This window comes from Felis catus, chromosome A3 (genome assembly GCF_018350175.1).
Source record: "Felis catus isolate Fca126 chromosome A3, F.catus_Fca126_mat1.0, whole genome shotgun sequence".
NCBI classification, from domain to species: Eukaryota; Metazoa; Chordata; class Mammalia; order Carnivora; family Felidae; genus Felis; species Felis catus.
Window position 1 is genome coordinate 11,043,685 of NC_058370.1, and position 281,089 is coordinate 11,324,773.

Consider the following 281,089-nt stretch of genomic DNA (forward strand, 5'->3'; position numbering starts at 1 on the left):
CTGTTCTCTTCTCCTGGCCTCAGTCATTCATTTCCACAACTCCTTGGGGAAAAAGCACAAGAAACCTGCTCCTGTAACGTGGGTTACCGTATTTCACAGTTAAAAAGTAAGGGCTACCCTAATTTTGCATTTGGTAAATAATACCATCCTTTTATGATAAACTAAGAGTCTGTATCAGAGATTGCGGACTGCTGAGTAAATCTGACCTGCAGAGGGTTTTGTCTGGCCCGCATAAACTTTGCATACATACTGTATATATTCTATGTATATATATTGTAGCCAGAGATACAAAGATTCCACACATCTGTGATTTCTGAGAATTACAGACTCGCAGGCAACAATCAGCTGGAGAGTGGAGGCTCTTTTGACATGGCATGTACTCAATTTGCCCCAGATACTCACCAAATCTTTGCTTTTAATTTTGTATGTATTTAGAAGTTAAGCAGACTACCTTCCATCTCATGAAAATGTTGTTTAGTAAGTAAACATAAAAGCACCTACAATTTGTACTGCCATAAAATCCTGGAATAAAATAGATTAAATCAAAGTAGAAAGAGTAAATTGAAGGGGAGAAGTGGGGAGTTGTTTGGTGGGTGTTTCAGCCATGTGGGATGGGGGCTCCAGGATCTGTTGCGCAGCGTGTGCATGTGGTTGACAATACTGTATTGTATGCCTGAAAGTTATTGAGGGGTAAATTGTGTGTGTGTGTGTTTTGCCACCATAAAAAGAATCAATGTCGTTTACTGCATTAACCAAAGTGAAAAAAAAGCAGCACATAATAATGCAGAAAAAGCACTTGATGAATTCAACCAAAGCTTAGCAAACTATACACGGAAGGAAAATTCTTTAATCTGATAAAGGGAATCTCCGGTAAAGCAATAACAAGTAATACTGGTCAGATAGTCAAGTTTTTCACCTAATTGTGAAGGAGATAAGAATGCTCACTATTCCACTTTAATTCAGTATTGTATTTGGGGTCCTTGGCTGGTAAAGCAAGAAAGAAAAATAACAGGGTGGATAAGGAAAAAAGGGCAGGGGAGGGCAGAAGGTTGAGACTTAAGCTTGAAGATATCAAAGCAAGCCAAACCGCAGTATATCATGTATACAACACTGTAAGAAACGTTTTTTCTAAATCATCAATTTGTAAGAGAAACTGACAGACTACAAAGTTTTATCTTGCTAAACTACAAATATCTCACTTTGATATTAATCCGAAATGTTTAACATAATGACCCTTCCCCACATAATTAAAACAATTTACATTTTAAACACTTACTTCGGTAGCAATATAGTCTATCCTTTGAAGTAGAAAAAAGACCCAAACAATGTCTTAGCAAACATTAAACTGACCTTAAGTATATCATCTGTGATTAACTTAGTAAAACTACGTTTACAACACTTTTCCAAGCATCAAAACGGATGATTTAAAGTACTTTTTGATTGAGGGAGGTGGACAAAAAAGGACACACGATCTATCAAAACGCAAAACCCTGTCACTTAACATTATAACTCACGCGTTCAAGACCTCATCCGAGTGCTAAAAACACAAGACAGATCTCAGAAACAGTAATATAACTGAAAATTACAGCATCCAATACGTTACGACAACAAAGTCTCTTATATAAAGGAGTTGAGGTATTCAGGCTCTTCCATACATTCCTGGAAAAAAAAATGCAAACAAATGTATCTTTTGGGTAACACAGCCATCTTCCTCAGGTCAGACTCTCCCATCCACCTCAGTACTGCGGAAATGTTCCATCGACTTTGGCAGCCCAGGCCATAAGGCCCCCCACAACATCTTGAACTGTGTAAGATTCTAACTCCTGGACTGCTGTCAAGGACTGCAGGATCTTCACGGCTTTCTGGGAGTCATTGCCCAGTTTGCAAATCACATAAACCGGGAAAGCTGCCCCTTCCTGTGTGCCCTGCTTCCCTTCCCGGATAGCTTCTCCTAAGAGTTCCAGGCTCTCTGCATCCCTCCGTTCCAAACGTTTCAAAGGGATGTGTAAGGCATGAGGCAAACGACAGATGTCCACCTCCACTTGAGGCCTAACGTCCAGCAACAGGTGGGGTGAGCCGGAATCCAGAAGTCGCTTATAGTCGGTGACCGAAACTCGCTCCTCTGGGCTCAGCAACCGCAGAGAGCGGCACTTATCAGTGGCTGAGGAGCCACAGAAGGCTTCGTAGTCCTGCAGGGCAGTCACTGTGGGCCGCTCCCCACAAGCTGCACAGTCAGGCCTGCGGCCCCGAAGCTGAATACAACGAAAATGGCCTCTGAGCGCATCAAAGATCAACAGGCTGCCGCTGTAAGACGGGCCCAGGCCTGCTGCGATCTTCAACACTTCCAGCGCCTGCAAGCAGCCCAGGACCCCGGTTACGACACCGAGCACCCCGCCATCCGCGCAGTTGGTCACCGTCTCCGCTGGAGGTGGCTGAGGGAATACGCAGCGGTAGCAAGGCCCGCCGTCATAGTGGTAGACCGTGATTTGGCCCTCAAAGCGCAGGGCGCTGGCTGACACGAGAGGCCGGCGGGCTAGCACACATGCGTCATTAACCAGGTAGCGAGTGGGCACGTTGTCAGAGCAGTCAGCCACCACGTCATAGCGGCGGACTAAGTCTAGCGCCGTGGCTGGCGTAAGCGCCTCTGCATAAGGCACGCACTCCACCGCCGAATTGAGGCGGCGCAGCGAGGCGGCGGCCGAAAAGACCTTGGCCTGCCCGGCCAGTGCCTCGCCATGAAGCACCTGGCGGGCCAAGTTGCTCATTTCTACTACGTCGTAGTCCACAAGGCCAAGGCGGCCTACGCCGGCCGCTGCCAGGTACTGCGCCAGTGGGCAGCCGAGCCCACCGCAGCCCACTACTAGCACCGATGCAGCGGCCAGGCGCAGCTGTCCCTGCACGCCCAGCTCAGGAAGCACCAACTGCCGGCTATAGCGCAAAATCTCATCTCGAGACAGGGAGGCCTTCGGCGGCAGGGGTGATACCGAAACCAGCCGCTCTGGCTCCTGCTCCGCCAAAATAGCCGCCGCCAGCTTCTGCTTCAGGAAACTCAGCTCCTCCTCGCGCTGGGCAACTTGAGCCTGCAAGGCGAGTACCTCCTCCCTGGAAGCCATGGCGCCCCTCCCGGAAGTTGTCCTGAAGAGCATTTCCGCTTCCGGCTTGCCGTCTCCTAGCGACTGGAATAAACTAAATAATTTTACGGAGCTGGGGGAAAAAAGCGAAAACTAGACATGCACTTCCTGAAGAAACCCTAAGATTCAAGTTTAAAGATTTATAGTTCCTGGATATTTCCAACGGAACCATGAGGAGGGCCTTAGGAGAACTAGAAGCTGGCCACATGGACTGTCCCCCTCTTCCCGAATTTGGTAAGGTCCGACCCGCCCCTTCCCGCGCCACGTGACGTCATTCCGTTTCCGGCGTCTCGCGCAGTTCCGCCATGGCCTCCGAGGAAGCGAGCGGTAGCCCTCGTAGGTCTCGGCGGGAGCCGGAGGGGCGCGTCCCGCGACAGGACAAGTATTCGGTGCTTTTGCCCACTTACAACGAGCGCGAGAACCTACCGCTCATCGTGTGGCTGCTGGTGAAAAGCTTCTCCGAGAGGTAGCGTGCCCTGCCGCCCTCCCTGAGGAATGAGATGAGCTGGCTTCGCCGGCCTGGGTGTCGGCAGTTGGCTGCGCGAGGAGTCCCTGCAGGCCTCCCTTCGGCTCTTGAGGAAAGCCTCGGGGAGAAGGCCACCCTGCGAGAAAGAGGCGGCGGATACTTCTGGGGTTCATTCTGTGTCTCGGGTTCTCATTCTTGCCCTTGGGTTTTATGAGACGTTCCTTTTATTGTACACTCCCATCCTCTGTCCCCCAACCCCACCCCACGCCCCTGGTTGTCTTTTTCTTAGTAGCGTTGTCCACCTTTTCAGTCGGAGCGAGGTTGAAAGCTTGACCTCACTCCTACTTCTGGGTGGTCAGGATGCGGCAGGAGCCGGGAGACTAACCGAGCACGCTCACTCCCGCCCCCGTGCTGAGTGCTTATGTAAGCATGAGGTTTGATCTCTGTGGGTTAGGGAGCTGCTGCTGGCCTGGGCAACTTCGTTGGTCACTAGTGGATGCTTGGTGCGGTTGCTAGAAACTGGGGCTTTTAGAGTTTGAATTTGAAAGTGTTATACAATGTTTTTAAGATTTCGGAAGATCCTGGTATCAGTATGAAGTAGCTTGTTTTAGATCCAGTGGGATCGCGTATAGATGAAGATCTTTCTGTATCAACACATACAAACTTCGAAAATTAAGTAACTTTCTATATGGCTGTGTTATAATTTAACCAGGTCATCTCCGTGAACACAGATTATTTCTAGAGCTTTCTTGTTTTTCTTTTTTGACTTTTGTTTTACGAATGAAAACAGGTACTTTGTTCACACCATATTGTCCAGCATTTAGAAGAGCGCTTGACACACACTGAATGCTCCTTTATTAAATGACTGTTACAGCAAACATGCTCATACTTTTACTAGTGTACTGGGGATAAAGTCTTCAGGATGGAATTACTGGGTCAACTGATGTGCTTAAAATGGACAGTTATTCCCTCTCCTGCTTGCATGGTCACCCTTGCTCTCTCTCAAAAACAAAAAACAAAAAAAACTAAAAAAGCTTTAGGGGCACCTGGTGGCTCAGTCGGTTGGGCATCTGACTTCAACCCAGGTCATGATCTCGCAGCTCTTGACTGCCACCCCCATACCTGCCCTCAGTGCAGAGCCCACTTTGGATCTTCTGTCTCCCTCCCTCTCTGCCCCTCCCCTTCTCTCTCTCTCTCTCTCTCTCTCTCTCTCTCTCTCTCTCTCTCTCTCTCTCAAAAATATAAAAATCAACAAATTGCTCGCAGAAAAAATGATTGTACCACCTTAGGACTAGCATTATTTGGAGAGTGCCTGTTTCCCTACCAACCAGCCAACCTGAGCTTTATCAAACTTAACGTTTTTGAAAATGCTAATTGGTGAAAAATATTGTTTTTTTTTAATTTATTTTATTTATTTATTTTGAGAGAGAGAGAGAGAGAGAGAGAGAATGAGAATGAGAATGAATCCCAGGCAGGCCCCACACTGCCAGCACAGAGCCCAACGTGGAGCTCAGACTCACGAATCATGAAATTACCTAAGCCGAAATCAAGAATCAGACGCTAACCGACTGAGCCACCCAGGCGCCCTGTAACTAACGGTCTTAATGTACGTGGCTCCTTGCAGTTTTTGTACTCATATCTTTTTCTTTATTTTTTGTTTTGGTTTTTACAACCACTTTGCAAATTAGAGAAATTATCTTAATATAGTTGATCTTGTTTATTTTGTCTTCTGATTCTCAAATATTTTTTACTTTAATCTGAGTGATGTTTAATGAAGGAAACAACTATTTTCAGATATGGTCAGATTACTTAAAGGGAGTTTAGCTTGATTCCTTTAAACTACCCTTACCCTCAGGTGTTCTGGGCACTTTGAAATGAGAGAAAGGAATAATTTGCTTATGAATGACTTCATTTCTTTATGAAGTATATCTCTTTCAGCATATCAACTGGAATCAACATCTTAACAGGTTTTGGCTTGTTAAGTACTAAAGCACCTAGGGGAGAAGGCTTAACAGATGGGCTGATTTTACCCTTCTTTAGGATTTTGGGGCTGACTTTTGAAAGCCTTTTAACAGAATGAATGTTTTCTTGCGGATTTCCTTACATATGTTTATTAAGACCAAGAGGAAACAGTGTTGTGGGGGTTTGGTGTGCTTCCTTTACTTTGTCCTTAAGTTTCCCAATAAAGTTATCCAAAAAAAATCCAAAAGGGGGGTGGAGGAAGATGCAGTGATCACATGTACATCCAAGTATTGTGTTGGCTTATTTTTAGAATAGAAACTGTAACATAAAGTTAATGGAGAGCCAGTAGAGAGATTTTAATTTTGAAGCACATTAAAATTTTCTGTGCTCTTTCTAATGACGTGAGATAATGGTACAACTATTTGAAATAGTGGTGTAAAGATTATGTCACCATTTTAAAGAGGTTTTTTTAACAGATGAAATGAAATCCTATTTGTTCCTGATTATGTTATTTAAATTTATTTGGGATTAAATTGAAAAGAATATTCAGTCTAAGGTGGCTCAATGGGTTGTGGCCAACTCTTGATTTCTGCTCAAGTCATGATCTCGCGGTTTGTGTGTTAGAGGCCTGCTTGGGCCTCTGCCTCCATGCTGAGTGCGTGGAGTCTGCTTGGGATTCTGTCTTCCCTTCTCTCTGCTTCACCCCCCCCCCCCCCGCCCCAATGCACACTGTCTCTCTCAAGTAGAACATTAAAAATAAATAAAAGACTATTAACTCAGCAACTCAGTCAACTTGAGATATCTTTTTTTTTTTAAGCATTTTTTTTTTTTTTTTTTTTTGAGAGACAGAGACAAAGCGCCAGCCTGGGGAGGGGCAGAGAGAGTGGAAGACACAGAATCTGAAGCAGGCTCCAGTCTCTGAGCTGTCAGCACAGAGCCTGACCTGGGGCTCGAACTCATGAACCGCAAAATCATGACCTGAGCCAAAGTCAGACGCTCAACTGACTGAGCCACCCAGGTGCCCCTTGAGATATCTTTTAAATGTACTTTTGAAATATTTTTTATAACTAAGACTTGATGCTAAGGTTCTATAATTCCACTTCCAAAGTAGGTAAGTAAAATTTTATGATCTCCTATGGTATATAATGGACGGATGTATATGTAATCACTGTGAGTTTTTAAACTAAAGAGTGTGTTTTTGATTTGAGAATTTTTTTTTATCTCAGGACTTCATTGTAACGTTTTTATCCATAGGCTGCCGAGTTTGGAGGTAAAGTTCTAAATGTTTTACATTTGTTTCATTTGGTAATTGAAGTTTTCTTTGGTGATTAATATGACATAAATTCCTACTTATATTGGTGAGGAAATAGTAATTTTAAAGTTATTTTTTAATTGGAGAGTATTGTCTCTGCAAGCAATACAAACTTTTTTTTTTTATTTTAGTGGAATCAGCTATGAAATTATAATCATAGATGATGGAAGCCCAGATGGAACAAGGGATGTTGCTGAACAGTTGGAGAAGATCTATGGGTCAGACAAAATTGTAAGTCACGTGAACATTCTTCTGTCACATTAGTTGTGTTTGTAGGGGAAAGATGAGAAATGGCAATACTTAAAGTCAATCTGTTTTTCTAGAAACTGAAATCAAAAAGAACATCTTGCTTGAGTTTTTCCACGTCTTTGGTAAATTGGGTCAGTAGCAATTTTACAGCAAAATAGTGAGCCTTTGGATAAAGTCTGTTTTCAGAACTTACTCTGCAGATGAGTTTTCTTGAAGGGCAAAATTAAAGCATGATATTGACAGGAATATTAATGGAACTGGATTGCAATTAGTAATATGTGTCATGATCTTTCTTGCTCCCCTTTTTTGCAACTATAAAAGCTTGTAGCTGGGAAACGTGATTGTTTCCATGTGAAGTTGGCATCTTTCTATTTGTCAGAGCACTTGGCATCTTTCTTTGTAGAACAATCATCTGGGAGTAGATTGACTCTGAGTCTTGAACTTTATAGAGTTTCCCACTGTACTTTAAAGGGTGTTGTTTTTCTGCTGGAGTAACTTAGATGTAGAATTCATTTTATAATGGCTTTATAATTTTTATTTTTTATTAAAATGTTTTTTTTAATGTTTATTTTTGAGGGATAGAGAGAGGCTGAGTGTGAGCAGGGGAGGGGCAGAGAGAATCTGAAGCAGGCTCCAGGCTCCAAGCTGTCAGCACAGAGCCTGATGGCACAGAGCCTGACAGGCAGGGCTCAAACTCAGGAAGCTCGAGATCGTGATATGAGCCAAAGTTGGACACTTAACTGACTCAGCCGCCCAGGTGCCCCTATAATTTTTATTTTTGACCACTGGTTTATTTTTATAATGGTTTTTATTCATAAGTGTTTGAATATACTTGTGAGCTCTACTTTAGGTAATTTTGGGGCCCAAGCAGACAGTTGAATCCAGATTTAGACACATTCTGAGCATTGGGTATTTTAGAATTTGTATGGACCAGAGTTTCTCAGTCTTGGAACAATTGACATTTTGGACCTAATAATCCTTAGATGTGGGGGACTGTCCTGTATGTTACAGGACATTTAGCATCATCCCTGGACTCCACCCACTAGATGCCATTAGCAGCCCGTCTCCCCAGTGTGGCCACCAAAAATGTCTTTGAGTATCATCAAATGACCTCTTGTGGGCAAAATTGTCCACTCCTCCCAAAAGAGAACCATTGGTATAGATATAAAGAAAGAGGTCTCCTGGAGAACCTTTGTTGATATTTTCATCTTAAGAAATAGCAATTAAGCATTATAAAAAAAACTGTCGCAGGGTGCACAAGTTTGAGGAGATATTGGTTGATGGAAGGGAAGCATTTAAGGGGAACATGTTCCTTTTACATACGTAGTAAATCTCTCCTATACTAGTTATTCTTTCCATATCACATCTGGGCAACTCAAAGATCTATCACCCTTCCAATCCTCCTCCAGATGTACAGGAAGAGATTAAAAGTTGACAGATTTCCAGCCTTCTGTCAGTGACTTCTTATGATGCTAGGTTCATTTTTTTTGGCCACAGCCCCCCAGTTTTTCTTTTACAAGTTCTGGGCCAAAGCCACTAAATCACATGTTACATGTAGAATACTCTGAGTTAGGCACTTCTGTTTAAGCCAGGAATATCAACCTGACGATATTTTGAATACTTTTGCCATAGAACTTCAGCCTTGAGGTATAATTGATTGATCTTAGGGTATGTCTACTAAATTGACCTTTTCAAATGCTAAAACAATATGGCCCTCAGAGTTCCATTTTTCCCATCAACCAATAAAATTCAAAATAATGAGAAAAAAACTGCATTCACTATTACGATTTTCTTATAGTTCCTTTGTTATTTTATGATCTTCAAATCATTTAAACTAGAAAAATTGCCCTTTTTTCCCCCTCAACAATATCAGGCCATGCCAGAAATGGCCCTTCTTGCTTTTAAGTGACAAGTGCCACAAGTTTACTTGGGAGAGAAGATGGAGAAGGATTATTATTGAAGCTATTTTACAATATCTCAAAACATTAAGCACCAGATGCTTTGTTTGCTGGTCTTTCAAACTGGCTGGAATGAATGTTTCAGAAAATGAAGGAAGTTTGTTTGTTTTTTAACTCTATGTGAAGAAACTGAGTCAAGAGGTTAAGTCACTTCCAATGTCATATAGCTAATAAATAGCAGAGGTGGGACCATACAAAAGTAGAAGCACATACCTTGAACTGTTAATGATGGTTATATAGGTCAGGGAGAGCTGAGGTTGTGGAGGGCTTCAGCCTTTCTATGTCCAGTGCTTACATGACATTTGATTTACATCATCTGTTTCAGCCTCCAACCTGAGGTCAGATTATATCACCTATATTATTCCATAGTTTAGTATTTTTACAAGTTCTGATAATGTAATGCATGTTCATTACTTTTAAAACATCAAATATAACTAGGATTGAGAGGTTTGACTACTTAAAAATACCAAAATATTACCTCTGACAAAAAGATCAGTATCCTAATGAGATGTACAAAACCATAATTCATAAGAACTATAAACAGCCAAAAATGGAAAAAATAAAATGAAAAAAAAAAAAGGAGCCTCATTGATAGTAAGGAATTGCAAAACAGGAGGAAAGTACAATTATTAGCCTTTTTTTTTTATGTTTCTTTTGAGAGCACGCGCACGAGAGAGAGACAGATAGAGACAGCACAAGTGGGGGAGGGGCAGAGAGAGAAGGAGACAGAACCTGAAGCAGCTCCAGGCTTCCAGCTGTCGGCACACAAAGCCCGATGTGGGGCTCGAACTCAAACCGTGAGATCATAACCTGAGCCGAAATCGGACGCCCAACCAACTGAGCCACCCAGGCGCCACTACAATTAGCCTTTCTTAACTGAAGATTTATTTTCATTATGGTAAAAAAAAAAAAAAAAAAAAAAAGTCCACTCCAATACTGTTGATCCTGGTTTTTCTAAAATGTCAAGATTTTCTATAGTAAAAATTTTTTAGAAAATAAGTTTTTTACCAAATCGTAGGGTCACATGAAGTATCTTATAAGCAGTTGTGGTGAGCATTCATCAGAGTGTGTGCCCAGCACTCCTGCACGTACTTTCTGTGAGTTCACACTTGTCCTGATGGCTGTGAGATAAGCTCTGTTGTGCCCTTTACTGCTTTGAGCCATCCTCACTGATGTGAGGGGGCAGAAAAGGAAGGGGGTGGAATTAAGGATTTGAAAGTACAGCGCACTAAATGAAACAGTGTGAACTTTTATTACCTAAGAAATGAAAAAACTACATTGTTGTCAAATGAAAAAGTTACTGATAAAACTGAAGTTGCCGTTTATGAACCTCCTAGTCCCTTCCCCAGGGGAGACCTCTGTCAGCAGTTTGGTGGGGGTAGCCTCAGACCTTTGTGCATGTGTGCGCATGGGTCTACATGTGGAGAACTGGGTAAGGTGGTGCTTTTGTTTTTTTAACGTAGATGTAATCTTCCTGCATTATTCTGTTGATTTGTAATTATAGCTTGGAGATCTTTTATTACTAAATTTTCTCATTCTTTTAACTGTAGCACAGCATTCTTTCATATGCAGCGTGGTTTATGTTTTATAAACACTTGAGAAAAGACTTTTCTAGCAGAAACATAGGATTATAGAAGATCTAAGGTGAACTTTTATTTTTTTTAATGCTCATTTATTTTTGAGAGACAGAGCACGAGTGGGGGAGGGGCAGAGAGAGAGGGAGACACAGAATCTGAAGCAGGCTCCAGGCTCTGAGCTGTCAGCACAGAGCCAGACGTGGGGCTCGAACTCACGAGCTATGAGATCATGACCTGAGCTGAAGTCGGACAATTAACTGACTGAGCCACCCAGGCGCCCCTCCCTGTTCAGTAAATTTTAATTACTGTACATGATTGATTGAATGTCTAGTTCTCCTGTAAGAGCTCATCAAGCAGAAGTGTATTTTATCTTTGTTCCTCCCCAAGACTTGCATGCAGTTTGCATGTAGTAAAAAGTACTACAATCTGTCCTGGTTGAATTGAACTGAAAATACTCTGTTTAGAAATTTGCAGTCTGAGGCAGCCTGCTTATAGACTGGCAAATGCAGAAGGGGACAAGATAGTCTCAGTAGTGGGTCTACTTGAGCCCTGTAAGAAACAGTAAGAAAAGAAAAAATACAATTTTTTTTTTGTTAGGAATATAACCCTAGGGGCACCTGGGTGGCTCAGGTGGTTAAGCATCCAACTCTGGGTTTTGGCTCAGGTCATGGTCTTGTGGTTTGTGAGTTCGAGCCCCACATGGGGCTGTCTCCTATCAGCACAGAGCCCACTCTGGATCCTCCTCTGTCCCCTTTCGCCTTACCCCTCCCCCGCATGTGCTTTGTCTCTCTCAAAAATAAACATTAAATATATATGTATGTATGTGTATATATTTAGGAATATAACCCTAAAATCATGTAATTGTGGCATTAGAGAATGTAATGAGGTCATCCAAGGATAAAGTCAGGATAAGTTGATGGAGTGATGTCAGCATTTAAGATCATAAAAGGAGTTCAAAGAAAGTATAAATACCCTTTCAGCCAGTGATTCAACTTTTAGGGTGCTAATTGCAGAAATAACTGGACCTTGGGACACCTGGGTGGCTCAGTCAGTTAAACATCTGACTCTTGATCTCTGTTCAGGTCATGATCTCCTGGTTCCTGAGATCAAGTCCTGCCTAGGGCTCAGTGCTGATAGCATGGAGCCTACTTGGGATTCTCTCTGCCCCTTCCCCACCCCTTTTCACTCAGTGGTGTGCTTCCATTCATTCTTTCTCAAAATAAGTAAATAAACTTTATATAAAAAAGAAAACGGGGCGCCTGGGTGGCTCAGTCAGTTAGGCATCCGATTTTGGCTCAGATCATGATCTCACAGCTAGTGAGTTTGAGCCCCGCTTTGGGCTCTGTGCCGACAGCTCAGAGCCTGGAGCCTGCTTCAGATCTTGTGTCTCCTCTCTCTGTCCCTCCCCTGCTCACGCTCTCTCTCTCTCAAAAATAAACAAACATTTAAAAAAAAAAAAGAGGACCTATACAAAAGGATATATGTACAAGTGTCTTTGTTGTAGGTATATTTGTAGTGGCGGATACCTGGAACCAACCTGAATGCCATTAACTAATGAATGACCATATATTGTCTAACTTGTAATCTTAAGCCTGTGTTTTTGTAATTGAGAAAAATAAAAAGGAAAACAAATCAAGAACTAAAAACTAAATCATTAAAATCACAAAAGGAATTGGGGAAACAAATGTGGCTATCAAATATTCCAAGAAGATATGGAATAAGTGGGTTAAATCCTCAGTTTTCCTAGGGATAGGAACCAGTAGATGTTGTTCAAAATGCTAAGTAATAGATATAATATATTGTTTACATACTGTTTTCTGGTGGATAACTCCAGGAAAAAAAAAAATGTTTAAAATTTGGCCTGCAGTGTTGGGGTGAAATTTTCCAAGCTGTTAAACTATTTGATTTGTTATTAAATACTAAGCACTTTTTCACTTTGGCAAAAAATGTTAAGCATACTTTGCTTTAATGTCTAATACAAGGTCTAACATGTGGAACTATGTTTCTGTTAAAAAGGGTAAGTACCTATAAAAAAATAATTTTTAATAGTTTTGTGTGCGTGTGTGTGTGTGTGTGTGTGTGTGTTAAAATGCTGTTTCTTATTCTTGTAGCTTCTAAGACCACGTGAGAAAAAGTTAGGACTGGGTAAGTATAACCTCTCACCCCTCATACCTGCTCCTTGCCTTGGTAAGGTGATCCAGTATGTGTTTTCCCAATTTGGAACAGGGCCAAAATACAGTGTCCTCCTGTAATGGTTTTTAATGTTCTTAGTGACATTGAAATGGTTTAACTTGAGTTGTCTCTATCTGTCAAAGCCCAGTTGGGAAAGCAGAAACCACTGTCAGTCTTTCAATGTAGGGAATTTAATACGAAGAATCTGGTTACGCAGGTGAAGGAATGCTGAGAAGCCAAATGGAACTGTGAAGCTACTCAGACTAGTAACAGCTAGTGGTTGCTACCACCCCTCGAAAGAAGCAACAATAGGAGATGGTGCTTTTGGAGCCCAGGAACCCCGGGTTATTTAGAAGGGGTTGGAATAATGGAGTGGGGGCTACCTGGCAGGAGCTGGAGCCATGGGGATACCCAGTCAGTGCTGGGATGCAGTGTAAGAGTGGGGACACACTTCGACTTTTCCTTTTCTCTCCTGGCAACTATCCCCTGGTGTCTGCCAGTTGACAAGAGCCCTTGGGAACTGTAGTTCCATGGAGTGTAGAACAGAGAAGGGGTCCGAGAGCAAATGTGTTGGGACCAGCACACCACTTTAGCTCTAAATCTTTGAGTATTTTTTTAGAAGTTGTAAACAGTTACTCTTTGTTTTTAAAAAAGAAAGCTTTTCCAGCTTTTAATTATAGGAGGTTATAGAAAATCTCAGATGAACTTGGTCCTTCCGAGATGAATATCTGAATGCCTTTATTTCTTTTCTTTTGGTTATAGTTGCTTATATTGGGAAATAATAATAATTTTATTAAAAACTTGAGAGAGCATGGAGGAAGCACAGTTCTTTTTTGTTGTTTTTTAATGTTTATTTGATTTATTTTAGAGAACAAGAGAACACAAGCAGGGGAGGGGCAGAGAGAGAGGGAGACACAGAATCCGAAGCAGGCTCCAGGCTCTGAGCTGTCAACACAGATCCCTTGGGGGGTCAAACTCACGCACTGTGAGATCATGACCTGAGCCAAAGTTGGATGCCTAACCGTCTGAGACACCCAGGTGCCCTGGAAGCACAGTTCTTAAAAATCGAGTACTTGCTGTCCTGAAGACCCTTAGTTCTCTGGCATCATAAAGTATCTGAATATCTGAACCCAGAAGTTCTTTGGGATTGAAGTAATCTGGAAACTGCCGTGAAAGCAACCAGGAATTCCTAACCAGTCAGTAGAAATCCAAAAAGCTGTGATGGTGACTTTTGAGCAAAGGAAGTTAGAACTGAGTTCGGCCTTGGGGCACCTGGGTGGCTCAGTTGGTTAAACGTCTGGCTTCAGTTCAGGTCATAATCTCATGGTTCATGAGTTCCAGCCTCATGTTCCATGAGTTCCAGCCTCATGAGTTCCAGCCTCGTGTTGGGCTCTCTGCTCTCAGCACAGAGCCTGCTTCAGATCCTCTGTCGATCCTCTGTCCTCTCTCTGTCCCTCCCCTACTCCCGTGCTCGCTCGCTCGCTCACTCACTCACTCTCTTAAATATTTAGAAGACTTTGCCCTTACTAAGAAGATACTGTGGTGGCTTGGACCTGGAGAATGCAGGAATCCTCAAATCCCAATTTACCCTTACTTGCCAGGTCCATAGGGAACTTTTAGGCATGAGGGTGGCTAAATAATTCCTGGTTGTGCCTTTGATCCCAGACACCAGACCAGGGCTCTAGTGTATTAGGCTTACAGCGTAGAAGATGTTCACTGGGTAGCTTTTATGAAGATGGGACAGGAGTGATGGGGAAGAGCAGAGGCAGGGCAATACTCGCCAGGTCAGGATCCAAGCATCAGAAGATGGTGTCTGGGACTAAGGTGAAGTTGGAGATGAAAGAACGGACTCAAGAGATGTTTTTTATTTTGAATAAATAGGATTTAACGGTAGTTTAGTTTTACCTCTGGAGAACTGCTGTATGCTTTTCAGATGCTTAATTTCTCGCCTGTTCACGAGTATACTTAAGCATTTCTGGTGATTTTCTTTAGTGGATGTTTTTGTTTTTAGGAACTGCATATATTCATGGAATGAAACATGCCACAGGAAACTACATAATAATTATGGATGCTGATCTCTCACACCATGTAAGTGGTATCTTTTTTTGTTAGCTATTCATGATAGGTTAAGCCTGTTTTACTGACTTCATGTTTATTTTTTTTTAATTTCAGCCAAAATTTATTCCTGAATTCATTAGGTAGGTATTTCTAATATTTGAAAAAATTCTAATTCAAATCATTTATCTTATGTTGATTTTGGACTTCTTTTCATTTTTTTCATTCTTCACTAATTAAAAACGGACATGCTATTTTGTTTGCTGTCAAAATGGATACCAACATATAGATTTGAGGCTCTTGACTATAGATATGTGACTGATATATTTTAGGAACTAAGCAACAGATAATTCCTTTGTTATCTAAATTCTTCCAGAATATGGGAAAAGATGGAAGGTGACTTTGTTAAATGGAATTAAGCCCTGCATTGTAAGGGTGAAACACCACGAACAAATAGGGTTTATTCCAAGAATGCCAGGATGGTTCATCATCAGGAATTCATCAACATAATTTATCATATTAACAAAGCATGATTGAGTCTGTAGATGCTAAAAGGTATTTGATAAACTTCCTGGGTCACCTCTAATGAAAACTTGAAAGTAGAAAGAAAAGGAAACCACTTAAACTTGATGAAGAAAATCCAGTCCTAACACAAACATCTTACTAATTGGTGAAATGTTGAATCATTAATAAATGCATCAAGTTAGGCATACCAGCTGTTATTATACATGGATATTTTAAGTGATATATTAACAAGCATGTAGTATAAATACTGATAAAGGATACAAACTTGTATTTATTTGCAGGTAGTATAGTTGTATTCTTAGAAAATCCAAAACAACATGAAACCTCTCAGAATAAGAATGTGGAAGCTGTGCTCAGTGTAAGCTGAATATATTAAAACAAAATTAGGTAACGTTTCTCCCCTGTTTAGATCACTTCAGGCTCTTTTCTTTGCCCTTCAAACTGCTGTGTGATCTGGCCCCTCTGCCCCTCTCCTTTGCCTAAAATGTTCTTTCCTTTCTCCTTCATAGCCAACTATTCTCATCCTTTGATCTCTGCATAAAGTCCCTTCAGAGATACCTTGTCTGCTTATATGTTTAATACCCAAAAGCCCCTTTGACCTGTGAAGGAAATGAAATCAGGGGAATAGAAAATTTGTGAAAGAGAGAAATAGGCCATATGTAGAAGAAAGCCCAATGGCTGATAAACCCAAGAGAAGATACCCTGGCATGTTGTCAGGGAAATGCAATTGAATTAACTGTGGTAGTATTTTATTACCCGTTAGTTCGTCATAATTACAAACTTAAAGAGCAGCACATCTAGTGCCAATAAGATGGTGGGAAGTGGACACACAACTGTTGCCGGAGAAATGGGAGTTGCTGCAACCTTTTTGGAAAGTAATTTCTGGTGATACCTGTTAGAAATACTCCTAAGCTTTATTTTAGCAAATCTGTTAGGTTCCACTTTGGGTCGTCTAAGCACCAGGATGTACATTTATAAAAACATTGCCACACTTCATTGTGGTTGTGTTGTTGGGGGTGGGGAAACCCACCATGAAAACAACCATATAAGTATGTGGGTTCAGTGTTCTGTGGGACATTTTTGCAGCTTTTGGAAAAAATGGGGAAATTCTCTGTTGACCTATAGGGATGTCCATGGTTCCATTATGTATGTTGTTAATGGACACAAGGCAGTTGCAAAATGTACTTTTTTGGGTTCCAGTTTTGTTAAAGCAACCAGAAAGCCTGGAGTTCCGTGTGTCTATCTTTCTGCAAAGAGAAAGGTCTGGAGGGTTACCAGACTGTTTTAGCACTGTTTACTTCATGGGGCCGAGAACAGAAAGGAGGGAGATTACATCTTAGGATGGTTTCACATGGTACAATCAGCAAGTACTATTTTTTTAGTTTTAGAAGTTAACAAAGGGGAAAAAAATCAGAATTGAAAATATTACATCAAAAGATTTCTTAGTGGTATAGTTCATGTTTTCTTGGCGTTATATTTCCTGTGCAAGTCTTAAAAGTTCTTTTTGTATAACTCATGAAAAAAACTATTGAAAGCTCAGTAGCTTTTTCTAATTGACAACTGATTTTTTTCTATAGGAAGCAGAAGGAGGGTGATTTTGACATTGTCTCTGGAACTCGCTACAAAGGAAATGGAGGTGTATATGGCTGGGATTTGAAAAGAAAAATAATCAGGTATAGACATGTGCTGTGGTTTCTCTCTTGTTTAGTGTAACTGGACATATGTTTGTAACAGGTATTTGGATTAAATCACCATGGTGCCTTGGGATTTCTGGGACCAGATTGTTAACTTCATATATATGTATGTATGTATGTACATATGTATATGTGTATATATATAGTCATCTCAAATGTATGTAATCGTTTCAAATAAATGAGACACTTCATGATCAGCTATTACTAAGCAACAAAAGTAGTGAGGCTTTGGAGTCAGACCTGGGTTAAAATACTGATTGTGTCATTTAATCCCTGTGTCACATAGCATATTGTACCTTTTCTAGCCTTACTTCCCTCATCATAAAATGGAACTGAAACATACTGTTTCAGTTTTCTATCACTGTATAACAAACTGTGTCAGAGCTGAGTGACTTAAAACAACTGTTTCCCCTCATTCTGTGACCTGGTTGATGGTTCCCCTGCCGGCTTCACCTGGGCTCATTCTTGCAGCTTCTTCAGCTGGAAGGTCAGGGTCAGGTAGGCTGAAAGATCCAAGATGGCCTCATTCCTGTATCCAGTCGTTGGGGCTGGTTGTTGTCTGGGGCGTCTCACTACTGCACCTTCTGGAAAGCTTGGCCAGTGTCTTCACATGGCATCCTAAGGGCAGCATCCAAGAGTCCTAAGGCTGCAGCAGCAAGGCCTCCTAGTCCTAGGCTCTGGAGCTAACAGCATTCTTTTTTGGTCAAAGCAAGCCCATAATCAAGTGGTGAGGAACGAGAATCCACTTCTTACTGGTCTTCATCCACAAGGAATTTGTGAGCATATTTAATCTACATCACTTTTTTGTGCTTATTAGGAAGATGAGGTCAATTTTAATCCATAAAGGATCTATCCAGCTTACTATGTTACACATGACGACATAATTTTATACAAATTCTTACTAATGTTAGTGTTTTTTATCACCCTTTTTATCCCTATTGAAGATTCTGTTGAGTTCATCTCCGTTCTGCTTCTTAAATGTGGAACCTTGGGCAAGTCGTTGAAGACCTGTAGGACCCTCAGCCTTCAGTGAAATGAAGGGGTTGGATAAAGCAGAGAAAAAATCCTACACTACTTTTTCCTGTTCGCTCTTTCTCTCCCGTGCGCACACACACACTATATACACCATTTGAATGGATCACCACAGGTGGGGCAAAACCATCAGTATTTTCCACAGGCTCTCCAGATGATTCTGTTGTACAACCAACATTCAGAACAACAGATGAGTGATCTCTCTCTCAGACCCCTCTGAATTTGGTCATCGGAACTCTTATTTAAAATAAGGGAATCCCGATCAGATACAATTTAGAGCTTTTAGTTGGATCATTAAGTTATATTGAGTTGTGTTTGTCATCACTTGTTAATGTCTGCGCTGACTTAGTATATAAACTCCTGAGAAAGATTATGTAATCACTTGCCCAAGGTCTCATTTTTGTGATCCAGAATTAGAATTAGAATCCAAGTCTGTCTCACCCTTGCTGCATATTTTAAAAACAAACCCCCATTTAAAAACACATTATCTTGACCGGCACCCTGGTGGCTCAGTCATTTAAGCGGCAATGCCTGATTTTGGCTCAGGTCATGATCTCAGTTCGGGAGTCCAAGCCCCATGTCAGGCTCTGCGCTGACAGCTCAGAACCTGCTTAGGACTCTCCCTCTCTTTCTGCCCTCCCCTACTCGCGTGCTCACTCTTGCATGTGCATGCTCTCTCTCTCTCCCTCTCTCAAAAATAAATAAATAAACATTAAAAAAAATACATTAGCTTGAATAGAGCTGCAAATACATACACACATATACATACACACATAAACATATACGCATGCTTTCCTTTGATTAAACCCATCTTGGGGAGGTAAACTGTGTCCTAGAATTTTTTTGTTATCTATTAGAAGCATCTTGAAAGGGAAAATGTTTTTGAAATTAGCCATTATCCCAGCTATATGACTAATCATGTTATTTGTATAAAAATAATCTTTCCGAGGGAGGGCCTTGGTAGTTAGTTACCTTGGCTTTGGAGAGAAACTGTTCTTTCCAGTTTGCCCCGGAAAACTTTTTTTTCTGAATCGGAGTTTACTAAAATAGCTGCAATAAAAAAGTCACTTTTTCCAAGGGCAAGTAAAGTCTTTTTGAAATGTTAATAATAGCTATTAGTAATAGCTTGAAACTGATACTTGGTTGTGTTGGAAGCACACATCCTGTCATTGTTGTAGACTGGATGTCTTTGCTAAAATTCATGTGTTAAAGTACCTTACCCCCAAAGCATTGGTATTTGGAGGTGGGGCCTTTGGGAGGTAATTTAAATATAGTGACCATGGGGCACTCATGGTAGGATTAGTGCCCTTTCAAGAAGAGACCAGAGAGATTGGCTTCTCTTGGCCTCCTCCCCTCAGCACATAGCATGAAGGCAGCCCTTTAAGCTAGGAAGAGGGTCTTCCTCAGGAACCAAGTCTGCTGCACCTTGATCTTGGACTTCCCAGCCTTCAGAACTGTGAGAAATGAATATAAGCCACCCAGTCTGCAGTATTTAGTTATAGTGGCCCAAGGAGACTGACACAGTCTCAGAATGAACCTTTGTTCAATTTCCACAGATTGCCAAAAACCAAAACCCTTTCCCACTTGTATACTTTCTTAAAAAAAAAAAAAAAAAAAAAAAAAAAAAAAAAAAAAAAGCCATATTTATGCAGACTGACCTGTTGCATTACTTGAAATCCACAATCCCTTGTTGCTGATTAGAATCTGAAAAGGATACTCCAAATCCCTGATCCCTTTTGCTCTCTGAGAGATGCTCATAATTCTAAATAATGGCTGTTGGCAAATAGGCAAGTTGAATTTAAAATGTTACCTTTCTTACCTAAAATTTAGAAGAATGATTGTTTTATAGGTCCCCTCTACATGTCACATTTGAGAATAAAAGTCCCCATTTTCTGAAAAATGAGAATGTCAAATCTTTTACTGACTAAACTTTTTTATAAAATTAACATTTTTTTAAATGTTTATTTTTGAAAGAGAGGGCATGAGTGGGGTAGGGGCAGAGAGAGAGGGAGACAGGATCCGAAGCAGGCTTTGCACTGAGAGCAGAGAGCCCGATGTGGGGCTCATGAACCATGAGATCATGACCTGAGCTCAAGTCAGATGCTTAACTGATTGAGCCACCCAGGCATCCCTATAAAATTGACATTTTTGTGAAACAGTTGTATTTATGAAATTTGTGTAGCAATTTTAGCACTCTGATCTCAGATGTGTTTCTCTTGTTTAAAAAATGTATTTTATAAAGAAAATCTGATTGTTTTATTTAACAGCCGTGGGGCCAATTTTATAACTCAGATTTTGCTCAGACCAGGAGCATCTGATTTAACAGGAAGTTTCAGGTACAGTAAAAACTTGTAATTTTATATTTTCTGTATAAACTTTCTGGCTATACAGTGGCTTATTTAGGAAATGCTTTTCATTTCTACCCCATTTTTCTTCTGGAACACACAAAGGCCGACTGAAGTTCCTTCAGAGTTGCTAATGAGGCCTAAGCATCTTCTTAAGGAAAAATGTGTACTTTCTAAAGAGCATCCAAGGCAGGGCTTAGGTTAGTGTGTTTGTTAACATTCTCACTGGTGCTCAGCCCCTTGGGGGCCCCCAGAGGGCCAAGGTGGTTACTCAACTGCTTATTCAGAACATGGCTGTCACTGGTGATGTGCTCCAAAGAACACATCTACCAGCAATTTTCTGCAATTTATATGAATATTTATGGCACAGTCCACAGAAAAGTTTAAAGACTTCAGTTACCTTGTTCTCCATATGCTTTCAATTAAAAAGCAAGCCTTGTTTAATTGGAATAAAGCCTCCTGCCAGGTTGGGAAGGGGTAATTTTTGTTTGTTTTGGGGGGGGGGTATGTTTTTAATTTTTGAACTGCTATAGTAGATGAACTGTTTCGTATGACCATGCCAAATGACTAAAGACTGCCACTTTTTTGTCTCTGAAGCTAGAAGATGTCTGTTCCTCTACTTTAAGGCCTAAACCTCATGCATTAGTTGATAATTTATATTACTTGATACTTGCTCTTTTCCATTAAATGTTGATTCTTTTTTTTTTTTTTTTCCTTTTTTTTTTTTTAGTATTGACACTCTAGGTTAAGCTAGGTTAAGACAGGAACTTAGGCATCACAGGATTGAGGCAGTCCTGGTAAGATACAGCTATTGCCAATTAAGGTCACAGTTAGATATGTATAATGGACAGATGTCCAGCCCAACTTTAGATGGGCTGCAGGCCAAACAGATCCCATCAAATTTACAGAGTAAGACAGAGGAGCTAAGAAGTCCTGTGGGTGAACCCAGTCACTTTCTTCAGGAACTCTCCCTTAAGTCCCCTAGAGGTACTTCAGTTTATCCCAGGGAATTTATTTAGTAGATCTTGGGAAATAGAAACTGGTCATAGGCATTTGTGAGGAAACACCTGTTAGTTACTGAGTGTGTTCTGCTTTATATTGTGGATTCATCATCATCTGTCAACTCTATTGTTGCAATATTTGCAACAGTTTCCCTTTGTTCAACCTGAAAAATAAATTTTAAGAAAATTTAAAAACTAAAAACAGTGGGTGGTTCTGCTTCAAGTGATTCACTTTACCCTATTTTTATAACTTCCTTAAAAGACACTAAGAATTCATTTTCAAAATTATTCTAAATTATTTACCAAATATTTCATGACCATTCCGGTTCAGGACAAGTGTCATAATCATCAGCTGTGACCACTTTTCTGCATACAGATGGCTAGTGAAAGTTTCAGGTTTTATAAATACCAGTGAACTTTCCAAAGATCAGGTTACATGTAGGCAAGTGTATTTACCTAGGTGTTCATGTATATTTTAATTTCTCACAGGTTATACCGAAAAGAAGTCCTACAGAAATTAATAGAAAAATGTGTTTCCAAAGGCTATGTCTTCCAGATGGAGATGATTGTTCGGGCAAGGCAGTTGAATTATACTATTGGCGAGGTAGGCAACTGATGGTGAATAGTCCACTGTATTCCTTGTAAAGGAACAATAGGTTTAGACTTTTTATAATAAAAAGTTTAACTTGCACAACTACTGAATAAATGTGGAAAGCTTCCAGTTGTTTAGAATGTCCGTGCACTAAAGGTTGAAAATTCATTTCACTTCCAAATTACTACCTACATTTGACCCTAAGATGTAAAACCTTAATAGAAGGCAGCATTCTCTCTTAAGGGATTAAAAGCTACTGGTACCTTATTCACTTTGCCCTTTCTTCTGGTCACCCAGCCTCGTGGGATGAGTGTCTTTGCTCCTTTTCTTCTTGCCGTTGCCAGGAGCCACCCTAATGATGAATCCTTTGGCCATTTCCTAGGAGTAAATGAAAAGGACAGGAATATTTCCAGCCAGCTAGTGAGCTCTCAGGGAAGGCTCTCCTCACTTAACTCTAATGTTTGTATTCATAGCAAGAAAATAGCTAGCTAGATTGCCATTTCTCGTGTGGAAGTTCCAAGATTTTTAACTTAACACTAAAATAGTGACAGATAAATTTAATGGACTACTGAAAAATTGTACTTTTGGAGTATCAATTTTTCTTGAAGTACAGGCTGAAACTTTGGTAAACCAGCTTAATATTCAGGATCAGTGCTTTCAGACAGTTGTAGATTTGGCTCATATGACCGATTTTTACATAATGAAATGTTTAAAGATTTGGAGGTACACACAATTGCTGTAAGAATCCTCTAATTGTGAACTTACTTGAAGGACTTGGCTATCAGAAGTTAAATTTTATTTGTATTGTATTGGTGTATGCCTGCTATATTTCCTAATATTTTTGAAGGCTGACTTATATATTTTTTTTAACTAGGTTCCAATATCATTCGTGGATCGCGTTTACGGTGAATCCAAGTTGGGAGGAAATGAAATAGTCTCTTTCTTGAAAGGATTATTGACTCTTTTTGCTACTACATAAAAAGAAAGTTATTCATTATACTTATCATGTTGATTCATTTAAACATAAAAGAAGCCTGGTTGCTGATTTTTATAAAATGTACTCTTAGAGCATAAATCATAAGGTAAGGTAAATTTCATACAAATCTTTTTTCTGAGGAAACTACATTTTATATGTCAAATTAAATTAGAAAAACGAGCAGTGTTCTCAATTTTCACTTGCATTTTGCTGTATTAAGACTTGTAAATAAATGTATTTGGTTTGTTTTTTTTTTTTTTATCCCAGAAAATATTGCTTTCATTAGAATATGAGTGCAGAATTTCTTACATGGGGAAGATTTTGAAGTATATAAAAACTGGATTCATAGCTCTTTGTAATAGTGTCAGAAGTAAGAAAAATGTTAATTTTATTCATGAAATATATATGGCTGTTTCTGTATGAATGAACAAGTAGACACATCTGCCCCTTCTTAAAAAATGTATCTCAAATTTCTTAGATAAAATAATATATCCAGATCACGATTTTAGAATTTGGCCCTTTGTAGCTGTTGTGTTGATGAAGCATTACATCTGTCAAAGCAAGTCTATTTAAAATACATACTGTGAATTGGAAACTTGACATCAGTTGATGGCATAGTTTTTTTCTCCCCTATCCTGAGCAGTAGCTTCTATCAGTAAGAAAAGAATACTGATGACATATTAAGGGATCGATATTTTAATGACTTTTAAGACTTAGCTGCTATAGCACTTTTTAAACATCTTACTCTTACTAAGCTGTAAGTGTTCTGCCAGGTAAATTGCAGGCTAAGTTGTTCCTGAAAGCCAGCACGAATGTTCTGTGTACCTATCTCGTCTAACCTGGGTGTTTCAAAAACACGAAATTTCTAACCGTAGTATAGCTTATGGAACATACAGTATCTTTTAAGTTTGCAGGAAGTCATACTTTGAGCAAAGAAGCTTAGAAACGAGTTGACTTGCAGATAAGAGACATCTCTAAGTTATTTAACAAGCATATTTATTGAACTGTATTCCTAATTACATTTTCCTGGCTTAATTTGGCTGCTAAAGAAACTCGAAGTCTGATTTTTCCATTGCATTTCTAACAGATACTACCAGAAATTAATACCAGGACATAAAACCTTTGGTGTCATTTTGAACATTACCTGTTCCCATAATTGAATCCATAGGACACATTCCAATAGGGCCCCTACTATTCTGTTTCCCTTTTACACGGAGCTATGTAGCCAGCCAGCACACTACAGACCCACCTCCCTTGGGGAAGTGACGTCTCTTCGTCGTTAATAACGACTAGAAAGTTCATCACTGTTGGATGTAAAATTAGTTTTAAGCTAATGAAACACCGTACTTGCTGCTGTGGTTGAATGTTTAGAATCTCTTCTACTTCATCTAAACCCAGAGTTTTTATTGTCAGGTCTGTGGAGCAGAGATGAAGTAACTACCTCAGAACTCACTAGAGTAGATAGCCATCTTTTGCCTTTTTAATCTTTTTGGTTCTTACACCCACAGTCATTACAACACTCACTATTGGAGTTTATAGTAAAGAAAGTATTTGAGCAATGAAGACTTTTCATTACTTAGAAGTTATTTAGAAAATCTGGACTATTTAGATGCATTTTTTTTAGTAAATATGATGAGCACTAAAATATTCTTAAACATTTACATGTCAATCTAGCATCTCTTTTTACTTTGTAAATTAGGCCAAGGACGAAATCCAGATGTTTTCCCTTTGTATCTGTATTATCACTGTATGAAATCTAAGTATATCTAAGAAAAACTAAACTTGGGATAAAATTATTTTGCTTATTTCATGGTAGCTTTTGCCTGTATTCTGCAACATGTAATTAGGTTTTTCATCTTTGTTTCTCTAAATCAGATGCTTTGGTGCCCCTCCCCCGCCCCCCCCCCCCTTTTTTTTTTTTTAACTTTTCCAGCTATTGTTTTCCCTTGAAACATTGATTGGGCTTTTAAAGATATATTTTATTACAATTTCAGAGATGGGGTTGGATGAAATGGCTTGTTTAAGCCCGCTAACTGAAGTCTTCGACATTGAGCTATATATAACCACAATTTGTACTATTTTGAATTACGTGAGAATCTTTTGAGATGTTAGGTATGGTTTGAAACTATTTTAACTTGAAATTTAGAGAAACAGCCCAAGATCAATGTACTTACAGAGCAGACCTTAAGGGAACAGGCTTGGTTAAACCTTCATGATTGGTATTCGTTACTCTCCAGGCTGTTTAGCCAAGGACATACTCTCAGATGCACTCTGCTATGAAAGGTGGGTTCAGAAATGTTGACATGATGTGTTGGTTGGGGTTGACCTAAATCGAGAGGCAGACTGCCCGTGTGCCAGATTGTGGTCACCCTAAAAGTGTCCCCGAGACTACAGTTGGCATAGTCATTGAGCATCTTGGGGAGGCCCGTTGGCAACACCCCTTCTCATCTTCAGGCTTCACCAGTCCGGTGGCCTCAACGCGCTAGGGATCCCGTTTGTTTTCTTCAGGCCAAAGAGAAGAGCCCATCACGGACCCGGAAGAATGTCCAGTCCCAGGGCGGCAGCCGGCCTTCTGTAAGACGCAGCCCCTGCCCACCGAGTAGCCCACCCCACCAGAACGGAGCCAGGCCTCCGAGGGCCTGTGTCTCCTCTCCAGTCGGTGTGTGAAGCACGAGGCCCTCACGCCTCATTTAAGGCCGGAGGCATCGCGCACGGCCGGCCAGGTGCCCCTGCCCTTCCCGCGGCCGCCGGGCCGTGAGAGCGCGGGCCACCCGGCACGTGGAGCCGCCGGGCTGCCCGCACGCCCCCTCCCGCCAGATGTAGTCCAGGCCCAGCTGGGCCCGCGCAGGGATCCCCAGCACGGCCACCTGACTGAGTGCAGGGCGTGCTGCGGCCCGCTGCTTGTGCCTCCGCCGCCGGCGCTGCGGCCGGAGGAAGGCGCCCGCCGTGCACACGGGCCCTGGAAGCGCACTGCGGCCATTATCCGCGGCGCCTCCTAGTGGGTCAATGGCAAATCCTCTTGGTTCTCGCGAGAGCTCCCCCTCAGAGGGGATTATATAATTTCTCTTAGGTGGGGGTGCTGGTGCCACCCTCCCTCCAAAAAAGTTTGGTGCAAGCACAAGTGGGAGTGAGACAGTTGTCCCTGGGGGACATGGGGGGAAGGGGTAAAGCCCCCCACTGCCCCCCCTACTTAGCTGGACAATGAGTCCTCTTATGCTAATGAGGTATTTACGTCACTTCCGCTCTTTCTCGGCCGCCATTTTGGCTAGGGCAGGTTCGGGGACTCGCTCCGAGGCGCTTGTATTGTCTGCTGAGGGGAGACGCGGGATCAGCCCCCTCCCCCGCCCGTTGCCGCCGCCGCCTCCGCCGGCCCGGTCTCCCCTCCGCCGCCCGCCGGGATCCATGAGCTGAACTCCCGCCCCCCCCCCCGGCCGCCGCCATCTTGTGCCCCCTCCCCCTCCCGCGGGCAGCGCTAAGGGGGATTTTGGCGTCTCCTCAGACACAGCTCCCTCTCTCGGTCCCCGCTGCTGAGGAGCGAGAGGAGCGCGGCCGCCGCCGCCGCCCGCCTGCCCGCGCCGGTGAAGCCGCCTCTCCCACACCCTCCGTCTCCTCCCTCCGCCCCTCCTTTGTCTGCACCGCTCGACGACGCTGCCGCCGCCGCCCGCGCGGGGACTGGAGGGAGCCGCTCGCGCCGCCGCCGCCGCCCGCCGCTCTGCTGCGCCCGCCGCGCCCCCCGGCAGCAGCCGCGGCCGCGGCGCGAGCCGGAGCCCGCCGAGCCGGAGCGCGACGAGGCCCAGGGCGCGCCCTCGCCACCGCCGTGCCGCCGCCATCCGCCCGCCGCCGCCGCCGCCGCCGCCCGGCCCCCGAGCACGCCGGCCCCGCGCGCGCCTCGAGGCCGAGTCAAGGTAAGCCCCGGCGGCCGCCGCGCGCCGACCCGCGGCCCGGCCCCGCTCCCGCCGAGCCGGCCCCGCTCCCGCCGAGCCGGCCCCGCGGGCGCATTGTTGTTTCCCCCGCCAGCCCTCCGGCCGCACACGCTCCTTCGCCTACTCCGGTGCTGACGGAGCGCCCGCCCCGGCGCGGACCGCTACCCGGGCTCCGCTCCGGGGTCCAGGCGCCTCCTCCTGCAGCCCGACCCCCCTTCCCCGCCCCGTGAGCCCGCCGGGGCCAGCAGCCAGCCTGGCCCCCGGAGCTCGTGCCGCTGATGGCATCTCCCTCCACCCCGCCCCCAGCAAGAACCGAGCAGCTCCCATCCCTGGAACTAATCCCTTCTTCCCGTTCCCCCCCCCTCCCAAAACGAGCCCCCCACGCACACCCCCAGTGCTTGGGACGAGCCTTCTGCCAGGTCTGCCCACCCTTAGCTGGGGGGGAGGGGGGACAGATTGGGGGGCGGGGAGCATGCATGGCACGGGAGTGGAAAGTCTGTGCCTCCGCCGTGCAACCCTTCCTCCCTAACATGCCAGCTCCCCTCCTATCCTAACCACGGAGTCCACCACCACCCCCTTTTCTCAGAGTCGCAGCTGCCTGGTCAGCACGACCTCTTCCGAGCATGCTGAGCCCCAACTTTGCAGTAAGACGGTAAAAAATGGAAATTCAGAAAGCTGCGAAAAGATTTTTTTTTTTTATTGCAATGAATGGGGAGGAGTTCTTTGAGCACCCTTTTATTCACCTCTCTTTCCTCTGGGCTGCCTGCCTGCCTGCCTTCCCCTCCCCCCAACCTGGATGCCTGTCTGCTGGAAAAGGCGCGATTGCTTCTCTTCCTCTTCTGCCCAAGATCAGGCACTAAGGTCTGATATCCTTTTTAGTTACACGTGTGTCCACACTGAGTCTTCTTGATGTTCTTGCATTCACCAGTTCCTCTGGACAGTTCTTGCCATAACCCCATTTCTCAGACAAAGGCTTAGGAGGGAAAAAGAACCAAACTGCTTCCTGTGTTTGCCATTTTAATGCTGTCCATCCCCACACGCCCAATTCCTATCCCTGATGTTTCTCGTGCCAGTGTCTTGAACCTTCAGGAGGAAACAAAAACAAAAAAAAAATCTCCTGGGTAGCTTGATACAGTTTCTTTATAAATCTGCATTGTTGCTTCTGGTTTATGGCCACGAAGAAAATACCAGCCCCCACCCAAAATGCACCGCAGCCAAGTCGGCTAAAGGCGATGAGTGTTGGAGTCAGTAGGGGGCGCATTCCCTGCACTGGGTAAGGCTGCAGAGGGGGGAAGGGCCCCAGAGCTAGAACAGGATGTGCTTCACAGCGCCTTCTACAGACCATGGGAAAATGGACCCAGCAAGACACACTCTCGCACTCTTAGTTGGTGAGCTGACAGCAACATGGCGAAGGATTAAGTGAGTCAAGAGCGGTGATTTTATTTCTTTTAAAGAATCCACCCAGCATTTTAGAAGTTCTGTCTTTTGACTTGTTCAGAACTGTTGACCCTGACAATCCACATTTGTTCTTGGCACATCCTTGGTACACAGATTTCCTGTTCTCTGGAATTCTTCCACCTTAAGCTTTGAATGTGTCACCATGTCTTTCCAAGGTCAGGTGGTAAAGGGGGAAAGTTTAAAACCTGAGAGTAATGGGTTTGGGAGTATTGCTGATAACCTCCTCTCTTCATGGCCCAAATCTTTCCAAGTCTTTGAGAGTTAAAAATCATTCTTGAGGGATGTTAGATTTCAGTGGGGTAGTAATTTTCATAAGCGTGTAGATGGGTGTCATGATTTGCAAAGCCTTGTTGGTAAACATCGAGCCCATGTTGAGTTCTTCGTTGTCAAACTCAACAGAGTTGATTGTCAAATTTTGTTGCCTTCCAACTTTGGACCTGTAATTGCCGTTCATTATCTTCAGTAGCCAACCACCTTTGCAAAAGTGTTGACACCGGTCTTCTGTGAGCACCCACCTTCTTAGGGTGTGTTGATTTCTGTAGATTTTACTCCTCTTGTTATTTCCATAGGTGTGAGATGCACAATGCGAAACCTAGGCCCCAGCTTTTGCACCATGATGCACAGGGTTGTACTTTTTGTACTGAACTGATAGGTGGCCTAGTGGTTATGCCCTGTACTACCATTTTGAGGATCTGGACTCCGTTCCTGCCTTGCTCTTTGGACCACATTGTCAATTCACACCGGTGGGTATATTCATTTTGGAGGGTGGGAACTGCAGCAACAGGGAGGCCAGAGACTTCTTCCTCCTTGGTCACCACCAAAGCCAACACTTCCAAAATATCAGCCTAGCCACATTCCTCAAGGAACCGGTTAGAGCTGGTTGCAGTCGTGGGTTCTGAACAGAGAAATGACTTAATGGCTTGTTTCAGACAAAAATTTTTAAGTTGCTAATATTGTTTTAATGGTTTGCATTCTGCACTCTTGTGTATAAAGTTAAGTTCTCAATTACTGTTATCTTGATGACCAGTCTCAAGAGTTGCTAAGCTTCTATAAACCTTGGAGATTCTCTGATCAGAACAGACTTTTTCCATGAACATGAACTTGCTACCAATGACTGACAGTGGTAGTTGATACTCAGAGGGTACTTTAAGACTTTGTTGCAAGTTTTATATAGATACACCAAGATAAATTTGTGGGGATATGAATGGATGTATTCTTTGATAGACACAGTTATTCGGTTGGTGCTTAAGGGAGAATTTTCCTTGAGCATTTGCTGCCAAGTAACATTTTGGTGAGTGAAAAGGAGGCAGTTTGGTTCAGATATTCCATTTGGAGACAATTAAGTATTGCTTTTGCAATTTTTTAGTGACTTCAAGAATCAGATACTAAATCTAAGTGGTATTAATTATAATTTTAAAAACTCAGTATTTATTAAACAAGTATAATTTTGACCTGTACTTGGTCTTTGGTATATACTTGTATGAGTTTTTAAATGAGTAATTTGAAAACAACTTACTTGAGTCCATGTTTGAGGTGAAGTTTGTGAAGGTGCTTTTGTTTGCTTTGGCAAATTATACATACGATACAGTGTTAACTGATGTCCTTAGTGGTAATAGCCATTTTTCCCCTACAGGAAAACTTGCTGTGATCTCTTAGAAAGCATGTATTTTGCAGTTTCAAGGTTTCCTGGTTTTACTAGTCAAAATAAATAAATAAAAGGTGAAACAATTGGGCTTGAAGGCTGGAATTTAGGTAAACCTATGAGGGCTTGTTAAAAGTACAGAAAAAAAAAAAAAAAAGCCTTAATAAACCAGAAGGTGGGGATGGGTATTCTGTTTAATTGAACTTTTAATAGAAATTCCTAATTTATCTTGGCCCTTGTTGGAAATTTACTGAAATTACCTTATTAGAGGCTGCTATACATTGAACTAACCAAATCTTTGATTCTGGTTCTTAAAGTCTCTGTATAGAAAACTTAGGAGATTGGGCTTTGAATCTCTAAAGACTTCTGGCCCTGGCTATCCTGGAAGTCATTGGTTGTAAACATACACACTGTGAATTTGTTTTGCTTAAATTTCTCTTTTTTTTCCTTAAACCAGAGTGCAGGAAAAGTTCTAATACTATTTATATTAAAATAAAACGTCACCATGTTGAACAGATTAAGTGTCAAGTAAGTTCACAATTATTGTTTTTTTTTTTTGATGACCCAATCTGAAGAGTTGCTAAGCTTTTAAAAACCAGAAAGAGTCTCTGATTAGAATAGGCCTTTCCATGAACATGTAGTTGCTACCAAATAACCAGCTAAGAGGCTTTTATCAAGTAGAAATGGCTTTTGGTTTTTGTTATAATGTAAATGCACATACTTACTTGATTATGAAAAGGAGAATTAAATAAGGTCGCTTTACTAGTAACTATCACAGAATTTGAAAAATATCTACTGAATATAATTTTCAGTATTTTAAAATGTAGATATTTAGCAGTCTCTTGATTCACATATTTAAGATGTACACACACGGGCTACATGTTTAATTGTGGGAATTACCTTAACGAGGATGATGTGGCTGATCTGTTAAAAAGGAGCAAGTAGGGATCGATACTTGGGTAGAGAGAGATTGAAAGAAAAACCTCAGAATTTCAGTAGTATTTTTGTCTTTTGGGAACTATATATAAGTAACAAAAATTGCATAAGTTGTAATAGACTTTGGCAGGTTGAGTCCATTAATGGGCGTGTGTATATACACACTTCAAATACAACCCGCTTTTTTAGAGTTGAAAATGACTCGTCTGTTATTAAATACAAAGTCCATGCATTAGAGATGCGGTTGGGAAACAGTATGTTAACTATGGAAAAAATGAATTAGACGTTGTAGTTTTTTTTTAATAACCTGTTAAAATCTTAGATAAACTTTTAAGACATGTGAAAAGTACAAAAAAATGAAAAATTTTATTTTATGATAAGATTAGAAGCTAATTTGTAGTTTTTACCAAGATGCTCAAAACTGTTGTGTGATAATCCACATGTTCATCCTGGACTTCTAAAAGACTTTCAGTTTAAAGTCTGTTATGTCTTCCAGAAGATAAAATACTTTTCATGGGGAGTTTAACTTTCATTTATTTGCCTAAGAGACATGAACATTAAGTAAAACTTTGCTCCCCTAAGTAAATAATTTAGTTAGATTCACAGAGCCTGACATGTTCTTAGCCTCACAAACTTAGGAAGTTTTTCTTCTAGTTTTCTAAGAGCCTGTGACATTAAGTCTGGAACAAATGGCCATATTTTGCTGCTGTGCATCACTGTCAGTTATACATTTTATGTTAGTTTGGAAACTTGGCGTTTAAAATTGGTGAGAAACCGCCCCATGCTAACTGAATTGATAATTTTGAACGTAGAAGCCATTTCTCATTTACTCATTGGCACTTTTCTGCCTTAATCATTGAGCTACTTTTTGAAAGAGGCCATCTGTGTTTGGCCCAGCATGAGTGGCCACAATTCCATTGTGACTTTATGCTTTTTATAGCCTGATCCTGTTAATTACAAAGTGAGGGAAAGGCTGATTGTGCTCCCTCAGTCTCTCAGGGTCTTAGTGCTCCTTAGACCTATGTTTTGGTTGTGATCTACCTTTGCTCTCTGGCAGTTTAGGAATCTGCTTAAATGAGAATCCATATTCCGCTTCACTGGAAGAAGGCTCTCCTCACGTATTATCAAGCTTCTCAAACTGGGGTACAGATATGTGTAGTTGATAATATTGTGATATATGTGTCTATCTTAGGAAGTCACAGATAAAATGTGAGCCAGCTATATAAAGGAACCATTTTGATTGAGGGCGCACATTTTCTAATGAGTGTAAAATGCAAAGTTCTTTTCATTCTTTCCATCTGGGTTCTCTCCTCTCCGTGTATGCATTAGCTAGCCTCTGCCTGTAGTTCTTTGAAGTGCACTCACAAGCTGCCTTGCTTTTATTGATCCCTGGTTTAGTTCTAACACAGCAGCTAGAGAAATACTGAAATCTCCAGAATGTCAGCAGTGTTCCAGAAATGAAGGTTCAGAAATTAAGGAGAGCATAAGAACTTTTGGTAGAGTTTACTAAGGGAAGACTGCCCTGAACATATACTGCAGTTTAAGATTTAAGGTTAAGGTTTAACTCAAAAGCATGCACGTGATCTGTAGGAGACTTGTGCATTGTTTGACCATCCCTTAGAATTAAAAATAAATCCCTACACATCCTAACTCCCTCTCCAATAAGGGTATAGAGTTATAATTGAGTCACTCAGCTGTGGCTTGTTGCTGTTTATGTGTCACTTTTCACATGACTTGGTTGATGATTTTAGTAAGGGTGAGCTGTGAGTGGAAAGGCCTCTTTGCTGGCCTTTATGGTATTATAATATTAGTGGTATGCCTGTTTTATTTGCCAGGCACTTTATGAAACCATTCTCAACTCTCTCAGGATTGTCCTTGTTTCATAAGTGGGCAAATCAAGGCACTGCGACATGCACTGATGAAGTGAGCTACAGAATGTGTCTGTGCCAGGCCTGTGCCTGGAACATAGACTTTTATAGGTTCCCTTGTGCTGTTTGGCTGATGAGGGCACACACGAATGCTTCATGGTGATGTTTTGTGCTTCTGTATCAGAGAATACCCAAGGATTCTAAGTGGGCTTCACAAAGAGGCTGGCAAGACAGCACCGGTGAAAATTGTGCTGGGGGGTGGTTAGTTGAAGTAGTGTGTGTCTAGTTTGGAGTTGCCTGTCCAAGGATCTAAAAAGAAAGTTTGTTTGTGGTCCTGTTGCTTTTTCCAGTGGTTTGGTTTAGGGCAGTCTTATTCCTTCTCTCCTCTGAGCAGTTATTTTTGCTTAGACAGATAATTGCTGGCTTTTGCCCTTCTGCCTTTCCTTTTTCTGAACCCTCTGTGCTCCGTTGAAGAGTTTTGTGTGGAATCCTGTGCTTCCCTTGAAAATCTGTATCTTTTTCTGGTGGGAACTGGCAACAATTGGAAACCTGTATGAGTGGTTTCTTTTGAAATGTGATATATCTGAAAAAACTTGTCTGGTGGAAATACAGAAAAACTCATTAAAATTTTAAGTTGGGGTTGTAAACATAAGTCAGTAGTTGGAGTTCTTGCTCCCGTGAAAGGGAGACTGGAAGTGTGTTACACAGTGGGCTCAAAGTCCTGGTTCTGAAACAGTTAGGCTTAAAAACAACACCAAGAAAAAACTTCTCTGCAGAAGGTGTAAGGGTTGAGCCAGCAAGGGGCAAAGCCTGCTGCAAGAATAATGCTTCTGCTACAAAGAAAGCTTTGCCTAAACTTTGACTCTTTGGAGGTAGCTTAGAAAAACTTGAGGTGATTCAAGTAAATTACTCTTTTATTCATGGATGAGGAGAAAACTAACCTTTCCCTTACTCTGGGAAAATTATTTGAGTAGTTTTGATAGGGCATGGACATGTTATCATTAAGGGATTAAAAATAACCGGTTTTTCATCTTAGGCGATTTAGATGCAAAGACAAGGACATGTCACTGGAATGATTAAAAGTAGATGTACCTAGATGTCTTCTTAGGCCCACTTGTGAATTGATTTCCCTTGTTCACATATCTCTTAAGCCAGGTTGTCCACCTAAATTGACAGCAGCATCACTAAGCTATGGAGTTCTTACGTAGGCACCAGAGTGTTGGAGTCGTGCCCCCACGCTGTGTCCCTGCCTTGCCGGAATGCCTGTTTAAAACGGAGTAAATTGGGAAATCCTCCCCGTCTCATACTCTCTGAAGTTAGATTAGGGTGTTAGAGATGGTCTCCATCCTTTTGGGGTGGGCGGTAAGCTGTGAGGCATCTTTCTCCCTGTCACATAAAATTGCGTCTACTCCAGTATGTAATGTCAATGAAGGGTTAGGGACCATACCTCCAGTTGCTCAGCTGTCATCTTGTCCCTCTGACCTCATCTCCCCTTCCATCCATGTGTATATCTTAACAGTTTCAGCACACTCTCAGAAGTGCACCCTGAAAGCCATTGGTTCCATTGGTGTTCTGTAGATTCTGGCGGTCACAGCTAGGAATCTCATCTGAAATCTAAATACTCCCAAGTAATAGGGAGTTTCCAGTCATAGGCACTAGTCTTGTAGTCTGAAAGTCTTCTTAAAAGAGAAGTGACCTACATGCTTTTTAAAAGAATAAATATGCAAAATCTAGATCACACCTTTAAGTTTCTATGTGACTGTAAGTCACCTAGGCTTATTGTGGGTACCTGCAGATATGCTATTGCATAAACGTTTTAAGTGCCGCAGAGTTTGTGAAGTTAAGAATATGCTAACTCTTTAACATGAAAAGCTCCCATAAACATATTCTGTGAAAGCACTGTTATGTGGGTGAATGCGCGTTATAATGTGTATAGGAACAGGTATATGGCAACCACGTCTGATTCTCAGGAATAATAGCCCATATTTTTTTTAAAAGATTATATATACTGTGGTGTGAGCTCATAATTTTCAAAGTGATTATTCCAGTATCTGATCTGGCTTAAGATAATAATGATAACTGCTATAAATATTAACTGGTATCATCTCATTTAATCCTTCTGGCACTTGAACAATGGGGATAGTGTCCTTCTGGTTATACCATAAGGAAACAGACCTCCAGAGGTTGAGTAACATTTTTAAATTCACAAAGCTAGTAAGTGGCAAGAGTAAGGATTTGAACACAGATCTGTCCAGCTCTGGAGCTGGAGCTGTATTCTTAATCACTACATTGTACCATCTTTCTTTTGAGCAGAGGAAAACTTTGTTGTGTCCCTATTTGTTACATAAGTTTGAAGCTGTGATGTAACAATTTTACATGTGGCTGATAGGTCAGCTAAATTTTTATTCATAAAAACAATATAGTCTTACTGGAAAACAGATTTTAATGTAGGCTATAGGGTTCAGCCTTGAACTTCACCTTTTGCTATCACTTCAATATCGTATTACCTTACCTTACCTTACCTTGTACCTAAGGCTCTGGTGATTTTGCAGACCTTTCAGATCGCATAGGTCTGAAATGGGTGTAAGCTCTCTCAGGCAATTCTGACAGTTGCTTAGGCCTGGTATGCCACTCTTTATAGACTTCCTTTAGGCCTTTTTTAAATGGGACCTGCCGACCATGGCCAGATGGATTCTCTTAAAGTGCCATTAGAACTGTATCACTTCTCTACTTTAGTATCTGCAGCGTCTCGGTGCCTGCCAGACATAGCAGCAGACTCTAGCTTCACACTCAAGGCTTCTTTCCTGTCCCCGACCTACCCTTCCACCCTTGTCATTCATTATTACTCAGAAGCTTGACATATCAGCCATTCTGGACTCTGTACAGTACTTCCTAAAACTCCTTGCTTTCCCACCTCTGGAACTGTGTGCCAGCAAGGTTTTGTTTGTTTGTTTGTTTTTGTTTTATTTTTTTGCAGTGAATGCAGATTCTCAACTAACCTAGTGGCCCCAGCTTAGCCTCTATTTCCACCTTCTCCTGAGCTCCCCTGCTGAGAATGAATTCTCCCTTTTATGAAACCTCAGTGCATTTAATTTGTCACACATCTGACACTTCGCTTCTTTTCCTGTGTATATTTATGGGGTGTCATCTCTGTAAGTCCTTTCTAGGCAGGGACTGTTCATTCAGTCGACATGTGTTGAGTGCCTGCTATGTGTCAGCCACCATTGTAGATTGCTAGAGATCTAGCAGAGGGGAAGAAACCAAGCAAGATCTTTTCGATAGACTTTCTTTGCTTTGGATACTGAGATGGCACCCTTGTCTTCTTGCATATTTTAAGGGTTCTTAAGTCCATCAGTTGAGATCAGGAAGATCAGCCTCTGCTAAAAAACGATTCATAGTGATTGTAATTTACAGTCATGACTACCTCTTTACCACACTGTATCAATTATAATTTCAGGTCATAGTTTTACTAAATCTGAACTCACCTGTGATGAGTATTTAAAATAAAACATTTGAATCACAGTGTAATTGTAATTTTGAAGATAATGTGAATGGGGCTGTTTATTTCCCACTAGGTTCGTGGTTTGATATTAATGAGCCACACCACATGAAGAAAACAAAACTTAGTAAACTTAAATTTTCATCACTGTGTCACCTTTGAAAAGCCTTCCTAATTTATTTTTGTTAGGACCTTTCCCCTCTTGCAGTTCTACTTTTATAACCATTTGAAAGAAATGTAAAGTCATTTAAAAATTTAACACATGGAAAATCTTTGAAAATCTTTTCTGTACTGCTACATGTTTTAAGTTTATTTTGAGAACGAGTGCACGAGCACAAGCAGGGGAGGGGTAGAGAGAGAGAGAATCCCAGGCAGGCCTGCACTGTCTGTGGATAGCCAGATGTGGGGCTCAATCTCTCTAACCCATGAGATCATGACCTGAGCCAAAATCAAGAGTCGGATGTTTAACCAGCTGAGCCACCCAGGCACCCCTTCACTGAGATTTTTTTTAAGTACTCAACAGTTGGGGACCGTTAGTATGTTACCATAGAGTCATTCATTTAGTACTGTCCAAAAGGTCCAGAATTTTACAAAGGCCTTCAACGTTCCTGTACATCCAGGACCTGCTCTAGAAGATCTGTCCTGTGCAAAGAAATCTTAACAGATGCTTAATATTCAGTTTTGGCAGAGACTCATCAATGATAAATCCCTCTGATTTCAAACCAGACTATCCATGCTGATAAAATTATTAGCAAACCTTATTTGGTCCCATATTCAGCATTGTTGCCTCAGATTTTCCAGTAGTGACATTTAGTATCTCCTGTGAGTAGAATCACAGTATTTGTCCTTTTGTGACCAGCTTATTTCAGTTAGCCTAATGTCTTCAAGGTTCGTCTGTGTTTCCAGTAGCCACATTTTAACTTTTAATTTCATTTAATGTTAACATTTAATTTAAAAATGAAATTAATTGTAATGTGTTTTTAACCTGGTAAGTCCAAAGTATGGTCATTTCAACATGTCAATATTTTTGAAAAGGTACTTACAAGATATTTTTCATTTTTTAATTCTAAGTCTTGGAAATCCCAAGTATATTTTACATGTGAAAGCATATCTCAAATGGGCAAAGACTTGAATAAACCTTTCTGCAAAGAAGACATACAAGTGCCCAGTAAGCACATGAAGATGCTCAGTACCCTTCATGGTCATTAAGGAAATGCACATCACACCTATGATGAAATACTACCTCATACGCATTAAGAGGGCTGTGATAAAAAGTTAACAGATGTTGGTGAAGATGGGGAGAAATTGGAAGCATTGTGCACTGTCGATGGGAATGTAAGTGGTAGAACCGCTGTGGAGACAGAATTACCGTGTGAAAAGATACTTGTTACACCCATGTTCACAGCAGTATTCACAATAGCTAAAAGGTGGGAGCAATGCAGGTGTCCCATCAACTGCAAAATGTGGCACATACATAGCATGGAATATCATTCAGCCTTTAAAAGGAAGGAAATTTGGGGGCACCTGGGTGGCTTAGTCGGTTGAGCGTCTGACTTCAGCTCAGGTCATGATCTCGCGGTGAGTTCGAGCCCCGTGTCAGGCTCTGTGCTGACAGCTCAGAGCCTGGAGCCTGCTTCGAATTCTGTGTCTCCCTGTCTCTCTGCTACTCCCTCATTTGTGCTTGGTCTCTCTCTGTCTCTCAAAATGAATAAACGTTAAAAAAACAAAAAAACATTTTTTTTTTTTTTCAACGTGTATTTTATTTTTGGGACAGAGAGAGACAGAGCATGAATGGGGGAGGGGCAGAGAGAGAGGGAGACACAGAATCGGAAACAGGCTCCAGGCTCTGAGCCATCAGCCCAGAGCCCGACGCGGGGCTCGAACTCACGGACCGCAAGATCGTGACCTGGCTGAAGTCGGACACTTAACCGACTGCGCCACCCAGGCGCCCCTATTTTTTTTTTTTTAAAGAAGGAAATTCAGACACAGGTTAACACGTACAAACCTGGAAGACATTGTGCAAAAGGAAAAGCCAGTCACAAAAAGACTTTGTGATTCCACTTACATGAAATACTTAGTAGTCAAAATCATGGAGACAGTAGAATTGTGGTCGCCTGGTGCAGAAGGGGAGTGAAATGGGATGTTAATTGTCTAATGTATAGAGTTTGACTTTTGCATCGTGAAAAGAGTTCCGGAGATGGGTGGTGGTGATGGTAAAATGGTATTATGACTACTTAATACCACTGAAGTGTACACTTAAAAATGGTTAAGATGGTAAATTTTGTTACGTGTATTTTTACACAGTATAAATTGATTTAAAAACATATCTCCAGGCGTGCCTGGCTGGCTCAGTTGGTGGAGCATGCAACTCTAGATCTCAGGTTGTAAGTTGGAGCCCCATGTTGGGTGGAGACATTAGTTAAGGTATAAAAAAAAATTTTTTTTTTAATAAAAGCATACCTCCATTCATTTCAGGCTAACCACATTTTATGTGAAGAATAGCCATTTGTGCTAGCATTTACCCTTGTTGGAAGGAAAGCACAGTTCTTAGAATAAAAATTTAAAAAATCTCAGCCAACATCGCTTTTCTTGCTGCATGACTAAATGCTTGAGATGCATAGATGCATTTCCTTTTAAAAGAAAAATTGCGGGGCGTCTGGGTGGCTCAGTCGGTTAAGCGTCCGACTTCGGCTCAAGTCATGATCTCACGGTCCGTGAGTTCAAGCCCTGCGTTGGGCTCTGTGCTGACCGCTCAGAGCCTGGAGCCTGTTTCAGATTCTGTGTCTCCCTCTCTGCCCCTCCCCTGTTTGTGCTGTCTCAAAAATAAATAAACGTTAAAAAAAAAGAAAGAAAGAAAGAAAAATTGCATGTGTGTACAAATCCAGAAGGATAAATACACCCAATGTTAACCCTTGCCTTTGGGTATGATTATTTGTGTTCATGCCTTTTCTACATTTTGTTATATTAGCTCCAGTTGCCTTTTTCTTTTGTCACAGTCTTACTGAGATGTAACTGATACACCATACAATTCAGCCCCATGAAATATATGATTTTTTTTGTATATTCAAAGAGTTGTGCAGCTATCACCCCACAAAAGAACCGGGTCCCCATTAGCAGTCACCTTCAACCTTCCCCCCAACTCCTCTAGCCTTTGGCAGCTTTACTCTTTATGTCTCTGTAGATTTGCCTATTCTGCACCTTTTGTGTAAATGGAATCATATAACAAGTGGCCTCTGGCAGCTGACATCTTTCACTTCTTTCACATTATATTTCATATGATGTTTTCAGGTTTCATCTGTGTTGGAGCATATATCAGTACTTTTTTATGGCTCAATCATTTCATTATATGAATATACCACATTTTATTTATCCATTTAACAGTTAATGGAGATTTGGGTTGTTTCTCCTTGGGTGTTAATAATTACTGTGAGAACATTTCGTGTACAGGTTTTTACGTGGATGTAGGTTTTTATTTCCCGGTTGCTTTTGTAACAAAAATGAATGGAACTTAATTTGCCAAAAAGAGCCTAAGAGGTAGTTGAAAGCAGACCAGCCTCCTGCCTAACCCTGTTCTCCAGAAAAAGAAAAAGGATCACCAAAGCCTCTTCTTTCCCAAGCAGTTTTTGGAGTAGCATGGTTCGAGTATTGATGATTGGAAGGTGGTAAAAGAGAGACACAGGATACGTCTGTTTTTGAAAAGCTGGTTTCCGTTTTGCAAGTTATTATTACGATTTAGATATCCTTCCAGCGTGACTGTTTAGTGAGTTGGCATTCGTGGTGATGGTAAGAGCACTTTAGAGCAAGTGGTCTCAGAACTAAGTTCTTGTTTCAGTTCTCTGGATCTCACGGGGCCATCTGACCTGACATATGTGCGTATTCTTAATCACAGTTTCATCTCTTGAGCTAGTTTAGTTGAGCTTGTATAAGGCCATTTCAGTCTTGAGTTTTGAAGTTTTGGCGTTTGGAGATGTATGTATTTGACATGCTCTTGTTTATTACCTTCAATATCAGAGATCAGACCTTGGTCCAAATGGGTAATGGGAGGAGGGCTGCATCCTAGATCTGAAGATGACCTTGAGACCCGGCTCTGTCACCGACAAACTGATCACCCTTGGGTCAGGTGCTTCACCTCAGTTGCTAATCTGTAAAATGAGAAGAGTTTAGATTAGGCAACCCTGAGGCTCTTTCAGTGATTCACAGTGTTCCGCTTTAGAATCAGAATGCTCTTGCCCCTTCACTTGAAAAGATACTTAAAGACTTGATAATTACTTCCCTTCAAACCAGATGTGGACTCAGTACAGATTTTTTTTTTTCCCTCACCAACTGAACCACCTAATACTGAAACACGCAGCACATATTAAAAAAAAAAATCTTGGTTAATTGTCACATGTGAGGTGGCTGCCGCCAACACAAATAACACCTTTCAGGAGCATTAACTTAAAAATAATATCCAGGGCATGCCCAGTGAGTGGAACATGCAACTCTTGATCTCAGGGTCATGAATTTGAGCCCCATGTTGGGCAGAAAGATTACTTTTTAAAAAAATAATAAAATTTGAAAAAAAAAAAAAAAAACCCAGTAACATCCAGAACTAGAGAAGTGTTGTCCCATTTGACCTTCTGATTTAGCATATCTGGAATAAGTTTATTCAGGGCACCAAAGACATTGACAGACTGGAGCCTGTCCACTGGAGGTTGGCTTCTGTGATAGCGGAAGCAATGGTGAAAAGAACTGAGTGTGGGTAACTTGGAGAAGGGGGAATATTTGGGAGGAGAAAGGGTCTGAAAAACCTGGAAGGCTGCTCTGTGGCTAGAGGATTAAAGATTTCTGTACCCGGACTGAGAGCTCTAGGCTTGTGGACAGAGCTTTCCGGCGTGGGACAAGCTTCCTGGCAGGGTCTGTGCTGTGCTCACTCAAGGTGATCAGGCAGAGAGATGATCTTAGAGCAGGGCTGCTTGTGGGAGGGATTCACCCATGGTTCGTGAACAGTGGCCAAAAGTGTTCCTATGACCAAACGTTGTACAGGATGCTATATTTGCATAAATACACTCATGTTGCCATCTACTTACCAAAAAAATAGTATGAAAGCTTAAGGAATTTAATCATTGATTTGGTTAAGACTTGAAGAACATCAAAATGTCTTTTTTTTCTGGAGGCAGTTTTGTATTTGACAAGATTAACTCCATTGGGATTTATTATTATCAGAGAATAGTAAGAGTCAATGCAGTTAGTGGATAAGAATAAAACAGAAATTGGTTACATTTCCTGTCTGCTTCTTTATTAACAGGGTTCTAACATGATTATCCTAAGCAAAATAATTCATTATTCAGATTTAGTTTTTGGTACAAGTGTGTCTTCATTTGCAAAGTAATTTCTCTTTCTCATCCTCCTGGGCTTTCCTAATAAACCCCTGTTGTGGCCTCAACACTACTTCACAATTTCTGTTAATTAAGGAGAAGGGAGCCTAAACTTTGTTTTCCTACCTCTCATGCTGCACAGTTTTATCTGCTAATCCAGAAGAGCATTCTGCTCCTGGATTATCAGTTACATGCTCTGTGGTATTTGGGATTGAGAAAGAGAGATGATAATTAGAGCTGCCTTTCTATGAAGAGCCTCTGGCATCTGCAAGGTCTTTTGCCCAAGTTTATAGGAAATTGAAAGATTAGCTGCTTCTGTTCAGGACTGTGGCTTAAAAAAAAAAAGATTGAGTAGGGTGATTGCTTCCAGACTGAATGTTAGGCTCTGGGCTCTCAACACGGTCACTCGTTGGAAGGTTGTTCTAGAAAGGCTTTTACAGGGTTTCTTTTTCAAAATACAAACATACAAACTTTTTTACGACTGGTTTAGTTTAAATGTAGGACTTAGTGACACCCTTAAAAGCAAATAAGATGTGTCTGTTCACTGCTTCTGATCCCAGAATTATCAGGAAAGATAAGCACTTAACTGATTATAAAAGAAACTGTGTTTTACAATAACCACATTTATGCTTTGTGATATCGACTGGTATTAAATATGTTGCTGAGGAGGTGGTAAGAGGAAGAGTGAGCGCACAAATATGGAAATGTTTTCTTTCTGCCTAGTTTTTATTTTAATGGGTCCTAAATGTTTCCACAGAGACGTCACAAGAGCTGTTTTAAAAAAAAAAAAAGTACATCATAGGTAGCATGAAGATTTCATGAAAATCTTAAAACGTCTGTGCTTCTTAAAAAATAAAATTTAGTTAGCGATTTAAACTTAAAATATATCTGACCCTTAAACCCGAGTGTGGGTTATAAGATCTTTATATAAATAGTTGAATCCTTAGAACAATAGTGGAATACTTTGTTTTCTTAATATCAAGGGTCTGAATTTCTTCTTACATGTTAATTTGGACTGAGGATGTTTTCAAAAATGTAATTGTTTATATTGTAGTAGTTTGAATGTCTTCCTAATTCTTTATTAATTTAGAAAATAACAACTGCCATTTTTCTTCACTAGTAATGGCATAATTCCCGGCCTTTGATCCCACCCCCAGCCCCCAGTAAAAGATTTTCCCAGATGTGTATTTTTCTTTATAGCTTAATGTAGAAAGGTTTAAAAGACAACATCAAAGTATAAACTGTACTTTAATCCTTAGGCTTATTGTGGGCTTCTGATAACCATACTCTGATCAGACTGTAATTTTATGTGGCAGAGATTTTCAGTAAACTACTGGAATTCTGCTGTAGCCATCAAACTTCTTGCTTTGGGTGATTGCCCACCAGGTCCCGATTCTACATTTCACAGCTGCCACCTTGGCATATACATTTGCTTTAGAAACAGTTTAGGCAAGTAACTGTTTCAAGGAGATTCTCGGGAACAGACTTTTCCTTTTTTCTCTTCCCATTTCAACCTGAGTCCCTCTACTTTTTTAAGATTCAGTTAAGATTTGTTTAGAAACCAGGGTTTCCTCTTCAAAGGGGGTGTCGGGGGTGTTGAAAACCCTGGTTTTAGACTAAGCAGCTTATGTTTCGGTGTTACCAGGAAGAAGTAACCATTCCTGGCTAGCTCTCAGTGCATTGTTAGAAACATTTGCTTAAGATAATTACAAGTTATAATCAGTAACATAACTGATGCATTAGTTGTCACTCGGGTATATGCTTCTTCGATTTTGGTTCCCAGATACGAGAAAGTTGCACTTGTACTTGGGGGTGATGGAAACTAGGACATGCTTTCGTATTTACTTCCGTATTTTCTGGCATGTTAAATTAGCACCATATGTTCTTATTAAGAACTTGGGAAACATAAGAATGCACATAAAAATATGAAGAATTGTAATACTGAAAAATCCCATGTTACATCCACACTTGAAGGAAAAGTTTGATGTGGGGGCTTTTTTTTTTCTTCTGGCTTGTTTGATTATCTATGCCTGGTCAAAGGGTTAAGGTTGGGTTGTTTTTGATTTAACTTTCTGTGGGCACAGTTATGTTTTCTGCTTTTCTTGTACCCCTAAAAACAGAGACTAAAGGATGCTATCCTTGATCTGATGGCTCTGTGAGGGACCTTATCATACATAGACAAGCCTCATTGACTCTTGGTACATCAGGTCCTGCCAACCTTGCCTTGAGCCAGATAAACTAGCACCGTCTGTCGGATTCCTGTTCGTCTTCCTAACCCAGGAGAACCTGAGTACGACACCTAGCTTGATTCAAGCCTTTCGGCAGAGATTTTGCTTCCTAAAGGATAATTCTTTTTCTCAGATAATGGCTTCTTTGCTCCTAAGGAAAGTTCACAGTGAGGTAGTATTGTCCTTCCTGTGTACGGATTCAGCCTATATAGATGGTACGTCCTCATGAGACACACTCACTCTGCCTCATTTACTCTCTTGGTATGTGGAGTAGAGAAATGTTTTTGTTTTTGGTATATGGAGGGGTAGGAGGAGTATGTATTTGATGAGTCTTCAATACGTGTTTTCATTTCATCTCTAGCTTAGGGCTACAGATCTCAGATTTTCATTTCTGCCATCTGACTCGTGCTTTCTAAGAAAGTGCATGAGTAGGAGTTTGGCCAGGATTATTACTAAAACTTTAATGTTTGGGCCCCAATCAGTAGGTGTGGATATAATTCTCAAAGATCAATAGGAAGGAGTGTGGCTGAATCATTCAGCAGCAGTGAATTTAAATCATTCTCAAAAATTGATATTTTAAGTCTAGTTCATCAGATGGCATATGCTTACCCAAACGCTACTTATTTTCAGTTGTTAATAAAATACTTGGAAATGTTAACTCTTATTAATAGGTCATTTAGGGGCGCCTGGGTGGCCCAGCCAGTTAAGCATCCAGCTCTTGACTTCGGCTCAGGTCATGATCTCACAGTTCGTGAGTTTGAGCCCTGCGTTGGGCTCTGCACTGACATTGTAGAGCCTGCTTGAGTGTCTCTCTCTCTCTCTCTCTGTCTCTGCCCCTCCCTCCCTCACAGGCTCTCTCAAAAAATAAATCAGTATAAGAAATAAATAGGTCATTGAGCTTTTAGAATTTAGAAAGTGATTCTTTTCATACAGTGTTTATTTTGATTAATGAAACCAGGGGCCACATCATCTTTCAGAATGACTGTCTTCCTGGCAAACTCTTATTCTTCCTACTAGACTTAATTTACAAATGTAATTACTTGGCATAAAGTTCTTCATCTTTTCTCTTGCTCACTTCCTCTTCTGTGTCCCACTGCCCAGTGGTCTACTAAGATTTTTGGTTGCAAAGGACATGAACTAAGCTTAAGCAGAAATGGGCATGTACTTGGCTCTTGTTTAGGAAAAGTCGAACAGGTGTCCTTCCTCCCTCTGCTTTCTGCTTGTAGTAGTAGGTCCTGAATCCTTTTCAGCATCACTATCAGTCTTGTTTGGGCACATGTCCAACTAACTCTACCAGTCAGTGTCTGTAGAGATAGAATACTCTTAATTGGTGTACCTGAGTCCTGCACACTCTGCTCTAATGGAGGAAGGGCCTCCTAATGGCACATCATCTGTACCAGGGGTGGCTCCAAGGGGGAACGTTAGCAGGTAAAAACAACCATCTTTTTTATTCCAGTGCCCGAGTGCCCACTGTGTGCTCTATAGGTCCTGTCCCTTAGACACGATGGATTTTTGAAGGGAACAACTAGGTCCTGTTGTTCATCTCCCTTTTCTGAGCACAAAGTATAGGTTTTCCAGAAGTGACAAACAGGTCAACTGTGGTTCCATTCTATTATACTGCATATTATCCCCTTTTTTTGCCATGAGCTGAAGGGATTATGGTATGACTGAAGGGAGCTCTCCTTGGTATTGAGATAATGGTGCAGACCTGGTGAAATAGCCATCCTCATGGCCAGGGAGGTTCAAGAGAAAGAACTAGCCACCTGGGGACAAATCTGAAGAGGAAGACTATCCTGCATTCCTTTGAAAGCCCATCACCAGACAATTTTAACATTGTAAGATATCTTCCTCCCTAAGAGTAATTGTTGTAAACACTTTGTTTTTAGCTAAGTGAGGAAACAGCCCTTAATCCCAGTTGATTTCTTATTTACTCTGTTCCTGCCCCTCAGTCACTTAAGGTATGGGCCCCTTGTCCAGGTTTCTAATTTAAAGGGCTTTTTAGGGGTGCAGAGGAGGCCAGGAGTTACTCTTATAGAAGTTTTAAAGTATGAATCAAATAGATAACATGGGTGAACCCTAAAGCCGGCAGTTGGAGTTTTTTTTGTTTTGTTTTGTTTTTAATGTTTATTTTTGAGAGACAGGGGAGGAACAGAGAGAGGGGAAGATACAGAATTTGAAGCAGGGTCCAGGCTCTGAACTGTTAGCCCAGAGCCCGATGCGGGGCCCGAACCCACAAACCGTGAGATCATGACCTGAGCTGAAGTCCACCTTAACAGATGGAGCGCAGCCACTCAAGGCACCCTGAAGTTGTTTCCTAACAGCAAGCAACAGGCTGGGGAAAACAACAACATAGGGCTCTTGAGTTCTTTTTCTTATCATCCATACTAATCCTAACATTCACAGATAAGAGTTTGTTGGAAATGTTCTTTTGGAACCTTTGGCTTGTAGAAAAGCTTGACACAACGGTGGCCCCTATAGGAAGGAGGCGAGCTCCATTGCTGGAGGGCAGGAGTAGGAGGGAGGCTTCTTTGCTTATATTCGTACACTGTGTGCCTGTTTCGTGCGGTGTTTTACTTAAAAAACAAGAGTCTTTGTAAATGTTTTTGATAGTGGTAACACATATGAATGAATGTGTTATTCTCGCTCCAGATGGACGTAATCTTGTAAGTGATCTCCATAAGCAAGATACATGGAGGGTACCTCCATCTGAGGAAGGGGGTGGAAAGGATTCCCCAGATAATTAAAAAAAAAAAAAAAAAAGAAAAAAAAACAACTGGCATCTTTTAAATTTATTGTTTATTTTGAGAGGGCATGAGCATAACCGGGAGAAGGGGCGAGAGAATACCAAGCAGGCTCTGCACTCCGTGCTGAGCCCGACACGGGGCTCAGTCCCCACGACCTGTGAGATCATGACCTGAGCCCAAATCAAGAGCCAGACGCTTACCTGAGCCACCCAGACACCCCCCCCCCTCAAAAAAATGCCAGGAATCTTAACTCCGAGTGTTCTGTATCTTTCAGTGTAAACTTAGGCTCCTCCTAGTTGCTAATCATTAAAAAAAAGCCATTTTTGTACAACAGTTTCTGGTAAGCAATGTTCACTATTTATATATCTGTTTAATTCAGCCTAAGTAAACTTGGGATTTACTGTATGGCTGAAATACCAAGTTTTATAAATTAGAAGTTTCTTATAGCTAAGCTCCTTTATGAGCATACTCACTTTTTCAGACCTATAGGTTTATAAGTTGGGTACCTACCATGCAGTGAGGTGCTTCAGTTGGAGGTCTTAAAACAATTTTGCTTGCTGTGAATGGTGGGCACTTAGGAGAATGAGTTTTCCTTTATCCTCTGCAGCAGTTGAGCTCCCCTGGATGTTTTCTGTATAGGTGGGTGGCTTCGGTGGTGGCGACATTTCCAGATCATTGGGCATTTGTTTTGCTGAGATGTTGAGCTGCTTCTATCCAGGAGGCAGGGGAGACCAGTAATGGCTGCCTTCTGGGCCCACCTCTCCTCTGAAGTAAAGCAGGACTGACTAGGGAAGTTCGGAAAGAACTGCTGGGTTTGGGCCCACAGAGTTTATGAGTTGAATAAACAAAAATGTCCCTTCTCAGACTTGGGTGCTTATGGGCATCTGTTTGATGCCTGGTCTCTTCAGAATTAGCCTGTAACATTTTCTGTTATTTCTGAAACATTTCTATCAGGTGGCTTTCTCCAAATGACCTAGTTTGGGGAATGGTTTTATTAAGCAACTAGTTAAAAAGTTTCAAAGAGATGATTTAAAAACAATTTAGCAATAAAATTTCCACAAGGAATAATGGATTTGGTCTTGAATGCACATTAATTTGTATGCAAAGTGACTTCTGAGTCCCCTGTTAACCACTAGGCTGATTATTGGATGGCACAGTGTGGAGGGCACCATAGGCATGCTTCTTAGCTGATAGAGGAGTTTGGTGTTGAGCATGGGAAGGCTGATTTTTTTGGTTTTTTAGTGAAGTGCTTTTCTTTTTTGACCTCAATTACACTTCAGTACTTCATGTAGAATATTTTGAAACTTCTAAGTTCTGGTGACATACCAAATTCTAGGAGTTCCTATTTGCTTTGGTGTAGGCTTCACTCTCTTCCATTTTTCATAGTCCACAATATTGACTTTTGGATTCGAATGATAAATGAGGCAACATGATTCTGTATTACATTTGGACTAGTTGATTATGGCCGTGCTTACAAATGGTAGTGATATTAGAGAGTACCTGCCTTTATTAACTAGAAAACCAGATTTGCATGTATTAAACTTTTAATTCCTGATGCTTTGGCTTTCAGGTTTGCCTCTAGTTTGGGGTTTTGGAACTCTTTTATATCCTACAATGTTTATTTGGACTACTAGATAAGTTCTTACCATATTTTATAGGAAAATATAAATGATCATGTTGAAAGCCATGCAAATACTAATTTTATTTTCTTAACTTTTGTTTTTTAAGGAACTTGGTGAAGTGGATCTAAATTTCTGCTTTAATGTGTTAGGTCATTTAAATAATTTTTCAGTTCCTTCACACATATATAGGCTTTTCATTTTTCAAAAGGATCCCCTAAAATCTGTAACACAGCACTTGCTCTGATGCTGAGTGCCTAGCTTTCCCCATCACCATATAAGTGAGTGCCTTTGTCCAGGTGTGGTGCTGGCTGGGGGGCAGGCTACACAACCGTTAGTGTCTGTAGTTGGGATAGTATATGGAAACACTGAAGGAGATTTCTTTAAGAATATCATAGCAGCATGCAGGACGGTTCCCAGAAAACAAACACTTCTTTTCCCTGGCACTCAAAATTATGTGGCGATGATGCTGGAATGGCGAACATTTTTCTATTTTCAGAGGCTCAACATCACAAGGAGAAAAGCACTCACACTCAATTTTAAAATAATCGGTTGGTATTATTAACCTAATTCTCAACTTTAAAAAAACCAGTTTGGTGATGAAGTTAAGCTCTAGAATTGTGCCAGAATAGACTCCTAGTCCATCTATGATGTAAGATGTCCTGTTAGACAAGGTCAGAGAGCACTTATTTTGCCTGCCTGCTCTAAGCACCAGAACAGACTAGGTAAGGGTGTCTGCTCACCTTCTTTGTCAGTGGGCCAGGGTTTGTGGTCCTGCCATCAGTGGAACTAGGAAATATTACAAGTTGTACGTGTTTTGACTTGACTTAAATTTTTTTTTCCAATAGAAACTATGTTCCAACTTCCTGTCAACAATCTTGGCAGTTTAAGAAAAGCCCGGAAAACTGTGAAAAAAATACTTAGTGACATTGGGTTGGAATACTGTAAAGAACACATAGAAGTAAGTAGCATGCCATTTTTTAATTTTAACATGACTCAGCTTCTGATCCATTACTTTGTGTCAGCAGCCAGGATGGTTAATTCTTAGCTGGGATTCTGAATTTTAACTGCAGCATTAGCTTCCCCGGAGCTTTCTCAGTTGGCTAAACTTGTTCCCTTCTCCCTAAAATGGGCTTTTTCATCTTTGCATCATGAAGCAAAAGCAGTTCTACCATTGAGGACATATACGTGTCAGACACTTTACTAGGTGCTTTAAAATGGTCTCTAAATTCAGATCCTTAGAACAACCCCTGGGGGAAATGTAGGAATTCTCATCCAATTTTCAGATGAAGAACCGGTAAAGAAATAGGTTCACCTCACAGCTGAGCATATGGCAGGGTCTGTCTGCGGGACTCCAGAGCCTGTTCTCATTCTGATATGCCTGAGTGTTCTGGTTGACCTTCTGATTGTTGAGGCGTGGTGGTTTGGGTGCTTGTTGTCTCTTTCCTTAGGATTTGAGCAGTCGTTGGCCCTTTTGACCCATCATAGACGATTATCTTCCCCTTGTGTAACAGTTTGGACTTTTGCAAACTGTTTTTCTAACCTGTTTATTCTACGAGCTTTTAACAGCCCTGTGGGATAGCCAGTGTGCTGGTCTCCTCCTTTTCCAGATCTCCTTGCTCCAGATCTTGCTGGTTAGTTGGTCAAAGCCTCTGGTTGAAATATTTAAAGCCGTTTTCCCCTCTAGCCTTTAAGTTCCAGCTGGCCAGGGACCAGAACTACCTTGCCCATCCACGTATAAGCAGCACCAAGCGCAGTGCTGGGTACGTAATAGGCACTCAGTAAACGTTTGGATGGAATTGAAAGTTAAAAAGGGATTTCCTTCATACAACGGGTTTTCTTTTCCGGATTCCCATGAGTAATACTCTAGGGGTGGATGATGAAGACTGAAGCTTCTCCAAAGTGGGCTTCTCTAGTCATGTTGTCCCCAAGCGTGGAAGTTCACTGCCTCTCCAACCCCACAAATTCAGGTAGATCTGCCCAATGAAACAGTCCATCCACTTCCACTTTGCACTCAGTTGGGTAATCTGCATAAGAATAAATGCAAATGTGAAGATACCTTTTCTATCCTGCATTTGATGTGTTCCTCCTGTTACTACGCCCATTACATCCTCTGGAATTTATACGTACTTGATTTTTCCACAGGGAACTGTGAACCTTTTAGGAGCCAAGAGGAATTTTCTCCTAAGACTTTGCTATCTTCCTGGCCTGGGGGGAAAATGGGCCATTAAATTTTTATAGGAGAGTATAAATTTAACACAATACTGCTTACTTTCTTCAAATAGCTTTCTTTCTTCCTTTTGTGGGTTCAGAAATCGTGAGTTTTCTTCCCAGTCCATTTCTACCCACCCCCCCCAACTCCCCCCCCCCCTTTTTTTTTTTCCTGCAGAAACAGAGTATCACATCCATGGTGCCTTAAGCAAACATTGCTAGTTCATATTCCATTTTAATACTACAATTGATGAGTTACAATACTCTAATGAAAGGGGCTTTGGTATTAATATGTGGCTGAATTTTTTACTTAATTAGAACTTCAATTGGTTTCCTTGGAAACCTGGCTGACCATTTAGGGGAATGTTTGGTTGTTAGATGATGTTGAATGCAACTTCCATATGCCTTTTCTATTTCCTAATAGCCTAATCGTTCCTAACTTTTAGTTCTTGGTGGGGTTGGTTTTTCTGTGTGTCTCCCCAGCTCTAGCCAAGAGATGGGATTTAAGTCAGGTTGGGCTAGAGTTGGTATCATGATGTTTTTGTAAACTTCTTTCACTGTTTTCTAGGATTTTAAACAGTTTGAACCTAATGACTTTTATTTGAAAAACACTACATGGGAGGATGTAGGACTATGGGACCCTTCACTTACAAAAAATCAGGTAAGTAGCAGAGGAGACTTAATGACAGCATCCTTGGTACGTCCCCTTTTCAGCTCTAGGCTTTTTCGTAATGATGCATCGTTTTGTAGGCAGCAACCTAGTGTGGAAGTGTCCGCTTCCTAAGTGGCGGGAAAACTAGGAAGAATTTGTCTTTTTTGTCATTGGACAGAAACTTCAAGTGTGAGAATAGGAAATTTTGTTACTTAAAGGTCCTGAGGCCCAGTGTACATCAACATTCCCTCACAGAAGTACTTTGGCTCTTTTATTTCTGTTTCTAAACTGTTCCTCCAACATTCTGTTCATCTAGGTCATCCATCATTATTTTTGTGTCTGTCACAATTCTTACTTTTTTGGAGAGGGTATTTTTTTCTAGGTTGGTGTCATCCGACCTCGGTGGAGCAGGGTGGCTTTGTTAGGATGGCAGTGACAGGTGTAGCTTAAATTTTTACAGATTGGAATTAAAAACACTATTAGGTAGTTCAAGGCACCAGCAAGTGTCAACAGGTGAAGATGTGACAGAGAAAGTGGTATAGGTGGTGGTTCCTGTCCCACAGGGAGAAGTGATTGTCACTGCGGACTTTACCGTTACCTATTTCAGTAGCGATTGTAACTCTAATTATTGATCTGTTTGTCCATCGGACTATACTTAGGGAATTACTACTTTTCAACTTTGTGTCAGAAATCTGATAGTATAGTTACTTGGTTTTTTTCTTCTAAAAGGTATTAACCAGAAGTCTTAGAATGTAAAAGCCTTCCAGTGGGACAGGTCACTTAATTCGGTTTTATGAATCCCAGAGCTTCGTATTCTAACACTAAATAAGGGTTGAGCTTTAAGGAAAAGGGGAGAATTTAATATTGCCGCAAACCAGCCTCTGAAACAAAGCAAGCTTCTACGGAGGAAAGGTAATCTCTTGCCCAGCTGGTGTTCCACTGGTCTTCAAAGGACAAACTGTACAGGTGCTAACGAGCATAATTCTGGAAGTTGCTCTTTGAAATCAGTATATTCTGCAATACTTGTTGGCTTTTTAATAACACCATGCATTGCTCATAGTCTATAGGAAATTTTTATTTAACTTCTTAATTTGAGTCAAAGCAGCTGTCACTTCATTACTTCTTTTGAAGCTGCTCTTGCTTGAGAAGAGAGCATGGCTTCTAGAAGAAAGGCTTCTAGAAGAAAGCAGACTCTTCAAATCAGTAGCTTTTTGATCAGCAATGAAATCTGAATACTACACTGTACTTCGATCAGAGGGAAAAAATGTTCTGAGATTTTTGAAGATTCTCCATGATGGGAAGGATAAAAGGTGTATCTTTATGTCTTACTGCCTAATTGCACACAGCACTCTGGGCCCTGAGTTTTACTGAAGAGTAAGTCTGCAACCTTTAGTGATTTACTGATTCAGGGAGTGAAAGTGATTTCACAGGGTTTATTCTTGTCGTGTCTGACTGTAAAATGTTTATCTTTGAAGCCATTTGTCTTTGGCTTTTCTAAAACCAGTCAGCAAATATGACTTTGATTTTTTCTAAACATTGAGGAAAACTGGAACGGAGTATTTTGTTTATACTCTGGAAACAAAATAAAATTTGATTTCAAACTGCTTTTCCACCTGGGTTTATATTTTATAAATCCATTTTGCAGAAGGAAAAATAATTAATGCATTACAGAGTTTCAGTTCTAAAAATATCATTATATCTCTATTAAAAACAGAGGATGTCTGGGGGAAGACCCAGAACTTGTTAGCGCCTATGTGAAGTGGCATTCTCATTCCAGTTTTTGTCTTTTCTTTAGGACTACCGGACAAAACCTTTTTGCTGCAGTGCTTGTCCATTTTCTTCAAAATTTTTCTCTGCCTACAAAAGTCATTTCCGGAATGTCCATAGTGAAGACTTTGAAAATAGGATTCTCCTTAATTGCCCCTACTGTACCTTCAATGCAGACAAAAAGACTTTGGAAACACACATTAAAATATTTCATGCTCCAAACGCCAGCGCACCAAGTAGCAGCCTCAGCACTTTCAAAGATAAAAGCAAAAATGATGGCCTTAAACCTAAGCAGGCTGACAGTGTAGAACAAGCTGTTTATTACTGTAAGAAGTGCACTTACCGAGATCCTCTTTATGAAATAGTTAGGAAGCACATTTACAGGGAACATTTTCAGCATGTGGCAGCACCTTACATAGCAAAGGCAGGTGAAAAATCACTCAACGGTGCAGTCCCTTTAGGTTCAAATGCCCGGGAAGAGAGCAGTATTCACTGCAAGCGATGCCTTTTCATGCCAAAGTCCTACGAAGCTTTGGTACAACATGTCATCGAAGACCACGAACGCATAGGCTATCAGGTCACTGCCATGATTGGGCACACAAATGTGGTGGTTCCCCGATCTAAACCTTTGATGCTGATTGCTCCCAAACCTCAAGAGAAGAAGGGCATGGGACTCCAGTCGAGAATTGGTTCCCTTGCTTCTGGAAATGTCCGGTCTTTGCCATCACAGCAGATGGTAAATCGACTCTCAATACCAAAGCCTAACTTAAATTCTACAGGAGTCAACATGATGTCTAATGTTCACCTCCAGCAGAATAACTATGGAGTCAAATCTGTAGGCCAGGGCTATGGCGTTGGTCAGTCAATGAGACTGGGTCTAGGTGGCAACGCACCAGTTTCCATCCCTCAGCAGTCTCAGTCTGTGAAGCAGCTACTTCCAAGTGGAAACGGAAGATCTTACGGGCTTGGGTCAGAGCAGAGGTCCCAGGCACCAGCAAGATACTCCCTGCAGTCTGCTAATGCCTCTGCTCTCTCTTCAGGCCAGTTAAAGTCTCCCTCCCTCTCCCAGTCACAGGCATCCAGAGTATTAGGTCAGTCCAGTTCCAAACCTACTGCAGCTGCCACGGGCCCTCCCCCAGCCAATACTTCCTCAACTCAAAAGTGGAAAATATGTACAATCTGTAACGAGCTTTTTCCTGAAAATGTCTATAGTGTGCACTTCGAAAAAGAACATAAAGCTGAGAAAGTCCCAGCAGTAGCCAACTACATTATGAAAATTCACAATTTTACTAGCAAATGCCTCTACTGTAATCGCTATTTGCCCACAGACACCCTGCTCAACCATATGTTAATTCACGGTCTGTCTTGTCCATATTGCCGTTCAACTTTCAATGATGTGGAAAAGATGGCGGCACACATGCGGATGGTTCACATTGATGAAGAGATGGGACCTAAAACAGATTCTACTTTGAGTTTTGATTTGACATTGCAGCAGGGTAGCCACACTAACATCCATCTCCTTGTAACCACATACAACCTGAGGGATGCCCCAGCCGAATCTGTTGCTTACCACGCCCAAAATAACCCTCCAGTCCCTCCAAAGCCACAGCCAAAAGTTCAGGAAAAGGCAGATATCCCTGTTAAAAGTTCACCTCAAGCAGCAGTGCCCTATAAAAAAGATGTCGGGAAAACCCTTTGCCCTCTTTGCTTTTCAATCCTAAAAGGACCCATATCTGATGCACTTGCACATCACCTACGAGAGAGGCACCAAGTTATTCAGACGGTTCATCCCGTGGAAAAAAAGCTCACCTACAAGTGCATCCATTGCCTTGGTGTGTATACCAGCAACATGACCGCCTCGACTATCACTCTGCATCTCGTTCACTGTAGGGGTGTCGGAAAGACCCAGAACGGCCAGGATAAGACAAACGCACCCTCTCGGCTTAATCAGTCACCAGGCCTAGCACCCGTGAAGCGCACTTACGAGCAAGTGGAATTTCCCTTGCTGAAAAAGCGAAAGTTAGATGAGGATAGCGATTCGCCCAGCTTCTTTGAGGAGAAGCCCGAGGAGCCTGTTGTGTTAGCTTTAGACCCCAAGGGTCACGAAGATGATTCCTACGAAGCCAGGAAAAGCTTCCTAACGAAGTATTTCAACAAACAGCCCTATCCCACCCGGAGAGAAATTGAGAAGCTGGCTGCCAGTTTATGGTTGTGGAAGAGTGACATTGCTTCCCATTTTAGCAACAAGAGGAAGAAGTGTGTCCGAGACTGTGAAAAGTACAAGCCCGGTGTGTTACTGGGCTTCAACATGAAAGAACTAAACAAAGTTAAGCACGAGATGGATTTTGATGCCGAGTGGCTGTTTGAGAATCACGATGAGAAGGATTCCAGAGTGAATGCTAGTAAAACTGCTGACAAAAAGCTCAGCCTTGGGAAGGACGAGGACAGCTCCTCAGACAGTTTTGAAAATTTGGAAGAAGAGTCCAATGGAAGTGGTAGCCCTTTTGACCCTGTGTTTGAAGTTGAGCCTAAACTCCCTAATGATAACCCGGAGGAACACATACCGAAGGTCATTTCTGAGGATGCTTTAGAATCGGAGAAGCTAGACCAAAAAGAGGAGGATGGTTCAAAGTATGGAACTATTCATTTGACTGAGGAACCAACCAAACTAATGCATGATGCTTCTGACAGTGAGGTTGACCAGGATGATGTTGTTGAGTGGAAAGACGGTGCTTCTCCGTCTGAGAGTGGTCCTGGTTCCCAGCAAGTGTCAGACTTTGAGGACAACGCGTGTGAAATGAAACCAGGAACCTGGTCTGATGAGTCTTCCCAGAGTGAAGATGCAAGAAGCAGTAAGCCAGCTGCCAAAAAAAAGGCTACCGTGCAAGGTGACAGAGAGCAGTTGAAATGGAAGAATAGTTCCTATGGAAAAGTCGAAGGGTTTTGGTCCAAGGACCAGTCACAGTGGAAGAATGCATCTGAAAATGATGAGCGCTTATCTAACCCACAGATTGAGTGGCAGAATAGCACAATTGACAGTGAGGACGGGGAGCAGTTTGACAACATGACTGATGGGGTCGCTGAGCCGATGCACGGCAGCCTCGCCGGAGTTAAACTGAGCAGCCAGCAGGCCTAAGTGCCAGGCTCTCTGGCATCGGGGACCTGCTGCAGCCCGGAACTCTGCTCTCCTGGCGGCAGGACTGCACAGCTGTACTCTCACTGGCACTGCCTTCTGAGCGCCGGGTCATCGGGCTGTGGGGACGCGTGGCCACTGCAGCCCGGTGGTGGTTTCCAAGTCTGTGACACACGATCGGCTGATCTGGCTTCAGAACTTGCTGTGACAGACACGGTAAATAAATGTGAAAACCCAAGAAGCTGGTGGCTCACGAACGCACACGAGGAAAAGCAGAGGTTTACTTTTCTGCCTTCTCGACATTTCTTTCCCTCTGTAAAATGTTTGGTTGGATGACCTTGGGAGGCGTTCTCCTGATTCGCGTGGTGGTGCAGGGCCAACAGACAAGCTGCCAGTCCCGTGTGTATAGTAGACTTTGGGGAAAATCAATTTTTTTTCATGTATTCATTCTGAATAGTTGAAATGTATATTTGTACAGTCTTTTAGACCTATTCAAGTGATGCCTATGATATTGTTATTGTGTACCCATCATAGATTTGTTTTGGTTTTTTTTTTTTTTTTTTTTAGTGTTGCCCTTGCTGTGTAATAAACGCTATACCTAGTTTACCTAGCAAAAGCTTGAAACTGCGCTAGTATGGACCTTTGGACAGACTTAGTTTTTGCACATAACCTTGTACAATCTTGCAACAGAGGCCAGCCACGTAAGATATATATCTGGACTCTCTTGTATTATAGAATTTTTCTTGTTCTGAATATCCTTGACATTACAGCTGACAGAAACAAAAACTGGTATTTCAGATCTGTTTTCTGAAATCTTTTAAGCTAAAATCACATGCAAGAATTGACTTTGCAGCTACTAATTTTGACACCTTTTAGATCTGTATGAAAGTGTGTTGTGTTGAAGCAGCAAACCAATGAGTGCTGCATTTTTGGATATTTAGTTTTATCTTTAGTTAAACACCACCCTGGTGTATTCATTTATACCATCTAATATATGACACACTGTTGTAGTATGTATAATTTTGTGATCTTTATTTCCCTTTGTATTCATTTTAAGCATCTAAATAAATTGCTGTATTGTGCTTAATGTAAATATTTGCTTTATTACACATTACAGTCCTGTGTCCATTATGTCTTGTGCCAGCTGATGCCATGGCTCACTTTCATCAGAGACAAGCCACGGCCACTGAGGAAACTTGTGAAAGACCACAATGTGCCATTGGCATAAAGGAATGCTTTCTCTCAAGGCACCTGTTACAAAATCTTTTGGTTTTGTTTTCGTCTTTTTCCTTTTTTAACTGCTAAAATAAACATCCTTGAGTTTTTCAGTTCCCCTTTTTTTAAGGAGCAGAGCCTGCTTGTATGTGTAAATGTCTCCGTGATAAAAGGATGTAAACAGATTGGCATTAATGTGCAAGCAGAATGTTGATGCCCTGGCCTTCTTCTAAAGGAAGTAAATGTTGGTCTTCACCTTATAATGGGAACAATTGTACTCAACAGGCAACTTCTGTCAGCTTTTATTGTAATTCTCTTGACCATCTTGCTATTAAAAAGGCTTTGGAGATCACACGCTTGGAGGGCTAAGATGGAAGGAGCTAGCGTATTTACAGATTCCCAATAGCAACTTGGACTAAAGAACGGTTACAAGGAGGCAGTGTTAGGCAACATTTTCAGTCATTACAACTATGATAGAAAGCTCCAGTCCATACAAAGGGCAGAAGCACAGCAGGCACCTACCTCTCGGGACCATTGGTCTAAAGAGTTAAGTGGCTGGCTTCCGTAACTTCTAAGACTCCTTCCAGTAGATAGGTGTAACGAAAGCATTAACAAGACCAAAGAAAGTTGGAACGACTTCCTTCTAAAATGTTAAGTCCTGCTTCTCAACTACAGGAGAGAGTGCAAGAATAGACTAGAACCTTTAGGGCATTTGGGGCTGGCATGGAGTTATTTTTAAGTCTGTTATACAAGTAGATTATAAATTCTATAGACCCCAGCTCATAAGATTTAGGACAGATGTCTCCAAATTAAGATGCCACAAATTACCAAATCAGAAAAACTGGCATTGATAAAGCCTGTTTTCTCTTACTTAAGGATAGTAATAGCAGCTGAATTTAAGCCATCTCACACTTGGTTTGAAAGTAGTCTGCCTAATAAATTACTAGGTGGGAAGGACTTAGCCTGGACTCGAATCCTACCCGGAGGTCTAATGAGACTTGAATAGACTAGTGGAGGGGGGAGGTATGTTCCTGGTTGGACTTTTGAGCAGAGACAGATAGATGAGCATGCTTCCTTGCTAAGGTGGTGGGAGTGGGCATTGTTGGCATTCGGAAAAGAATTTAGCCACCTAAGAATTGGAAATAAAGAAGATCCCCAACTAGAAATGTTGCAGAAGTCCTAAAAGTGTCTCAATAAAAGCCATTTTAAAAGAACGTTGTTGCTACTGTTTGCTTTTGGAATATTCTGGAAGTAAAAAGCTGCAGCAATCTGCACCTTCTAATCAGAGAATGTCTCTGTGGACTGAACAATTTTGTGGATTTTCTTTCCAGGAAACTTTTTGCCCTTCAGGTTTTCTAGTGGCCAGGAGTTCCAGAGTCCGACTAGCAGCATGATTTCTCTCTCTCCAGTACATCAAGAAACTTTCTTGTGCCATCTTTGGTCTCTTGTAAAAAGGGCTTGTGTCCTCTCTTAAGAGCTAAGCAGAAAAGGATCTACACCTTTGATTGCCCTATAGTTGTGTATCCAGGCTAAGTGCCCGCTCATTTGTAAAGATGAACGCTTTTCAGAGAACAAAACCAAGTCCTTGCTAGATTTGAAAAACGATCTGTCAAAGATGGGGGATGCCCCTCTGAAACACCCCTGGAAGCCATTAAACTTGTTAAGTGAGTAGTGCCATACACGGGGATGGCTTCCCTACCTCGACGCCAGACTGCCAGCCTCAAACTCTCAAGATGGGAGCCCCCAAAATCTTCTCTAGGGGATTCTGTGCCACTAAAGCTTGAGAGTCAGTTTGAGTGATGGAAAACACGCTTTACTAATGAAATTAAGTAGGATGTATTAAATCTATGGTTTTCACAGAGCATCAGGTCAGCCTTCTTGCCCCTTAGGCAATGGTCGGTCTTTTTTACCCATTGTAACCCTTATTTCTAACCTACCCTGTTGCTCATTGGGTTGGCCCCAACCGCAAGCATGTCTCACCAAAGTGTCATGGAGGAACATCTGAAGACTACTGAGCCCCAGAAGACTGGAAATAAAAGAGCTTGCTTCATCATGCATTCCAACATACCAGTTATCAGTTGGGCCGCCATGAGGTGGTCTGGGAAAAGACAAACTTGGTGTGTCAGCTTGGAAAAGGAGGCAATTTCTACCAACTACTACGTTAAAAATCGATCCAAAGTTAACCAAAGGATAGTCACTGTTAGTAATCCTTTGCATCATCTGGCTACTTCCCATCAACATACTCCACTTAAAATAACTTTAACATTGACTATAATTTAAATCTAAACGGAATTGCAAATAAAGTAGGAGTTGTATTCAAAACCAGCTTAAAAGGTGAAACGTTCCAGATCCTGAAAATCCTACAGTCATGATTTCAAAGTGCTCTGAGTAAGAGGACACAGAAAGGAGGTCCACAGTCCTTTCCAGGGCGGATGATCTGTGGATGGAATAAAGGGCAGCATCTTTACTATTTAAATGAGTTGTTGCAGCTGTGTGTTTTCAGAACACAACGTTCTTGCATCTGGTGCAAACCAACTGCATCCACCTGGCCCGTTTTGCATGAAATCTTGCTGGACCTTTAGAAATGTCTTATTACTAAGTGAGGCAAAATGGATATCCTAATAAGTCCATCGCTCACCTTTTGGACACTGAGAAAGCAAGAGGCTAGAAGTAAAAGGGCTTTTCCAATATAGTTGTAAGCAGTGTGCTGGCTGCGACCTGGACTAGAGGGAATGTGACAGCTACGTTGTACTGACCGTGTATGTGAAGCAGCCATACGTGAGAGCCTAGAGATTAATGAGAAAGGCTGTGCACAACTTGGTAGTGGCTGCTTCCAGCAACAAGTCTAGATATCGGGTTCCCTGGGAAGAGGGAGCCAAGAGAGACTCAAACACAGCCCTGTCCTCCAAGGAACCCTCCTCCAGGGCAGGGGCATGACTACACCTTTCCTCGCAGCTTAGCATACATTGCGAGTACTCCAGTACTTTCTGAACATCCCTGAAATGTTCCTGGGACTAGTTGTAGAGTACTAGAGTTCAAGATAATTTGAGTCCTCAGAAGAGTCCTCCAGTGCCCCAATACCCATCCACTCCCAAGCTCCCCCTCCCCACTGCACCCTCCCCCCACCCAAAACAAAAAACCTGTGTAGGAAGACTAGCTCCAGGTTTGAGAAGCGAGCTTGTCCCAAGAGCCCAACTGGCACAGGGGAGATGCTGACTTGGACCCAGGACATCTGAGCCCACGGTCACTGGCGTTCCAACCATACCGTGCAGCCTTGATCGTGGCTAAAGACCAGCCTCATAAGAAAGGTTTTTCCCTGCTGTGAATGCAGAGACACAGGAGCTTGGTCTCTAAACCAACACATCAACACGTCACACTTGCCTCGACAGACACTGCGTCTCCCAAACTGCCTGTTCATACAGCCAACTTTGTCATCTGCCTAACAACCATTTTATGTACTTAGGTTTCCGCTGCCCTTTTCATTTTTCTTTAAAGTTTGTTCGTGTTTTGGCCGGGGAGGGTGGGGGGAAGGGGGGAGGGGGGGTTGGGGAAGAGGAGTACAGAGCCTGACAGGGGGCTTGATCCCATGAACTGAGATCAGGACCTGAGCTGAAACCAAGAATTGGACACTTCACTGACTGAGCCACCCAGGTGCCCAACTGCCCTTTTTTAAAAGGAAAACTTTGCCTCTACAAGAAAGGACGACCAGCATCATTTGCCATTAATGAAGACATCCCTTAAAATAAATACAAGACAAAGCATTACACTAAAACTTTGTCATCTGTTACTGCTTGCTGAGGGCTGTGAGTCTGAGGTTGGCTCTGCTTGTTAACAAGGAAAAGCACAAGGATTCAGGGCACACTAGCACCAAAATGAGACTTTTTCCTTGACCCAGGCAAGACAAAGAATTGGGGGAGCCTTGAGTCTCGGGGTGGACTTCTGTTGCCTAATGGCATGCAGAGTGGCACCCAAGAGCCAAGAGGTGGTTCCGGCCCAGAGTGTTCCCCAGGGAAGTCTTTGCCCATCAATGATCGCCGAACTCTCCTCACCCAGCTTTAGACTCCTTTTTTATGAAATGGGAGTCTCGCTGGCAGGCAATAGAAGCTCCAACTCAGACTGTGTTTGATAAAGGGGACACGCAGGTAACACTATGCCTGAGTGGCAGACTGCTCAGCAGCATGGGCAAAGGCTCAGGTGCACTGTCCTTCTGTCCTGCCACCCACATGGTCACCTTCATCCTAGGCAGGAACCCTGGTGTCCATAGGGTGCTTCCCATTCACCTTGCCTGGGAGAGGGCTTCTCCTCCCTCCCTAGTGAGCAAGAATCCTGACGTTGGAGCCAATTGGACCATTCCAGAACTAGTTCCTGTGGCTGGTGGGCTTAGATCAGAGCTATCTCAGTGGGCCACTGGGAGTTAGGATGACCTTGATTGGCTTAGTCAGTACCCATCTCCGGAGCCGGGGTGGAATCAGTTCAACACAAACCAGAACCCAATCCGCATTACACTCAGGAAGGCGGGAGCCAGAGGTCAAGGGCCCTGCACTCTTCAAATCAAACCTTGAGCAGGATGTAAAACAAGAAGGTATGGTTGCTGCAACCCAGGTAGCCAATCGCTGAAAATCCCCTGACTGCTGTTCTCCCAGAGCTCAGCCGCCTCAAGGCTGCGATCCAAGTCCCCTGGGGAGCTCCAACTCGGCCCCTCCCCCGGGGCTTCTGATGTAGTTGGCCCTGGGCTGGTCAGGCCAATTCCCTGGTGCAACCAAGACTGAGAAGCACTGTTTTAAAGACATACACGTGAACATGGCCTACAGCACGAGCCTTCCCCGGAGAAATACACTTGCCTGTGGCCTTCCTATGTAAGAGCATTGATTCCACTTCTCCCCATTCAACAAACATGAGTCGGACAGCTTAAGAACCCCCACCTCTACACTCAGGCGACGTGTGTGTAGAAACCAAATTTTTTTTTAATGTTTAAAGAGAGATGTTTTAATGTTGAAAGAGAGAGAGAGAAGTGGGGAGGGGGATGGAGAGAGGGAGCCAGAGGCTCAGAAGTGGACTTGACAGCAGAGAGCCTGACCCAGGGCTCAAACTCACAAACCGTGAGATCATGACCTGAGCTGAAGTCAGACGCTTAACCGACTGAGCCACTCACGTGCCCTGAGTCCAATTTTTTAAAGATTTTTTAAAAAGTAATCTCTACACCCAATGCGGGGCTCGAACCCACAACCCCGAGACCAAGAGCCACATGCTCCACCAACTGAGCCAGCCGGGCGCCCCGACAGAAACCGGATTTCACGCGTGTCTCCTGGGCTCACGGAGGGACAACAAGGAGCCCCTGGGCCTGAAGGGACAGCCCCCGGTCCCCAGGCGGGGTCACCGCCGCCGCCCCCATCCTCGGCTCTCTCACAGATGAGCCAACGGAACAAAGGCACAAACCTCGTTCTCCGGGCGCTCCTCCGGGTCTGCTCCCTCTCCTCCGCCTCGGGCCTGGCTCCCCAGAAGAGCGGTGGGGACGGAACGCCGCGCTCCCTGGCCAGCAGAGTGGCCCCGGGGAAACCCGCGAGCAAGTCCTTCCCGTGGGAGGGCCCACCACCAGCCTGGCCCGGCCCGCGTGGCCCTGCGGTGGGGCCAGAGGCCTGTCCCGCCCAACGCCCTGTCCACTGCGGTCCTCTCCTTGCGGCCTTCCTCGGACTCAGCCCCACGTGCAGCCGGGAAAGCGCGCTGGCCACGAGTCCCGGCCAGGAAGGCAGACGCGGGCCTCAGGGCTTTGTTCTCCGCCTGCAAGGCTGAAGTGCGGGCAGCTGACGGTCGCTGATAAGAACTTGGATGCTTTGGAGGCCACAGGGATCCCACGGGACTCACAGAGATTCTGTGAAAGCTGTCCAGAGTCAGAATCGCTTTGAACCCCAAGACGGTTGTGCTCTTGACCGGAAGACAGAGTGGGTCAAGCACGTCTAGGAGCCTCCCAGAGCCCAGCGGCCTTTGAGGGCCCCTCTGCCACCTCCTGGTATCAGAGCTTCTCTGCCTGAATCTCTCTCCTCCCCCACCACGAGGCAGCTTGTTGTTGTTTTTAAGTAAGCTCTACACCCAACACGGGGCTTGAACTCAAGACCCCAAGATCAAGAGTTGAGTCTCATACTCTACCGAGCCAACCGAACGCTCTCACCAGGCCGCTTTTCACCCGGTTTTTATAGCCCTCCCTCAAGCCGTGGGCCAACTGGAAACAATAAAACTTTCTGCGGAAGGGGAAGAAAAAAAGCTTAAGTGGGATTTTGCTCTAAGATGGGGAGGAAGATGCCCCGGTGCCTCCAGCTGCCTGGGTCGACAAAGCATCTCCAGGGAGCTGGTGATCCTATCAGTAGACGCCTTTGGGGGTGTCTACCCAGCCTGTAACCCTGCTCTCTGAGAACTCGTCACACCCCAAGAAGGAGAGGTTTTTATCGTGAGTGGCTGTTAGATTTTGGCAGATGCCTTGTTCCACACCTACGGAGATGATCGTGTGGGTTCTGACCTGTATTAACACAGGGTGTTACACTGATAGACTTTCAGGTGTTAAACCGACCTTGCATTCCTAGGAGAGATCCCACTCGGCCATGTATCAGCCATGTTATAGGTTGCTGGATTCAGTCTGCTGATATTTTGGTGAGAAATTCTGCGTCTACGTTCGTGAGGGATATTGGTCTACAGTTTTCTTACAGTGTCTTCGTCCGAGTTGGTGTCAGTCACTTCCAAAAGGAGGGCCGTGGAAAGCACACACTTCTAGAGTAAGACCACACCCTCTGGCCCCAGGGGATTCGGAACTGGGGCACAGAGATGGTTGCTGGCAGGCCAGTTGCTTGCACTGCAATGGGCACTCAGCTGATGCTTCTCCCCAGCTGAGGACCCTCCCCCCACACCCTTGGAGTAAATTCTCCAGGGTTCTCAGGCTCTCACATGCAAATTGCCCACAGGGGGCCAGGCAGATCAAATAAATTGGCGAAACAATAATGGCTACAAGGGAAACCTGGAGAGCACGAGCCCCTCTAAAGCGACTCAGCTGTAGCTCATTGTTTTCAGCAACAGTGTGAGCCCGGAATTGCCAGACATTCCAGGGTTTTTTAATTTTTTATTTTTTAATTTGAGAGACAGTGAGTGGGGGAGGGGCAGAGAGCGAGGGAGACAGAATCCCAAGCAGATTCTGCACTGTCAGCATGGAGTCCGATGCAGGGCTCGAACTCACAAAACCCTGAGATCATGACCTGAGCCGACACGGGCTCAGTGGGACGCTTAACCGACGGAGCCACCCAGGCGCCCCTAGATATTCCAGTTTTTGAAGAGAAGCTGGAAATCCAGCTGTCCTCAGTTTCCACTGCCGGCGACTGATTTTAGTGAAATGTTTTGAATAGGTAAGCACCAAAAAAGTATAGAAAAAAACTGAAATGGGAAAAGTCTACTTCTCACCCAAAACATATTCGTGGTTCTCAAATTTTTGTTTATCCTTCCAAAGAATGTTAATGCCTTTCTCACACAGATGGAAGCATATCACACACATTCCCCTGTACCTTGGCTTTCGTATCTTGGTGACGTTTTCATACCAACTCACAAAGAACTCCTCTTTAAGTTTATTAATTTTGAGAAAGACAGAGAGGTGAGTCTTAAGTAGGCTCGACACATCCTGGAGCATGATTTGGGGCTCAATCCCACGACCCTGGGATTACGACCTGAACCAAAATCAAGAGTCTGACGCTCCTCATAAAGAACTCATCCATTTTGGGGGCACCTGGGTGGCTCAGTCGGTTAAGCATCTGATTTCAACTCAGGTCATGATCTCGCGATTTGCGAGTTCGAGCCCCACGTCAGGCTGTGTGCTGACAGCTCGGAGCCTGGAGCCGGCTTCGGATTCTGTGTCTCCATCTCTCTCTGCCCCTCCCCTGCTCACACTCTGTCTCTATCAAAAATAAATAAACACTTAAAAAATTAAAAAAAAAAAAAAAAGAACTCATCCATTTCTACAATTTCATGGGATTCCAGCCGTCTGAGTGTGTATAGATGTACCAGAACTGAACCAATCCCATTCTGATGGACACTTAGGTTCCTTCCAATCTCGTGTTATTTCCACATGTGGAGAAGAGCCTTTCGCATTTATCATTTCTCTCCTGTGTGTGTGTGTATATTGGGAGGTGAGATCCCTAGAGGTGAAGTTGCCAGGTTCAAGGGCGTCTACACTTGTCATTCGGACAGGGACTGTCCAGAGATCTCCACCAGAACGGTGTCTCACTGCCCATGCATGAGAACGCTTCTTTCTTCAAAATTTCACTAAGTGTCATCAAAAACTTCCGTGTTTGCCAGCCTGAAATCGTGAAAACTGAGGAATTTCAATATTCTTTCATACTTACTGGTACGGATCGAGTATCTCTTCATAGGATTAAAATGTCTCTTACATTTTCTTTTCTGTGAAATGCCTGTTCATATCCTTTGCTCATTTTTCTACTTTTTCTCGTATTTATTTGTAGGAGCTGTTGAATATTAGGGAGACTATCCCTTTATAATACGTGCTGCACATATTACTTTCCCAATTTGTCATTTGTCTTTTTGGTCACTCGTCTTTCAAATTTGCTTAGGATTTATCATACTGTATGGATTTTTTTTTTGGTTGAATTTTTTATTTGTTTTTGCCATGCAGAGGATTTAACTCTGGTTTTAAGGCTTCTGGATTTCGAATGATTCTCCAATGTTTCTGCCTCCTCGTATAAATTCATTTTATACATCTAACTCATCCTTAATCCGTTTGGAATTTTGGAAATGTTCCTGGTGTACAGAGTGAGGTATGGAACTCACTTTATTTTTTCCAGATGGTTACCCAGTTGTCTCAACATGAAAACATTTTTAAACAGTTCAGGGCAAACCACACGTTTCTGCCAACCTGTGAGCCACCACCTTGGAACCTCTTGCTTTGACAGACATGAAGTTCACGTCTGCTGGGAAAGCAGGGAGGTGACTGACCAAAGAGCCTCGCTCTTAATGAAAACTTGCAATACCCTTTATACTGGCCCCCCACAACAGAACCTCTTCCCTGGCTGCCAAATGACCCCGGCAAGGGCTGTGGGGCCTCCTCGAGCCAGTAGTCAAGGCTTTCCTTTACGTGACAGGACATCAGGTCACCTCTCCCAAGGACGGTGCCTCCAGAATACCAGCAGCTCAAAGGACTGAGGTCAGAATTGCCGGCAGGCTCTGTGTCCTGGCCTTCCCTCCCCCACCCCCCCCCCCCCAGGTGTCCCCTAGTGTCCCTAAAAGCTCCATTTAGCACTGCAACTCCCAGAAAACTCGGAATGGCCGATCCTCGTTCATTAGTCAGCTTTCTCCACACATGTTCTCATGCAACCTCTCCCTTCCTCGCTGACTCGGGGGAAAGGGGGGGTGACCCTAAAAGAAGCCCAGGACAGCAAAACGCAGAGAGGGCTAGTTGGCCTTGCCAACTCTTCCACAGCCTGTTCTTACTCTGAAATTCAAGGCCGGTCCCTAAGGCACTCGCTGTTGATGCTCTTGGATGCCAGTGATCGAGGGAGAAAGAGCACACAGTCAGCCCTTTCCCCACAGCGCCAATCACCACAACAATGTCACCCATTGCGGTGCTCGCGGCCAGCCCTGAGTCAAGCGCTCACACGGGTCACCTCTTTTCACCCTCACGAACACCCAATGGGCAGGTGCCATCCTTCTCTGCATTCTTGCGGAGGACGAAGCTCAGCTCAGAGAGGGTAAGCAACTAACCCAGGGCCACACAGCTGAAGCGTGCAGGAGATGATGGTGCCACCCAGGCAGGCTGACCTCAGAGCCTATAAGCTCTTGGCCACAGCCCTGTGGGTCTCTATTTTAGGACACTCGGGCTGCTGCGGCTTGGTCACATGGCATTCCCTTTCACCTCTCCCTGGCCCCTGCGCCAGGCTCTGAAGAGAAAGCAGCCTAGGCGGCTCCAGCAGTCGAGTACTCGGCCTTCTGGAAATCGGTGTCCTCGCCTCTTGCCTGAAAAATTAACTTTCCATCGAATCTATGCTTTCCCTGAGCAGACACAGTGGTGCACAGTGAGTATCTGAGCCTCCTTCATTAAAACCAGTCCCGATCAATACAGCACAGCCCCGAGAACGACCAGTCTGCAGCTACGTACCAGCCAGGGAAGCCGGACACAGAGGCGACACCACGTGCGCACCATCCACCCATCCTCCGGCTACAGGAAGTACAGACACCAGCAACACCTGTCTCCGTTGACAGATGTCAGGATGCTGTTAGCCCCGGGTGGGGTTTGTGAAAATTCAGTGAACCTTACACCTAGGTGAATTTTTCTGTATACAAACTATACCACAGTAATTTAAAACAATGTATACAAGTTTTTACTAAAAAAAAAAAATCTCTCTCTATATAAGTGATATATAGATATAGATAGATATATATATAGATATATAGATATAGATATAGATATATAGATATTCTCTACGGAAAAATACTGGCTTTTCTCGGGGCACCTGGGCAGCCTAGTCAGTTGAACATCTGACTTCAGTTCAGGTCAGGGTTCATGAGTTCGAGCCCCACATCCGGCCGTCTGCTGTCAGCACAGAGCCTGCTACTGATCCTCTGTCTCCCTCTCTCTAACCCCACCCCTGCTCAGGCTCTCTGTCTCTCTCGAAAACAAATAAACATTAAAAAAAAAGAAGAAGAAGAAAACGAAAGGAAAACGCTGGCTCTTCTTGAAATAAGATGTCTGCCTACAGCTTTAATTCCAAGAAATTGTCCTAAAATTGTCAAGATGCAGCACTCCCCTTGCTTTTCTACTGCTCTGTCTCCTGATTCGTTAGGTTAGATTTCCTTGAAATTCTAATGCGGGTCTGCCGTTCAGCTGGGCGAGTGTGTGTGTCTTCTTGGCCCTGGGAGGAATTCCAGAAAAAACAGAATTACCCATCACCAAACTGAGAAATCGGGAATTTCAGGACAAGAGCAGGAAATTCAGTTGCATGAAATCTACCTTTGAAGATCCCTGGAAATCCTATTGACCTCTGCATTCTTTTTTTTTTTTTCTTTAAGTTTATTTATTTTAGGAGAGAGAGAGAAAGCAAGCATGAGCAGGGGATAGGCAGAGAGAGGGAGAGACAGAATCCCAAGCAGACTCCTCGATCAGCAAAGAGCCCGACGTGGGGCTCAGTCTCACGAACCTGAGATCATGACCTGAGCTGAAACCAAGATTCCGATGCTTACCTGACTGAGCCACCCAGGAGCCCCACCCATTTTTTTTTTTAATTAAAAAAAATGGTTTTTTAAGTTTATTTGAGAGAGAGCAAGAGAGCGAGAGCGAGAGAGAGAGAGAGAGAGAGCAAGTGGGGTAGGAGCAGAGAGAAAGGGAGACAGAGAATCCCCAAGCAGGCTCCCATCCTCAGCACAGAGCCCTGTGCAGGGCTTGAACTCCAATAGTGAGATCATGACCTGAGCCGAAATCAAGAGTCCCACGCTTCACCGACTGAGCCACCCAGGCGCCCCGTGACCTCTCCACTCTTACTGGGACTCTGATGACCACCACCGCCCCCTCCCCTCAGGCAGGGCTCCCTGAGGAGCAGGCTGGCCTAGGGGGCAGGTGCTCCCTTCCAGAGGACATTTGCACCCAGACCACACATGAGCTCTTGACACCTTTATTGAGATGATTCACAGGCCCGTGGGCACGGGGCTGGGCAGCCAAACTACCCACCACAGACAGACCTGGAGCCACGCACCCTGGTGAAGGAGCGCCCCCCACCCCCCACCCCATGATGCCCACGCAAAGCCGGGCACAGACCGACAGGGAGATCGAGTCCCCGGTCCCGGAGCCCCGAAGCTCCTGAGACCCGCGCCCCGTCCCAGGACACCAGGCAGGCCCGACCCGAGTGGGAACCGCCGGCCGGCTCCGCGCGGCACGCGTGGGGGCTCCAGATGCTTCTCCGAACCCCGCCGTTTCACATGAAGCGAGAGAGGAAACTGAAAAACACAAATGCACAGCGAGAAGACCAGAAAACCCGAGCCGCTGCACGCACGCACTGTCGCTTTCCGACGACCCGACGGCAGAGCTCACACGCGCCTGTGGCGGCGGCGACTGGGGGTCCTGGGCGTGTCCCCCGCGTCCCCGGGGAAGTAGTCCTCCGTCCGGTACAGCGCGGGCAGCTCGAAGGGCAGGGGTGCCGGCGTGGACGACTTCTGGAACGACAGAAAGCAGGGTGCCCCGTCAGCCATTTCAGCGCACTTGTTCTGTGACCAGGGAGGTCCAGTTGTGGGACCGGATGCATCCTGCAGGGGACGTGGCCTGCAGGATGCTTGGGGGGCACTGCCCGTGAGAGCCAACGCCGGCCCCCACGGACACGGACAGGCAGGGCCAGGTTGTGACGGAGAGTGACCGAGAAAGCAGGCGTCCCTGGTGCGAGGCGGGGGTCCCTCCACACGTGTGTGCACAGGAGCTCGGTGCACCCCTCCCTTCCCACCCGCCCCAGCCCGCCCCAGCCCAGGGCCTGCTGCTGGGCGACTGGGGGGCAGGCTGCGCATTCCTGCACCGGGTCCCCATCTGTGCCGCCTCAAGCTGGTGCCATATGAATGTGTTACTTTAAAAAAAAAAAAAAAAACCAAACCATTTTAAGAAGTGCTCGCTTATTTCTGGTGTGGATTTTTGTTGAGAAGGGAGGGGAGAAGAGATTTTCCGTCCAGCAGCCCTCCCCAAGCTCTGGTTGGTGAGACCCGTTCTCAGGGTGAAACCCGTTTCACCGAGGACCGGGTCAAACAGCGCTTCTCCAACGTGGCTGCACCCCCCACGTGGCTGGCACCCCCCACGTGGCTGGAACCCCCCGGGCGAACTTCCACCTGGGGGCCCCCCCACCCTGAGTCTGATGACACTGGTTTGGGGCGTGGCCTAGCACAGGGGTATTTGCAAGCCCCCAGAGGACTCTCCTGCAGAGCCCGGGCTGATTCTATGACGAGGCCTCTGAGCCCTCAGGAGGAGGGGGGCCGGGCTCTGCTGGCAGACGGGCAGGTGCATGGGGCTCAGGGGCGCAGAGGGAGGAGCGGGGGTCCCTCTCACCACTCTCCCGGTTTCCCCCCACACCTCCCTGGACCGTCCGGTCTCCTGGACCCCAAGCTGAGACCCAGCTCAGGCAGGTCTGCAGGTGCAGGGGCGGGGGCAGCGGGTGGGGGCTCTGGCTCCCCGCCAGCCACAGCTCTCCCAAAGCCCAACGCCCGCGTGTGCCCCGCACCACGCTGGTGCACACTCGGCCTCCCCGCACACTTGTTCCCCACAGTGACGCCCTGACCGCCATCCCCATCATGGAGGCGGGGAAACCAAGGATCAAGGGGGTCCCACGTCCTCCAGGCGTCCGCCCGACTCCACCACCACGTCCCGAGCACCCGCACCAGCCAGGCCCCTTCTGCCCACATCCCGGGCTCACTGACGGGAGAGACAAAGGAACCCACGGAACACCACCGCCACGTGATGGCCAATGGTGGGATGGCACGGGCACCTGTAGAACCCAGGGGTGGCCCAACTCCTCCTGGGGGGTCGGGGAGGTTTCCAGAGGCTTGAAACTCCCTGCTTCTAGGATGGGGCCTCCAGGCTGAGACAAGAGCATGTCACACGCTGTGGCAGGAGGCGGGGGGCAGACCTGGGGACTCCAGGGGCTCAGTCCAGAATGGGGCCAGGTCGGGGTGTGGACAGCGATGAGGCTATAAACCAAGGCCGGACCACATGGGCTCTTGGAAGCCATGCCAAGAACTTCATCCCAAGAGACCAGGGAGCCATTTAAGTCACTAACCGGGAATGTGTGTGTGGAGTTCGGTATGTGTTTTAGAAAGAGCACAAATGAGGGGAAAGAGGGGACCAGGGAGGGGGCTGTGGCCAGTGTCCCCTAAAGGTGAGCAGTCAGGCTTAGGGCGGAAGTGGACAGATTCTCATGTCGAAGCCCCAAAGCCCTGAACGTCCCCCCACACCAAACCCTCTTTCTCTGCAGAAGGAAACCATCAAAGTATTTCCAATAAGATGGAATGTGCTCGGGGTGTAAGGACTACCTCCCTCCCTGTGCCACCATACCTGGAAAACGCAGTTCACCTTGGCCAAGGGCCAGCCCCACAGAAGGGCAACAGAACATTCTGTCCGGCAGCCCCGGGTCGCCATTCTTGGCTCAGCCTACTTGGGGGTACTTGGGGCCCAGGCCTATCCCCTGCTTCCTTTCTCTAGCTCCTTCCTGGGCCGTCCCGTCCCCCTGAATGGGAAGCAAGTCCTCTGATAGCTCCGTGACCAGAGCACAACTGGGAAATGAACCCCAAGATACGTCTCACAGCCTGGGGGATGCAGTCTGGGGATAGCCCAGAGGCTTAGAATCTCTTCACCCCATTTCCTCTGAGCGCTGGCCATCGTAGTATCTCGAAAATGGGCGAACAATGAGAGCTCAAAGACCCGCTCCCTCACCTGACGCATGGGGGCCAAAGAGCATTTTGTGATCATGAAGAGATAGGTCCCTGCTCCTGACACCCTGGTCGCAGGCAAGGGAAGGGACCCATGAGGGGTCACTGGCCGAGCCGGAGCCAGTGTCCTGACCCAGTCATGTGGCCTCATCCTGATCCCCTATTCTTTTTGAAATAGTCCTACCATTCAAGGGCGGGGGGGGGGGTTCTGAATGGGTAAAGCATCCCTGTGAGAGATGGGGCTTCTGTCTCCTCCTTCAAGGAGAGAGACTTCCAAAAAAGGGAGAAAATCAATATAATTAAGACAGGATCAAGGAGAAGTCATCATAAGAGCCTCCCAGCAGCCCTGGACCAAACCCCTGCCAACATCTTGGAGCACGTGGGCAAGTGTGGGACGGTGACTCATAGCTGGTTGGAGAACTGAGCCTGAAGTCACAGGGACAGCCTATGATGAGCCCAGGGGGCCCCGTGTGGCTCAGGGCACAACTCTTGGAGAGTACGGGGGGCATGGAACGGGCACGGGCCCTCTAATCTCCACCGCCCAGTCTCGATCTTCTTGCCGGTCACTTGTGCCCGTGCCCACCCTACGGCTCCAGTGGGGGCTGGGTGGAGGCCTGACCCACCCCAGCCGTGACTGGTGGAGGGCTGAGCCTGTGGCCGGCGGCCGGCAGCCTTGAGACCTTCACTGCTGAGACAGGGACGCTCTCCCTGCTTCCCGGCCCCCAAGTTCCAGAGTGGATGGCTGTGAGCCTGAGGGCCACCGCTGCCACCACAGCGCAGGACCTGCCTGGGATTGAAGCCAGCAGGGGAAGCAGAGCTGGGACAAGGTCCTGACGATATCATTCGGGCACCTGAATCCGTTACTGCCTGAGGCGACGGTTTCCCTGGGACATTTCCCGTCCATGGGCCGCGGAAGCCTCTTTTTTGCTGAAGCCAAGATGACCTGGGTTGTTGTCACTTGCAACCAGGTGTCCTGAAACCAGGAACCCCCAGGGGAGCCAGCGGCTTGAATCAGCAGGTAAGGGCTGGAGTGTGAGGCTGAAACCAGCCAGACGCCCCAGCTGCTGCAAGGAGGAAGAGACCACATCCTAGAGGCCAGGCCCCCAATCACAGGCATGTCAGGATGCCACAGAAGCCCAGCCCCTCACGCCCATTTTCCCCCGGATTCCCATGGCAACCTGCAAAACTGGGGTCATCCCCATGTCCCAGAAGTGGCAGGAGCCAGGGGACCAGGGAGCTGGAGTCCAACCAGGCCTGTCTAGTTCTAAGCCCAGCCTTTGCCCATCATCAGACAGGACCCAAGTCTTTGGGGACAGAGCAGCAAACCCAAACCCTTGAGAATCTCAGTCCTCGGAGGGAACCTCAGAGACCTCCACCTCCCACCCCTCCCTCTACAGCTGGTAGGTAATAAGATTCCCCTCCGGGGGCTTCCAGGTGAGCAAAGAGGAGTGTCCACCTCCCGGCTCCCCAGCTCCCAGCCCGCCGGCAGGAATGTTCCACCAGCCTGGGACCGGTTGGGAGATGCGGAAATCTGACACTGCAGCTCCAAGACTCTGCCCCGCCCCCTCTGAGTCTCCCTCCCTGGTCCCCCGCTGCCCCCAGCGGGAGCTCAGAGCTCCAGCCTGCTGGCTTAAGGCGCTGGGCCTGGCCTGCTCTCCCCAGTCTACCCACATTCCAGAATCCTCACTTCCACCCTGGACACCGGAGTTCTCAAACCTGGAGCCCACACACCAGACGGATATGTGCTTGGTCTGCTTCATGATTTAAAAAAAAAAAAAAAAAAAAAGGAATTAATTGCAAACATGTAACAAATCAGGAGATTTCTCATGAAAACCAGACTGCCAGCTTCTCTCGGAAAATCAGATGATCTGGCAGCACTGGGCCCACAGCTCCTCGTGGCTCTGGGTGGCTGAGCTGAGGAACAGGGGGTACACTCTCCCGGGGCCCCAGATCGCTCGTGGCCCCTTCACCATTTCTATATCCTGCCGCTTCCGGCAGAAACCCCAAAGATGGCCACCCTGGAAAGTTTCTTTTCTGACAAGCCCACCCCACCCCCCATCCCCTGCCAAATGGCTGCTGCAGCACTGGGTTCAGGGCAGATCACTGTCTTCTAAAGCTAAGCTCACCCACCCCAGGGCCTTGGCTCGTCCTCTACCACCAGCCCACTTGTTTCCAGAAATCCCCACAGCCCCTTGGAAGTCCTGGCCCGCCTTGTATCTCCCTCTTGGGAAGCCCTAAATGCACATTCCTAATCCTGGTCTGCTTTCTGTTCAGGCCAGGGTCTGCAAACTTGCTCTGTGAAGGGCCAGACAGAAAATACTTTAGGCTTTGCAAGCCACATGGTCGCTATGGCAACTACTCAACTCCGCCCTTGTAGCCCAACAGCAGCCACAGATGATATGTAAACTAACAGCATGGTTGCGTGCCAATAAAACTTTATTTACAAAAATGGAGGCAGGCCAGATTTGGACCCCCAGTCATGGTCTGCCCCTGAATCAATAGATCAGGACAACAAATCCTTCCCTGTAGCTCCCATTCAATGGGCACTGAGTCACCACACGGCCTGTAGGACTCAGGGGCAGGCCCACCTTGCCGACTGTCCCAGAACTCTGTGCTATTTGGTTGGCTGTTCTTGGGCCATCACTGCAGCTCCAGCCTGTCCTACCCCCCACCCAGCATCCCCGCACCCCTACCCCCCACCCCACCAGAAGCAGCAGGCCACATGGCATCCCCACTCAGGGGCTGGGTTCTGAGGAACACAGGGTCAGCCCCAGAGCCTGGTCAACCCCTGGGGGGCTGAGGCCCCCGGTTGACCTTACACAGGAGCTCAGGTGCCCAGAGGCCCACACTCCTCCCCCCAGGTCACCAGGCCCTCCCAGCTTGAGGGCCTTGGGAGAGGTACCTCCCACTGAGAAAACAATCATCATGCCTACCGTGCCCAGGCTACACTCATTGTCTGTGACCCTCACAGCCTCTTTAAGTAGGGCTTTCTCCTTTTGAGCCTCCCTTTCCTCTCTGTAAAATGGGGATAATGCTATCAATTTCACGGACTCCTGTTTGGAGCACAGCAGTGATGCTGGAGGTGCTGCAGCCACCTTGGGACCATGAGGATAAGAGACACAGGCTAAGGATGTCAGACCAGCAGCCAGGAAACGCCTGGATCCCCAGGAGCCTCCCCATTGGCTCCACTGGCCACTCAGGGCTTCTTGTCACATGAAGACCACTTGTCATGTGTTTTCTGTCACAAAACACAAACCCTATTTGGTTAAACCACTTTGGTCAGGCTTCCGAATGCAGCCTGACACAGGCTGCCTTATTCTCATCATCACCCCCTTTGACAGTGAGTCACTCAAGGCCAAGCAGATAGTTAAATGGGTGGAAACAAGACTCAACCCAAGTTGTTCAGACAATGAAATACAGTGATCTCAAAAAAGAAAAAAAAAAGTGAAAACTGCTAGACGTAAAGACAGACAGACAGAGGAGAGATACGAATCTCAAACTAATTCCAAATGACATCAAAGATTTCCCATTGGCTTCTGCATGTACTGCCCCCCTCCGGGAGCTTGGGCTTAGCTGGCCCTCCCCTTGATGGGGCTGCACTCAGCCATTTGCTTTCAAAGAGCAGAATATGAAAAGGAGGAAAAGTAACTGCTCAGGAAAAACCTGGCAAACACCACGCAGTCCGGGGGTCAAGGTCAACACCATCAGCGATACATCTTGTGGACAGCATGTGCCCTGGATGTGACGCGAAGTCACCTCACCTCTGTGGTCTTCCTCCCCAAACCCGTAAGCCCAATCGAACCACAAGAAAAACATCAGATCAGCCCTAACAGAGGGATATTGTGCAAAATACTTAACCCATATTCCTCAAAACTGTCAAGGTCCTCAAAAACAAGGAAAGTCGGAGAAGGTGTCATAGACCAGAGGCAGCTGAGGAGGCAAGGTGACTAAATAGAGGTACGGTTTGTGTCTCGGATGCCATCCTGAGACAGAAAAGGACACCAGGGAAAAACTAGCAGAGTCTGAATAAACCGTGCAGCTTAGTTATTAACAAGCAACCCATTGACGTCGATCCCCTGACTGTGACTGCACCACAGTAAAATAAGATATTAACAACGAGGGAAACCGGGTGAGGGGTACATGGGAACTCTCTGTGTTATCACAGAAACCTGTCTCTAATTCTAAAATTATAGGGGCACCTGGGTGGCGCAGTCGGTTAAGCGTCCGACTTCAGCCAGGTCACGATCTCGCGGTCCGTGAGTTCGAGCCCCACGTCGGGCTCTGGGCTGATGGCTCGGAGCCTGGAGCCTGTTTCCGATTCTGTGTCTCCCTCTCTCTCTCTGCCCCTCCCCCGTTCATGCTCTGTCTCGCTCTGTCCCAAAAATAAATAAACGTTGAAAAAAAATTTTTTTTTAATAAAATAAAATTATAGAAAGTATTTGGGGGCTAGGGGGAAGCAACGGACAGAAGAAACAGCCCTATCTGCACAGACCAAGCCCCCGGCCTCTCCACAACCACAGCGACCTGGTATTGAGCACTTTCTGGGCACCCAGGCCATGATGGGCCCTATGGATTCACAGCCTATCTGTTCTCGCAGCTGCCGACAGAGGCAGGTATCCCTAATTCCATTTTGCAGAAGAGGAAACTGAGGGCCAGAGAGGTACTTGCCCAAATATTCAGCTGGGAACTGGCAGAGACGGATTTGAATCCAGGACCCCCCAGCCCCGGCACGGAGCCAGGACTACAGAAAGTCCCGGGACTGAGTGGGGCTGGGGGGTGAGCTCTGAGTGCAGGACTCAGGAGGTCCCTTTATCACCTGCTTCCCAACCTTAGCAACTTCAGGAACCGCCCCCACGCCCCCGACTTCAACGTACTCGGAGATGGCAAACTGGTGGCCTTTGCTTAGCATCTGGCCCGCAGACACGGCCGGTTTGGCTCGTGCGAATTTGAAAACGAGTTAGCTGCCAACAGGGAAGAGCTGGGATGTTTCAAATAAATACTGAGTTCCTATTTCTCTTGAAGGGAGCGATCTGGCCACTCTGAGCGCGCATTCCTGTGGGGTGCCGTGAGCTGGCCCCTGCAGACAGGGCATGTGCTGTCCGGTTCGCCACCGCCCCCACCCGGCCTGACTCACTGGTCCGCAGGACCTGCCGAGCCCTGGGGGGCATCTGAGCCGGCAGTGGCTCCAAGCTCACGGCACATCACTGAGACACAGGGCTGTCGAGGACCTGGATGGAGAAGGTGTCGCTTCCAGTCCCTTGCTCTGGGCCCCACGGGCTGGGGACCGCCAGCGGCCGCTGCCCTTCCCAGCGTCGCGGAAGCCCATGAGGCCGGCACTGTGACGGTGCCCGTCCTGTGGAGCAAAGAGCAGGCTTGGAGAGAAGGTAGGTCACACATCCAGGGTCACACAGACGGTGAAAGGCCAAGCTGGGAATCAGAGCGGGCTCTCCTGGGCTGTGGGCACTGCCTCCTGCCACAGCCAGCCCACACGACCGTCCCCCTTGGTCCCAGCCTCCCTCCTCCGTCCCGGCCTGGGGCCTTCTGTACGTCAGGCCACGCCTGGCTACTCTGCCTGCAATGTTCCGTGTTTGCTCCAGGGCCCCCAGTCTTCCAGAAGGCTCTGACAGCTGTGAGCAGAGCTCCACCCACTTCTCTGCAAGCAGCCCCTGCGTGTCCAATCCCGTCTGCAGCGCTGGACTGGCCAGGCTCACAATGCCTGCAAGACGACAGAGCCCTCCCACCCAGCTGGGCCACCAGCCCCAACCCCTGCCAGCCCAGTGACCCAGAGCGGCCGGTGGCAGGAGGGGGCTGCTGAGGCTCTGATGGCAGAGGAACAGGGCTGGAGGCTCCCGCGGCGCGCAGCCCCCGCCCAGAAGGATCCTCGCAGCAGGGACCAGCTGGTGAAATCTCGCTATAGGTGATGCTGACCCTGGGCAGCGGCTCTAGAAGGTTCGTGGCTCCCCTGTGGATTCTGCTTTTAGCTGGAGGAAAAGCGTTAACATGGAAACTAGCAGAGGAGGAGCCCCTAGACGTTCTGCCAAGATACCGGCTCCTAAATCCAAACTCACACACACTCTGGGAGGGGAGACAGGACAGCCGGCGGGAGGAGTCATGTCACGGCCTCCTCCAGAACTAGACCGAACGGGGCGGGAGGTGGGGGTGCCCAGCCCCTGACCCAGAGTCTGATCTCTCTCTCCCCGTGGCCAGGGCTCCGCTGTTGCCTGCTTGGCCCCTCCTCCCTCCGGCCGCTCCACTCTCGGAGCCCCTCTTCCTGGAGCCCCGGCTCCCCCTCCACTTCATGGTTTGCATCAGAGTCGTCCTGTTTCGACACCGAGTCACTTGGCCTTCGCCGCTCATCATCACACAGCCACTGACAGAATTGTCCGATGACCATCTACTTACACGCGTGTTGTTAACTGAGCACCTGCTCCGCGTGGGTGTCAGAAGGCCCTTGCACGGAGGAGGAAACTGAGGCTTTCAGCGGTCGCGAGGCTCACTGTGGGGCCCACCCACTGCCCAGACTGGACGCCCACATCCCACGGGTCCTCAATCCCTTCTGCTAATTCCTCCCAAACCCCTCTCCCCATCACCACTGGTGTCCTGTCTGTGCCACCTCTCAGGGGCCGCTCTGGCCCTTAACCCATTCTCCGCACAGCAGCCTGAGGGATTGTCTTAAGAAACAAATCCGATCCGGGGAGCCTGGGTGGCTCAGTCGGTTAAGCATCTGGCCCTCGATTTTGGCTCAGGTCATGATCTCACGGTTCCTGAGATCGAGACCCACGTTGGGCTCCATGATGCTTGGGATTCTCCCTCTCTCCCTGCCCCTCCCCAGCTTGTGCCCTCTCTCTCTCTCTCTCTCTCAAAATAAACAAATAAAAATTTAAAAATAAAGAATACATTAAAAAAAAAAAAAAAACAGAAACTTGATCCTCCAGTAAGTACCTTGTGATGGTGAGAATAAAACGAGACTCTTCACCGCTGTCTTCAGGCCCTGCCACTAAGGTCACCAATGGGCCCAACCCAGACCCACAGGTGCATCCCGCTTGGCCTCCACTGTGCTGTCTCTTGCTCCTTTGGTCTGGTTGTGTTCCCAAGTTTTTGGATGAAATGCCTCTTCTCTTTAAAAGATGGATTTCAAGCTTCTTGTTTAAAAAAATGGAAAGCTAGGGGCTCCTGGGTGGCTCAGTCAGTTGAGCATCCGACTTCGGCTCAGGTCGTGATCTCAAGGTCCATGAGTTTGAGCCCCGCGTCGGGCTCTCTGCTGACAGCTTGGAGCCTGGAGCCTGCTTCGGATTCTGTGTCCCAATCTCTGCCCCTCCCCCACTCACATTCTGTGTCTCCCTCTCCTTCTGCCCCTCCCCTGCTCACATGCATGCACAACTCTCTCAAAAATAAATGAACATTAAAAACGTTTAAATAAATAAATAAATAAATAAATAAATAAATAAATAAATAAATAAAGCACATCCATGGCAGCATATGCAAAGCACTGAGGGAACAGCACAGAGAAGAGCTACTAAGTAATAATATCAACATCACCAGTCATAATAACAGCCACTGACCCTTATGTTATCTGAATTACTGCTCACGACAATCCTGTGCAGAGGCTGTACAGATGTGGAAACTGAGACTCAGCAGGCTTAGGACCTCACTCAAGGCGTGACACTTGTAGGGGACAGACAGGGCCAGGCTCGTGGGCATGCCATCCACCTAGACACACAGGCCCGCACTTGCTCTGATGCTCTATCGCTGGCCTGAAATTCTTAATAAGCTTTGACAATGGGGCCTGCAGATGTTGTAGGATCTCTGGGCTCCCAGGGTCACTTGTCTCCATGCCTCAGAAAGGCCACTCATGGAAGATATTTGCAGAGGACATATCAGATAAAGGGTTAGTATCCAAAATCTATAAAGAACTTATCAAACTCAACACCCAAAAAACAAATCATCTAGTGAAGAAATGGGCAAAAGACATGAATAGAAGCTTCTCCAAAGAAGACATCCAGATGGCCAACTGACACATGAAAAAATGCTCAGTATCACTCATCATCAGGGAAAGACAAATCAAAACCACAATGAGATACCACCTGACACCTGTCAGAATGGCTAACATGAACAAGTCAGGCAACAACAGATGTTGGCGAGGATGCGGAGAGAGAGGCTCTCTTTTGCACTGCTGGTGGGAATGCAAACTGGGGCAGCCGCTCTGGAAAACAGTATGGAGGTTCCTCAAAAAATTGGAAATGGAACTACCTACAACTCAGCAATTGCACTACTAGGTATTTATCCACGGGATACAGGTGTGCTGTTTCGAAGGGACACGTGCACCCCATGTTTATAGCAGCACGATCAACAATAGCCAAAGTATGGAAAGAGCCCAAATGTCCATCGATGGATGAACGGAGAAAGAAGATGTGGTCTATATATACAATGGAGTATTACTCGGCAACCCAAAAGAATGAAATCTTGCCATTTGCAACTACGTGGATGGAACTGGAGGGTATTATGCTAAGTGAAATTAGTCAGAGAAAGACAAATCTATGACTTCGCTCGTATGTGGAACTTAAGATACAAAATAGATGAAAATGAGGGAAGGGAAGCAAAAGAAAAGAAAAACAGGGAGGGGGACAAACCATAAGAGACTCTTAAATCCAGAGGACAAACTGAGGGTTGCTGGAGGGGGCTGTGGGTGGGGGGATGGGCTAAATGGGGCAGGGGCACTAAGAAGGGCGCTTGTTGGGATGAGCACTGGGTGTTATATGTAGGGGAGAAAACACTGGAATCTACTCCTGATATCATTATTGCCCTAGATGTTAACTAACTTGGATATAAATAGATAAAATGTTAAAAAAAAAGTCACTCGTGGACGGCTTCGTGGGCAGCGTGAGGCCAGCACTCCTGGCTGAGAGGACATCGTGGGGCAAAGGGCACAGCAGGAGCAATGGTGGATCTGAGGGGGACATCGGCGAACGGATTTGTCTGGAGCCAAGACTGACCCACTCCTGGCACAGAGCAAGGAAGGGAAGATCCTTCCCCAGCCCAGAGCATCAAAGCAGCTTCCTATTCCCAGGGGTCCGCTCAGCTTAGCAACCTCCTTGTCAAACAGATTCTCCACCGACCCACAGGAGGCACGGTTGTGTCCGGATTCCAGCCACTGGTGGGTGGTCCGCCTCCAGATGAGTGTCCGTGGCCCGAACCAACAGCGGGCTCAGGTTCCCCAGGGAGCTATACATTTCTCACTCTGAGGCCGGTTAGCCGTAGAATCCTTGGAGGTTCCATTGCCTGGCCTTGAAGGTGGTTGGCTCCACAAAAGAATGTTGAAAATAGCACCGGTTATAGCTCTGGGGAGCAGAAAGCAAACACAGCCTCAGCTGACCATTTTGTCAGGGTCCCCAGTGTGGGCAGCTGTTCTCCGTCAGATACACAAGCCGTTTGGCCGTGTCCAGAACCCGCAGGTGCCAAGAAGCCGCCTACATGCCTGCCCCCCACCCCTGCCTGGGCTGGAGAAAGACTCCCCAGGGCTGAGCAGTCGCCTCCCGACAGCTGAAGGAATCTGCTTCAGACGCAAGGCCCAGACTGTCACCTGTGCCCATTCTCCCCCATCCCAGACATTCAGGCAGCCTTGGGAGTCTCCTCTCAATCCACCCTTTCCTCAGACGCAGGTGCTCTCAGAGCTCTGGTCTGGGCCCGCCAACCCCTCCAGCGGGTGGCCCGGGCTGCGGCCACCACACTGATGTCACCCTGTCACTCGCCCTGGGAAGCCCTTTTACGGGAGCTCGCCTCCCGCGCTGTCCTGGTCTGATTAAGACCTTTTATCCACTGGGCCCCCTGAGGGTGGCAATGGATGATCTCCAAGGTCTGGAAAAATAATACTTGAGAGTGAGAGAAAGAAGAAAAGCTCGAGACGAAGACAGCAGGGATGGGACAGAGCAGGAGGTAACGAGAGACGGGGTCGGAGCCGCAGACAAAGGGAAAGACACAAGAGGGACAGACACACACAAATGGGAGAGAGAGAGCAAGAGAAAATGTGGAAACAAGATGGGGGAGGGGACTGAGAAAAAGCAGAAGTAGATGGAAAGGAGGAGGGGAACGTGTGGTGAATGGGGAGAGAGGGAGAACAGAGATAGAGAATGAAGACGGACAGAGCGAGGGAGTAAGACAGAAAAGGAGAGGGAAGCATGGGGGCCAAGAGAAAAGGGAGGCACGCCCCGAAAGGCGTTGGCAGGGGTGGGGACACTTTGGGGACAAGGACCCGGAGGGGAGGGGATGGTGCCAGGCTGCTGCACCAGATACACAAGAAACCCCCCCTCTGGGCCCCCACCTGCCAGCCCCATCCCTTTGTCAAAGAAATCATATTCTTCCCAAAGGACGGAGGCCATCTCGGGAGTCAGGTCAGTCTTTGTTGAAGGGACTCTATCTCACCTTAGGGGCAGCGCTTTGCCCTTTTCCCATTTTATTCAGGACCCCTGGAAACCCTGGTCTAAACCCTCAACAGGGGCCCAGCCCTCTGGCTGCAAAGAGAGAAAGGGGAGGAAGGGGGAGATGGTGAGTGAACTGCTTCTTCCACGCCCACCGCAGACACCCAGCCCCGAGGCAGCCTCACCCCAGCTGCAGGGACATCATCTGTCTCCATGGGCTGGCCACATCCCTGGCCCGGTCCTCTAAGATGCTTAATCGACTCGCGCTCGGTCATCGACCTAGATCCCCTCTGTCTCCTGGGGTGATCTTGTTCAGCGTCTGGCTCCATGCTGGACACCTCCAGCCCCGAACCCCACACTAGCATCTCCAACTAGGCCTCTGCCCTGCAAACACATCCAGACAAACTCTTGAGTCACGCAGCGACTTGGATGTATCTACAGAGAATAATGCTGAAAAGAGCCAATGCTGAAAGGTTACATGGTGTAGGGTTCCATTTCTAGAACATTTTTGAAATAGCAACATTTTAGAAACGGAGGGCAGAGTGGTAGCTGCTGGGGATTGAGCAGGGGTGAGATCCCGGCAAGATTGGAACTGCTCAGTGTGGACCCTAGTGGTGGAGACAGGAGGCTAACTAATATAAACGTGTAGAATTTATACAACTGTCTAGAACCTAAACACCTGCAAATGAGGACAAGCAAAATGGGAGCCCTAAGACCAGCTGACTATATCAATGTCAATACCTGGTCATGATATTATTATACTAAAGTTTTGCAAAATGTTACCACTGGGGGAAAAGGGGCTAAGCTTCCAAGAGATTTCTCTGTATCCTTCCTTCCTCCCTCCCTCCCTCCTTTCCTTCCTTCCTTCCTTCCTTCCTTCCTTCCTTCCTTCCTTCCTCCCTCCCTCCCTCCCTCCCTCCCTTCCTTTTTACACTTGATCTTAGCCAAAAGGCTGAGAAGCGATGCCCTTCCTTCCTTTCTAATGCTTATTTATTTTTGAGAAAGAGAGAGGAAGGGGCAGAGAGAGAAGGAAACACAGAATCTGAAGCAGGCTCCAGGCTCTGAGCTGTCAGCACAGAGCCCGATGCAGGGCTCGAACCCATGAACTGCGAGATCACGACCTGAGCCAAAGTTGGACACTTAACCAACTGCATCACTCGGGCACCCCCCCCTCTATATTATTGCTTAACTGCGTGTAAATCTACAATTTTTGCAAAAAAATTCAATTAAATACCCTGCCCTGTGCACACACGAGGAATAGACCCTGTTTCCCCAGCTCCGCCCTGACCCGCCCTGGTCCAGGCCAACAGCATCTCTCCCTGGACCATCGCAGGCCAGATCCTGCTTCAAACCCTCCAGAGCTGAGTCCCAGCGCTGGCCCCACACCTGCTCCATCCACCCCCTTCACCTGCGACTTCCAGCAGGCTGTCCACTCAGGTCTCACTGCTCCCACAGCCGCCCAGGACCCCTGCGCATGCCCTTTCTACCTCCTTCAGCAAACCAGCCACCTCCCTGACCACATCCTACCCTCAGACACCCATCTCCCTGTGCTTCTTCACTTTTCCATCTCCCCCGGGGCACACTAGACTGTCACCTGTCAGGTGGCAGGAATATTTTCTGTTCTCCATGGGTTCCAAGGATACAAAATAGCGAACAGCTCATCCAGGTCGGTGGGTAAGTATTTGCTGAATGAACGAACAAATACGTGAATGTATGGATGACCAAAAGAACAGAGGGGAGGCCCATGGAGATTTGGCATCAAAGGAGTTAAGCCCGGCCCAGGGACTGGGGTCCTGGTGCAGCCAAGGAGGACTTACAGGGAATGTGGGGGAGGAAGAGGCCAGGGTGGGCCTCAGCACAGAGGGGGGATGGGCGGGGCTGTCTTCAGGAGGAAGAGCCCAAGGTAAAGAAGCCCGGGAGAATACCTCTCAGGCTGACCATGCTGGCCACCCCCCAACATGCTTTCGAGAAAACAGAAACAGTTTGGGTGGAGGCCGAGTTCACTTTCTGGGGCCTCCGGGGGACCTATGGGCCACGCCTAAGGGGCTTCCTACCATCTGCCCATTTCCTCCAAAGGGGCTCATGCTGCCTGGGGAGTGAGGGTGTGAGTGGAGGTGGGGGGGGGGGTGTCACAAAGGGCTTTGGATCTGCACTGTGACATGCCCTCCGAAGCCCCACGTGGAGCTGCCAGCACTGAAATCAGGTCCCTCCATCTAGCACAGGAAGCTGCCCATTGCTACATCTCTCAGACGGCAGTGGTCCCCCCTCCCTAGCTGTGTGATCTTAGCCAAGTTACTTAACCTCTCTGTGCCTCAGTTTTCTCACCTGGTGAACAGGACTAATGACAGTTTCTTACTTCAGGGGGTGTTATGCCCATAGACCTGCAAAGTGCTTAGAAAATACCAAGTGCTCACTGAATGCCGGCTAATTTCATTATTATTATGGCCCCCTGAATTCATATTCTTTTTAAACACCGTCAGTAGCTTACAAAGAGCCCGAGCGTACAGTTTCATAACTTTGCATTTTTAGCATTAAATGCATTTCAGTTTCAAAACACGGACGTTTAAACTAAATCACAGTTGTGGGAGCCAATTCTGGGCACTGCTTGATTTTTAATAACAAGGAGCCTCAAAAATTGGAAGTGCCGGGACATCCTCCAGCCGCTAAAAGGCATGGCTCCCATATCGACCGAGGCAGCTGGCTCAGAGTATACTCGGTGGACGCCTGCTGGCCAGTGACAAGTCACAGGAGGCCACACCAGGCACAAATACTCTGGCAGCCAGCCCCAGCAGCAGCCCCGGCGTGGTCTCCCACTTCTCTCGAACCGGTGACTGATGCCATCTGAGCCGCTCCTTCCCCCCACTCTCCCACACATACTCCTTGGGGTATCGCCCGAGGCCTCTGGAGCCTGGTCCACACCAGCTAAGAAGCTTCCAGACACAGGACGAGAAGAGCTGGTGCCAGGGCCACAGCGCCAAGATCCCCAACCCAGGTCCCAGCGGGCACCTCCCCTCCGGTGCTCCACGATGTCCAGCCTGGAACGAGCTCCCTCCCTGCTCCGGCTCCTCACTGCATTCGAAAGCCGGAATTACCCCCTCTGCCCGAGGCTCCAGGTTAATTATTAGGACTCTCCAAGTAACGGGAACTTTGGCCTTGACTTTAGGTCTGGCCGCATCACCAGGTGCAATGGCATCAGCCAGAACAGGCACCTGGATGAGTTTACTGCTTAACGGGACGTGCTTTATTTTCCCGCAAAGAAAGCGGACCGTGAACAGAGCCAAGTTCAAGAGCCTCCCGGGCTCCTTAGGCATCAAAGGGGTCACGCTTCCTCCAGAAGCCCCAACCCCGGCTGCAGGCGTCACACAGGTGCCTGTGCTAACGAAGGGCTGCCCTGCACTCGTCACGTCCCTCAGAACCCGCCCGCCCTCTGCCAGCCGGGCCTCGCCCACGGCCACGCCACTCCCCTGACCTCTCTTTCCTTTCCGGTCACGTGCCGGAGCCGGAGGCACGCAGCCCTCCTCAGATCCACCTGCTAAGAGCACCTGCCTGGGAGCACTACTTTCTGGGGAGACTGTGGGGCTCAGTTCACAGCTGTTATTACCGACGGCTCCCCCGCACCACGCGCCACTGCAGGACTCCCCCTGGGTGCGCCTATGTCCCCAAGGACGGCAGGGGACGTCCGCGGTGCAGCCCAGCCAGCGGACGCAGAAGCAGATTCAGACCTCGTGGTCCCTCCGCTCCGCACCTCCCTCCATCTGAGGAGGGTGGGGTCCTGGTGAGACCCCTGGGTGGGGGAAGAGGCGTTGCGCCTTGTGTGCGAGCCAAGGAGAGACGCAGGAGACAGAGGCACAGAGACGCATGGAGAGAGGCAAGCAGATGAACAATTCGGAGAGGGGGGTCCAGACGGACACAGAGCCTGATGGGCTGACATCTCCACGTGGCAGCCAGTATGGCCCCCAGTGTGTTGAAAGGGGTGGGGACTCAGAGGGGGGACCCCAGATGCCCCCGGTGCCTGTGTCCCCCGATGGCCCAGCCTCACCTGGGACATGTCCTCGGGCAAGACCTGTGCCCAGGAGTCCTGCTCCGAGCCGCCACCTCGGCCAGGCCGGGGGTGGTCCTGGCGTGAGCAGGGGGAGGCTGGCCCAGGCGGGACAGTGGCTCTGGGGCAGAGCGAGCTGCCCCATTCAACTCCCACTGGCGGGACGGGCAGCGGCTCCGCACAAGCTCGTGGGGGTGCGGGCGGAACCCTCGGCCGCTCCAAGGGAAGTTTCTACAAAACGGATCCCCACGGCCCACGCTCAGAGCAGCTGCTGAGTGCCGCACACGAATCCCGATCTCCGGGGGCAGCAGGCCGCCCCGAACGCGCTCCAGACAGCTGCGGCCACCCGAGCTGCTCTCTTCCCTGATCGCGGGCAAGCGACCTCACCTCTCCCTGCCCCAGCGGCCCTTCTCTAACACGGGCCAGTGATGGCAGCCCGCCTGCCCACGGCAAGCAGGAACTGGGGAAATGAGTACTGAGTTCAGTCCAGGGCACCCAGCACGGGTCCCACCGTGCAGAAAGTCTTCAGGAAACCCGGCTCCTCCTCCAGTGATAGAAGTCAGTGCTCACGTCACAGCCGGTGCCTGACACAAGTTTGCCAAGGGCAGAGGGAATCCCGCACGCTGATTCCACGGGGTTCGAGCACCGCTACTCCATTTCACAGACGGGAAAGTTGAGACCCTGTTCCAAGGCCACGGGGCTAGTAAGCAACTCCATCAAGGCACAAACCCGGGGCTCTTGGGCTCTAGAACCCATGCTTTCATGTGTTTTTAAACGTTTGGGAATCGTCCGTATTTATAGGAGACACGCAAAGGCAAAGGCAATGATGTGTCCCACACACGATCATCGGTTCTGAGGACGGTCGTTCATCTGGGCCAGTGGTTCCTAACCCAGGGCAATTTTCCATCCAGGGACTTTTGCAATTTTTGGACTTTAATGATGGTCTTGACTGGAGGCATCTGATGGGCAGAGACCAGGGACCAGAGACCATCGTATGATGCACAGGACCGTCCGGCTGCAAAGAACGATCTGGCCCCACGTGTCAGTAGTGCTAAGGTTGTGAAACCCTGATCTGAACCCATGCTCTCAACTACCCCCTCCAAGAACCACGGGAGTTTGGTCTACACTCTGGGGGGGTGGGGGGGATGGGAACTGGGAAGGCAGAATCTATGAAGGGTTACCTGGAGGGAGACAGTCCGCCTCCTTCAGTAAACAGGCTCGGACCCCACCCCTGGCCAGGCTTGTGGAGGCCTGTGGGCCAATAGGTCCCCCGAGATTTCTTTGGAGTCTCAGATTTGTTTCCAAAATCAATTGATTTCACATAAAAGTCTTTACTCCCAACCTCTCTTTTTGAAAAAAGACCAAGGTCAGGCCACTCTGAGCCTTTGTTCCTGGCTGGAGTTGAGGGCGCCTGTCTCTTCAGTTGGCCGTCTCTGCCCGGCCCCAGGGCCTCACTTGGGGCGACCTGATTCCAGTGTTTGGACTTTGACCCTTGGAGCACGAAGAACATGGGGTCGAATTCAAATGAACCAACCCCTGGCTAACTCGAGACGTTCCAGCTTTCTTAAGCCTCAGTTTCCTCATCTGTCAAGGGGAAATGGTAACAGTACGTATGCAACAGGTGAGCCCAGCCAGGGCAGGTAAAGTGCTAGCTTTTGCTGGTCCAATGAAGAGCCCAGAGGGCCAGGCTGCTACTAAGTCAAAGATAAGACAGTCCCCAGCCCCGAGAAACTCTCAGTCTTGGGGAAGAGAAACTCTCAGTCTCGGGGAAACAACACGTAAAAACACAGCACCCCAAGGTGCTATGCCAACAGGAGAACAGACAATGGAAGTTCAGAGGAACGTTGCCTGGGGGCATTCAGGCAGCTTCCCAGAGGGGGTAACATTCAACATGGCCTTGAGCAATGAATAAACATTATCAGGCAGGGTACAGGAAGGGTATTCTAGGCAGGGGACCAGCATATGCAAAGGGCACAGCATCCACCAGCCGATGGGGACGCTGCGGTCACAGGGATGCGGGGAGTGGATGTCAAAGTTGGTGGCTGTGTTGCTGGGGAGGGGGGACTGTGTCCCACCGACCACGGAGAAGTTGGAATGCTCCCACATAGGCTTCAGCAAACAGTCCCCCCGAAACAGAAGCCCCTTCTTGTTGAAAGGAACTTTCTTGGTCAACTTCAAAATCTCAACAAGAATGCAATGCTTAAAAACAACAACAACAACAACAACAAAAAACTGGTTTGCAAACCAGCCTGCTCAGAGCCCTCTGTCCCTCCCCAGCACACAGGCCACCAAATATCTGGAGTCAAACAAAGCCATGACCGTGTGAGTGTGTAACTCACTGAGGGCCAGTTTGGTGTGGTGGGGAGGGGGGGTGAGTAGGGGGGCTGGGGACCAAGCGCCACTCAGCCCTCCGCTGTTGCGTTAATATTTGCCAACTGCTCATGTTGCGTTTCTACCGAAAGGGATGAAGGGCAGAAGGAGAAGAGGCCAGTCCAGGGCCCCGGAGAAGGAGCCTTGGAATCTCCTCTGCCTCCTTTGTGTTGGTGCCTGGCTCGGCCTCCACCGCCAGATAAAGCCCCAGCCAAGCCTTGCCTCCTTCCGGGAGTCACCCCTCCAGGGGGATTGGGCAGAGGGAGGGGGAGGTGCCCCAGCCAGGCAGAGCCTCCCTCCCTCTACAGGCCTGGGTGGGGAGGGAGCTGGGGGGTGGTGCATAGGGTGAGCAGGGAGGGGAGGAGACACCGAGCCTGGCACTGCTGACTCCTACAGGCCAGCCTGGGCAGGGCTGCTCCGCCCACAATCTCCATTGCCTTCTTGAAAGTCCCAGAGGCGGCCCCAAGCTGCAGGGGAGCTGCAGGGGAGAGGGGCAGGCCAGGACACTCTTCCCCGGGCTCTCCACTGCCTGGAGACGGCCTCCAGAGAAATCTGGGGAGGCCGTCAGGGGCCACGGAAGCCTTACGAGCACCCACTGACTCATATTTACTGAACACCTACTATGTGCTCCACCTGGGTGGGAAGACCAAACGCCCAGAGGCAGGTGCTGAGTGTGGGCGACTCCGGCCGATGGTGGCGTGGCAGGAACGCTTGCTTCCCAGGAGCCCAGACCTCTGCTTTCTTGAGAAAAAAAGTACAGGTTCTTATGTGAAATTAGTTTTTTAAATGCTGGCAACCGCAGGGCGCCTGGGGGGCTCCGTCGGTTAAGCGTCTGACTCTTGGTTTCAGCTCAGGTCACGATTTCGAGGTTCATGAGTTCGAGCCCTACGCCAGGCTCCGTGCTGCCAGTGCGGATCCTGCTTCAGATTCTGTCTCCCTCTGTGTCCCCCTCTGTACCTCCCCCACTCGCTCTCTATCGCTCTCAAAAAAATAAATAAATACACTTAAAAAAATAAAAAGGCTGGCAACTAATTCCAGCTGAATACACACGCACACAGACACGCACACCCCAAGTGGGGCGAAGACCCTACGTGGGTAGGGCACATTTGACCTAAGGACCTTCAGTGTGCAACCATGACATTGAGGCTGAGGTCTGAGCCCTTAGCAGGAGCACGGAGCAAGGGGAGAGACGCGCTGAACAAGGTCAAAGCTGGATTAGATCCTTGCTTTACCACTTAGGCTCCGTGACCCTGGGCAAGTAAATAGACCCCTCTGAACCTCCGGTCCCTTCCCCACGAACCGGAATAACAACAGCCACCTCCAGGCTTGTTATGGGGAGGCCGCGACAAGGCACAGAAAGCCCTTCATATACGTGCTCAACAGAACCGTGATCGTTGGAGCGAGAGCGGACACGCCACTACGAAAAGGCTGAAGGGTCCCTGCAGGGCTGGCGCAAAGAGGCAAAGAGGATGCCTCCTCGCTCTTCCCTGCTGCCAGGAGCCCCTGGAGAGGTGACGTCTGTGGGGTACAGGCCATCAGCCTAAAACCCAGAGCTGGGAGCATGCAGGGCACAACTCACAGCTGCAGCACGTTTCCCCCCAGGGCTCGACACTTACAAGAGTGACCTACTGACTTTTTGACGTCAGAAGGTTCATGTAAGACTCTCGACGGCCACCTTTGTCTGAAATAGGAACATCTGGCCACGGTCGGCCACCCCTTCGTTCCCGTGCAGGGAACTGCGGACGCTCTCTCCTGCTTTAGAGGAGGCCCGGGCTCTGCCATGTGCCTCCCTTCCCACCCTTCCTTACTGGCCCACACCCGGCGGACACGCTCCTTTACACTACTGGCTTGCCCGGCGGGCATCTGTCGGGTGAAGAGGTGGGCCGGGCAGGCTAGGCCGGGCCAGGCCGCAATCTAACCGGGCAGCCCGGCTCTGTGTGGGCGTCAGGCCCCAAGCGGTTCTGCCATTAGCCCAAGAGATTTCCTTGGAAAGCGTCGCACTCTTATCCATCGGAAACTTAATCAGAACGACACCTCGCGAGCAAGATGTTTCGCCTCGGCAGAAAACCAAACAAACAAACGAGCGAGGCGGTTCTGTGCCTCCGGGCACAGGCGCAGAAGAACGAGGCCCGGTGCGGTCACCAGAACATCAGGGGTGGCCACCGGGCCCCGTGCGACCGGGCCTGGGCCAAGGGGACAACAGCGACACCCGACATGGTCTCCCTTGCCCTTCGGAGGCCCCAGCCCCCCCTGGCTCCAGTTCCACCTCACGCTTCCATTTCCACACACGCCGAGAAAGATCTCCGGATGTGAAGGGCCCTGTGTGCTGACCTGGGCTGACAGCCACGTCCTCGGGCGGGGTCTCTGGAACCCAGACACTCATCCAGGAGACCTGGGCCCCCCACCTGGAGCCTCCGTTCTCTCTTCTGATTGCGGGGGAGGCGAAGATCGGGGTGCTCAGGGCACCACATGTGACGTTTCTAGGCTGAGGACGCTCCCCCCTACCAACTGAAGCCGAGAGCTTGGAGGGCACCCTTCGCCCCACTCAATTCTCACATCCAGGTCTCAACAAGGCAGTGCTGACCCTGGATGCCAGCCCTCGCTCAGGGCAGAGGAGGAGCCCTGGCAGTTCTCCAAGTGACGCAGGCTTACCATGCCACTCCCCTGCTGTGAAGCCTTCCATGGCTCCCCATTGCCCTCAGAATAATGTTAAACTCCTCTCTGTGGCCTGAGACCCTGTCTAATCTGGCCCTAACCTCACGTCCCCCAACTCCCCGCTTTGTCCATTCAGCCGACCCACACCGCACTTCTGACCGCGGCTCAGCACTGCGTGTGGCCCCTTCTGAGGCCTTTGGGCCCACAGTGCCTTCTGCCAGGAGCACCCTTTCTCCTGTCTTCAGACTGACTTACTCCCCATCCAGGCCCCAGCCTACATGGCCCTTCCTCAGAGGCCATCCTTGACTCCCTCAGAGCAAGCCGGGGTCCCCTTTCGAGGCAACTATATACCACATTTTCTTAGGATTTGGTCACTGTGATCTCTTCCCCCTAGACACAAGCATGCTGGGGGAAGAGATCACAGTGTTCTCTGAAGGCAAGAGGGGACAGAGTTAAGAAAGTGGGCTCGTATCCTGATGCCCAGCTGTGTAAGCTTGGGTAAGTTACTTACCCTCTCTGTGCCTTAGTTTGCTCACCGGTACAATGGGGCTAAGAGCAGCACTCCGGCCTTGCGGGGCGCGGGCAGGTGGAGAATGGTGCACGCCGCTGCAGGGCCGGCTCTGTGTCACCATCCCCACGATACCTGCGCCCCCCTGGATGAGGAGGCGGTCTGTCCCGAATCGCTCCATTATTTATAGGCAGCGCTGGCTTTGCAGATCCGCCAATGCCCACAGAACCCTCCTTCGGACAGTCTTCCTCGTCCTTTCCATTCTCACTGCTTTGGTGGAGGCCCTCGTCACTTCACATCAAACCCAAACCAGTTTCCCAGCGAGCAGAGCTTTTGTGGTCACGCCGGAGTCCGCGAACCAGCAGCTGAGCGGCCCGGGGCTTACAGCGACTCGCTCACGGACACGCAGCCAAAAGATGCCAGAGATGGGGCTTAGCTACAGGGGAAGAGAGGCACGATGCTCACTTCAAATCCACAAGTCAGAATCTCGGAACGCTGTAAGAATCCACGCAAAGGTCTAATGGAAAACGTTCACGTAGCGCAGGATGAAGAGAAGGACCGTGGACCACAGAAACACGTGCATTAGCATTAAAATCGGAGCACGGACCGTGTACGTTTTTGTACCTGGGCACGGAAGGCCCGGGGCACCAGTCAGCCCTCCCCTCAGTCTGTGGACGGACTGCCTGCACCACCCCCCGGGCAGCTTGGGTCAGAGGTAAAAGGCCTGGGGTTCAGGGGCTCGTGATGGAGGTGGTACCCGCAGGCTGGCACACCCGGGCGCCCTCGGCCAGCCCCGGCAGAGCCAGCAACAAGTCACACGGGCAGGGGGCAGGTCTAGGCCCCTGGTGCTGGGCACAGGGGTGGGGGGACTGTTTCCTGGCCCTGCTCCCGACGCGCTGGGAGACCCCAGCCCGGCTGCCCTGCACCCTCGTCGGGCCTCCCCCCACACACGCAAACCGAGGAAGGAGAGAGTGGGAGGAGGGCAGGACGGAGGGCAGGTGGGGCTGGCCAAGTTAATAAAAACAAAGACCGGTTTTCTCTCCGTGCCCCCCTGCCCTCCCCAGGAATCCTGCTCTAGCTAATGGAATGGCAGGAAGGGTGGGAAACACACCCCCAAAGGCCCCTGCCCAGCTCCAGGCTGAAAGCAGAGGGCCCTCCCTCCTGGGCCCCATGGGGGGCGGTCGCCATCCCTCCTTGACTCCGGAAGGGTCATGGGGGGCAGTGATGGGTGCTGGGCTTTCAGGGGGGGTAGGAGGCTCACCCCACAGGGAAAGGACCCCATGTCAGCATTTCCACGGGGCCAAGTGAGACCCAAATACCTCTGCCCCACTCTTCACTCCACGGGGCCCTCGGGGACCCTCGGGGGCCCTCAGAGTCATGAGGAGGGCGGGTGAGGGCGGGAGATGGAATTTGGGGCTGGCGGGGGCGGCCTCACACTGGGGAGGAGGGAGGCCTCTTGTAGACTCACTGAGGGAAGTGTGCACCTGAGACAGACACTGAGGGGAACGGGCTTAAGCCCAGCTGACTGGCTTTGGGGGAATCCATCCTGACGCTCTAGGAGAACCCCCACCCCCCAGATGGAGGTTACAGCGGCAGAGCGGGGCACAGAAAGGGCGCGGGGCCAAGTGGTGACCCAAGAGGTGCAGCGTAGCGGCCCTGGGCCCAGGCCTCACAGATCTGAATCCCAGCTTCACCACCTTCCGGGTGAACAAGCAATTCGACTCTTTGGTGCCTCAGTTTCCTCATCTGTAAAATAGGGACAATGACCCGACCACCTCACAGGGCGGGATGTCTGGTGCCCGCCGAGTCAGGGCTCCAGCCCGAGTTGCAACGCCCATTATTCTAGAAGGACTCCTCCAGCTCACACCCTGGGTGCAGGTGCACATACACACACGCGTGCACACCCTCGCCTGCACCACCTGCCCCAGACAGAGCCCTCCTGGGGCCAAGATTGATATGCTGGGTTGCTGAATGACTCACCACGGCTGGCTGGGATGCACTTCCTGGAACAGGTCACCACAGGCAGGCCTGGGGCCCCCCCGAGTCTGGTAGAGATGAGGGGGTGCAGGTTCCGGCATGCCCAGCCACACCCAGGTGGGATCCTGCTGCGGGAGTGGGCAGGGGAACCCCAGTTTCAGAGGCCTGCAGGCCTGAGCTCCAACCCCGGCACTGAACTCAGACGCATGACTCACCATCTCTGAGACCTGGTCTCTGCCTCTAAATGGGGACACTAGTGCCGACACACGGGGACAACTGCAGAGCACAGAAGACTGGAAAGTTCAAAGACCAAGGGTCCGACAGGTCCCACTGTTAGGATACTTGCTGGGGGCCAGGGGCAGCCACGGTCCTCTGATCCTCCTCCCCCGATGTGCTTCTAAGCCCTCAGTGGGCAGAGCACTGGGTGCTCTGGAGGTTCCTGGGGGCGACTGGGGTTCCTGTTTACCCAGGAACGGTCATCATATCTCAAGGGAGAGGACCAAAAAAAAAAAAAAAACAAAAAACAAAAAAAAAACAGCTGCTGACTTCATCATTGTTGGAAAGCAGAAAGATAGCATTTCTCTGGAGATGGGGCAATCCTGAAGGGCTTCTGAGAAGAGGTGGCATTAACTTAGCCTCTGAAGGATCAACAGAAGTTTCTAGACCATGAGACAGGTGAGGCCATTGTCTAGCTGTTACTGGCCCTGGGTAAGTCACTCACGTGGAAGCACATGCCTCGGGCAGGTGTAAAAGAAGACGGAGCAGTGGGGTCCTGGCAGGGACTAGACAGCGAAGCCCAGCCAGGCATCCCAAGGCACACTGTTCAAATAACACTGCCTGGCCAAATAGAACGAGTTCACCTGTTCCATTCTGTCCGTGGCGATAAGACCGCAACCCCTGAAATCTACCAAGTCTCCATTCCCCTTCCTATCACATCGGAATAACGCTGATGCCCAGGGCACACGACGTTTGGGAAAGGTAAATGAATCAACGTGTACGAAATGCCCAGTGCAGCGCCTGGTACGCAGTAAACACAGTGGAAATACGCAGGCAGGCAGCAGACAGAGGCGTGGGAGGGAGGGGGGCTTCCCGGGCAGACCCAAGGAACAGTGAGAAACCCCTGGGGGGGGGGCAGGACAGGGTGGCTGGCTGAGCTGGGAAGGGCGAGGCCTCAGAGAGGGGCCAACCAGGGTCCACCCCAGCCTCGTCACACGAGGTCGTGTGGCCTTGGGCGAGTCCCTTCACCCCCACTGAGCCTCATCCTTCCCATCTGTAGAATGGGGGTGGTATAAAGGTCCCTCCTCCAAAGCCTGGCATGGGAATGAGATGCCACATAACCCAGCACACAAAGCACTTCGAACAGACCTGGCAGAAACCGTCGCTGCAATTATCGAACACAGCTTAGGGCGGGGTTTCTCAAACTAGAGACTCTCCTGCCGTGGTGGGGGGGGGGGGGGGGAGCGGGGCTGTCCTGCACACTGTAGGGCATTCAGCGGCATCCCTGGTGCCTAATCACCAGATGCCAACAGCACCCTTCACATCTAGTCACAACCAAAATGTCTCCGGACATTGTCCAGCGATCCCTGGACCGGGTGACCAGCAGATAAGTTGAGAAGACGGCTGTGTTTTAAACATTGAAGGTCTCCACTGCAGGATCAGTCTGGCCTCAGTTTTTCCATCAGCAAAAGGGATACAATGATCCCTCCTTTGGGGTCGTAGGGAGGATTCCGGGAGTGCAGAGATGTGGAGAGGAGAGGCCTCTGTAAGTCACAAAGGGCCACATGCAGGCTGGCCCTCCGTCCCCAGACCTCCACCGTCCCCGGCCCCTCTGGTCGACTTGAGGCCAACTCGTGCCTCCAGAAGGATCCACCCTGAAATCTGAATGTCACCCTGAGCACGTCCTTATGTGTGCAAGGCCAGGACAGGAGGGAAGGGGCTGTCCCTGCTCACTACGGTAACCCCAGATGGACCACAGTGCTCAGCAAACAGCAGGCGCTCAATAAATAAATGGTGGGTGAATAAGCAAGCAGCCACAGCACTGAAGCTCCAAGCTCGGGGCGAGAAGAGGCGCCCCAGGGAGGGACGGAGACACTGCAGCCACCTGGGCCTGCCAGCCAGCCGCGGTTTCCTGTCTGTGGAAGTGAGACATGCCCTTTGAACTCCCACTTCCTGAGCCCCTCTCCCCTCTCTGGGGTCTGGGAGGAGGCGGGAGGCGGGGAGATACTCACATTCCTGAAGGAGGGCAGCCCCGAGGAGCCCAGCCACCTCCGCAGAGCCTGCGAGAAGGCCCCGTGGTCCCGCTCGGCCTGAAGCACGTGGGCCTCCAGGAAGGAGACGTGGTGCCCAACCATCTTGACGAAGGCCTAGTGGAGAGAAGAGACGGACGGGGCTGCCACACTGGCCACGGACTGGAGCACGGTTTGCGTAGACACCCGGCCCTCCATCACCGCTGCCCTGTGGGCTCCTGAGGAGGCCAGGCAGGGCCTGCTCAGCGGGGCCACCTTCAGACACCCTGACGATAACAGTAACGGCCCCACGGGGGGCCTCGAGGGGCCTCTACTTGTGACCTCTCACCTTCTCCCCATAGGGACCCTGGTTTTAGCCTCTATTTTGCAGAGGAGGGAAACCAAGGTTCAGAGAGGTTAGGTCACCTAACCAAAGTCACACAGCCAGTGGGTGGAGGAGAAGGGACTCGGGTGCACGTCCGTCAGACTGCAAAGCCTTCTTAATTAAAAACAGGGTTTAGATTAGAATCCACTTCTGCTCCTTAAAAAACTTTTATTAAAGATATTTTTAATGTTTATTTATTTTTGAGAGAGACAGAGCTTGAGCGGGGGAGGGGCAGAGAGAGAGAGAGAGAGAGACACAGAATCCGAAGCAGGCTCCAGGCCCCGAGCTGTCAGCACAGAGCCCAACGCAGGGCTCGAACCCACGAACCGTGAGATCATGACCTGAGCCAAAGTCGGACGCCCAACTGACTGAGCCACCCAGGCACCCCTAAAAAAAATGTTTTTTAATGTTTATTTTTGAGAGAGAGAGAGAGACAGAGAGACACAGCATAGGGCGGGAGGGGCAGAGAGAGAGGGGGGCACAGAATCCCAAGTAGGCTCCAGGCTCCGAGCTGTCAGCACAGAGCCCGATGTGGGGCTGGAACTCACGAGCTGTGAGATCATAACCTGAGCCAAAGTTGGACACTTAACTGACTGGAACCGCCCAGGTGCCCCTAAAAACAGGTTTTTTTAGAAATTGCCAAAATGGGGGCACCCGAGTGGCTCAGTCGGTTAAGCGTCCGACTTCAGCTCACGTCATGATCTCACAGCTTGTGAGTTTGAGCCCCACGTCGGGTTCTGTGCTGACAGCTCAGAGCCTGGAGCCTGCTTGGGATTCTGTGTCTCTCTCTCTCTCTCTGTCCCTCTCCAGCTTGTGCTCTCTCTCTCAAAAATAAATAAACATTAAAAAAAAAATTGCCAAAACGCTCACTTTAATAGTTAATGAACATCAGAGAGTCTCAAACTCAGAGGCTGCTTGCTAAGGGGCAGACAGGTGACAAGCAGGTAAAGAGGGCTGCGTGGAGACTGGGGTGACCCGGAATGCAGGGTCCAGGCCCACAGAGGCTCCTCTGCTCCAGGCCTTTGACGCAAAATACCCAGTTTCAAAAAAAAAAAAAAAAAAAAAAAAAAAAAAAAAAGAAAGAAAGAAAGGAAAAAAAGAGAGAGAGAGAGAGAGAGAACCTGGGTCAGACTCTCTGGATTAGAATCCATTTCTGCCCCTCACAAGCTGTATGCAACTTTCTACAAGCCTCCATTTCCTTATCTAGTAAATGATAATAATGATGATATTACTATATGGAATACGAATAATACCAACCTTGCTAAGCAGGTGAGTGCTTACTTAGCACATACTGAGCTCAATAAACGTCAGGTATCATTTTGAAAAGAAAAAAAAAAACCGCAGATTTTATGAAAAGCCTTGAGTTTTTACCCATGTTAGCAATAATTCCCAATTAAAAAAAAAAAAAAAAATCCGTGCAGGCGCAGACACGACGAACCGGCTCATCTGCAGCCTGTGGTGTATCTTCACCTTCCCCTTCACCCAGCACACGGGTGTTCCCGCACTCACGTGTGTGCATGTTCACGCGTGCGTGTATTTACGCGTGTTCGTGTGCCTGTGCTCATGTGAGCTTGTGTGTTTATACGCACGTGTGTTCGAGTGCACGGGCATGTTCGCGTGTCGCGAGCACAGAAGGCGAAGGCCACCCAAGGAAGCGATTCCAGAGCCACGTCAGATGAGCCACACCTCTGTGGGCCTCCCTCGCTCCCGCAGTAGGCTAGCAGAGATCTTCTCTCGCCAGGAAGAGGAAGGAGGCTAGGAGGGAGCCTCCCTTCACTGGAATGAAGTTCATGGCCCCCCACTGCCTACAGGGTGCCCACCATCCGGCCCTGCCCTCTCCTCCTCACACCGCCTCCCCTCCTTCGGGTTCCCTGGAAATGCCAGGCCCTACTCACCACAGGACCCTTCCACCTGCTGTCTCCAGGCCAGGCCCTGCTCTCTGTTCTTGATGGGGTGAACGTTGCCCAGCTTTCAGGGCCTGGACTGACAGTCCCCTCCAGAGAGAGGCCTTCCCCGGCCGCCTAATCTAACGCAGCCCCCATCACTGTGGAGACTCCCGCTTTCCCTGTCTCCTTAGCCCTCCTCGCCCTCCGAACTTCTCGTCCACTGCCTCCAGAACGTAGGTTCCGAAGGAAAAGGTGCTGAGTCAGTGTTGTTCACAAGGCCAAGACCGGAACCTGGTGGGCTGCACGGGGTTCCCCTGGACGGCGGGTGCCTGAGAATCCACGCACGAATGGGCGCATCCGTAGCAAAAAGACACCACATCATTGCTCCACTGTGGCCCCAGGGTCCTGGCAGCTGAAAGGCCGAATAAGCCACATCAGATGTGGGGGGGGGGGGGGAGGAATGGAAGACAAGGGGCCACGGGGCCAGGAAGCTTCCCCTGACCAGGGCTGCGGCCCTTGGGCTCCGAGGCCTCCCTGGGCGACACAGCTACTTGTAAAACACGGAAGACGGCCCCGCAGTCCCCGTCCGCCAGCCGATTCCAACTGTATGCACCCCCTGTTCCCGCCAGTCTGGGGGGGAGTTGAGGAATGCACGCTCGCAGGTCGGAAATGCCAGCCAAGGGCAGCCCGGGAGAGACCTGGTTCGGGGAGACCAGGAGAGATGCAGCCACCAGAGCAGATGGGGCTGGGGGACAGGATGGTGACCACTCTGGTGGCTGCGTCTCGGGAATAGGGGGGACTCGTACATAGTCTTTTTTTTTATTTATTAAAAAAATTGTTTTAGGTCTATTTATTTTTTTTTTTTAATTTTTTTTTCAACGTTTATTTATTTTTGGGACAGAGAGAGACAGAGCATGAACGGGGGAGGGGCAGAGAGAGAGGGAGACACAGAATCGGAAACAGGCTCCAGGCTCCGAGCCATCAGCCCAGAGCCCGACGCGGGGCTCGAACTCCCGGACCGCGAGATCGTGACCTGGCTGAAGTCGGACGCTTAACCGACGGCGCCACCCAGGCGCCCCAATTTTCAACGTTTTTTTAAATTTATTTTGGGACAGAGAGAGACAGAGCATGAACGGGGGAGGGGCAGAGAGAGAGGGAGACACAGAATCGGAAACAGGCTCCAGGCTCCGAGCCATCAGCCCAGAGCCCGACGCGGGGCTCGAACTCCCGGACCGCGAGATCGTGACCTGGCCGAAGTCGGACGCTTAGCCGACTGCGCCACCCAGGCGCCCCTAGGTCTATCTATTTTTGAGAGAGAGAGAGAGAGAGAGACAGAGGACGAGTGGGGGAGGGGCAAAGAGGGAGGGAGACACGGGCTTCACCGAGCACCTCAGGGACCTAGTGCCAGCTGCTGGCCTAATGCCCCATGACGACTGCCAGGAAGAAGCAGATGCTGGAGGGTGACAGAGCTACCCAAGGGGCAGTTCTGGGGCCGGGGCCACACGGCTCTGGAATCTACCTGTCCCGGTCCAATGCACATCAGGTTCTCATAAGCTCCTAAAGCACACACTTCATAGTGGGAAATATGTATTTTCGCACCGGCTTCTCGTCCAAGACCCCCCTGGACTAGCTCAGTGTTTCCTCCTTTTAACAGAGACCCGGTTACAGAGAAATACCTCTACCCTAAGGAAAGCAACAGCCCAGGGGAGGCTGATACGAGGCAAATGCCACTCAGCCTCAACACTGGGGAGACTCTAGGGCAGAGTGGGGATTGTGGCAGCCTGGTGATCCTAGCCCACTGAAGGGGACGGGTGCTTCTCAGCTGCAGCTGTTGGAAGTAATGGGGGAGGGGGCCTTGGGGTTGGTCGTGCAGCACCTGGTCACTCAGTACAGCCCCGGATCCTGCCGGCATCTGAGTGCGCCATTTCCATCTAAAACTCGTAGTAATCACTGGTGCGAGTGGAAAATGCCGTAGTCACGTCACTTTGGAGCACGTCCGGCAGTGCCCCAAAAGAGTTCTGGTATGACCTAGCATTTCCACTCCTAGGTTTCCACCCGAGAGGAATGAAAATACAGATTCACACAAAAACGCAGACGTGCGTGTTCACAGTAGCATTATTCATGAGAGCCAAAAGGGGAAATGACCCAAGTACCCATCAACCGATGAAGGATAGATGAAATGTGGCGTGTCCATCCGTGCACTAGAATATTATTCAGCCAAAAAAAGGAATGAAGATCAGACACGTATTACGGCCTGGATGAACCCCCGAAACATCATCCTGAGTGAAATAAGCCAGGCGTTGTAGCCACAGGCTGTATAATACCGTTAGTATGAAACATCCAGAAGAGGCAGATCCATAGAGCCAGAAAGTGGATGTGTGGCCGCCAGGGGCTGGGGCTGGGGAGTGGCTGCCGATGGTTTACAGAGTTTCTTCGGGGGACGATGAAAACTTCCTGGAATCAGGTAGTGGTGATGATTGCACAACCATGGAAATACACTCAGTTCTTAGCACGTGTTCGGTGTTCCATGGGCTGTGAATGGAACACTTCAAAAAAGGCTTTTTGGATTTTCTCGGGGTTGGGGAGGGAATAATAGTATAGTATTCGCAATCACTTTTGAAGGGTCCTGTCGTTCTCACCACGGGGTGCAAACTCCACGACTCGGCCCAACACGGTCAGTCCGTGCCCACCCCTAACCTTGAGCTCTATCTACACCACCCACAACTGCCTGAAAGGCCTTGGTCTTTGCAGCCTTGGGACATCTGCACAAGCTGTCCACCGCCCCCCCCAGGCTTACTCCTCCATTTCTCAGTCCTTCGTGTGAAGAGACCCCCAGGAAGCGGGTCTCTCTTACAGGTCTGGCCAGGCCCCTGCTTTGCAGGTGTTGACACAGCCAACCTATCTCATCCAGCCCAGGTCCTCACCCAGCACCCCCACAGGCCACTAGCAGGGGACCAGGACGCTCATACCCATATCCCAGGGTAGCTCATAACGAGCATTCAAGTAATGTTGGCCAAGTAAATACCGGTAAGATTTGGGTTCAAGGGGGCAGCTGGGTGGCTCAGTCGGTTAAGCGGCAGACTTCAGCTCAGGTCATGATCTCACTGCTTGTGAGTTTGAGCCCCACGTCGGGCTCTGTACTGACAGCTCAGAGCTTGGAGCCTGCTTTGGCTTCTGTGTCTCCCTCTCTGTCTGCTCCTGTCCTGCTCATGTTCTGTCTCTCTCTGTCTCTCTGCCTCCCAAAAATAAATTAAAAATGCTAAAGAAAGAAAGAAAGAAAGAAAAGAAAAGAAAAGAAAAGAAAAGAAAAGAAAAGAAAAGAAAAGAAAAGAAAAGAAAAGAAAAGAAAAGAAAAGAAAAGAAAAGAAAAACAGATTTGGGTTCAGGAACCTCACTACTGTCACTCCATTTTACAGGGGAGCAGAGACTTGAAATTTGCCAGGGGGTCACACGAGGAAAGAGACAGCATCAGGATCCGAACCCAGGTAGTAGGACTCTAGAGCCAGGGGTGAGAGGGAACTCTATCTCCTGGGTGGAGACCCGGACGCTGCTACGTCACAGGATGCCCCACAACAGAGAATGTCAGGCCTGAAGCGTCAACAGCACCAACACCCTGCCGTGGACCTATCCTGTCTCATCAGTGGCTCCCCATCGCTTGGGATGAAGAGGCCAAAATCCTGACAACAGGGCTCCTGCTGCCCGATTTCTCCAGCCCCACTCCAGTCACGTTCCCATCATCAGGCCATCCCGGGATCCTTCCAGCGTCCCCATCTCCCTCCTGCCCCCGAGCTCAACTCCATCCTGCCTCTGAGCCTCTGCCCCAGCTGTCCCCCCCTGCCCGTCCCCCCTCCACCTAACATCACCCCTTCCATTCTTCCTCCAGGGGCTCTTTCCACTCCTCGGGCAGCACCTTCCTCCAGAGCACCTGCCTCCTTCCCTCGGCCACTGTGGTCAGCAGGAAAACGGCCCCCAGAGAGGGCACATCCTCATTCCCAGAACCTGCGGAGATATTATAGGGAAAGAAGGACTCAGCAGATGGGACTGAGGACGGGGAGATGATGCTGGGTGACCCGGGGGACTACAGGGTCCCTGTCAGAGGGGAGCAGGAGGGTCAGAGCATAAGAGAGACTGGAAGGCACTACAGGTGGGGGAGGACGTGGAGGTAGAGGCCACAAGCCAAGGAATGCGGGCAGCTTCTGGAAGGTGGAAAAGGCCCCCCCAGAGCCTCCAGAAGGAACCAGCCCCGCTAACACCTCAATTTTTAGCCTATAAGACACATTGGGACTTGCAACATCAGGAGCTGTAAGATATAAACCCATGTCGTTTGACGCCCCTAAGTTTGTGGGCATGCGTTAAGGTGGCCACCGGGAACCACTGTGGGAGCGCTTTGCGGCCGGGCCCCTCCTGCTGGAACACGGCCGCGGGCTGCACCTGCCTTTCTCCCCGTGAGTCCCGCAGCGCACACAGTAGGCCCTCAGTAAGTCTCAGTGGGCTGACTGCTAAGGGAAGTGCTGGGCTTGAGAGCCGGGCCAGGGCTCCAAACCTTCACATTTTCTTTCTTTCCTCGGTCAAACGTGTGGAATAAAATTCAAATGAATCAGCGATTCCAAGGGCAAAGTTTTAATTATATTCCTGCCTCATTCTCTGCTGACAAGAATGTTAACTCTGCCAGCTCCAGTGGTGACTGCCGTGCTCCCTTCCTCCGTGGCTCGGAGCGGCTCACGTCCCCTCCGTCCAGGTGACCGCTATTTAACTGCAAGCTCCCTCAAGCCTCCCGGGCTTTCGCTGTGTAAGGAGCCAGGATCCCAAGCTGAGGGCCCCAGTACGGGTAAGAGTTTGGGCTCCAGGGGACGCAGCCTGAGGTCCCAGCTTCAAGGAATGAGCTGTGTGACCCTGGGAATGCTGATTACCTCTGGGAGTTTATGCTGTTCCTCTGGGAAATGGGACAGTGAGGGTACCGTGCAGCAAGGAGAAAAATGACCTACCACGCGCTTAGCCTGGTGCTCACACCGGAACAAGGCAGGTGAGGGAAGTCAGCAGTGAGGCAGTAGGGCGTGGTGGGGATTGCGGTATGCTGGAGAACACCGGCCTTGTCTGAGGGGCAGCTGCCACCCGGCTCTACACAATTACAGCCCGGGGCTTAGAAATGTTCTCCTTCTCAATTCGGGTCGTCCTCACATGGGAGTTTACGTGTGTAAAAATTCACTGAACTATACACGGAAGATGCGTGTACGTCAGGGGCGCCTGGGTGGCTCGGTCTGTTAAGCATCTGGCTTAGGTTCAGGTCATGATCTCACAGCTGGTGAGTTCGAGCCCCACGTCGGGCTCTGGGCTGATGGCTCAGAGCCTGGAGCCTGCTTCCGATTCTGTGTCTCCCTCTCTCTCTGCCCATCCCCGACTTGCACTCTGTCTCTCTTTTTCTCTCTCTCTCAAAAATAAACATAAAAAAAAAAAGATGTGTGTACTTCATGTATTTATACCTTGAGAAACACAACCTGGAGATTAAAGTATTTAAAGAAATGTGAGCTAAGTGCTATCAAAGCTTTTGAATTTCCAAAAGCAGCTTAAAAGCCAGATTTTTAGGGGCGCCTGGGTGGCTCTGTCGTTAAGCATCCAACTGCGGCTCAGGTCATGATCTCACGGTTCGTATGTTCGAGCCCTGTATGGGGCTCTGTGCTGACAGTGCTTGGGATCCTCTCTCTCTCCCTCTTTCTCTACCCCTCCCCCCCACTCTCTCTCTCAAAATAAATAAAAAAACCTTTTTTAAAAAGTCTGATTTTTAAATTTTTTTAATGTTTATTCATTTATTGAGAGAGAGAGAAAGAGAGAGAGAGAGAGAGAGAGAGAGAGAGAGAGAGAGAGAGAGAGAGAGAGAATGAGTGGGGGAGGGGCAGTGAAAGCCCAACGCAGGGCTTGAACCCACAAACCGTGAGATCATGACCTGAGCTGAAGTCGGACACTTAACCAACTGAGCCACCCAGGGGCCCCATACCTGGACTTTTACGTGGGGTACTTCATATGAATTCATATTTGTCACAGCGTTTACAATACCGTGTAAGTACGCCCTCTTTCGCCACCAACCCCCTGTACTGGGTCTAACGCCCGACGCTCTGGAGGCCCAGTCAGCATTTTGGGAGAGAGGAGGAAAGAACCAGAAAGCTCATCATCTCAGACACACCTCTAGCTGGTCCACTTTGGCATAGATGCCACGCATTTCTGTCACTTTGGCCTTAAGGAGTGGGATGTTTTCCTCCAAGATCTGTGAAGTGTCGCTCCTGATCTGCAAGAAACAAAACAGCTTGTCAGGCCCTCTGCCCCGTTACCCCGGCCTCCGGCCTGCCTCTGGGGTCGCCCAGGGTCTGCAGGGACCTCGCGGATGGCCACGATGTCGAGCGGCGTCCTGCACAGGGGCAGACCCGGGGACAGCCCAGAACCCAGAGTCCTGAGTGGGGACCCGGACCGACCCATGTATCGTTTACTGCCGTTTCCCCCACGAACACCTGCCAACACCAGTCCCAAAATAAGATCTGTTTTCTAAACCACTCAACTGGAGGAAAGGGAAAGACCCAAAATCTCTTCTGCAAACCCAAGTCGGGGTAAGTCACATTTTCACTGCCCTGAAATTAATAATACCAACAAGTTAATGATCATTAACATTCATGAATAACGTGAATGAAAACCACAGCTCCCAAGTATCAAAGTGCTTCCCACATGCAGACACCGCGCTAAGCATTTCCCGCACACCATCTCATTTAATTTTCTTTTTTTTTTCAACGTTTTTTTTTTGGGGGGGGGACAGAGAGAGACAGAGCATGAACGGGGGAGGGGCAGAGAGAGAGGGAGACACAGAATCGGAAACAGGCTCCAGGCTCCGAGCCATCAGCCCAGAGCCCGAGGCGGGGCTCGAACTCACAGACCGCGAGATCGTGACCTGGCCGAAGTCGGATGCTTAACCGACTGCGCCACCCAGGCGCCCCTAATTTTCAATTTCTTCTGCCTGGAAGGGCTCCCAATGTGGCTATGACCTTTAATGAAGCCACACCTCTCCCGTGATCCCTGAAATCGGACACCTCTGCCTCTGTTTTTGTCCTCAAGAGCCAAAGACCACGCCTAACCCGTCACTGTGTGAGAGAGAGAGAGAGACACGTCATCTCCGTGTTATCATGTCCTTACGATGCGGGAGCTGCTCTCAGACTCCAGGGAGCATCGGGTTCCCCCACGGCAACCTGTCCGATGCTGATTCCCAGGCCCCTCCATGTCTGGTTTAGTCTGCCTGGGGTCAGCCGGGAATCTGCGTCTTCAGCTAAGCTCCGAGGCCAGGCTGGAGCTGGAGTGTAGGGCAGTCGGGGAACACCAGCGGGCACCCTAGAGGCTGGACTCAGGCTGGAGTCTGAGCTGTGTGACCTCGGGAGAGTCACTGCACCTCTCTGAGCGCTCCTTTGCTTATCTGGACGGCAAAGCAGTGACAATGGCTCCGGCTTCCTTGGCAGGCGGTGAGGACAGACCGTCCCACAGGGTGTTTGGCAGGGTTTGTACAGGCGGCTCCTGACACGGTCCCCAGTGACCGCTGCCTCCTGCATACCCGCTGCGTGACCCCCCACCCCCACCCCCCGGGACCGTGAACTGGCCCTGGTGATTCGCTTCTAACGAAAGGGACTCGGCCAAAAGGAGAGGTGGCACTCTGGGGACAGGGTCACACAGAGGACTGTCATTCCAGTTTCTTCTCTCTCTCTCTCTCTCTCATTGGCTCGCTCATGCACGCTCCCTCTCCCCCCCACCTTCCTCACCTGCCTTCTCAGCCACCAGTAAACTGAGGCGACAGAGAGGCCCTCGCGGCTGGGGACGGAGGGCAGCCTCCGGCACCCGCCAGTGGGGAACCGAGGCGCACCCCCGCCGACTGGGCCGGATGCGGTCCTGCCCCGGCTGAACCTCGAGACGAGAGCGGCCCCAGCCGACTCCCCGTGGGCAGCCTGTGCGGCAAGGGCCACCGAGCCACCTGGCGGGGCCGCACACACTCCCGACCCACAGGTGCTGCCAGGTGGGGAAGGCCGTCGTTTCACGTCACCACGTCTCGGGACCCGGGTTCAGCAGCAACAGACAACTGACGCAGGGAGACAGCTCAGCACAAAGTTTCATGTTAAACATGACCTGAAAACCGCATCTGTTCACCTTTCTACCCAAATACACGAGACCGGCCTGTGGTCCTCCCGGAACCCGCTCCCACCGCCCTGCAGGCTGACACCACCCTCCCTGCCCCAGGTCTCAGACGCTACCCCGTTCCCCGAACGTCCCAGACCAAGCTGTCCCCTCCTGCTTCTCCTCCTCTGGTCACAGTGCTGCCGCCGTGCTGCTTGGGTGCCTGGCTCCAAGCCCACTGTCCTGGGTGTCCTCCTGCCCCACATGCCCTGGCCCCACGAGGGCACACACCAGCCCCGAGAGGGTGGCATGTGGCCTCAGTCTCTGCCCTGACCTCCCTGTGCCTCGGTTTCCCTGTCTATAAAATGGGTACCACACAGGTTCTTCCCTTCAAAGAAGGTTCTGGAGATGAAACAACACCAGCTATGCCTGGATGTGGCCCACAGAGTTCTGTTTTTTGTTTTTTAAGTTTTTTTAATGTTTGTTTATTTTTGAGAGAAAGAGCGTGAGCAGGGGAAGGGCAGAGAGAGAGGGAGACACAGAACCCGAAGCAGGCTCCAGGCTCCGAGCTGTCAGCACAGAGCCCGACGCGGGGCTCAAACCCACGAACCTCAAGATCATGACCTGAGCGGAAGCCAGGTGCTTAACCGACTAAGCCACCCAGGTACCCCAAGTTTTTTAATATATGACTTAATTTCCAACTTTCCTAGGAGAAATGGCTGTTTCTAGGGCTGGGGCAGGGAAAACGTAGTGCCTGGAGAATCTTCTAGTGCCAGAATGTAAGGGAGTATTTATTTATTTATTTATTTAAACTTATTTTTATTAAGTAATCTCTATGCCCCATGAGGGGCTCAAACTCACGACCCCCAGATCATGAGTTAGGTGCTCCTCCGACCAAGCCAGCCAGGCACCCCTGTAAGGGAGTGTTTAAGAAGATATAGGACAGGGGCGCCTGGGTGGCTCAGTCGGTTGAGCGGCCGACTTCAGCTCAGGTCATGATCTCACGGTTCACGAGGTCGAGCCCCGCCTCAGGCTCTGTGCTGTCAGCGAGGAGACTGCTTCTGGTCATCTGTCCTCCTCTCTCTCTATCACTCCACCACACGCTTGCTCTCTCTCTCTCTCAAAAAGAAACATTAAAAAAAAAAAAAAAAAGATAAAGGATGGGGTATGTCAAAGGAACACAGGAGCCAACCTGAAAGAGACGAATGGTCAAATCTGGAACAATCTGGACAACAAAACACGTAATATGATATCGGACTATAACCCAAAGCACAAGATGAACACCACAAACGACGGGGAAGCAGAAATGGCGACATCAGCTAGGCGTGTGGGTGCGAGGGTGTGTGGGTGCCACGTGCCCCAGACACGACGTGATGAGAAGGCACCTCACCTGTGTGGATTCTCTCTAGAAACCCACAACCCCCGTCTCACCATAAGAAAAACACCGGACAAACCCAAATGGAGGGACCTTCTGCAGAGTACCTGACTGGGGCTCCTCGAAACTGCCAATGTCGTGAAAAGCAAGGAAAGACCGAAACTGCCACAGAGGAGGAGACTAAGCAGACATGACGACTTAACGCGATGTGGGATCTCATGTGATCCTGGATCGCGTTCATCCTGGACGTTAACGGGAAACTGGCAAACTCAAAATCAACAATGGAGAGTGGTGAATAGCAATGCGCCCGTGTTGGTTTCTTAGGTTTTTTGTTTGTTTTTTGGTTTGTTAATGTTTATGTATTTTTGAGTGGGGAGGGGGGGAACCAGCGGGGGAGGGGCACAGAGGGAGACAGAGGATCTGAAGCGGCCTCTGTGCTGACAGCAGAGAGCCTGATGCGGGGCTTGAACACAGGAACCACGAGATCATGACCTGAGCCAAAGCTGGACGCCTAACTGACTGAGCCACCCAGTCGCCCCCGGGTTTCTTAGTTTTGACAAAGGTCCTGTGGCTGACGCGGGATGTTAGCACAGGGGGGAGAAACTGGATGAGGGGCGTGTGGGCACTCTCCACACTATCTTCTCACTTTTCCTGTAAATCTAAAGCTATTCCAAAATAAAATACATCAATACGGCTTTAAAATATTCAAGTGATTGAGTGGGGATTTACAACACGTCTTGAATGTCAGCAGCTTTGGCAACACTGGGGCTTCGTCCCCCAGGCACCGAAGGCCGGGCTGAGCCGTGGCTGCTGGCTCCGGGTGGGGCATGGGCTCTCTGGTGTCCTCAGTCACCACCCCTCCCTAATGCCTCGCCCCTGCCCCCTTCACTCCTGTCCAGATCCTGCCTGGCTCCCGCGGGCACCTGCGTTTGTTACCCTTGATAGGAAAAAGCCCTCGACATCTTCCCTTGGGCTCCCCCAAGGCCAAACTTCTGGAGACACACCCATCCCTCCACAAGGCTGAACTCTGGAGAAATAACTCCCGGCAAGGTCAGAACACAGCAGATCAAACGCAGACCTTTTCTTTCTGCTCATTTCTCAAGAAACGAATCGGGCGAGAACAAGGGCGGGCAGGAGGGCCTGGTCCCCGTGACCCACCCTGAGGGGGTGAGGGGAACACTGCGGAGGGGAGAGCGATGACGTGCGTCCCTGCCTCCCTCTAGCTTCGCAGGAATCCCAGGAAGAGGGGGTCTGCGGCTGGGCAGTCCCCTCTCCACTTGCTGAAACTGTGGATAATGGGGGGCTGTCTACCCCTGCCCGCACGGCGGTCTGTGCGTGCGTGGGGGGGAAGTAGAGAGTAATCCTTGGGGTCCAAAAGGCCCCCAACGCTTCCTCTTGGTTCCCCCACGTGCTGGGAACTGTAAGGCGAAAATGAGGGCGAGGAGGGGCACGACGCCAGCACTCTGTAGGCTCTCGCCTGGTGCTGAGAACAGACCCTGTGAATCAGAAACGATGTTATCTTTAACCTTTCATGGGTAGTGATGCTGCACAAGACGGAAAGACGAAATGAGCCAGCCCAAGGTCGGAAGGCTACAAAGTGGGAGGTGGAAGGTTACCATCCAGGTTGGCCCGGGGTCACCTCTAATAGCAGAGGTCTGCAGGCGCGTTCTGCCGAGCCAGCCCGCATCAGGTCTAAAAACACCGGAGCCCACCCGAGCGAGATGCCAAGATCTGAAAACAAGGAGGTTTCCCAGATTTCTAGCTCCTTGTGAAAATCGGAAGACCGGGCCACCCTGAGACCATGTCCCGTGTGGAGCTGTGACAGCTGTCCCCTCTGGTTAACTGTGATCTCTCACCACTCCCTAGAGTCCCTCCGGCAGGGCGTCTGTGGCCACGCTGTGCCCTTCTCTTCTTCCAGGGGAGTCCAAGGAAAGCAACACATTCTGCTTCTCACACCTACTTCGCATCATCATGGAATCCCGAGATGGCACGTTTCCTTCGCGACCGAGGAGCACACAGAGGGGTCAGCGACGAATCGATCCTAGCCGAGCCTCTGCCAGGACGAACCCCCAACCCGGCTGAGCGGCCTGGCCGACCCTTCCCCGGCCCGGTCTGCCACCACCTCCCCAGAGCGGGCCTCCGGAGCCCAGAAGGCTGGGCAGCGGATGTGGGGGTTATCACCGAGCAAAGACGGCTGTCCAGGATGATTCAGGGCCCCCAGGAAGGAGAGCCAAATGCACTTGACCCAAGAACACACACCAATGCCAAATGCAAGTGCTGGCCCAGGGCCAACAGGGAATCTTCTCCCTCTATGGGAGCGAAGAAAGAGTCCGCTCCCTGCCAGGGGTGGGGGTTCCCAGGGCCCGGATGAGCCGCCTGAACTCCAGAGGGCACAGGGCGGAAGGCCTTACAAATCCTCATCACTGTCACCACCTCCCGGTGCTTCCGTAATGACGATGTTGACCCCAGGAGCCACCATTTATGCAGAGCCGCATACAGAGCCGGCACCCTGCTCAGCAATTATTTTTAACTATTTTTAATTGAATGGCAACGACGTACAGCAAAGTGCTCGGGCCTTCAGTGGGCAGTTGGACGTATTTTGTGAGCACGTTTCCATCTGGGTAAACACCACCCAGGCCACCGTGTGGGAACATCCCATCACCCCGGAAGGCTCCCTCCTGCCTCTTTCCAGTCGTGACTACGCCCCCAAAGCTAACCACTGCCTGACTTCCCATCACCACAGACTCGTTCTGCATATTTTTGAACTTCGGACCACCCCAGCTCGCATTCTGTGCCCGACTTCTTTCCCCGGGCCTCACGCTGGGGAGAGACCTCCCTGATGTCGTGTGCAGTCTGCTCCCGCGCGACGCCGTGAGGGCCAGGGTGTGAAGAAACAACAGCTGATTGCCTCGTTTCTACCTCCGATGGACGCCGAGGTTCTTTCTGGTCTGGGAGCATCGCGAATAAAGCTGCTGCGAACATGGGGGTGCGAGGCTTTGCGGTCTCTGCTTTCCACATCTCTTGGGTGATCATCTCGGATGACAGTCGCCAGGATGCAGGGTCAGTGCATGTTGGACTTTCTGAAAACCTGCCGAACTGTTTCCAAAGTGGCTGTGCCTTCTTGCATCTCTGCCAGCAAGGCGGCGAGCGTTTCCGTGGCCCCACACCCTCGCCCACACTTTCGCTGCGGTCACCGCAGGGGAGGGGCAGCGCGTATCCCCACCTCATCCGGTCCGCACGGTAACTCTTGGGAGACAGGTACCATTTGCGGTAGATTGAAGAGGGCCGCAAGTCCTCTGCATTCCTTCCGTGAGCACGCGGGGTCCGTGTCCTCTCCCCTTGGATCTGGGTGCCCTGTGGGACTGGTCTGACCGGTAAAATAGGACAGAAGTGACACTGGCACACCCAACGTCCGGACACCCGGAGGCTCCCACTTCCCATGTGTCGGAATGCCTGCCCTGGGAGGCCTGACGCCATGCCAAGGGAGCCCGAACTAGCCCCGAGGAGAGGCTGCATGGGGAGAGGGGACACCAGCCGGTCCCCGGCCATCGGCACTCGCAGCCCAGACGGCAGACAAGCGGGAGAAAGGGCCACGTCGGACATCCCCGCCCCAGCAGGAACCACATCCCCTCTGTGCCCTGCCCTGGCCCACGTAATAAACGGGTGGTCGTTTTAGCCCACTGCCTTTTGGGGTAGCCTGATGCGGCAACGGACAGAACCACGACCTCCGTTTACAGGAGAGAAGAGAAAGGGAGGGAGAGGGCATTGCTGTGCCCGAGACCCCGCAGCAGCAGGAGCCGGAGCTTGAAGTGGCAGCAGCGAGCGTTACGTCTAAGGTCCAAACGGGTGGCAGGCACAGGGTGGTGAATTCCAGTCACACAGGGTGATCAAGGGCAAGGGCAGGCTGGCAATGGACTTAATGCATCAGACAGGAAGCCGGACTCTCGTTCCTAAGTGCCTGATTTTCCCGGAAAAGGCGCGGCTTCTCTCTGGACTGTGCACCAGGGAGCCTGGCCACTCTCAGGCCTCTAACTCGACCACTGTTGCCAAAGGCCAAAGCAGCGGGCTGGGGACAACGTCCATGGGGTGACATCACCTGCCCCCCAGAGGTCCCCACTCATCCCTAGCTGGCACCAAGAGAGAAAAGGAGGCCCCGAGCTGGACACCTCTCTCTGCCACGCGTGCAGGCACACCAGGGAAACTAAGCATCAAGTGTCGGGGCCAAGAGGGTCTCCGTAACTCCGCGCACTGTTGCGGGGGCCACAAAAGCATCGTACCAGGCACATTCTCTTAACGCAGGCACGCTCGTTTGCATATAAACACAAGAAATGGTCTTCACTCCCGTGGGAGACGCACTCTCTTCCCTTTCTTGAAACACAGGACCCTCTGGGTCTGGCGTCATTTGCCCTTTTTCAGTAGGACGCCAAATACAGAGAAACATACTCTCGGCCACAAAACATTTGCACATGGGATAGACGTACCTGGCAGGTGGCCACGGAGTCAGGGGGCCCCACAGGAGCAGTGGCCAGTGACAGGCTGAGAGCTCACACGCTGTCCAGAGTGGGGCGGCCACTACACAACTCCGGCCGACGCTGGTCAGGTGGGACCAAGCACCCAAGGGAGCCAGATCTTTGCTCTTCCAAAAGAAGCCAGAAACACTGATTTTTTTTTTTTTTTTTTTTTTTTGCATGACATTCTATAAATGTCAGCAGTGAATTCCTTTTTCTTTTCCTTCCAGAAACAGTCAACATATCTGCAGGCGGGACCGGGTCCATGGGTCATGTGTGTGATCTTGGTATTAAAACCTTTGCATAAATGCATCTCCGGGCTTCCAGTTAGGGGAGGGTCTTGTCAGCACACTGCCTGATGCCTTGGCCTCTGGGCGACACACACAGGCTCCCCCACCACAGGAAGCCTCGGTGGTTTCAAAGGCAAGGTGGCCCGACCCCTCTCCCGATCCAGGCTGACTCCTGCCCCAAGATCGCCCCTTAGGTGGATCGTGGGTCTCCTTTCAAGGAGGAGCGTGGCTGAGACTTGAGAACAAAACGTCCCTGAGTCACCAGTCCACCCATCTTCCAAATCTACCCCTTTGACTTTGGGCCCCCCCGGTCCACACTGTGCCCAGCACACCATACCCACGGGCCGGTGCCTCTGCCTGGACACTCACCCTCCCCAGCGGCGGAACTCTTTCTGTTCCTCCTTCAAAGCCCCAAATTAATCACCACCTGCTCTGCAAAGCCTTCCCAATTTCCCAGGCAGAATCTAACGCCTCTGCTTTTCTTTCTTTTTCTTTCTTTCTTTTTTTTTTAAACAAATCAAGCCTTAGGATCATGTGCCCAGTTCCTTCTAGACCCTCCCTCTTCAAAACCTTTGCAGTCTCCTTTTGCACCTTGAACACACCTTCAGGCGAGGGCTGCCACACTGGATGACAGCGCTGGTCACACACAGTGGGCTCCTCTCACAGAGGGAAGGGAGACACGGTCCACTTCCTTCTCATCCTCGGGTTCACCACGGCACCCAGTCAGGGGCAGGTGTCCAATGGCCGGTGATGAAGAAAGGGCTGTCCGGGCTGTTCAAAGTCTGTCTCATTACACAGCTCCCACCCGGACCCACACCCAAACTAGAAAATTGGTTCTCAAGAGCGAAACACACACAGGTCCTCTTGGGAACTCTTCGGTCTTGTTCACTGTTGTGTCCCCAAGGGTGGCACAAGGGAGGCCTATTGAATGAATGGGGATGACGGGGTGCCCGTCACGTTGGCCTGCTTCAAGGAGAAATGGGCTGATACGGGAAACGCACTTTGCACTGTGCCTGGCACCAAGTAGGTGTTCGATAAACGTAGAGGGCTGCCGTGACCGTTCCTCCCCTGGGCTCTCAGAAACACTTCTCCGGACACGTGCTTCACAGGCGCACAAATCTACCCCACTGGGTCCAGCCGAGACACGGGTCCTGATCACAATATGGAGCTCTACGCTTTGGGCCTTCAGGCCTTAAACCGAGGGTGCTGGGAGCTTCCAGAAAGTTCTATCATTGCTCCTCAGGGGCCCACACCTGGCTGGCAACAATGCTGGGGACACAAGGATCTGGAGGAGATTTTTGCAAAATTTGTAGTGGAGACCTTGTCTTCTGGGGCTAAGGCACCATCTCCCCCACCCAGCCAAGAGGATTTGATCCAACAGAACAGAGTAAGAGGCAACAGCAGAGACAGCGAAAGGATCTGAGAAGGAACCCGATGCCCAACCCTGCCTCGGGCTACAGCCTGGGCCAGAGGCTCCTCCCAGGCCTTGCAGGCCTGAAGCCATTTCCTGGCTGTCTCCATGTTTGCCTGGCGGACCGCGCAGAGCCGAGGAAAGTTAAATATAGTCTTAGCATCCCCGCTGAACGGCTCCCCGCATCGGTGCCCGAGAGTGCCACCTGGTGGCCCACTCCTGGCTCCTCTGTGGAATAAGAGCCATCTGGGGGGGGATGGGCACTATCAAGATGGCCGCCTCAGGAAGCCTTGGTGTTGAGAGACCGTGTGAGAGAGTGCGCGCGCCTGGTCCTGCTCTCACCGTCGGCTGCTGCCCCCATTCCTTCTGGTTGCCAAATCGCCACCAAAATGGCTTCCCCAGAAAACTCCAGGAAGGACCTGGAGTCTGGCCTGGGCCTAAATCCACTCCTCCCGGGCAGACACTCACCATGTCGGTCAGGCTGCAAAACTCTTCCAGCCTGAGGAGCATCCCCTCGATGGTCTCCTCCACCTCCTTCGCCTGAAAAGAGACAATATCCTGGAGATTAGCAAGTGGTTTCCAGGGAGACAAACGCCCTTCACTTTTTTTTATTTTTTTTTTTTTTAAGCAAACTAAGGATTATCTGCCCAGTTCCCTTCAGACCTCCTTTCCCTTTGCAAAACGTCTCATAGCCTCATTTAAAGTAGTGGTGATCGGGCAGCAATCGTGACACCTGTGGACAGAGGCCTGGCGAAAAGCCACCACGGCCCATCCACTCCAGGCAGCGTTCAAAGGAGAGGAGATAAATAAATATGAGCAGGACTAGGACAAAGCTACCCTTACCATCCCGCTGTTCAGATAAGGAAACTGAGCCTCAGAGAGGACAGGTAACCCTGCTTGAGGGCACACAGCTAGCAAGCGGGGGGGCCAGGATTCCCCGGTAGGTTTGAGTTCACAGCCCCAAAGCCTGCTCTTGACAAACTCTGAGAAATGCCCCCTGGGAAACACGATGGACGGTTCACACAAGATGCAGAAGACGTAGAACGTAAACCTATTCTTGTGACGACACGCAAACAACGTGCATGGCTTAACAGAAAGGCCTGGAATGACACAGACCGAAGTGCCCAGAGTCAGGGGATGTACTTACACTAAACGATGATTCAATCTGAAATTCAAATTTAACTGGGTGCCCTGGACTTTACCTGGCAACACTATTAAGAGGGTTTACTTAGCCCTGGGGAGCACAAATGGGGAATGGGGTCTGACAAGGGAGACTTGAAGGGTCCCCAACTCGAGGTACTAGGGCTGGGCAGTAACTTAACGAGTGACGTAAGGCAGCCCGCTGGGGCTTGCGGTAATCTGGGGAGCATTTGCCCAAGTCTAGAACAGCCAGCTGCCAGCGGCCATCAGTAGACACGCTCAGCGCTCCCAGAGCCTTCCATTTTGCAAGAGAAGCCAGAAATTGTAACTTTATGGAAAATGTCCCGATTTTTAAATGGTAGCTCAAATTCAAAAAAGAATTTTTTTAACACCCCACAGGCTCAGCCAAACATGACCGTGAAAGGGTCTGCCGACTTACAAGCCCATTTAAATCCCTCGTGTAAAAATTAGTTTGAACCCTTTTTCCCCTCAAGTATTTACTATTTTCATGACTTAAAAATAGCCGGGGTTTGTTTGATTTATTTATTTATTTATTTATTTATTTATTTATTTATAAAGTTTATTCATTTTTGAGAGACAGAGCATGAGTGGGGGAGGGGCAGAGAGAGAAGGGGACACAGAATCTGAAGCAGGCTCCAGGCTCTGAGCTATCCGCACAGAGCCCGATGCGGGGCTCGAACCCACAAACTGTGAGATCGCGACCTGAGCCAAAGTTGGACGCTTAACCACCTGAGCCACCCGGGCATTCCAATTGGTATGTATGTATGTATGCATGTATGTATTTATTATTTTAATGTTTATTCACTTTTGAGAGAGCACGAGCGGGAGAGGGGCAAAGAGAGAGGGAGACATGGAATCCGAAGCAGGCTCCAGGCTCCGAGCTGCCAGCACAGAGCCCGAGGCCGGGCTTCAACCCATGAACCGTGAGATCATGACCTGAGCCGAAGTCAGACACTTAACCACATGAGTCACCCAAGTGCCCCTGTTGTATTTGTTTTTAATTACCAGGCATCTAGGAATAAAGTTCATCTAGAGCATGGCTTACCAGGCCAGATCGTTCTGTGCCAGGGAAGCGACCCCAGACATTTCTGGGCAGGCCTGGTACCTGCCCCCCACCCCCGACCTGAAGGCTCCCCTTAACACCCACTCGTCCCCTGAGAGATGTTTATACAGTGCCACAGCCTGCTGCCTGCGGCAGGAGCTGTCGCTACCACAACAGCATAAACGAATGTGCAGAAAAACATCTTTCCGGCTGGAGTAAAAATAGTACCAAGTTGCAATTTTAAACTCTGGAACCTTCATCTCACAGCTGGGACTATTTCTGGGCCTGAACGGGGGAGGCTCGACAGAGAAGGGGACCACAGCAGAGAGAGGACTAAGAGACTCACAGGACGTTCTCTCTGCCCCCCAAAAGGACGATCGCGGTAAAAAATTGCCCTTAAGGCACTAAGAGGGGAAGAAGGAGCCAAGAGAGGCCACAGGGACAGGAGAGAGGCAGGCTGGTCGCTTTCCTTCTGCTGCAGAGGCGAGGGAGAGGGGCACAGAAGGGGGCGGAGGCTCCCTCCAGAGTGCAGGTGTACAAACCCCAGACTCCAGGCCGAATCAAAACCTGCAGAGGGACATGAGAGCCCAGGGCCCGGCGGGATGGGCCGCCTCCTTCTCCAGAGGGGCCCGAAGAGAGGATGTACATCTCAACCTATGGCCGAGCGTTCAGGAGGGAGGCCAGTCAGCCCTGGGTTCAGATGCCACCTTCTCGTTTGCCAACCACGAGACCTTAATTGAAGGGCTTACCTTCTGCATTTCGGTTGGCCCACCTGTAAGCCACACCACTCGGCAGGGTTGTTAAGAGGTTAACCTCACGTAACAAAGGTGGTTCAATCGTTTGACAGAGTGCTGACACACAGTAGGTGCATAATAAGTGGCTGCTTTATGGGTCTCTCTCCCTAGATAACAAAAGCGGTGGCTAATCGCCATATATGGCTTATTTCATTGGAGGCTCACGAGAACTTCATACGGTAGGTGCTGCCGCTTGCCCCTCTTCCATGGACTGAGAAACAGAGGACCAGAGAGCTTATGTCACTTGCTCAAGGTCACATAGCTAATACGTACTGAAGCCAGATCTGACCCTGAGCACTCTGAGTCCAGAGCTGAAGTCTGTAAGTACCAAGAGGCTCTTTGGAGAGGGGGCAGCGTGTCCCCTTTACGGCCGTCTGTCAGCTGTGGTCTCGACCCCCTCTCCCCCACCTCCCGGTACCAAGGGCAAGTGCCCCATCGCAGGAGAGGGTAGAGAAAGCATTTGCCGACTGGCCAGCTAAGGAGGAACGAGCCCCGAGACGTTACCAGCCAACAGGAAGGAGCTCAGGATAAGCCAACCCACCACGCCCGCAAATCATTCACGGGACAATTTTCTCTCAAGATAATCCCCTAAGTGGCCTCGGAAGCGAGAGTCCTGCGGGCTGCAGCCCACACACCTTTTTAACCAGCCCGTAAGCAAAATGAATGCCCTCGTCATGCTGTGCAACTCCCTGGGCATAAATCGTCCCCCTCCCAGGGGAAGAAGAGCAAATGGCTCACTCAGAGGGACATTCAGGGCACCGCCGGTGGGGACAGCAGGTGGGCATGGATAACACGCGGGAATCATGGCCTCTGCTTCTTCCTTACCTAAGTCTCCCAAGATGCCAATCCGAGCCTCCCAGCGGGGCAAGGCCCCAAACCCAAAGTGGGGCTGGCTTCCCACCTGTGAGTGACGGGCGCAAAACCCCACAAACAGACCGCCCGCTGTGGTCTTCTCCAACTCAGCGGAGGCGCCACTGGCCCGTTGCTCAGGCCGAACACCTGAGAGCATCCTCGAGGTCGTCCTTTCTCGGCCCACCCCGTCCACCGTGTGTGCAAATCCTCTCTGCTCCGCCTCCGGAATGTGGCCCAAATCCGACCGCTTCTGTCCACCCCTCGTGCCACCGCCCTCGCACAGGGCGCTGTCCTCTCCCCCCGGTCCCTGCTTCCTCTTTGGCCCCCCTCGGTCTCCTCCCCCGAAAGACCCCGTCAGAACCCGAGCCCTCCCCCGCCGCCGGTGGGGATGGGACACGGGGCAGCGGCTCCGGAAACCAGTCCGGCGCTCTTTCTTTTTTTTTTTTAATTTTTTTTTCAACGTTTATTTATTTTTGAGACAGAGAGAGACAGAGCATGAACGGGGGAGGGGCAGAGAGAGAGGGAGACACAGAATCGGAAGCAGGCTCCAGGCTCCGAGCCATCAGCCCAGAGCCTGACGCGGGGCTCGAACTCACGGACCGCGAGATCGTGACCTGGCTGAAGTCGGACGCTCAACCGACTGCGCCACCCAGGCGCCCCGAGTCCGGCGCTCTTTCAAAACGTTACACGCGGAGTTGCCCTACGACCCCGCAAGAGAGCCAAGAGAACGGAAATCATGGTGTTCTTACAAAAACTTGGGAGGTATTCACGACAGCCAAAAGGTGGAAATGACTCAAGGCCCATCAAGTGATGAATGGACCATCAACACGGGCCATATCCACACTACGGAGTATTACGCGGTACTGAAAAGGAATGCCAGCCCGACACCTGCTACAACACGGACGGTCCTCGAAAACATTGAAAGAGACACAGAGGCCAGGTACTACGACACCAGACACAAAGGCCAGGTACTACGTGATTCCTTTCCTGGGCAGTGTTCGGAAGAAACAAACGCACAGAGACCGAAAGGAGATCACGGGCTGGGGTGGGGGGTGGGGGGCAGGGAGAAGGAGAGTGCTAATGGTCATGGGGTTCCTTTCTTGGCGGGGGCAGGGGGAGTGCTCTGGAATGAGGTCACGGCGATGTTTGCACAACACAGTGAACTTATGAAGAGCCACCGAATGTTCGCTTCAAAATGGTAATTTTTTTACATTACGTGAATTACAGCTTAATTAAAAAACAGGACTCCTCTCCTGCCCCCCACCTCCCTCAGCAAACACCTAACGGAGGCCTCGTTAGCTCTACGCCACCTGGACCCTCCATCTGTTCTCCGACCCCGCCGCCTACAGCCCGCTCCCCACCAGCCACACCAACCGCGTCGTCGCTCCGGGGCCTTTGCGCCCGCCGCTCCCATCACGGACAAAGCTCTCCGCGCACCTCCTCCCAGCCTTGGCTCAAACGTCTCTCCTCATCGAGGCCTTCCCTGGCCCTGCAGGCTCCCCCACTCCCTGTCCCGCACCAACTTCTTTCTGGCTTCAGCCTCCATCCCTGTCTAACATCTTACATGTCTCACCTGTCCTGTCCTCTTCTGCCACCAGAATGAAAGCTCCGGGGGTTTTAGTGCCTCTCACTCACCGCCGCATCCCCAGGGCCCAGGGCGATGCCTGGCACATAGCAGGTGCTTATGCTTCTGAAGATGCCCCCCCCCATTCCCTCCCATCTGCATACCTTTGGGCAATCGGACTCCGCCCCCAAATCTGGCCTGGCCCTGTGACTTGCTTTGGCCAACAGAATGGGTGGAAACCGCTCTTTGTGACATCCGGCTCTAGCCTTAAGAGACCCGGCGGCATCTGAGTCACCCTCTTGGAGGACAAGAGCCGTGTGAAGAAGTCCAGGCAACGCGGCTGGAGAGGCCGCAGGACACGAAGGGGCCACGTGGAGGAGAACCGAGGCGCTCCGGCCAGCACCAACCGCCCGACGTGAGCGAGGCCACGTTGCAGCGCAGCAAACCCTCCAGCCGAATGCAGCCCCGTGACTCAGCCCGGCCGGTGCCGTGGGAGCAGAGGCGCTCAGACGAGCCCCGCAGACCCGCAAAACCACGCATCCCGCACCATCATACGGTAGTTGTTTTCAGCCACTAAGATTTGGGGTAGTTTGTTACCTGGCACTTGGTGACCAATACGGTACCCAGGGCGTATTTGTTGCAGGAAAGGAAAGGGGGAGGGGGGGAGGGGGGAGGGGGGAGGGGGGAGGGAGGGGGGGAGGGAGGGAAAATGAGCAAGGGAAGGAGGAAGCTCCTGGAGGAGCTGTAGCCTGAGAAGAGCAGCCCAGACCACTCTTGGGTCCCACCCTGAGATGTCATGCTGTGTGGTCTTAACTACACTCCGACCGTCTCTGTGCCCTGGTTTCCCATTTGAAAATCGGGAGAAAACGAGCCTCAGACTCTGTCTCGAGATGGAAGCGGAGGAGAGTCCGCTAAGCAATTTCCCTGGGTTCCTCTCGGTGAGGGGCCAGACCCATACAAAAGACGGTGGCAGCTGGGACCCAACCAGGGTCCCCACACTCAAATGGAATGGACACAAGCGAGGCAGGAAACGAACACACCACACGGGAATATGTTTTCTGCACGCCGTTGACTTTCCGTTTCTCACTTTTCAAAGAGACCTTCTACTTTTCTCTAAGAACCACAGCGGCACAAGCAGGATAACGAATGAAAGTTAATACTCAGCTTCCCGCCAGAGAGACAACAGGGAGAGGTGGGGACTGTGGCCAACAGGAGGCCCCTTCTCCATCGGACAAGGGCGGCTGCTACTTGACCCCAGCAGAGTGAGCCAGGTGGAAACGTGCCAACCCGGTTTTGTTCAAGACAGACAGTGCTCCGGGAGTTGGCGCAAACCAGTTTGAAAATTCAAGACTAACGCCCCAAATTAAAACACACTACGATGGCCAAACAAACCCGTCTGCAGGCTGAATGTGACCTTCACACCTCTGGCCTATTTGTATCTTTAAAACAAGCACATATAGGGGCGCCTGGGCAGCTCAGTCAGTCGAGTGTCCAACTTCGGCTTGGGTCATGATCTCGCGGTTCGTGGGTTCGAGCCCCGCGTCGGGCTCTGTGCTGACAGCTCGGAGCCTGGAGCCTGCTTGGGATTCTGTGTCTCCCTCTCTCCATGCTCCTCCCCCACTCACAGTCTGTCTCTCCCTCTCTAATAAATAAACATTGAAAAAAATGTTAAGCCATTAAATTGTACACTTTAATTGTATGACTTGTATATAGCATATGAATTCTATCACAATGCTGTTTACACACACACACACACACACACACACACACACACACGGAAATCCTAGGAACCACAAGGTCCACTCAGCCAGGCCACGGACAGGGCCACTGAAGACCTATACCTTCTACAGCAACACTTTTAGAGAAGCCAGACGTTGGATTTTTTGAGAAGACTCCCACTTTTTAGAACGTGGCAACTACCTGCCGGCCAGAGGACATCCACAGGCAGCCCCGCCGAGCTCCAGGCGGGTTTTTCGCCTTTTGCCGACACCAAGCGCCGCTGCCTGCCCCCGCCCCACCGACTTCCTCTGAGGTCCCCGAGTACACGGTGGGGGTGAACATGAAGTGGCCCGAGGACTGTGGGGCCTGCCTTCACCCTGGGCACGCAAGTAGGAATGTCACCTCTTCTCCAGAAGCGGTCACAGGGGCCCCTTCAGATGACAGCGGACTAAAGGTCTTTCCAAGGTGGCTGTCCGCCCCTCCACCAGCCTGACCGGAGGCAGAAAGAGCAGCCTCAACCCTGTGCACAGAATGGGCGGGCGAGGGGGAAGGGAGCGGGGGCTTGCTGCAGGTGGGGGGGAGGCCCGGGGAGGAGCAGACGAAGGGGTTCTCCAGGCGGTGCTGGCGGGAACTGCAAACCAGGAAGGACCCCCCCCCGCCAGGTATTTATCCTACAGACATGTTGGCACAAATGCAAAAGGAGTACAGAGATTCCTCCTGCAACAGACTTTGTGAGAATAAAAGGATCCACGTAACCCAAATGCCCATCTATAGAAGAATGGCTGCCTGAATTGTAATCCAGACAATGCGACTCTGTTTAGCAGCTAAAAATAATCGGGCAGCTCTCTACGTACTGATACGGAAAGATCTCCAAGACACACTGAGTGAAAAAAGCAGGATGCACAAATGGGAGGTAACAGGTGGGGATGGGAAAGGACCCGTCATGTTGGAAGGGGACAGAGACAGGAACAGAGCTGGGTAGGAGGGGGTTCTGTGCCACCCCACGGCCACTGGGACCTGTGGATTTTGTGACATGTTCATATACCTTTATTTTTTAATTTTTTTATAGTTTATTTTTGAGAGAGACAGAGCGTAAGCAGGGGAGGGGCAGAGAGAGAGAGGGAGACAGAATCTGAAGCAGACTCCAGGCTCTGAGCTGTCAGCACAGAGCCCGACGTGGGGCTTGAACCCATGAACTGTGAGATCATGACCTGAGCTGAAGTCAGACCCTTAACCGAGTAAGCTACCCAGGCACCCCGACACTTTTTATTTTTAAAACAAAACTTATTTTTTTTAATTTATTTATTTTGAGAGAGAAAGAAAGAGTGTGTGTGTGTGTTGCACACAAGCAGGGGAGGGGCAGAGGAAGGAGAGACAGAATCCCAAGCAGGCTCTGTGCCATCACCATTAATGCGGAGCCCGATGTGGGGCTCGAACCCATGAACCATGAGATCCCAACCTGAGCCGAGACCAAGAGTTGGATGCTTAACTGACTGAGCCATCCACGCGCCCCACAAAACTTATTTTAAAAGCAAAACTGGGCACATTTCGCTAACAGTGCAGAGCCTGCTTGGGATACTCTCTCTCTCTCAAAAGAAATAAAAAAACTTACAAAAAAAAAAAAAAAAGAAAAAGAAAAACCAACTCCAATTCATTTTTTTTTTTATTTTTTTTTTAATGTTTATTTATTTTTGACACAGAGAGAGAGAGACAGAGCATGATGGGGGAGGGACGGAGAGAGAGGGAGACACAGAATCCGAAGCAGGCTCCAGGCTCCGAGCTGTCAGCACAGAACCCGACACGGGGCTTGAACTCACAGACTGCGAGATCATGACCTGAGCCGAAGTCAGACACCTAACCAACTGAGCCACCCAGGCGCCCCTCCAATTCATTTTAAAAGACCCCACAGGCCAAATTTCCACCACACCTGCACCAAGGGATAATTTCAGAACGCAAGACAGCGTTAGGGGGACCGGTGGTTCCTTTGGACCCCGGGCTCAGCAACTGTGTTTTGCAAACCAAAAAGTACCATCGAGGGCTGGCCTCACGTACACAGGTCAGGAAGTTAACCCCGGATTTCTCGGCCTACAGGAGGCCGCGCTGGGGAGTGAGAACCTGTGACTTTCAGCACAAGTGGAGGCGAAAGGCTGAAATCCCCACCGCCGGACACTGTAGAGAAGTGAGTGTGCAACCCGCTCTGTCCCCACGGACAGAAGTGTCCCCCACGTGTTCTCCCTCCCAGCGCCTGGCACGACGTCTGCCCCCAGTACCTGCTCCATAAACATCTGCAGAATGAGGAAGTGAGCAATCGTAGCTGACGTTCCCAGCCTGCTAACTACGGGCCAGACCCCGCACCAAGCGTTTCCTGCAGCTTACCTCATCCGACCGTCCAGCACCGCGGGAGATGAGCAGACAAGGCAGGAAGGGGCCCCGAGCACAGGGCCGAGATCCGACCCCACACCTCGTGGCTTCAGGGCCCAGTTCCCCCCCCACCCCCAACCTGAGCAGGAGGACAAGGGGAGTCCGCACCTCTATAAAGGATGTTTCTTTAACTGATACGTACGAAGTCACTCGGTGCCTTTGGACAAAGCAGCAGGCAGGACAGACAGGGTCCCTCAGGGGGCTGCGGTTGGACACAGGGCATTCATTCACAAAAGAGAGGAGCTGTGTGGGCCCAGCCGGGTTGGCCATCGGAATCACCAGGGGAGTGTTGACCAGGCCAGGCCCCCAGGCCCGGGCCTTGCTCGCAGGTGCCCCTACAATCAGCAACCACAGTGATTTTCCAACACACCAATCCATCCAGGTCACTCCGGGCTTAAAACCCTGCTGGAGAGCTTTTAGAATCCCCGTGGGCAGGGGGCACCCACACCAGTGACATTAGAATACCTGGGGGGGGCGGGCAGGGGTGGCGGAGGCCGCAGGCATCAGAATCTTTTCTGGAAGATCCCCCGATGACCCCGACCTTCGGCAAAGTCTGGGGACCCCACGCTCCAACAGAGCTCTCAGCCTTCGCTGCGCCCCACCCAACCCCTGGTGGTTGCTCCAACTTCATTTACAGGGGCTCCAATGCCTATTTACAGAGGTGTGAAATACGTGTGTCTTCGCCTTTTAAGCTGTTACACGCACACGCACACCTCCGTGCACCTGGCCTCACTCCCGCGTGAGTCTCCCGTGCAGAGCTGACTCGCTCCGCAGCCGGGACCTGTCCACTGGGCACAAGCATCGCCACCCACCAGCCTGTGCGACAGCACTGAGGTCATTCCCAATCTTTGGGAACCTCTCTGTCTTCAAGCTTCTCGGCTGGTGCGGAGGGAACCTTTGGCCAAGGCTCTGGGCTGACCCAGGGATGGCTCCTTCCACCGCTGGGCAGCTCCGCGGGGAGAAAGGCAGGAACTTCTCTCCACGAAACACGCTCCCACTGTGGCCTGGGCTCCTCACACCCCGGAAGGTTCTGATTCAGGGAATGTGGCCAGCTCAGTCCATGTCCACTTGGACAGCCACGTCCGTGGTCTCCCTGCAGCCCTTCCAGCACCTTCCAGCCCTGCAGCCATGAGTCTGAAAATTGGATCATGTCTTTCCTCTGCTCATGGCCAACTCACCCCCGCTCGTGGCCAGGACCCCGGAATCAAATCCAGAGACCTCCCCGTGGCCCTGGGTCCCGGTCTAGTCCTGCCCACTCCTGCCCTTGGCCGCTGAGGTCCACCCACGTGAGCACCTCTCTGTTTCTCATGTTTCCCCCTCGGGCCATGCCCGTGCCGCTGGAACTTGGCCTGGCAGTTCCTTCCACCCCTCCCCATGCGTCTCTGTCACAGTCCCCCCTCTGTCCCCTTCACGGCACTGATCACCATGTAGTTGCTCCGCTTGGTGGTTACTGGTCTGCTCATCTCCCTGACCGCGCCCACAGTCCTTGAGGGCAGGCACCCCCTGTGCCCCACAGGCCTCTCCGCGGGACCCAGCACAGTGCCTGGCACACAGCAGCTTCGCCATAAGGATCCGAGGAGTCAACGAATACAGAACTACCTCTGGAGACAGGGCATCTGAACATCCCAAACCTGAAAGCCGAAAGCAAGCCAGCAGCTCACGAGGACGGGACACGCGGTGCGTGCAGGTTGGACATAACAGAGTATCCACTGCTCTCACAAAGAAGCAGCCTCTTGTACGTTTTTCAAGAAACTCAAGGCATCTTTGGCTAGTTTATGGTTTTCTTTAGTCGAAACACATGGCTGGGAGAAGCTGTTCTGTTTCCTCCCCATACGACGGCAGCAAAATCAAAAGTCCAGGCACAAGGGTAAATGGTAACGGATGCTGGCTTCAGTACAGGAATACAGGGAGGAGTGGGGAGGGGCGGGCACCTGGGTGGCTCAGTCAGTTGAATGTCCGACTCTTGATTTCAGCTCAGCTCACGATCCCAAGACTGTGGGGTCGAGCCCAAGGTCACAGGATTGAGTCCTGCATCGGGCTCTGTGCTAACAGCACAGAGCCTGCTTGGTATTCTCCCCCCACTCTCAAAATACATAAATAATCATTTACAAAAATTTTGTTTGAAATAGGGAGGAGTGGAAACTATGACAAGTGGGGCCCAAACTCGGAAACATGGACCTAGATTTACCAGATCAGCTAATATTTTATTTTATTTTTAAATGTTTATTTTTGAGAGAGAGAGAGAGAGAGAGAGAGAGAGAGAGAGAGAGAGAGAGAAAACGTGTGCAAGTGGGGGAGGGGCAGAGAGAGAGAGAGACACAGAACCGGAAGCAGGCTCCAGGCTCTGAGCCGTCAGCCCAGAGCCCGACGCGGGGCTCGAACTCATGAGCTGTGAGATCATGACCTGAGCTGAAGTCAGACACTTAACCAACTGGGCCACCCAGGTGCCCCTTGTTTTATTTTTTAAAGTAAGCTCTATGCCCAATGTGGGGCTTGAACTCATGACCCCAAGGTCAAGAGTCACATGCTCTATCGACTAAGGGGTGCCTGACTGGCTCAGTCGGTAGAACATATGATTCTTGACCTTGCGGTCGTTGAGTTCAAGCCCCATGTTGGGTGTAGAGCTTACTTTAAAAAAAAAGAACAGGGGCGCCTGGGTGGCTCAGTCGGTTGAGCGTCTGACTTCAGCTCAGGTCACGATCTCGCGGTCCGTGAGTTCGAGCCCCACGTCGGGCTCTGGGCTGAGTGCTCAGAGCCTGGAGCCTGCTTCCCATTCTGTGTCTCCCTCTCTCTCTGCCCCACCCCCGCTCATGCTCTGTCTCTGTCTCAAAAATAAATTAAAAAAACGTTAAAAAAAAAAAAAAGAACAGATTGATGTTTTAAATAAACAAGAAACTCAAAATTTTTCATGAAAATTCTCTATTTAAACAACCCCATGTGGACTGATCCAATCACATCAGTGTTGGATTCGACCCTTGGGCCTCGAGTTTGCAAACCCTGATCTAATCCACCTGTGGTTAAAAGACCCAAATGTTTTGTCCCCTGTCATCCTCTGCTCACTCAAGCAAAGCCCCTGGGCATGAGAAAGTGCTGGCTTGACTTCCTTCCGTCTAGGCCATGAACCTCATCTGTGGGCCAAGCCCATCCTGTGTCCCAGCACAGGTTCCAAACAGGATTCTGAAAGAGCCTGGCCAGGAAGTCACCCGTGGGTGGCTATCGGCACCCAGCCTTTCGAGAGGGCCCTGAGCTCCCTCCCCTCATGAGCCAGAGGGCACCCAAGAGGCAAACACCTCTCCCTGCCATCTTGGAGCAGCTTCTGGAGGCCACCCTGACACCTCCCCCAAAGAGGAAGTTCAAACCAGAAAAAGAAAGTAAGACACAAAAAACCTGGCTGAACAGAAGACCCGAAGGCGCCGGAAACAGTAAAACACTCACCTGCCAACCAGCGTCAACACGCCTCCGCCCTGTAGCAGCTCCTTGATCCCGGCAGACGGAGCACGGTGCCGGGCTCGGCTTCCGCCCTCCTCGCCGGCTGCACCTCCCTCCGCTCCCCCTCCACCTGCTCTTCTGACCGAGGCGCCCCCTGCTTCGTTCCACCCCAGGGCCTTTGCAAGTTTTGTTCCCTCTGCCTGGGATGCTTTTCTCGGCTTTGCCTGGCCAACTCCTATTCGCACTTCAGGGCTCAGCCTAAAATGTCGCTGCCTCCAGGAAGCCCTCCCTGACTGCACCCCCAACAGAGTCCCGTCCCTGTGCTTCCTCTTCCCTGCACATTCACAGGTCCCAGCTTCCTCAGAGAGACCTTCCCCACCCCTCGTCTCCCCGACTCACGCAGATACCCTCTACCTCACCACCCCATCTAGAGGGGTTGTGTGTTATGTGTCTGTTGTCTGCCAGTGTCCTGAAGGCAGGGCCCCTGCGTGTTTCACTGCTCTCCCCCGCCCCTGGGCCCCGCCGTCCAGTCCTGTTCCCAAACCAGACCTCCCTTTTCCAGGTTGCTCACTGGCCCATCTGCAAACAGCCTCAGCGCGGGGAGCTGCAAGTGACTGTGCTCGGGCAGTTTCTGCTGCTTCTGGTAAATAAAGTTCAGCAAGCACCCTTAGTGGGTTTATTGCCGTGCGGAGCTGCAGGGAGTTGGGCTGTTCATTACATCCCTTACAAATGAGCGTGAGCCAGCCCGTGTCTGAGTTAAAGAGAGCCCTGAGTGGGAAAATGAAGTTAACGCGTGCAGTTTCTCTCGAAGGCTGTCCCTAATAGAGACAAAATGAAGCTGCGGTCTAGCCGCTGGGCACGACATCTCTCTGCTGAGAGCGAGGGAGAGAAGGAACGAGGACGACGCTCAGGCTTCTCACACCAGTGAGAACCCGGAGACAACCCAAATGCCCATTCCTGGGGGCACGGTTCATAAGTTACGGTACCTCCACGGGACGTCACTTATCCCGTGTGGGCCTCAGTTTTCCCAGCTATAAAATCAACCAAACAAGGGGCGCCTGGGTGCCTCCAACGGCTGAGCGTCCGACTTCGGCTCAGGCCGTGACCTCACAGCTCGGGAGTTCGAGCCCCGCGTCGGGCTCTGTGCTGACAGCTCGGAGCCTGGAGCCTGCTTCACATTCTGTGTCTCCCTCTCTCTCTGCCCCTCTCCCACTTGTGCTTGGTCTCTCTCTCTCTCTCTCTCTCAAAAATAAACATTAAAAAAAATTTTTTTTTAATTAACCAAACAACCTCCTAGCCCTGGGTCACTGCCAGGAGCAACGACACAGTCTGTGAACAGGGTCCGGCACACTGCTAGCACATAGCATGGGCCCAGGAAATAGGAGGAATTATCATTTAGTTGTGGGGTACGGGGAAGCCAAAGAACGATGGAGCATAGTCTCCAACATGGAGGCCGCCGGCCTCATATGACTATTGAACACTCACAACGTGGCCGGTCCCAACTGAGATATGTTGTAAGTTCAATATAAAAGCCTGATTTTGAAAACCTAGTACCAAAAAAAAAAAAAAAAAAAAATGTAAAAATCTCACTAAGATTTTTACATGGTCATTGTTTACATGTTGGAGTGATTGATATTTTGGAGGAACTGTTACTTTAAATATATTGAGACTACTTTCACCTGTTTCTTTTTCCTTTTTTTTTTTTTTTTTTTTTGTGGCTCCCAGAATATTTAAAATTACAGGAGTGGCTCATATTTGTGGCTCAGATTATATTTCTATTGGACGGCTCTTACGGATACATTCAGACATGAAAATACGTCCATGCGATTTTGTAAAATTGAGATGTAAGTCACACACCATAAAAGTCACCCTCTACGAGCACACAGGTCTGTGGTTTTCAGTATATTCACAAAGTTGGGCAGCCACCACCACTAATTCCAGAACATTTTCGTCACCCCAAAAAGCCCTGTACTTTATCACCAGCAGTCACTCCCCACTTGTCCATGCTATTTTGAGTGTGGGGGGGGGGGGGGAAAGCCACTTGGAGAACGGTATTACTACGTCAAGCAGAGTTTTGTAAAAACGAATACATAGTATTATTGTATTATTGATACATGCACACCCACACTTGTAAATGCATTTTCTAAGCGTTTGGTTGGGGTGAGGTACAACACCACATGTCTAGTGATGGTTATCTCGGGGACCCGGAGTCGGGCGCAGAGAGCAGGAAGAGGGGTGCTCCCTCTGTATTTGATGTATTTCTGTCCTGCTTCTGAGATTTAAAAAGAGTATGAGTTGAATTCAACCCTTAAATAATTCCTGGTGCACTTGGGTAAATAACTTTCACGGCACTGTTAACAGACTGGCTTCGGCTGGAAGATGAAGGGCCTAGTTTCAGATCTACTTTTTATTCTGTGCTTTTAAAATAGAAAGTACAGATAGAGACGAGGTATTTTCCCTCTTAGCAACAGCAGGACCGAGGAGGCCTGGTACTTCCCCGCACAGACGCAGGCTGCCCGCCTCCTCCCGGGCCACTGGCACCCGGCTCTGAGCGCAGCGGGCCGAGCGCTCGGCCGGGGGCAGGACCGGGGGCGGGGGGCGGCCTCCCCAGAGCCCGGCCGATGCTGGGGGCCCGGGTCCGGATGCGAGGCGACTCTGGGCCCCCGGGGGGCCTTGTGGCTGAAAGAGGGAGAGACCAGACCTGCCGCGCATCTCTGGGTGGCGCCAGGCAGTCATCTCTCCGCAAGGCGGGGAGCCTCGGGCCCTTGCGTTGGGCGCGCGAGGATGCTGCGGGGACGCCGAGGGTTCGGGTTCGGGTCCCCGCGCGCCGGAGGCCGCACCCACCCTCTCCTCCCCCGGGGTGCCGGGGCGTTGACCGCCGCCCCTCCCCCGACCCACCTCCCCGACCTCCAGCCCCCGCTCCCTACCTCGGCCGCGGGCTCGGGGGTCAGGAAGAGCGCGAGCTCGCGCGCCCCGCTGCGCACGGGCTCCGGCCGGTCGGCGTCCAGGAGCAGCATCAGGAGAGCGGCGGGGTCCAGCTGGCGGAGGCTGCCCGAGAGCCGGTGGCCGGGTCCCGGCCTCGGAGCCCCGCCCCCGACCGGCTGCATGCCCCGCGGCCCGCCTGGAGGAGGCGGGGCAGGTGCGCACCCGGACGCGGCCCGCGCCTCCCCGAGCACCGGACCGAGGGGGCAGCGCCACCCAGTGGCGCGCGGCGCTCACTGCGCCCGGCCCTCGCACCACCTGGTAAAGCAGAGATTCTCAACCTCGCTTGCATATTGTCATCACCTGGGACTCTTCAAACTTCCAAAGTCCGGCCCAGCACACGGTCCCTCAGGTTGGGACCTGAGCACCAGCACTTTTTGAAGTTCGCCTGGGGATTCCTACAGACAGCGGAGTTTGAGAACCGCCCGTGTAGACCACCCCTTTTCATTGGAATCCGGGCGGAGCCGTGTCTCCCAGCCCCCACGGCACTTTAGAATGCCCTGGGGAGCTTTCAAAAGCCCGGAAGCCAGGCCTCACCCCGGCGGATCCAGCCGGAATCCCTGGGGGTGGGGCTTGGGCATCAGTAGTTTTTTAAAGCTCCCGGGGTGTTTCCAGCATCCAGGATAGAGAACGGGGTCCTTTCCTTTAAAGACCAAAGTCCCCGCCCCCAGGGCCGTCCTAATTCCAGCATCTTGTTTGCGCCCGGCGGAGAGATCTGGAAATTAGAGAAGCCGGTTGTAGCGGTCCTTTTCCTCGCTGGGGCAGCTTGTAGAATTAACTCCCCAGGGAGTTCTTAAGCTCAGTGTTTGCCCGCCCCCCCCCCAATATACACACCCCTGGGAGGCTTGTTGAGACCCTCTAGAGGCCGAAGAGGGCGGGGTGCATCCTCCCAAAACAATGCTAATAAGGAAAATCCTAAAAATGGGGAAGAGGTCCAGGGAAGTCTAGAAATATAATTTTTCCTATGACGTCTTTTTTTTTTTTTAATGTCACATTCGTTTAACAAAATCAAGCTGGGCTTAGGGCTGTAAATAAATATACGCAACGTCCCTCGTCCCCCTCCCGGCCCCGTGGAATCTAAATGTATAGTTTACGTGACCACCTGGGTAGGGGGCATAACATGTCCTCGATCTGTCTTTGGGGTAATCCGTCACTTCCACACCTGCCCCCCACTCATTGCTCCACACCCCTGCCCAAACATTCAGACCTGCAGGTCAGAGTCGCATTCTAGAAAAATCTTGGCAAAGATTCGGGCCACAGGTGGTTAGTTACAGGATTGGATAGGAACCCGCAGAACCTGAACTTGGCTATTCATTACTGTTCTGATTTCCCCGGCGCTCAGAGCCCTTCAGTTCATCACACAGACACGCAGGAACCAAGCTCAGACCCTCACTGCTGCAGGCGGGCTGGCTGGGGGCCCTCCCTCTGAAAAGCCGAGAACTGGCTTCAGACTAGCGGAAGAGACCTGGGCACAGCAGAATTCCCCTGATGAATGAGATTCACAAACATAATGCTAAGAAGAAGAAAAAAAAAAAGAAAAAAAGACAAGTTGCAGAAGGCACACTTAGGGCACACTGCCATTACCATAAAGTTTTAAAAACATGCAAAACCACACTCTGTATTGTGTATGGATACAGACATACGGAGCAAGAGTATAAAACTGTGCATGGGGACCAGGCAGGCCACATTCAGGAAAGTAGTTACAGGGGGATTGAGATGGCCAACCCAGGAGGGTTATAAACAGGGTTTCATGGTATTTGTAGTGTTTTATTTCTTCTGCTGATGTTTGTTGTAACACTTAAACCTATTGAATGCCCAAAATGACTCATCAAAAGTAAAAGGAATAAACAAAAAAGGCGGGGATATGATCTAAAAGTGCAGATTACCCAGCACCTCCCCCACCCCCCACCCCGGCTTTCCGGGGAGATGGGGTGTCTGGGGAAGGATCTATACCCTGGGCTGAGTTGGGTAGCCAACAGTCACTTTGTTTTCAGTCTTTTTTTTTTTTCCTCCCTAAATGTGTGATTATGCCTTAGAAACATTGTGCTACAAATACAGATGCCCGGAGCCCTCCCCCAACTTGCTGAATCAGAATCTTTGGGGGGCTAAACATCTGCATTGTGACAGCTGTGAAGTGGATTCTGATGCACACCAAAGTCGGAGAATGACCCCCATTTAGGGGCTCCCCCTTGCCGCAGGCATTTACCCAGGGATCCCCCCATGGGAGGCCAAATCAATGGTTTTCAACAAAGGGGATTGAAGGTGTAAAAATCTCCTAGCCTCTCAGTGGCGCTTGGCTATGTCCCAATGCCCTGTCCCCGGTCCTTAGCTCTTGGGGAGACCCTGGGGCAGAGGCAGCAAGCCTGAGGCCTGGCATGCAGCCTGCCAGGGCCGCACCCTGCCCAAACCAGTTTGAACCAGCCGCAGGGATGGAGCTGTGGCGCGTCCCCACGAGCTCCCTCTGGCGCCCAAGCCGGGCTCAGCTGCCGCTCTGGTCTCCTGCGTGGAGTCCTCTGCGGGTGCAGGCGGCCGGCTCCAGCCCAGCCTGAGGGTGGGGGCGCCAGTGGCTGGCAGGCTGGCAAGGCCCCCCGGAGCCCCAAAAGGAGTGCCTGGCTGGGCCTCAAGGTCACACGCCCTTCCACCCCCCACCCCCACCCCCATCTGGCTTGACCTCCAGCTACAAAATGGTTGCCTGTCTGTGTCTTTTCAAGGTCAACGCCAGCCCAGGCCTCAGGCATACAAGGTTCTAGATTAGCAATGGTTCCCAAGCTTGGCTGCACATTGGAAACACCTGAGAAGCTTGCGGAACATACTGACGCCCAGCCCCCCCCCCCAACGGAGGTTGTGATTTAATTGGTATGGGGTGTGGCCTTGGTTTGGGGAGGTTTAGTTCCAGTGCGTGCTTAACTCTGTGGGCACTGGTGACCCTGGGGTCCCTTGGCACCCACCACTGTCCTCACTGCTGCTGCGTCCTCGGCACTTACCATGTGCCAGGCGCTGCTCACATAGGTGGCCTCATTGAATCTCTGCCACATCCCGTGAGGTAGGCGGCCCCTGCCGCCACGCCCATTGTACAGATGAAGAGACTGTGACCAAGAGAGACAGACTCATCCGCTGGCCCAGGACAATAACTAGTATAGGCAAGAGCCAGGATTTACACTTGGACAATCTGATTCCAGGATTATCTGACTCCTCACCGGCCACTCACACCAAATACTCTGCCTCCAGCGAGACAACCCCTCTTGGTTCCTGCTCCAGCCTCCCCCCTCTAACCTGGCCCGTTAGGAAAGCCCTGCCCTGCCCTACCCCTGTGCCAGCCCGCCTTCTTCACTGCCCTCCTGGAGCACACTCTAGTCATCTCCCTTCTTGCTCGTAAACCTACACGGGCTCCCCAGTGCCCACCGCGTGAAGTTCAAAGACCATACCCCTGGCCCTACCTCGCCAATCTGTTTTCGCGGCTTTTCTCTCTGAACCCTAAATTACAGATGGGAGCCCACGGAGCAGGGCCAGGCCTCGGGTGAGGCCAGAGAGGCATGTGGGACAAACTATCCAGGGACAGCAGCAAGCGAGGGTCTCCTCACAAGGTGTGCCCTGGGCTTACCTGAGTCCTGGCCCCGGCCATACAGCCTGCTGCGTGCGTCCCTCCCCAGATTCCTATGCTGAACCTCGCCCCCCCCCCAGTTTGGGGGGTGGGGGGGCCTCCGGGAGGTGATCAGGTTATAAGAGTGGAACCCTTGTAAATGGAATTAGCGTCCTTCTACCCCAGAGGGCTCCCTTGCCCCTTCCACCGCGTGAGGACACCCTGACAAGTTGACGGTCCACAACCCGGAAGCGGGCTCTCACCAGATGCCGATTTTGGATTTTCCAGCCTCCAGAACCGTGAGAAGTAAGAGCTGCTCATATGTCACAGTCTATGGGATTTTGTTCTAGCGGCCTGAATGGACGGAGACATCTACAGACGTATTTGTTTTGGATAACATTATGTTTCAGTATCTATATCTTTTTTTTTAACATTTTTTAAATGTTTATTTTTGAGAGACAGAGAGAGAGAGAGAGAGAGAGAGAGAGAGAGAGAGAGCATGAGTGGAGGAGAGACAGAGAGAGAAGGAGACACAGAATCTGAAGCAGGCTCCAGGCTCCGAGCTGTCAGCGGGGCTCGAACCCACGAACCGTGAGATCGTGACCCGAGCCGAAGTTGGACGCTCAACTGACTGAGCCCCCCAGGCGCCCCTCTATATCTTTTAATGTGATAGCCTTCTATGGTTCATGTGGACACTCAGACTCAGTGGCTTCTCTTGGAAAGAAAGGAAAGATTAGGGAACCATGAGCCGGCACTGTGGCATGGCCGTACTTGGCCAGTGAAGGACCTGTCCCGGTTTGCCAGTCTTCCACACTGGGCCCCAGTCTTGTACTGACCTGTTGGTCCCTGAAGGTATCCAGGTTCCTGAGCCCAGGGACCCCTGAACGTGTCACATATCTGCCAGGCCCCCCGTCTGTGTCCAGCATTTCCCGTCTGCAATGCCCTAGCTGGGGCACCTGCCCCTGACCGCCACCCCCGCCTTCTGCCAGCCTTCAAGGGCCCTTCTTCTGCCCCTCAAGCACATGTGCCCTGTAAGCTCACCTTCTGATACCTTCTCCCTTCTGCGAAGGTAGAAGTCCGCCTCCAGACAGCAAGTTCCTGGAGGACAGAGGATATGTCTGATGCATTTGTTGTTGTTGTTGTTGTTGTTGTTATTGTCAGTGTTATGGGTTTTCAGCCAACTGCCTTTGCACACAGGAAATCCTCAGTAAACACATCTATCAAAATTTGAAGTCGCTCTCCTGCTTCACGTCTGTTTCCCCGCTAGCAAAATCATTTAGCACCCATCTTCAAAGAAGCACAGCGAGGGGCGCCTGGGTGGCTCAGTCGGTTAAGTGTCCGAGACTTCGACTCAGGTCATGATCTCACAGTTCGTGGGTTCAAGCCCCGTGCCGGGCTCTGTGCCGACAGCTCGGAGCCTGGAGCCTGCTTCGCATTCTGTGTCTCCCTCTCTCTCTCTTCCCCTCCCCTGCTCACACTCTGTCTCTCAAAAATAAATAAACCTAAAAAAAAAAAAAAGCACGGTGAAAAACCAGGTTTTGAAATTCTCACACTACAGTGGCAGGAAACAGCAACAACACAGTCCCCTTCTTTCTCGGCAAAGGACAGCTTCTGGAAAATTCTCTTAAGTAATTCGATATTTTTTTTTTTCTTACCTCCTTCCCTTCCCGAACAGAGCTACACAAAGGGTCTCAGAGCTTTGGAGGCAAGGGTCAAGGTTCAAACTGCTCTGTGCATGCCAACACTTAGCTCTACAGCGAGAGCCACCCTGGATTTGAGATGTAAGAGGAGAATCACGGGTTTGGAGGAATGAGGACTTCTCCCTCCCCCTTCCAGCTGCTGAGATGTGGGTCCTGGGTTGTTTCCTCTGCCTCCATCTAAACAGGCATGGGGCGGCGGGGGCACAAAGACGCTGCCAGACGTGAGGAGATCTGCAGCGCCGGCCTTGGGTCAGTGAGGGCTGAGCTTAGTGCTTCCTGTCACTTCTCATCCAGGGCTCACAGCTGCCCGGGACCTGCCGGCTCCACCGCCCGGTGCTAGGGCGCTGGGGGCCACCGGGTTTCAGAACGAGGTATTGGTGGGTTTCAGGATGCTAACACAGAGCACGCCCGACATCTCAGGGCGACTCCCGGGCACGCGAGGGCAGCACCCCATTATCACACTGGACATTTCTCAGCGACACGTGTGAACGTTCACCTCAGGCGAGTGGATACAGATAAGGCCTTACATAAACCTCAGGTCAATTCAGCCCAGGTTCTGCTGGCCAGTGTGTCCGCTGCCCTCATCGGGGTGGGGCGTCGGGAAAGCCGATGGTTTTTAGTTTCCTGAGTTGCCAAATCAAAAAAAAACCAAAAAAAAAAAGTAACTGCGGACTCATTTTCCTATTTCCCATTTGGGGAAACTGAGGCTCGGTAGCCCAGACCTACGCATGTAACGGCGACGTGGCATCAAGCTTCGGACCCGCAGGCTTTCTAGGATATCACGTTGAGACGGATCGGATCGTGTCAGGAGACGTCAGAAAGTTAAGTGCCCGGGCAAAAACAGCGTTCTTTAGCCTATTTGGGACGTCTGAACACATTTGCTTTCTTGTTTCAGGAACGTGTATCTCTGTTCACTAGGATTCAAAGGTCCTTTTCTGTCTGTGGAGTAAATGGTACAGTGCTGTGCATACAGTAGGTACTCCATAAGGGAGATACTGCTCTGTACCTGAGAGCAGCCTCTGGTTGTAACACTAACCGGAGAGCGGCCTCTGGTTGTAATAACGGCCCAAAGTAAACGCCGTGAGACTTCGGGGGAGAAAAATGCATTTATTTGTCTTAACGACGATGCCGGAAACCGTGTCTTCAGCAGCGCACGTGACAAACACAGGGCATTTTGAAATTCACCTGGAGTTTCACTTGAGGCCGTGAAATAACACACCCGCTATAGCACAGAGTCCGAAGTCCAACCGTCCGGCTTCGAATTCTGGCTCCCCACCGAAGAGCTGTGTGACGTCCCTGGAGTTTCTTAACTTCTCTGTGCCTGACTTTCCTAATCAGTAGAATGACGGGCGGAAAAGATTCAACGAGCTAACCTCTGCAAGGGTCTGGAAGAGAGTCGGTGCTCAATGGATACCGCCTTAGATGTGGAATATTGACACGCTGAGAGCGTTGCCAAGGGAAGGCAGGGAAAACCAGCAGGTGAAGTCAGGTACTCCTCACCGAGTAGGCGCCTGATCTCTGTCGGGACAGACTGAGTGTAAAGTCTTGTCACGTGACGCCAGTTGGAAGGCGCTGCAGCTGTTTCGCACCGAGAAGGCCTGGATTAGCGAAAGGAAGATCACGAGGAAGGAGGCCGTGAATTCGGCCAGAGACAAAGAGCCGGAGAAACCCCACCCGCAGGCCTGTGCGGGCTGGTCCTCGCAAAGCGTTGGCACACCTCTGCGGGAACGGCGCCCTCTGGTGTTGGCGCTGCGCAGCAGCAGCCGAGGGAGGCTGAGTTCTAAGATGGCCCCAAGATTCCCGGCCGCCGGTGGTGCCTGCGCCTCCGTGTCAATGCCCACGTGTGGCTGGGATCGGTGGAGGTGATGGGATATCGCTCCTGTGATGGATTAGGTTGCCGATTAGTTGGCCTCGCGTGAATCAAAGGGAGATTATCCCGGGTGGGCCTGACCTAATCAGGCGGGCACTGACGGAGGGTTTGGAGGTCAGAGGTGAGAGAAGTCTGAGGGAGCCGCTCCTGCTGACCTAGAAGAAGGCAAGCAGCCCTCCTGCACACTCCCGGGGGGGGGCCGGGGGGGGGCACGGGGCGGGGAACCGCAGGTGCCTCTAGGAGCTCAGAGCTTCAGGCCGACAGCTGCCGCAAGCACAGCCTCAACGCGCTTGGATGAGGATCCAAGCTGCAGAGGGCCCAGCCGATGCCGGCCTGGTAGCCTGGTGAGACGCTGAGCCAAGGACCCAGGTGACCCGTCGTGTTCAAACTGCACGGAAAGCGAGAAAACGAAGGCGTGTTGTTTCAAGCCTCTAAGACGGTGGGACTTTGTGATGTCACGATAGAAAGAAATCAAATGCAGGGGCATCCACTCAAGGGGGGACCAGCTCCGCCCGGAAATGAGGGGAGAAGTTTCTGAAGGTGAGACTTGGGTCAGTGAACAGTCAGTTCTCCGAGTAGCGAGGCCCCACTGATGGGACCGATCGAACCGTTGGACTGCTAGCCGCCTGTCCCTGTCCTTGGCACTTCGGGATAATGTAGATGGGGTTTCTGCTTTGTGTAGAGGGTTGACATGGGCGTAGTGTAGACAGGGTTTCTGCTCAGACAGAAGGTCGCCATGTAGATCAGGGCTGGTCACACTTGAAGGTACCAGGGAATGACACATCACCTGGGAATTTTGGTCAAGTGCAGACGGTGACTTAGCAGTTCTGTTCAGTGACCCAGAGGCTGCTGCTCTCCAAGGAACGTGAATTAGAAGCCCGCAGAATTTCTGATGGTCTCAAAATGTGTCTTCCTTCCAGCATTTTCTTTTTATTTTCTTTCCAAGGAGGTAGTGTGGTATCAGGTAGAATATTAGCTCCATGAGGACAGGGGCTGTGTTTTCTTGCTCACTGCTAAGACCCCCACCACATGCTACACAGCTGATGTGTTTTGAATGAATGAGGTTTACTGAGAGAGAGTGCAAGCTGGGGAGAGGGGCAGGGGGAGAGGGGCAGAGGGAGAGGGGCAGAGGGAGAGGGAGAGAATCCTTTTTTTAAATATCTTAAAATTTTTTTAATGTTTATTGATTTTTGATAGAAGAGGGAGGGAGAGGTAGAGCGGGAGCAGGGGAGGAGCAGAGAGAGAGGGAGACACAGGATCGGAAGCAGGCGCCAGGCTCCTAGCCGGCAGCACAGAGCCCGACGTGGGGCCCAAACTCATGAACAGCGAGATCATGACCTGAGCCGAAGTCAGATGCTCAGCCGACACAGCCACCCAGGCGCCCTGTGAATCACTATTTAATAGTTTTATTGAGCTATAACTCACATGCCATTCAATTCATGTATTTAAAGATTCAATGGCATATACTGAAGTCTATTCAGAGTTGCGTGACCATCACCACGGTCAGTTTGAGGACATTTTCCTACCCCAGGAAAGAAACCCCACCCTCCTTAGCCATCACTCCCCAGTCCTCCCATCGCCCCCTCCCCCCAGCTCCCGGCAACCACCAGTCTACTTCCTGTCTCTCTGGATTTGTCTGTTCTGGACCTTCCATGGGAGTATATCCTACGGTAGGTGACCTTTTGTGTCTGAGCGCTTCTGCTTGGCATGCTGTTTTCGCGTTTCCTCCACGCCATGGTGTATATCCAGTCTTCATTCCTTCTTGTGGCCCAGAGCTACTCCATTACGTGGATGTCCCCCAGGCTGCCATTTATTCCTCAGGTGATGGCCACTCGGGCTGGTTATGGATCACTTTTTAAGGGCCACCAAGGATTAGTAGACTGTCTTCCACAGTGATGTTTGTCTTTCTTCCCACTATTGTCTTATCTGTTGCCACTCATCAAAATTTCACCATATTAAACTTTTTTTTTTCTTTTTGCTTTTCAAACAGCCTTTTACACACTGATAAAAGATTGCAAAAGGATGATGTCTGGTGTTGACCAGAATAGGGAGAGGTGTCTGGATCACCCAGCAGAATACAAACTCAGCACAACTTTCCTGGAGGGAAACCTAGCAATCTGTATCAAACATTTTATAATTTTTGCACAACCCTAGATCCAGAAATTCCAATTCTCCTGAGAATATAATCACGGTTGTGTGCAAATCCTTGCAGAGCTGCAACGGGAGAAAATTAGAAATCGTTTCAATAGTTAACGACAGGGGCACTGATAAGATAAATCAGGCGATGCCCATATATAGATAGGCCTTGTGCAGCCATAAAAGAGAAGTTGAAGAAGAATATTTAATAAGTTCAAGAACTGTTTACAACATGTCGAGTTAAAAAAAAAAGCAAGTTATGGGACTGTATTGTCAGATCTCACTTTTATAAAAAGAGAGAAAACTCTATGTATCCACACACAACAAAATGTTAACCGTGGCCATTTCTAAGCAGCGGTAATGCGATTTAAATTTTCTTCTTCTATATTTTGCCTGCAGTGAACATATTAATTTTGCAATGAGAAAACTAAGTGTCTTATTTAAGGAAGTTATTCTTGGGACTCCTGGCTGGCTCAGAGGAGCGTGCTACTCTCCATCTCAGGGACATGAGTTTGAGCCCCATGTTGGGTATAGAGATTACCTCAGTAAATAAAACTTAAAAAAATAAAGAGGGGCGCCTGAGTGGCTCAGTTGGTTGAGCATCTGACTTTGGCTCAGGTCATGATCTCACGGCTTGTGAGTTCGAGCCCTGAGTGGGGCTCTAGGCTGACAGCTCAGAGCCTGGATGGAGCCTGCTTTGGATTCTGTGTCTCTCTCTTTCTCTGCCCCTCTCCCGCTCCCACTCTGTCTCTCTCTCTCTCTCCCTCTCTCAAAAATGAATAAACATTAAAAAAAATTAAAAAGAAAGAAAGAAAGAAAGAGTTATTCTTCATCATGAAATACCAGTAAGATTTTTCTAAGAGGAAGCATCATCACTGTATTATCCTTCTGGAAGGATTATCCAATTACAAATAGTGAGCAAGCTCTTTACTAAGAAACTTTGTATCAGAAAAACCCCAACAATAACTAGTTAGAGAAATGAATGGTTACAGTAACTCCTTCCTAATAGAACAAAGAACAGTACCTAGAAAGATACTTAACAGAAAGTGTGCAGGAGCCCGAAGAAGGCAACTATAAAACTCTAGTAGAGAATATGGAAGAAGAAGCAAGTAAGTGGACAGACACCACATTCACCGAAGAGGAGAATCCGCGTCCTAAAGCTCTTCTCCCGTAAAATAATCTACACATTTACCAAAGTGCCGATCTAGGCTTCCAATGGAATTTTTCTTCTGAAACGTAACGAGAAGACTCCACTGTCTGGATGAGAGAATAAACCCACAATATTTTGCTGATCCTCAAACACGCTTTTCTTTCATATTTAAAATTTTTTGAGATTAGGTGGAGTGAACTAAGGTGTCAAGATTAACCAGCAAAATTTTGAATAAGAGCCACTGAAATTAAAAAATTATAATAATTACCCCTCTCGTTCTATGGCAGATCCAGGAGACAGAAATAGGTAAGAAGGCAGGAGAATGTAAAAGTTTTCAAAGCCCTAAAAAATATTTGACATTTAAAATGTAGAAACCTAGGGGCGCCTGGGTGGCTCAGTCGGTTGCATCCGACTTCGGCTCAGGTCATGATCTTGCGGTCCCTGGGTTCGAGCCCCGCGTCCGGCTCTGTGCTGACAGCTCAGAGCCTGGGAGCCTGCTTGGGATTCTGTCTCCTTCTCTCTCTGCCCCTTCCCCGCTTGCGGTGTGTCTGTCTCTCTCTCAAAAATAAATAAATATTAAAAAAAATTGACATTGATACTTCATGGCCATGTAATCCTTGAGTCCCCATTAGAGTGTTGCCAGTTGCCCCAATAATGTCTCTTATATCAAAATAATTAACAGTTCAGTTCATGGGGTGCCTGGGTGGCTCAGTCGATTACATGTTCGACTTCGGCTCAGGCCATGATCTCTGGGTTTGTGGGTTCGAGCCACGCATCGGGCTCTGTGCTGACAGCTCAGAGCCTGGAGCCTGCTTGGCATTCTGTGTCTCCCTCTCTCTCTCTCTCTGCCCCTCCCTGACTCACGCTCTGTCTCTCTCTCTCTCAAAAATAAATAAACATTAAAATTTTTTAATAAAAAAAATAAAAAATAAGATTTGGCATCCTTGTTTGATTGAAACACACTCCAAACACCCGAATTACACAAATACACACACTAATAGGAATTGTTGGATTTAAAAAAACTTATTAAGGAGGGGCGCCTGGGTGGCTCAGTCGGTTAAGTGTCTGACTTCGGCTCAGGTCATTATCTTGAAGTTCATGGGTTCGAGCCTCGCATCAGGCTCTGTGCTGACAGCTCGGAGCCTGGATGGAGCCTGCTTCGGATTCTCTGTCTCCGTCTCTCTCTGCTCCTCCCTCACTCTCTTTCTCTTTCTCTGTCTCTGTCTCTCTCTCAAGAATAAATAAACATCAAAAAAAATTTTTTTAAATGTATTAAGGAGACTTTCAGACATAAATAAAAGCATTTTAAACTTAAGTAAAAAGTTCCAAAAATCGTCAATTCATGGTCAGGCTTGCTTCATCTATACCCCCACAACACTTTCTCTCATATCTGGAAATAAGTGTTTTTCAGATACACTAACAACAACTCGCAAGAAGACAAGAGTAGAAAAAGAGACAAAGTAATAGATAAAAACACCCAGGAACAAACTTAACAAGAGAGGAAATTTATACCCTTGTACCTGAGGAAAATTATACGCTCTGGAGGACAGGAGTCTGTGCAACAGAAAACGCTCGTCCTGTCTTGGATGGGACAACTCAGGGTGGACCCGATGCCGGTCTCCCTAAATTCACGTGGAGATTTCAGGCGACCCCGAGGAGAATCTCAACGGCTTTTTGTTACTGCTTTTCACTAGACAAAGTGATTCTCACCTTCATATAAAAATCTAACAAGTCGGGGCGCCTGGGTGGCGCAGTCGGTTGAGCGTCCGACTTCAGCCAGGTCACGATCTCGCGGTCCGGGAGTTCGAGCCCCGCGTCGGGCTCTGGGCTGATGGCTCGGAGCCTGGAGCCTGTTTCCGATTCTGTGTCTCCCTCTCTCTGCCCCTCCCCCGTTCATGCTCTCTCTCTCTCTGTCCCAAAAATAAATAAAAGTTGAAAAAAAAATTAAACTATGAGGGGATGTGGTAGGCAGAGTAATGATGCCAGAACTATCAAATAATAAATCTGTGCTGCGTTAATCTACAGAGTTTGTGGTAATTTGTTACAGAAGTAATAGGAAACTAATGCAGGGGAATAGGACAAACATTAAAACCTGCGATAAACCCTCAATCATGAAAACAGTATAGAAGTGAAGGGCTCCTGACTGGCTTATCAGAGGAGTGTGTGACTCTTAATCTCTCGGGGCAGTGAGTTAAAGCCCAAAGCGGGTGAAGAGATTACTAAAAAAATAAAGTTAAAAAAGAAAAAACAGTATGGAGGGGCACCTGAGTGGCTCAGTTAAGCAGCCGACTTCGGCTCAGGTACAGTCTCATGGTTTGTGAGTTTGAGCCCTGCATCAGGCTCTGTGCTCCCAGCTGGGAGCTGGGAGCCTGGAGTTTGCTTCGGATCCTCTGTCTCCCTCTCTCTCTGCCCCTCCCTTGCTCGCACTCTGACTCTCTCTCTCACAAAGACTCTCTCTCTCTCTCAAAAATAAATAAACATTAAAAAGAAAGTTAAAAATAATAAAAATAAAAACAGTATGGAAATGATTGAAGAAACAGAACCAAAGAGCAGCATACAAAGTCCAAAAATATATTTGAAGAAGCAAACTTTCAAAATATGACAAATGTGACATACGTCAAGGGAGGTAGAAAGCTAGCCAGTTGTTTACGAATGGCTGGGACAACTGGATAGACATTAGGCCCACACCTCACACCTGCTCATGCTCTTCTGCGCTATTCTAGACCAAAGATCAAAATGTAAAAAGCAAAGGTACAAATATAATAGAATAAAGAAAGAATAATTATTTTACAATCTCAGAATGTGAAAGCCCCCATGTCCTATTATAACATGAAATTCAGGAGCCACAAAAAATGTTCCAACTCTAGGGGCACCTGGGTGGCTCCGTTGGTTAAGCGTCCGACTCTTGATTTGGGCTCAGGTCATGATCTCACGGTTCGTGGTATTGAGCCTTGCATCAGGCTCTGTGCTGACAGCATGGAGCCTGCCTGGGATTCTCTCTCTCTCCCTCTCTCTCTGCCCTTTCCCCACTTGTACACTCTCTCTCTCTCTCCCAAAATAAATAAATAAACAAACATTAAAAAAAAAGTTTCAACTATAGAAAGATGAGAAGTTTCTGTATGGCAACACTACTGGAAGTATATTCTAAAATAATGTAAGGGTCACAGAAATATTCTGTACCTCAGTCGCGGTGGTGGGTGGTGATTCTATGGATGTATATCATTGCAATTCATTGAACTGTATGTTCAAAGTACACGTTACTGAAACACATCATACCTCAGTGAAGTTGGTTGTTGGGGAAAGGAATGTGACCAGCTGGGAAAAATTGCTTGCCAGCCCATATCGTGGTCAAAGGGTACTCCCCATCCTCTACAAAGGGTTTCTGGAAATTGATAAGAAAAACACCAAATGGACAAAGTATATGAAACGATAGGTGGAAGAAAAGTTCATTCAAGAAGCTCAGAATCACATGAAAAGAGGTTCGGTTTCACTCAGAATAAGATCCGTCCTTCAACCAACAGATTGGTGAAAATTCATAAGATTAGCAAGGTTGTGGGAAAATGGCACTGATACCCATTGTTAATTGGAGTATAACCGGACACACCCCCAGGGAGGACAAGCCAGCAATATCCATCAAAATTACAAGTGTGTGTGCTTATTCCCTCCATATTTCCGTTTTGGGGAATTTATATCAATATATTTCAATATATGCAAACATGACCTATGAGTACACTTACTGCTACTTAGCTGCAATGGTAAAAAATATTGATACAAACCAAAGGTCCATCGCTAGGACATTGTTTAATATATGAAATGGTTTTCTGTTATGGAGCTATAGGCGTGAATGGGGATTAAATGCAAGATGGCACCCCAGATTAGATCCTGGAACAGAAAAAAAGGCATTAGTGAAAAAGCAGTGAAATCCAAATAAAGTCTAAAGTTTAGTCAAGAGTAATGTTCTGTCATGGACTGAATGTTTATGTCCCCCTCCTCCCCCTTACACACACACCAGTTCATATGTTGAAGAGGTAAACCCCCAGCAGGTGGGGCCCTGATCCCATAAGAGTAGTGTCTTTATTGTCCCGAGAAGAGACGCCGGAGAGCTCTCTCTCTCCAACTCTCTTTCTTGCCAGGGGAGAGGAGGGGCCAGGGGAGGGCGCGATGAGAAAAAGTGGCCATCTACAAGCCAGGAGGAGAGGTCTCACTAGAAACTGTGCCAGCACACCTTGATCTTGGACTTCCAGCCCCCTGAACTTTCGTTGGTCAAGTCCCCCAGTCAGTGGTATTTGTTAAGGTCGCCCGAGCAGACCAAGACCCGTACCATTGGTAATTTCTTAGTTGTGACAAACAGCACCACGTTCTGTAAGATGTTAACATCAGAGGGAGGTGAGTGAGGCCGTTCTCTCTGTGCAACTTTCCTGTAAATCTAGAATAATTATAAAATGGTAAGTTTATATTTAGAAAAGAATGAAAAAAAATGAATGGGGAAGGATTTTATCTAGTGGTATGGAAAAATTACCACGATATATTAAATGGGGAAAGCAAATGGTACAACAGGGCTGCTGTTTTTATATAATAAGGGAAAATAGGGGCACTTAGCTGGCTCAGTCAGTACTACACGTGACTTTTTTTTTTTAATTTTTTTTCAACGTTTTTATTTATTTTTTGGGACAGAGAGAGACAGAGCATGAACGGGGGAGGGGCAGAGAGAGAGGGAGACACAGAATCGGGAACAGGCTCCAGGCTCCGAGCCGTCAGCCCAGAGCCTGACACGGGGCTCGAACTCCCGGACCGCGAGATCGTGACCTGGCTGAAGTCGGACGCTTAACCGACTGAGCCACCCAGGCGCCCCGTTTTTTTTTTTTAAATTTTTTTTTCAACGTTTATTTATTTTTGGGACAGAGAGAGACAGAGCATGAACGGGGGAGGGGCAGAGAGAGAGGGAGACACAGAATCGGGAACAGGCTCCAGGCTCCGAGCCGTCAGCCCAGAGCCTGACACGGGGCTCGAACTCCCGGACCGCGAGATCGTGACCTGGCTGAAGTCAGACGCTTAACCGACTGCGCCACCCAGGCGCCCCACATTTAAATTTTTTTAATGTTAATTTATTTATTTTTGAGAGAGAGAGAGAGAGAGAGAGACAGAGCACGAGTGGGGGAGGGGCAGAGAGAGAGAGAGAGGGAGACAGAATCGGAAGCAGGCTCCAGGCTCTGAGCCATCAGCCCAGAGCCTGACGCGGGGCTCGAACTCACGGACCGCAAGATCGTGACCTGGCTGAAGTCGGAGGCTTAACCGACAGCGCCATCCAGGCGCCCCAACACGTGACTCTTGATCTCAGGTTCGAGCTGCATGATGGGTGTGGAGACTTTAATAAAAATAAAGAGACAAAATGGGGCACCTGGGGGGCTCAGTCAGTTGAACAACCGACTTCGGCTCAGATGATGATCTCACAGTTTGTGAGTTCGAGCCCCGCATCAGGGTCTGTGCTGACAGCTCAGGGCCCAGAGCCTGCTTCAGATTCTGTGTCTCCCTCTCTCTCTCTGCCCCTCCCCCACTCATGCTCTGTCTCTCTCTCTCTCTCTCTCTCTGCCAAAAATAAATAAACATTAAAAAAAAGTAAAAAAAAAAAAGTACTGTAACACTTGGGATACAATCTGGGTAAATATGTAATTTTGAGATTGAAGCTATTAGAGGAAAGAATGAAGGGATTTTACTATAGAGACAAGTAATTTATCTCTATAAATCGGAGATAATTTCAGAGATAAGAGATTCTTGTACAGTAAGAGATGCCTATACATCAAACACAAAAACCAAAGATAGACATGGTAAGAAGCAAATGACTAATTAGGAAAAAATGAGCCCAAAGACTTCCTTGATACATAAAACAACGTGTATGTATCAAGAAAAGGCCACAGCGCCCGGCTGGCTCAGTCGGTAGAGCATGCGACTCCCGATCCTGGGATCATAAGTTCAAGCCCCACACTGGGTGTGGAGCCTACTTTAAAAAAACAAAAGGCCAATACCTCGATTTGTTCGATGTTGTACAAAGGACCCAAATAGAGAAGATAATAAAATAAATACAAATAAACAATGAAAAAAAAAAAAAAACCCTTGTGCTAATAATAAACAATCTGCAAAGTAAAATTATGAGCTTCTTTCTCCCCCCTATTAAATAAGGAAGAGCTTAACAACAAATCTAGTGGTTGGGGAGGGAAAAAGATTCGCACAGAACCTTGGTAAGGGTGTCAAGGAGAGCAGCCTTTCTGGAAGAACAGTGGATACTTTCCTGAGCCAGATCTCCTTTTCCAAAAAAAACATGTATGCTTTGACTTGAGGATTCTTCTTCTGGGAATTTATCCTAAGGAAATAATGGAACAAAGAACAAAAAGGTGTATTTACAAAGCTGTTCACCCCAGCACCGTTTAGAATTGAGAAAAAAATGAAAACAGCTAACAATAGGGAATTGGTCTTACAAAATGACGGCCCATCTATACCATGAAATACGATGAAACCATTATAAATGATGCAGAGCGATATTGACAGAGCGAAGACATTCCCAATATATTGTCCTCCGAAGAAAGCCAACTACAGAATAATTTATATGTTGCTGTGGATCCTGTTTTGGTCAAAATACATGCCAGGTAATATATCTTGATGTGCATATGTACTGAAAAACTTAAGGGTGGTTATCTCTGCAAAGTGATTTTGGGGAAAGGTGACTTTTTTCTTTTATATATACGGTTTTTTTCCCTAATATTTCTCCTGAAATCATATATCACTCCAGTGGACACACGGCTTCCTTAAACAGTCTACATAAGCAATAGTTATATGTACAAATATATTTTTCTCCTTCCTGGGTACATCTCTGAAATTCTGAGTAAACTCCACACCCCCCACCCCCACCCCAGGCCCAGAAATGGCCACACAGAAAACCTTGCCTATGGTTTTTACTTTCGTTTCCTGTTGATGAAAACGACATCTAGGAATGAGTACTTCAACAAGAAAAATTAAAAACAATGAGTCTTAGGAAGAAAGGAGTAAAAATAAGCAGAATGTCAATTTGCCAAGGAGACAGTGGTTTGATGTTCTGAGAAGCCCTAATTGAGAGCCAAGCACTGGGCTGGAAATGAGCACCCACTCAGGGATAAATTATGCATGGCCGCTGTTAAATATTTCATCCATCCTTAACCATTATTTGCCTTCGCATGGCTAAAAGAGGAAAGACACCATAAGCATTATCAGTCCGGCCATCCATCTGTCCTAGAACGGACACCAACATTCAAACACAAACTCTTCTAAAGAGGAAAAGCTCTAAACCATGATTAAAATAAGAGACGACTTGGCAGGCTGAACTTGAACTTCACGGCTTGATTAAGGGATGTCAAGGTGACTTCACCTTCTGCATTGTTTCTGTCATCCCTCAAAACCATGGATGTTTCGCTCTCTCCTCACAAGCCGTTTGAAAAACAATTATGAGTTCTCGGAGGCGCCCCGGCAAAGGGGTTTTGTGTCCCCTTGGCGTCCACACAGGGAGCGGGAAAGGACAACAAAGATATCTGAAGAGTTGTCAGCAGCTGATGTAGCCCATTCGGCCCTCCCCAGCCGTTCTGCCTCCTCTCCTGGCTCTCTCCCTGACTGTGTGTCCCCTCCCTCTCCCCTGCCCCGGTCTGTTTGGCTGTTGGAGGCACATGCCAGCCCCACTGGGCACAGGTCCTGTGAACACCAGCCAAGACACCCTGGGGGTGCAGGAAGGACGGCCAGGCCAGCTCACCAGAAAAACCCTCTTGTGTCGCAACTAAATTGCCGAGGTTTTACTGTTGCCTTCCACGGGGGACTGAAAGATTACGACGATGGCCATTTTGGGGAGAGGTTTGTCTGGAATCCCTTCTCAAGTATCGTGTGGCACTGTGTGTGCGTGGAATGCATATACCCCATTTAAATCATATTTTATTTTATTATTATTATTATTTTTTGCATATACCCCATTTTAAATCCAAAGTTGTGCGTACGTGTGTTTTTAAGTCAAGAAGCCTTTTGCACGTTTTTCTGCTGTACCGGATAGGAATTCAAAGAAATGAAATCTACATTTCTGGGCACACATTCTACAATCCCCGTGAGTTGCTGCTTCTCAGAGTGGCTGATTGGAGATCCTGACTCCAGGGGACTGTCCGTTTAGCACGTGGCCCGCCTGAGAAGCAACACGGTTCGGCATCGCTGTTCTCACACGGCCATCCTCGCTGGCATTACCGGAAGACCCACATTCTGAAGCCGTCTCCAAGCTCCCTTTCCCCATGCTCGGCAGGCATTTACCAAGTTAATGATTCAGTTTCTGAGTCACTAAGCATACAGAGTTTTGCCTGAGTCACCGCGGGTACATACCTGAGGCAGCAGGTGAAGGCCTCTGGGAATGTTGGGGAAAACCTGATAAGCAACTCACTAGCTCCCATAGATGGAAGGCTCGCGCGCCTGGCAGGACACGAGGCCTGGGAACGGAACCCCCATGTTCTAGAAGAACAGTGCCGTGTGTCATGTTTCGCTGGAGTGTCACCTGCTCCAGGTCTTAGTCAGAAACGACGGGCGAGTGCCATTTCCTCCTCCTTTGCGCATTGCCGGAGCCCAAACGGGCAAGGAAGGAATGCTGCCCAGATACCATCTGTGGGTTGCTCTGTGAGTCAGGCTCTAGCCTTTTCTAGTTCTTTCTCAGCAGATAACCCAGCGCAAAAATGCAGCCTGAAGTTTGCAGAGGCTGCTCCTTGGCACCCCTGGAATGATCTGTGTGGGGAGGCATGCATTCAGTCGCAGCTGCAGTTCTGATCAATCGGATTGTCCTACTTTAGGAAGCGGGACCCTCTGCGGAGGGGGCTGGAGACTGAAGCTTACTCTGCCGAGTGAGTTAAGAGCGCAGTTTACACAAGAGGAGATGCAGGCTTTTCATCATTTTTGTGACTTTCAGAAGACCCTCGAGCCATGCTCATTAAAACAGTGCTGCTAAGAATGAAGGAGACAGAGAATAACCAGGATTTCAGGGGCGCCTGGGTGGCTCAGTCGGTTAAGCGTCCGACTTCGGCTCAGGTCATGATCTGGAAGTCTGCAAGTTCGAGCCCTGCACCGGGCTCTGTGCTGACATCCTGGAGCCTGCTTTGGATCCTCAGTCCCGCTCTCTCTGCCCCTCCCCCGCTCACGTGCGCGTGCTCTCTCTCTCAAAAATAAATAAACCCTTAATAAAATAATAAAATTTTTTTAAAAATTAAAGAAAAGAGAGAGAATGAGCTGGATTTCAGAACTCCCCAGACTTTAGCGGGCCAGAAGAACCTGGGGAGAGCGTGTGAAAATGCACGACGCCCTCCAGCAGAGGTTCTAGTCAGTAGAACCGATGTGGGCCCGAGCACCTGCCTTTCCTTCCAACATGCACCCAGGTGATACGATGCTGCTTTCCCGGGACCACACTCTGGAGTCGCACTGAACGAGGAGACTGCCTCCGGCCACTCACTCAATCCGTCTGGGCCCCAGCCATCTCCCTGAGACACGGACGGAGCAGCCAACCTTGGCTGAGTGCTTCTTAGTCCTCAGGCACCGTCCAAACCCTCTGCGCACATTACCTCGCCCTCGCCTCACAGTGACCTTCGAGGGAATAGATTCACAGCAGCGGAAACGGGGCCCCTGGTAGCGTTGGTCTCTGAGCGCTCTGAGACGGGGAGGCGAACTGCCAGCCTGTCTCAGAAGTTGTTTTCAAACAATCAGGCTGTTTCACTGAAATTCTGGATTTCTGACACCTTCTGAAAAGTTCAAAGGGCTGGCAACACTGGGGCCACACATACACGTGACAACCGTGGACAGTTTTCTGTGTGTGCGTGCGTGTCTACGTGTAAACGGGGACTCCGGTTTACCAGCTCACCTGCCCTACCCACCCCTCCCCGCCCCTGGGACATTTCAATTTATCCACTGCTCTAAGACCACGATTCTCTCATTTCTGTATTTCAAAAATAATAAAACGCGAACTTTTCTGCCATCTGCAAAGTTTCTACTGGATTTACGTATTCTTTTTTTTAATGTTTATTTTTGAGAGAGTGGGGGAGGGGCAGAGAGAGAGAGAAGGGGACAGAAGATCCAAAAAGTGGACTCCAAGCTGTCAGCACAGAGCCCTACGCGGGGCTCGAACTCACGAACCACGAGATCATGACCTGAGCCGAAGTTGGACGCTTAACTGACTGACCCACCCAGGCGCCCCAGATTTATGTATTCTTTATATATCAGATTTCTATCAGATTCAAAGCAAATCAAAGCAAACAATAATACCTGAAAACACAAGTCCAGATGCTGTCATCATCAGATTTCAACTTGTCCTTCAAATTCCCAACACGGCCATTAGACCCCAAATCGAATCTCCACCTTCCCCATTTCCTTTGATAGAGGACTGCTCTCTGTCCTCATTTACCTTTGCAAAGTACTTCATGTTTTCACTCTCTCCCTTACAAAACTTGAAGTATTCCCAAATACTTTACCAACAGAACTGCAAGTGGTAACCACGGTGCTCACTTCCTGTGGTCTCTCCTCTTTCCTGTGGCGGCAGTGCCCAGATTCTCCGGTTCTTTGTGGAACCACCCCTCGCCAACCCAGTCCAGATTTGGGCCCATGACGCAGCCAATTTGCATGACGTGCAAATTGGCTCGGAGGCTGTGGCTGTGATCAGTGGGGAGGAGGGGCTCCCTTCCGGGTGAGCTGTGAGTGTGACACATTGGAGCGGCCGGAGGTCGTTTTCGCCGCCACCAGTGGGCAATTGCCTGGAAAAGGGCAGAGGAAAGCAAGAAATGGAGAGAGATTCTGGCCTGTGCTGTAAAATACAGTAGCCACTAGCTCCACGTGGCTACATTTAAGTTACATGAACTTAGTTAAAAATAGAACTACCCTACGACCCAGCAATTGCACTACTAGGTATTTATCCAAGGGATGCAGGTGTGCTGTTTGAAAGGGGCACATGCACCCCAGTGTTTATAGCAGCACTTTCAACAATACCCAAAATATGGGAAGAGCCCGAATGTCCCTTGACGGATGAGTGGGTAAAGAAGAAGTGGTATATCTATACAATGGAGTATTACTTGGCAGTCAAAAAGAATGAAATCTGGCCATTTGCAACTATGTGGATGGAACTGGAGGAAATTATGCTAAGTGAAATTAGTCAGAGAAAGACAAATATCATATGACTTCACTCATATGAGGACTTTAAGAGACAAAACAGATGAACATAAGGGAAGGGAAACAAAAATAATACAAAAACGGGGAGGGGGACAAAACAGAAGAGGCTCATAAATATGGAGAACAAACAGGGTTACTGGAGGGGTTGTGGGAGGGGAGGACAGGCTAAATGGGTGAGGGGCACTAAGGAATCTACTCCTGAAATCATTGTTGCATTATATGCTAATTTGGATGTAAATTTAAAAAATAAAATTAAAATAAAAATTAATTACATGAACTTAAAAATTCAGCATGTCGGCTGCGTTCGGCACATGTCAAATGTGCAGTAGTCACGGGTGGGCTAGCGAGGACTGTTTGAAACGAGCAAATATAGGACATTCCCATCATTGCAGGAAGTTTTATCAGGCAGCACGGCTAGATCATATCTGTGCCGAAGCTCTAGTCTTGATTTTTCAGCTATGTAGCCACTAAGTCTTGGTATTTCAGCAATTGGAGTTGCGTCGATTCATAATTCACAGACTCCAAAGGCAGAAGCCTCCAATTAGCATTCTCCAGACGCGTGTGATGTAGGTTTCATTGGGGGTGTTTTCCTTCCGTTCGGGTCAGTGCCAGAAAACAGAATCCCTGGGTCCAGAAATGTAGTCGGGCACAGGACACTCAGGGATACTCAGGCCATTTCATGTTTCTATCATTTTTTTTTTTTTCAATTAGAAAACAATCCAAGATGTACAGCAAACAGATGTTGAAAGCAGAGGTCTTTCTTTTTTTTTTTTTTTTTTTAATTTTTTTTTTTTTCAACGTTTATTTATTTTTGGGACAGAGAGAGACAGAGCATGAACGGGGGAGGGGCAGAGAGAGAGAGGGAGACACAGAATCTGAAACAGGCTCCAGGCTCTGAGCCATCAGCCCAGAGCCCGACACGGGGCTTGAACTCACAGACCGCGAGATTGTGACCTGAGCTGAAGTCAGACGCTCAACCGACTGAGCCACCCAGGCGCCCCATCAGAGGTCTTTTGTAAGTACCCGTTCATGTTTATCAGCATAACAATTATTAGAAGGAGGGCAACACAAGAATGTGAGCAGCTTCTCCCATTAGAAAGTGTTTTGGGGCGCCTGGCTGGCTTGGTCAGCGGAGCTTGCTTACTCTTGACCTTGGGGTCGTAAGACTGAGCCCTATGTAGGGTGTAGAGATTACTAAAAAAAACAAAAAAAATGTTTTTACGTCTGCAGTGTTGAAATCAACGGACATGTGCCTCCTGACGCGGTACGATGAAGCTGGAATATCATATACGCGGTTTTCTCGCCCAAAACACATACCGCGGATCTAATGATGAGGAAACAGACAAGCCCAAATTGAGGGACAATCTGCAAAAACAGTTTGTCTTTACTTTTCAAAAAAGTCAACATTACGAAAGACCAAGAAAAGCTGAGGAACTGTTTTGGATGAAAGGAGAGAGAAGAGATGTGTCATCTAAGCAGGATGCAGGATTCTGGACTGGATCCTGATCAAGGGACATTTTCTGTAAAGGTTGTTTGGAGGACAATTGGTGAGATTCTAGAATGGCTCGTGTATTGGATATTGTTGTATCACTGTTACATGTTTTGAATTTGATAAATGAACTTTGGTTGTATAAAGGAATGTGTAAGAGAATATCCATGTTTTGGAGAGGGATGTGTTTGTCTTTAAGGAGTTAAGGGGCTGTGATCTCTGCAACCAAATCTCGGATGTTTCAGGAGAAACTACAGAGAGATAAAGCAAATGTGGGTGTACTCTGGGTGAAGGGTATAAGCCATATTTTCATGCAGCTCTTGCCCACGCCTGAAATTATTTCAAAATATAAAAGCGAGCAATACAATGCTCCTGCCAACTCCCTTAAGAAGAATACTAGTATTTTCTATGGCAAATCTCTTTAAGTGGAAAGCAGCGTGCTTCACAAGTGGTTTTCAAACTAGCGCATTCTGAAATTGTTTGGGGAGGTCCCAACAAACATTTTAAAGAATGGAATAGGAAATCAGAGCATTTTTCACGTAATGAAGTTTTACTTTGTGACACTTGCAATTATATATTTGTGCGATCACAAAAATCAATGCATTTCTTACTGTTACACGTTTAAAAAAATGTTTGAAAGCCATCCTACTGTAGTATCTTTAATAGGATGACTCACGTTACAATTTACCTGGGACACCTCTGGTTCACCCCTATCACCCTGTCCATAGAGTTGATAGCACACTCAGTCACTCACGTGTCCCTATCTGGATTATAAATTATAGTCACTTAGGTTTTTTTTTTTTTTAATGTTTGTTTTTGAGAGAGAGAGAGAGAGAGAGAGAGAGCGCGCACGAGCAGGGGAGGGGCAGCAAGGGGGACACAGGATCTAAAGCGGGCTCTCTGCTGTCACAAACCATGAGATCATGACCTGAGCTGAAGTTGGCTGCTTAACGGACTGAGCCACCCAGGCGTCCTTAGAGTCACTTATTTTAAATGCTTGAATTCCTTTTTTATAACAAAGTATAGGATAGATAAGTATGCTTAGTGGCCAGAAAGGAACTTCAGCTTTTTTTTACAATAAGGTGAATGAATTTACCTATTATTCGTAAAATGAAAAAAAATTTTTTGAAGTTACCTTTGCTAACATTGTATTAAGTAACTCTGTTATCCATTCCTTGGGATTATAAGGAACTAATTATAATAAAGTAGAAAATAATTATTTCCTATTACATGAAGAACACTCACTGGTGTTGTAATGAATACCATTTCCAAAAGAGAGCTTCCTAAAATGGGAAAGCTAAATACGGATTGTCAATAAAATATGAACTCCACTGAATTTTAATATTAATTTATAAAATACACAAATTTTATAAAATAACATTTAGGAAAAACATTATCTTTTAAAATGTTATCTAAATCTTAATGGTTTTTAGGGAACTAAAAGCTATATACTTATTAGGACTTTGAAGTTATTGAATCTAACAAATTAGTTTTCTATTTACCTTCTAGTAGACAGTCAGACATCCAGCCAATTACAGCTCTTCGGTAGCACATACGTGATCTCACCGGAACCAGGAGGCACCAGTTACCCACAGGTAACAGCACCATCACTAAATGATACACTGTCACAAATACAAAGTCAAGACTTTCAATGTCTTCTAAGTAACGCACTCTGTTTGGGAGCTCAGCTGCCAAATCACGACATACACACTCTCAAAGCTTCATCACCCACAATTAAACTTCATCAATCCAAAAGATGGGAAAACCAAATAACGAGTTGTCGCTAACCATTAGCTCCAGCAACTTAACACACGCACTCAGAACAGAGGGGCTAATTTTTCCTTGCAAACTTCTATGTTTTTCCTTCAAACTCAATTCTTTACCCAGAACTAGAAACTTGGAAGGGATTTAAGAATCAACAGCACTGGGGTCATATTTTGGGGGGCTAAAGGGGTATTTTAGTTCCACACCATTGTTTCATGGACACTGACACCCAGAGATAAACATCACACATTGAATGAAATCGATCTGTACCAATCTGTAGCAATCAACGACGTGAAGAGATCTATGTATATGATTATTGAGTTTTTACTCAGAGGATTTTCAATGTTTTTAAGTCAAGGGAAGGAATCAGAAGGATCATACTCGCCACTGGTTGGCAGAGTTAGCACACATGATCAGCTAAGCTAATGACAGTGATGAATTTGGGATCAGAAAGGGCTCAGGAGGAGGGTCTGATTTATCTCAGGGTTCTTCCATGGTCCAGTTTAAACTGGAATAAATCCAATCTGTACAGGCAGTGCCATACAGGGTGGTAATAAAAAGCGTAACTAAGTGAATTTGAATCTCAGAAGATAAACTGTCCCATTACAAACTACTTTTGTCTTGTTTCAAATAATCTCTAACAATCCAAATGATGACTCTGAATGAGTATCACAGACAATCTCTCACACAATCCGAATAGCTACATTTTAAATGCTATCTTCCTATACATAATCATATGCTGACATGGTTGCAGTCAATGTGTATACAATTTGGTGTTTATCTTTTAAACATTAGAAGTTCAGGAAGCCAGAATACTGTTATTAAGCTTAGCATTTTTCTTCCTATTCATTTTATATAGTGAGTGCTTGGTAAATATTTGTTGGGGGACTATTCATATATTTGCAAACAAGAAAGTATCCTTTATACAAGTCTATCTTTATTTGTAAAAAATAATATACAACTAAAACTAATTTGATTTTTAAAATCAAAGTTCATTTAGTGATAATGTACATTTTATAATAAAATTGTAGTAAAATACTGACATTTGATAGTTTAAACAAAGTATCATTCATGTAAAAATCATGTTGCATGTAAAATTTAATTAGAAAATTCATAGTTCACAAAAGTACATATATTTTTGTTGATAGCTCATGAGAACATCATAAATTTACTCAAGATACAGAACAAAATTCACAGTTAGGCTTGACATTTAGTACTACAAAATTTTATGTGGAGTCCACCGATATTTTTGTTAATAAGGTACACCTGAAATAATTGAGACTGCCAATGATTTGACATTTTATTGTATAACCAAGGTCTATACTGGCTTTACAATACATCTAGTAATCAATTATGTCACCAATAATTTAAATGAGAAATCTAGCTTAAAACACCACTCATATATACCCTTAGCAGGATAATTAAAATAAAAAGCACTAGCAGCTTTGATTTCCATTTTCGTGAATACATACAAGACAAATCTGTACTTTATAGTTAAAATGTGTACAAAAAGTCAAGCCCTGAAGTATTTTTCCCAGGAGAGAAGTTCTGATGTTAAAACTTTGTTAAAAAAAAAAAAAAAAAAAAAGGAGAGAGAGGTAGTGTGTGAAAGGATTTTTACTTAAAATGTTAAACCCCTGCACCGCTTAAAAAATGCATGAAGTTTAACCTATGTGTTAACATTTTCCCATTCAAGAGTCAAATTTATATCAACTCACAGAATGTTAAAGCTGGAATGCCGTTAAAAAATAGTGGTACAGAAGTGGAAGAACTTGGGTGACTTCAACGAAAAAGTACAGTGTCACATAATGTTGTGCGGTTGTCAGTTTAGTGGTGCCGCGAGCAAAATACATGAAGTGTTCTGAGTCCAGCCACCTTCATCTAATCCAGACTTCTTCATATGTTTTTACCAGAGAGAAAATATCCTTCAAAACGGAGCCATTTAATTCTTCATTGCTTCAATAGCACACAATTGTTATAAAGGTATCCATCTGTCCTGGCCCTACCATAAAATTAATAATAAATAACTCAGAGAGGAAAATCCATAAGCCACAGGGAACGGGTGCGCGCCCCACACTCTTCTTAGTTTCTATATACAAGCGGTGCTTGTGCACGTTGTCCAGTGGAATCAGGTGAGGGTTGGGAGCTAGCAGCCTTACCTTCAACTTGTCCTAAGTGGGTGCATCGGAAAATAATAAATAGCCTCATAAAATTAATAGCAATAAATGCTACCTGTCCAAGGTGAATACTATATTATTTCTCATAAAGTGTAGGCAGTGTCCCTAGAAATCCCAGTAAGGAAAACCCACGTATCTCATACAAAAAGTGCACAAGTTTGTCCTGTGTGTAAAAATCTCTTAATTTGGGTGCATTTTTTAATCCAAAATGATTCATACTACTCAAATACGTGAAAAGAGTATAAAAGCACGCCAACAAAACACTAACGACAAAAGGAATGATTTCAATGAGATGGGAATGAGACAGAAGAGATTAAGGGGGTCTCAAGTATCACCAGTTGATGGAACTGCCTTTTACAACGTTAAGTCATACACACATGGAATGAGTTTGTAAATAGGAAAGCTATAGGATGAACAAACTTTTAACCTGGACAACTGTTACAGTTTCTTAATTCAAGACCATGGCTTCAATGCTTTATGACCTAGGAAGCAATTCCTAAAAACAGTCAATTGGTTCGATCTCTTAGAAATTAGGGGGGAAAGAAGGCATTTGAAAAAATTACTTGTAACAATTAGCAACGGAAGAATAACATTAAAAAATCAAGATAAAATACAAGAAACATAGGAGCTGAGGTCCCCAAGGTACCAAAGGACAGAATCGGACTTCTTCACATTAGAATTAAAAAAATATATAGTTAAAAGAAAAAGCTAACTGGGCTCTGCACAGCAGGTTAAATACACAACCACTATGAACGGAAATGATCTGGCCCTCTCGTAGTTCTGAGAACGTGCCCTAACATCCAGTTCTCTGTAGACAAAATAGCAAAAGCACATAATTTCATTAGCAAAGGCCCCTTTTAGACTTAAACTCACCTCTGACAAACCAAAGTTTGTATTAACAATTATCAAACTACTATTTTAATAACATTTTAAGCTTGCAATATTATTTTTCTCATGCCTACTCCAGGTCACTGGTTCAGAGGTATGTATGCTTTAAACTAGCCGAATTTACAAGTCCCTATGGTGACATTCAGACAAAGGTTTCATAGCGTTATGATCGTTCCGTCTTCTTCTAAGAGTTTTTGATCTGGAGCACGTGTTTCTGTACCTGTGCCACTTGCGACGGGGGCTAAGCTCACTTCATTAGAAGGAATAAAACCATTCTGTCCAGATTCAAAATTGAGTTCTATTTGCGTCAGTGATTCCAGGCTCTCGGTAGTGGGAACAGCTTTCGGAATCTGCTGCGGCACTCCGTTGCCTTCAATAATAATGTCGTCCTCATCACTGTCTTCATCCTCTGGCTCAAAGCTTGGTTCTGCCTGCTGGGGATAGCCCAGAAGGCTGTTATCAGTGGACTGGCCAGAGCTGCCAGAAGTCCGACTGTTCCGGACAACATTGTTCCTCTGGTTTGCTGGTCTCACCGTGATGATGAGGTTGCGGCTGTTGGCGATCATCATGTCTGTTACTTGATCAAGACTCTTCCCTGAAACTTCTATGCCGTTGACTTCTAAGACTTCATCATTCACAGCTAACAGTCCTGTGCTTTGAGCCAGGCCTCCGGGGACAAGTCTGGATATAAAGATCCCTGGGACCTTCTCTAAGCCATGAGGTGTTACCCTGACACTGGAGCCATCCCGGATGTAGAATCCTAAGGGTTTCTCAGTGCCGTACTTGTAAAGACGAACCCTACGATGTGTTTCTGGGAGAATATCCACGTCTATAATAGAAGACACGGGTCTGAAGTCTTGGGGCATGCTAATGACTATATGTGGCTTTTTTCTATGGTTGTCAGGACGCAATACGTTGGTTAAAACATTCTTCTTCTTTATTAGTGTGTCTGTACCAAAGGCACTGTAGTCTGCTTCTTCTGTTTAAAAACAAAATACGATAATTACAGAGATACTGTAAAAACACCCATTTATCTACAGTTGAATCTATACAGAAGGGAGAACTCACATGCATTTGGTACACAAACAATTTAAATATTAGCTTCTAATCAGATCAAAATGTAGTGCAGTGGTAAGACTGCTGTACCAGAAGGAAACCACTAGGTGGCCCTCTCAAGTACACATCATAAAAGAAGCAAATGCTGAAGTTAAATCTGAGCAAGCTCAAAGGCTATTAAGCATTAAGAGGGCAAACACAATTCTGGTAAGTCTTACAAACCATTCTTAAACATCATTTCAGGGGCGCCTGGGTGGCTCAGTCGGTTAAGCGGCCGACTTCAGCTCAGGTCATGATCTCGGGGTCTGCGAGTTTGAGCCCCGCGTCGGGCTCTGTGCTGACAGCTCAGAGCCTGGAACCTGTTTCAGATTCTGTGTCTCCCTCTCTCTGACCCTCTCCCGTTCATGCTCTGTCTCTCTCTGTCTCAAAAAAAAAATAAACGGTAAAAAAAAATTTTTTTTAAACATCATTTCAAATGCGTTACATAAAATGTATTTTCCCTTCATTTAAGAACCTCCAGTTTGCATATTTCTGATTCTCCTCGATATAAAATGTGACACTTTTGAATCCCAAAGTAAATCAAGAGAATGAACCTGTATGAGAGGCTGACTGGGCAGATAATATGCATTAAATGATAATGTAATAAGAGGAATATAGATCTAGAACGTAGGGATTTTGGTCTTCTGCAAATGTTCTCTTCCAGCTTTCCAGGGGGGAATTCTTCATCTCCCATTTTCCCACTTTGAAAGACGCTGAAGTGTAAGATTGTTAACTTTTTTCTTCACCGTGTGTGAAACAACGGGGGGCAAAGGAACCTGTCTGGGTGGTGGGGACACAACCGGCGGGAGGGAGGACCCTGGCAGCCCCGAGCTGCTGCCTCATTTAATGTGCGGCACGGCCCCCTTGCTGCAGGCATCTTTCTTCCACTAAAGAAATCTGTGTGGCCAAATCCAATTTGCCACGGAGCCTTGTTTTTTTAGGTAAAAAATTTCTCATTTTTAAATGCTGATACCCAATTAAATAACAACAAAAACCAGCTTGAGCCAAATAACATCCGCGAGCTTGAATTCATTCTTCCAGCCAGCAATCTAGAATTCTGATGTAAACTAAGGGAAAACGGGGCGCCTAAAACCAGATAGGGATTCTTAAATCACACTGTTGAAGGAAGGCATCTACAAACAAAACATCTCATCAGAGAATGAGGTAGAAAAAGAAATGAGATTGACCACAGGTACGAAACTTGAAATCATGTTTCAAAAATAACCAATGAGAAGAAATTAAAAAATCTTAGCCTCAGCTCCTGCTACAGAGAATAGTATCACTGTACTGTGTGGGACAGGGCTTAGCTTCCATTCTTTCCCTGCACTCTCACCTTCTATTGATAAATATTTCCATCTTTACTCTATAAACCAGGAAATCAAGGGTACAAAATAACCATTAAGAGTACAAAATACAGAGAAAGACTGGACCTGGATTTTCTTATCTGGCCAATACCTTATGCATTCACATAATGAGTATTAAGTGTCAGGTGTGGGTCTGAATATGGAGAACTTGGGTATTTTTTTCTCATGTTGCTTGAACATTCTTTAAAAGCTAGCTGCAGAGGGGCGCCTGGGTGGCGAGTTGGTTAAGCGTCCACCTTAGTTAGGCACAGGTCATGATCTCGCAGTTCATGAGGTCGAGCCCCACCCCGGGCTCTCTGATGTCAGTGCAGAACGCGCTTCAGATCCTGTCTGTCTCTCTCTCAAAAATAAACAAACATTGGGGCGCCTGGGTGGCGCAGTCGGTTAAGCGTCCGACTTCAGCCAGGTCACGATCTCGCGGTCCGGGAGTTCGAGCCCCGCGTCGGGCTCTGGGCTGATGGCTCAGAGCCTGGAGCCTGTTTCCGATTCTGTGTCTCCTTCTCTCTCTGCCCCTCCCCCGTTCATGCTCTGTCTCTCTCTGTCCCAAAAATAAATAAACGTTGAAAAAAAAAAATTTAAAAAAAAAATAAATAAATAAACAAACATTAAAAAAAAAAAAAAAAGGCTAGTTGCAGATAAATGTACAAGACCAGGGGTACCTTAATTTTTGGCATTTTTCCCCCTGGGGAAATTCTGTCTTCATTTATAAAATATGCATACTATGTTCCTACAGAGACAAATTTATTTATAATTTGGCTTTGGAAATTAACCCAGTGACACAAGAATCTTTTTGGCAACACTTGGCAAAGACTATCAACAATAGTCTTCTACTGAATGTATTTTCCCAAAAGTATCTTTTCATTTTAAAACAATCAATTAAAAAAAACCTACATAATATTTATAAGGAAAATTCCACACTGTACACACTGGAACAAAATTAAGTTGCCTACATGGGAAACCTGACCCCCACCCTCCCCCCAAAAAAGAAAAAACAATCCTAAATCTGCATAATTTGGCATTGCATCCAGACTGTTTGAATGCTCTCTGCTAAATTCTCAAAAGCAATATGCCCCAGTACAAAGGCACCTTTGTTCTCCCATCTAGCTAATCAGTTTCTAGCCACTGGGAAAAGAAATATTTTGGCAGGAAGCCAGGGTGCAGAGTGTTAGTTTAAAGTGTAAAGGTGACTGTCCACTGGGAACCGGGAGTTCATTTTCTACCTGAGTCTGTGTATCAAAGCACTGAACTCAGAATGAGATGGAAAGTTTGCAAACTTGGTTCACAGCAACCTCCCCGCCCCCACACCGTAAAAACCCGGGCTTATGCAACAGTACATGATATAGGCTCAACACCTCCCTTATCCCAAGCCCGTCTCTCAGCCACAGCCTCAGTTAACTGTGATCATCACGGATCCACTTGGAATGCCTGCCAGGAGCCAAACTGCGGGTCTCCCTTCCTTACAGAAAGTTCCTGTGCTTTACTTAGAGAGAAGCCTTGCAGCCACTCCCTGGGACCTCTTACTCTTCCAACAGTTAATTCCGAAAGGCCTGGCTGTCTCATTCCTTAACGGACATTGAGTCGTGAGTCACAGATTCAGAACAAGGGGTAAGGGTCCACTAGTGACCTAGCGCAGGCACAGATACATGAAATAAAAGCCTACGGTGTTAAAGCAAATCTGGGGGATAAAAAACCCAAACCCTCCTATAAACCCCATCAGCATCCCTGTAGAGTAAACACAGTAACAGTTCACAGTAATCAAGAAAGTTCACGATGACCCATCTGAAGTTCGATGAGAAGACAGGAAGAAGGAAATAATTTCTGAAATTATCCTACTCCAGGGTTGACAAACTTTTCCCTAAAAGAGCTCTGGAGTAAGTATTTTAGGTGTTGCAGGTCATATAGTCGCTGCTGCAAAAGCCACGATCACTACGTAAAGGAATGAGTGTGGCCGTGTTCCAAGAAAACTTTATTTACAAAAACAGCCAGCAAGCCTTGTTTGCCAACCTTTGTTCTAATCCAAAATGGTTAAATGAATTAGATCTGGCAGCTTTAAAAGGATTAAATATCACCTAAAGCAACATTCAAAGTATGCAAATCCCTTCACTTCCTAATATAAGCAAACCAATCACCAAACGCGGAAGCTGCACTAGGATGTAGCCAGGCCGATCCCGTGACCAAGAGAAGGTGGGGGCTTGTTCTCATGGTGCTTGCACTCCACAAGAGGGGACTCCACAAGAGGGGCCGGCAACCCGAATTTCAAACAATTATGTTATTAGAAGAGGCCAAGAACTGTGGTTTGTCCACAGTGCACTGTAGGAGCCTGGCCTGGTTTGCAGGGAGACACAAGGCTTCTCCACGGAAGAGAGGTTTGTGCTGAGACTGGAAAAGAAGCCAGTAGCTAATCAGGTAGAAGGGAGGGAAGAATGTTCCAGGCACAGGATCCAACGAATATAGAGAAGGGCTGGATGGGGCAGACGAAGAAGTCCAATAGAGAGAGGGGGGGAGGGGAGGGGAAGGAGCCAAGAGCCCAGTTAGAGGCAGCAGGGGCCCTGCAGACAAACAGGGCCTTGTGGGGGGGGGGGGGTGTTGTTAAGGATTATGGACTTCAGCCTAAGGGCAATGGGAAGAAAACCAAAGGTTTGGGTTTTTCTACTAAGCTCACCCAGGCTGTAAACCGGAGAATGGCCCTGAGGGAGAAACCGGGGAGCCGCCGAAGTGATTTTGGATGGCCCCTGGCCTGGAGCAGAGGTAGTGCTGATGGGGAAACGAACGTGAAAAATAATTAGAACAGTTTTAATACTAATAGGCTCGGTGCCTGAGCAAAAGAGAGGCATGTGTCAAAGGTGACACCCAGGTTTCTGTCATGAGCAACTCGTGTCACAATTTCTTTTTATTTTATTTGACCTTATTTCTTGGGCCACACCTTTAAACCATTTTTTACAATTTACAATTAAAATGCATACCCTTTAGAGCATTTTTAAGTCAAACCCTGACTCACTGAAATGGAGTCTTAAAGTACATCTGCAGAATAATGTCGAGTGCACAGTTTTAAGAGATGAATGGGGTGCCTGACCAGGTGTCTGGGCCACAAGACCATGGCTTAAGTGAGAGAGTGTGTAAAGGGAGGCCCTTCTAGTGTTTCCAGCAGACTCTTCTGAATAAATCCAAGATAAAAATGCATTTGTCTGAGATCATACAAAAACTGATGGTAATAGACCACGAAGTTGTGGTGTGGATATTCTGATCAGATCTGGGGAGGAGTCTGAGCACCTCAACAGATCCCAGACTCGGCTGCCTGTCATGCGAGCTGGGAAGCTTTTAAACTCCAATAGGGGAAGGGGGTTGACAAAAGATCTGGCAATCTTCTCTGTGAATACAACTTGTAAGACACCAGAGACTTTATCTTCTTTTGGTTCTGCTTCCGATGATAATAGCCCTAGAGACGGGGTCTTTCTTCTAACGACAAATTATTACAAAACATAAAACCTTTCAAGATATGTAACAACAGTTTATGCATTCAACTGTGACCTTTCAATTCAAAGAAACTCTTAGTAGAAGCATCAGATTTTCAATTAAAGATGTACTGTAAAAGACACAGTTTTAAAATTTTAAATGGTTCTGAAGTTTGTTTTTTAAAATCACTTGGTACCATATCAAATGTAATCGCTGCCCTAACGATTCCTAAACTGGGATCAACAAGCCAAGAAAACAGAAAATGTGTTGTCATTAAGCAGTGAAATGTTACTATACGTAATGTCATGCTTTATATTAGTTTCCTGACTTTAATGCCGATTATCATTTACATAAAATCAGCTTTCTACTTAAGCATCTGTTGATCTTTAAAAGAAAAAAAAGTATCACCGTGAATCACCGGGCACTGAGTAAGTCTGTAAGACAGACAGTAAAGATAACTACCTTGCCCTTACATAAGGTGACTTCAGGTCTGATTAAGGTGGGAGGGTCAGGGGGCTTTGGCTAGGGTGGTCCAAAGAGACCCTTAGAAGAAAGTTATGTGTGTTACGATCTGAATGATGAGGAGGGAGCCATGGGAGGAGCAAGGAAAAGGGGGAAAGAACAGCAGAAACACAGAGCAACGAGCTTTCCAAGTCTGAGCCAGAAAGCAAGCCAGCCTGGTGGGCTGTGATGAGGGAGCAGGGGAACGGAGAAAGAAGACGTTGTAAAGTCCAAGGCAGGAAGGATGTTATTCTGGGTAGAGTGGGAAGGGAGAAGGGGGGTTATGAAGCAGGAATGACTCGACCAGCTTACTTTTCTGCTTTCCTTAAGTCCTATTTGCATTACACTTGCATTTTTATTTATTTTAATTTTAATGTTTATTTATTTTTGAGACAGACAGAGACAGGATGCGAGTGGGTTAGGGAGGGAGGGAGGGAGGGAGGGAGAGAGGGAGGGAGGGAGAGAGGGAGAGAGAGAGAGAGAGAGAGAGAGAGAGAGAGAGCGAGCGAAGCAGGCTCCAGGTTCCAAGCTATCAGCACAGAGCCCGACGCGGGGCTCGAAATTACCAGCTGTGCGATCATGACCTGAGTCGAAGTCGGACGCTCAACCGACTGAGCCACCCAGGCGCCCCAAATTACACTTGTATTTTTAAAAGCAAAAATGTTCTGTTCAATGCACTACCTGTTTCTAAATCAAATTCTAAGAGCTGTTCACTATATTGGACGTTTACTTCTAGGGCAAAGGAAACTTTTGTTCACATAGAAACATATTTAAAAAGCAAATAGCAGAACATAACCACCCTTACCAGACATCAGGATTAATCCCACAATCGTTAAGTGTCACTATTCCAGTAAGAAGCACACGTAGTGGTATAATCCAACTCCTAAAATCCAACAAGAAGGATAGTCCAACAAAATTTTGTCGGATGGCAGGAGTTTAAACATAGTCACTCCTCACTTAAATACACATTCCGAACAGCAGTGAAGTTTTCAATGAAAATCACGATGGCTAACAAGGAAGGCCTACCACTCAATGATTCGGCTTCTTCTGCTTAACACAAGTTCCACTTGAATGCTTTGTCTTCTCTCCTCTACTGCCGTTCCTTCCTCTCCAACAGTCTAACACAACCAGCCAAGGGCCCACTCCTGTCTTCATCCCCGCGAGACCTGATGTCCACTCTCAAGAATTTCAACGATCACTTTTCCAGACTTTCAATCTTCTCTGACTAGCCTCTAGATTTCGATCATAAGTTCCAGTCTACTACTTCCAATTTCCTACAGGACACAGTTAAAACTCATCAGCCAAATAAGCCCCCCCCCTTTTTAATGTTTAGTCTATTTTTGAGTGAGAGAGAGACAGACAGACAGACAGACAGAGCATGAATGGGGAGGGGCAGAGAGAGAAGGAGACACAGAACCTGAAACAGGCTCCAGGCTCCGAGTTGTCGGCACAGAGCCCGACGTGGGGCTCGAACTCACGGACCGCGAGATCATGACCTGAGACGAAGTCAGCACTTGACCAACTGAGCCACCCAGGCACCCCCCCAAATAAGCCTTTTTTGTTCCAAAACCAAATCCATTTTCTTTCCAAGTCAATGTCCCTCTTCCAAATTCTGCTTGTTTATGGCACTGTCCCGGCCATCAGACTCAAACCCAGAAACCCATTTATTCTGTTTGAGTCCTCTTCACGTCCCCACCATGCAGTGGGGAGCAGTGACTCTCAAGTACCAGATACGCCCCTTTCCTCACCTGCCTCCTCCACCGGGGCAGCTTCCCGGCTGGCTCTTCCGGCCAGCTACTCGTCCTCTCCTCTAAGACTGCTGCTCACCCCATCTCATCCCCAACAGCCAAATTAATCTTCCTAGGCTAATACTCTAATTGTACCACACCACTGTTAGGTATCTACGCAGACCATCTCAGGGGTCTCTGGGAAAATTAACGTGTGTGCTTCTAAGTATTTTGCGAACAGCGTAAATGGGACCCTCGGAGGTTTGTTGGTGGACTTCAGTTCCTCCAAACCTAGAAAAGCACAGCTACAAGACCAGTGCAGTCCCAAAGCCCTGGGAGTGGTCCAAGGCTTATCAACCGATTGGAAATAAAGTTTCAGCTTCAAGGGTAAGCCCCACCCGTTCTCTCAAACTGTCTCTGGGTTGGTTTATAAACCTAGAAAGGCTCTCATTACACTGGCTTTCTAAACCTCTTCATTTACCAAAGACAAAGGAATAAACCCCACACATCAGGCCCACGTGCAGACAGGCAGACACACAGACAAGGAGGAGGCCGTAAAGTTTAAAAAAAAAAAAGTTTTAAAACTCAAAGTACATTTGAAAATGCTTGTCCCACAGAATGGTTATTTCAAATGTTCTTTTGCAAGACTAATATCAGTGTTTAAATTCCTCCAAAATAATGGCTTCCTCTCTAATTTTCCAGATAACTAACTGACATTATTTCTGTGAAAAACATCCTAAATAAGTAACTTTCCTTCAGGTATCTATTAAGTAGTAAACACAGCATCTGAGAGTTCGTTGCCACCAAAAAAAAAAAAAAAAATTAGAATGTTTCTGATTTCAAAGTCATAGCCTTTCCAAAACATCTTTCTGAATGAACAAAACTCTATTCACCAAAGTGAATATTCAATGCATATCCTATCAATGAGGAAAATAAACTACTTCTGTTTCTAAAACAATTCTTCTACACAGTGGTACTTACCCTTTTTTTGTATAAAAATCCTAAGTAGTGGGTTGGCCGTTGAAACAGCTTTGTGATAATTATCGTCATTGTTTATAGGTAGTAAGTCTCCATGGATGTCCGCATAGCCTACTAAAACGTCAACATTGGGTATCTTATGAACATGTTGCAGTAATCCATAAAACTCCTCAAATTTTCCAGGTTTGGATCTTTCCAGTGAAAACCGACGAAATTCAGCTCCAAACTATAAATACAATGAACACATTAATTAAAAACAAAATAAGTAACAGAACCCGATTTGAAAATGCACGCCACAGGAAAATTAACAGGCATGGTACTTCCCTTAATAAACAAGATAGTGGCAGGGACACAGTCCTTGGTCAGAACCCTCACTATCTGGAGATAAAACAGCATAAGAAAGGCACAGGAATGTGCCTTCTCACCGCTGCATCTCTGAGGGGCACTCCCTTCAGGAGATGCAGGCTCACTTCAACCCCTGGGGTACGCAGGCCTCACTGGGGACTGTCCTGCCACGGTGACTCAGCTCAAACCGGTCTGGAGCCCAGATCTCGACCGGCAGTACTCTCCCCACTCGGGCCGTGCGGTAACAAAGATGCGCCCAAGTCTTTATTTTGGCCATTAGCAAAAAAGTACCTAAATTTCTTCCCTTATAAAAGGGATTATGACTTCGCAGGAAGTGTAAGAATTAACAGAAACATAAAAAAGGGGCTTTGAGTTTCTTGGCATTAAGCTACCATACAAATAGAGGTATATAAGAAATAGGTCTAGAGATAAGGAGTATCTTCCCTATGATAATGCTGGAAAAAAGAAGCTTTATTAATATATAAAATGTATATCCTACAACCACCCACGTAACACAAGAAGTGGTTATGTGCTTGGCACAGTGCTGAGCCCTATAGATGGGCTGGGAGCAGGAGCTCACCCATTAGTGGGTAAAGAGGACAATGACATCAGCAAGGTCTTAAGGGATCAAAGAAACACCTCTATCAGACCCAATATTTACCTTCACAATTCTGATTTTCGGGTATGTTTCCCTACTCTAGAATCACATCTCTGCTCTCCAAATGCCAGATGATTAAAGTGGCTGTTACTGAACACTAAGGACTGGCTTCATCTAGTCCCTGATAAACAGGATCTATGACTTAATATGGGACTACCTTCCTCAATGTGGAAACCTAGGAAAGGTTCATCAGCCTTCCTCAAAAAGTGTCCTGGCCACAGAAGTCTAGAAATGCTATGTAACTATAATCACACTCTTAAGGAATCACTGTGGAGACCGGATATTACAGACTCAGTTCAGTCCTACAGTTGATTTTTTTTTTTTTAATTTTAAACAAATGTTTGCCAAATATGTTCTACCACTGAACTTATTTTTCCTCTAAATATCTACTATTAACAAGAAAGATTAATGTATTCTAATGTAATGTAATGTAATGCTAACACAGCCTTAAGCATCATGCAGAGAAAGTCAGCATCAGAATAATTTGAGAGGTTACAAATGTGTCAATTCATCTTCCCAAGGACCTATGGGATATCTGAAGTCACTGTCCTTATTGTATTTAAGTAGTTCATCTGCCTTACTAATACCCACACTGCTCACTAGTTTTAAATTAAGTTAAAAACTCCCTAAAGCGGACTCTTACCTCTAATAAATAATTTAAAAAGTTTCCAAAACACATTCTTGAAACACAAACACCAACGTTTGTCAAGAATATAAGGTGACTCATACCTAAAACTCTCAAAAAGTTTAGTCACACCTTCATGTTTCAAGGTAAATAAAAACTGGGCAACACCCTTCATATCAGAGCTAGTCTTACGATGTTATCAAAAGTCACAGTTTCTCCTCCATTTTCTTTCTTCTGGTATCATAAGGCAGAGTTGCTAGTGTTTTCTGATTCATGCCAGGGTTATCACTTCTCCTGGTACATGTGTAAGAGTAACATCTAACAACTGAACATTTTAGGGCTCCAATGTCTTTGCTTTTGCTGAAGCTTTTGGGTGAAAAGCTTCTGCTTAACATTTTTTCTCTTCCTTAAATGTTATGATAAAAACAATGAAAAACTGTATGGCTTCACGGCAGCTGTGCCCTTTTGCAATTGTTAGCAGAAAACAAAACCAAACAAGAGAAACTGTTATGCTTCTTGCAGAAAAACAGGACCAAGAGGACGTTTGACTACATGAAGAAAAATACTAAGAGAGAAAATCAAGACCCACTCAACAGCTATCCACCATGTGAACCATTTATAACTCTTTTTTAGCCCAGTCTACTTTGTCCTGGCCACAAAGAATTTGGCCTTCTCCCCTGGGAGAATGGACACCTTCTCTCAGCATCTGTTGGTACATCCGAGAAAAGCAAAGTTAATTTTGATATTGTCTGCCCACGAATAACAATCAGAAAACGTACAGCTCAGGAGTTGTCCCAAGGTTCTTAAAGGATACCACCTTCAATATTGATTAAGAACTTTCCTAGGTCCGCAAAGATAATAAAGTTGACACACTGTTTTCTCCGCAGAAGTAAGAGAGATCCCAAACGTGGATGTGCACATCACCTGGTCCTGGCTGCAACCTCTTGAGGATCAGTTTTGTAAAAAGCTCTGATATCACCAAAGCAGTGACAAAGGGAAATACTGTTTCAAACATCTGTCCAAATATTTTTTAAATGATAAGGAGGACAAGTGTTTAATTTAATCCACTAAAAATAAGCGTGTCAACAATATCTATTTAAAACACAAGGTGTCACAGACACATTAAAAACAGGACCTAATGCTGTGTCTATTCATCGACAGCTAGAACAATGACGGAGCCACACTTCACTTGGTGCGGGTTCTCAGAATGCCTTGACTCTAGTTAAGAGAGGAGGTTCACTAACAGGGCAGCCTGGCAGGTCAAACATGGAACATGTAGTAGACATACGTGTGGGAAAGATTCACAGATCAGCTGACAGCAGAGAAGGGGCAGAAAGCCTGAAATTCCAGTCCCCAAATGCTCCAGGTTTCTAGTCCAAGAGATAAATTACCACTTCACTGTATTTATCAGTGCACCTAGAATCTCGACTCATTTTTCCTAGGATAAAAAAATTAAAGACTTGCTACCAAGATTAGGACCACAAACTGAATTTTAAAATTATGCAATATCGTAAGTGTTTTTCTTTTCTTAACCTCAACTCCCACAGGCGCAACCTAGATTTATAACAGGAATGCCTGAGAAAGTTCAACCACTGGGCACAGAACCACTACTGCCCCTATGCAGCTCAGGAAAAATGTCTGTATATCTGGAGTCATCTTAACCCTTAGCTTAAGCATGTCCCTCCAATTTGCTATGACAGTTCCATGGAGGACACAGGGAAGAGTGTATTCCTTAAATTGCCGTAATTGCATTTCTGTTCCTATTAAACAACGGTTTCTGCAACTAGTGCCTATCCTGATACAGAAGTTAAGTCACAAACAGCATTGTTAAATGATGTTAAAAAAAATTCATGCCAATATTCTTGATGTCAGGATCTCGGTTACAGCAACCTACACAACTCTGCTTATCAACTCTAGATAATAAAACCATTCTATCCACAGGCTCCCTGATTGTGTATTTGCCCTAAGTAGTCTTACATTCAATGACGTTTCATTATTTTTTAAGTGGATACGTGCTGTACTGTTCTCCCAGGCTTGTACGCGCGTTTTGGTTTTCTCAACTCTATTTTAAACGTTCTCATAAACATTTGTATTCTATGGAGCGTAGACGTTACTCTGTAAAAAGGCTTTCAGGTTTTGTCATGAAAGCAGAGCTTGGCGAAGTCATCACCTTTCTGAGCCCTCTGTTTTCGCAGAGAAGCAGACTAGATTAAGCTCTTTTTGACTCTTCAACTCACGGTAATGGTTTTGCTTGAAAATGTGGCTGCCGAACACCTCCAGGTTCCAGCTCGAAACCCCCTTTTGGAAAGCATGCTCTAACTAATCCCTACAGACTACCCTGCTCAGGGAGCCTTGCGATTTAGGAATTCAGTGGACAGGGACGGAATCCTCAGCAGACTGGGCATACCGCTCGGTCAGGAATGAAAACACTTGATGTGAAAAGGCAGCACGATGGAATGAAAAGCGCATCCAGCCTCAAACTGTAAAGTGCTACTCAAACGAAAGGTGATAGTGTTAATTTTGTAGATTAAACGCCTACCAAAGTTAGTGCTGGAAAAATCCCTAGCAGGAAGCAAAGCTAACTTTAAAAGGGCTCTTGACTTCACTGGGCTCTCCCTTTCACCAACTCGATGCACCCTTGAACCGCAGAAAGGGGTAACATTTTGTGGCCCCGCGGGTTCCAAATACTTTGGACTCACAGACCAGGAGCTAGAATTTCCCCTCCAAAGATTTCCTACCACCCCGCGCTCCCATCCCCGAACAGGAATGAGATTTAAGGAAGGAGATTAAGTGCTCCACTGGTCTTCCCACCTGGGCTAGGGGCAAACCCAAGCCCCACCTTCGCCCCCTTCTCACCAAGTTTTCGCTCCGCTACCTCCTGCCTCCAAATCCCACTGCCGCACCCCCCCCCCGCGGTTGCAGACAACGGGCAGCCCCCTCAGGCCGCCCCGGCCGCCCCCCTTCCCCTGGCCCCCATCGGCCGGCGGCTCCGCCCAGCCCGGCCCCGCGCACCTTGCTCTTCACCTCCATGGTGCCCAGGCAGCCGCTGCCCGCTCCGTGCCGGTGACTGCGGTTCATGCTGAGGCCGGGCCCCGCGGCGGCCTCCTCCGGCCGGGCCGCCCCTCGGGAGCGCAGGGAGCGAGTGCGCGGCCGGCGGGCTGGGGACGCGGCTGCGGCCCGGGCGCTTCCTCACAGGCACCTGCAGAGGGGGCGGCCGCGGCCCGGGTCTCCGCGCAGAGCTCCGCTCGGCTGGCTCCTCACGCGGCGAGACCAAGGGTCCGACTGGCGGCGCGGCGGGCGGGGACGCGACTCCCTCCCTCCGGGCCTCGGCGGCGGCCGCGACGGCGGAGAAGGAGGAGGAGGGGGCGGAGCAGAGGCGACAGGCGCCGCAGTCTCGCTCTCGGCCGCCTCCCCCGCACGCCCGCGCGCGCGCGCACCCGAGCCTGGCCGGAGCGGCGGCGCGTGAGCGCGCTCACCTGCAGTCGCCGCAGAAGCCTCGGCGGCTCGCGCTCCGCCCACACCCAATAGGAAGCGCGCACCTGCGCCCGCGCCGCCAACCAATCGATACCCGCCTCGCGAAGCGCGTGGGCGGACCGCCTTCTCGAAAATCCCGCCCACCGCCCTGCGATTGGCCCCGCGCTGCGAGGGAGGGGCGGGATCACCTGAAGCTTTGGGCCTCCTCCCCGGACCTAGCAGGACATCCATAAAGCGCATGCGCGGGCGCCGGCGTTTCCGCCTCGGGAAGGCCGGCCGGAAGCGCGAGCGCACCTGGAGAGGCGCTGGGGCGGGTGGGCCTTTTGCGCAAGCGCAGGCACGCGCCTGATCGCCCAGTCCCGGCGAGAGCGCGCCCGGCGCGGGGGTGTGCTGCGCGGCCCAGCGGGCTGCAGGAGTGGGGTGGGGCTGCTCGGTTCCCGCCGTCCCCCGCCCCTCGTCCGCTTTGGGATGCTGCACCCTGCAGCAGCGTCCCTCCACCAGCCGGTTGGGTCGTTTCGGCGTCCAGCTGCAAGTCTGGTTACAAAATAAAAGTTTTCTCGCCTCTGCAACAGTTACTAGGGGAGAGCATCAGGGCTCTTCAGGCTTGGTTTTGTCCGTAGAGATTTTTTCCTGCAATCCGTCAGGTCCCACGAGGTCGAGAGGGCGCCGATGAGGGAGGGAAAGAGAGTTCAGGACCAGGATGGCTCCCCTCCGGTGCGGCTTCCCTGAGGACTTCCAGACCGGCCTTCCAGGGCTTTCTTTTTTCCTTTGCTTATTTTGTACTTGTTTATTTTTAACCTCTGAAGTCTTTCTCTCCCTCCTCCAGCCGTTTCTTGGCCATTCGCTCTTTGCGCCAATGACAGCCTCTGGACAATGTCCTTTTCTCCCACCGGAGTGATAGAGCTGTGTCCCTGGTAAAAGACTGAACCCTTCTCTCCAAATGCCCCAGAGCAGGTTTCTTCTCAAAGGGACGCTGTTAAGCACTGGCCATGCCCAGGAAGTGGGGAGAAGACCCTCAAGTCGTCCCCCCCCCCCCCCCCGCAGAAAGACCCACCAGGGACCAGCTCACAAAGAGCTGTTGACCCCTCCCCTGCGTCCACCTGGGGCTGGGGGCAGGAACGTTGCCTAACCGTGGCCAGGACGAATTGCTTAGGGTGCTTGGTTCCACCCGAGTCCTCAGGGCCTTCCCCTCACCATCCACCTACCTCAGATCCCGTCTGACACCTTGTACATCCTTGCCAGCACGTGTGGGGCAGGTTTCGGGTTTTTTTCATGTTTTGGGAGTAATCTGGCCCCGCCCCAGGACGAAAGCAGTGAGGAGGCAGGGACCGCATCAACCACGTCAACTCACTGTTGAGCAGGTAGCATGGTACCTGACCCAGATAGGTCTTTGCCCCCGGCCGGCGTGGAGCGAGTGTGGTTTCCCCGTGCTAACTTTGCCCCACCTGGGCTCAAAGGTGAGAACCTGGGCTCAAAGGTGAGAAGCCCGTCTTTCCCCCTGGCGGTGGGGGAGGGGGTTCGGTTCACCATGTGTCCGTGAGGGAATTTAAGGTTTTTATGGTCACTTTGGGTAGAAGAAGGGATGGAAAGGATTCCACCCCAAGCAGAATAGTAATAAGGCCTGCCACCTCTAATCTGTTCAGAAGCACCTGCTATGTGACTCAACGTGCGCTGGAAGTGAGGTGCGATGTTGTGCTGGGGCAGCTCCACAGTTTGGTCTCAAGACCCATTAACACTCTTAAAAATTATAGAGGCCCCCAAGCATTTTGTTTATGTGTGTCACGTCTTTTACTGTTCATCGATGTCCAAACACAGGAACACAAAAGCACACCTTCCAACAGTCATCAGGGTGATAATCATCACATGTCATGCCCCTTCAGAAAACACCACTGTATATACCTGTGAGACAACGAGGGTGACAAGAGGAAGTGACTGTGTTAGTATTGTGAAAATCGTGTTAGGTTTGAGAAATCCCCTAAAAAGGTCTCAGGGACACCCAGGGAACCCACTTTAAGACCGTTGAATAGAAAAACCTGTCACAGCCTTTAGGAACCTTTATTCTCAGCTGTCACCCTCCTCTCCCCAGTCGCCATGCCCTGGAAACCAGGGCCCCAGTTCAATGTGAGCGATTATTGGGTGGCTGGCTGAGCTTTATTCCTGTTATCCGTGCTGATTTATCAGGCCCTTTTCAAAAGGAAGTTCGTGGATGCCAACACACCTGCGTGGGCTCTGCATTCCTGGAGGTATTGTCATGTCCTCTCTCCCCTCCTCTGGGTGTGGCATCCCTCTTGGACTTTCCTTTCTAGAAGGGAGGGCCAGGCCAGAGCTTCCTGGATCTCCTGAGCGGAATTTGCTCTGAGGCTTGCGTCATAGGTGCGCCTGAGCTGTGTAAGGAAGGAATGTGGAGGATAGTTTGAATTTGATAAACGTGTTGTGGAGGAGGGGGGCCCCTTTCATTCCAAGAGCTGCTGTGGCCACAAGTGTGTTGTCAGGGCCTGCATTTCAGCCTTACTTGAGAAGCACGAAGCCCAGAGAAACAGCACAGAGGGTTTATATTTCTGTTTCTTTAGTTCCAAGACCAAACCCTAATCTCATTTCTCTCCATCATCCCTCCCCACCCCAAATCCTCAAGCCAAAGCTGCTCAAGACTTACGTGTGGAATAAAAGCTAGTCCCATGCCTCGGAGAATTAGTACCCAGTGAGTTAGCAAGACAAGTAAGGTATGACACAAACTCGATAAATTATAGGTTCTCAAAATCATTAGTTGGCAATCGGCTACCGTTGATAATCACAGCCACACACTGTCGTGTCCTTCCAGCCCGTCTCTGCCCTCTGGAAAAACCAATGAGGGTTACATCTCTGTTGCATCTTCCTTTTCAGTACTTTCTGTCTTTAAGTTCGTCTCCAACTTAACACGACTGTTTTCTCTTGGAACCTACCTTGTGATGTGGAAAGAGTCTGTACTTTTCCACGATTAGTTTTATTGATTCATGTTTTATACAATAACACTTCTTTCTTTCCTTCATCCTCCAACTCTTAGGTGGGGGGGGGAGGGAAGAGAGAGGTGCCAAGAAATCATATATACTGGTGTTAAGATTTTATTCAGGGGGCGCCTAGGTGGCTCAGTCAGTTGAGCGTCCGGCTTTGGCTCAGGTCATGATCTCACAGTTTGTGGGTTCGAGCCCTGCGTCGGGCTCTGTGCTGACAGCTTAGAGCCTGGAGCCTGCTACTGACTCTCTGTCTCCCTGTCTCTCTGCTCCTCCCCCACTCATGCTCTGTCTCTCTCTCTCTCCTTCAAAAATAAATTTAAAAAATTTTTTTAAATAAAAAAAAAAAGATTTTATTCAAGACGTTTCTCTTGCCAGCTCTTTTTCTCCTTGATTGCTCAAGTTCCAGTTTTGATGGAGAGGGAGCTGGTTAATAATTCTCTGAGAAAGAGTTGAAGTGTATGTTTATGAATCTCAGACTACTCACCAAAGCATTTTAAGCCTTTTAGCAGAGGTGGAATTAAGTCACATGATCGGTTTTCTGGTTACTAGCTTCTAACACTTTGGTACTTTGTGTGGGGGTGGGGTGGATGTGCTCAAAGCTCAGGAAACTGATGAATTATCTCCTGTAGCCTTTAAGAAGCTAGATGCCCTTTTCTTCAGTAAAAGCCCATCTTTGTGGGAGGTGCTATGTGCCAGGCACAGTGCAAGAGCCCTGCTCTTGAGAAGTCTGCCCTCTGACTTTTTCCCTCTCTAGGACTCAATTTCTCCATCTGTGAATGCAGGCACTGGATGAGCTCATCTCCACAATCCCTTCCAGCTCTTAACATTCTATGGCACCCCAGGGATAATGGAGATTGATCATCATTTCAACATTACCAGGGATGAACTAGAATGAAAAGTGTAATCTTTCCATCAGGCTCAACAGGCAGGCTGCAGTCATCAGCTAAAATATTCCAGTTCCTAGGAGGTGTTGAGAAGATGATCAAAATTAACATTTATGAGGGTCCTACCTGGTTCCAGGAGCCGTGCCCAGTGCTTTCCCATGGATTATCTTATTGACTTTTAAGTAACACCGGAAGAGCTTTCTATTTGGAAACACTCAAGTCCTCAGTTTTTCAAGTGATAGATGTTAACTTGAGCCCTTGCTCTGCTCCTCACCGGCTGGGTGACCTTGGCCTTGTTCCTTTAACCGCTCAGAGCCTTAGATTCCTCTTCTATGAGAGGAGACGGCAGTGGCCACCTCATCACATTGTTGTAGGGATCAGATGAGAAACTGTACGTGAACTCTGCCAACCATCAAATACAACATGTATACTGGTGGTTACTACTTAGCCAAGTAATGATGCCTACCTACCAAAACTTTTGGAGGAATTTCAAGAAATCCCTTGAAATAAAACAGAAATGTGTAATAAGCCACTCCCGTTTTCACACAGGGTAGCCTTTTCATGGATCTCTCTTAGAGAGGCTGGGATGCGGCCTAGAGTAGCTAAGCACGTGACTCCTAGGTGCCAACACTCAGATCCTACACTCCGCTATTTCCTAGCTGTGTGACCTCGGGCAAGTTCTTAACCTCTCTGAGCTTCCATTTCCTGATCTGTGAAATGAGGATCATAAGAGAGTTAGTTAATTGTCTTCATTCCTGTGCCTTTGTACACTTAGGACAGGGCCTAGCACAGACTAAGGGCTTCATAAATGTTGCCTATTATTGTCATTATTGCTAATTACTTTTACTACCTATGGCCATAACACAATTCATTAGTGCAATAAGGAAAGCCTCTATGTATAGGACACTGCTTCTCGCGTGGAGATAAAGGATAAAAAGTGAAGATACGATTCCTACCATCTAGCATTTCACAGTTCACGTACAGATTGGTTCAGCAAACATCCTTGGGCACCAACCACAGACCAGGCAAGGAAACGCAAATATGAATAGAGTTCTTGCCTCCAAGGACAAGGCAAGAGTTTCAAGGACAAGGCAAGAACTCCAAGGCAAGAGTTCTTGCCTCCACGTCTAACCGGGAAGTCAGAGATGGAGAGAGGTCTTCAGGAAGTGGTGGCCACGGCAGCTAAGGGCGGTGGTCGGCTGTTGGGCGTGGACCACCCAGAGATCACATTCGGCTCAGCCACCAATCCTCTGTGGGACTCACCTCGATCTCTCTAAAGGCCACTCCCCTTGGGAATAAACTGAAGATAGTCATAAGATTTACCCTCTTTGAATAAGTATTTATTGAGTGGCTATGATGTGCCAGGCACTGATTCTAGGCGGTAGGCATGCAGTCGTAAAGGAGACACGATAAAGTCCCTGCCCTCCTGGAGCTGACATTCCACGGGGTAGAGATAGAATACACAAATTAATTAATCAAAATGTGTGTGTGTTAGTGAGAGGAGTCAGGGAGAAAATTAAAGCAGGGAGGGAGATGGGGAGGCCTGGGGGTGGGGTAAGGTGTGGAAAGAGAAAGAAAATTTAACATGGGGTGGCAGGGATGGCCTCTCAAGGAAGCTGGAGGGAAGAAAGTGATCCCCTGTGTCTGGGGGGGGGGCGCTGTAGGGGCAGGGGGGTAGGGGGGAGGCTTCTTTCCAGGCAGGGGCTCAGCATGAGCGTGAGGATTAAAAGCGATAAAGCTCACTCTGTGCCTGGCACACGGCAGGCACTTGGAAGACACCAGCTGCTATTTTGAGCCATTACTCACGGCTAAGGCCAGGGTATGAAAGAGGTGGGGGGGGGGGCAGAAAAGACTGAGTGACTAAGTCAGCCTGGGGGGCTCTGGAGTGTTTCACAGTGAGGTGACTTTGGTTAGAGCTAGGGCAGAAGAATGAGTAGGAGTTTGCTAGAGGCATGGGGGGGGGGGGGCGGGTGTGGGACGGGGGAGGAGGCATTCCAGGGAAAGGGAGCTTTTGCTGCAGAGTTGTGGGGGTGGGGAAAGAACATGGTGTGTTCCCTGAGCCATTGCGTGGGGTGTGGGCGTACTGGGTGATGGCCCTCTCGTGAGGTGGGGGCTGGAGAAGTAGGTGGGAACCAGATGAGAAGGGCCTCAGATGCCTCCGTGACAGTGGCAAGTTTATGCTTTCTCCAGTTGGTGCTGGGAGACTTCTCAAAAGTTTACAACTGGGCGATGAAAGGATCAGATTTGTATTTTCATAAGCTCTATGGAGGAGGGAGGCGCCGGGGGCAGCAAATTAATGAGTGATGCAGGGAAGGGGATAATTAAATGGCAAAATGAATGGTATGGCTTATGGGACACAGGGAGGAGGCAGGACGTCCATCCATTCATTTACCCATTTAATCAGTCGACGTCTAGTGAGGTCCAGCTAGGTGTCGGGCACGGGCGAGACGCTGGGGCTGCACCGGGGAATAAAGCCATCTCTCTCCACAAGGCAGACAGATGATAAGCAAGCGAGCCCAACTTGGGAGGGGGGCAAGGAAGTGTCGCAAAGGCGGCTGTTTGTGTCCCAGGCAGGTAACTGAAAGGAGTGCAGGGCCTGGGCAGGCTTGCCGAGGCCTCCTGCTCCAGCAAAGGGCTCACCTCCTCTCTGTGTGGCTGTGGGAGAATGCGGGTTCTGTACGGGCAGCTCTGCCAATTCTTTAAGAGGCTGGACATTTTTATGTGAAACTTCCTGATTTTTGTTTTGTTTTGTTTTTTAATGAGAGAGAGAGAGAGAGAGAGAGAGAGAGAGAGAGAGAGAGAGAGAGACAGACAGCATGCATAAGCAGGGGAGGGGCAGAGAGAGCCTGACACGGGGCTCTAACTCATGAACCACAAGATCATGACCTGAGAGGAAACCGAGTTGGATGCTTAACCGACTGAGCCACCCAGGTGCCCCTGAAACTTCCTGATTTTTAGGTGTTGGCCATTGACTGAACAGAGTGTGGTGACTGAGAGTAAATGAAGTGTGTGTGTGTGTGTGTGTGTGTGTGTGTGTGTGTGTGTGTGTGTGTATTCTACCTAGGATGCGTTGTAGGGAAAGCTCTGAGGGGGTGATATTTAAGTAGTATAAGGTGTTGGTCACGGGAAAAAGAGCATGTGTCTGGATCCAAGGATCCAGAGGAATTACAGGGAAGCCTGTGCCTGGAACTTCATGGCCGAAGGAGAAGACTCCTAATGAGACTGAAGGCCGGAGGTGGGCCGGGCCGGGCCCTGCAGGGGATGATGCGGATCTGGGTTTTACCCCGAGTTCACTGGAAGGCTGCCTCCGAATAATCAGAGACAACTTTTAAGGTCTGTGGCATCATTCGGATTCTAGATTCTAGACTTAGAAGCGGGAGGAAATGCAGAGCAGTTTTAGGGAGGAAAGTGGCGAGGCCAGAGTCGTTCTCGAGGTACGTAAGCATCCTTGTGTAGGGGATGATGAGCAAGCTGGACCGTGAGGCACGCCGCACAGAGGGCCTGGAAGGCCTTGGGAAGTGACATTCGGATAGGAGGTTGGTGCCATGGTGTGGAAATCGCTGAACCAAGATCTTTGATCTCGTCTGGATTTTATCTTGTGGGCCAGCCTGCCCCCAGTTGTGCCTGAGGTTAAGAATCATCTCGGGTGTTTATTAAAGATGCAGATTCCTGAGGCTCCCTTTCTGCAAGCCCATTTCTGGGGGTCTGGAGCCGGGCCAGGGAACCTGGAATGTTAACGACCATCTGTGGGATTCTGACCCTCAAATAAGTTCGGGAAGTGTGCTCGAGGCATTGGGTGTCGTTGGGTGTTTCTGACCCGGGAGTCGGAAGCTGGTGGGTTTTTTTTTGTTTTGCTTTAAAGATTTTGTTTTTCAGTAACCTCCATACCCAAAGTGGGGCTCGAATTTACAACCCTGGGATCAAGCGTCGCACGCTCCACCGACTGCGCCAGCCGGGCGCCCCAGAAGCTGGTGTTTTGAGCCAGCCTTCCGGGAAGACAGATGGCAGGCAGGCAGGGAGACCAGTGAAGGGCAGGCAGGCCCTTGCATTTGTCAGGACACGAGCCTGTGAAGGTCTGGCCTTGGCTTGTGAAGTCCCAGGGCTGCTGTAACCAAGTGCCACTGACGAGGGGGCTTCCGCCAACAGAAGTCTGTGCTCTCACGGTTCTGGAGGCCAGAAGTGCAAAATCAAGGTGCTGCCGGGGGTGGTTCCTTCGGGAGGCTGGGAGGGAGAATGGTCCAGGCCTGTCTCCTTAGCTGCCGGTGGCTGCTGGCAATCATTGGGCGTCCCTTGCGTATGGACACATCACTCCCGTCTCTGCCTCTGTCACCACGGAGCATTTTCTCGATTTTAACCTGCAAGTTAGATGCTGCCTGAGGGTTGAGGGAGATAAAGATTTGCTGAAAAGCTGCTTGCCTGGCATATGATAAGTTCTCTTGAAGCTTGTTCTGCGAATGGCAAGAAGCAATTACTGGGGACTTGGGGGGTGTGGTATCAGAGGTGTTGTAGGCACACAGAAGGCCCCTACAGAGCGGCTAATAAATAAACGAGGACCGTGGCAGCCGTGGCTGGAGGCAGCCGTGAACAGAAACTACTGGGCAGCCAAGACTATGGGGCAGCAAACGTGCAAGAGTTTGTTCCTAAGGCATTTAGACCGTACTCTCATTTCATCCTGGGGTGATCAACTCACCCTGGTCTGCCTGGGACTTCCCCGGTTTTATCCCTGAGGGTTCTGGGAAGGCCTCTCGGTCTCTGGCAAACCCTATTTGGTCTTCACGGAAACATGGGTTTAGGCACTGTTACTGTTATCATCCACGTTTTACAGATGAGCAAACAGAGTTACAGGGAAGTTAAGTAACTTGCCCAGAATCACACAGACAAGGGGCAGAAATGGTAGTTGGGTTCTGAGGTTCTCACCTTTCTCTGTGGCCTTCCTTCTATAGGGTCAAGTGAATTTCAACTGTTGGCCCAAAAATCTCTCTTCCTTTATGAAATACATAATTATGCTTGGAAGCAGAAAGCATGCCTGTGTCCTTTTCCCCTTGCCCTGAGATAATCCAACAGGTAAAAAGTCACTTAAGAGTCAGGTTGCAAGACTTGTTGCCTTCTAGGAGCCTTCTAGAAACTTGATACTCCCCAGGGGATCTGCCCCACAGCCCCGGCATCTGATCAGAATTCCTCATGGGATTTTTTTCAGCAGAGGGAGAGTGGTTCACTATGGAGAGGAGTTTCCAAAATGAAAATAAACCAACAAACAACTCAACTTGTTAATGGAGATCCAGTGACTTTGCCTTATTAAATTCAGCGTTAAGAAGAGAACTAAATCATTGATCGAAACCTTCCCTGCCCCACGCCCCGGGGACATTTAAGAACTGAACATATTTTTTTTAAAAATTCAAGGGAATGCCAAGTTTTTGTAAAATCATACCAACGTTGGAGGCTTGAGAGCAACAACAAAGCCAAAGCCGATGCCCACGATCTCATCCCCAGGAAGTCAAGGGCATGAGAGCTGGGTGATGATCGGGAGCACAGCTGGGGAGGAGCCTGGTTCAGTTCCTGCCTGGCTGCCTCTGGGCCGGTGGAGCTGGGACAGTGGACCCCACAGCTGTCCAAGTCCTGAGTCCCCGTCTCTAAAAGGGGATACTGAGTAGCTACCTCGGAAGTTGTACCAAGAATCCCACCAGACCGTAAACGTGTCACTTAACATTGTTTCTGGCCCAGGGCCAGGGTTGAATAAATGGCACCTGTCACTGCCCAAGACTCTTTTGGGCTTGCACTTTGGTCTGTGATTAGAGAGAGCCCCGAGCTAGTGTTGGTTGAAGACTCGCGCCGTGTCAGGCCTGAGCGAACTGCACGACACACATTGTCTCATTTACTCCTCACGTTAACTCAGGTCCTGCAATCATTCCATTCGCACATGGGGAGACCGAGGTGAGCTGGGGAAGATAAGGGTCTGTCTAAACATTTGCACCCACAGAGGAAGGGCTTAGGACTCGGGGCCATTCTGACTCTGCTCTCTGTTGCACAAGCAGATGTCATTTTTCTTAAAAAAGTTTTTTTAAATGTTATTTATTTTGGAGACAGAGAGAGACAGAGCACGAGCAGGGGAGGGTCAGAGAGAGAGGGAGACGCAGAATCGGAAGCAGGCTCCTGGCTCTGAGCTGTTAGCACAGAGCCCGACGCGGGGCTTGAACTCACGGACTGCGAGATCATGACCTGAGCTGAAGTTGGGCGCTCAACCGACTGAGCCACCCAGGCACCCCCAGATGTCATTTTTCTAGTTTCAGGTCTCTAAAGAGAGTATAGTGAAGATCTATTTGTTTCTGGAGAGCGCCTGTGGGAAATTTCAAAATGGAGCAAGGTGTACCCGGCAGCCTTCTGGACTGGGGAGTTTTTGCCCATGTTCTGAAGCAAAAACTTCAGGCTGAAGTCGTTTCCCCCACAGTTGAGCCTGTGCCCCAGGGTGGCACCCTGCCCACTCCTCAATTTCTTTGCCCTGAGGTAAATGGTCCAAAAGTTTCCTCTTAAACAGCAGTGCTTAAAATAAGAGTTTTGTGCATGTGGCTTGTGTTTCCTGTTACTTGTTCAGGCTGGTAAGGAGAATGTTTATCTTAGTCTGCAAACTTCGTCTGACTTTATAATCATGAGCAGTGAATGCTGCTTTTTATTCGTGCGTGGCCCTCGCCTTACTTTTCCCTGGTGGGTCATTTCCATGCCCTGGGGAAAAAGATCTCCCAGCTCCATATTTAAAGTCAGGAGAGTGAGGGGCGCCTGGGTGGCTCAGTCAGTTGGGCGTCCGACTTCGGCTCAGGTCATGATCTCGCGGTCCGTGAGTTCGAGCCCCGCGTCGGGCCCTGTGCTGACAGCTCAGGGCCTGGAGCCCGCTTCGGATTCTGTGTCTCCCTCTCTCTCTGCCCCTCCCCGGCTCATGCTGTCTCTCTCAAAAATAAATAAACATTAAAAAAACAATTCAAGTCAGAAGAGTGAGCATTTAGTGATGCTCCTATCAAGTCTGGCCATGACCTTGAAGTCCTAAGCTCTCACCCTCTGCATGGTCCTCTGCACGGCCCTAAATGAGAAACCGAGATTCTGGGCATTTTCTTCCCTGTGCCTTATTATTGCTCATTCACACACACATTCATTCAGCGATTTGCTCATTCAGATGCCAAACATGGAATGCCTGTGACAGTGCGGACAACTCTCTCCTCTCCAGCAGCCCGGTGCTTCTCAGAGATATTGCCGAAGGATCAGCTTTAAACAAATTTTGTTTCATGTTTATTTACTTATTTTGAGGTGGGGAGGAGGGGGGAGAGAGAGAGAGAGAGAGAGAGAGAGAGAGAGAGAGAGAGAGAGAATCCCAAGCAGACTCCTCGGGGCTTGAACTCACGAACCGCGAGATCATGACCTGAACCAAAATCAAGACTTAGATGCTTAACCGACTGAGCCACCCAGACGCCCCTAGAAGGACCAGGTTTTAAAGAATTTTCCAATCACTGCAGATGCATATTTTTGTAAAATATAATAAAAATGAATTGCCGGAAAAAGAATGAAATTAAAAAATCCCAAAGACCTATAAAATGTAAGCCTTAATTTTTTAGTAAAGGTTCGGCAGAGGCCCCCTTTTGAAGAGTGTTGCCCTTGAGCCCATGATTACCACACAGTCTGCTAAGTGTCCTCCTGGGGATGAGACCCCGAAAGACGGGAACATAAATGGGTTTGTAGGAATCCAAAGGGTGCAGAGTCCTGTGTGCAGTAGAAAGAGCGTCAAAAATCAGTCTGCAAATCCTCCCCTTCCCCACCTGTCAAAGAGGCCACCCCTCAGGTTGGCGGCTGTAGCTGATGCGTAAAGCACTAGGCACACACCTGAATCTGTGCAACACTGCAGATCTCTCCTCATCGGGTTATTCTGGTAGTTCAAGAACTTGAACGCTTACGTGAGTCCATATGAGACTTCCCTTTTATTACATACACTACTCTACCGAGTAAAATATTTTAAAATAATTTTTATTATGAAAGTAAAGCATTCCAGGGGCACATGGGTGGTTCAGTTGGTTAAGCGGCCGACTTCAGCTCAGGTCATGATCTTGCAGTGTGTGAGTTCGAGCCCCGCATCGGGCTCTGTGCTGACAGCTTGGAGCCTGGAGCCTGGTTCGGATTCTGGGTCTCCCTCTCTGTCTGCCCCTCCCCTGCTCATGCCTCTGTCTCTCTTTCTCTCAAAAGTAAATAAACATAAAAAAAATTAAAAAAAAAAGAAAGTAAAGCATTCTGTAGGTGAAAAATAAGTTTCCCCTTTGCTCTCTTCCTAGATCTTTCGTTACGCCAATGTGCACATACCATATATGTGAATATATGAATATATCATGGTGACACTTCATTATTACTTACATTCCTTCTTCCTTTTTTTCCAGGCTGTGTTGCCATCCAAGGTGTAGGTATGCTGTAACTCGTTTAGACAGTCTTGTGATGGTGGACACTTAAGTCATCATCACTCAGTGTTTCAGTGAACATCCTAAGCATCTGTCTCGTGCACTTCTGTGTGTATTTCTTAGACCCGTTTCAAGAAATCAGTGGGTGTGCACATTTAAATGTGTAGGGACTGCCAAAGTTGTCCTCCTGAGGGATAGTGCCCATCGTCATCAGGTTTTAAAGGCGGAAAGTGACCTGTTGAACTTACCCCCTCCTTTTGCTGATCAACAGGCCGAACCAGGGAAGAGCTTGCTGGAAGTCACACGTGAGTTCAAGATGAGGCCAAGAACACGGCTTCCTGACTCTCTGTCCAGCGAGGTCCCCAGGTTTTTTATCAGCCTCTAACGGCGTTACAGTTTTTTGCCTTGACTGGTCTGGGGCCCTGCCCAGAACCAGGAGCAGAGGCTTTGAACAAGCGTATTTGTCTCAGAGTTGAACCTCGGTCCTTAAGACTGGGTCTTAAGTCGCGTAAGAAAGGGACTGTGACTTGGGTGCCTTGGCGGCCCCTTTGGGAGGAACGTCCGGTCCCATGTGACCAAGTCATTCTTGTCACCTCCAGGGGCAGCTGAGTCTAGTGAGTGAAGCACAGAACTTGGCCTCCAAGCTTAGCTCTGCTCCGACTGAGAATTGGGGCACGGTGCTCAGCCTCTCTGTGCCTCCGTTTCCCCACCTTGGAAACAGGAGTCACTCACAGAGCGATGGCCAAAGTAGGATGATAACTGGATGGGAAAGGCTGGGTGTCCGTTTGCCTTCTCTCGTGGAGTTCAGGGACCGGGATGTGCAGCTGAGGCGTCCATCAGAGGGCAGTCTGAGCTGGAAGTGTGCGGTCTGTCCACCCAGAGGAGCACTCGCCAGCCACTCCCGGGGTGCTAATTTGTTCTCAGAGTTGAGACTTAATTGAGGTCAGAGTCATTTGTACTTATCGCTGGTGAGCTGCTCTGAAGAGGTGATTTAAGGACAAGAGGTGGCCGCATCCCGAAATTCCTCGGACGCTCCCTTTGCTCTCATTTCTCTCGGAATGCCTCGTCTCCTAAACGTGATCATCTGTCTTCGCTTCTCTGACTTCAGCGTGCTCCGTTTCCATTCATGGCATCACTACCCTCTCCGGCCATCCGAGGCCCTAAGTCTGCTGTGAACCCTGTCTCCCCGTCACTCCCCACCTCTACACGGCTGCCTCGTTCAGGACGAGTAGCTAGAGGTGTAACCCCCAGGGCAGACCTTCTGGACAGCCTGCAGGCACTAAGCACCACACCCAGGCAGGTCTGGGAAGGCCCGGTCTGAGGGCTGCAGGGGTGGAGTCATCTGATCTGCTCCTCTGCAGCCCCGGGGCCAGAGACACCCCTCCCCTTCCTTCACACAGCACCAGGGCTCTCCGCCCAGCCCGCAGACCCTCTACCTTCTGTTCCCACAATAATGGCGGCCATTCAGGGAGCGTTGACTGTGTAAAGCCAAGGCCTCCGTAGGCCTGATGTCATTTCCTTCTGAGGAGGTGGCTAGGAACCCTTAGTGTCTCCCGTTTGTGGCCCAGGAAAATGAGAGCCCGCTGAGTGCAGGGACCTGTCTCTAGTCCCACAGCCAGGAAGTGGTGACACAGATCTGGAGCCCTGTGTGTCTTAACTCTTTCCCACACAGGGGGCCCTCACCCAGCCCAGGGGTGCATTACGAGGGTCCCATGAAATGTCAAAGATGCCAATGGCCATCTGTCCCAAATTCTACTTTAAAAAGAGGAGTAATTGTTTTTAAATTTCCCTTAAAAGATGAGCCCGTGTGGGACCTTCCACCTGCCCGGCGAGCACAGAAGTAACGGGCATGCGCACGGCCCGGCCCCTTGCTGCGTTCTAGTGACGCTTGGGTGACTGGCCCCCATTTCTAAATGCTGAGAACCCCAGGGCTCAGGCCTTGGACCTCTTCTCCTTAGGACTCTTCCAGGTCAGCCCTCAACGTCACGGCTTTAAACACCACCTACGCACTCGTGGCCTTCACGCTGTTATCTCCCCGTCTCTCCCCTGAACCCAGACATGTATTTACTTGCCTGCCTGGTCCCTTCATCATTGCTATCTACTAGGCATCTCGAACTTCATGCAATACAAATCGAACTCCTGATCTCTCCACACGCCTTCTCATCAAGGTTTGTCCGCCCGTGCTTTTGGCGCTTCCAGGTGACTACTGCTGGCATCATCCTTGACTCCTCTTTCTCTCACACCCACGTCCCATCCCATCGGCCTGGCGTCCAAAACCTCTCCAGAAGCCAACTGCTTCCCACCACTTTCCTATCTCCTCCCCTGGACCAACTCGCCGCCATCTCTTGGCTGGACTCTTGCAGGAGCCTCCTCCCTGCTCTCTCTGCTTCTCCTCTTGCCCCTCTACAGTCTATTCTGGACTCTAAGCCAGAAAGCTTCCGGAACACCCTGGGACCACGTCCCGTGGCCGGTGGCAGCCCCCTGAAAGCTTCTTATCTCACTTAGAGTCAATGCAAACTTCTCTCAACAGCCTCCAGAGAGCCTCTATCTTTCCTCCTTTCCCTAACCTTATCTACCAACACCCCTCCCCTCATTCAGACGGTCCCTCTGCCACTCCCTCCCTTCTTCCAGCCCTGCTTCCAGTAAGAAAGGATCAGATAGATTCTGGACCTATCTGTTGGCTTTGTTTATTACTTGCCTCCCCTGTGACAGTGTGAGCTCCGTGTAGGCACGGACTGTGTTTTTCCTACTTTAATTCCGCAATCCAGAACAGTTCTGGCCCAGAGTGAGCGCTCACGGGGAAACGAGGGTGATCAATCAAAATCTATGTACAGTTGACCCTTGAACAATGTGGGAGTTGGGGGCACCGGCCCTGCGCAGCTGGAAATTCACGTATAGCTTCTGCCTCTCAAAAAGTTAACTACTAATAACCTACTGTTGACTGGAAACTCTTACCAATACCATAAACAGTGGGTTAATACGTATCTTTGCACGTTACAGGTATTATATATTGTATCATAACAACGAAGTCAGCTAGAGAAAAGAAAACGTGATTAAGAAAATCGTAAGGAAGAGGGGCACTTGGGTGGCTCAGTCGGTTAAGCACCCCAGTCTTGGTTTCGGCTCAGGACATGATCTCACGGTTCGTGGGATGGAGCCCCGTGTCTGACTCTGTGCTGACAGAGCGGAACCTGTGTGGGACTCTCTCTCTCTCTAAATAAATAAATACACATTAAAAAGAAAAGAAAAGAAAATCCCAAGGAAGAGAAATAAACTTGCAGTACTGTGCTATATTTGTTGAAAAAAAAAATCCACGTGTAAGTGGCCCCATGCATGTTGCTGAAGGGCCAAGCTCAGTTCTCAGAGGCGCTGACCATCTCAGACTGAACCCAAGCATACAAATGCTACTCCCCCTGGTGAAGGGTCGGCCAACGGGATGGCACCGGCAGTGTCACCAACGCGTGAAACGGGTGCGATGTACTGATTAAGGTTCGATCAAGACGCAGACTGGATTCTGCAGGGACTGCCACCACTGGGCACCTCTTGAGATGGAGGTTAGAGAGGGCGACTTTGCAGAGTTGTGCCTTACCTGGAACAGAAAACGGGAGGTAAGCAGGTAACAGTGTGGACCGGGTGCCAGCACGCTGCTAAGCTCGTCACCTGAATGCCGATTAAATCTTCACACAGCCCCACGGCTGAGTGCTCTTCCTGTCACTACTGTAAGATGAAGAAACCGAGGCCCGTGTGAGTTGAGTAACTTGCCCATAATTGCTCAATTAACCGTCTCTCCTGGACATTCTGTCTCACCGGGTTTGGGATGAGGCCCTTAAACCTGCCTTTTTTTTTTTTTTTTTTTAAGATTTTAAGTAATCTCTACACCCAATGTCGACGCTCTACCCAACGAGCCAGCCGGGCGCCCCCAACCTGCCTTTTTAAAGAGCACCAGTGGCTGTTTTTGCCAAGGCAGGTAGGGAGACACTGCACTTTCTGGAAAAGCACGGACTGACCTTGGAAGGCAATTCTGCTGTTTTAGTGCCATCACCCTCCTGTCCACTGCAGCCCCCCGAGGAGTCCTAGGGTCACTCCTGCCCCACAGACAGGCTCCCTCTGGGTGTCCCGGATTGGATAAATGCTCAAAGGGAAAGCAAGCTGATTTTCCTTCCCTTCAGAAGTCCTGGTTGCCTCCAATGAGGTTGGTTTGCACCAGTTCTTAGGTTTTGATAACTGTATCTTCGATCTCTGTCACCTCCCTCCTGCCCCACCTCTTTCCCTTTGAAAATATGTCAAGACTTTTTCCATGGCTGTTAAACCGTAAAGATTTAAGTACCTTTTAAAAAAAAAAAATGCATCACATAAAAGACACGACTGTATCTCAACACCTGGAATCCAAACAGAATGAAACAGAACTTCAACGAATACGTATTTGTTTTTGGTACCTACTGCTCAGAGCAAAGCCAGGGAGTTTAAGTGGCAGAAGGAACACACGTCTCCTATTTACTATCGGGCAGCTGGCTGGCGTCGGCCCACGGATAGACCGTTCACAAGCCACGGTTTCTCAGACGCTGAAATATACGTGCTGCACATCCCGGCGTATAGGTGTCCGGAGTCCTCAGGCGTCTCCTGTGCTGCAGCGGGTTATGTTCTCCAAACCACGAGCACAACCTCTCCCTTAAGGACACTCGTTATCAAAAGATTCGAGGGACTGGAATGTGTAATTCAAAACAGACGTGCAAAGACGAAGTTTTATGGCTTAAGAAGAGAAAGAATGACTTTATTGCCTATAAAATAAAGTCCACATGCTACAAGTTGGCTTGAACCCACCTTGGGCAGCTTCCCCCCCCCCCAAACAGACCTGAGATGAAAAGCCAGGCAGCCCCTTCGTAGCCGTGGGACTCGAGGGGTACGTCAACTGTCTGAACCTCAGCCTCCTGCGAGGAGGGAAGTTGGGAGACGTGGCCCGACTGTGCCCCGGAGGGCTGGATCATGTTAGGCAGAATTAGGACTTAGTCATTGTCTTTGTTAGGAAATTAAGCATGGTTTAAGGAGATGCACTTGGCTGTCAGGTTGACACGGAGCAGACTCACGATAAGAGATTTTTGTGTCTGCGTGATGGGGTAAGGGATGCCCAGAGCGCTGGTAAAACATTATTTCTGAGTGTGTCTGTGAGGGTGTTTCTGGAAACGGGGAGCACGTGAATCAGGCTGAGTGAAGATCGCCCTCGCCAGTGCAGGTGGGCACCATCCCATCTGTTTAGGGCCCGCACAGGACCGTAGAGCAAGGGCCCATGTGCTCTCTGCTTGAGCTGGGGTATCCACCTTCCCCTGTCCCCAGACATCGGCTCCCCCAGTTCTCAGGCCTTCGGACTCGGCCTGAATCACATCACTGGCTTTCCTGGTTCCCCAGCTCAGAGAGGGCAGACTGTGGGACTTCTGGATCTCCATCACCTCATGAGTCAACTCCTATGATAAATCTCCTCACGTACAGATCTTTATATTTCCTATTGGTTCTGTTTTTCTAGAGAACCCGAATAATTTTCGTCTCCCTTCTTACTTGGCCAGATGGAACCACATTAAACCTTTGCTCATTTGCTTCCTTTTTCCAAGCGGTCCCCTTGAATTTCTGCATGGCCCTAAATCAACCCTACAGAGTTCTGCTCAGATACTGCCTCTTCCAGAACCTCCTCCCAGATGCCACCTTCCAAAGCCGTTTCTCCCAGCGTGACTGTGCCTGTGACAGCGGTCCCCACACACTGCTTTCGGCACGGCTGTCCTCCACCAGCCTGCTCCAGCCTGGGGCCAGGACCCATTCCATACACTGGCTCTCCCTCGCCCTTCGAGGCCATCCCCTGAACCCACCTCCAGGTCACTCTTCACAGAGAGCTTTCTAAAATGCAAACCCGAAGGGGCGCCTGGGTGGCTCAGTTGGTAAAGCGTCCCACTTCGGCTCAGGTCATGATCTCGCGGTCTGTGGGTTCGAGCCCCACATCGGGCTCTGTGCTGACAGCTTGGAGCCTGGAGCCTGCTTCCGATTCAATGTCCCTCTCTGCCTGCCCCTCCCCCATTCGTGCTCTGTCTCTCTAAGAATAAATGAAGCATTAAAAAAAAAAACAATTTGGGGCGCCTGGGTGGCGCAGTCGGTTAAGCGTCCGACTTCAGCCAGGTCACGATCTCGCGGTCCTGGAGTTCGAGCCCCGCGTCGGGCTCTGGGCTGATGGCTCGGAGCCTGGAGCCTGTTTCTGATTCTGTGTCTCCCTCTCTCTCTGCCCCTCCCCCGTTCATGCTCTGTCTCTCTCTGTCCCAAAAATAAATAAAACGTTGAAAAAAAAAATTTAAAATGCACACCCATGTTGCCATGTTGCTGCCCCAAACCTCCCGTTAGTCCGAGGCCGGAGACAGAAACTCCTCAGCGTGGGCCACAGTGCCCTGAATGGTGTGGCCCCATCTATCTCTTCAGCTTCATCTTTTTGTTTGCCTGAAATATAATTCAAATGCCATAAAATTCACCCTTCTAATGTATACAATTTAAGGGGGCACCTGACTGGCTCAGTTGGTAGAGTATGCGACTCTTGATCTCAGGGTTGTGAGGTCGAGCCCCACCCTAGGGGTAGAGATTACTCAAAAACAAAATCTTCTTTTTTAATTAAAAAAAATTTTTTTTACATGTATTTATTTTTGACACAGTGTGAGAAGGGGAGGGGCAGAGAGGGAAGGAGATACAGAATCCGAAGAAGGCTCCAGGCTCTGAGCAAGTTGTCAACATAGAGCCCGATGTGGGGCTCGAACCCACAAACCGTGAGATCATGACCTGAGCCGAAGTCAGATGCTCAACTGACTGAGCCACCCAGGTGCCCCTACTTAAAAATAAAATCTTGGGGTGCCTGGGTGGCTCAGTTGGTTGAGCGTCCGACTTCGGCTCAGGTCATGATCTCGAGGTCCATGAGTTCGAGCCCCGCGTCGGGCTCTGTGCGGACAGCTCAGAGCCTGGAGCCTGTTTTGGATTCTGTGTCTCTCTCTTTTTCTGCTCCTCCCCTGCTCATGCTCTGTCTCTCTCTCTCTCTCTCAAAAATAAACATTAAAAATTTAAAAATATATATATAATCTTAAAAAAATGTACAATTTAGTGGTTTTTAACACACACACAGAGTTCTGCAACTCTTACCACTACTTAATTCCAGAACATTTTATTACCCACCAAAGAAACCCCACACCTATTACCAGTCACTGTCCATCTCCCCGCCCACCTTCACCAGCCCCAGGCAACCATGAGTCTGCTTTCTGTCTCTACCCATTTGCCTATTCCGGACATTTTGCATAAATGGAATCATATAATCTGTGGCCTTTTGTGTCTCGATTCTTTCACTCAGCGTCATGTTTTCAAGATTCACCCACGCTGTACTGTGGGTCAGTGCTCTGCTCCTTTTTCATGGCTGAGTAATATTCCACCGTATGGCCAGACCCCATTTGTTCATCCATTCACCAGTTGATGGACACTCTGCTTTCTGCTACGATGAATAATGCTGCTGCACACATTTGCGTTCAAGTGTTTGTGTGAACATACGTGTTCCTTTTTCTTGGGGATACGCCTCGGAGCGGGATTGCTGGTTCAGATGACGTTCTAGGCTTAACCTTTGTGGAACTGCCAGACCGCTGTCCGTGGCAACCGCACTGTTTCACATCCCCACCAGCACCGTATTGAGGATCCTGATTCCCCACCTCCTCCTCTGGCCACATCTTGTATCACGCAGCCCCTGGCTCTCTGGGCGCTAACCCCACAACTACCAACGTAGTTCTTATGCTGGCCTGCTTCCCTGTCCTCCAGAAGGAAGGTCTTGAAGATGCCTGTGGTTCCCACCTTATCAGACTCAATGCCTCTTTGTCACCCCTGAAATGAAATTTCTCAATAATATAACCTACCTAGCTGTACCAGGAGAACATGTACACGGAATTCTCAAACTGTAAAATAAAGGAGAGTAGAAAGTAAGGGATAACAAAATCATTCCTGTCGTAAGGCTGGAAGTCCTGGTGAAGTCTCCAGGCACTGAGCTCACAGGTGGGTACGCTGTGATGGTGACAGCTACAGGTACGGGTGGATCTAGGTGTGGGGTGCTAGCCAGCCACGTGCCATAAGCATGCTGAGTTTGAGCTGTTGCCAGAGCTGTTCCTGCAGAATGGCGGCCAATGTGAATTCCCAGGCAAAGCGAAGTTCAGTCTTCTCTCAGTTTACACAGTGAAAGCATCCCAGGAAAGTTCAGGATCATAAAAACCGTGTAAAAAACACTGTTTGTTTGGGGCGCCTGGGTGGCTCAGTCAGTTGAACATCCGGCTCTTGACTTTGGTTCAGGTCATGATCTCGTGGTTCCCGGGTTCGGGCCCCATGTCGGGCTCCGGGCTGACGGCATGGGGCCTGTTTGGGATTCTCTCTCCCCTCCCCTGCTCATGCTTGCTCTCTCTTTCAAAATAAATAGATAAACTAAAAACACAAACAAACCCCACTCTGTGTTTGTATGCAAAACAAAGTTGGGCTCCAGGATGACCTCACTAACCCAGCAAACCTTCTGGGCTTCCTCTCACCAGGCGAGCTCTCTTTCCGGGCTCCCCATGCTACTTCTTCACGGCAACGGACACCATTTGTGCCCATATGTTCACATTTTCTTTTTGTGAAAGTCCGTGGCCCCCGCTAGACAGGGACCCCACGAGGTCTGGGTTTGTGACCTTCTCATCTCTGTGCTCCCAGCCCCAAACGTAGTGCCTGGTACTCAGATGTTTCCTGAACGAATTCCTGTCTGATGGCGTTCTTGTCCTCTGTTGTCCTGAAAGTTCTCAGAACACCGTGCCAAACTTATCTGTGTTGCCAGTGCTAATGAGGGTTCCTTTCTCATATGGAAAACAATGATCAAATATTTAAAATGCAGACAGAAGCGAAATTACCACTGGGCTACCAGCATCCTTATAAGTGAGCTGAGGACATGTTACGACACACGCTTCCACGAATCTTCCAGAAACTGCTGTGCTAGAGACATGGTCATGGGAATACACTTTGCAGCTGTGGTTTCAGTAAAGAACTTTCATTTTAACTGTGTTAACAATTATTTCCACTCTAGCTGCTATGTAACAAACTATCCCGAAACTTAGTAGCTTAAAGCAACAAGTAAGGTGGTCGTTTCTCCCCGTTCTGTGGGGTGGCGGGCTGGACAGCTGGGCCGCTGGCCTTCCCGGGCTCACTCGTGGGGCTACAGTCATCTGACAACTCGACTGGGGCTGGAGGGGCTGAGGCGGCCTCACCCACACATCCAGCAATGGCCTGTCAGCGGAGGTAACCGTGATTCCCTTCCACACGGACGGCTGTCTTCCGGGAGGCTAGCCCAGGCCTCTTCGCTACCTGTTGTCTCGAAATTCCAAGCAAGTGAAAGCAAAGGCAGAAAGCACAGGGTGGAGGCCTGGTTCCGAAGCTGGCGGACCATGACCTCCATCTCATTCTGTCAAAGCAAGTCACAGCGCCGCCCAGATTCGAGTGGGTGGAGACACAGGCTTTTAGACGGAGTGGCATCAGTGCCCTGCAAAGGGCAGTGGACCCAGGGAGGGCCCTTGCTGTCATGACCCACCACGGCGCTCTCCCCGGAGCGCACTCTTCTTGCTCCTGGCTCTGGAATCCGAAGGGCAGCGCTGGCTCTCTTACTGAGGGAGGTCCCCTGGGACCCCGGGTCTCCCCTTGGGACTTGGCATCTTCTTCCCTGGCCCTGGAGACGGAGGTGCAGCAGGTAGAGATGGGGCTGAACGTATTCTTTTCCAGATTTTGTGTGGTTTGATTTGGGGCGCGGGGCCTTATTTTTGCTTCGGTTAGGTCCTGATATCATTTTATTCTCTTGCCACTTGCCTTCTCTTCCAACTCAACGGAAAAAAAAGCTGAGTTAATGGAGCATCCTGGCTAGTGGTTCCGTGGATTTTACTACAAAAGTTACCTACGGGTCGAGAGCTCTGATTCCGGAGCAAGACTCCTCGAGTGTGAACCTTGGCTCTATTACTTGCTGTGGGACCTTGGGAAAGTGACTTCATCTTCCGATGCCCCAGTTTCCTCCTCCCTGACATGGGGATCATGACGCCCAGGATGAGGCCGTGGCAAGGGTGGAGCGAGGTGGTCCGTGCAAGCCGCTGGAGAGCACCGGGTCAGGGCCCTTGCACACGGGTCAGCCTTCTGCCATGGATGGGCTTTTCTTGGGGGGGTGTGGGGGAGGCGGAGGCTTAACTAAAAAAGCCGTTTATAATCTTAGTACGTCCACGAAAGAGTAAAGCCAACATGTGCATGCCTCCTGCTCATAACTGCGCCTCGTTTTAGCCCTATTACGAGGTATTTGTGCTTTCGGTATAAATTATAAATCTAAACACATGCAGGGTTTGTTTTTCCCCCAAAGCAGATTCCAACCAGCATGAAACCAGCCAACCCAAATAAATTGTGCACTTAAGTCCATTGTTTCCAGCAACATGTAAACTGTTGGGTTGTGGAGATTTGCTTTGAAGAGGGTGCCCCATTAGTGCGCCTAGCATCAGGGTTCAATTTAGGCAGCGCATATTTGAAGAGTTTACTAGAAGTTTGTGGCAAAGAAAGACACGCACGGTCGGGGAGGGGGGCGGGCAAGGGGCTCTTATCAAATTGTACAGGATGCATTTAGGCGGTGTTGTCGTAAAAGCACAAAACAAAGCAACAGCCCTGAACTCAAGGAGACTCAGAGAATTCCTCAGCTGGGGAAGTCATTCTGGGAATGCAAAGATCGCTTTCAATGTTATGTTTGTAAGGAAATGACAGTCACCAAGTGGAGAATGTCAGGTCCTCTGAGAAACCCTGTGGGCACTCACGTGCAGAACACTATTTACTTAACTGGAGTTGGTTCTGAAAATATTTGACTCTGGAGGGTCCCAAAGGGAGTGTGCAGGGTGTCTGGGATTCTCTTTCAGGTCAGGACTCGGCCTTTGCTAATCCCCTCAGCTGATAAAGCTGCAGTCTTCAGGGCAAATTCATTCCTCTGCTGAACCGAGGTTTATGGCCCTGGCCGAGGCCAGAGCAGGACCCTGTCATTCTAAAGGTTTCCCCAGCCAAACAGAGCCGCCGTCGTCATCTATCTGATGAACTGGTAGTTTGTCACAGTGGAGCAGAGGTGCCTGGAGTGAGGAGGAGTGTGGAGAAGCCAGGGAATGAAGGATCTGGATATTTATCTCCAGGAACCTGACATTCTCATCAGTGCTAAAGGTTGACAGGGCTGACAGAGCAGGGGGATTCTGACGTCACTCTCAGGAAGGTGATGGATTTCACCAAGCAGGATGAGTCTGGGGGTTTGTTCTTTCTGTTAAGCTCACATCCCCACTTCCTGAGTGGGAGACCCTTTCACCACCCCAGATTTTGTCCCTGCTAACTTGCAGGATGCCGGGGCATTGATGGCAGTCATGAGTCCAAAAGGACTCAGACAGGAGTGAGACCACCTGGGCCCCAGTCTGGCTTCTTCCTGAGACCTGGACAAATGGCTGAATTCAGCCCTAAGTCACTGAGCACCTATGACGCTCTGGGCACTAAGTATGTAACGGCACAATGGCTGTCCTGGTCAGGGCGGACCAGGTGGAGAAGGATGATGAGACCGGCAATCTACACACTTTCCGCATAGTGTCTCATGCTTCCCAAGTTTAACATGCATGCGAATCACTTTGGGGCCCTGGGAAAACGCGGGATCTGGTTTGGGAGGTCTGGGGCAGGACGTGGGACCCTACTAAGACGCTCTAGTCTGCTGGTCCCTAGACTGCATGTTAAGCAGGAAGGTGTTATTTCATCTAATCCTTAGAACAACCCACTGAGGCAGTATAGTTGTTCCCATTTTACAGATGAGGAAATAGAAGCCTGGGGAGGTCGAGTGGCTTGGCCAAGGCCACGTGCACAGCTGGGAACGGAGGAGCCGCGACTGGACCCCAGGGCCTGCGTGCTTCCATAGCTCTGCCATAAGCCGGTAAGGATGGCACCGGGAGGGGCTCCGCACCCAGAGTGGGGGCTCAGAGAAAGCTCTGGGAGACGGTGCCTCTTGGCTGGGTGCCAGCAGGTAAAGGGTTAAGGTACTAACTAGGTGACAGCCAAGGAGGGCCGAGGAGAGAAGCCCAAGGGGAGAGAGGGCTAGGGGGCTGGGGGAACCCGCAGGACAGGGCTGGCACCTTAAGAACTTTGATGTGTATTCCGTGTATTCAGGCACGGGGGCGAAGCAGGAGAGGGCTAGGAGGCTCTGCGGTGCACGTTTTGGCTTTACCCGGAGGGCCCGAGAAGGAAGGTTCTCTGGAAAGATCACGTAACCTTTCTGTTTACTCATCCTTCCCTGGTGACACACTTCCTGGGGGGCATCCCCTTCTTTCTCAAAGGCACTGCCCCGCCCAGCACTTACTACCTGGGCTGAAATTAGCACTTGGCACTTGGGTTTCTATTTACACATCTGCCTCCTGCTAGAACATTTCCTCCTTATTCATCTCTGTCCCCGAAATACTCAGCCTGGCAAGTGGGATGGTAACACCTTGAGGGGAGCACGGACAGCGATGGAGAAAGAGTTTGAAGGTAGTGGAAATGCTGTACCATCTGGAAGGTGTGTGCCCACAGAGCCTGTAGAGGAGATTCTGGGACTGTGGGTCCGAGATTTTTCTGTAAGATTACTTTTTCCCCTTTTCAAGTTGATTTATTTATTTTGAGAGAAAGCATGAATGGGGGAGGGGCAGAGAGAGAGAGACAGAGCCAGAGAAAAAGAGAGAGAGAATCCTAAGCAGGCTCCCCACTGTCACCACAGAGCCTGATGCAGGGCTCGAACCCATGAACTGTGAGATCATGACCTGAGCCGAAATGAAGACTCGGACACTCAACCGACTGAGCCACCCAGGCATCCCGCCCCCCCCCCCCCGCTCCCGTTCCATATTTTGAGAGAGAGAGACAGACAGTGCGAGCAGGGGAGGGGCAGAGAGAGGGGGAGACACAGAATCCGAAGCAGGCTCCAGGCCCTGAGCTGTCAGCACAGAGCCCAACGTGGGGCTCGAACTCACGGACCGTGAGATCATCACCTGAGCCGAAGTCGGCCGCTTAACCGACTGAGCTGCCCAGGCGCCCCACCATATGTACATTTTTAAAAACAGAATGGCAGAGTCGGGGTGGGGGCAGGCTCCTGGGTGGCTCAATCAGTTAGGCATCTGACTTCAGCTCAGGTCATGATCTCATGGTTTGTGGGTTTGAGCCCCACATCGGGCTCTGTGCTGACAGCTCAGGGCCTGGAGCCTGCTTCGGATTCTGTGTCTCCCTCTCTCTCTGCCCCTCCCCTGCTCATGCTCTAACAATAAATAAACATTAAAAAAAAAAACAGCATGATTATGAACTTATTTTTATCTGAGCCCATTAAAAATATTTAAATAGGGGCGCCTGGGTGGCGCAGTCGGTTAAGCGTCCGACTTCAGCCAGGTCACGATCTCGCGGTCCGGGAGTTCGAGCCCCGCGTCGGGCTCTGGGCTGATGGCTCAGAGCCTGGAGCCTGTTTCCGATTCTGTGTCTCCCTCTCTCTCTGCCCCTCCCCCGTTCATGCTCTGTCTCTCTCTGTCCCCAAAAAAATAAACGTTGAAAAAAAATATTTAAATAAACTTTAAAATTTAGGATAGTGTTAGATTTATGAAAAGTTGCAGAGAAAGTACAGAGAACTCTTACCCTGCACCCAACGTCTGATTGTTTCCCTTCTCGCTGACATTCTACATGACTGCCGTACATCTGTTCACAACTAATGAACTAATATTAATATGTTATTATTAACACTACTCCACGTCCTATTAGGCTTTTGCTCGTCCTCCATTATCACTGGCTGAACACCATTCTAGCTAGATGCTGTTGGCTGCTGAGTGACCCGAGCCTGAGGCCTGCTTTCTCTGTTAAAAAGGAAAATCAGTAAATGTTGGAGAGGTGGTCAAAGCTGAGACTTTCTCACAGGCCAGATGGGGTCGGAAGAACACTGCCAGAGGAGTAAAAGGGCTTGCCCACCGTGGGGTTCAGCATCGTGTCCTGCAGACTGTGTGTCTCCTAAAGTCGTCTTGGGCAGCCGGAGCATGATCTCCCTATGCCACTCACTCTGACAGCCGGAAACGCCACGTCTGAGACCGCGGGGCTCAAACCTGGAGCTTCCTTCTGCACCGGAGGGTGACACCAGGGAGCTGGGTGCCCCTGGCTCGGAGATGGGCAGCACGTCTCACTCGTGTTCTCTGCGGTGACTCTGCTGAGTTCCCACAGCCAGGCAGGCACGTGACGAGAATTCCACCACCAGCATGAGAGGTGCTCCCTGCATGGGACATGAGGTCCGCTTGCCTGTCGTGTCCACGAGACGGGGCCCTGCGTGTCATCGGTGATGGGGGAGGCGACCGTCTTAAATCGACAACTGCCTGCTCAGCAGCCTTTTCTTTCCATAAGGTCTGGATTCATCCCCGTCAGGTGTTTCAAAAGGGTTTTCGTGTTTTAGGAGTTGGAGTCGGTGACGTTGTTTCCTGAAGCCAAGTCCACACTTTCGAGCACTTTCCTTTCTAATACGTATCTGCTGTCCTCATTTCCAGGAGACCTAAGCCCCCTCCACACTCACTCAGCTCCTCTGCCCTTAAGGTAAGTCGCTGCTGGCTCAGGGGTCCCCGATCGAACTGGAGGTGATCACACTTGAGCGTCTGCAGAATTGCTGGGTTCGCTCCTCAGCACTGTTGTTCATTTCTCAGCTGGCGCATTATAGAATTTTGAGTTAGTCCAAGGGGGCGCGTGGTTGGATGAAATCTTCTCCGCATATGGGTGTGGAAGAGGACGCTGCTTGGGACACAAGTAATACGTGAGTCCCTTTTCACAACCCAGTTTGGTTCAAATCCTTTAAGACTGATTTTCCAGGCTTGCTATGTGTTTCTGTAGTAATCCATTTTCAATTGTTTCCTATGACAAACTTTTTTTTTTTTTTTTTTTTTTTTTAACAAACCTCTGCGTGCACGCCTCCGTATGCACCGGCCTAAGTTACGTTCCGGGCGGCGGCTGTTTGCTTACTTCTGGTTTTTAAAGGTCTTGGCAAATCCAAATTACTCCTCGGAGTATGTGTGTGTGTTTGTGGGGAGGGGTGGCAGTTCCTGTTCTTCGGGGGCTGTTTACTGCCGGCTCCTCGTCTGCAGTGGCTGCAGGGGGTAGAAGGGAGCCAAGGGGAGGCAGAGAGAAATTCATCTCTAGGTGTTACAGGCTGGATGGTTCCGCAGGGCCAGGCTCCTCTGCAGGGGTGGTCAATGGGGGCTTTGTTCCCGAGTCCATTCTCTGAGCCGAATCCCAAAGCTGATGTGCCAAGGTGACAAAAGGAACCCGCCTGTGTGTCTGTCGTGTTTGGACCCCACCCCCTGACCGGGACACCATCAAGTCTGTAGGAGTCGTATGTACACATGTAACAGGGGCGGCAGGGGTGGGGGCAAACCCTGAAAATATTAGGCTGGAGGAAAAAAAAAAAAAGGAAAAAAGGCAGTAAAAGGAGTGGACCGCTAACTCTAAAGACATAAAGGGAAAGGGCCAAGCTAATTTGCACCCTAGGAGAAGTGGGAGGTGCAGAGGGGACAATGGGACACCCGGGAAACAAGGGGCACAGGAAGGGGTGTGTGCAGGATCAGATCCGACAGACAGAGGGGGTCGCATGGGGAGGAGGGAAGAAAGGAGGAAAAGGGGAGAAAGTGAGGAGGGGACTTGAAAGTGGCAAGGTAAGAAGGGGAGGCAGAGGCAGGGGAGGCAGGGCGAGGCTGCGTCCCTGTCTGTTTGTGATTAGCACACAGCCCCGGCGCAGAATGGAGTAAACAGAAACTTCCAGGCATCCCCACACCCCCCTCTGAGGCAAAGCAGAAATCAGATGCTCCGTGATTAATCGTGGAGAGTTCAGGACACGACCACAAGCGCTGTGCGGACTTGAAATTAGCTGCCTTTTCCCGTCCCCTTGCCAAGATGGGAGTGGGGGGTGGGACGTGAAGGGGTGGGGGCCCCGCCTGCTGGGGGCCAGCATGGAATCCTCCGTGGCAGAGCTCAGTGACACTGACGGGCAATCGGCTACATCCACGGCAGCAGGCAGCATCCGGGGAGAGCGGCCGGCCGGGGGGGCCCCAGGCGGGCTTCCTGGAACCCCGGCTCCCGCTGCCCGCACCCTGACACAGGCCAGATAAGAGCCGGGCCGTGCTATCGGAGCCCTGCAGCGTGCCGTCCCACGTCCTGCAGCACCACAAGGAAGCCTGGGGGACAGTGGGCTCCTCGGAAGCGACCTTCTGAGTGGCCAGTCTGGACTGGCTTCCCCGAGTCCTAGCTCGACTCTAGTCCTGGATGGGAACCGGCAGCCGACGCTCGCCTGGGCGGCAGAGAAAGCCAGGCTGCCTGGAGGAGGACGCGTGACCGGGCCTGAAAGTCCGTACCTGCTCCATGGTGAGTGCTGGCGTGCGGACCAGACGCTAGAGGGAGGTGAGGTGTGAGGAGGGCGGCCCCCCCTCACACTCCGCCCTGGTGCTCCACCAGGGAAGGGAGGCTGTGAGGAAGAGGCGGGATGGGATTGCAGGGGCCGCTGTGTGGCCTCGGGCAAGTTCTCTCCCTTTCCCGGAGGCGGGCCTCCGTGTGTCCTGTTGCTGACGCGGAGTGGGTCGACAGCTGACCTTCAAGGGGCTTTCACTAGGACCGTGTCTCTGGTGATATCTGCCAATGTCAGGCGCCGTGCTTGGCATTTGCGAAGCTCCAGCCCAGGGAATCCCCATGAGCCTCTGGTGCGCCTGGTATTATTGCCCTCGTTGTACACTGAGCAAAGAGAGGCTCAGAGAAGTGAAGCGACTTGCCCAAGGTCACACGGCTGGTCGGCGGCAGAGATCGGAATCAGGTCTCTGTCTTTCTGACTTGCACTTTCTGCTTCCAGTGGGCTGTTTCCTGATCCAGGGTTCTGTGATCTCCCCAGGAAGCAGGGGTGGAGGAGGAGGGGGTGTCAAGGGGAGCATTCCCTGTAGGAGGGGGGCAGGGAAGTCAGAGGAAGCCACAGGCTGAGCAGGCTGTACCTCCGGACGGTATGTCCGCCCAGGGTGGGGGCCCACGTCCTGGGATGGGCGGGGGCCCCCGGCTTGAAGGAAGAGTGCCCGGCACCAGGCATTGTGCCCGCCACCCTGCTCCCCTGCCGTGGGAGGCTTCTGGGGGCAGGACAGGAGGGTTAGTATCAGGCAGGGGTGGGGAGGGCTGGGCGTGGGGAGAGTGGCACATGCCTCTACTGGGTTTTGTTCCAATTTTATTCTGCCTTTCCAAAAATCTGTTTCGAATCATTCTGGGCCCCCACTCCTCCTCTGGACGGAACAGAATTGTGAAACACATACAGCGCTTTCCACCGCCGCCTCCCCTGGGGGAATCACATATTAGTATTATCGGCGGCTATTTGCATAGACATCCCCACAGCTGTGGCAGAGGCAGCCAGAGATAAGACACAGATAAAAGTCTCCGAGCGTCTCCCTGGCACGGAGGGAGGGACGGAGGGACGCATGTTACAATGACACAGCCGGCAGGTGGGAGATCCCACGGGGAACAGGCCTCCGGGCGGAGCTGGAGATCCCAGCACCGCGATGTGGCCTCTCTCCTCTCTTCTCTTGGAAAATTCCATCTTGCAGCACCTCTGGCTCAGGCCTCCTTCCTTTCAGCGACTGGCTCAGGCCCTCTGTCTTGGGCTCCAGCTGAGACCTGGGTGGGGGCCCGGCAGTCCCCTCGGTGCTGGGCACACAGGGACGATAGGTCACCCTACCCACTTCTGCCCTGGATTTTTCTTGTAGCCCTGAGCAACTCACGTCCCATCTCTGGGCCTCTGTCACCTCCCGTCTCTGGGCCTCTGTGTTTCCTCATCTACACGACGAGGGGATTATTTTAGGAAATCTCTGAAATCTCTTTGCGACTCTAAAACTCTGTGACTCTGGTTGGAGGGCACTTAAGTGCTCAAGAAGCTTCTAGGAGAGGACGGTCCCCCTCAGAGCCCTGCCACCAGGAAGGCGCCGGAGGCTGGCACAAAGGCGGGCCTGAAGAAGAGACCGATGGCGCGAAGTGCCTCGTTACTGACGTCAGCGGTCACAGGCCTTTGGGAGCCGAACGGGTTGCTTTTGTGGGGAGTGATTGAGCCCAGATGCGTGCTGGCTGGGAAGCCGTCACCTACCCTGCAGCGGAAACTCAGCACCGCCCCCAGGACCCCCCAGATCTTTCTGGGGAGCTGCAGAGCGGTGTCTCACATATGCCCACCGACTGGGCTCTTGCCCCGCTTGTCCCCTCCGGCTTCCTCTTGCCTCTGCCCCCAAGGCCACTGTCCGTCTGAAGTTCCCAGAGCCCCTACCCTTTCTGTACCCAGGCCGCTCTGGGTTCTGGGCAGAGACGGAGGGAAGAGCTTCCTCCCCAACCCGGGACGCTCTCTGCCACGTGCTCCCTACACAGCGGTACCGGCTCTGGAAAGCCAAGTGTCACATTTCCAGAAACCTGGTGAACTTGCCAAACAGAGCCATTATTAAAAATTAAGTTTCATGAGCTTGTAACCAAATAAATGATGCTGCAAAGGGAGGAAGGAATCAAAGCCCATCGCTTTCCGTTTCTGAAAGTACGCGGCGCTGTTAGGAATGTTCCCGCGGTACCTGTCTGCCGCTGCGCGTCTGTCCCCAAGGCCGGGCGGAGTGACTTCTAGTCGGCAGCCTGAAATCGGCCACGGCGGGAGTCGTTACGCCACGGGAACCGGTAACAGTACAACTCAGGGCTCGATCTGTCCATTGTCTAGATTTGAGAAAGGAGACAGGAAACGTTAATGACGCAGATTAGGCATAAAAGTGGCACCTCCGCGGCTGTTTCTCGTGAAGAGTGTCAAGACGAAGGCACTTGCTCCCTTCGCTGACAGATAAATCAACTCCGATACACTTCGTTGTATCAGTTTTGTCTTATTCCTTAAGGGGATGGAAGATCCCAACCAGCTTTCCTCACTCATCGGTTGTCACTGGTGAGTGTTTTTCCAGACGTAATTTCCAGGATTGCCCTCACTCATCAGTTGTGACCACGGGCTGATTACAGGTACGAGAGTTGGGGGCAAAAATCAACAAAACCACCCTGGGTGAATCAGTTGAGCGTATGAAGCCCACACATCTTATCTGTATTTGTAAACTGTGTGCGACTCATCCTTTACTTCAGTACAATCTGTAATAAACCTAAGTGTGTATGTGGGTATGTGCATCTATGTGCACACACACGCACACACACACGCACGCACACTCGATCTCCCCTGGAGGCTGGGTGTTAACCTTGACCAGCACACCAATGGCCCCGCAGCACATATGCTTGTGCTCAGGGTCTCAGAAATCCTGTCCCGGGCCATCCTCAGACCTCACTCCATGAGAGTTAAGACTCCAGACTCAAAGCCAGGACATAAATGCTTCAGCTTCCTCCTCTTGCCTAGAACACACCAACAGTCCAACTCCTCTCCTCCCCTCTGAGCGCTGGAATGGATGCAGAGACTGGGTAGGGTAGAAGGTGTCGTCTACACGGGCAGTGGCAAAGGCCCCGGGCTCCTCGCTGCCTTCATTGGCTCCGCATGTGGGGGCATTTCTGGCGACCCCTCATGGGTTAATTCCATCCGCTTAAGGGCTCGCCCCCACCGCACTTCATTTTCATGCGCAAAGCATGATTCTCTAACAGAAACGGCATCTTGGAACCAGTAGAAGGAACAGCTAAGCCAAACCTATAGGAAAGTTGAGACAACTTTCTATTTTTAGAAACCCTGGGAGCCAGGTGGGCCTTTTCCAGATCTCCCAAGCCAGCAAGGAAAGTATTTCTCATTCCAGAGTTCCGTCTCTTACAGTCGAGGCCAAGGAGGAGGCCCAGGTGGGGTCATGGGCTAAGAGAAGCGCAGCTCCGACGGCAAGAACAGAGCCATGCTCGGTGCAATTTTTTTTTAATGTTTATTTGTTTTTTAGAGAGAGAGAGAGAGAGTGAGCAAGTGCGGGGGAGGGGCAGAGAGAGAGGGAGGCACAGAATCTGAAGCAGGCTGAGGCTCTGAGCTGTCAGCAAAGAGCCCGACGTGGGGCTCGAACCCACAAACTGCGAGATCGTGACCTGAGCCGAAGTCGGAAGCCCAACCGACTCAGCCACCCAGGCGCCCCTCATTGCAATTTTAAAGAGAATTAAAAGTGGGTTTTATACTTATTTTATTTTGTGTGGTCCGGAGGTCGATCCTGAGCTTAAATCCCAGTGGCCCCCCTTCCAGGTAACCACAGTGGAAAGTCATGTGTCTATTCTTCCAGACCATTCATTCAGCCATTTTCACATCGTTCTTTTTTTTGTAATTTCAATTTTCAAAAATGGGATCTTTCTATATATTCTAGTTTGTACCTTCCTTTTCTCACCTGCCAATATATCCCGAGTGTTCACCCACGTTAGCTCATGGAGACCTAAAGCATGCCTTTCAAATTTTCTAAAGTTTATTTATTTTGAGAAAGAGGCAGGAAGGGGCAGAGAGACAGGGAGGGAGAGAATCCCAAGTGGGCTGTACGATGTCAGCACAGAGCCCGACGCGGGGCTTGAACTCATGAACTGTGAGTTTCACGAAACCAAGAGTCCTTCGCGGAAACCAAGAGTCAGACACTTAACCGACTGAGCCACCCAGGCGTCCTTAAAACATTCCTTTTTTTTTTTTAACGTTTTTTTTTTTATTTATTTTTGAGACAGAGAGAGACAGAGCATGAATGGGGGAGGGTCAGACAGAGGGAGACACAGAATCGGAAACAGGCTCCAGGCTCCGAGCTGTCAGCCCAGAGCCCGACGCGGGGCTCGAACTCAAAAACCGCGAGATCATGACCTGAGCCGAAGTTGGATGCTCAACCGACTGAGCCACCCAGACGCCCCTAAAACATTCCTTTCAATGCCTGCGTATCGGAAGCCCCAGGAAGCTGGAAGAAGGGACCCATTTTGATAACCACATCGCAAACTTTCGTGACCCCAAAACACACAAGTAGAACCCAGCTGTTTCCACTTTTCAGTAAAAAAGAAATTCTATTGGCTTTTCCTTTAACCGCTTCCTGTCCCCACTCTGCCCTCACCCTGGTGCAAGAGGCCATCTGTCTCTGGACTGTGGTGGTTACCTCCCCATTGGTGTCTCTGCTTTTCTTGCTTCTCTGACAGTCTATTCTCTACCTGCAGCCGGTGGGGTCCTGTTAAAATGAAATCAGATCCCGTCCCTCCTCTGCTCAGAACACCCTATCCCTCTCGGTTCTGGTCCCACCTCACCCAGAGTAAAAGGCCGAGGCCTCACCATGCCCACAGGGCCCAGCAGGATGTGGGACTTACCCCCCTGCTCTCCTCCTTGCTACACTTGCTGTTCTCAGTTGTGCTAGGCACAGTCCTGCCTCAGGACCTTTGCATTGCTTTCCCTTCTGCCTGGGACACTCGTTCTCCATACGGCTGACTCCTTACCACTTATCATCATCTACCATACTATATCATTTTCTTTTCTTAAATGTCCCCTACTGGAATGTGAGTTTCCTGAGGGCACAGGTTTTTGGGTTTTTTTTTTTTTTGCCTATTTTGTTCAGTGTTATATTCCAGAGTAGGCACTCAATAAAGGCACTCAATTAATACTTGTGGAAATACCTGCCTTGCTATGTTGCCAAGGGTGACAAGGCAGTCAGATTTTTTTGGAGAACCCTGAATTAGAGTCACCAGGAATCTTTAGCCACACGCTACATTTCATTTATGAATGCCACATTCTAATAGCCTGTGCCAACTTATGCAGTGGCCGTTCATTTCCATAACAGTGAGAGTCAGCTGAATTGTACATCACTGGATGTGTTGTCAGACCAACCCCAGCTCACATTCTGGACTCTTCACGTGGCCCCTGTGCTCACCCCTCTCATCTATCTCAGGTGGGCATGGAGGGCCCTGTAAACAACACCATCTCCACACCTGAGTGCGGACACGCTGGGAATCAGGCAGATTACGGGATTCTGTTGTGGCCAGGGGGCTGTCACCGGGCTGTCCCCTGAGCTGGACCCACCATCCCCGCCCCCGTGTGGCTGGGAGCCCCCCTCTGAGGAGCATGCCCAGCACTGCCTTCCAAACGAGTGAGGGGACAGGAATCCTCTGCAGGAGGAAGCATGTGGCATACACATGCCCTCTAAATGCACCACCGGGCGTCCCCACCCACCAGGGACCAAAGAGCCCCACGCCTGGTTCACACCAGAGGGAATGGCTGAAGGCCTTGCTCACTGGTCCAGCAGCCGTTAGATCCCTGGTCCCGAGAGCTTTCCTCGACTTATAAAGTGGACGTCAGATAGAAGCGAGTTAATCATAACCTTCTCAAGACATGCTGAGAGAGGCCCTGGAACGGTCCCACCCCCTTCCATCAAGCAGTCTCACTACATTTATTTATAAAAACCCCTGTATATTGGGGAGCCTGGGTGGCTCAGTCGGTTGAGTGTCCGACTTCAGCTCAGGTCATGATCTCACAGCTCGTGAGTTTGGGCCCCGCGTCGGGCTCTGTGCTGACAGCTCAGAGCCTGGAGCTGCTTCGGATTCTGTGTCTCCCTCTCTCTCTGCCCCTCCCCCGCTTGCGCTCTGTCTTGCTCTCTCAAAGATAAATAAACATTAAAAAAAAAAACCAAAAAAACCCCTGTATAGCCACCATCCAGCCCAGGAACTAGACCTTCCACAACTATTTACATCTACTTACATGCTCCTTCCCACTGCAGGAGGTATGAGCTTAAATTTTGTGTTTATCTTCCTATGGTTTTTTAAAAAAAATTGTGGCGGGTCACCCAGGGGGGCTCAGTCGGTTAAGCGTCCGACTCTTGGTTTTGCTCAGGGCACGATCTCACCGTTGTGGATTTGAGCCCCACACTGGGCTCTGTGCTGACAGCTCAGAGCCCGGAGCCTGCTTTGGATCCTCTGTCTCCCTCTCTCTCTGCCCCTCCCCTGCTCGCACTCGTGCGCATGCTCTCTCTCTCTCAAATCAACATTAAAAAGGTTCTCTCAATTAGTGCAAAAATATACATAAAATTTACCACTTTAACCATTTTCAAGTTTATAATGGCATCGAACACACTCTCAGTGTCATACAACCGACACCACTGTCCCCTCGCAGAATGTTTACATCATCCTGACTTCCCTTGTTTAGAAAAAAATTATATAGCTTCTGCGTTTATACAAAAATGATATATTGACTTTCACTAATTTTAAAGGTTATAAAAAGATATATGTTGTCTTGCGCCACTTATGTTCTCATACAGCATCTGCCACTAAAATTTACCCCCGTGATGGCACACGGCTCCTCGTGTCTTTCTTTTCTACTGTCGCGTGCTATGACGCGGCACGTCGCCACTTGTGTTCCCCGTCCGCAGGCATTTGGGGTGCTTCCCACTTGTCTGTCTGCAAAACTGAAAGGCGCTGCTTTGAGCATTCTTGCACCTGTCCCGGGCCGTGCACGCCGGCGTGGGTCTCACGTGCATTCCCAGAAGCGCAACTGCTGGGGTGCCGGAAACGGGAAATAACGTCCTGAACTATTTCCCGGCGTGGCTGCGCCAATTCACGCGAGCCCCCTGCCACAGGGCATTTGTCTGACGTCCTCCTTTTTGCCACGCGACCGGGTGGCACCTCCCCCCGCTCTTTACCACCACCACCGCGGACAGGCCCCGCTGCCACTGACTGTGCATCTCTGGGTCTAAGAATATCCAAAAGCCTCGACCGGGCTGCGGGTTCGTGATGTCTCACATCCTTGCGGTGTGGCTGTTCCTGGAGAGGAGCCGAGCCCGAGAGCCGTGCCACAGGGGGGAAAACGCGGAGGAGGGATCACAGACCTTGCCCGGACACCACTGCTCTCGCCTTCCTCCCCTTCTCTAGCCGTTAGTCGGTCTGGCTCTTCCCGTGCGGGGGCAACAGAGTGTCGCGGGTGGGGACAGATCCTCACTCCGTGACAGTACAGTTGCTCACACCCTACGTGTACTGCTGTTAATCCATTCAACCCTCAGAGCCCACAGATAGAGGTGCTCTTTTAGGCCCCACTTCACGGATGTGGAAACTGAGGTGCAGAGAGGTTAAGTAACTTGCCTGAAATCACACAGGTGGTAAACCGCAGAGATGGGTCTGAATCCGTCTCGTCTGGCTTCCTCGCGAGGTTACGCCACCTCTTGGTAGAGCCTAGAAGTCAAATGTCAAAAAAAACTCCTCAATCCTACAGACCTGGGTTCGTATCCTGGATCTCCTTCTACTATGCTGTGTGCCTCTGGGTAGGTTGCTTCAACCTCTCTGCACCTCTAAAAATGGCAAGAGCTCTCTTTTCTAGAAGCGTCATTAAATATTCCTTTTTGTACCTTATTGTTTCTTATTGGGGTGTGTGCCTATTCCTAAAAATTTCCTGGAATCTGTTCACTGGCTTACACCTACCAGGGCTCAGCCCCGGAGGAGAGAGGGGATGAATTCCACCCAAACCAGCGTCTGCAATCAGGGCATGAGGTATCCCAAAGCCAACTGCTGTTTCTAGGAGGAAGGAAGGGGTACGGGGCAGCAGGAGAGCAAATGTCCACTCCGGGCTGGGCTGGTTTGGGCCACTGGCCTTTGTGACCATCCCGTCGAGAACAAGGCTGACCAGGCTGAGCCACAAGCAGCGCAGGCCGCCTCTGGCCTCGCCTGTGTGAGCCGAAGGGCCGTGCAGTTGCACACAACATGTCTGGAATACCTATTCCAAAGGGTAATTCCCAGGGATCAAGCGTGTTTATACTTTTTTGGGGGAAAAGATTCCATTCCTGTTGCCAATTAGTTCTGCTTGAGAACAGCTTTTCTCAACACCAACACGTTGGCCGCCCAGCCTTGAGTTCTGTTGATTAGCTCAAAAGTGGGGAAAAAAAGTGATTTTTTTTCTGTCCTTCCTCCACCCCCAACTGTGAAACCCGGCTGTTAGTGATGAAAGGGGTCCTGTGGCTCGTTTAGTTTTCCTTGTCATGACTCCAGGAAAGGCTATAAAAATAACCAGTGGGCCCCCGCTGGCCATAATTGACTGTGGAGAGAAGCTGGCTACCACCGCGTCCGAGTTATCACAATCTGTCGCAGACGCGGGAGGCTTCAGTCAGCCTCCTCTGGTTACACCTGCTCCCCCAGGCCAGCGTGGGCTGGGAGGGGCTGAAGGTCGTCTGTGTGGTTCTCTCCTCTCCCAGGTTCTGGGGAGTTCCCGGCAGAGGGGCCCCTGGGACAGAGGAGCCAGGAGGCCACGTGGCAGGGTGCTTCTGAGCGGGGCTCTGACACGCACCGCCTGCACCAAGCCCAGCTGTGTTGCTCAGAGCCGTGAGCGGTGGGCAGGGGACTCGACCTCTTGGTGCCTCGGTTTCCTCACTTTAAAGTGATAACGGTCTCTCCTCCTGAGATTGACGTAGGGTCAAATGAGTTAACGCACTCGGGAGAGGGTCAAGTCCCTCATAAATGTCAGCTTTTAGGATTTACTCACAAGCCTCCCGCTCTTCCCCCGTGGACACCTGAGTCGTAGGTGATCAGGCCAAAGTATCTTAACCTAGTCCCTTGCTGATGGACGTGAGACTGGTTCCAATCTTTTGTGATTGCAAATAGTGCTGCATTGAATAACTTGTGGCTTTGTATACCCACCCCTCCCCTAAGGTATGTGACCCCCACGATAACCTTGGCTCTGATTTTCCTTGCTGGGGCCTGCAGAATGAGAGGTCTGTGGGTGAAGGGCCAGCCCTGGCCTGGCATGCAGACAGGCCTGTGGGAGGCGGGGTTAGGTGGGACAGATTCCTCTGGAGTCCCTCAGGGGAGTGAGGCGCCACGAAGTGAGTTTCAGAAGGTTGCGGCTGGGCCATCCAGCTCCCAGGTTCCTGACAGATGCCCTGAGGTGGTCTGGAGACAGGAAATCTGTGCCATGCAGGTTCTGCCCATCCTCTGCAATCCTCTTCCTCCAGGAAGCCTGCCGGGATCTGGATTCCAACACCCTTGTCTGTCTCTGTACTGATTGAGCACCAACGGTATCCAGCTCCCTTGAGGGAGGCAAAAATGAGTAGTGACTGAGAATCTGAGCTGCGGAAGAGGCTGGATTTGGTCCTGACTTTCTAGCACTCCCACCCACACAACCCCCTGGACTTGTGTGTCCTCATCTGTTTAAGCAGGATAATAATAATAATAACGGTAACAACTTCTCAGGAAGGTCTTGGGAGGTCTTAGTGACGTAACACTATGAAGTGTCTGACACTATGTCAGACATGAGAAGTACAAGCTTGTGTTAGGAATGTCTCATTATGGGTGGGTCCCATCACTGCACTGGGCTGTGGGCGCCTGCAGGCAGTAATGACTCATTTGGAAGCAGGGTAGAAAGGGAGTCCAGACTAACCGTGTGGACTTGGGCAAGTCGTATTCCCTCCGAACGGAGTTTTCTCTCAAAAACCGGGGTTCTGATGACACTGTCTTACAGATGTGCTGCGAGGATTAGGAGAGGCAAAGCACGCAAGGCTTTGGATCTAGCAAATGCTCAATAAACAGTGGCCATTGCTGACACTGTTAATCAACAGTGTTGACAACTGTAAATATCCTCCCAGAGACGGGCACGGCATCGTGCATGCAGTTGGGGCTTAGTGGATACATATGGACTGACTGCCAGGGTCAAGGCGGCTTGTTATAAAGTGGGGGCTGGGGGAGGCACTGAGAGAGGGACTCATGTCTCATGCGGTTGACCTCTTTGGGAGAACAAGAGGAAAAGAGCCCAAGAGGACCCTACCTGCAGTGATGACATCTGCTAGAGCTTAACTCTGTGAGCTCAGGGACCAGGCATCAGGCATCACCACCCCCATTTTACAGATAAGAAAACCAGGGCCCAGAGAAAGGGGAGCCTCTCTGGCTCCCCACGGCAAGCGCGCAGCAGGGCGGTACTCGTCCTGACTCTCCCTGCAGGGGTCTCTGCCCTGACCCTCAGCCCTGTGCAGGAAATGGATCTCGGGGGCGAGATGCAGTGTCCCTCTGTGGCCAGAGCCCTTGTGCATTTCTTACATTTTTGTATCCTGGGACAAAGGGTGAACAAACTCACATGAACTGTTCTTGTTTCCTGGTGGAAAAACACTCCTGACCCAGCGTAGGGGATCTTTGCTGTTGGGACGGCACCATAACGTGTGGTCTGGCCTGCATCTTGCCCCGCTCCACCCCACCCCCCGACCTAGCAGCAGCAATGACAGGAAATCCAGATCACAGAAATCCAGGGGTGACCTTAGGGGTTGTTTGAGGGTGTCGAACAGGCCAGAAGATGCTGTTCCCGGGTGCCGGCCTCGGCTGCTGTTGGACTTGCCCCGGACGGGTCAACAAATGAATAAGCATCGATTCACTGGCTTCACGTGGCCTTCTTCCCCTCCTAAGGACACCAATCATTGGATTTGGGGCCACCTCCGTCCAGTACGACCTCGTCTTAACTAACCACATCGGCAAAACTTGATTCCCAAGTAAGGTCACACTCCAGGTCTCTGGGTGGACATGAATTTCTGGGGGGACACTGCTCCTAGTAAACATTAGCTATTACTAACACGTCTCTTACCACACAGTTTGTGCAGCACATACGAGGTGCTGAGCACTTTTCTGTGCCCTTTTCATTCTTTCCCCCGTTTAGCCCGTCTCTACAACCTTGTGAAGCGAGTTCTAGGATTATCCGTTTGAGGCCAGAGAGATGAACTGCCTTGCTCAAGGTCACACAGCTGCTAAATAGCAAATCTGGGAGCAAACCTTTTCTTTCTGACTCCAAAGCTGGCAAGGTTCTGAGACCCTCCAACCCCATTCCGAGGGCTTCGAGTCACTGTACTCTCTCTCCCAGCCATCTGAGCTATGCTGTCTCCTGGCCCACACCTCTCTCCACTCTCTCCAGACACATCTCCCACGAAGAGGCTATAAAAGGCGGGTGGGGGTGGGGGGGTTGGCTCACGTCTTCACGGCGGCAAACGTGAAGTTGCGTTCTGCCTCACATCGCTAGTGCCCGCCTCTCCTGCGGGTAGGAAGCAGGTAGGAGGCGTGCGACCCTCACGCGTGCAGGAGCGTGCCGGAGGCATCCATTTCATCCTTGACATCTGGTAACATTTTAGGAGTCCTGACTTGGGGTTACAGATTGAAAAATGGTCCATTAAGGTGTGATTTATTCGTCATCGGGACAATGCTGTTAAATGCTCACAAAGTGATTCACTCTGTCAGGTCCTCAACCCCCGACTTCTTGGGCCGGGCCAGGCCTGGCGAAGGCCTTTGCAGGCAGGATGAAGCTGTTTCTTTGACAGCTAGGGGAGCGCGGGGTCCTGGCAGGGCCGGAATGGGGCCTGCCAGAGACAAACGAGTACACCGCCAGATGATGTACGACAGTTTACCTTTTAACACGCCTGTGTCACGGCCACAGAAATAACTTGCTTTGGCTAATGGGAGACGGGTGCAATCAGGAGCCCCTCGAAGCCATGAGCTGGGAGCCACGAGGAAGGATTGTAATTTCCAACAACTGGGGCTTTGGGACCGGGAAATAGCCACTCTGTCAGCAGGAAGAGCCAGGAGCCTTCTCTTAGCCAGCAAGAAAGTTGGAGGCCCCTGGGCAGATCGGGGGCTCTCCAAGAACAAAGCCAGCCTGCGGGGCTTTGCGGGGGGGGGGGGGTGTTAGCAGCTGAGAGAGTGGCTGCCAAGCCTGTAGGAGCCAGCCACATCACAGAGAGCACTGTCCCAAAGCCAGACTGCCTGGGTTCAAATCCTGCCTCTCCCACTGACCAGCTAGGCCTGAGACAGCCCCTCTCTAACACGGATTATAGCAGAACCTACCTTGGGGGCTTATGGGGATTTCTGGAGCTAATGGCACAGAGCAAATTCTCCTCCGCCAATCGTTGTGATGTATAGTACGGCATTGGCAGGGAAGACGCAAAATCAGGACGAGAAGGAAGGAGCCCTGTGCCTTCTGGCTGTGGGTCAGGGCCAAGCTCCTAACTTGCTCACGCACGCTGTGCAGGAGCTTCCTTGCAGGAGCTTCCTGCTAGTACCTGCCCCTCACTGGGAGACCAGGGCCCATGTTGGCTGTCACCCAGCCTGGCCAGAGCCACGTGCCCAGAATCTAAGAAGTGGGATCGGCTTGGGGCGCCTGGGTGGCGCAGTCGGTTAAGCGTCCGACTTCAGCCAGGTCACGATCTCGCGGTCCGTGGGTTCGAGCCCCGCGTCGGGCTCTGGGCTGATGGCCCGGAGCCTGGAGCCTGTTTCCGATTCTGTGTCTCCCTCTCTCTCTGCCCCTCCCCTGTTCATGCTCTGTCTCTCTCTGTTCCAAAAATAAATAAACGTTGAAAAAAAATATTAAAAAAAAAAAAAAAAAAGAAAGAAAGACGTGGGATCGGCTTGAGTGGGGAGGACCCAGGAGGAGGGATGGGTCACCACAAGCCGCTACCACGGGCTGGCAACCAGTCTCCATGCCTGTGAACGCCAAGGGTCTGATTCGCATCCCCAGCTCAGGAGCGAGAGCAGGACAGACAATGGCCTTGTGGCCTCTGTGCCCCTTCTGCCCAAGTGGCTCCAACCCCAGATGAGATGGGGAACAGACGTACGCATCTCTGGGCACTCAAAACTGGGGTTCAGAGGTGGGCACCATGACGGGTCCAGCTCAGGTCTGGAGGTGACACAGACCTGGGACAGGGAGGGCTGGACATATTTGTTAAGACTCCCAGGCCCTGTGACATGTATCCAAGTCTAAAGTCTGTTCTGACTTGGAGTCAGGCATCCGTTGCCATGGGAAGGCTAAAGCCCCTGTCACCCCCAGGACCGATGCCCAGGAGCCGTGGCCAGCTCCTGGGACTCATGCCAGCTGGCTGCGGCTCTCCCACGGGGGTCAGTTTCTAGAGCTATCAGATGCTGTGGCTTGTTTGTCTCCACGGCGCCGAGCCTGGCCAGCTTTTGGGCAACAGCAGCCCCAAGGGGAACATAATCCCCGAAGAAGGGATGGCAGAGCCCAGGGTAGGGATGGCTGGGTGGAGGGCGAAGGATGCTGGGCGCCCCGGCCACAGGCACCCCTGAGCACTGGTCCTTTCGAGCCCCAGGAGAAACCCGCTGGGACAAAGTGAGGGTGGGGGTGGGGCTTCACTTTGGTGACGGACCTTCCTGGGGGCCCAGCTGGGCACTCGGCCTTGTGGCAGCTGCCCGGGGTGGGGGTGGGGGCTCTTTACAGCTTCATTCTGTCCCACCCCTCAGGCTTCATTTCCTGATAGTGTAAACTCACTGCTCCAGCCAGGTGTCCCGTTCATTCATTCATTCATTCATTCATTCTCTTGGTCCTTACAATGAACCTGTAAGGTGGGGGTGCAGTTACGATGCCCCTTTTCGGATCAAGGGAACACACATAAGGTTAAGTAGCTGGTTCAGGGGCACAGAGCTAATGAGGGGCTGGATTAGTTATCTACCCTGCGTAACACATGTCCCCACAGCTTAGCGGCTTAAAACAACACGCGTCTACGATCTCACCAGTTTCTGCGGGTCGGGGTGCAGGCGCGGCGGCCGGATCCTCGGCTTCAGGCCTCGTCACAGGCGCGTCGAGGTGTCGGCGGGGCTCCGGGCGTCTCAAGGTTCAGGGGCAGGATCTGCCTCCCAGTTCGCTCGGCGGTGCGGGCGGGACTCGCTTCTGGGGCGCGTGGCCCTCCGTTTCCCGCCACGGCGTCCCCCGTCTCCAGCGCAGCGAGCCGGCCAGGAGGGCGCGTGCGTGCGCCTGCCCGTGGGCGTGCGTGCGGGTGCAGGTGCGCATGCGCGTGGGCGTGCGGGCGCGCGTGGGCGTGCTTAGGGCTGTGCACGTGTGTATGCGCCCACGTGGGTAGGGTTGAGTCCCCAATGGTGGAGGTGGCGTCGCGTCACTTTTGTCACTTTCCCTCCCTCCTTAGAGACAAGTCGGTGGGCCCGCTCGCGCTGAAGAGGAGGGTGAAGGCCAGGCGGCGGGACCCCCCTCTACCCCCTTCCCCCAAGGAAGCCGAGAAAAGAGTTCCTCCTCCCCCACTCCCAGACACGGGCCACCTGTTGGTCGCCGGTCAGAGTCAGGATTGAATGGCACCCTCACTGATCGAGGGGGTGTTTATGGAACGCCTCCCACCGTTCCGACAGGTGCGATTCCGCCCCCAGGAGCGGCATCCTGGGGGACTGACGTTGAGGCTGCATCTTAGGCCACGCTATCACGTGCCTCTGCAGAAAAAAGTGTCCTTTCTTTGTATCCTGTAACTGAGCTGAGATTTCTCACAAACCCCAGTCCCGGGGCAACGAGGAAGAACGCTAGACTTAGTCTAATCTGGTCAATTGAATCTGATCCACTACTTTAGGTCTTTAGGTCATGCTCGCTCTCAGATTTCCTTCTCCATCCTCAGCCCCCCTAAGGTGGCACGGGGTCTGGAGTCCCAGGAGAGTCCCCGAGGCTCCTAGGCGGAGGTGGGGAGGCGAGGTCTCCAGCCACGTCTGTTGCCGGTGATCACTACTGGTCCTTCTGACCCTTGAGGCTGAAGCTGGCGGCTGGAAGCACGCACGGTCTAGGCCCCGAGCCCTGCCTGGCTGACTTGTCCCTTCCCTGGCTCAGAGCCCTCGCCTCCACCGCATCTGGGCCCTGCGGGGCTGCCCACGACCCTAACAAAGCGTCTCCCCCATGAAAAGGAACATCCCGAGTCCCATCCCGGCCACGGGAGGACTCGTGTAGCCAGCGAAAGTGCAACGCTGGGGAAGGCTTCCCTCCTTGCAACTTACAGCATTTTCATGGTCTCCCAAATTAAACTGGTGGGCAGTGGCCTCCCCGCGACTTCCTCCTCCAGCCCCCAGAGGATCAGTGCAAAGCTCTGCCTTTGGAGCTGGCTCTACTTACATTAAACAAAGAAATATAATAAGTAAATAAATAATAAAGAAGTAGCTGATACTTAGAATCATTATATATCAGAGTCTATACTAAGCAGTAACTCATTAGATATGCATGCCTAGCAACACTGTGAGGAAGTAGCCCGTGTCCTGTTTTATACACTTGATCTTAGCCAAAAGGCCGAGAAGCGACGTGTCCCGTTTTATAGATGAGGAGACCGAGGCACGGAGAAGTGAAATAATTTGTTCCTGGTCACAGAGCTCTTGGATGGCGGAGCTGGGATTTGAGCCCCAATAGCCCCTGTGTCCATACCCTGTGCCACCACCCTCCTAGGTGCCTCTGCACTCGCTGGGCTGAAGCTGAGAATGAAGCTGAGATGAAGTCCTTCATCCGTGCGCGTGCTCCTTCTGCGTAGGGAGCAAGCCTGGGGGCATAGGTAAAGGGAGACCTCTATTCTCCTGACAGTCTGGGAAAGTACTGTGCCTTTGCTATGCTAGTTGGTACCTAAAGGACATTCAATAAATGTTTTCTCACTGTGGTGGCCTTGAAGTCTACTGTCTTGTGGCAAAATCTGTTTTGATTTGTAAGCAACCGAATATCGCCACGATCCTGCTTTTTGTCCTCTGTATGGATGCACATCTTCCCCAGGCAGATGGATAGCTGAGGACCAAGGGGAAGGACCGTTTACCCAAAGAGGCAAAGAGGAAAGCACGGTCCCATTTCTCAAACCGTTACCTGTTATAGAAACTATCACACACTTAAGTCGTCAGACTTGTGGCAAATGTGCCGAAGGAGAAGCATTCCGAGCAGTGAGTGACAATTGTCTTAGTCTGTTCGGGTGCCGGGTAACAAAGTACCATGGAGCCGGTGGTCAGAGCCTCTGTCACATCTCAGTCCCTGTCTGTAGACTCCGGGACCTCAGATGCCTCCTGGGGAACAAAGATCAATCCCTCGCTTTTGAAAGAATGGGGCAGATAGATCTCCAAGGGTGACCAGGCGGAAAATGGAGAGTCTCAAACCGGGGTGGCCGAATGCTGCGGAAGTTGCTGGCCATCAGTCTCCGTCTCTCTGTGTCTCTCTCTCTCCCCTCTGTCCTTCTTCATTTCTGCCCTGAGCCAATCTTGTTCCTGGTCACAGAGCTCTCATTCGGCAGAGCTGGGATTTGAACCCAGCGGAACCCACAGGAAGATGTGCATCCACGCAGAGGAACGAAAATCGTGAGAATGCCACGACTACTAATACAAGTGCTCCCGTTGACACTGACTATGTCAGGCTGTGCAAGCATTAGAATGTCGAATTCTCCGAAACAGCCCTCCATAGCGGGTGGTATCATCATCCCCGTTGTGCAGGAAGTTGAGGCTCAGAGAGGTTAAGCAACTTGTCCATGATGAAACAGCAAGAATGTGACAGACTAGGTTTTGTCCCCGGATCTGTTCGGTACCAAAGCCTTTGCTATGTTCCCACCGCTGAGGTTCCTGAATGGGGAGGCGGGAAGGGAAGGGAAGAATTTGCCCCAGGAAAAAAACTTCAAGAGCCAGACTCCGGAAATGCCCAGAGCTGTTAGTTCCCATGCCAAGGTCCCTGCCTTCCTCTCACTGTGGAGGGGCCCGGCCAGGAGGCTGAGCTGTGGTGAGGCTATGTTAAAACTTACAGCAGGAGCCCAATTCTGAAATGTTCTAGGACAGGCAGGGAAGTTTCCTTTGGGGACAAGGTGGAGAGGTTCCAGTCCATTTAACTGGAGGAGACGGGTGGGGGTGGAGGGATGTTAATGTTGCTGGTTGCTGGTTAATGTTCTTTCCCAAGGGCATTTATGATTTATGCCAATGTGTTTAAACAAAATTCAACCAAGCTGGATTCCGCGCCCTAAGAAACTAAGGAAAAAGCATTCACGAAAACTACATTTTGAGGCGAATAAAAAGATATTCCAGACAACTTGCCCCCTTTTCGGCTCTACTTGTCCAAAGCTGAGGCTATCTTATCACAAAGACCCCTCAGCAGGTGTCTCCCAGTCTTCTGCATTTGAAGAAGCTGGTGTCCTTTCTCGGAATTCTAGGCCTCCTGTTTGGGTGGCTCAAACGAAAACAAAAGCAAAGCCCCAGACGTCCTCACTCTCATACTAGCCAAAGCCTTTTTTGGTCCTCATTTTGGGAAAAGGAAAGAATCTGTGAATTAGGACCCTTTGAGTTACGAATGACAAAGCCCCGATTCATACTGCGGAAGCAAAAAAGAGAATGCGTTAGCTCATGTAACTTAAAAATCTAGAATTAGGTTTAGCATCAGGTGTTGCTGGATCCATCGGGGTGGGTGGGAGTAGGGGGTCGTGGGGCTGATTTTCAGTGACCCGGTTCAGTGGAAATTTCCTTGGTGGAATCCATCATCGTGGCTCTAAGGAAGTGGCGATCTGGACGGGCCTCGGTGATGGGCACTGAGAAGTGTGGTGCTGTTAGGAGAAAGGCCACATCAGCGGAGAGCTCTCCTGAAGTTTTGCGTGATCCAATGAGATCTTAAGACTCTGAACCATTTCGGGCTTTGAGGAACCTTACAGAGCCCCTAGCATGGGGTGCCGACTACGTGGCACCAAATACACCCTCCCTTCCGTCCTTTGGGTCTTGGAAGACGTTGCTAATCGACCAGCACTCAGTGAGCCCAAACACAGCCTCAGAATCAATCCACCCGGAGGCTCCACCAGAAGCAACCTGTCTCCTCCGCCAGTGGGTGTTGAGGGGGTGTTTATGGAGCGCCTCCCACCGTTCAATTTCTCTAACGTGAGCCGAGACTTACCTGCAATTTCTGTTCTCGGCCGATGGAGATGAGGAAACGGAAGCGCTGAGGGTCGGCCAGTGTCATGTAGGAACTCAGTGACCGGACCTCCCGACCCTTGGGCAGCCTCCTTTCCTGTGGCGTTCTCCTGATTCTAGCACAGAGAGGAGGCCCGTCCCTGAGTGGAGATTTCCACTCTCGACCGCTGCTGCACAAGGCAAACAAAGAGACTCGAGGTCAGAGGAAAGCCAGAGAGCTTAGCCGCTGGCCTCTCTCGCCGAGCGCTGTCTGGAGACGAGCACAGCACAGGGAGCAGCCGGGCAGGGCGAGTCCCGGGGAACCCACGGGTCAAACTGCGTGTCCGTCGCAGACGTCTCGCCGGGCTTTGGGATGCCCTGCCTTCAATGCCGTAAAACCGGGTAACGTGCTCCACTAGGCTCACATTCTCAACCGGGGGTGATGCTGAAGGTGTCTTCCTTTCTGGGGGTGGGGGCGGGGCGGTCTTGGAGGGGAGGACGAGTGGCTGGCAGCCAGACTAGGGAAGCCAGAGGAAGCAGAGAGAAAGTCTTGACATAGCCAGTTTTCTTCCCCGCTCAGCCGCGCCCAGTCAGAGGGAGAAAATAGGTGCCCCAAACCGGCCGATTCTTTGCAGGAAGGTAACGGGTGTCCTGACCCCAAAGAGCCTGTTGTGAGATATATGATGCACGAACTCAATTAGCAATTTTAGCGGAAGCCAAGAGCTTCGTATGCTGTCTTAATTGAAATGCACAAGGCGGGGGCGCCTGGGTGGCTCAGTCGGTTGAGCGTCCGACTTTGGCTCAGGTCATGATCTCATGGTCTGTGAGTTCCAGCCCCGCGTCGGGCTCTGGGCTGATGGCTCAGAGCCTGGAGCCTGTTTCAGATTCTGTGTCTCCCTCTCTCTCTGACCCTCCCCCGTTCATGCTCTGTCTCTGTCTGTCCCAAAAATAAATAAAAACGTTGGAAAAAAAAATTAAAAAAAAAAAAAAAAGAAACGCACAAGGAGACCTTAGGAAGCAGAGGGGGTTATTCCCCAGGAACAGACGCTGAACCGGACGCTTGGAGAGAGGGACCAGAGCTTCCGTGGCCACAGTTGAGTAAGGGCTTGAGGTCGGGTCCGCCTGACCCTGGTTCTGACGGAGCTGCACTCCACGGGCCGTGAAAAGGAACAGAACGGAGAGTGGGAGTCATTTGAGAACCACCAAGCGCGTCGCTCCCGGCGGCGGCTTCGTGCAAGGTGCTGGGTGGGAACCGAGAAGCACGTGGGCTTCCTGCCCTCGGATCATTCCCAGAGAGGACAGGGTGTGCACTTGGGAAAATGTCACGCTGGAGGCTGAGTGGCATAAATCAATGCCTGTCATGGCTCCCTCGGTTGAGTCCCCGGCCCGCAGACAGGTGGAAACTTCTGGTCTACAACAAGCCCCCCCCCCCCAAGGTCCAGGTGAGAAAACTGAGGCTCAGCAAGAACGGATTTCCCCCAAGTCACACAGCCGGTGAGCTGCGGGGCCAGGACTCAAATCCATCCCGGATTCCCGTGCAGCTGACTCCTCCGGGAGCCTGCGGGAAATGCTAGGAACCGGGTGGTGGCGGCGGTGGGACATCTCAGAGGAGGGTCCTGGGTGGACCCCCTGGACGGAGAACCACCCAAGGGGGCTGTGCCCGGAGGCCTCCAACGGTTCCCGCAGGTGTAGGACCACCGCGATTACGGCAGCACCTGTGACGTCCACTCCCCGGGCTTAGACCCAGGTCCAGCGTCTGGCCCTTGAGAAGCACCCAGTTTCACAGATGTGGCCAGTTTTTATTGCTGATTTCCTCTTGGAGACCTACTTTTAATTTCTCTGGCTTTTCCCTTCTTCAGGGGGTCTGGTCCTCATCAAGACAGCCCTGTCTGACGACAAAAGCAGAGGCTTCCAGGTAGGCTGGACGCACCCACGCCTCCGGTGGGTCTGGCAGAGGCTGGAGGGAGAGTCAGGTTTGTGGCCAATCCTTTTCCTCATCAGCAGTCAGCTCCCTGGAGCCCCTGAGAGAGGCTCTGGAGGGGCTGCTGATGGCGGAACCAGCTGGAAGGGAAGTGCGAGGGCAGATGTGGCCGCAGCGAAAGCCCGCGGTCGCCAAGCTTCACTGCAGTGGGTTGGAAAAGGTGCCCCACTTGGAGCCATGAGACCCAGGCCCAGATTCCGGGGCCACCACTCACTGCTAAGCCCTTTTGCGTGGGTGAGACTCAGTTTATCCCCAGTAGTGCCTTGCGCCCGAGGCACTGCCTGTCCAGTGGATGTTACTTGTCCCTGTTGTTGGCTAACCTCACTGCGGACAACAGCTGTGCTGTGGGGGCCCAAGGGAAACGGAAGACATATTTCTGCCCCAGCCCCAGCCTGGCCCTTCTCTCTCAGGCCCCGGAACTGCCCTTAGCCTCAGGAGTTCCTGGCTTCACCCTTTGTCCAGGACCTTTGGAGAGATCCTGATAACAGCAGTTCGGAGGCTGAGAAGTTCGGGGACAGCATGTCCCTGCAACAAAGTCCTAACCTTCTTCTCCCTCCTCCAAGTGCTTCAGACCAGAAGAGGGGAACTTGTTACTTGGGACATGCAGGGACACTGCTTGGAATCCTAAACTCTGCCAAAGGGTTTCCGCCTGCTTTGGTGTGGTTCCGTGTCATACGTCTAACAATTTCAGGTAAAAATGGGACACATGGGAAAGTTATAGAGATGTTCCTTTTGGTCATAAAAGAAAGAAAAAAAAAAAAGGAAAAACCCCAGACAACCTAACAAGAGTAATTTGAAGAGAGATTTTGTCGGATTGTGTAATGGCAAAGTCAGTGGTAGGGTGGGTTTCAGATAAAGTTTGATCCAGCCACTCAATACTTACACTGGGATCCAGAGCGCCCCAGCACCAACCCCTTTTCTATATACATCTGTGTGCATATGCCCCCCAGAATGGTTACCCCGACCCCCAATATCCATGACCTTTCAGCTCAAGTGTCGAGTGTCCGAGGCGTGTTCAGATATCGGTGGCCGGACCACAAGGGTCACGTGTCTGTTCCACTTCAGTAGAGGCAAGATGTCTGAGAAGCCATCCCAATACCTCCTGGAGAAGTGGGGGCTCAGCCCCGGCAATGCCCCCCCTTGACCGGAGACTATCCGAAGAGTCTTGTTTTGTTCTTAATTAATAACTTCAGGAAAATTTTAAGTTTGGTTCTGGTTAGAATTTTCTTGTCTAGCTATTTCCTGAGGCTCTGTTTCTTGTTCATTTAGGAGGAGAAACGCAGACTTGGGCTCTGCTATGTGTCTGCACTGCCAGTGGGTCCAGGGTCACCCAAATGGCTGCTGACAGGTTGGGGGGGGGTGGCTTTTCCAAACAAATCTGCATTATTTTATTACTTTCATACCAGGAAGGAGGTTTGATCTTCCGCACCTGCACTTACGTCATCGATTAGGCTGGAAGAACTTGTTTGGCCAAATTTAGAACCCACAAGAAGGTCAGAGGATAAATTTAGAACTGAACTCTGAACTTTGAGGGCCAGTCTGGCACTGCTAATTCCGCCTGCCCCCTTGAGTTGGGTTGCTTTTCCCTCTGACTCCTGTGTCCACAGAGTGCTTGTGGCATCACAGGCTTGAAGAGTAAGACCTGGGATCTAGGCCTGTCTCTACTTCTCAGAAGCTGTGTGACTCTGGGAAAAGTGTTCAACCTCTCTGAGCCTCAGTTTCATGATCTTGTAAAGAATGAGGGTGGCAGTGGGTAATAAAAACATCTACCTTGGGGCGCCTGGGTGGCTCCGTCGGTCGAGCGTCTGACTTCGGCTCAGGTCATGATCTCGTGGTCCGTGGGTTCGAGCCCCGCGTCGGGCTCTGTGCTGACAGCTTGGAGCCTGGAGCCTGCTTCGGGTTCTGTGTTTCCCTCTCTCTCTGCCCCTCCCCCGTTCATGCTCTGTCTCTCTCTGTCTCAAAAATAAATAAAGGTTAAAAAGAAATTTTTTAAAAATCTACCTTACAAAATGCTAGGAAGATTAAGATTTTTTGTTGTTGTGGTGGTGAGATATACATAACATAAAATGTACCACATTACCCATTTTTATAGTTTTTTAAAAAGTTTATTAATTTTTGAGAGAGAGAGAGAGACAGAGAGAGTGCAAGTGGTGGAGGGCCAGAGAGAGGGAGACACAGAATCGGAAGCAGGCTCCAGGCTCTGAGCTGTAAGCACAGAGCCTGACGCGGGGCTCGAACCCACGGACCGCGAGATCATGACCTGAGCCGAAGTCGGACGCTCGACCGACGGAGCCACCCAGGCGCCCTTATAATTTTTTTTTTTTAATGTCTCACCCATTTTTAGGTGTGCAGCTCTGTGGCGTTGGGAACATTCACGTTGCTGAACAACAATCACCACCATCCGCTCCAGAACTTTTTCGTCTTCCTCAGCTGAAACTCTGTCCCCGTTAAATGCTAACTCCTCAGTCCCCCTTCCCCAGGCCCACCCTACTTTCTGTCTCCGTGACTTTGCTCTCAGGACGTCATCTAGGAGGAATCGTACAATAATCGCTCTTTTATGACCGGCTTACTTCATTTTGCACAATGTCCCCAAGGTCCGTTCACGTTGTGGCCTTCCCTGTAGAAGTCCCCTCCTTTTTAAGGCGGAACAGTATTCCGTTGTGTGGCTAGGCTGCGTTTTATTTATCTATTCATCCGGTGATGGACACTTGGGTCGCTTCCACCTTTCGGCCATTGTGACTAACGTTGCTGTGAACACGGGTGTGCAGATATCTGTTCAAGTCTGGGTACAAACCAGACGTGTGATTAAAATATTGCCTGCAGAGCCCTTAGCGCGTGCTTGGCATATAGTAACCATTCAGCCCTGTAGCTGATAAAACTAGCGTTAGGAAAATAGTGGGGGAAGTGTTTTGAAATGCAAATTAAAGAATGAAATGTCAAGTGAGCAACAGCTAAAAAGTAATATTCCTCCGTGCAGTTGGGGTCTAGTGGGATGTGTAATGACGTACAAAAATTCTATATCTTCCTCCCGTAAAATAGGTACCATTTATGGAGCACCTACTATGTGCTGGAAACTCTGCTAAGCTCTGTATACTTTTCCTCTCATCTCCTCCTCCCACCCAAAGGGGCGGGCCTATTACTCCATCTGACAGATGAGGAAACAGAGGTTCCAAGTGGTAACATGACTCTCTAGGTCACGCGGCCAGCAAGGGGCAGAGCTGGGATTCAAACCCCGGCCCTCGGCTCCAAGAGTAGAAAAGCAATGGAAAAAAGTGCGCAGTAAAGGCTGATCGGCCCCGGGGAGGGATGGGAGTGCTTACTTTTCTCCTCACATTGGTGTGTATTTTTGCCCCAAACCAGGGGGGAGAAAAAGCCTGTATTAAATTGGACGCGCGCGCGCACGCGCGCACGCGCGCACGCACGCACGCAGCCCAACACAGGAGAAGAGACAAAGCCAGCAGTAGCCAAAACTCTGCTCGATCGATGCAGATTGTTACAGGCGCAGCTTTCCAAAAAGCAGAGCTCAGTGAAATAAATATTTTTCCTGTGAGAAGAGGCTTAAGTTGGCGATCGTAACAACCCCCCGATTCATTCCAGATCCGCTCAGAGTGGCTGGCGTCAGGATGCCCATCTTGATGTACTTAGCATCACTTAGTAACTGCAGCGTGCCTGCGTGTCTGGCTGGTTTCTCCCAGGCAGCAGTGTGCCAGGGTGGCTGGGCAGGGGGGCAAGAAGGAGTGTGTCTCTGGAGAATGCTCTCCCCACTCCTCCTGAGCTCCCACAGCTCCTTGGGGTCCCTACCTTTCTTTCCCTGGTAAAGCAGCACCATTCGATCTGAAGTGGAGGGCCTGAGAATTCAGCCTCTTTTCTTGGCAAAGGCTCCGTTCTTTCGGCCCTTGGAGACGGTCTGTGGGAGGAATTTAGAATCAGGGACTTTGAAAACACACACACGTGAAGAAGCCTGGGTTATCTCAAAAGCTGGGAGCTTTACAACCCAGACAAAAATTCATTGATTGACGGAGTGATTCATTCACTCAGTTGCATGCTCAACAATGCTTCATTGGGCTACCTCCCAAGGGTTAAGATTTGGTACAAACTTAGTGTAAGACAGTACAAAGCTTCTGGAGGTACAAGGTTCATTCATTCATTCATCCATGCACTAACCGATTCGTTCGGCGGGTATTTACTGAATGCCTCCTAGGTTCCAGGTCCTTTCCTGGTAGTGCTGGTCCATTAAGAGCGTGCACTCTAGGTGGGGTGACAGACAGAAGGCAAGGAAAATACAGTGAGTAGGATATCTGCTGGTGTTCAGTGCTAAAGAGAAAAATAAAGGAGTGATGGGAAATTGGGAAATGGGAAGGCAGGGCTGGTCCCACTTAGATGAGGGGCTGGGAGAGGCCTCACTGGGAGGTGATATTTAAGTCCCAAGCTGCAGGAGAGGAGGGAAGATGATTCAGGAGGGGCACGTATCACGTAACAGTGACTCGCAGATCATGTGAGTCCCCTTTCAATGATCTTTCAGTCCCGATTAGGCCAAAGGGAAAGTCTTTTTGTTGTTTGTACGTCCTTCGTGCCCCCCTAAGACCTACTAATCTCCCCACTTTGAAAGAACAGGCTTAGCAGGTAACGTGCCTACCTGCACTTGAACATGGCCCTGGGTTCGGTGTGAGTACTTCCCACTTCCTGTCTATGTTCAATCGTCCTTCCAAAACAGCCTTCGTTTTTGAAAAGCGAGTTGATTTTTTAAAAAGTATTCAGGGGCACCTGGGGGGCTCAGTCGGTTAAGTGTCTGACTTCGGCTCAGGTCGGCTCAGGTCATGATCTTGTAGTTCATGGGTTCGAGCCCCGCATCGGGCTACCTGCTGTCAGCACAGAGCCTGTTTGGGATCCCTTGTCCACCCCCACCCCCCTGACCGCCCCTCCCCTGCTCTCTCTCTCTCGCTCTCTCTCTCTCTCTCTCAAAACTAAATACGCTTGAAATAAATAAATAAATAAATAAATAAGTAGAAATAAATAAGTACCACAGGTGGTACTGCTGTGTGGGGAAATCGTAACGGAGGTAAATGCATGAAATTTGGGACACACTAAGCCAGACGTAAGCCTTCTCCTCGCGCTGCTTGGAGCCTGGCTCGGGAAATGAAATCTTTTGAGTGGGATTCAGTCTGCCGAAGGGACTCTCTCTGAGGGCCTCCGGAAGAGGATGGAGCTTCCCGTGGCTAGGGTGGATCGGGGAAGGGGGCTCAGAAAAGGTGCCGCTGGGGGCCCGCTTCGAGGCGAGGGCCAGCGCTCGGACCCGCCCGCGAAGGGCCAGCAGGGCATTGCAGGAAACAGCAGGAGCACCGTAAGCCAAGGTCCAAGGTCGAGGGGGTGGAAGGAGGAGGAAAACCAGCCAGGCAGCATGCGGATAAGGGAGCAGGGTTGCTTGAGGAGGCAGACTCTCCGGAAACCGCCCCAAATGTATGCTAGTCCAGTGACTAATCCTAACACGAATGCTGAAACGTCTCTTTACGGAGCACTGCTTTCTTGCGTTGTCTTACGCAATCTCAGCAGACCCGCGACGGAGTGCTGTTGTTATGGCCCCATTCTACAGATGGGGAACTTGGGGGCACAGGCCAAGTCACCTGCCCAAGGCCGCGCGGCCAGCAATGACCCGTCGAGACTTTTTTAAGCCCATTTGTAAAAATCGAACTAGAACTCACGTACCATGAAGTTCACACTTTCAAATTGCGCTGCCCCCACAAAAAAAAACCCATCCCCATTAGCAGTCACGACCCCCTCCCATCCTTCTCTGCTCCCAGCCTCTGGCAACCACTAATCTATGTTCCGTCTCTATGGATTTTTGCCTGTTCTGGACATTCCATAGAAATGGAATCATATATTATGTGGCCTTCTGTGTCTGGCTTCTTTCATTCAGCGTAATGTTTTCAAGATTCATCCACAGGGCGACATACATGGCTGCCTCATTTCTTTGTACGGCTGGACATTAGCCCGTTGTATGGATATACCACGTTTTGTTACCCACTCGTCGGCTGAGGAACATTTGGGTAGTTTTAGCTCCTGGGCCATCAAGAGTGAAGCTGCTTTGAACATTCGCGTGCAGGCCTTGCGTGGACATATGTTTTCGTTTCGCTCGGGCGCACGTCGAGGAGTGGAATTGCTCAGCTCGGTCTTGTAACTCGGTGCTTAACCACTTGAGGGACAGCCAAGCTGTCTTCCAAAGTGGCCGCACGTCTTCCCGCCAGCGGTGTCCAAGGGGCCGATCTGTCCACGTCCTCGCTGGCGCCTGTTGTCCGTTGCTTAGGTTACGGCCATCCTCGTGGGGGCGGAATGGCATCTCACTGCGGATTCGATTTGCTGGGGAAGAAGCCAAGTGGCGTTTACTTAGAAACTTAACAGCGTTCACTGCTGGTGCTGCCCAGCCGGGTCCAAGGGAACAGAGAGGCAGGTGCACTGATTGAGTCTGGGCGTGAGGGTGGGTGGCCAGGGTTGGGGACTGCTCGGAGGACCGGGCCACAGGAGCAGTTGGAGGGGTTGCGGGGTTCAGAGCCTAGGAGAATCTGGGGGTGCGGTGGGGTTGGTGAGGGCACGTTGCCAGCAACAGAACTGGGAGACTGGACCTTCCTGTCTCCCTGGGTCCCGGATCAGCCTCTTTTCAAGGAAGGAGGCTGGGCCCCAGGCTTCCTTTACCCAGAATGACACAGGAGCTGAGTGGCAGATTCCCTCCTCGGAACAGCCAGCGCAGAGGGCGTCTCGAGGAGGGAACTGCGTCAGGGCTCTCTGTGCCCCCCGAGGATGTCATGCGTTACCACCTACTGTCTCCAAAGTTGTGGCTTTCCGGGTCCTGATTCCCCAGGGGATCCTATAACTCCCAGGACACTGGGTCAGGGCTCATTCCCATGTCCTTGGTGTAGGGGACAGGGCTCTGGAGACCACAGGTGCGCTGTCGTTAGCTCTCAGCTCATTTCTAATCATTCACACGTTCAGTGCTCGTGTTCCTCGAGCATTTCCTACGTGCCCTTATGACGTACCCTGCTCCGAAGCTTCACGCACATGTAATTTCCTTCCCCGTTTTACAGATGAGGAAACAGAGGTTCTGGGAGGCGAGGGAGATAGTGTGGCCAAAATCACACGGCCGGTGAACGGTATGGTCAGGATTTGAGCCTCGTCTCCAACCACTAGGCGCACGGCGAGCCTTCCATTTTAAGGCTTCCCTCGGCAGAGTTTGTTGGTCTCCTACCGCCGTGGAACGGGCTGCCACAAACCCAGCAGTTTAACCCAATCCCCGTTTAGGAGCTCCCGGTTCCGGAGGGCAGAAGTTGGTGGGGCTCGGGTCTCTGCGGAGGGCGTTGCAAAGCTGGATTCAAGATACCAGTCAGGCCGGGTTCTTGTCCGGAGGGGTCTGGGGACGAATCCGCTTCAAGATCACTCTTGTGGGCGTTACTTGGACCCATGTAGCTACAGGACTGAGGTCCCCGCTTCCTTATTCGTTGCCAGCCGGGGCCACCTTCAGCTTCTAGAGGCCCTCAGGATTCCTTGCCCCACGCCCCCCCCCCCCCCCCGTCTTCAAAGCCAGCGATGCAGACTCTCCCTCACACCGAATCCCTCCCCTACTTTAAACATCTTTTCGGCTAGAAGAGCCAGTCCTGTTTAAGGGCTCACCTGATAAGGTCAGGCCCACCCAGGATAGCCTCCCTTTCGCCATAGAAAGTAACACAATAGCCCATTATATTTACAGGGTCCATCCACACTCAAACGAGAAAGGATTATGCAAGGTCAGAGGTCACTGTGGGCCATCTTAATATTCTGCCTGCCGCAGAAGATCTTAGGTTCTAATAATGATGATCACAATAGCTACAGTTATACCGATAGATACATCTTTTCATTTGTTAGTGCTTCACGGCTCTCAGACCGATTCTACATCTGTAATCCCGTTGGAGCCCAACAACAATGCTGTGGGGTCTGTGCTTTATCCCCATTTTTACCCACCGGAGAGAGGAGAACGCCTACCTAGCCCAGCAAGGGCTGACGTCCAGATTTCTGACCCCCAGCCCGGGGCTCTTGGCGCCCATAGTACCCCTGCCTCCCATTAGAACCCTCAGACCTCTTTGCTGCCCCTGGAAGGGACGAAGCATCATTTCCAGGCAGCCCAGCCTACAGGGAGTACTTCCTTGTAAACTCGCCACATTGGGTCATCGAAACTCCAGTTTTTACGGGAATTGCCACTGGGCTGGGCAAACCTCACCTCATTTAGCAGGAAAAAACCAATAAAGCCAGAGGGGCGCAGAATCAAAACAGCATGTGTGCAGGAAGGGCCCAGCTTGGCAGGGGCCCAGCCTCCCCGCGGGGGAGGCGGTTTGGCCGGGGCTGTGAGGCGCTGGCCAAAAGCGAGGGGCCACGCACTCCAGGGGACAATGTGTCAGGTAACAGCCATCACTGCCCTGTGTCAGCGGGCGCCAGGCATTCGGATCCCTCAAGCGTCAGCCCCCAGAGGCCCACGTCTTCTAGACTTCCTGTAGGGGTACCCCCTTTTATATTTAAACCAAGGCCCGAGACCCCAGTGAGAAACCCAGGACCCCGGCCCCTACCCTCTCCCTCACTGCCCCCAAGGATTCTTGAGGGTCTTAACATTTCTTCTAGGTACCTTTGTGCTGACATGTTAATTTTTAAAAATCCTCCACTCTTCCAAAATTGCTGTCTTTCCCCCCTTTATCCCATGTTGGACACTGCTCCAATTCTTTCGTTTTTCCTAAACTATTGCTGACACAAGCCTGCTGGGAGAGCGGACTCTAGAGACAGCTGCTGGGAGCCCGTGAAAAGAATCTGGTGAATTTGAGCCGAGGGGGTCTCCCGGAAGGTCACCGGGGGTGCGCACAGGCCTGGAATACGGTAAATGGGCAAAAACTAAGTCCTCACGGGGCCTGGATGGCTCAGTCCGTGGAGCCTCTGACTTCAGCTCAGGTCATGATCTCGTGGTTCATGAGTTCGAGCCCCACATCAGGCTCGCTGTCGTCAGCCTGTCAGTGCAGAGCCCGCTTCAGATCCTCTGTCCCCCTCTCTCTGCCCCTCCCCCACTTGCGCTCTCCCCTCCCATAAATAAATAAACAAGCAACTAAGTCCTCAGAAGGAAAAAGGGATGCCTGCCATCAGGAGGAGAGAAAGTCTACAGAATTCGGGGTAATGGGAAGCCAGGGGGAGCACACTTGGAAGTAAATTTCAGAATCCCCATCCCAAAGTTTCATTGCCTGGAGAATTTCATGTCTCATTCCCTCCCATCCCCCAAAGCCCTCCCCTTCTCCGGCTGTCAGTCACCAACAAGCACATTTCTGTGTTTTCTCATACTGAACTAGTGTTTTTTCTCCCACCCACCAATGCTCGGGGCCCACCTTGACACATCTAGAATCCCCTTAGCCTGCTGCATTAAACAAAGTGTTTTCTACCCGTTATGGTTGAAGTGTGTCCCCCCGCCCCCACCCCAAGAGATCTGCTGAAGTCTTATCCCCTCGTACTGGTGCATGTAACTTTCTTTGGAAATAGGGTCTTTGCAGCTGTAATCAAGTTAAGATGAGGTCAGTAGGGTGGGCCCCAGTCCAGTGACCGTGTGCTTAGAGCAAGAGGGAAATGCCTTGTGAAGGCAGAGACCCCTGGGAGGAGGTCACGTGACCCAAGAGGCAGAGACTGGAGAGGTGTGGCTAGAAGCCAAGAAGGCCCAAGGACAGACGACCACCAGCAACAGCTGGGAGAGGCAAGGAAGGACCATTTCCTAGAGACTTTAGAGGGGACAGGGCCCTGCCGACACCTTGAGTTTGGACTTCTAGCTTCCAGAAGAGACCATACATTTCTGTTTTAAGCTACCTGCTTTATGGTCCTTTGTTACAGCAGCCACAGGAAACTAATACACTTCCTCAGGTCTCTAACTTTGTGGCACAAAGCAGTAGACAAAGCTATAAATCAGGGCGCCTGGGTGGTCAGTCAATTAGGCCTCTGACTATTGATTTAGGCTCAGGGCATGACCTTGCAGTTCGTGAGTTTGAGCCCTGAACTGACAGCACAGAGCCTGCTTGGGATTCTCTCTCTCTCTCTCTCTCTCTCTCTCTCTCTCTGCCCCTGCCCATCCCCTCTCAAAAAATAAATAAATAAATAAATAAATAAATAAATAAATAAACTTTAAAAAAAGCTATAAGTTATAGTTTGGTTTTTCCTTTTAATAAAGAGAAAACTGTAAAAGGAGTAATGTAAGGTAATGTCGATGAATTTATAGATGAGGAAACCAAGGCTCAGAGGTTAAGTGACTTGTCTAAGTCGCAGAGCCAGAAAGAGGCAAAGTCTGAACTTGAACTTGTTTTTTTTGGACCTCAAGACTTATAATCATCACCCTCCCTGTGGATCTGTGGATGTGTATCTCCTGGGTTATTGCAGGGTCCCCAACTCCTGGTCCCCAGATATCACCCTTCTTTATTACACGAGCTTAAAACTTAGGACTATCCTTGTCCTTATGGGAAGCACCTGTTCCAGCTACATCTTCTGTAACATGAGCCCTCTCTCCCTGGTGATTTTCATTACAAAATCGGAGATGCGTTCCCACCAAACTCATCTCCCAGTAGGCCAAGTAGGAATGTTTGGCAAAGAAGGAATTAATTGATAAACAGCTTGTAGTACACAAACTCCAGAGTCTGCCTGGAGGGTTTTGCAACACTTTTGGAAACTCCAGGATTACAATTCCAGCACAAACTGTTTATTTCAGGCTGTTAAGCCACATACATATCCTGTATGCCTGAGAATCCCCTGGCTTCTCTGTGAACATAGGGAACGGAGCCCCTCTCTTCCTTTTCTGTGGGCATTTTTAGTGGCTGGTAGAGCAGGGCTGCAATACCTGGGGAGACCAGTAGGGGTCTTTTTCCAACAGGAAATGGATTTAAGGCTGAAGATTCTTGAAACTGAAGGCTTTGGGTTCTAGAAAATAAGCCTGTTCCTTTGGGAGGAAATCCACTCTCCTTACACTGTGGCTTAACCACCTGGCATAAAGTCACTCAGTCCTGAGAACGGGGCAAGAAAAGTTGTGAAAACATCTGACTTTTCCTGCCTCCCTGCCCCAGGGTGGCACTGAGCTGGGGTCAGGGGGCCGGGGACAGCCTGTCTCTGCAGTTGGTACCAGGGGGAAAAGGAAAGTGCACATGGCACTGTCGAAAGAAAAACCAAAACGGCAGGCTGGCTTGCTTTGTCTCTTGTAAACTGTTTACCTTGGGATGACCAGATGGCTCATCTCTCGTTGAACCCTTGACCATTTCCGGTGCTGTTAACAGCCTCCATCAGCAAACAGTCCCCGTCCACCAGCCCACGTGCCTGCACAGGAGTCCCGGGACCTGCTGGCGGGAGAGCTCGGGCATCCAGGAGGCTGACTCTGCACCACTGGGCCATGCATCTCAGCCAGACGCAGGGACTGGGGTTACAGGCAACCGTGGGGTATAGAAGGCATGTGAACAACCGCAGTGAGTGGGCTTGAAATATTCATACTCACCGGGCTCCTGAGTTACAGCCCGTCACCCACCCAGGGTCCTCCCGTGTGGTCCCTGTGCAGCTTAGCTCCTCACCTGTCACCACTTAAGTGCTCAAAATGTGTTTGAATGACAGTATTTCCCCCCTGCCCACCCCGCCCCGGCTGTGTGAGTTTGGCAAAACCCTTTGCCCCCTCTGAGCCGCAGCACTGCAGTTGTAAACGGGGTGGGGGGATGACAACTCGTCCGCCTGCCCTCCAGGCTGGGTGGGAATGGGTGGAAATAGGAGGGATGGTGAGTGTCAAGGCTTTGAAAGTCCTCCCCCACCCCACCCCCAACCTACCCCCTGCCTTTTCTAGGACAAGCCCCAGTTGTGATTAATTTTCTAGGGCGCGAAAGGGGCACAACAGGTGCTCTTGTCTTCCTGGGCAGTGCGTAGGGAGCTCCTGACCATCCCGATCTGGGTTCCATCCTTAGGCACTGCTGAACGAGGCCTCTCTGCAGGCGGGTGCCTCTTCAGAGCTTTGTGGGCGCAGTTCCGGGGTGAGATTTTAGTTAGATGTGTCCAGAAGCTGCAAGCCTGGGGAGGGGTGTAAGAAACCTGATGGAAATTTTCAGGTGGAGGCAGAGGGTGAGGTGGAGGCAGAGAGGTGATGGGGGCTTGGCCCAGGGGGAGGGGGATGCAAAGGAGGGGACGGATTCAGGGTGTTTCTGAGAAGCAGAGCAGACAGTGAAAGCTCTTGGCCAAGGGCCTCTATGGAGGAGGGAGATTCTCTTGAGGGCTTTGCAGCCTGGCGAGGGAGACAAAATTCTCACCCAGGGAGCTAGACTTCAGTGGTCTAGAGAGTAGAAACTTAATCTTAGAGGTGGAGAAAGAAAGTTCCAAACTCTTAAAACATAGAAGGACAATGTTGACAGATCTGGTCACATAAATATTTGAAGCTTCTGTCACACACACACACACACACACACACACACACACACCATTAGGAACAAGTTAAAAAGCACGTGAGGGGCTGGGAGAAAACTAGAAGTCACTAAGAATAGCCAGGTAGCTGGATAAAGGATTATGAACTGAGAAGTCGAGGAGATTCTAAAGATAATGAGCATATAGAAATACTCGATCTCGTGAGGAACCAGGGAAAGGAGGGTGAAAAGCCCACTTGCCCCCTCGCCTCAAAACAACACTCAGAGTGAGGTGGAAGAGGAGAATCTAAACAGTGCTCAGTGGGAGACTGGGGGTGGTGGTGGCTCAGAGGCTCCGTGACATCAGCCGGGCCTCTGCCAACTCCAGAAACCTGGCAGTTAGGGCCTGTGGATAAGAGGCTGACCTGGAAGCCAGGCTGCCTGGGTTTGACCTTCCAGATCCCAGGGGCCAGAACAGGACGAAGTGGAACCCACGGCATCACGTTTTGGTGAGGGTCAAAAGAGCATATCGAGGTCAAGTGTAAGGCCCCGCCTGGCTGCTCTCTCAGCCCCTCTGCCTGGGCCGGAGGAGCAGGGAGAGTGAGCAGGGGGAGGGAGGAGAGATGGGCTCACTGCACCTGTAAAATAAAGGTGTGGGCGGGAAGGAGCTGGGGAGGGAGCCTGTGGGCTGGAGACGGCGGGATTGTTCTGGAGCCAGACAGGTTCGAAGGAGGGCTAGCAGAGGGCAAAGGGCAGGGCCTGTGGCGACTTTCTTGAGTCCCCAGCATCTTGGCCTTCGCAGGACTCTTCCTGTATAAGAAGTATTAAATAGTGTATTTACCACTGAATTGGCCTAAGGATGGATAAAATACACGCTATTAATATAGAAATAGTAACACATATACACTATAATATAAAACATTCTGTTTAACCTAAACATTCATTTCTTTTTTTTTCAAGGCAGTTTTTTTTTTTTTTTTAAGTTTATTTACTTATTTGGAGAGAGAGACAGAGGGAGAGAAAGAAGGGCAGGGGCACAGAGAGAGGAAGAGAGAATCCCAAGCAGACTCCATGCTGCCAGCACAGAGCCCAACGCAGGACTCGATCTCATGAACCTGGAGATCATGACCTGAGCCGAAATCAAGAGCTGGACGCTAAAAAACAAACAAACAAACAAACAAACAAACAAAAAGTTGGACACTTAACCGACTGAGCCACCCAGGCGCCCCTGAAAGTTCATTTCTTATCTTCTGATTTTAAAAGTAATCCACCCATTTTCGTGGGCCCCGTGCACGAGTCCCCGGTGCTCTGGGAAGGGAACCTAACTGCAGAGGTGAGCAGAGACAGCAGTCGGGAATGGCATTCTTTCTCTGTCCTGACGGTTTAGGGGAGGTGGCTCTGATGTCCAGCTGTGCGGGTGAGTAGCAGGGAGCGTCTGTGTCCCCGACCATGGAGAATTCGGGCAGATCATTCAGTGCGGAGTGGGTGACCGAGGCGGCCCTTGGGTTTGAATCCAAGTCCTGCCTGTGCTAAGTGGACCCAAGCCAGTGAGTGTTCATCAATGGTCGGGTGCTTTGGGACAAAATGAGTAGGTTGCCTTAGGGTCTCTGTTCGCTGCCGGGCAGGGGTTGCGAGGAAGGCAGGTGTCATTCAGAACTCTGATGTTAACAGCGAACACCCCGAGGGGGCCACCAACTTCTTCTCCGAGCTCCAGCCCCCGCTCTGAGGCTCCAGGCCCTTGTCCGCATCCTGGCGTGAGTGTGCAGGTGCGTATGTGCGGGGGCTGGGGTGGCACAGGCCCAATGGGAGCTGCAGCCCCGGGGCCCCTTCTGAAGATGCTGGGCTGCTGGGCCCCCCAGATTCCTACCCCCATTCATGCGAGGGGGGAAGTATTTGCCACCCACGGAAGACCGCACCTTCAACGCCTCTACTCTCACACGTGAAAATTACCCCGAATGCCCGCGACGCTAATTCACGAACCCTCAAGAGTTGAAGAGCTGCTTTAACCCAGTGGCTCCCACTGGAGGTGATTCTGCCACCCAGGGGACACGTGGCAGTGTCTGTGGGCGCTCTTGGTTGTCACCATTGGAGGGCGTGGTGCTCCTGGTGTCCAGGGGTTAAATACACAGGGCCCTCCCCGCCCCGGCCAAGAATGCTCTGGCCCAAAGTGTCAGTGGAGCTCTGCCTGAGACCCTCCCGTAACCACTCTGGAGTGAGGGCTTCTGATGGGGGTCCCACACGTGTTGCTCGGTCACCCCTAGGACGTGGATGAGGGGTCCGCACACCTGTGTCACACTGCCCACACGCAAGTGTTTTAAGGCGAGACGTCGAAGATGGGACGCTGCCACTTGCTAGTTCTGGCCACCTCAGCTCTACGAGCCTCAGTTTCTCCGTCTGTAAAACGGGGGTGGTAAGAGCGCCCACCTCAGAGGCGTGCTGTTGGGGGAGACGTGCCGTGTCCAGCTCTCGGCTCGGCGTCCGGCACGCGATAAGGGGGTGCCGCTCAGCGCGAAGCCGAGGCCAGACCTGCCGGGGACCAGGAATGAAAGGAGCTGGTTCTCAGCACAGAACGTGGCAGAAGCCGGTGCTCTCGAAGTGCCAGTTCTCATTAGCAATATTGCCGGGTTCCCTCTTTAGCGTCAAACAGAGGCACCCGGCCAAGCACCGTGACCACGGTGTGGCCTCACCCCGACCTGCCGGGAGGGGTCCCTCTGCACCGTGGTGCCTCTGGCTCAGTCCCTCCGGCCCCACCTGTTTGAGAAGGGGTCTGGCTGCCCCCCGATCTGTTATCCCGCATCGGGGCTCCGTCTTTCCAGCCACGAGCCCCCAGCTCCACAGGCTCCACGCTCCCCCGCCCCCACGGCGGCCCCAGGAGGCCCTGTCCCCAAAGGGGTGCTGTCTCTTCCAGGTGACCCCTTCCACCCCCCGCGGTGACGTCTGTCCGGGAGCTCAGAGCGCTGAGGAGGGGGCATTTAAATCAAAACACCCTCTGGATATTTCACAGAGATTCATGAGTCATCTTTACCTCGTAAAAGCCCCCTGGCGTTAGCTGGGAGCGTAGACGATATTCGTGGACCTTTAAAAGTTTGTTTTCCCTTCTTTCTTTCTTTTTTAAGAGAAAAGTATCTCTTGTGACCCCAGCTTCATCCTGAAAAGCATCGTTCTCTAGGTCGGAGGACACAGAGCCCGCTTGGCAGCTTGATTACTATGCAACCAGGGACACGTGACCAATCTTTCTATTTTCTTCAGATCACCTTTTTTCTTTTTTTTTCTGATTGTGAGGGAATGCGTGCCCACGGTAGAACACTGGTAAGGCATTGATGGAGAAATAAAGCGGAGAGCGTGTCGTGTATAGTTCACATCTTGGTCTGTTGTCCTCAACATCTTACTTTCAACATCTTCTATCTTCCCGTGTCATTATTCCTCAAAACCATATTCCTAATTCCTGCCATGGAAATTTCCTCCGTGTGGCTGAGCCCTTTGGGCTCCCTCGCACTTGGCCGTTTGGCCGTCTGTGGCCTCGCGCAGGGTTTTCGGCTGTGAGATGGTCACAGGTGCGCCGTGAAGCCTGATGAGATAGCCGATCTGTCCACTCACCAGACTGGTCCTTTTGTGCCTCCCGGCCTGAGCTGGGGCGGGTCGTGGACACCTCCCAGGGCTGCCCTGGGCAGGAAGGTCACAGGGGACTGTAGACTGTGTGATAAACTGAGGCAAGGGGCCCTCTTGGATCCTGGGTCCCGACCCCCATGCCTCGTCTTGAACCACCAGAAGTTTCCACTTGCCCTGCAGCCCTGGGACCATGAATTCTGGGGGGACAGGTAGGGCTCCCCAAGATGCTGCTTCCTCTTCTTTTCCACTAGAAACCGGTGCTGTCTGCTCATCTGACTCCATCAGGCCATCTGCAGGGGCACACCTAGGTGTGCCCCCCCCCCCCGTCTCACTTCCACGGCGGGACCCAGAAACGTGGGCTTCCAAGAAGCTGGGTTCCTACCTGCCCTACTTAAACCAAGCGTCCTTCAAATCCATCACCCTTTCACTTAAAGAAAACCACTCTATATCGTACACAAGACGGTTTGCTCTAAACGGAAGTTTACCTTAAAAGAAAGGCAACAAAACACCTTATGCGATCGGAGCGTGTGCCTGGCGCCAGCTCTGAACTCGGCTGAACGGGGGGGACAAGTGTCAGACGGCTGGGGAGCCAGGAGAGAAAGGGGGCTAAGGCAAGAATGATTCTCCTGCCAGGTGAATCACGGTGTCTGCTATGCATTCCTCACCTGGCTCAGATGGGCCTGCGCTTGGGGGACCCCGAATTCTAGCCTAGCCCTCCCACTTTACAGACAGGGAGACAGAGGCTCAGGGAGGAGGGAACTTGTTCCAGACCACATGCAGAGATCCCCTGGGCACGCTTTCCTGGCTCAGGAGAGGTGAGCAGATTCCTTGCAGCGGGTAGAGAAGCATCTGAAAGCATCTGGTAGGGGCGGGGCCCCAGGGGCTCCGCAGAGAGAAGGGGAGCCCGAGCTGGCGGGTGTCAGAGCTAACGTGGCTTCTGTCCTCTGTGGCTTGGCTGTGGCATTTTCCCTCTCAGGGACCATCAAATGTCTGGGTCTTGTCTGTGGCGGAAGCAAGGGGTGGGTGGGTGAGGGATTGAGTGCAGAGGGCAAAAACCCAGGTCAAGCTGGGGTAGGCCGTACAGGGTATCTGAGCTTCCCCCAGCTGGCAGTCAGTGCTGGCCCAGGGGACATGGGCCTTGGGCCAAAGGGACAGAGGCGTCTCCAGTGTGACTGCCCCTAGCCCCTGGACGGAGGTGCGGGGTTCGACGGCCTGGCATGCAGCAGGCACTCATTCATTGTCTATGGAGACACAGCATTGTCTGGTCAGGTGTGCAGTAGGGGCATATTCAGTAAGTGAACGAACTCAAGGGCGCCATTACCAAATCCAGGGGGTGCTGGAGGCCTGTCCTGCCTACTTCTTCCTGGATGCAGCTTAAACCCCCGTCCCCATAGAGGCCTGGTCCCCACTCAGCCCCTCAGGGATCCTCTTTGGTACCTGATGCTCTAGCCACACACACTGTACTAAGTTCATCTAATTGCATTTCATCTAGTTGACCCTATCTCTGAGCCTTTGCCATGCTGTTCCCAACACCTGGCACACTCTTCCATCCCATTCTCTCTCCCTGCCAATTCTTCCCCCTCCTTTAGATTTCAACATATCGCTTCTCCCAGGGGGTCTCCCCGGGCACTCCCCTTTGGCTGGGTGAGGGATCCTTGTCTGCCCCCCCACGCCTCTAGTTCCCCATCACAGTCCAGCCTCATACCCTAATTCCTGTCTCCCACTGGACTAGTTCACAGCCGTATGCGCAGTGCCTGCATTCAGTAGGCACTCGATATGTGTGTGTTGAATGAACAAATCAAGTAAGTGAGCCCTAGACACAGGTCTGAAGAGATGTCCTTCAATCGTTCAGTTATTCAAGCAATCACTTACGGACCAGTACTTCCTGGGGTCCCCTACTTGGTGAGGCCCTGGGACATACGGCTGTGAGCAAGACCAAAAAGTCCCTGTCCCCACGGAGCTTGGGACTCCTGTGAGGGCCACACAATTGCCAAGCACCTTGACAAGACAATTTGGGACGGCAGTTGACTCCTCTGCAGGATTTGAAACAGGGTGAAGAGTGAGGCCGCTGTCGCCAGGGGGCACCGGAGAGGCCCTCTCTGAGGCGGTGACCTTTCTGCTGGGATCTCATGCCCGGAGGGATCCTCCCGGGAGACCTGGGGGAAGAGCGTGCCAGGGAGGGAGAGGACACGGCCTGGGCAGGGGCCTGGAGGTGTCTGCAGCCGTGGAGCTGGCAGGGGGGAGGGGCGTGGATTCTTCTGGCCCTTCCATTCACCTCTGGGTGATCCGGGCAAGTCACGTGACCACTCCGGGCGTGCTCGCCGGTGAAACGAGGGAGTTGCCCTGCATCTGGTGCAGACAGTAGTCTGGTTCCCAGAGCGGCCTCCGCGGGTCGCCCATCCCTCTTAGGTATAAACTCACATTCCTCATCCTGGGCTATTTTACCATTTCCTTTCGTGCTAAACCAAAGGGACTATTTTGGAAACTCCTATAAGCAAACTAAGCCCTGCCTGGCATTTGAGCGGATATAAAAGAGCCCTAAGTGAGGGACTCAGGCATAAAAGCCACCCAGCCCTGAGAGCCCACGCCGCTAAATTTAGAAGCATCACCTCCAAATGAGGTGAAATTGTAGGTTCCCTGGGCTGGCGGGCGGTTCTGGCCAGCAGTGAGCTGGCCAGATTTAGCGGAGTGGGCTCAGGCTCCCTCCAGCCGCGCCTCGGGGAGGAGGTCCCGGACGATGGTCCCAGTGTCTGGGGAGCCGCTGGCTGTGTGAGAAGCCCCTCCAGGTGTCCTGGCCCCTGCTGCACTCACCAGCTGTGTCCAAGCCATCCGTCTAAGCGGGTGCTGCCCCAGGGTACCAAGCCAGCGAGAGGCAGCGAGGGACGCACGGGGACGAGGCAGTCCTGTCTGCCACCAAAGGTTTGGGACCTGCATGACTTCTGTGCCTCTCTCCTCTGCTCAGGGGCCCAGCGAGGTCTCTGGCTTATCTCTCTTGCCCCGCAGAGTGCCAGCTATATCCAGGGCTGTCCTGAGCCTCTGAGCGCCGACCTCTGTTCAGAGTGGTCAGTGCCCCTGCTGGGTCACTGATTAAACGTTGAGAATATCAGCCTTGGTCGAAAGTGACCAACATTCACGGGGTCTTGTCAGGGGCTGCCCAGTGAAGGCTCCTGAGATCTTAGGGGTCTCAGCCTGGCCGTCCCAACCCATCTACCAGAAGGGAGATGTTTTTGCAGCAAGAAACCCAGCTGGGTGAGATCACAGGGGGCCAGCCAGTCAACAGCCAGGATTAACCCCATCAGGGCCTGTGGGGGAGGCTGGGGGTGGCCGCTGGCCTCCCTTTTGGAGCAGCTGAGCTGATTGGGAACGGATGCTGGTCCCCAGAAGCCCCCAGGGACCCGGGCTCCCACACCCTGAAGCCTGCAGGGGATGGGGTTGATTTTTCTTGGCCACCCCCAATGCTAGGCTTCTAGCTTGGCAGGTCCCTTTCATGACCTGCTTCCATTCAGCCTGGGTCTGGCTTTTGGGTGGGGACATGTCCTCAGCACAGCCCCCCGGGGAACAGGTGCCGCCTTGAATGAAGTGACCAGGCTTTTAAGGCCCGTTATGCCCGGGTCCAAATCCCAACTCTGTTGTTTCCTACCTGTGTGACCTTGGATGAGTCGTTTCCTCTGCTCTCTAGCCTCCGTTTCTTTATCTGCAAAATGGGGATAATAATCGTGTTTACCTGATATAATGTCGGGAGAATTAAATGAGATTTTAAGCCCTTAGAGTCGGTAGCACGGAGGGTGCTGGGCACCCACGGGTCAACCATTAATAGCTGTAAGTACTGTTTTATGGGAACGTGGCCATGCTCATCATTTACATAATGTCTGTGGCTGCCTTTGCTCTAAAACAATAGAGGTAAATAGTTGTGGGTATTTAAAAGAGTATATGGCCTGCAAAGCCAAAAACTTTGGTATCTGGTCCTTTACAGAAAATGTTTGTCAGCCCCTGCCTTGGAATCGAGCACTTAGTGGAAATTCTTACCCCCGTCCTTATCTTTATCCTTAGCCTGAGGCTTCCACTTATCTGGCACCATGGGCTGCACAGCCTGGTACGGTGGCAGCAGCAGGCCCAGCCTTTTAGGCACTGTTTCTGGTCCCATAAGGATGGGCCGTGAATCTTCCAAGCACCAGAGAACACTCTAGCCCCGCCTGCAGGTCCCTCTCTGTCTGATGGGGGAGCAGAGAAGTTGCCATCCGCAGTCTACTGTAACTGATGGAGCAGGGAAGGTAGGGGAAGGGTGTTCCAACCCGCAGCCCCTGGCCCCCAGTCCCCAGCCTGCAACCCCCAGCCTCCAGCCTCCAGCCCTCAGTCCCCAGCCCCCAGTCCCCAGCCTGCAGCCCCCAGCCCGCAGCCCCCAGCCTGCAGCCTCCAGCCCCCAGCCTCTAGCCCCCAGTCTGAAACCTCCAGCCTGTAGTCCCCAGCCTCCAGTCCCCAGCCTGCGGCCTCCAGCCCCCAGCCCGCAGCCCACAGCCTCCAGCCCCCAGTCCCCAGCCTGAAACCTCCAGCCTGTAGTCCCCAGCCTCCAGTCCCCAGCCTGCGGCCTCCAGCCCCCAGCCCGTAGCCCACAGCCTCCAGCCCCCAGTCCCCAGCCCGCAGCCCCCAGTCCCCAGCCTCCAGCCCCCAGTCCCCAGCCTGAAACCTCCAGCCTCTAGTCCCCAGCCTCCAGTCCCCAGCCCACAGCCTCCAGCCTCCAGCCCCCAGTCCCCAGCCCCCAGTCCCCAGCCTCCAGCCCCCAGCCTCCAGTCCCCAGCCTGAAACCTCCAGCCTCTAGTCCCCAGCCTCCAGTCCCCAGCCTGCAGCCCCCAGTCCCCAGCCCTCAGCCCCCAGCCTGCAGTCCCCAGCCCCCAGCCCGCAGCCCCTAGTCCCCAGTCCTCAGTCCCCAGTCCCCAGGCTGGCACCAGAGTATTCTTCCTAACCAGTGACCCCAGTGATCCCCCGCCCTGTTACCCCCTCATTCCCTTGCCCAGCTTGGCTGGGGGCTCTCAAGAGTTCCAGAAGGTCCCCAGTGCCACCCTGAGCACACACCGCTAGTGGTGGGGCAATGGTGTACTGATAGATGCTCACTAACCTGCAGGGGGAAAAAGACAACAAAAAAAGCCCAAATTTGTAGCACTTGCCGACATCCAGGGTGTGCGCATTCCTGCCGTGGCTGATTTCAAGCGACCAAGATTCCCAAGAAAGTAACGATTGACGCTCAGGGGCTGGTCCAGGCTGGCAGCAGCCTGGCACAGGCGGGGAGCGTGGGGACCTCCCTGTGGGGCTGGGACATCTAGAGGCGGGACGGGGACGTCTGAGTGCGCACAGCCGGAAGGGATGGCGTCTGCAGCCGCTCGCACTCAGGTCCCAAACCTGTCTCATTGCTTCCACGCGGGCTTCTCGGGCCAGTCTCGTCCCCTCTCTGGGCCTCATGTCGCCATCTATCCAAGTAGGTCAGCAACAGCTCTCAGGCCTCAGGGGCTGCATAGATTTCCTAAGATAATTTCCGTGAGACATTTAGCGCAGGGCTGACTTAGTAACAGCACTCAACAGACGGTGGCTCCCATCAGGGCCGCTGTTCATGGATCCACAGCATGTGACAGTCCTTGGTGCTGGGGCTTGCCACACAGTGGGTGCTCAGCAAACACTTGCCAGCTTCCCCCGGCAGGGCTGGAGGGCGCTCCCTGGGCTCATCCACCTCTGTAGCCCCCTGCGGGGCGGGGGCCTCTGTCGGCCAACGGCACAGAGACAACCAGCTCTTTCCCTTCCGCGTTGTGCACCCTCAGCGCACGGTCTCCTTGGTCCTTCTCTGACTTTCCGCTTTGCAAACGTGACCGCCGGGGCCCGGAGCCAGCGAGTGGCACAGCTGGGGTCTGAGCCCAGGTCTGGCCTTTTGGTTTCCAGTCCTCAGCACTATGTACAGTGCAGTGTGGGGTGGGGATGGGGGGAGCCTAGGAGGAGGGGAAGTCTTGTGGGGGCCGCACGGATCTGCCAGGGGCGCCCTGGAGCCTATGGTGGGGGCTGACCACACATAAAATGCAGGACGGGACGCTGGACAGACGTGGCTCAAAAGAGAACGTTATTCCAGGGAGAGGCCCAGCCCTGAGCAAAGGCGTGGCTCTGGCAGGTGGACGGATGTTGGGACGCGGGGGCCTTACCAAGCAGCGATACGAGGGAGGTGGTGCAGGGGAGCTTTTTTAGAGGCTTGGCTTCGGCAGTGGGGTCCCTGGAATCCTCGGACTGTCTCCACCGTGGCCGAGGAGCAACGCAGCAGCAGAGATTCAGGTCAGATATGCCGAAGAACCTTCCACTGTCGGTGCTGGGAGGCACTGGTGATACTCCCGAGGGATACGGTGGCGTTTTTCCAACCTAGAGGTGGTTTGGAAAAAAGAAAAGACAGCCAGGGTTCTAGGCTGGCCTCATTGCAGCCTGGATCAGAGATGGGGCAATGGATCCAGGGATTCTGGAGGGCCTGGATGCCAGCAGCTTGGCCTCATGTGAGTTGGGCTTTGTCACCCCTGCTCAAAACCCTCTCATGGCTCCCAGTCACCTTTGCCCAATTGCAAGGGCAAACTCCTCCCTGAGGTTACCAAGGCCCCACAGGAACTGCACTCTGCTGGCCTCTCCAGCCTCCCCTGGAGTCCCGGCCCAAACCACAGCTCTTCTTTCTGTTTCTGGATTACGCCGTGTCCTCTGTACCCCCGGGCCTTTGCCTATGCTGTTCCCTCTGCCTCAGATACCCTCCCCTCCCTCTCCCTTCTCCTTCTCCCCTTATCAGCCTTTCCTTCTCAGCAGTTGATTGCCTCCTCCATGGCTAGGTCGAGTACCCCTTGGGTCCCCCCGTAACTGGTGGCTCATTAGCCTCCCTGCCAGACTGGGAGCCCTGGAAGGCAAGGACTCTGCCTGTCTTGCTCAGTGCGTGTCTCCAGCACAGTGTTTGGCACACAGCGTTCCATGAGTGTTTGTGGAGGGGGGTGAGGGTTACTGGAGAGGAGTAGCTGAGAAGAGATCAGGTATGGTTTCAGGAGGAGCTGACTCCCCCCTGCCGGAGCCTCAGCATTGCTCAGCCATTAAGAACCTGAGCACAGAGTACGGAGACCTGGGTTCGAATCTCGCTCCTGCTGCCAGCCCCAAACAGTTCCCTAGCCTCACTGAGCTTCATCTGTGAGCTGGGGACGGTACCAGCTGCCCCCTTTGTGGGGCTGTTGTAAGGACCTTGGGGACCGTGGTGAAGGGGGACCAGCCGTGACCCGTACTCGACAGGCGGCAGTGCGAGGCTGACTCTCCTGTCCTCTCCCTGTAGGTGACGGCCATGTCGGTGAGGTTGCGGTTCCTGTCCTCTGGGGACGCGGGGGCCGTGGGGGTCGTGGGCCGGAGCGCCTCCTTCGCGGGCTTCAGCAGCGCACAGAGCCGGAGGATCGCGTAAGTTCTGCCCGTGAGGAGGGTACAGGGCTGGCTCGTCTTGTGCAGCCTGTGACCCTGAAGCTCTCTCTGATGCCAAGTCTGCAGCCCAGGACAGTGTGTGCGTGTGCGTGTGCGTGTGTGTGTGTGTGTGTGTGTGTGTGTGTGTGTGCGCGCGCGTGCGCGTGCGCATGCGCACGTGACGCTTCGTGCTGGGAGAAACCTGTAATTTCCTTGAGACCCGAATCTGTCTCATCTCACATGCTCCTGGCAGTTGGTCCTGGAAGTCACCTGCATGAGCTTATCAGGCCCACTTAGCAGATCAGAAAACAGGCTCAGAGAGGTGGAGCTGCTCACCCAAGGTCACACAGTAAGACTGGTTCGTTCAGCCCTGAACTTAGTCTGGGGGTGGGGTCAGGATGGAATGTCCTTCCTGTTTGATAGAATGGGACGTGGGGCCACCTATCCCAGTTCTGTGACCTGGGGCAAGTGACTTCACCTCTCTGAGTCTCGGTTTCCTCATCCGTGAAATGGGGATCACGAGTGTCCCTCCCCGACAGAGTTGTCGTGAGCGTACGATGAGGTGACACAAGGCAAGCAGCCGGCACATGCTGGCACACAGTAGGTGCTTGCAGGAAATTTTCGAGGGAGGAGGAACAGCAGAGTTGGGCCTGGGGTCAGGGCTGCCCCACCGGACGTGAGTTCACGGCTGTTCCACGAGTCCCCTTCGGCTGCAGGTACTTCCCAGGAGGAAGGTTCGTTTCCATTCCTGGGGGCCACAGACTGGTCCTGGGCTTCATGTCGGGCACTGTGCAAGCCCGGGGAGCTGCCCGCCCAGGGGCGGGGCAATCCCTCAGGCATCGCGAGTGGCCCAAGCCCGAGGGGCCCAAACATCTGCCTGGCTGAGCAAATGTGGGGGACAGGCAGGACTCCCAGCCAAGCAGGGTTGGCCAGGGCTGGTCACGGCCCTCTCCTGCCCGAAACCTGCCAGGGGTTCCCATCTGCTGAGAATGCAATCTGGACTCCTCACGCGGCCTCACAAACAGCTCCCTGTCACGCTGGCTGCTCTCTCCTCCGGGCCCTCCACCTGGCCCCTCCTGTGACTCCTCCTTACCTGGCCAGGGGCTGCTTAATCTCCTTTGGGCCTTGGCTTCACTGCCGTGTCCTGAGGTGGACCACCCGTGCCCCAGACCGGGCCTTCCTGTGGCTCTTTCCCTGGGGTTCAGCTGCACACTCGCGCCCCCCCCCCCCCCCGCCGGTGATGCCTGGTGCCTGAGGTCCAGCTCTCCCAGCTCGCCCACTTGTCTCCTGGCCGCTCAGTGCCAGCACGTGCCCGGGAGGAGTGGGTCTCAGGGCTGAAATCCTGGAGGGTCTCAGCTGGAAGCGTGCTTAGGAATCCCTGATTCGTTCTCCAAATATTTATGAAGCACCTACTCTGCCCAGGCCCTGTCCCGGGCTCTGGGGACGGAACCGGGCCTCGCCCTCCTGTCAGGGCAGCGAACAACAAGCCAACAATAATCAAGAAGGATTCAGCTGGTGGCACGTGAAGGAATTAAAACGGGGCTGTGGGAGGGTGGCAGGGCTCTCAGAGGAGGCCCTCAGTGAGGCAGGGGCACCTTTAAGGCCAGAGAGAAGACAAGTTGATGTTCACGTGCAGAGAGCATGCAGGGCTGGGGACGTCTTCCAGGTGGAAGGGGCAGCCAGTGCAAAGGTCCCGAGGTGGGGATGAGCTTTGAGGCACAGAAAGTGGGTGTGTGGCTGGCTTGGGCGATAGACGTGAGAGAGGGAGGGCTGCGGGGCTTTGTGAGCCACAGCAAGGACATGCAAGGTGCAAGGCGGGGGTGGGGCGCACTAAAGAGCTGAAGCACAGGAAAACACAGCCCCAGAGAGAGTGAGCACCCAGTCCCTCTGACGCCCAGCCTCCAAGAGGAGAAAGCGTGGATGCCACCGCAAGGAAGGCATACATTAGGCACTCCATAAGTGCGGCTGAGAAGGATTAAGTCAACTGGCCAGGGAATGATCATGTTCCTTAACAGAACCACTGTTGAGCTGCCTCTTCTGGGCGTCACCAGGCCCCCCCCCCCACCATGGGGTCTGTAATCAGGGCTGCTAAAGACAGTTGCACAGGTCACCCAGCCAAGGGGGCCATCCAGTCCACGTAACCCTCCCAAGCTGTGTGCCCTGGCGTGCAGCTGGCCCACCCAGGGTGGGGTACCTTTCTCTAACTCACACAGAGGCACTATGGGGATTTTGTTACCATGGTCTGGCAGTGGGGGGCGCTGAAGGGGGGTTTCACAGACCCTGGCAGCCAAGGCCAGCTGCGTGAGTATACAATCTGTGTGCTCACTAGGGCCCTGTGCTCACGTAATGCTCTGGTGTTGCCATCTAGAAATTCCTTTTTTTTTTTTCTCAATGTTTATTTATTTTATTTTGAAAGAGAGTGCAAGCAGGGGAGGGGCAGAGAGAGAGAGGAGGGAGAGAATCCCAAGCAGGCTCTACATTGTCAGCACAGAGTCCAATGCAGGGCTCCAGCCCACGAACTGTGAGATCGTGACCTGAGCTGATCAAGAGTTGGATGCTTAACCGGCTGAGCCACCCAGGTGCCCCGCCATCTAGAAACCCTTACTACAGTTTGAAAAAAGGGCCCTGCATTTTCTTTTGCACTGGGCCTCATGAATTCTGTGCCTGGTCCTGCCTGCAGCTCTCCCCCTGCCAGGCCCCTGGGGGGCTTCTGGACTTCCTGCCTCCATGGGAATGTTCCCACAGGCCCCAGTCAGGAGCTCTGCCCAGGTAGTGTCCCAAGGACTCCTGAGGACAGCACTCTGGGTGGGAAGAAGACAGAGAGGTCTGACCCTGTCCCGCTATGGCTCAATGGCCATCAGCAAAGACAAGATCACGTCTGGCAAGGTCTGCATCCTGGTCTAAGACAGATGACCTTGATGGCTGTAAATATCCCAGAATAGCCACTCTCCTGGTGGCTCCTTCTCCTTCTCCTGCTCTGAGAATTCTGGAGAATTCTGGAGCCACCAGCCTGGGTGGGTTCTGAGGTCCCTGAGTGGCCACCATCTAGTCTCTTCAGTGCCCTTTTTCAAGGGTAAGGAAGAAGCTGCCCACGAGGATGGGGAGGAGCGCATCTATTTTTAACTTCCTGTCTCTGGCCAGCTCCCAGGAGTCTGGACCCTTGGCTCTGGGGCTGGACGGCCTAGATTGTGTTTCAGACCTCACCTTCTGGCCTTATTTCTCAGGTAATCCAACCAGGCTGAATCACAGACACATTGCCAAGGCACCCAGTGGCTGGGGCAGGGCAGGTAAAAATAACCTCAGATAGGAGAGCCAGGGATTGAAGCTCATGGATGTCCCCTTTGTCCAACCTCTGCCCCTGCCCTGGCACCTGAAACCCTTTTGACTCTGGACATGGCTTTTTATTCCATAATCAAAGAATTCACCCGAGGAAGTGATCTATCTGGTGGGGAAATTTTATACTAAGGTGTGAATGATTGCTATGAATGATGCTGTCCCATTCTGCCCCGATTCACAGGCGTGGCTGCTCTTACCCCCTTCCGGTCCCTCCTCAGCCAGGTCTCCTCTCCCCCAGGCTGTCAGGAGGGTATCCTCCTGAGCTAGGAGCCCCTGCCAGGTCCTCACCACCTCAGGAATTCCTCTGCTGAGATGGCCGGCAAGTGGGGGTGTGAAAACTAAGTAGTAAACCTTTGATTTTCAAGGAAACGAGGTTGAAGAAAGAGGATATGGCGGAGGTGCTCTCCCCGCTCTGCTCTGTTCCTCATCGTGCCCACCCATCCAGGGCCACCAGGCATAGAGACAGGGTTAGCTTACACCGTCGGCCCACTGAGTCCTCACCCGAAACGTGTCCAGTTGGTCCTATCGTTGCCCCCCAGCCACACCCAGCCCCGCCTGCCCCCAGGTCCCGCACTTGCAGCAGCCGTGCACCAGGCCTCCGACAAAGTGTTTCCCCAGGACAATCAGGCAGAAAGGCCGTCCCAGCGGCCTCACGTGAGGGCTGGGGCCACTGGGTGGCACGTGTACTTCTGGAAGCTTGTCTGGCGTGCCAGGGGCTGTTTAATATTTACTGAGTGCTCTCAGAGCCGGTGAGACACCCGCCCCCAGAGCTCGCTCTCTGCCCTGGCAGCTGTATCACCGGGCCAGACACGCAGCCCGATTTCGCCATCTGAAGGCTGCACTTCCCTGGCTGAGCCAGCAGCGCTCAGCGTGGCCACCGCGCCCGTCCCGCTGAACCTCAGACGAGAGCACTGAGCTCAGAGCTTCCCCGGGAGCCAGTGAAGCCAGGCGCGGCCGCAGCGGTGAGGGTGAGGAGGTCTCCGGGTAGATGGCAGCGGGGACCGGCCGAGGGTACGCACCCCCCGGGGGCCGGGGACCCCTGGGAGCTGGCAGGTGAGCTGGGCTCCTGCGCGGCAGCCCCCCCCAAGAGTTGCTCGCGCACCCCACCTGCCAGGGGCCTGAGCCCGTCTGAAACCCGCCTCTCTGAAGGCTGCAGCCCTGCCCGTCTCTGCCCGCCTGGCATGTCAACTTTGTGGACGGCCTGCTGGAGGAGGTGGGTGGTGTGGCCTCAGGCAGGGGGAGGGAGGAGGGAGCGCAGCCCCTTCGAGGGCCTGGATATTTATTATCTTACTGATTTATTTATATTTTAAATTTATGTATTTAGTTTGAGAGAGAGCGTGAGCAGGGGGAGGGGCAGAGAGAAAGGGAGAGAGAGAATCCCAAGCAGACTCTACACTGTCCGTGCAGAGCCGGACGCAGGGCTCGAACTCACAAATCATGAGATCGTGACCTGAGCCGACGTCAAGGGTCAGATTCAACCAACGGAGCTACCCAGGCGCTCCTACTGTCTTCTTTAACTTTGACACATACATAACCCTTGTCCTTTGCCGGGCACTACTCAACCCCCTTTACATTTATTAACGCAAACAGCAACGCTCTCCCGGGGCCCTATTTTACAGATGCGAAAACTGAGGCACAGAGAGGTTCGTTAACCTACCCAAGGCCACACAGCTTGTAAGTGGGGTTACCGAATAGAGACACGGGCACCTGGCTCCAGAGCCTGTGCCGGCTGTCCCACCGCCTCCCCCAGCTGGCATGGCAGCTCGCGGAGACACAGCTTTTACTTGCTTTGGTCTCTGTTTTACCTCCAGCCCCTTGAATGCTGTTTGGTGTGCCGTAAGTGCTCAGTAAGTGTTTGTTGAGTGAATGATGGTCTCATGACTGGTCTATGGGGTAGGCACTCTTATCTGCCCTTTACAAATGAGGAAACTGAGTCTCTAGGAGGTTAAGTACCTGTGACCCCCGGGGCTGGGATTTGTCCATGGGTGGCTGACCAGGAGCTTGTGTCTCATGAGACAACATAAGCTCCCAGCGTGGCAAGTCCCCTGCTCCCCGCGATCCTTCCTTGCTGCAACATCCCCTAGGACCCAGTTCTCAGGGCGCCGGCAGGGCCGGGGATCTCTATTTCTGGATCCTTGGCATGTAACATGGCAAGGATTCCCGGGGTAGGGAACCCAACCGGAGGGGCGGCCGGGGCAGCTCCTCTCTGCTGAGTCAACAGCAGGTGTCGGTGTCGGTGTCTGTGTGTGGAATGTGCCACATCTGGCTGGGCTGGATATACAGCCTGGCTGCCCGTTCAGCCTCTTGGGGCGCCAGAGTGAACTTGACAGGCCTGCCGAAGGAGCTGGAAGCTGTGTCCGGCCTGCCCCCTGCCTGGCTCTCCAGACCTCAATCCTCCCCTCTTCCCGGGGACGGGGAGTCTTCGAGGGTAGGACCCCAGGCCCTTGCCTCCCACCATGGTGCCTGATTCGCAGAAAGCCCCTCTGTGAGTGTTTGAGTGAGTCGGGGGGTCCGGTACCCTTGAGTTTGGGCCGCAAAAGTGCAGCAAACTCTGAAGGGCTCCCGGGGAGATGCATACCTGGGTTTCCAGCAGGAGGATGTCCCCCGAGTGAATCCCCTAAGACGGTGGTCCTCAAAGTGTGGTCCTTGGACCAGCAACACTGGCAGCACCTAGGAACGTGTGAACCTGAGACTGGGGCCTCTGCTGAGAGGGCTCAGCAATTTAAGCCTGGGTCCTCCAGATGATTCTGAGGACCCTGAGGGAACCCTGCCCCTTGCCCCCAGAGGGGTGGTTCAGATCCCGGGCTGGGAATCTGCCCATGTTTGGGTTTGGGTCCCAGCTCGGTCACTCACGTGATCTGGGGCAAGTCACTTCTCTGAGCCTCCGGTTCCCTACCTTGCAATGGGGTTAAAATCGATGTTTATTTAAAGCTCCTACAGCAGGGGTGGGAAGCAACAGACACTCAGGGGGCACCTTCTATCCGGGCACCGTCACGATGCTCCCAGATTGTCATCGTCCGGGTCTGTGAAGCTGGGAGCTGACCCACTCCTCCCCGCTCCCCCTCCTCGGCTCCCACAGGGCGGGAAGGGTCTCCTCACTCTGTTTCGGTCAAGCCTTCTCCTTGCTGTCCGCCCAGCATCACACACAGACTGGACCGCGTCCTCCCCTCCACCCTGACTCACTGTCCCCCGATTCAGAACACCCTTCTTGGGACGACCCTTCATCCTGTTCTTCCCTTGAGGTCCGGCTGAGCCCTTGGGCTCCCCCAACTCTCTCTTCTCTAGTCCCCACGACACGCTGTATTTCCCTCGTCCCGTTCAGCTCAGTATTTACTGAGCACCTACTGTTTTCCAGGCGGTGGGCGCAGGGACAGATACAGATGGGATGTGATTATTATAACGGTAGCAAACATTTATTAGGCACCCACTGCCTCCATTGTGCCGAATGTTTCCCCTGGTGTCTCAGAGAATTCCCAGCACTGCTCTCTCATTTAGGGTCTATTGTTTTCCCATTTGACAGATAAATAACTGAGGCTTGGGTAGTACCTCAGTGTAGAGGTGAAGTACATTTGACAAAGAAACAAAACTGGTTATTCCCCCCTGCTCCCCTCCCCCCTTCCTGCTCGTGCTCACTCTCTCCCCCTCCCTCCCCCTCTGTCTCCATCCCCGAGGAACCTTAGAGCACAGGTTGAAGCAGGCTCCTCAGTGCACCCGAGAGGAAGACAGGGAGGGAGGCAGCTGGAAGGAAAAGCTAGAAGCTTCTTTGAGAGACTGACCCAGACGTTCGAGTGTTATTTCCACTCTTGTTTCTCCTGTGAGAAGGGAGTCCTGAAGCCACATCTGGTGCAGGGATACCTGGGAAACAATGTCTTTAAGAGGACGGACGGAGGCAGCCCTGGTCTTGCACTTAGTGGACGAGGCATAGGATTCTAGAAGGGGCTTAGGTGCCAGCGAAACCAGCCTGGGACTGTAACGAGGATACCCTCACCCTGTACTACTGTAATCAATCCTGAAACGCTGGTGTGCCCCTCAAGGGCTGAGAGACACAGCTGTCACTGCTGGGAAACATCAGTTCTTTTTTTTTTTTCCTTAAAAAATTTTTTTTAGTGTTTATGTTTTTAAAATCTTTTTAAGTTTATTTTTTTTTGAGAGAGAGACAGAGAGAGCGGGGGGGGAGGGGCAGAGAGAGAGGGAGAGAGAGAATCTCAAGCAGGCTCTGCACTGTCAGCATGGAGCCTGACGTAGGGCTCAAACTCATGAACCATGAGATCGTGACCTGAGCCAAAACAGAGTCGGACGCTTAACTGACTGAGCCAGCCAGGCGCCCCAAATGTTTATTTATTTTTAAGAGAGAGACAGAGTGTGAGCAGGGGAGGGGCAGAGAGAGAGAGGGAGACACAGAATCTGGTGCAGGCTCCAGGCTCTGAGCTGTCAGCACAAAGTCCGACGTGGGGCTCGAACCCACAAGCCGTGAGATCGCGACCTGGGCTGAAGTCGGATGCCCAACCAACTGAGCCACCCAGGTACTCCTGGGGGACAACAGTTTTTAAGATCATTCAGTCCCCAACCCCAACTCCAATAGGCTTAGGCAGAAAAGAGAACCAACTGGTTCATGTAAGTGAAATTCCATGGGCAGGTCTAGCTTCAGGCATAGCTGGATCCAGGAGCTCATGGTCGTGTGGAATTGGTCTGCCTCCACCTGCTCCTCCCTGTGTTGCCTCCATTCCCCCTACATGATGCAAAGGAAATGGCTGGCTGTTCCAGGTGTATGTTCCCCCGGAACAGCAATGTCAGAAGAAAGAATCCTTTTCCTGTCTGTGAATCTGGAAGCAAACTCCCGGCAGGGTTACTGGACAGATTTGTGTCCTGTGCCTCTCCCTGAGCCAGGGAAATGGAGTATGTTGACTCCAGGCCTGAGACATGCATTTGCTTCAGAATGCCTGTGTATGTGTGTGTAGGTGTGTGTGTGTGTGCGTGTCTGTGTGTGTGGTGATTTGTCAAGCCACCTCTCTCCAAACCACATGCATGAGCAGCAGAGTTGGGGAGGGGCCCCAGAGGAAAACTGGGGTGTTACTAATAGAGGGAGGGGTGTGGGTCCTGTGCAGGCAAAGCTAACAAGTGCCCACCCACGGGAACGCCCCACGGCTACGATTTGGCCTCCCAAGTAGTTTTGTCCGGACGGACAGACCACACTGAGCCGAAAACAATGGCATTTGGGCTGCCCGACTGTACTTCCCACTGTGTTGATGTCTCATGTCAGGTTCTTCTTCGTCTTTTAATCTTCAGATCCAAGCCCTCATTTTGCAGATGAGGAAACCGAGGCCTGGAGAGTCCCGGCCACTTTCCTGAGCTCACACGGCTCGGTGGTGGCGGGGCGGGACTCAGCCGGGCCTCGTGACCGCCCCGGGTTCTGGCCACCGATCCCCCAGTGCCTGCCCCCCGCCCCCCGCCGGGGAGGGCTTTGTCCGGATCCCAGCTGCGCCCCTCATTCCTTCTCACAGAAAGTCCATCCACGGGAACTCCGTGAGAGCTCGAATGCCTGCCAAATCCTCCAAGATGTATGGCACGCTGCGGAAGGGGTCTGTCTGCCCGGACCCCAAGCCACAGCAGGTGAAGAAGATCTTCGAAGCACTCAAGAGAGGCCTCAAGTAAGGACCAGTGTTTGTTGTCCCTGAAACGTGCGTTCTCTGCCGCCTCTCCTCTCCGCCTCTCCTCAGAGAACACGGTCGGGTCTTGTCTGCCAGAGGCCGAGGAGGGAGCTCCTGTAGTCCACAAGCGCGTCCCGGGTGCAGCCACGCGCTCAGGCCCACCCTTCGGCGCTGGGGACACATTGAACGCTGCGGGGGGGATGCTGGCTTCAGGGAGCTTATGGTGGAGAGGGGAGATGGCCAAACAGAAGTGACGTAAGCAGTAACAGAACTCCCAGCAGCCCTGAGTGCGCGGAGGAAGGTGATGGAGAGGCAGCACGTGGAGGCAGAGGAGACTCACCAAGGAGGTCCCGACGGTTGTGCTGGGCTCTGGGAGATAAGCGTCCCAGGCAGGGGGAACAGCGCGGGCAAAGGCCCTGAGGTAGGAGAGTGTAGGACAGGAGGCCCGGGTGGCTGGATTTGAGCGAAGGAGAGAGTTGGACTGGCTAGCTGGGCAGAGGCCAGAACAGGAAGGTTCAGTCACTGACTCCACCTATGTTTTTTAAAGTGTATTTGTTTATGTTTTGAGGGGGGTGGGGAGGAGCAGAGAGAGAGGGAGAGAGAGAGAGAGAGAGAAAATCCCAAGTAGGCCCCACACTGTCAGTGCAGAGCCCCATGTGGGGCTCAAACTCACAAACTGTGGGATCACGACCTGAGCCGGAATCAAGTCGGACACGTAGCCGACTGAGCCACTGAGCCAGGTGCCCCACTCCATGCGCTTTTCTTGAGGGCTAACGGAGGGCCAGGCACAAGGTGTGGGAGTGAATAAAACACAGAAATCCCTGCCCCCGTGGAGCCTCCTAATGGGAGACAGACAATAAACAGGGCAGAAAAGCAAAATACGGAAAGACGTCAGATGGTGGGAAGCACCATGGTAGAAAACAAATCAAGGTAAGGTGTGGGGCTGATTTTGAATAAGGGGTTCAAAGAAGGTCTCATTTAAGAAGGTGACATTTGAGCAAAAACCTGAAGGGGTGAAGGAGTGAGCCCAGCAGGTAATGGATAAAGAACATTCTAGGCCAAGGGAGCCACGTGTGCAAAGGCCCTGGGGCAGGAGCATGATCAGAGCATTAGGGGCATAGTGAGCAGGCCGGCATGGGAGCTGAGAGAGGGAGGCAAGGGTGAGGAGGTCTGGGGGGCAATGGGGACCAGATGACATGGGGCCTGTGAGCACTTAGTGTTCACTCTAGGTGAGCTGGGTTCTGCGCGGGGGGCGGGGGGGGGGGAAGAGTGTGGTCTGAGTTCAGTTTTAACAAGACTTTCTGGCTGTACGTGGAAAATGGGCTGCAAGGGGCAGGGAGGCCTGTAAGAAGGTCACTACAAGGGTCCAGGTGGCAGACGATGGTGGACTTGACCAGGTGGCAGCTGGGTGGGTGGGCAGGGGACAGGGTCAGTTTCAGGATACGTTTTGAAGGTGGAGCAGGCAGGATTGACTGAGGGAGGGACTGGGGGTAGAGAGAGAAGAGGGAGAGAGAGAGAGAGATCGTCCAAGTGGAGATGAAAAGAGGTAGTCCGGGCGCAAATCTGAGGTTCCTGGAAGAGGTCAGGGCTCGAGAGAGAACTCTGGTTTCAGTGCAGTGTTGCCCCGTGAATAAGTCACATGGGGGCCGCCACGTAGCCCCTCTAGGATCCTAGACTCCGTGACGCCCAGTCCAGGGGCCTCCTCTCTCCCGGCAGCCCCCTTGCTGCTGTCCCAGCCCCGTCCCCACCTACCCCTTCTCCACCTGCCACCCCTGCTCTGCTCAAGTCTCTCCCATGGCTCCCTACTACCCTCGGGGGGGCATTCAGGGTCCTTTCTGACCTTCAACCTTTCTAGATTTTTCTATCATTCACTCCCCGCCTCCACTGGTTCCCCAAATGCCCCATCTGCCCTCCTGTACCTGTGCTGTGGCCCTTGCTGAGCAGCTCCCGGGCAGGGGAGCGTCCGCGGAGGCTGCCGCGCCCCAGGTTCCTTGTTCAGCGCGCATGCGCGTGTCCTGAATCGCACGCAGTTCCTTCCGGCCGGGAGGCCTGTCCCGCCCTCCGCCTCTTGCGATCCTGCTCTGTTTCTCACTAATTAATAGCAGTGACAACAGCAGCAGCGGCAGCAGTTGCGGGCTTTCTACACATCTCGCCGTTGAATCCCTGAAGAACGCTATCAGAGAGCCTCCTCACCTTTTCCCGGAGAGGAAACTGAGTCCCAGAGAGGGGACACAGCTCGTCCAGGATCCTACGGCCAGGACGCAGGGAGTGGGGCTCCGGGGCCAGTGCCGACCCGCGCTCTGTCCGCAGCCCTCCCCCACCCACCCCGGGCTCCGGGGAAAGGTCACCTCCCCCCCTCGCCAAGCCCTGACCGCCAGCCCAGGGGACATCTGTCATCCGCCACCCACGGGGCGCAGCGCACGCTCCACCTGCACTGGCGCAGAGCGGGAGCTGGGGCCGGGTGCCTGGAGCGTGTCTTCAAGGGGCGCATCTCCCAGGACCGCTCTGGTGATTCCTGTAAGGACCTCACGTTGGAGACCGGTCTGGGCTCACTCAACAGCACCCCCTTCTTCCTGGGGAGCCCACGCCCTGAGTGAGCTGCGGCCTGGCAGATGGTGGTGCAAGTGGGCCCGGAGAGGGCGAGTCACCTTCCTGGGGTGGCCTAGTAAACTCTGATGAAGCAGGATGGGGCCTCACCGTGGCTCCCGAGTCCAGACCTCACGCTTCACGTCTAAGGCTCTTTGGCTGGAAAAGAACGTGAGGTGTCCCCTCCAGCCACACAGCTTTCTCTGTGCGTCCCAGAAATGGGTCTTCCAGCCCCTCTCTGGTCTTCGTCCGTGAGGGAGGCGGGCTCTCGCTGACCTCCCCGTGGGCTGGGGTGAAGAGAGCGGCCTCCGGAGGCCACTGCTGGTTTCAGACCCGGGTTCGGCCTCGTCCCTGCTGTGACTCTGCGCTTGAGTTATTTGCCAATTTTCAGGGTCAGTTTGCCCATCTCTAAAATGGGCATAATAACAATAGCACCTGTTAATGGAGAGGCTCCTCATTCTGCACAGCGGTGGGCACAGGGCCCCCAGCGTGTGGGGTCTGCAGGTTGAGCGAGCTGGGGCCCGGCTTCCGGTGGGCGAGAAGGCGCCGCCCCTCTGACCGCTGAGCCCGCCCAGAACCATCGCTATTCTCCGAGCCGGCAGCTGGGGCCGCCTCCACTCCGGAACCCTGGGCACCGGGCCGTGTCTTTTCTTCTTCTTTTGCTACTTTGCAAACTCCTCTTCCTCGTTCTCCTCGCAGGGAGTATCTGTGCACCCAGCAGGCCGAGCTGGATTACCTGTCAGGGCGCCACAAGGACACCCGCAGGAATTCCAGGCTGGTGAGACCTCTCCCTGCCCCTTCCCGCCGGAGCAGCCTCCCTGGGGTTCAAAGACGGAGGCCCCCTCACCTCCCCTGCCCGCATCACGGGTGTAAATCTCAGTCCCGGAGCTCAGGCCTGAGGAATGGACCGTCTTTGTCTTGTGATGAACTCACTTCACTTGGACCCTGAGGAATTTAACCTCACTGACTGTTGGGAAGCTTCTGCCCTCCCTCCTCCCCGCTCCCCATGCCTCACGATTCAGGAGTCCACAGTCTGGGGCAGGGCCCACCTCCACTCCCTGGCTCTAGAAGTAGATGTAACGGGCAGCCGTATAAAGGCTCATCCGTTTTCGCTACTCCCATTTCACAGATGGGCACACCGAGGCAAGGGAAGGCGTGGCCACCCTGGGGCCGCGCAGCGGGCTGACGGACGTGGGGTCCTGCCTCCCTGGGCGCTGCTGCTTCTTGGCTTTGCCTGCACACTTTTCTTCCAAAGGCTCGGGAACTTCCCCATTTCTTTATTTCTAACACGGAGTTTTCCTCTCATAACCGCACACGTATCGTTTCTCATAAATGCACTCGTGGGAAAGCACACACTTCTGGAGGGTTTGATCCCTCCCTCCTTCCAGCTTCATGCCGCTCTCCCCTCAGTCTTCTGTGTCCCACACTGTTCAACCCCTGAGGACAATCTGGTAGTTCACCTTCCACGGTTTCCTCCCTGGTCCCATCGTCATGTAAACATCCATGCGGAAGCGCATGGAACGTTTGGGTCAGCGTTAGAAGAATGAAGTCACAATTCTCCCCGCTCCCCCACGTCTTGCTTTTTCTCCCCAATGAAGCTCCAACCTTGTGGAAACGCCTCCAGGCTCAAATAGAGTGGTTTTAGCTACTCGGGCGAGCTAGGGCCTGTTTGGAAATAAAGTTTATCAGCACGGGCCACACCCATCACTGACATGTGGTCTGTGGCTGAGTTCAGACCATGCGGCCCCCAAAGCCAAAGTTTTATTGTCTGGCCCTTTACACTGAGATTTGCCTGGCTGGCCCCTGGCCCCTGGCGTGGCTGGACCAGTCTGGATTTGCATTTCCCAAAGCCTGAACCCCCAGGCTTTGGGGTGGGGGTGGGGGGGACGCTGGCTGCCTCCTCCACCCCCACTGCATTCGGTTCTTCTGGCCATGGCTGAAATCACCCCTTAAACGATCAAATCACAGTGACCCCCATTTTGTTGAGGGCTTACCTCATCCTTTGCCCTTCACAGCAACCCTGCGGGGCAGGTGCAACCCTGCGGGGCAGGTGCTGTGTTCTATGGCCACTCCATTTTCCATGAAGAGGTAGAGGCTCAGAGACGTTGAGTAACTGGCCTGGGACACACGGCTGGGAAACCGAGCCAGGCCCAGAACTGCCTCACCCAAAGCGCATGCGTTTTCCACTCTTCCCCCTCGGCCTGGAACAGTCTGGAACCGGGCCGCTGACCGCAGGGCCCAGAGGAGGGAGTGGAGCTCGGGTGCCCCTGGGATGTAGCCACGTGGGTCGTGGAGGAGCACCCAGAGCTCTGACACCTGTCTCTCCCCACTCTCCTCCCCACAGGCTTTCTATTACGACCTGGACAAGGTGGGTGAGACTTTCTGTCTGCGGTAAGCAAGGTGGGCTCATGGGGGACTGATGTCATTGCCCGCGTTTCGTCCCTCAGGCCAGGAGACGGGCTCAGCCATGAGGATGCTGAGGGGCTGGCCTGGCTGGGAGCCCAGTTCTGTGTTAGGACCCGAGGAAGGGGCAGGGGGTGGGGGCCGGGGAGGGGGTGGCCCAGGCTACTTTCAAAGTACCTTCCCTTTTTCTGGGAGAAGCAAACGCGCTCTGTGGAAAGGCACATCCGGAAGATGGAGTTTCACATCAGCAAGGTCAGCCTGCCTCCTGGATGTCACAGGGCAGGGCTGGGGTTTGCCGGGCAGGGGTGGGGGTGGGGGGCGAGGAGGCCCAGGAAATGCAAGAGTTGGGCCCTGAGGCGGGGCAGGGGGGGAAGGGGTGGGTCAGGGGGTGGCTGGGCTCCCCAGGATTGTGGGGTTTAAAAGACCGCATTCATGCTCCGGCTCACAGGGTGAGAGGCTGAGTCCAACCACCCCACTGCAGAGATGGGAGAGTACAGGCCCAGAGAGGGACAGAGACAGGCCCAAGGTCACACAGCAAGCCCTTCAAGCTTTTACCCACCAACTCTTCCATGTTCTCACTGGTGGCCCCCTGGCTGGGCAGGATATCACAAACCCACCTCCCCTGTTTTGCAGCCCAAAAGTGGGGCAGGGAGAGGGGAAGCGATGCCTTCGCCCAGCCGGTTCGTGTGCAGGCGTCCACCGGGCGCTGGGCACAGGAGTGGATGAGCGATGTGACCCCTGCCCCCGGGGGCTCACACTCTCCGGGGCAGGGGACCCAGGGCAGCGCGGCCTCTCCCGAGGGTGAGAGTGGCAGGCAGGCCTGGGGCCCCCGCGCCCACCAGCCTGCGCGCCCCCCGCAGGTGGACGAACTCTACGAGGGCTACTGCATCCAGTGCCGCCTGCGCGACGGGGCCTCCAACATGCAGAGGGCCTTCTCCAGGTGCCCGCCCAGCCGCGCCTCCCGGGAGAGCCTGCAGGAGCTGGGCCGCAGCCTGCAGGAGTGCACCGAGGTGGGGGGCAGTGAGGGGTGCAGAGGGCTACGTGTGTGTGTGTTGGGGGGGGCTGGACCCCGAGGACCATTGCTCTCTGCTCCCTGGGGCCTCCGGCTGGCAGGATCCGTGGGCCCCCCTTCCCCCACCTCACCGGGCCCAGGGGCCGGCCGTGAGCCGCCTTGTGTGGGGCTTTGCAGGACATGTGGCTTATCGAGGGGGCCCTGGAGGTTCACCTGGGAGAGTTCCACATCAGGATGAAAGGTAACAGAGACGAGAGTCGGTGGGCAGAAGCCAGTTTGGTGGGGGGTGGGGGGGGATCAGGCCGTCTTGAGGGTCCTGGGACTTCTGCTGAGGTTGGGGGTTTGGTCAGGGTCCCAGGGGTCCAGGAAAACTTTGGGTTTCCACTCATGTGACTTGTGACCTCAGCCAAGTCCCATCCCCTGAGGTGGACATGAGGGCCCGGGCCTGTCCGCCGTCCGTCATGACGATTTATCCCTCCCTGAAGGTGATACCCACACGTGGGCAGGGGATCCCCCCGGGAGGACCTGTGGTCCGTGGGGCAGGGGCAGGGGCAGAGCAGGGCGGAGAGGAGATTAGCCTGTCTCTGTTCTAGGCTTCGTGGGCTATGCACGCCTCTGTCCCGGAGACCAGTACGAGGTATGGCCACTCGGGCGTCAGTCCTCAGGGTTTCCCATAAGGCCTTTGGGGGGCGGGAGCTGCTGAGAACCAGGGTCCCAGCTGGGCTTTGTCCCCATCCCCTCCCAGCTAGCAGGGAGGGCCTCCAGGCAGGTGGCTCGGGGGAGGGGCTCCCTGGGGCTGCTGACCCGCCCCTTCTCGGGCCCACAGGTGCTCATGCGCCTGGGCCGCCAGCGCTGGAAGCTGAAGGGCCGGATCGAGTCTGACGACAGCCAGACCTGGGAGGAGGAGGAGAAGGTTTTCATCCCCACGCTGCACGAGAACTTCGAGATCAAGGTGGGTGAGGCACAGGGGCGGGGGTAGGGTGCCCGGAGGCTGGGCTCAGGCGTCATCCACAACTCCCACCCCCTCAGGTGACAGAGCTGAGGGGCCTGAGCTCACTGGCCGTGGGCACAGTGACCTGCGACATCACGGACTTCTTCACGACCAGGCCGCAGGTGATCGTGGTGGACATCACAGAGCTGGGCACCATCAAGCTACAGCTGGAGGTGCTGTGGAAGTGAGTAGGGGGCCGGCCTCCTCCCCAGGCCCCGATGTCCCTCCCCGAGGCTGGCCCCAAACTCCCACCTAGAGGGGACTCCCACCCAGAGCAGAAGGAAGAGGGCCTCGCTGGCTCCTCTGGTGGCCCGAGCACACCCTAGCATCCACTTGTGGGCATTCCTGCCCTCACTGGGCCCCACGGCCAGGCTGGAGCCTCTGCCCACCCTCCCTGCCCCCGCCCCAGCGAACCGCCTATGCTGGCCAGGACCCTTTCCGGTGACCTCCTGGGCGGGGTTCCAGGGAGGAGCCTTGCCCCTCCCCAGGAGGGCTCTCCTCACTGCTCCCACCACCTCATTCCCCGCTGGCCCCTGCCGTCCACCAGGGCCCCGTGGACCCCAGACCCCACGGATGGGGACGCTCACGAAAACACGTCCTTCCCGGGTCGGGGGCTCTCCATCGGGCATCGCAGGTGGCAAGGGGCAGTGCCCATCTGGGGCGGCCGACTCGTCACCTTCTTGGGCCGTTCAGTGAATGCTGCTGGTCTCCAAAGGCTCTGTTTTTCTGTCAGTAGGGCTCTTTTGCCCCAAATGAAACCTCGCGTTTCGAGAGAATTCTCTTTATTCCCCGAGGCAGGTGCAGCAGGAGCTAAGGGGCTGGGGCACGCTTCTTCTGTTCTGGAGCTTGCTCTGCCCAGTCTCTCCATCCGGCCTGGGGCCACTAGAGGCCGCTTTCTTCCCAGTGAGCCGGGTGAACCCCCAGCCTCAGTGTCCTCATCCGTCCAGTGGGGGCTGCACACTATTCTTTCCAGGGAAGGCCCTCAAGTCTATAGGGTCGCGGGCGGCCCAGCGCCATCCGATGCGAGGCTGGGCCAATCCGAGGACGCAGGCGTCCTGCTGGCCTGAAGCGTCTAGAACCCACAGAGCAGGAGCCAGGCCTTTGTGCAAAGAAGAGCGAGCCGGTGTCCGTGCAGCAGGGAGGTTGCCCAGACCTACTGGCTCCCAGGGCAGGCTGGGTGAGGGCCAGGCTGGAGCCCCAGCTCCCCTGTATTTCACACACTCATCTTGGCTTCTCGGCCTTACGTGTGACCACGACCGACAGAGGTCCTTCTGTAAATAATGGCACCCCTGTTACAGATCGGGATGAGAGGGATGGTGACGTTGTTTATCCAGAAAATGGCAGAACGGAGTGTCCACTGTGCCTCCGCTCAGCTTCTTGAGGGGCCCTCTGAAGGGGGCGTCATTCACACGTCTGGTCGCCAGTCACTGCCCCTTGCCATGTGGCTAAGGGCCCTCAGGGTGGTGAGATGTTCCGAAGGGGGTTGAGAATGCGCACCTAGAATCTCTAGGTGCTGTGACTGTGACCCCAGGCAAGGCCAGGCCCCTCCCGAACCGCCGTTTCCTCTGAAGTCCCCCGAGGTCTTCTCTGTGCTGCCGCGTTCTCCCAGGCACTGACGACACCCCGGCCTTCTGTTCTCTCCTCCAGCCCGTTTGACACCGAGAGCTTCCTGGTGTCACCCAGCCCTACGGGCAAGTTCTCCATGGGCAGCAGAAAGGGCTCCTTGTACAACTGGACACCCCCAAGCACGCCCAGCTTCCGAGAGAGGTACTACCTGGTGAGTGAGCCTCACCAGGGCAGGGATGCTGTGGTCACCCCAGGATCGTGGGTGGGCGCGACTCCCCCGGGGCCAGCACGTGGGGCTGGGGTTGGCAGCCTGGCACTTCCGGTCCCCCTTTGGACTCGTGCTCCCTGGTTTGGGGATCATCCTGGGTGGCGTTCTGTCCTGTTTTCCTTCCTGTCAGCCCTCCATTCTGGGGGTTCGAGGCCTGGCTGGTTCTCCTAGAAGCCTGGAATGGGGCTCTCTGTATGGTGCTACCACCCCAGCCATAGTCTATTTGTTTCAAAATTAAATTTAATGTACGTTTCCAGTAGGTAATACCTTGACATAGTGTCTAGTAAAACATCTCTTTCCTGTGACCTCCGGGGATCTGGGCCCCTTCCTTAGCACCAGCTACTGTTGTCAACCTCTTCCGTATTCTGGCCATGGTGTGCCCAGCATATTACAAAGAAATCATATGTGGTCCAGAGTCTGGCTTCTGCAGCCGGAACGGCTGGGTTCAAATGCTATTTATGCCTCTCACCTGCTGTGTGACCTTGGGCAAGTCACCCAACCTCTCTGGCCTTCAGTTTCTATATCAGAGAACTGAAAATAACGGCACCACTCTGGTGAGGTTTTGCAAGGATTAAGTGAGTTAATGAACGAGAAGGCTTTCAAAGAACACCTGATAAAAACAGATGGTGCTTTGGAACATCAGACATTATTATTGGTCTGTCTGGTAAGGGGAAGGGAGGGGGTGCCGCAGAGCGGGGCGAGCTTGGTGTCAGCTGTTCGCTCATTCGCAACTTTGTGCCAGGCTCTGTTCTAGGCCAGGTGGGGACAGTGTCCTCAGGGAGCGCCGGCTGATCAAGGGCCTAAGGACCTCGGGAACACAGACCAGGGAGGGAGAGGGGACTTCTGGGGCAAAGTGGGAGTTGCTATTTAAAACAGGGCGTCCAGGGCTAGGTCCCCAGAAAAGGTGCCATTTGAGTAAGGACCTGAGGGGCCAAGAGCATGACCACAAAGACATATGGGAAGAATGCTCCAGAAAGAGAGCACAGTCATTCTAAAAGGCCTTGGGACAGGAAGGTGTAGAGCCTGGAGGATGTGACAAGCAGCAAAGTGGCCTCAGGGGCTGGAAAGGAGGGGGTTAGAGGGGGAATGGGGCTGCAGGGTCCTGTCAACACCTCCAGTTCGCCAATCACCTTGGTGGACCCCAGTCACGTTGACAATGTGTGTGTGTGCGGGGCAAGGCTTTATGGAGGGAAGCCCCGCTGGGGTGGCAGCAAGTCCCTGGTGTGGCAGTCAGGCTGGTCCTGTGTCCCCCTCCCCAGTCTGTCCTGCAGCGGCCAGCGCAGCAGGCTTTGCTGCTGGGTGGGCCAAAGGCCCCTTCCATCCTCGGCTACCTGTCCGACAGCGACCTTCGGGGGTCCGGCCTGCGGAGCCGGAGTCAGGAGCTGCCCGAGATGGACTCTTTCAGCTCTGAGGACCCCCGAGACACTGAGACCAGCACATCAGCATCCACCTCAGACGTGGGGCTCCTGCCCGTGGCCATTGGCCCCAACACCTCCATCGAAGAGGAGGCCCAGGAGGACCCCCAATCCCCGGGCCTCCTGCCGGAGATGGCCCACCTGGCGGGAGGCTCATTTGTGGAGCAGCCTGGCTGGAGGAATTTGGGAATAGAGGCCCCCAGCCTGCCACGGGGCTCCCCATTCCACAACCATACAGTCCCGGGTAGCCAGAAAGACGATGACGAAGGAGAAGCCGAGGACGGAGCGGATGGGCCTGGGGTGACCCTCGAGAGGCCGCTGCAAGAGGTTCTGGATTTACTGAGGTCCATGGATACTGCCCAGCCCCAGCTCCGGGAGCTGGAGTACCAGGTTCTCGGCTGCAGGGACCGGCTGAAGGTGGGTTTCTTCCTGGAGGGCCAGCAGCCCTGCTTTACTAGCGCCTGACTGGGAGCAGACTCTGGGGGCAGCCAGCCTGGGCCGGCATCCTGGCCTCGTTCCCCTGTGACCCAGCTGGGCAACGTCTCCTCTCTGGGCCTCAGTCTGTTCATCTGACCAGCGGGGAGAACAATGGCCTTCACTGGCCGGGAGGACGATTAGAAGTGGAAGCCGGGGACCGGGGTAGAAAACCTGCTCCCCGTCTGGCCACAGAACCTGGCCCCCTCTGGCATCTTCCGGCCCAGGCAGGCGGGGCTGAGTTGGGCGTTCAATTCCCAGACCCGGGGCGTGTCTAGGGTCAGAGCTGGTGTCACAAGAGGCCGAGAGCAGCCACACACCCTACTCTGAGCTTGTTCCTCAACAGGGCCCATGGCAAGAGCTGCCCTCGGGTGGCTTTCAATAGTGCTGGCCTGGGCAGATTTATCCGATTTTTCTGATTACATAATTTTATTTTATTATTTAAAAAATTTTTTGAATGTTTATTCATTTTTGAGACAGAGAGAGACAGAGCATGAAAGGGGGAGGGTCAGAGAGAGAGGGAGACACAGAATCCGAAGCAGGCTCCAGGCTTTGAGCTGTCAGCACAGAGCCCGTCGCGGGGCTCAAACCCATGAACTGTGAGATCATGACCTGAGCCCAAGTCGGACGCTTAACCGACTGAGCTGCCCAGGCGTCCCTATTACATCATTTTAAATGTATGGACACCAAATTGGCAACAGTGGCACCGACTTAAGCATCAGTTACTTGCTGAAACCGCTCTCTTGTGTAGGCCCCACTGGCGGTGGAATGGTTTTAACTGCTCTCTTCAAAAATTGGTTTCGGTTGTTTTGTCCTCACACCCACCCCCAACGTTCAGCACCAGAGACAGAAAGTTTCACTTTGTATCTTTAAAAACTGAACTTCAAAACAAAGTTGTTTATCACTGCTACCTTCTTTTGAAAAGGAGCTGCCGGAGAATTTTAAGAAAAAAAAAGTCACTTCTTTTGTATTTCTTAACAGCCTTTCTGTGTGCAATGATTTGAGGCTGCAACATGCAGCTTCTGTCACATGGCTGTATTTTGAAAAATCATACCTCCTTTACATAAAAGCCTTAAAATAATATTGCAGTAAGGCAATACTTTTTTTTATTTAAAAAACTAAAAAAAAGTTTTATTATTTTTGAGAGAGAGAGAGAGAGACAGAGTGCCAGTGGGGGGCAGAGAGAGAAGACGACACAGAAACTGAAGCAGGCTCCAGGCTCCGAGCTGTCAGCACAGAGCCCGATGCGGGGCTCGAACTCACCAACAGTGAGATCATGACCTGAGCCGACTGAGCCCCCCAGGCACCCCCCAGGCAATACTTTTAAACGTACTTGAGGAACTTTTCTTCTTGTACCAAACCGAATTCGAAGAGTAAAAGTGAGCATAGGCCATAGTTTTTAGTTTGATGTGTATGTGTATAATGTGTGTGTGTGTGTGTGTGTGTATGTGTATACACATAGTCGGTCCTCACCATTCATGGATTCTGTGTGTTTCTCATTCATCTACCTGCTGTAAAGCTTACCTGAAACTCCAAAATCACTACTTGTGATGCGCTCACGGTCATCTGCGGGCACGTGCAGAGTAGCCTGCCATACACGTGCCCGGCTGGGGCTGAACCAGGGGTTCACTTGTTCACACACAGAGGGTTCACACACTCTGCCTTCTTCTCGCAGCCCTGGTCCAGACGCGTGTCCTTTCTGCCGTCTAGTTTGTGCCGCGTGTCTCACATTTCTGCCCTTTCTTTTGGTGATTTCAAGCTGTTGGATGGGCCCGACCGCGTGAAGTGGTATCCAGTGCTCCTGAGCCCAGGAAGGCTGTGCAGGGCCTCACTCACAAAATCCATGTGACATAAGCCTCGTCCAGGTGTGAGTTCAGTGTGAACGAATTGTCAGTGTAAATTAAATAAGGTGTCTTCGGGGCGCCTGGGTGGCTCAGTCAGTTAGGCGTCCGACTTTGGCTCAGGTCATGATCTCACAGTTTGTGCGTCTGAGCTCCACGTCGGGCTCTGTGCTGACAGCTCAGAGCCTGGAGCCTGCTTCCGATTCTGTGTCTCCCTCTCTCTCTGACCCTCCCCTGCTCACACTCTCTCAAGAATAAATGTTAAAAAAAATTTTTTTTTTAATAAATAAGGTGTCCTTAAACAGAGGTACACATGAAATGAGGTTCTGTACTGATGGGTTGATAAAAATGTGACCGGAGGCTAGTGGTCTCTGCATTTTTCTTAGGAGCAATGGTTTGGTACCACCTGGAATGAGAACTGGTGTGTGAGTGTGTGTGTGTGTGTGTGTGTGCGCGCACATATATACACCAACGTACTTTTTTTTTTTTGCTGGAGGAAAGATCCGCAACTAGCCACTGGTATTCTCTAACAAGAGAATAACAAGGTTTTCTCCGCGGGCTCAACTCTTAGGAGCCTAGTTCTGCGTCTCAAGGCGGTATCTGCTCAGGCTGTGCCTTGGGTGGCTTCGTGTGGGACGTGGCCTGGGCATGCCAGGGATGGGGACCGAGCAAGCCCTGGGGTCCTTCCCTGAATGGAGGGGAGACCAAAATCGAGTGGCAGGCCCTGTGGCACCAGCACTCTCCTCATCCCTGCCAGTCAGGGGGTGCCTCGACCATCCTCTCCTTCCACATCTCCCTGGGAGAAGAGACCCTGAAATCTAGAAGCTCACCGGGCAGCCTTTGAGCCTCCCTTTGAGCCTGACTCACACCCTATTTTTACAGTCATTTGGGATTAGCTGTCAATGTTCAAAAACTAGCAGGTTCCCACAAAAATCTAGGTTTCCAGCTTTTCTGAGAAAAGTGAACAGTCTGGCCCCACATTCCCAAGCAGCAGGTGTCAGCTGGAGTAGAGTAGCAGCCTGGCCTCTTGGGGGGGGGGCACATGTTCTCGGGCTCCCCCCCCCAATCACTTGCCCGCTCACTCCTGTCTCTCGCCCGGTCCCTGTGGGCGTCTGTGAGCCCAGGAGAGGCTTTTCAGGTCTGTGTCCCTCGGGCTTTGGAGCCGTACCTACCAGGCTACTCGGGAGGGGCCTCGGGGGATTCCGCACCCCTGTGTCCATCCTTGATGTGGGGGGTTGCACTTGGGCTCCGAGGGGCGGTGCTCATGACCCGGACCCGGTGGTGACGGTCTGTGGCCTAAGGTCCTGCCGCTCTGTCCACAGCCCCGTGGCGCCCGCCAGGAGCACGCCTCTTCCGAGAGCCTGATGGAGTGCATCCTGGAGAGCTTCGCCTTCCTCAATGCTGACCTCGCCCCGCAGGAGCTGTCCCTGTGTGGGGGCTGCCAGGGTCCCAGGTAGGCGCCCTCCCCTCCCGGCACCGACCCTGGCGACGGGCCTCAGTTCCGCGCTTCCTGTCGGCCCCTGCAGCCTCAGCCTCCCATCGTCCTGATCCCGACTGGTACTTATTCTGTTCCTTTGCTGCGCCCCCCACCCCTGCATGCCTGCCGCTGGGCACAGAGCAGGGGCGTGCTGACCACTGAGTGCACGACCACCCCCCAGCACGGTCCCGAGCTGCGGGCAATGGCCTGGCTGGGTTCTTCTCTTACAAAGTAACAAGGGACACAGTAGGACCTCTGTCCTCTACCGAACGGGCAGCAGGGCCATGGGCTCCCTCTTCTGTGCAAACTTCCACCCCCACCTGCCCTGCTCACGCCCGGCTCCTGTACCCGAATCTCAGCAGCACCAGACAGGACACGCAGTACATCTCGTCTTCTCCTCTCTCGATCCCACCCAGCATCCCAGTGTCGCGTCCGTCCTTCCTCAGGCCTCGGGCTCGGCCTCCACCACGAGGCCAACGTGGTGCCGGGTGCGATGCTTGCTGGCAGGCTTGCCCTGACCCCTCACTGCCCGGAGCTGGGTGTGCCTGTCCCCACTTCACAGATGAGCACGCTGAGGCCGGGGGGCAGGCCCGTCCAGAGTCGCAGAGCTAAGGATTAGCTTGAACCGCAGCCTTCTGCCTTCAGATCACACATCCCGGAGGTGGCCCCCTGCGCCCCCCGCCCCAGTCTCCAGGGCCTGTGCCACCCCTCGTTGACAGCTTTTGCTTTTTCTTTTCTCTTGGTTTTCTCCTCGGTGTAACTCTATCTGCCTGGGCCCTGAAGCGGGCCTCCCTGATCGGAGCTCCCCAGGGAGGGAGGGAGGGAGGGTCCCCTCTACCCGCGGAGGGAGCTGAGCCACTAACTGGCACGGTCACCCAGTTCTTCTCAATCCAACTCAGAAAGGACAGGAGCCCGCCCCCGCTGCCACCACGGACAGCGTCACCTCGGGAGCTGACGGCCGGCACCCCGGAGCTGGACATGTTGCTCACCGTCCACCTCCACGTCTGCAAAACTCTGCTGCAGGTGTGGCCACGGGATGTGGGGGGCGGGGCGGCCTGCCGCGAAGCCGGGCTGGGGGGCGGGAGTCCTCTCTGCGAAGATCTATCTTGCCGGTGGTGGGGAGCACGGTGCAAGGAAGAGAGCCAGTGAGACTGGGGAGGCTCCTCTGTGGAAGGTCCAGGCCTGGGTGAAAGGTCACGTGGCTCTCCTGAAAGTCCAGGTGCTGACCCCAGAGAAGCGGCTGTGGCTCTTTCCGCGGCAGCTGCCAGAGCTCCGATCCAAACTGGCTCAACCAGAGGGAACTTTTGGCTCACGGAACTGAAAGGCCCTGGGGTAGGCTTCAGGCCCAGCTGGATCCAGGATTTCAAAACACATCATAACTGGGTCTCTCTCAGCTCTGCTTTCCTGCATTGGCTGGCTTCACTTTCAGGCAGGCTGGCCCTTTCTGGTAGCAGAGGAGGCCCCCAGAAGCCGCAGCCTGCATCCCATCATCTCGGCCACTTGGAGAAGCAGGAACCCCCAGACGGGAGTCAGAGAGCTACCACCGGCACAGAAAAGCTGGGGGGAGGCAGGTGGGGGCCGCGGTCGTGTTCGCCGGCCTCAGAGGGCATGTTTGTGCTAACCTGGAGCATCGTGGGCTGCTTCCCAGAAACTTGCCTCTCCTAACCTGTCGAGGATGGTCCAGGAATGCCTTCTGGAAGAAGCTGTGCAGCAAAAGCAGGTTCTGGAGATGCTCTCTGTGCTGGATTTTGAGAAGGTCAGCAAGGCAGCATCCATTGAAGAAAGTAAGTAACCGCCCGCTGCCCACGGGCTGCTCTCGTGTGGACGGCACGAAGCGATGGGCTCTGGAGGGCAGGGGAGCCTCGTCTCCCGTCCTGATGCCCAAAGCTCACTGGCGCCCAGAGGGTACGAGCTGGGGTGGTGGCGGGGCTGTGCTCAGACGTACACGCTGTGGGGTGCGGGAGGGAGGCCACACGGCCTTGGAGTTAGTTCGGTGGGCTGTGTGGCTCTGGGCAAATGACTCACCTCTCTGGGCCTCAGTTTCCCCACCTGTCTAAAGAGGAGGCCACTGGGTAGTGTTGGTCCGTGAGGTAACCGCCAGGACGCGTTCAAGGCACACGGCACGCACTCCCCGAAACAGCCGTGACCCCCGCTCTGCCTCTGCCCCCCACGGAGCCTCCCCTTGCCCGTGAGGAGAGGCTAGTGGCAGCAGCTGTCCTAGCTGCGAGGACCGCGGTACGGGCCCAGGGAAGGCATCCACGGCCGAAGCCGCCGGTCCTTGGCGTGTCAGGCTGCGATGCGGGAAGGAAAGCTGCACGAAACCCTGCCGCCCCTGACCTCTCAGGCCTCAGCGGAAGGAAATCCTGGGGGACCCGGTTGCTCGGCCCTCCCGTCAGTCGGGTCCTGACCCGGGCTTTCAGTTGTCCCCCAGGCCACACGGAGGAAGGGGTGCCTGAAGCTGTGGAGGGGGTGCACTGAGCCCGGCAGGGTCCTGTCCTGTTCCGGCACGACGCTGCTGAACCAACTCAAGAAGACGTTTCTGCACAGAGTCCGAGGGAAATACCCGGGACAACTGGAAATAGGTACCCCCTCCCGCCCCAGGGCCTCACTCGAGCCCCGTCTTCGTCTCTGTGTTCATGGCACCAGAGGGAGGGCGCTTCTCAGCTACACGTCACCGCCTCTTCCCGGGACAGGAAGGGGTCTGCGAAGCCCCGAAGTTGCGAACGTTAGCCTTTTGGCACATCTGTCTGGGGACAGACCGCACGCACGGCTTCCACCCGAACCTTAAAGGGGTTAGGAAAGAACGCTTCTAGAAAGGTGGGCAGGATAAAGGTGTCTTGAAGTGTTGGCTGGACCCCTCCTCAGAAAGCAGAGCATCTTTCTCTGTTGACAGCTGACAGCCGTCCTCCCTTCTAGGGGCTCTGGAAGCTCCAGCCAGCATCTGGCTGCTAGTTGGCCTGAATACTCCCAGTCCCCAGCCTCGGGCATGGAGCGCACCCCAAGAATGTCTACACGTGGGGCCTGCGGACCCCAGCCGCAGCGTGCTCCTTCTCTCGGGCACAGGAGGCACAGTGAGGGACACCCGTCCGCATGCCGTCAGAAGGCCTTTAAACTGCCCCAGCCGTGCCCGGCGGCGGGGCTCCTCGGGGCCCCGTCTTTCCTCACGGCCTTCTCCTGTTTCGCCAGCATGCCGAAGGCTCCTGGAGCAGGTGGTCAGCTGTGGTGGGTTGCTCCCCGGAGCCGGGCTCCCCGAAGAACAGACGGTCACCTGGTTCCAGTTTCACAGCTACCTGCAGAGGCAGGGGGTGTCTGACCTAGAGAAGCACTTTGCCCAGCTCACCAAAGAAGGTAGGGGCTGGGAGGGAGGGCGCCTCAAAGCAACGCCAAGAACGAAGGAGTCTCCGTCCGTGGAACCCTCTGTCCTGGCTCTTTGGAAGCCAGGGTCTTTGAACCACTGCGTCTTTCCCCTCCGGCTGTCCTTTCGAGACCCCAGATGGAATTAGATTGTACGCTCAGCCCACACAGGGAGATGACCTCCGAGGGAAGGAGGTTTTACAAAGCACAGGGCAGAGGTCAGAGCTGGATAGGAGGGTGACGGGTGGCTGGCCGGAGTCCTTAAAAGTACGGGCTGAGGTTTTATTAATTTTCAGGGTGATTTGACCCCTTGCCGGAAAGCCTTCCTAGAGATTCCAGGAGGCACCCCCTTGAGGCCGATCCAGGCTGCGCCTTGGTGATCGTGGGGGCCTGCCCCGGGATCTGCTTCCCGAACACGAACACGGCGGTGGCCAAACAAATGCGCAGCTGTACTGCCGACCGCCGTCAGAGGGACCCTGGGCCCACTCCTCTCTTCCAGTAACACTTGCCGAGGAGCTGCAGCGTGCGGGGCAAGTCAAGACGATCAGGAAGCTGCAGGGGAAGCGGCTGGGCCAGCTCCAGCCCCTGCCCCAGACGCTGCGGGCCTGGGCACTGCTGCAGCTGGACGGGACCCCCCGGGTGTGCAGGGCGGCTAGTGCTCGCCTGGCCAGCGCGGCACGGAACCAGAGCTTTCGGGAGAAGGTACGGTGGGGGGAGGCGGGGAGGCGGCAGCCCCGTGGCTACGTGTGTGACAGCCAGGGGGACACAGGCTTCCTCTCTTGGAAAAATACAAGGGATGTTCTGAAGGGGGTTGCCTTCGCTGCGAGGGTTTTTTTTTTTTGTTTTTTTAAAGATTCTACTTTAAGTAATCTCTACACCCAAACTTCCAACCCAGTCACCTGCTCTACCTCCCAAGCCAGCCAGGTGTCCCAGGATGTTTAGATTTAGGGAGGCTCCCTGGCGCGTGCATGCATGCGGTCCTTCTCAGGCCATTGCCCTGGGCGACGCCAGCCCTGGGGAGGGACCTGGGGTTGCTGGCGGCCACCCGAGGGACCCACGGAACCTCTCGTCTTACCGCCTCGTGCATCTGTGCCGCCAACGCCAACCTACCCGTTTGGTCTGAGATGTCGCTTGCACGGAGAGCGTTTCTTCCTTAGGGTTCTGACGGCCAGCCTCATCTCAGCTAGTACGTGTGGCTGGCTGATTCGTTGGGTTCAGTCCGTTTGAAAACCAAGAAACCAGACCCCTCTGCCCTTCAGGTTCCTGGGCCTGTGACTACTCTAGATTGACGGTACCAGCCCCCAAGGTAGAGGAGGGCAACACCGAGGCCTGACTGTAGTCTCGGGCCACCCGAAGGCCGGGTACCTTCTCACACGCTTCCTAATTAACCTGCAGAGTCTCGTGAAGCCCATGCAGCTCTTTTCTGGCGGATGTGGTGGAGGGGGCGGGGTCATCGCTGGGACCGGGGACCAGGGACCAGGGGCCAGGGCTGAAGGGAAGAGGTGCTCGGCCTTCGGGCCTCCCTCCGCACGTCCAATTCTTTGGCCCCGGCCAGACATCGGATTGCTCCGATGCAGCATTTTATCTAGATTTGGAAAATATTATTAGATGAAAAGAGCTTTCTTCATTTTGATTACCATCAGCCCAGGGACCAGTGTGTTTATTAGAGAGAAACCAAACGCCACAGCATACGTCTTGGGACTGGGTGCGCCTGGCCCAGAGATGAATAGATCGCAGCCCGATTTTTGTTTAGAAAAGGGGAAGCAGGGCTCGAGGAGCCCTCCAGCATTAGAAGGATTAGCCACAGGCAGCATGGCTTCGGCGGACCCCCCATTCACAGCAACCTTATTCTCCAGGCTCTGGTCTTCTATACCAACGCCCTGATGGAGAACGATGGGAAACTCCAGCAGGCCGCGTGTGTGGCGCTAAAACACCTCAGGGTGAGTCTGACCTGTCCTCCCCCGTGATGGAGAGAAGCCTGCTTATGGCTAATGTTCCAGTTGGTTCATTTCAAAATTATTCCACTGGGAATACCCCTCCCCTCCCCCCAAAACTACCACCAGCAAAAAACAAAAACAAACAAACAAAAAAACAAACAAACAAAAAAAACGCCCCTGAAGAGCTCGTTTTAGAGCAGACCTCAGTGCTACCAGCAGAGGCCCCTCAACAGTAGTCGAGGAGCGTTTGCTCTGGCTCGGCCTGAAGAAGCAGGTGGCCCTCGGGACTCACTTTGGAAGTCTAGGATTGTGTTTTAATGGCCTCGATTTAATATTTTCTAAAAGCACAATAAGCTCATTATAGGAAAGAAAGTGTAAAGTTCAGAAACGTACAAGTTACCCTTCATCCCAATACTTAGTAGAAAGTACTGCTGGCATTTTGCTACACTTCTTTTGTGGGTGTGAGTGTTTAAAATTGTCGATCATGCTAGGGGTGCCTGGCTGGCACAGTTAAGCCTGTGACTCTTCGTCTCGGCTCAGGTCATGATCCCTCTGCTCACGGAGTTCGAGCCCTGAATCGGGCTTCTGTCTCTCCTTCTCTCTGCCCTTACCCCACTTGTGCTCACTCTCTTAAACTTAAATGTCTTTAGATTGTTGATCATGCTACATATATAGCTTAGAAACAGTGAGCAAAACAGAAACTCTTAGTGGTAGACTGGCAGTGCTTTAGAAGTCTCTATGAAGGGGCCGTTGAGGGTTTACCTTGACAGATCCCCCCACTCTTGTGTGGTAGAAAATTAAGCTTTGTCATCTATTTATTACTATAAATAATATCATTATGAGCATCTTGGCACGTAACGCTTTTAAAAAATAGAGAGTTCTGAATTACTTCCTTAGGCTGGACTCTACAAAGTGTTACTCCAGACCAGAGAATATGAAATTTCTGGAGACTCCAGGTACAACTCACCCTCTTAAAGCAGATATGACAGGGTGTCCATCTTGCCTCAAACCCACCTGCATCTGGAAGTCTCATTTAAAAAAAACCATCGCCAATTTGCTTGATGAAAAATAGATTAAACTCACCCCATTCATTCTGCAAAAACAAACAAACAACAACAAAAAAACAAAACCAAGGGAAGTTCTAGGAGGACCATTTGGTTATAATCGAACAGCCAAGCCAGTAAGGGGGTAGGGGTGCTCCGGAGAAGAGGCTGAAGTGCACTCTGGTCCTTGGCCCTGGAGAGCAGCCAGGGTCAGCTGTGCCCAAACCTGGGCTCCGACTGATGTTCTCACGGCCTGCCCAAGAGGGTAGAGTTAGGAGAGCAAGGGGGAGGTGGGAAGGTCCAGAGGGAAGCAGGGCTTCCCATTTTTCAAGACAGACCTTCTAGAAGGAATCTATCCATAAAGCTCTGCTGATGGCCTGACTCAGCAGCAGGTGTCAGAATCGAAAAGGTGGGGGCCCTTCTGATGAACTTGAGGCTACACAAGAAACCTACAAGCCTTCAGAAAAGGAAGGGCCTGAGGCCCCAAAGACCATGCTGGGGCTGGTCTTACAGAGCTCATAAAAGTAGATTCTACCTGCTACCTAAAATGTCCCCTGATGGGTCCTCTTTCCCCTCACCTCAAACAGGGCATTGAAAGCATCGATCAGATCGCCAGCCTGTGCCAGTCGGACCTGGAGGCCGTGCGAACAGCAGCCCGGGAAGCCACGCTGTCATTCGGTAAAGTCCAGCATCAAACATTGTGTGCGGTGCAGTGAGGTTCGCGACGACCTTTGGAAGGTTGTGCTAGAGGGGCCACGGTCAGCCCTCAAAGATGCAAAATGATACAGAGGCCGAGCGCGGTCGGTGACCCATGTAACTGCACTTGGCCAAGACGGGTTTCCTTCATGGTTGAGGTGGCATGAAGTGCCTTATTTCTCTCTTCAGCTTCAGTTTATGATCCTTGGGAGTGAAAGCCAGGTGCGAGGCAGGAATAAAGTTCAGCAAATTCTGTCTTGAATGTAAGGGAGAGGCACCGGGGCCATCCATGCGAGTGGCCAGCAGGAGCTCCCCAAATGCCACCTGCCTCTGCCACTAAGGCCATCTGGGTTCACCAAAGCAGGAACGCTGAGGTGGGGGACAATCCAGTGACCGATCACCTTAATATTTCAGGGGAGAAAGGACGCTCAGCTTTTGAGAAGATGGACAAACTCTGCTTGGAACCAAGAGGAGAAGCCTTTTGCCAGGAAGCGGATATTGAAATCACTGTATTTTAAGAAGCCTCAGCTGGCACCTTTGTTTTTGCTGCTGCCTTGCCTTGACCCAGAGCCAGAGCTGTGGGTGGGGGTATGCTCTGTGCTCCCTCAGTCCCCAGACCAGTCACGCAGCCCAGGGGCACAAATGGGACTTTGCATATAGGAGCAGGAAAAGGGGACGTGCGGCACTTTGAAGGCCGTTGGACTTGAGTCAAACGACCCGCTTTCAGTTTTGAGAATCTGCCTGACCTTCCCTGGCCAGCTGCACCCCGAAGGGGCCAAGGCCAGGCGGGTTGAGGCCTGGAATCAAAGTCTCCCTGCCGGTTGGCCTGCTCAGCACTGCTGGTTCAATAAAGACGGGCAGTGAAGAGACAAGCGGGCTGACTGACCTTGCTAAGGAGGACGCAGTGGGTCATTTCCATGGCAGCAAGCCGTCACCTTGGCAAGCCGGGCAAGGTGGGAAGACAGAGCGAGCCAGGGTTTCCATGATTCATGCTCTTAACCCAAGCAGTAGTCCAAACGCCCCCGTGGAGCCTGGTGGCGGCCTGCAGACCGTGGACCTTATCGTCACTGTGTTCAACAGCACAAGGAAGAAAACGTCATTGGCCAGGAAACCTTGTGTCGTGTCAGTAAAAGCATCCACCGTGACCTCACTCATCAAAATGGAATCGAACTTTTGAACGGAAGTCAACTTGTAGGGCCGATTAGATAAACTGTGTCAGAAGCCATCAGCCGGTTTGAAGAAAGATTTCACTGAAGAATATATTTAAAGAAAGAAGATTCGTTTCTTATTTAAGTCTGTTAAAAAAAACCAAAACCCTCAAATGTGTCCTGAACTGTTTTTGTGTTGAGCCGTAGAGACAACCTGGGGTACGTGACTCCTGACAATGGCATTGGGGATTCTGGACTCTTCGACCTTCTCATGTAAACTTCCTGTATATATTCTGTGCTTTTCGGTTTAACTTTGTATTTATTTGCCTTGTTCCTATGTTCAGTTTTTTGAATTTCAATTAAAATGAATTTTACTGGTGTCTCACTTTACCTGAAAAAAGCACAAAGCGGTGTTGCTTCCACAAACCTCCCAGGGAGGAAGAGAGCAGCCCCTCCTGCGCCGCGTGCAGCCCCGTGGGCCGGGTTCTCCCGCACGAGCAGGTGAGGAGGGAGGCGGGGGGCTGGGGCCCCCCAAGCCCCCCGTGCGGCCGAAGCTCCCTGAGCGCCCGCTCCTACATGGACACTGAGCCGCGTGGCCCTTCCTTGTCCAGCCTTTGGCCTCATGTGATTTCTGCACCGAAGTTACAGATTCAGCTTTTTTCCCTACCCTGGCATCCCACCGCTTCATGACAGCTTTGATGCCATTTTTGTATCTGAAACAGACTGAGGTGACAGTGGGTGTGACACCGCAGTCCCGTGGCCACAGTCCTCTGTGGGTGTGCCGCAGGTCACATGACCATCGTCTGTTTTTACCCCCCAGTCCCGTGGATCCTGCTGGGAGCCCACAGCACGAACCGTCTACTCAGCAGCAGGCATCCAGTCATACAACCTCGAAGGACAGGGAATTCTCGAACGAGTTTTGCAATATTTTACCAACATCTTAGGAGTCTGGAGTTACTTCACAACAGAAAGTCAACAGATCTCTTTCGAGGAGATTTAAAGGCAGACCACATACATGAGTTTTCCATCCCGTTGCCTCTGCGTCACCCGTCCGTCACGCGTGGCTCACCAGAGGCACTGGAAGCGGTAACCGCTGGGTCTCCCAGGCAGCCGGACAGGGGACGCATTCTTGAGCAGGTCCCGTGCACGTCTGCCATGGTAGCCAGGGGCCTGCACATTCAAAAGGTGGGTGGTGTCGCTGTCGAGGCAGCCGGGCGGAGGCCCGAAGTGCCAAATAAACTCGCCAGGAAGGGAACGTTCCCCCAGCCCAATGGCGCGCACAACCCCGGGAGGCCACAGTGACCCTTGGCCACCCGACCCACGGCACCTGCTTCCCGCGGGCGGCAGCAGAAAAGAAACAGGAGGTACCCGTCCTGCTTCGGGCCCCTTAAACAAAGGCATGGGAGGCACCCCAAATCCGTGTTCTTTAGAAAAAAAAATTTATTGTTGCAACTAAAACGCAAACCCATCATTTATATGGCAAGTTGGAAAACTGTACAGTCTGATAGTTCTGTGAGGTCACAGGACCCTGAGACGCGCCCCCTCCCTCCCCCCATCATGCAGCCGTGTATACACACACCTGAAAAGGTATTTTACCAGAACGCCTCGCTGTTTTCGTTTTTTATTTTCGTACAAATGGTTTATTCCACGGCCATTGTAAAAAATAATGACCTGATGCGTAAATATTGACTTAAGGCATATAGCAGAGCAGCTCGCTACTTCTCTAACATACGCGTAACAAGATGGAGAGCCATCTGGTTTCCAAGGACAGGAGCTTAAACCAGTTCATCCACTTTGAAATGCTACTATATACACACCCAAACTACTGCACACATATACAGGACTTTAAAAACAAACACACAAGCCCAACTCAAAAATGCCGACAGCCTGGCATCTCAGCCTCACCCGCACCTCTCCAAGGCTCTGCACAGTGATGCCGCAAACGTTCCCACCACAGAATTTCTCTGCACGGGCTTCTAACACGTGAAAGGCAACACGTGAAAATGCTGGCGAATGAGCAGCTCGTGAGCTACAGCTGCCTTGTTTTTTGTTTGTTTTTTTGTTTTGTTTTTCTTCTTCTTCTTGTTTAAAAAAGCCACTTAACGTGGAGGTCTTAAGTTCCCTTGCAGAAGAGTCGTGAGCACCATCAGTCCCCAGGGTTCAAGGGCGGGGGCAGACGTGGCTCTCAGCAAGGCCCCTGGACGGGATGGCAGCAGGCGGACTCCGAGGGCCCGACACCCGGGCTGCTTCAGGAAGTGCGGTTTCCAGCAGTTGCCTTGGTTCCGAATCATGGTCTGCTCGAGAAGAGCGTCAACTTCTGACAGTGGAGGCTGATCCCCAAGGTGTCGGGGAGGGGGAGCGGGGGGGGTGGCGGGGGGGGGGGGACGGGACCGTGCTTGCCTAAACGTCCAGAGCGTGAGGTGGGACTATGGCTTCCCATACCCTTGGAATGTCTGAGTTACAGTGGGACCCAGCTGGACAAGGACAGGCCGGGGCCTCACCAGGAAGTCACCAGAGTGCCATGCCAGGTATTAGGCAAATATCCGTTACTGGAAAACATCACCCCACTGCGGAATCAGCCTTAGGAACCACAGCCACGTAACGATCAGGTCATGCAAAGGTAGACTGGACTTGTACACGGGGCACGTTAATAAGCAGAGAGCTAAGTATTTCAAGCACGTGATACTGGATCAGGACACAAGACGACCACACATGCATATCCTAATACACACAGGGAAAGCAGTGATTGAGAACAAGGTTCTAGCAGATAACTGGGAGGGGGTAACTGGGACAGAGTAATCTCACACCACGTATCTTAAATATCCAAGTGTTCGTTATATATTATCCCATGTCCTATAAACATATGCCAAACCTCTTCTCACGTTACCCACAATGCCACGAAATATGACTGCTTACAACCGTCCTCCTTCCTAGTACTGGTCTGACGCAGCAGGCTCATGGCAAAAATCTAACGTTCCCAGCACTACCTGAGGGTTCATTATTGTACTTTTTGATAAAGCCCTTGATGCAAGGCTGACATCAAAAGTTCTTAATACATTATTGGTTTAAGAAAATGCTAGTGCACTACGGACGCCTTTGGGGAAAAAACCAAACAATAAATACGGAGTGGAGTCTCCGCAGAGGTCCGCGGGAGGACAGCGTATGCCTGCCCACCCGGACGCGCCGGCCACGCCGAGAGCACGCACCGGGCAGGGCGAGCCTCGTGATCCGCACAGGCCACCAGCCCCGTACTCTCCTTCGTTCTCCTCAAAAAAAGGGGTGGCGGATTTGGTGCTCGAAGGAAAGGGAGGGGGGACACCGTCAAAAGGGGTAAGACCAACAGCCCGGGGAGGGTGGTTCTAGTGCAGAACAAACGTCCGTCCAGGTCACAGCCGGCTACGCTGTCCTCGGCCCTTACCTACCACGGCGTGCCTGCTAGGCGGGCGCGGGCTCTACGCACGGAGGCGGACAGTGGGGTGGAGGTGGAGTGGAGGAGATTATGTGCTGCTGCTGAACAGGAACTGGAATGAAACCAAACATTTTCAGATGAGCCCGGCCCCACCCCCACGGAGCTGCAGAGCCCTGCACGACCCCGGCCGCCCCAGGCCGCCCCCCCGCCGCCATGCCACCGCCCCCAAGCTGGCCTCCAGGGAAGGGGGTTTCGATTTTCTTTTACAGTGGCCCCCTTCCCAAAATCACCCCTAAGGGGAGAAATGGCTTGCACGTTGCTAAACTGTCTGATCTACTCAAAGACGGTCGCTGGGAAAGAGGATGTTTAAAAGGATTTAAAAGTGTCTAGGGAGGTGATTTCCAGGAGCAGTGTCTTGAGGCCAATCCTCCCTCCTCCCCTCACTTTATATTCCGAAGGAAGTGGAAATTGCTCCTTCTGGATCTCAAGGGCAGGGTGCAAAGCTGGTGGCCACCCTGCTGTGACCTCTGACCCTGAGGCAGGGGCTTTGAGAAACCCCGTCTATGGAGGTGGGGTGACGAGGGCGGGGCATGACCCAGATGGCTGGAACAAGAAGGGATCAACGGAGAAATGAACAATGGAAAACCGGCGGGGACACCCTGAGCAAAAGCAGAAGCTGGGTTTTGTTTTCCAGAGATGGCCTTTTGTTGTTTGTCTTCTTACGACAGGAAAGCTCGCGGGCACCGTCCAAGCTCAGTACGCACACAGTGGAGGAAGCGACTGAGCAAGATAGTGCCCTAAACCCTTAAACCCTCTTCTCCAAAGGAGTTTACATTCGGAAAAGTGTGGGAGACTTTCCCTGGGAAATCAAATATAAACTGTGTATCTGGTTACACCACCTAAGGGTACAAGAAAGTTTTGTTAAGTGCCTAGTCTCTTTTTTTTCCAGAAATAACAAAAGCTGCTTTTTATAAAGGTTAAAAACAACAATGTGTTGTAATTCTATTTTTTTTCAAAAACAAATAACACAAAAAAAAAAAAAAAAAAAAAGAGAGAGACAGAGAGAGAGAGACAGAGAGAGAGAGAAAGAGAGACACGTATTTGGCATTTTCTCTACTTACTCCTGAATAGGTTAAGGCCCTGAGATTAGACTCATATATTCTTGGGACCACAGGGCTCCTTAAAACCCCAGTGCATCAATCCTCAATTCTCTCGTTAGCCCTTCACAGTTCCAGACTTTAAAAACCTTTGCTCTGTTTCTTCTGAGACTGGCTCAGATCCTTCCACAGCACTGAATGCTAACGCCGGGCTGTCGGCCAGTGCTTTCTGTACACGAGGTCTTGCCAGCACGTCCATCAGTGAAAACATACCCTGTAGCAGAGGTACGCGCCGGCCGTGAGGACCGTGGCCATGCACATGTTGACCAGGAAGGGCTTCCAGGGAGTCAGCGCCTGGTCCTGCTCCTCCTTGGGCGGTGATGGCTCCCCCTGGGCAGGACCTGCCCCCATGACCCGCCTTCTGACTTCAGTGTCTGGACTCGTGCTGAGGGAGGAGAGGGACGGAGACTGGTTACTCACTCTAGGGAAAACAATGCCGAGGACGCTGTTGTGACAGTTGGAATTCTCAGAAAAAACGAGCCATGTGTAAAGAAACCTTGGCGATGGGGACACCGACCTGAAGCCCACTTGGCACCCCCACAGCCACCCCCCCAGAGACCCAGGCGGTCTCCATCGCCAAGGTATGGTTCCGGAGACCAGTGGACTCCTTGGTGATGGGGGTGGGTAAGACTCCGAGGACAAATACAGCCACTGGTGCAAAGACAGGTGCTTATTTGTCCCGGGGTTTGCTTGGAGAACATTCCGTTCTAGATCAGAGAAGGCAATGGTGTGGCCCACACTCTACCACCCTCTCCCCAGGAGCCTCTGTCGCTGCTGGCTGACGTGAGGACATCACACATCCCTCTGCCCCTCAGCCCGCCCTGTGCCAGGCTCGCGTCCCCAGCATCAACCCAATCCTGCCAGGAGCACTGCTGCTCAGGGATCCTGCACACAGGACCCTGGCTGC

General features: G+C 50.7%; 7 protein-coding genes and 8 long non-coding RNA genes across 33 annotated transcripts in view; 5 read left to right on the plus strand and 10 right to left on the minus strand.

The window, feature by feature from the left end:
* Window positions 1-829: 829 nt before the first annotated feature.
* Window positions 830-3,361, minus strand: MOCS3 (molybdenum cofactor synthesis 3). The gene has a single exon (XM_003983382.5). The coding sequence runs from the start codon at window positions 3,144-3,146 to the stop codon at window positions 1,737-1,739; it is 1,410 nt and encodes a 469-aa protein (XP_003983431.1). The 5' UTR covers window positions 3,147-3,361; the 3' UTR covers window positions 830-1,736.
* A 42-nt stretch (window positions 3,362-3,403) lies between these two features.
* DPM1 (dolichyl-phosphate mannosyltransferase subunit 1, catalytic) lies at window positions 3,404-23,647 on the plus strand. 2 transcript variants are annotated; one of them, XM_003983383.5, is made up of 9 exons: window positions 3,407-3,597; window positions 7,003-7,102; window positions 12,767-12,800; window positions 14,839-14,915; window positions 15,000-15,025; window positions 16,985-17,080; window positions 20,401-20,469; window positions 21,969-22,083; window positions 22,946-23,647. In XM_003983383.5, the coding sequence occupies exons 1-9, from the start codon at window positions 3,437-3,439 to the stop codon at window positions 23,048-23,050; spliced, it is 783 nt and encodes a 260-aa protein (XP_003983432.1). In that variant the 5' UTR covers window positions 3,407-3,436; the 3' UTR covers window positions 23,051-23,647. The 2 variants fall into 2 exon arrangements, with proteins under 2 accessions (XP_019681919.1, XP_003983432.1); XM_019826360.3 differs by lacking the exons at window positions 20,401-20,469; window positions 21,969-22,083; window positions 22,946-23,647 and adding an exon at window positions 18,046-18,175 and having other exon boundaries at window positions 3,404-3,597.
* On the minus strand, window positions 19,746-26,444 carry LOC123384275. Its single transcript, XR_006595089.1, has 2 exons — window positions 25,222-26,444; window positions 19,746-22,449 (listed from the first exon to the last, which is right to left on the minus strand). It is a non-coding gene; the product is annotated as an uncharacterized LOC123384275 (long non-coding RNA).
* Window positions 23,024-57,171, plus strand: ADNP (activity dependent neuroprotector homeobox). 6 transcript variants are annotated; one of them, XM_023251104.2, is made up of 5 exons: window positions 26,821-26,952; window positions 28,998-29,171; window positions 49,170-49,282; window positions 51,101-51,193; window positions 52,980-57,171. In XM_023251104.2, the coding sequence occupies exons 3-5, from the start codon at window positions 49,175-49,177 to the stop codon at window positions 56,085-56,087; spliced, it is 3,309 nt and encodes a 1,102-aa protein (XP_023106872.1). In that variant the 5' UTR covers window positions 26,821-26,952; window positions 28,998-29,171; window positions 49,170-49,174; the 3' UTR covers window positions 56,088-57,171. The 6 variants fall into 6 exon arrangements, with proteins under 6 accessions (XP_019681917.1, XP_023106873.1, XP_023106872.1 ...); XM_006929663.5 differs by lacking the exon at window positions 26,821-26,952 and adding an exon at window positions 30,528-30,598 and having other exon boundaries at window positions 27,475-29,171; XM_019826358.3 differs by lacking the exons at window positions 26,821-26,952; window positions 28,998-29,171 and adding an exon at window positions 23,024-23,153.
* On the minus strand, window positions 39,653-65,070 carry LOC123384276. The gene is made up of 2 exons (XR_006595090.1): window positions 62,736-65,070; window positions 39,653-40,515 (listed from the first exon to the last, which is right to left on the minus strand). It is a non-coding gene; the product is annotated as an uncharacterized LOC123384276 (long non-coding RNA).
* A 3,864-nt stretch (window positions 65,071-68,934) lies between these two features.
* BCAS4 (breast carcinoma amplified sequence 4) lies at window positions 68,935-130,086 on the minus strand. Of its 6 annotated transcripts, none has more exons than XM_023251108.2 (6): window positions 129,825-130,086; window positions 114,384-114,455; window positions 104,374-104,475; window positions 95,928-96,062; window positions 93,703-93,827; window positions 69,358-69,488 (listed from the first exon to the last, which is right to left on the minus strand). In XM_023251108.2, coding segments are annotated over exons 1-6 (615 nt in total). In that variant the 5' UTR covers window positions 130,005-130,086; the 3' UTR covers window positions 69,358-69,487. The 6 variants fall into 6 exon arrangements, with proteins under 6 accessions (XP_023106875.1, XP_023106876.1, XP_044909431.1 ...); XM_045053494.1 differs by lacking the exon at window positions 69,358-69,488 and adding an exon at window positions 92,208-93,468 and having other exon boundaries at window positions 93,703-93,824; XM_045053492.1 differs by lacking the exon at window positions 69,358-69,488 and adding an exon at window positions 92,208-93,468.
* On the plus strand, window positions 76,739-78,539 carry LOC123384277. The gene is made up of 3 exons (XR_006595091.1): window positions 76,739-77,119; window positions 77,333-77,684; window positions 77,943-78,539. It is a non-coding gene; the product is annotated as an uncharacterized LOC123384277 (long non-coding RNA).
* Window positions 130,087-143,335: 13,249 nt separating the features above from the next.
* On the minus strand, window positions 143,336-146,850 carry LOC109497938. The gene is made up of 3 exons (XR_002740807.2): window positions 146,548-146,850; window positions 144,637-144,741; window positions 143,336-144,197 (listed from the first exon to the last, which is right to left on the minus strand). It is a non-coding gene; the product is annotated as an uncharacterized LOC109497938 (long non-coding RNA).
* Window positions 146,851-155,841: 8,991 nt separating this feature from the next.
* Window positions 155,842-171,885, minus strand: PARD6B (par-6 family cell polarity regulator beta). Its single transcript, XM_023251110.2, has 3 exons — window positions 171,585-171,885; window positions 166,948-167,170; window positions 155,842-158,805 (listed from the first exon to the last, which is right to left on the minus strand). The coding sequence occupies exons 1-3, from the start codon at window positions 171,648-171,650 to the stop codon at window positions 157,982-157,984; spliced, it is 1,113 nt and encodes a 370-aa protein (XP_023106878.1). The 5' UTR covers window positions 171,651-171,885; the 3' UTR covers window positions 155,842-157,981.
* A 15,736-nt stretch (window positions 171,886-187,621) lies between these two features.
* LOC123384278 lies at window positions 187,622-203,142 on the minus strand. The gene is made up of 2 exons (XR_006595093.1): window positions 203,009-203,142; window positions 187,622-187,935 (listed from the first exon to the last, which is right to left on the minus strand). It is a non-coding gene; the product is annotated as an uncharacterized LOC123384278 (long non-coding RNA).
* On the plus strand, window positions 199,370-275,996 carry RIPOR3 (RIPOR family member 3). Of its 3 annotated transcripts, XM_045053497.1 has the most exons (22): window positions 199,370-200,798; window positions 244,303-244,421; window positions 253,259-253,405; window positions 256,691-256,769; window positions 258,336-258,359; window positions 258,593-258,646; window positions 259,255-259,404; window positions 259,584-259,647; window positions 260,000-260,043; window positions 260,233-260,358; window positions 260,436-260,581; window positions 262,045-262,174; window positions 263,491-264,063; window positions 267,284-267,414; window positions 268,338-268,461; window positions 269,087-269,222; window positions 269,859-270,020; window positions 270,625-270,786; window positions 271,292-271,494; window positions 272,649-272,732; window positions 274,360-274,450; window positions 274,883-275,996. In XM_045053497.1, exons 1-22 carry the CDS (start codon window positions 200,796-200,798, stop codon window positions 274,984-274,986), a joined length of 2,856 nt encoding a protein of 951 aa, XP_044909432.1. In that variant the 5' UTR covers window positions 199,370-200,795; the 3' UTR covers window positions 274,987-275,996. The 3 variants fall into 3 exon arrangements, with proteins under 3 accessions (XP_044909432.1, XP_044909433.1, XP_044909434.1); XM_045053498.1 differs by lacking the exon at window positions 258,593-258,646; XM_045053499.1 differs by lacking the exons at window positions 199,370-200,798; window positions 244,303-244,421 and adding an exon at window positions 246,966-248,810.
* LOC123384279 lies at window positions 208,454-226,870 on the minus strand. 3 transcript variants are annotated; one of them, XR_006595096.1, is made up of 6 exons: window positions 226,675-226,870; window positions 225,136-225,219; window positions 224,773-224,878; window positions 218,995-219,181; window positions 214,854-218,653; window positions 208,454-208,547 (listed from the first exon to the last, which is right to left on the minus strand). It is a non-coding gene; the product is annotated as an uncharacterized LOC123384279 (long non-coding RNA). The 3 variants fall into 3 exon arrangements; XR_006595095.1 differs by lacking the exon at window positions 226,675-226,870 and adding an exon at window positions 225,608-225,800; XR_006595094.1 differs by lacking the exon at window positions 226,675-226,870 and having other exon boundaries at window positions 225,136-225,800.
* On the plus strand, window positions 219,211-223,915 carry LOC105260412. The gene is made up of 4 exons (XR_002154411.3): window positions 219,211-219,392; window positions 220,850-220,905; window positions 221,535-221,662; window positions 223,316-223,915. It is a non-coding gene; the product is annotated as an uncharacterized LOC105260412 (long non-coding RNA).
* Window positions 237,442-255,754, minus strand: LOC109497939. 2 transcript variants are annotated; one of them, XR_006595097.1, is made up of 6 exons: window positions 255,325-255,754; window positions 251,534-251,612; window positions 250,336-250,427; window positions 243,158-243,368; window positions 240,619-240,672; window positions 237,442-237,979 (listed from the first exon to the last, which is right to left on the minus strand). It is a non-coding gene; the product is annotated as an uncharacterized LOC109497939 (long non-coding RNA). The 2 variants fall into 2 exon arrangements; XR_002154410.2 differs by lacking the exon at window positions 251,534-251,612.
* Window positions 275,997-277,032: 1,036 nt separating the features above from the next.
* PTPN1 (protein tyrosine phosphatase non-receptor type 1) overlaps window positions 277,033-281,089 on the minus strand; it is a 69,116-nt gene continuing 65,059 nt past the window's right edge. For 2 of the 3 annotated variants that reach the window (XM_003983386.6, XM_006929664.5), the window contains exons 9-10: window positions 280,396-280,567; window positions 277,033-279,137 (exon numbers count right to left, since the gene is read on the minus strand). In XM_003983386.6, coding sequence (XP_003983435.1) covers window positions 279,114-279,137; window positions 280,396-280,567 — 196 coding nt within the window. In that variant the 3' untranslated portion in view covers window positions 277,033-279,113. Of the gene's footprint in view, window positions 279,138-280,146; window positions 280,568-281,089 lie in introns of all 3 variants that reach the window. The other variant, XR_006595092.1, reaches the window with a different exon arrangement.

Bases quoted from the DNA above. Each gene is read 5' to 3' on its own strand.
- MOCS3 (XM_003983382.5), bottom strand. From the start codon at position 3,146: ATGCTCTTCAGGACAACTTCCGGGAGGGGCGCCATGGCTTCCAGGGAG.
- DPM1 (XM_003983383.5), top strand. From the start codon at position 3,437: ATGGCCTCCGAGGAAGCGAGCGGTAGCCCTCGTAGGTCTCGGCGGGAG. The intron at 7,103-12,766 runs GTAAGTCACGTG...TTATTCTTGTAG, and splicing joins TCTATGGGTCAGACAAAATT to CTTCTAAGACCACGTGAGAA. The intron at 22,084-22,945 runs GTAGGCAACTGA...TTTTTTAACTAG, and splicing joins TGAATTATACTATTGGCGAG to GTTCCAATATCATTCGTGGA.
- ADNP (XM_019826358.3), top strand. From the start codon at position 49,175: ATGTTCCAACTTCCTGTCAACAATCTTGGCAGTTTAAGAAAAGCCCGG. The intron at 49,283-51,100 runs GTAAGTAGCATG...ACTGTTTTCTAG, and splicing joins ACTGTAAAGAACACATAGAA to GATTTTAAACAGTTTGAACC. The intron at 51,194-52,979 runs GTAAGTAGCAGA...TCTTTTCTTTAG, and splicing joins CTTCACTTACAAAAAATCAG to GACTACCGGACAAAACCTTT.
- BCAS4 (XM_023251107.2), bottom strand. From the start codon at position 130,004: ATGCAGCCGGTCGGGGGCGGGGCTCCGAGGCCGGGACCCGGCCACCGG. The intron at 96,063-104,373 runs GTGTGTCTGAGA...TCTCTCCACTAG, and splicing joins CCAAAGTGGACCAGCTAGAG to GCCTTCGTCAAGATGGTTGG. The intron at 69,489-95,927 runs GTGAGTATCTCC...CTGTCGTTCCAG, and splicing joins GGCTGCCCTCCTTCAGGAAT to AAGTCGTCCACGCCGGCACC.
- PARD6B (XM_023251110.2), bottom strand. From the start codon at position 171,650: ATGAACCGCAGTCACCGGCACGGAGCGGGCAGCGGCTGCCTGGGCACC. The intron at 167,171-171,584 runs GTGCGCGGGGCC...TTGTATTTATAG, and splicing joins CCATGGAGGTGAAGAGCAAG to TTTGGAGCTGAATTTCGTCG. The intron at 158,806-166,947 runs GTAAGTACCACT...GTTTTTAAACAG, and splicing joins GATTTTTATACAAAAAAAGG to AAGAAGCAGACTACAGTGCC.
- RIPOR3 (XM_045053497.1), top strand. The intron at 264,064-267,283 runs GTGGGTTTCTTC...CTCTGTCCACAG, and splicing joins GCTGCAGGGACCGGCTGAAG to CCCCGTGGCGCCCGCCAGGA. The intron at 272,733-274,359 runs GTGAGTCTGACC...CACCTCAAACAG, and splicing joins TGGCGCTAAAACACCTCAGG to GGCATTGAAAGCATCGATCA.